At 42.6% G+C, this 229392-nt stretch overlaps 12 protein-coding genes across 23 annotated transcripts; 4 read left to right on the plus strand and 8 right to left on the minus strand.

Moving 5' to 3' along the window:
• Positions 1-2853: 2853 nt before the first annotated feature.
• MFSD2B (major facilitator superfamily domain containing 2B) lies at positions 2854-29123 on the plus strand. Its single transcript, XM_033145367.1, has 14 exons — positions 2854-2907; positions 6581-6733; positions 9607-9731; positions 12741-12864; positions 15520-15598; positions 16384-16544; positions 18416-18509; positions 18852-18973; positions 20686-20769; positions 21317-21397; positions 23713-23822; positions 25285-25428; positions 27375-27551; positions 28616-29123. The coding sequence occupies exons 1-14, from the start codon at positions 2854-2856 to the stop codon at positions 28662-28664; spliced, it is 1557 nt and encodes a 518-aa protein (XP_033001258.1). The 3' UTR covers positions 28665-29123.
• Positions 29124-32568: 3445 nt separating this feature from the next.
• Positions 32569-43139, minus strand: LOC117043372 (WD repeat and coiled-coil-containing protein-like). The gene is made up of 4 exons (XM_033142965.1): positions 43029-43139; positions 37378-39296; positions 36347-36464; positions 32569-33649 (listed from the first exon to the last, which is right to left on the minus strand). Exons 2-4 carry the CDS (start codon positions 39271-39273, stop codon positions 33357-33359), a joined length of 2307 nt encoding a protein of 768 aa, XP_032998856.1. The 5' UTR covers positions 39274-39296; positions 43029-43139; the 3' UTR covers positions 32569-33356.
• A 2594-nt stretch (positions 43140-45733) lies between these two features.
• Positions 45734-91093, plus strand: FKBP1B (FKBP prolyl isomerase 1B). Of its 5 annotated transcripts, none has more exons than XM_033142971.1 (4): positions 45734-45763; positions 77567-77614; positions 88865-88977; positions 90386-91093. In XM_033142971.1, exons 3-4 carry the CDS (start codon positions 88867-88869, stop codon positions 90512-90514), a joined length of 240 nt encoding a protein of 79 aa, XP_032998862.1. In that variant the 5' UTR covers positions 45734-45763; positions 77567-77614; positions 88865-88866; the 3' UTR covers positions 90515-91093. The 5 variants fall into 5 exon arrangements, with proteins under 5 accessions (XP_032998862.1, XP_032998860.1, XP_032998858.1 ...); XM_033142967.1 differs by lacking the exon at positions 45734-45763 and adding an exon at positions 74137-74200; XM_033142968.1 differs by lacking the exon at positions 45734-45763 and adding an exon at positions 74150-74291.
• LOC117043373 (WD repeat and coiled-coil-containing protein-like) lies at positions 48688-67341 on the minus strand. The gene is made up of 3 exons (XM_033142966.1): positions 65281-67341; positions 55449-55569; positions 48688-49101 (listed from the first exon to the last, which is right to left on the minus strand). Exons 1-3 carry the CDS (start codon positions 67189-67191, stop codon positions 48935-48937), a joined length of 2199 nt encoding a protein of 732 aa, XP_032998857.1. The 5' UTR covers positions 67192-67341; the 3' UTR covers positions 48688-48934.
• Positions 91094-94880: 3787 nt separating the features above from the next.
• On the minus strand, positions 94881-98020 carry SF3B6 (splicing factor 3b subunit 6). The gene is made up of 4 exons (XM_033142973.1): positions 97890-98020; positions 97069-97187; positions 96386-96524; positions 94881-95010 (listed from the first exon to the last, which is right to left on the minus strand). Exons 1-4 carry the CDS (start codon positions 97917-97919, stop codon positions 94921-94923), a joined length of 378 nt encoding a protein of 125 aa, XP_032998864.1. The 5' UTR covers positions 97920-98020; the 3' UTR covers positions 94881-94920.
• A 2968-nt stretch (positions 98021-100988) lies between these two features.
• On the plus strand, positions 100989-117386 carry RNASEH2B (ribonuclease H2 subunit B). 3 transcript variants are annotated; one of them, XM_033142974.1, is made up of 11 exons: positions 100989-101086; positions 103527-103598; positions 105102-105209; positions 105983-106059; positions 106702-106819; positions 107358-107422; positions 109329-109434; positions 111519-111600; positions 113008-113050; positions 113913-113993; positions 115457-115866. In XM_033142974.1, exons 1-11 carry the CDS (start codon positions 101005-101007, stop codon positions 115562-115564), a joined length of 942 nt encoding a protein of 313 aa, XP_032998865.1. In that variant the 5' UTR covers positions 100989-101004; the 3' UTR covers positions 115565-115866. The 3 variants fall into 3 exon arrangements, with proteins under 3 accessions (XP_032998865.1, XP_032998866.1, XP_032998867.1); XM_033142975.1 differs by having other exon boundaries at positions 106705-106819; XM_033142976.1 differs by lacking the exons at positions 113913-113993; positions 115457-115866 and adding an exon at positions 117288-117386.
• Positions 117387-120762: 3376 nt separating this feature from the next.
• LOC117043378 (guanylate cyclase soluble subunit beta-2-like) lies at positions 120763-135148 on the minus strand. The gene is given in 20 exon segments (XM_033142977.1): positions 120763-121158; positions 121846-121944; positions 122965-123127; positions 124662-124816; positions 125463-125609; positions 126251-126399; positions 127941-128066; positions 128069-128092; positions 128095-128136; positions 128139-128162; positions 128165-128221; positions 128224-128256; positions 129065-129281; positions 129546-129649; positions 130353-130458; positions 130752-130948; positions 131572-131668; positions 132617-132777; positions 133942-134036; positions 135012-135148. Coding segments are annotated over 18 exon segments (1905 nt in total). The 5' UTR covers positions 134009-134036; positions 135012-135148; the 3' UTR covers positions 120763-121158; positions 121846-121908.
• A 4297-nt stretch (positions 135149-139445) lies between these two features.
• LOC117043380 (glutathione S-transferase-like) lies at positions 139446-165670 on the minus strand. Of its 3 annotated transcripts, none has more exons than XM_033142983.1 (7): positions 165647-165670; positions 142703-142809; positions 142196-142247; positions 141540-141672; positions 140792-140933; positions 140185-140316; positions 139446-139761 (listed from the first exon to the last, which is right to left on the minus strand). In XM_033142983.1, exons 2-7 carry the CDS (start codon positions 142787-142789, stop codon positions 139642-139644), a joined length of 666 nt encoding a protein of 221 aa, XP_032998874.1. In that variant the 5' UTR covers positions 142790-142809; positions 165647-165670; the 3' UTR covers positions 139446-139641. The 3 variants fall into 3 exon arrangements, with proteins under 3 accessions (XP_032998874.1, XP_032998871.1, XP_032998873.1); XM_033142980.1 differs by lacking the exon at positions 165647-165670 and adding an exon at positions 144358-144507; XM_033142982.1 differs by lacking the exon at positions 165647-165670 and adding an exon at positions 144344-144368.
• LOC117043379 (glutathione S-transferase-like) lies at positions 146638-153084 on the minus strand. Of its 2 annotated transcripts, XM_033142978.1 has the most exons (6): positions 152928-153084; positions 151864-151915; positions 150718-150850; positions 149563-149704; positions 148875-149006; positions 146638-147380 (listed from the first exon to the last, which is right to left on the minus strand). In XM_033142978.1, exons 1-6 carry the CDS (start codon positions 153012-153014, stop codon positions 147258-147260), a joined length of 669 nt encoding a protein of 222 aa, XP_032998869.1. In that variant the 5' UTR covers positions 153015-153084; the 3' UTR covers positions 146638-147257. The 2 variants fall into 2 exon arrangements, with proteins under 2 accessions (XP_032998869.1, XP_032998870.1); XM_033142979.1 differs by lacking the exons at positions 150718-150850; positions 151864-151915 and having other exon boundaries at positions 152928-152985.
• Positions 165671-167459: 1789 nt separating the features above from the next.
• Positions 167460-180238, minus strand: LOC117043381 (glutathione S-transferase-like). Of its 2 annotated transcripts, none has more exons than XM_033142985.1 (7): positions 180182-180238; positions 176577-176683; positions 176301-176352; positions 173502-173634; positions 172595-172736; positions 171529-171660; positions 167460-167788 (listed from the first exon to the last, which is right to left on the minus strand). In XM_033142985.1, the coding sequence occupies exons 2-7, from the start codon at positions 176661-176663 to the stop codon at positions 167663-167665; spliced, it is 672 nt and encodes a 223-aa protein (XP_032998876.1). In that variant the 5' UTR covers positions 176664-176683; positions 180182-180238; the 3' UTR covers positions 167460-167662. The 2 variants fall into 2 exon arrangements, with proteins under 2 accessions (XP_032998876.1, XP_032998875.1); XM_033142984.1 differs by lacking the exon at positions 180182-180238 and adding an exon at positions 179721-179919.
• Positions 180239-181483: 1245 nt separating this feature from the next.
• On the plus strand, positions 181484-192267 carry LOC117043382 (glutathione S-transferase-like). Its single transcript, XM_033142986.1, has 7 exons — positions 181484-181572; positions 185440-185603; positions 186963-187014; positions 188318-188450; positions 189082-189223; positions 189738-189869; positions 191268-192267. Exons 2-7 carry the CDS (start codon positions 185517-185519, stop codon positions 191388-191390), a joined length of 669 nt encoding a protein of 222 aa, XP_032998877.1. The 5' UTR covers positions 181484-181572; positions 185440-185516; the 3' UTR covers positions 191391-192267.
• A 3657-nt stretch (positions 192268-195924) lies between these two features.
• TMEM14A (transmembrane protein 14A) lies at positions 195925-204207 on the minus strand. 2 transcript variants are annotated; one of them, XM_033142987.1, is made up of 5 exons: positions 204106-204207; positions 201505-201590; positions 200130-200231; positions 198803-198890; positions 195925-196719 (listed from the first exon to the last, which is right to left on the minus strand). In XM_033142987.1, the coding sequence occupies exons 2-5, from the start codon at positions 201578-201580 to the stop codon at positions 196680-196682; spliced, it is 306 nt and encodes a 101-aa protein (XP_032998878.1). In that variant the 5' UTR covers positions 201581-201590; positions 204106-204207; the 3' UTR covers positions 195925-196679. The 2 variants fall into 2 exon arrangements, with proteins under 2 accessions (XP_032998878.1, XP_032998879.1); XM_033142988.1 differs by lacking the exon at positions 204106-204207 and adding an exon at positions 203377-203397.
• Between the last annotated feature and the right edge of the window lie 25185 nt (positions 204208-229392).

The raw sequence follows: 229392 nt of genomic DNA on the forward strand, positions 1-229392 counted from the left end.
CCAAATTGTTGATGTGAATTAATATACATACCTTTACGTAGCTATGCGTTGAACTGTAGGACACCCAATCCAGTAACGCTCATCAACTTTATATACAGTATGTTGAAAATCACACATACAGTATCTGTTTCATAGTGTTCCAGTGTAATACTTGTTTGAACTTAGTGCCTTAATATCGTAATATGCAGCAAAGTCAAAATCGCCTGGTAATAAGAGATGAGCAGTGTTGTTTAAAGAAGCTGGACATTCAATTTTAGATTATAAAGCAAGTTAATTAGTGCATTTCTTAAAATTGCTGGGAAACGACTTGGCATAGGCATTAACCTTCCTGTTACATTTCTAAAAACGTGGTAGGAGACATAAGGATTGTTTTAACCTGCTGAGCTGAAAACCAGGCAAACACAATCCTGCAGGCATTACTCTCCTACCACCTTTCAATTTTGGAGGCAACTGTGGTTAGCTGTGTCAACCATGGTTAGCCCAAACCCGTTTACAGACCCATTTGCTCAGATCACTATGGAAATAGCAATGTGCAGTGCTCTCTCATACATGTTGTTTCCAAAGTAAGTTCAGTGAGTTCATCGGGACTTGCTTCCAGGTAAGTGTGTAGAGGCTTGCAGCCAGAGAGAACTCTGGCATCCAGAGACTTGAAGACTTGAAAATGGAATTCTACAGACACAGGATTCAGTGCAATCGCTATGCATGCCAGCACCAAAGCAAGCTTCTCAAAAGGAGCTGGTGTGTACTTAGTTCGTAGCTGCAATTTTTGGACTGGGTGCAGTTTAAACGCTTCATTTGTTATTATTTTAAGCACAATACGAAGATTTTACTTTGAAACGTATTTCCAGCACAGTACTGAACTGGAAAGATGAGGCACAATATTAATAGGGGGCTATTTGTAGAAATATTTGTATTTATAAAAGTTGTAGGGTGGGTTTTTTTTTTGAGGGGGTGGTGTAATGAATACTATTAAAAGCACTGTTTCAAGCCTGCCTTGTCTTTGGCTATATTTTGTCCTTGTAATTCACATATGGCTTAAAATTTGATACGACTTTTAAAAAAATAAAAAAATTTCAGACATCTTTATTGAAAGTTTAAAAGTACATAATTATATGTGCACTAAACATGGTGAGATGTAAATAAAAGAGAAAAAGAAAGACAGCCCCTGTGTAGAAGGGAAAGTAAAGGAGGGGGGAACCCTAAACTCTATACTTTACAATTGTTATTGTACTTAACCAGATCTTAACCTATTACAGTATTTGTAAGAATGGATTCCAAATGTCGTTGAATTTGTCCATGGCAAATCTGCATTTATATGCAAGTTGTTCATATGTTGGGAGTTTGTATAAGTCTTCAGTCCAATCGTAGAAGGGAGCCGCATTTTTATTCTTCCACTTCATCAGTATCAGTCTTTTTTTGCCATGGTAAAATCTGATATGTGCTGCTGGGGAGGTTCAGAGGTTTCTGACGGTAACTTAACAGCACAGCGCTATAAATAATAGCCTGAATCTTTTCCAATGGCATCCCTGGTATATAGCGTTTATGAGATTGCTGGAGCGAGACAGCACAGGCCCATGTCCAAAACCCTCCGACCTCAGCCATGAAGCTTATTGGATGATCTGGAGTTCATCCTTTCAGACTAGCCTACTTGGCAGGCTTGTTGTGAGGACAAAACGGGAGAAGAGACGTAATCCTTGAAGATGCCTTGCCGCCCCTTGGAGGATGGGAGGCGTAAATACCCAGTTTAGCCCGGAAAGATTGGCCTCCACGCATCTTTTGCCAGCAGCTCAGGCTCCTTAAGTTTCTGTTGTAAACACAAAGCTTGGGTTTTATACATGACAATATAAATGTGGGCCCTTGCAGTTCAGAATTGTTTGAGAGAGAAAAGGTTTAAAGGAAGCCAACGGATGGAAAGTGAGCGAGGTCCCAACTGAAGAATGGCAATTTAAGTTGACAGAATAGGCACGACTCGCAGACTTAACATAGAATAAGAGAACAAGAAGAAAACGCGTTTAAAGAAGATTGGAAAACGTTTATTGAATATGTGGGAAATAAATGTATTGGCAGCTGAAAACGCTGGCAGCATTAGGATAAATTCAACAGTGTAAACAAGTTTTGATGGATGCAATAATGGCATAGTTTTTGTAAAACAAGCTGGGGGTTATGATACGTAAAATGAACCATGGAAAGAGAAGAAGGGAAGCCATTGAGCTTTTAAGGATGTACAATGAGTATTTTAAATTGTAAAACAGAAAACTTAATAAAATTATATACAAAAAAATAAAGGAAGCCAACGGATGTGGCCTAAGTCCACAACAGAGGAACCGACGCGTGAGCGCGGAGTTGAGGCCGTTCATCCGTGTAGAAAACACGCAGAAGCAGCATTTCGCGGCGTCTAAACTTCATTCAGAGGTTGGGCGCGGAAGCGAGCCCCACAGCATTAAATGGGTTTCATAATTATTTACCGGTATTTATTTGTTGAACTTATATATACCTTCCTATACCCCGGAGGTCTCAGGGCGGTTCACGGGAGCAGGGAGCACTTAGGGGTTGCAGACTGAGTTTCACAGAGGCTTTTTGGAGCACTGGGTGGGCTCTGAGGAACTGGAGGGGGCGAGAAAGGGACGTGCGCCTCACGGCCCTCGGAGAAGCTAACTTGGCCAGGGCCGGCGTCGGTGCTTCTTTTGGGTCGATGCTGAGCGGCGAGGGGGCACCCCGTGGGCCGCTTCTCTCGCTGCCCGCCCGGGCGAAGGGAGGCTAGAGCGCCGGGCGGGCGGCCCCGCCCCTGGGCGAGCAGAGCCAGCGCCCTCGGGGCTCTGCTGTCGAAGGGCTGCCGTTGCCGCCGCCGCCGCGATGGCCGCCGCGAGAAGTAGCGGCACGAGGCTGGAAGGGGTTTCCGACGAACAGGTGAGTCCAGAAAGTTCTCTTCTTCCACGCGGAGCGGCGTCCCGGCTCCCTCGCCTGGCCGGGACGCCCTGAGGGGAGATCTCCGTTTGGCTGCCTGCGCTCGTCCGTCCCTCGGGAAAAAACCACGTCGAGGCAGGGAACACCGCGAAGTATCACCATAAAGTGCTTTTACTTAATTTAACCTGGTGGCAAGACTTGTTTTTGTTTAATCCGTAAGCCGCCTGGAGTTCCATCAGGGAGAAAGGCGAGCCTAATAACAATTCCCCGCATCTCTTTCTTCACAAAAATGTAGCTTCATGTGTCATTCTGAAGATCACGACCTCAAGTTTAAATTAAGCAAGAAGAAGTAATAGACTTTCTTGCTGGGTATTCAAAATGCTCTGAACCGCTCTGACATCTATGGATAAAGGGTAATAACAACAACAACAACAACAACAACAACAACAACAACAACAACAATAATGAAATTTCCCACATCTCTTTCTTCACAAAAATGTAGCTTCACATGTCATTCTGAAGACCACAACTTCAAGTTTAAATTAAGCCAGAAGTAATTGACTTTCTTGCTGGGTATTCAAAATGCTCTGAACCGCTCTGACATCTATGGATAAAGGGTAATAATAATAATATAGTTTTTCTTCTCACTCAAAACGTGTACCATCAATGTGAACCAACTGATTTATGAAGTGGTAGATAACCTATTGTGAAGGCTGCGTAAGGTTTTTCTGAGTATAGAGAGAAGTTTTAAGAATAAGAATGAACAAAACAAAAAGATCACACCGCCTGAAATTTAAATTTAAAATACTGCATTCTGTAAATTAAATTTATTGCAAAATATTACAAATAGGAGCCTGTTTTAAAATTGTAAACCTTTTTTGATTTTTTGGTTTAACGTTGCAATACAAACTATGCATCTAAAGAATTGCCCATTCTGCTGTGATAGACCATCACACACCCATAATCCAAACCCCTGCGAACTTAGAGAAAAATAAAGGTGAAGAAGAAGAAGAAGAATGTAGGGCAAGGAGAGCGAGTAGCTTTTAAATGTCTTGCTTTCATTCAATGAGTAGGTGAAAGAGTGTAAAGAAAAAGTCTTGCAGTACAAAACATGCATTTTGCTTACAGTGCAATCCTGTACATTTTACACAGAATAAGCCACAGTTTATTGGGACAGATAAATGTGCATCAGACTGCAGCCTAAAATATGTCTGGTTACTTCCAAATGAAGCGAATATTGAGCAAACAACTTAATATAAAAAGCATCACTTCTTGCAAAATGTACATTTTTTTCAAAAAGATATTGTATTCAATTGTTTTCTTGCAAAAAAATATTTATTTGTTTATTAACTTTACCTCACCCTTTTGATTCAAAATAATCCTTAAAGCAAATTACAGTTGTACCTTGGTTCTTGAACAGAATGTGTTCTGGGAGTCCATTTGACTTTCGGAACCGTTCGAAAACCAAGGCACAGCTTCCAATTGGCTGCAGAAGCGTTCTACAGCCAATTGGAAGCCACTGAAGCTGTGCCGGACATTCAGCTTCCGAAAAACATTCGAAAACCGGATCACTCACTTCTGGGTTTCAATTGTTCGGGAGCCAATTTGTTCGGGAGCCAAGGCATTTGAGATCCAAGGTATGACTATACAGTAAAACTAACTCAGATACAATTATTTCTCCTCCCCTGACACCATTCCTCTTGGCTAGTATGTTTTCTCCCCACCACCAATGGTCCTTCCCACTGTGTCCTGTTGCCTATTACTCCTTCCTGTTTTCACTGTTCAGAGAAGGAAGGAGCTGGGTGCAGCAGGTTTGCTTCAATATTTATTTAGCAGCACTGAATGCTAGTTATAGTACCTGGAAAAGCGTTCTCCCTGAAATGGTACAATTCCAGGAGTGCTCTGTGACATGCAGTATTTCTGAATGCATCAAGAGCATCGTGTGATACTGAGGACATTCCTAGTTGTTTTCCAATTTATTTTTTATTCTAAAAGGGTGGTCCAGAGAAAAAAGTTTGAGAACCACTTAGTTAATCCATCGATAAGCCAGTTTGTTCCTTAGAACAACGAAATAGATAAATAAAGGCGAGGAAGGAATGGAACACTGGGAATTCTGTGGATTCCAACAAGTACATGCAAAGAGAATGGGAAATGGTTGAATTTTAGAAGGCTGGAAAGCATGAAACCGACTAATGCTCACAAGATAATTTCAAAACAAAATAGAAAATTCTTTCCAGTAGCACCTTAGAGACCAACTGAGTTTGTTCTTGGTATGAGCTTTCGTGTGCATGCACACTTCTTCAGATAATTTCAGTTACAGGTAGGTAGCTGTGTTGGTCTGCCATAGTCAAAACAAAATAAAAAAATAAAAATAAAATAAAAAATCCTGCCAGTAGCACCTTAGAGACCAACTAAGTTTGTTCTTGGTATGAGCTTTCGTGTGAATGCACACTTCTTCAGATAATTTCAGATAGTTTGTCAAAATTGCTAGTGCTTATTTCTCATTGATGAGGCCAGCCTGTAGTTTTATCTCTGAGTCCCATGTTTTGTAGTTCTTTTTCATTCTTTTCAAACTTCTGCTGGTTCAGTCCTGGTCCTTTCTGATAATGAAACAGCAACAACATAGGACTGGGTGGATATTTATTTGACTTGCAGATTTTGAAATCAGTAGCTAAAAATATCCCTGTGTATGTATGGTTCCTTGTTAACATTGTTTCAAAAACACAGAAACTAAATATATACAAAGCAATGACAAACCTAGACGTCTTAAAAAGCAGAGACATCACCTTGCCGACAAAGGACCGTATAGTTAAAGCTATGGTTTTCCCAGTAGTAATGTATGAAAGTGAGAGCTTGACCATAAAGAAGACTGATCGCCGAAGAATTGATGCTTTTGAATTATGGTGCTGGAGGAGACCCTTGAGAGTCCCATGGACTGCAAGAAGATCAAACCTATCCATTCTCAAGGAAATCGGCCCTGAGTGCTCACTAGAAGGACAGATCCTGAAGTTGAGGCTCCAGTACTTTGGCCACCTCATGAGAAGAGAAGACTCCCTGGAAAAGACCCTGATGTTGGGAAAGATGGAGGGCACAAGGAGAAGGGGATGACAGAGGATGAGATGGTTGGACAGTGTTCTCGAAGCTACTAACATGAGTTTGGCCAAACTGTGGGAGGCAGTGAAAGATAGGCGTGCCTGGCGTGCTCTGTCTGGTCCATGGGGTCACGAAGAGTCGGACACGACTGAACGACTGAACAACAACAAAATATATGCATTAGGGTTTGCAATTGCCACTATTATTATTTAAAAACAAAAACAAAAAAACCCTGTTTGAAAACAGTTCTGCTTCTGTTCAGCATGGGGTGGCACGGAAACGGATGTGGCGGGATTAGGGACAGTAGGAGAGTCTGGCCTGGCAAATTTATTTTAAACATTTTCCTTACAAACAAAAAAGGGCAGACAAATTCCTTCTTATGGCTAGGGGCTGCAGTGCACAGTTGATCACCATGGCAACCATATTTGTGGGCTCCTAATTAAAAGTGATTCAGACCTATTGTTTTACTGTCAATTATTTTTTAGGTGAGCAGATGCATTCTGTTAAGAGAAAGAGAGCAAGCAATCGGTTGGAATCTATTCATAACTTTCTGAAATTTGATCACCACTGTTTCTGTACTTGATCTTGGCCTGTCTTTTCACCTTTTCAGCTCAGCAATGAAGACAAGCTCTCGGTGTGCAGCAAATTGTGCTACGGCATTGGAGGTGCTCCAAACCAAGCTGCTAGCAGTGCCACCTCTTTCTTTCTGCAAATCTTTCTCTTAGATATAGCAATGGTAAGTAGTTTTGTAAGCTCCAGGCACAAGTTAGAGAATGTCATCCTTGTCAGTGTCATGTGTGTCGGGTCTGGAGGATGGCAACACAAGAAGAGGCGTTTTCTGCAGTGGCTCCCCATTTGCAGAATGTTCCCCCTAGGGAAGTTAGGCTGGCCTTCATTGTACATTTTTTTGGACCAGGTAGAATTGTTCCTCTTTAACCAGACCTTTGGCTGATTGACATCCGATAGCCTTTTAAAAAGGGGCGTGGATGGCACTGTGGTCTAAACCACGGAGCCTAGGGCTTGCCGATCGGAAGGTCGGCAGTTTGAATCCTCGCGATGGGGTGAGCGCCCGTTGTTTGGTCCCAGTTCCTGCCCACCTAGCAGTTCAAAGGTACGTCAAGTGCAAGTAGATAAATAGGTACTGCTCTGGCGGGAAGGTTAACGGCATTTCCGTGTGCTGCTCTGGTTCGCCAGAAGCCGCTTAGTCATGCTGGCCACATGACCCGGAAGCTGTCTGCGGACAAATGCCGGCTCCCTCGGCCTATAAAGCAAGATGAGTATGCAACCCCAGAGTCATCCGCGACTGGACCTAACGGTCAGGGGTACCTTTACTTTTACCCTTTATAATGTGTTGTGGGGGATTATTGGATTGTTGTTGTGGTGGTTTTAATTTTTATTATGTATTTTGTGTTTTTATATTGTGATTTTATCTTGTGAACCACCCTAAGACCTATGAGTATAGGGTGGTATTAAAAATAAAGCAAAATAAAAATTAATAATATTGAGATAATTGAGCTTATAAACATCTCTCTTTGCTCTTACACATCTCCAGTTAGGAAAATTTGTGGAAGCACTTGCTGAACTCGTTAGGAGTAAAAAGACTTACAGTTGTACCTCGTGTTGCGTTCGCTGTGGGTTGCGAACGACACGGGATACGAATGTGCCAAACCCGGAAGTAATGGAACGGAGTACTTCCAGGTTCGGCGGGTCGCACATACGCAGACACACCGAATTGCAACCTGCGTGTGCGCAGAAGCAGCACTGCGGGTTGCGGACTTCTCAACATACGAACGGGGCTCCGGAACGGATCCTGTTCGTATCTAGAGGTACCACTGTACTAATGAGTGGGAGCCATCAAAGAATTGTTGAATGGGAGGAAAAGAGCGTGAAGGACATTTGCCTCACATCCCACAATAAACTGATGGTTAGAGGGGGAGCCAAATCCCCACTTCTTCCCCCAAAATCATTTAGGTAGCAAAGTGATGGTGAACCAGTCTGTCTCCCTCTCTTCTACCCCCTGAACAGTCCCAGGATGCCATTTCTCATCGGCCCAAACCAAACCTCTGGTAATCTGTTTAGGACTTTGGATTGGTTCAGCATGCTCAGCTGGCATGGGTCCCCCAAGCCACATCTCCTGAGTGCAGTTGCACAAATACGTCTCACAGCTTGTAGATGGAATTGGATAATTCACGTACATGTGCAGTTTTGTGGATTTTTGTTCAACCCTTTCTATGGACCATTACTCACCTAACAGCCACGTAGTGGAGGTTCATTTAAGATGTAAAGTTTAAAATGTAAAGTTCAAATCATTTGAATTGGTGGCTGTCTCCACAGGAGAGTTTGATTCTACCCCCAATGCCAGTTCAGAACTTTGGACAGATTTGTGATTAAATGGTCAAATGAGTGATTGACATTTAAACTGCAGTCTACTCCTGGTTTTTTTTCCAGTTGCGTGAGCCACCTGATTACTGCATATAGATGTAGCCAGAATGCACCCATATAGGAACACCCCTGAATATAACACTGCTCTGAATATGTTTGCATCAGCCCTCAAATGCTGTGTAGTAGTGATTCTTAACAGTGCTATTATAATAGATCAGACTATCCTTTGAAGACTACTGTAACTGCATACATAATGTAGAAAACTTCCTGAAAGTCTTCTGGGTTGTGACACAATTTTTTTGAAGTGAAGCTGTACATTGGGGGTGGAGAAGAACTGTGAGTTGTAACTTCTTGCCTGACAGAATTTCAGTGACAGAACATTCATGTCTCTATCACTGCCCAGTCACTAGCTAGTACAGTGGTACCTCTGGTTAAGAACTTAATTCGTTCCGGAGTTCCGTTCTTAACCTGAAACTGTTCTTAACCTGAGGTACCACTTTAGCTAATGGGGACTTCCAGTGCTGCCGTGTGGCCGCTGCACAATTTCTATTCTTATCCTGAAGCAAAGTTCTTAACCCGAGGTACTATTTCTGGGTTAGTGGAGTCTGTAACCTTCTGTTTCAGTGTATCTGAAGAAGTGTGCATGCACACGAAAGCTCATACCAAGAACAAACTCAGTTGGTCTCTAAGGTGCTACTGGAAAGAATTTTCTATTTTGTTTCTGTAACCTGAAGCATCTGTAACCCGAGGTACCACTGTAATGCTTAGAAGTATTTGTCATTGTTTGCTCTGGAAAGGCCTTAATTTACCTCTTTATTTTGGGTGCCATTTCACAGACCACCTGAAAGCTGTCCATGGAGCACAGCTATTTTGTTCATTATCAACATAGTGCTAGCTTGCTTTTCCTCACTGATGATGGAGAGTCATCTGTTTGATGCCTTCAGTAGCAACCAGCATGTGGTGTTGTGCCCATGTTTATTTAATCTTCTATCTCACTTTTCTTAAAATATAATCAAGCTTCCATACAACTAGAATGATGCCAAAATATACAGTAAAACCAACTAGCAGTACCACAAATGAAACCTCTAGCAACAAAATACAGCAATAGAATTCTTCCTGCATTTTATATAATGCATTGAAATACATTTTTGGAGAGTTACTTTGTGCTCTCTGATTCTTGTAATGGTTATGCCTTTCTTAAGGTAGGTGTCCTTTTTTGTTTTTCAGATTACTCCATTTCATACTTCTTTGGTGCTTTTTATTGGCAAAACATGGGGGGCAGCAGCAGACCCTGTTGCCGGCTATCTTATTAGTAAAAGCAAACGGACCAAAATTGGCCTACTAATGCCTTGGTAAGCAAGCTAGTAGTTTGGTTTATTTTCTTCTTTGCTGATTGCTTATAATAACATATTTTCCTTTGTATTCTACATGCATGCCCGTTCCCTAAGATGGTTGATTTTTATGAACATGTTCGTGTAAAACCTATCCATTTTCCACGTTTGCAAAAGGAAAAGTACACTCCATAGCAGCAATTGGTGGCCAGGTACTTGCCATCCTTGCTGAAGTTTGGCATTCGTCTACCTTTTACGCTGGCTATGCTCATTCTTATGAGCCTCTTGCAGGACAAACTAACTCTTACACATCTCTTTTTGCCCTTGGGGAAATCCTATTAGTTCCAGGTTCTTTTTTTAACAAGCTTGTTCAGATAGGAAGAGGTGCAAGCTTAAAACTATCCAGTTGTGGACAAGGGAGAGGGAAGGGGAAAAAAAACCATTTTCTTTCTAGATTTCAGACTGAGCAGGCGGGGCGGGGGGGCGGTCCGCCCCGGGTACTGCCCTGAGGGGTGACACTCTGGGGGCGGGCCCCGCCCCTGCGATCGGCGCTGGCGGCGCGGAAACTTTTAAAAGGCTGCAACGGGCGAACAGCAGCACAGTGTCTGTGCTGCTGTTTGCCTGCTGCAGCCTTAAAACTCGGTGCGGCGCAGCACTGGTCGGGTGCTGGCCGCTTGCGCCCGCCACCTTGGGTGGACTGCGCATGTTCACACATGCACAGTCCACCCAGGAGGCTACGCACGTGTTGTGACATCAGGGTGCGTGCACTAGGGAACGGCGCCCCGCCCCAGGGGGGTGCCCTCACGTTTGCCGCCCCGGTCGGCAAACCGGCTCCCTACGCCGCTGAGACTGAGAATAAGTTAGAAAATGGACTTGTAGATTAAACTCTGAAACCTCCACATTTGCCTTTCATAGAGCAAAGCATATACTGTATGGGCAGGAGACCTGTTGTGGGTATGGGTGGTGGCTTGCCAAAATAGATGTGTCCAGTTTATCTCTGCTTAGACAAATTCACCAGAGCCGAGAGCATGTTAAATATATGAGGCCCTGACAGGAAACAGATGCTGCAACATTGATAACTCTTCTAGCTTACTCAAGGTTTGGAATGGTTTAAGGGGGAATTTCTTCCTTTCCTGGTAAACTACCTTCACATTTATAGGAAGCTTTTCTAGTGCTGGATAAAATTAAATTGTATTAAATATTACATATGATCATTACAAAGGCACAGCAGCTTCTTAGACATCTGCAAACTTCTACAAATTTTCTTTGTTGCTTTTGAACCACGAAAATTTAGCTGAACTAAACAGAGCCATCATGAAATTTAGCTCTTTGTAGCCTATATTACAGTATGCTTTTGTACAGTGTGTGTGTGTCATTGTATACACCTTTGTGCAATAAAATCATCTGAAAGTGGCAGCTACTATCCATGTTGAGTGTACACAGGTGGGCATGTTTCCAAACTAGTGTATGACAATGGTGTTCTCTATTCCCCTTCCTTAATTATAGTTTCCATAGGCTTTTTTAAAAATATGTGTATTTTTCACAATCTTTTGAAAGACAGAGCCTGGAAACTGGTATGATGATATGCAGAGGATATATATACAGTGCTACCTCTGGTTACAAACTTAATTCGTTCCGGAGGTCTGTCCTTGAGCTGAAACCGTTCTTAACATGAGGCGTGCTCAGTGGCGTAGGAAGGGTGGGGCGTAGGGGGCGAGTCACCCCGGGTTTCAGGGGAGGGGGGTGACACTCCCCAGCCCCTCCCCCGCCATCCGGCACCCTGTCCGTGCTTCTTTAATTTTTTTTTTTACTATTGATGGCTACTTTTGTCATGTTGTAATTACCGGTATGTATTTTTTTCATGATGTAAGCTGCCTTGAGCATGGCTTGAACTGTGGAAAGGTGGCATACAAATTATGTATGTATGTCAAATACATGGCCTTCCCTGTGAATTGCTAGGCTGGCAAATCTAGAATGGGATACAGTAATGCTGTGTTGTCACACTTTGTTGTGGTGGATTAATGATCCACACTGACCTAACCTCAGTGCCCTGCTCCACATCATGGCTGCTTTCCTTGCAGTCCATCATGCCAACCTCTAACAATGCCTTTGTATCCCTTACAGCAGAATGGAAGAGCTATTATACTGAATTAGTGCATTCCACCTCTTTCCTCCCCCTTGCCAATCCCCTGCTGCAAATCATCAGCTGACATACCCAGTCCCATTCATATAATAATGTATAAGAAAATACTGTGCAGATAGCACTGTTCTGAAAGGATTAATCTGTGTTGTCTGTTCGTTTCAGGGTTTTGTTAATAGTGTCCGTGGTCATCTAATTACATTGTGTAGCGGCTGCTTTACAAGTACACTGGAGAATTCTGCTGTAGTTAGAGGTCACGCTCTGCGGAATTAATTGCATCTGCCCATCACTTGCACATAACAAAGCTAGAATATACTAGATTCTGTCTCCCCGCTTTACACAAGCCTTGAATGACATGCAGCTTATCAGCCCTGAGTGTCACTTTACCGGTTGCCTTTAGAACCATGTTTACTACTGAAGGGCTGGTCTGTGTTTCCTCGGAGTCATTGCCATTTAAATAAATGACAGCTGAATCGCTTTCCAGCATTGTAAAACATAGGGATGACTAAAGAGGGACCATATTTAGGTGACAGTGATAGAGAGGCTTTCATCTCTTTCATCTCTTGTACGGCTGTTGGTCTACATTAATAGATAATAGAGCTATAGTGAGCCCTTCCTGCGTCTTAAGCAGAGTGAGGTAGTAGTAGTAAAAATAATCATATTGTTTATTAAGCTACTAAACTTGTTAGATGCTGTATAAAGTATATTTAAAGAAATAATAATAACCATGCCCATAGAGAATATTTTAAAAATTAGACATGTGAGACGGTGCAGACAATACAGTATTCAATTTGAACTGGACAGATGTGATCTCCTTTTTAGTTTTGCTTTTTAACTATCAAAATGGTTCATAGGTATGTTTGGCATTCACCATATTGTTTTTATTCCAGGTTACTGGGTTCTACACCTTTCCTTATTGTGTCCTACTTCTTCCTGTGGTACTGCCCAAGCGCTATAGAAGCAAAAGATGTATGGCATATGGCTTTCTTCTGCCTTTTCCAGGCATTGAGTACAGTAAGTTGATCAATACTGGCACCCTTTCCCTCTGCAATTAGATGCTTCTGGACATCACATCCGTCAGATCACAATTATGTCTAATATAGAACGAGACAACTATTTGGTCATATACGCTAGGAAGTGAGGAACTGCACCTCTCCAGTGTAACTTGATTAATTTAGAAGGTACATAGGGATTTCAACAGGCCAGTTAATGAAAGCTGCTGTACATCATATTTTAATGTAGATCTGCTAGCACATCGCAAAGACTTTTTTGCATATCTTGGAAAGACACAAACAGTACTCTAGATCCTATTGGATCAGTGGGACAACATTCGTGAAATAATTTGTCACAAAGACAAAGAACTATTTGCTGGGAGCCACCAGTAACTGTTTGGCTTTCTTACTTAACATATAAATATATGCCTGAGGTTTCAGCACAGCTGTTAAATTCTATAAAATTCTCATGCCTTTTATGCTGTAACAATGGGCTTTTAGAAGTAAGAGATGAGGTTTTGTTTCTTTATTCATTTGAGATATTTACTCAGTTGCCTTGCTATAAATCTGTTTGGAAATAGGTCAACAAACAACAATGCCCTCCATTAGAGTGACTTTTTGTTATTTTAAGATGAAGGTGCACTCTACCCTCTCGAAATGCTATTCATCGCACAGTACAAATGTGCCTCACAGCTTATTATACTTTCTGTACCCATATTTGTGCTCAGTTCTACTCATTTCCTTAATGCTTCCATAGAACCTATTCAGGCTTTGGAAACGGTTGTACTTTCACAAGGGGATGCCACAGCCTGACTGCTATCTAAGAGGACTCTGGGATATTGCTCTGGGCCTTTTAATCAGTAGTTAACACTTCTGCCAATCCCGAAGCTTCCTTCTTTGGTCCCTTCGTGGGGGGCGGGGGAATCTGCTGGAACAGAAAAGTCATGGGGTAAAATATTCATCTTTACAAAAAAGAATTAAGAAGAAGAAACTTCCTCACACCCTTTTGCAAGACAATGTGTGGGCATTTTCGGATATATACCAACAGCACCCCTGTATTTATCTCATCATTTTTGTGCATGCTTGATCAGGATAGAAAGGGGAAAGCCAATTTTTAATTTGAATGGGTACTTGGTTCTAGCAAGTGCAGGTTTTCTATTAGCATTACAGACATAGGAAATGCAGAACATTCTTCTAGTTCATATTTGAAATTGCCCTTAATTTTTCTGAACTGTAAGGTTTTTTTTTTAAACTATAAAAGCTTGCTTCACATATTAAAGTTTTAAATCAAGGATGAGCAGTGTAGCTTTCCTGGTAGGTTATATCCTGTGTTTAGGAGACCTCTGTCAACACACCTGGGATCTGTGCCTCCTGCAGAGCAGCATTTTAGGAAATTCTAGAGCAGGGGTAGCTAACCCATTTTTGGTCTAAGGGCTGCATTCACCTTTTGCCAAACTCCCCCTTTTTTGCAAGGGGGGGGGTATATGCTTTTGATGAGTGTGGCCAACCCATACTCTGCCACACAACGCCTCAGCTGAGCCATGTCGAACAGCTGGGGGGGTATCATGCTATCCCCACTTACCAAATTATTTCCTTGATGACCTGGGTGGGGGTGATCTACCTCCCCATCAGTGCACTGGACTGCACAGTGCGCTATGTCTGTTTATTTACCTTGCCACTGTTGGCTGGGAAAGGAAAACATACGTATAAAAAGGAGAATTCCTGGAGCCAGGTTTGGGGCAAGTACTCTTTGGTGAGAGAACCCCAGCAGTGATTTAAAATCACAAAACATGCAGCAAGGTAAAGCATGGAAATACAGGCCATTGTACCTTTAACCTATGCCCTTCTCAGTTCCTTCCAAATTTTCCCACTTCCCTTAGAATAGAAAAATACCATGGTTTACTTACAAACTCTTCAAAGGTCAGAATCATGTGCTTTTTCATACAGCATTCAAAAAGCACAGGCAGTAAAGACTTAGGTTAGTTCCAAAGTGGCGTAAGTTCCTAAATAATTTGTATAGATACACAAAGATGGCTTTGTAGGAACCAAGCTCAGACCTCTTTACACACCAGAGTTCACATGGTAGACTGAGGGAACAATAGACTAGACTTTCTTTCTGCCAAAGTAGGGTGTATGTGACCTAGCTATAGGGTGTATGTGACCTAGCTAAGCCTGGTGGGACAGCTTATCCTGGCACTAACCCTTTTGTGCATTAATTAGACTTAAGAATTTTGGTTATATGAGGCTGATTATCCTAAAGCCACAACCGTCAAAACAAGCGAGGTCTTTGGGGACCAGAAAAAAATTGCCGGGGAGTTGAGCAAAGAAACTCCTGCCTCCAAGGATGGCTAAGGCTCTTTTCACTTCCTTTTTGAGCTATTGCACATTTGAGGGTTAGAGGAGAAAGGTACAGCATGCCTCATAAAGAGCACGATTCCTGAGCCTAACTACATAGCAAGCCTTCTGGTTACGATGAAAAGCAGCATGCTAAAGTGATACATTTCCCCAGTGCTTTTTTTCTTAAAAAAATGTTTAGGGGTACTCTTACTTTCCTACTCATATTGAAATATGAAGCCAAACTTAGAGTCACAAAATGTTTAGGGGTATGCGTACCCCTGCTTCCCCGCAGAAAAAGCACTGCATTTCCCTAACTGGTGTGTGTGTACTTTTGTTACAGCTATTCCATGTACCATATACAGCTCTCGTCATGTTTTTGAGCGCAGACCAGAAGGAACGAGATTCAGCAACGGCATACCGTGAGTCTTACTGAGCATGCTGCACGTAGCATGCTGCTCTGGAGACTCCCCTCACCCCAAACATATTGGGGGAGCTGTGGCAAAGGGGTGGGACTAGTACTGAAAAACAGAAAAGCTCAGGGCTGGTTCTCTTGCGTTGCCAAACTATGGGTTGGTGTTTTGTAAGCAAGCCTCAGAATTGCATAATTCCCCATCTCCTTCCTTCCTGTCCTTCCACACCCTGATTCTCTCCCTGCCTAACGTTTCAGGCAAACCACAGTTGCTATTATTATATCCAAATTAGCAAATTTCTTTTACACTTGCCCTCCAAATTAGAACTGGAAGTCACTGTTTGAAGTTGGTTTCAGTTTTGTTTCCCCCTGTTTCAGATGCAGGGGAGGAATTGAAGCATGAAGATGGAGGGAGAGGAGGGATCGTGGCTCCATGTAGCCTCTAGTAACTTGGTTCGAACTATATTGGAAGACAGATGACTCCAGAAAGTCTGTTCTTGTCTATAGGAGCTCATCTTTAAGGGAGGGGTGGGTAGCTTCTCCTTTTTGAGCTAAGGGTCACATTGACACATGGTCAACCCTCCTGGCCCCCAAGTTTAAAAGTGGGTGTGGCCAAGTAAGAATAGCTGGGGGCAGTTTTATTTCGTTATTTAAAAGTCAATATTTGTGGTGGGGGGGGGGTCACAAAAACCTTTTGACATCACAACAGGGGAGTGCTCAGTTATTTCTGCGCCTTGTTGGCAGCTGTTCCACCATTTCAGGTTTAAAAAGAAGTGGGCTTTTTTTCTACTTTAGGAATGGGATTTGAAGGTCTTGGAACATTGCTTGGAGCTACACTCCAGGTCAGTATGGTCTCCGATGCTCACAGCTCTGAACACTGTAACCAGAGTGTGGATGACATGGACTCTCCCACCAATCTGTATGGAAACAGTTCCACTGTTCCAGACATGTCTGAGGCAGTAAGTTGAAAAGCTTTCAAAAGATTGGGGGGGGGGGAATAGTGTATTTCACCACCCTACTGTCTAGATATGTTATCGATTTTCTTAATAGCAATGGCAATAGAATTGAGACAGGAACTTTCCTAAAATTAGGGTTGCCATACGTCCGGAATTCCCCAGACATACCCAGAATACTGTAGTAGGAAGCAATGTCTCGGCAAAAAATGGAAAAATGCCTGGGAAAATCCGGACGTATGGCAACCTATGTTGTTGTTCTTGCCAATTTTCCTTAAGAATAGCTCAAGATCGTCAATTTTACTTTATTTTTTGCAGTTTTGCCAAAAAAGCTCAACCACTTTGGCAAAAAAGAAGTAGCAGCTCAACATCTTTGCCAAAGAAAGTCCAACCACTTTTTGAAATATTGCAACCCTACTCAAATGAACTTTGAGTCTAAACATGATAGTGGGATTCATTACTTCTGAAGGATGTTTAGTATTTCAGTTATTGTCTGCTAATCTTATTTTTTCAATTATCTGTTCAACACCACTGAGAAACTTTGGTTTACACACACACACACACAGAGAGAGAGAGACTGTATGCATGTATATATGTGTGTGTGTGTGCGCACACACACACACACACACACACACATGCATCTTGAATAAATAAAATATGTTTGGCATTTGATGTGTGCTGGGAGTTGTGGTCCCAGTTGCAGTGCCACCCTCCCCTAGGCAGTGACTAAAGTGAGGTGTGATAGAACAAACTGAAACAGACAACAGTCTTGATTTAAAATGGACACAATTTTTATGGATTACTTGTACTGTATAGGTGGAATTTTGGCTCAGTCATTGTAAAGTTGGTGTAAAGTTTTCATCATCATCAAACTTTTTTTTATTGGCATCACTGTAAAGTTTTTTTTTATTTAACTGGAAGATGAAAATTAAACTATAAAATAGAATGAGTAGTTGTACATGAGTTAAAATAATAAAGTCCACGTAAAGACTATCAACTTTATCAGATCAAGTATAATTCCAGATTTGCTAGGCTTGTGACAAGGATTGTATTTAAAATGATGGTTCCGTTGTAATGTATATGTCATAAAGGAATGCCAAATCATATAAAAAGTGTCTTGAGGTTCTAGTCCTTGTCAAAACCTCAGATTCTGCATGATTTTCTCCATTATAACTATATTCCAGAGTGATCAGTACAAAGTGTCTATTGTTAAGATTTGGGGTTGTTTTCCATTGAGTTACAAGTACTATTCATGCTCCCAAGGTGATATATAAGACCAATTCTTTTGACAATATATTTACATTGTTATCATAAAAATACTCAGTAATATTAATTTTGGACAGCAAACAACAATTTCTTTAGTAATGTTTATCATTTCTATCAAATTTATGTTCCAAAAATCTTGCACCAACTGACATCCCCACTATAAATGATAATATGTGCCAAGTTTATTGCAACCTCTCCAATAGTTAAGTGATACAGAAGAAAACATTTTTGACATTTGGAAAGGAGTGTGATGCCATCTGTGTAATAATTTTAAGGTGTTCACCCTGAGAAAACTGGAAACAGATTTTAAGAGCTGTGAATCCCAAATTTTATTCTAATCTTTGGGGGGAAATTATGTGCCGATATCTAGTTCCCATTGTTTTTTAAGAGGTTCCATAGATCCGTAAGTTACATTAAGCAATACAGAGTACAGTTTAGAAACTAATCCTTTCTCCCTTCTACCCAATGTGCTTCATAGATTTTCAAATATATATAAAAAATCATTCATTTTATTTGTATCAAGCATTTTCTCACCTATATAGTCTTATTGAAATCTGATTCCTTTTTTCCACCCCACATCACCACTACCACCTATTTTTATTTTTTAGAACAAACAACTCTACATGATTGCAGGAGGAACAATATCAGCATTATACATCGTTGGCTTTATTGCCCTTTGCGCTGGAGTGAGAGAAAAAGTAGGTGAGTTTATTTAATCGCAACAAACATTCCTAATACATTTATTTCCTACTTTAAAAACAAGGTATCATATGGATTTGATATCCTGCTTTATCACTACCCGAGGGAGTCTCAAAGCGGCTAACATTCTCCTTTCCCTTCCTCCCCCACAACAAACACTCTGTGAGGTGAGTGGGGCTGAGAGACTTCAAAGAAGTGTGACTAGCCCAAGGTCACCCAGCAGCTGCATGTGGAGGAGCGGAGACACGAACCTGGTTCCCCGGATTACAAGTCTACTGCTCTTAACCACTACACCACACTGGCTCATATATGCATTTTTGTATTTATTTATTCCACTCGTTATAGATCCTTACGCCTTAAAATCAGACCAACAAATTCCCTTCCTTAAGGGACACAAACTTGCACTGATGTGTGGACCATATGTGAAACTTGCAGCATCATTTCTCCTGATTTCAACAGCTGTCCAGGTAATTCTAGTTCATAAGAGGATTTGCAGCAGCTTAGATTGTACCTGAACTATGAAAGAACCCACATCAATTGTGAAACAGAAACATGGTCATATATATATATATAGAGAGAGAGAGAGAGAGAGAGTTACAAACCACCGGCATTAAGTTGGAAGCTGTAGTGGATCCCCCCCCCCCTTTCAGGATGGTTGGACCATCTCAAGAGTTCCTTCTACCAAACTCATTCTTTGGATCTCTAACAAATACAAATACCATTTTAAAATATAACAATAATTGAACAATAGCTTATCCAAAAGCAGTCCAATTAGCTCACTCAATGGAGCACCAGTCAGATGGGCGGGGTACAAATATTAAAATAATAAAATGATGATATGCAGACAGTCCAAAGTTCAATACCTGGCATCTCCCTGTGGGACTGGAAATGTCCACTGCCTGAAACCCTTGTTAAGTATAATTGTTCAATTCACACTGAAATGGAGAATGCCGATGTATATTACGCTTTAACTTGGGGATTTTCCATGGGGCTATATTAAGCTCTCTAAGCTCCTAGGTGGGTTGATAATTTACTGTTACTGTTCTCTTGCTAGCTAACACCTGGTGTTTAACCTTAGATCACATGAGAGGTATTGAATTTCAAATCGCCATTTTGAAAGGGAGTGGCCTTTGGTCTTTGTTCCCAGACTCCTTGGGGTAAGGATACGTAAATGAGCTCAACAGCCTTGGGGCTGGAATTACAAGCTAATGGAGTCTTTGAGAGAGAGCTATGTTTGTCAGCTCTGATTATGTTGTTTTATTTATAAGAATCTGAGCCTGTGCTGGCCATTGCACATCACCTTATGGATATTTTGGATGTCTCATTTACTGTGTTTTGTTCTGTTTTGAATAAAGTTCTGCAAGTAAAGCTTTGAATCAAACTTATGGGTCTGGACAATGGCTTATTCCAAAATGAACCAGTTGTTATGCATCCAGTTGCTTCAAGCTGTGCAATCTGCAATAACCCTGGCGAGACACTGCCAGTCATTGTGGACTGCCTTTGAGGGGTCTATCATTCTTTTATAGTGGATCTTGTCCAGTTCGTTGGTGGCACTGGAAACGATCTCCCGCATAAATATGTCCTTGTTGGAGTAAAATATGTTGATTATCAGGGACATAAACTGGGCAGCCTCTGCCTGGAAGACACAGGTCTCCACCTCTTCACCATGCTGTATTTCTTCGGGCATTTTGATGTAAGTTGGGAGATAAGCCAGTGATAACCCTCTGTTTGCTGCACACATGAAGGGTTATTTATCTGAAATTAGTGAACTAATGCACTACCACCTATAGAGGAAACTCCCTATAAGACCATTACGTAGATAGTCTAAAATTACCTAACTGCACCACTGCTAGTTTATGTTAGATGTACCTGTATTGGAACAAATTTTGTTGTTTTTAATATGTTCAAAAAGTGCATGTATATATATTTGCGTTGTTTAAATGGCATGCATAATGAGAGATTTTGATTATGCTCCCCGCTAGTAGCAGCTTTGTCTTGTTGCCAGCCAGCATGTGTTTAATTGTTACAGCAATCAGTTCACATGCGCTCTTGTTCAGCATTTGTAAATGGGAGATCTGGTTTTAAACCATTTAAATGGCCTTGATTAATCAACCCTGCTCCACGTTTGCTTTGTGACTAATTTATCGTTTTGTTCCTCCTCTTGTCTTCAACTCTCCAGGTTGTACAAAACAACTTTGTCCTCTTTTGTTCTGATGCAGCTAATCTTCACAACCACATCGATTATTTAGTGATGATTGTCTTGGTAAGCATGTGGGCAAAGCAGAGCCTCCTTGCAAAGTATGTTGCTCTTACTCTCTTATTTTCATAATATGGTATGCATATCATTATTTGGACCCTGGATCATGCCACACCCAGGGGTTAATTTCATGTCACCAGGCAAGTAAATGATCTGAATTGCAGCTAGGAAGTTGGACGGGGTGTGAAATTCATTGAGTTTGATTTGCGTTTTAAAAACATTATTTGCTAACTCTCTGATCAGCTTTTTGATCCATGTTTATCGAGTTCACATGATAGAGATGGTGCAGTGGGTAGTGTGTCTGGCTTTTAACCAGAAGGTTGGTGGTTTGAGCCCACCCAGGGATGGTTGTGGGCAGGATTCCTGCATCGCAAGGGGGTTGGACTAGATGACAGTTCTATGATTCTATGAGAACTGCTTTGCAGTGAACCCATATGGCCTAGTTTGTGCCCCTCCCTTTTTGTGATGTGTGCAATTATTCATATGGTGCTTCCTTGGTACCCTTGATGTGAAGCATGCTTTCTCCTGTAATGGTTTTTCTCATCATTCATAGATATCTGCATCACTGAGCGTTCCATTCTGGCAATGGTTTCTGAACAGGTTTGGCAAAAAGACTACAGCGAGTGGGATATCAGTAAGTAAGCCACTGAGGCACTAAATGCAAGCTGGCATTTTTGTACTTTAGAAATAGCCTTTTCTGGGATTGCACCAAACATTTTTTAACAATGCTTTTGAAACTTGAGACACCTTCCCCCTTTTGGCCTTTGTGCTTCTTTTCTTAACATGGGTTCCCAATTTCTGGTTATCATTCAGACTTGTCTTCATTTTTCCTGCATTCCCTCCTCCTTTAGATTGGATCATTCTCTCCTTCACACTATTGACTATACTTTGCCTTGACAGGTAGGGTGTAGATTATATAACGAAAGGTTAATTAAAGGCTACTTCTGGTAACATTGCATTCTTTCCTGCAGTCTTCAAGAGACTAGTCAGTGTTTCCCTTTAAGCCATTGTTTAATCCAGTATAAGGGAAATCTTGATTAATTTTAACTGCAGGGAATGTTGACAATGGCAGACTGCTTGATTTTGGCTGGTATAGTATAAAGCACACTTAGAACATTCTTAAATGAGTCAACCTGGTACTTTTATCTTTCTGAAATTTATAACATGAAGTCTTAGAACATTTTATTTTCCTAAGGGCTTATTTTCTCATGCCTTTAATCAAGGTTCTCTGTCACCACTCTAGTTTAGAATATCATATAATTGCTTACCCAAATGAGCTAATTATAAAATCTGTGAATATCAGGAGTTCCTGAACTGTGTCAGGAGGGAAGATACTTTGTAAGTGCCGATTTTCTGTTTCAATTAACGAGAAGGCTAAGACCAAGCACTACCTACAATCATTTGTCTGTAAAGAGCAGAGTTACATCAGCTGTGAATTTATTTCTAGCTTCTCTGCTTATGCTAGCAAAGCTTTTAAGAATATTAGTGTGAGCCTCTGGAATGTTGGGCCATACTCCTTCTATACAAGAAAATCCCATTTTATGGCACTATTGGTTTAAAAATATCTGGGTGCTTTGGCTTCCAAGTGGGTAAACACTGCTGCTGTGCTTAATCTGTGCGCATGGCAATCTTGTATTGTTGGAGTGCTCTCTTGTGGTGAAACATGCTGAGCATTACAGACTAATTCAAGTGTTGCATGTGTTTCTCATTCAGAGTTCTGTTGATTGTTGACTCTTTCATTTTAAACAGAAACACTGATTATTACAGGCAGAGCTGCCTAGCTGAGTGTCTGCTTATGAATAATTAGACAGAGCTTATAAGCAGAGCTTGCTTGGCTATGTACAGTCGTACCTTGGAAGTTAAACAGAATCCGTTCTGGAAGTCCATTCGACTTCCAAAATGTTTGGAAACCAAAGTGCAGCTTCTTATTGGCTGCAGGAAGTTCCTGCAGCTAATCGGATGCCACGCCGGACGTTTGGCTTCCGAAAATCGTTCGGAAACCGGAATATGATCGTTCGGGAGCCGATTTGTTTGGGAGCCAAGGCGTTTGAGAGCCAAGGTACGAATGTATATATTTGATCAGGCTTCCTCAAACTTGGCCCTCCAGATGTTTTTGGCCTACAACTCCCATGATCCCGGGCTAGCAGGACCAGTGGTCAGGGATGATGGGAATTGTAGTCTCAAAACATTTGGAGGGCCGAGTTTGAGGAAGCCTGTATTTGATGCTTGCATAGCATGGGGAGCATGAGCCTAAAATGTCTGGCCTATGCACACCTTCAAGAAATTATAAAATTAGAAAGATATGGTGTCAACATGGATTGACAGATATTTTCCTCAAAGAGCAAACTGGGTGTGTTCTACACTGTGGTGGATACGAGATACACTGTGTGAGGCACAGGCAGGAACTCCATGATTTTCCCTGCAGCAAACACAGCCTGCATCTTTAACCTCTTGAGTGGATGACCACGTTGCATATAGGAAGCACAGGTGTGTCTGTTGTGTGCAGATTTATAGGTTCTTCTGCAGGTGGGGCGGAGGGCCCCAAAATAAATCAGGGCCCACACACACGTAATAAGAGGAGAAGCTCTCCCCGTAATTGTCTTTCCAAATGACAAAAGGCTTAAGCAGTTCAAATTTCTACCTGCATACAGACGCAAAAACCAAGGTCTTCCAATGCCCACCCACCCTGTTCCATGAACTGCAAACCAAATGCATTATTTTCATCAACTGATCTTAGGCTTACAATACTGCATTTGGTGCAAGACTGGGCTTAGTAATTCTGGGTGTTGTTTGCGTGGAAGGTCGTCAGCCTTTCGATTTAGAGTAGCTAACGTCCAGGTGCCCATGCTTGGATAAATTTAAGACTAAATGGTTAAAAAGCAAGCAGTTGTCACGATCCAAGGGACATCCTAACCATATAACTTTTCTCCCAATTTCCGTTTCTTCCAGTTGATGATTCCTGCTTCGACCTTGCTGGTGCTCTTGCCAGAACCGGCTGTTGCCTACTTTTCGGCTAGTGTTTCAGGGATTAGCATTGCAGCCTCTTTGCTGTTGCCATGGTAGGACAGTCTTATAGGTGTGTGTGTGCATATGTGTACCAGGTACAAAATCAACAGTTATCGGCATTTAAAAGGAAATATCTGTTACACAGTAGGATGTGCGGGACATCAGAGACTTTGTAGTATCTGTAAGGTATGCGCTTATGCCCTGCCTGTGCCCTGTATCAGGGTGCACTAAGAAAAAGAGCAGTGTATCATAGCAGACTTTTGACTTGCCCAAACTCACAGGCCAGCTCTTTTTTCACTTGCACGCAGTGAAAGCAGCTTCCTAAGCTAAAGTTAAAAGCCACTTTTCATGCTATTTTTTCCATAGCATAGATAAGAGATTGGGTGTGGAAATATACAAAGGGGGATGTGAGAAGAGTTGCACAAATATCTTGTTTCTCTCTTTAATCCTCACCTTAGGAGAAGCAGCCTCTGCCATGTTAATACTTACTTGAAATGTGAGGCATCACTAGGAAGGACTTAAACTTACATTTATTCATCTCCTATAGAAAGCACAGCCAGGCACCTTAAGATGGCTATTGCATTTGTAAAAAAAGGTTTATGGGAACATAATAATGAACGTATAACATAATTTGTATTGGTTGAGAGCAGATCAAAGAGCTGTTCAAACAGAGGAATGAATTTTCTTCAGAGTCGCACTGGTGTTTTCAGCCAGTATGATACCCGCAGATGCTTTGAAAATCTGCTACCGTGTTTCCCCGAAAATAAGACATACCCATAAAATAAGTCGTAGCAGGATTTCTAAGCATTTGCACAATATGAGCCATACCCCAAAAATAAGACATAGTGATAGGCGTGGAGCGGTTAAGAAGACGGGCAGCAACTGACATAATAAAAATAAGACATCCCGTGGAAATAAGCCATAGTGTGTCTTCTTGAAGAAAAATAAATATAAGACAGTGTCTTATTTTTGGGTAAACACGGTACCTTTTTAGGAGCATAGATATTTGGGAACACACACAACACTCTCTCTCTCTCTCTCTCTCTCTCTCTCTCTCTCTCTCTCTCTCATAATGGCTTGAGAGGTTTTACAAATGTCTCTTACTGTAACTCATTACAAAAGTCCTTCTGGGGAATATGCTACACTCATTTAGTTTTATTCTCTGTTGTTCTAGACATCACTAACCTATCAGCAGAAGTAATTAAATTTGATGTTAATCAAGAGTGCAGTCCCAGCCTCCCTCCCGCATGCTTATTCCAGAATAGCAAACCTCTGCCAGTGTTAAGTCTCTATCCATTAACCTGTGGGATCATTAATTGCTTCAGGATTCCAATCTGACCTGACCTAATTGGTTTGTAAACCCTCCATGTTTTACATAAGTGGTATAATATTTATTGTGCCACAAAAGATGAAAATGTCTTTCTTTTAAAGTACTGTATGCTGCTCATTAAAATGTCACATCATTTTCCAGAAATATCTAATGGATGTGTAATTATTCTCATTGGTTGGTTAAAGGTCCATGTTGCCTGATGTAGTCGACTACTTTCGGGTGCAGAATCCTCATTCGACAGGACATGAAACCATCTTTTATTCTTCATATACCTTTTTTCATAAGATGTCAGCTGGGATTGGACTAGGAATTTCTGCGGCTAGTTTGAAGTGAGTAAAACACACACACACACACACACACACACACACACACACACAGGGTTGCTCCAGACATAGATATAGGACATAATAAATATCCTTGTGTCAGTATCTGGGTTCTTTTAGGTACATAGGAACCCAAGGCATGGTAAACTAATGTGGGGTTTGTTCAGTTAAACTCTCAGTATCACTTACAGTTCAAGGCTCTTATTACCACTAGAACCAGCATCCACACCCAGGAGTATCAGTAAGCAGGAAGTGGTGAATCTCTGAGTATCAAACCTGGTGAGAGCCAATCAAGTGAGGTGGCTAAAGGGTCAAACTTGGTCTGAGGAGCATCCAAGTTAAAATCCTCACCATGAGGTTTGCTGGGCAAAAAGAAAAACAAACAAATACAAAAAAGAGAGGTTCGATAGGTGACCTTAGGCCAGTCTCGATTTCTCAGATTGCAAACCTGCCGTGTTGTAAGAATAGGGCAGCAGGAGACCCTCGAATGGCATTCTGAGCGGAATCTAAATGTGAAAATTAATCTGTGTTTACCTAATACAAAAAGCCATTCTGAAATCCAAAGCCAGCCCTGCTTAGTTTTCAACCTATTTTGGAATATACAAGCTGTGGATTGTGGCTCTTTCCTAATGAGGGTTAAAAACAACAACACTCATTTAACAGCTTGGAAGCAGTGTGTGGAGACAGGTTCCTACATGTCAAATTATATTTATTTATTACATAAAATCTATATACCGCTCGATTATAGAAAACCTCAAAGCAGTTCACATGTACAAATTGTTGTGGGAGGTGCTGTGCGAACCCGCACAGAGATGTACAATTCCACTTTCCATGGCTAGTACTGTATGATGAGTCTCACCTTTCCCTACTGACCTTGAAAGTGGGGAAAGGGGTTGGGTATCATCCCCACAGTTATACTGGGCTTATGAAGCACAAACTACAAGCCTCAGTCCTCTTATCAAATGGATCCACTCCCAAGTGTGTAGGAATCGTTCCAACAGTGATGTTGTGCCCCAGAGCTGGCCAGAGGCCTTCAGATGCTCTGTGTAACTACAAAGTTGATTCCTTATACCTTCCCTATATCCAAGCTTAGATAGGGAGGAAGGAAATAGGACTGTCCTTAATCCTGCACTGTGTTTTTCTGAGATGCAGTTTGAAGTTGGGTAAAGACTCTGCTCCTTTTGGTTGCTACCACAGCCAGCAGACGTTTATGGACCCCTGTGCATTTATATTGCAAATTTCATCAGAGCTCCATTGAATTGCCTGAATGTGCATTTTGATGTGAAATAGGAAGTGCATCAGTTAAAAAGTCACAAAATCCAGCTAGTGTTTGAGTAGCAAAGACTCAACATGCAAGTTTTAGTGCAAGACAATTTAAAATTAAGTCTTGCCTCAATGAAGTGAACATGCTCTACTCCTGCTTTCGTGTCTGCAGACAGGGAACTTATAGTTCACAGAATTTCTAGCAGATAATGAATTCTACTGCATTCTGCTTGCTTTAAAATGCCAGAAAAGTTTCATAGGATACAAAGGTTAATAAATACATGTCCATGTACAGGGTGAAATAAATTAATTCCACAATGTGAAACTGGTTTGCTGAAGATTACGGCTACAGAATGTAGGTAATAATTGGCTCATTGCTTCATTCTTGACCACAGCGAGAGGTAAAAACATGACTGTTTCATCTGTAAGCCCCTACCTTCTTCATTACTCAGATCTGGAATCACAGATAATAACTGGTATATTTTAAGTATTGGCATCAGCAAAAAAAAATCTCCAAGGAATCTGAAATGATATCACGAAGCCAATGAAACCCGGGGGTGGGGGGGATTAGGGGAAAGCTCCACATTGTGGGTGGGAGAGGTTACACACACACACACACACACACACACACAGAGTATGTAAATGGTAGTATGATGATACGACTGTAACAGCTGCATTTTTTTAAATAGTCTTGCAGGCTACAAATCAGGGGTGTGCAAACAGTCTCACAGTGTTGTTATCATGCTGAAAATCTTGGTTGGAGCAGTCCCATCTCTTCTCATACCATTAGGCTTGTTTATACTCATTTTCTATCCAATCAATGAAAAGACTCGACAGGAAACAAAATATGCCCTTGAAAGACGAAGGTAAGTATGTACCTACAACAGATTCTCTTAGTGCTCACTATGGAAGAGACAGGCTATTTCAAAAACAAACACCTTGTATTATGCTGCATACAGAGAATCCCTTTACTGACCTAGAAAACAAAGTCCTTTACTTTGAAAATCATACTGCATTGGCTTGACTACCAGCATTTTCTGGCTTCATTTCAGCAGAGGCTCTATAGGCTTTCTATATGGTATGATGTAATGCCCTGTAATTGCACTTTTGGACTGTTAATAATGTCAGTGCAAAGGGAAGTGATTTTTGTTGGCTGCCCCTTCGCCCTGCAGTTCCCAGGGGCACCTCCCACACTGTTCTGGAGGGTCCATCAACGACTCTAAAGCAGCAGTAGGGGAGAAGCCCCACCAGGCCAAAAGCACTCCCCACCTCTGAGCTACAAGCTGCCACTTCAAATACTACTAAGGGGCAGGACTATGTAACTGCCCTGAAAGTTACAAAAGCATGGGAGAGTGGTTCCCAGGTTCCCAATGCCTCAGGAACAATTTCAGATGATGCATAACTGAAAACAAAACACTTCAGTTATATAGCTTCAAAAAGGCTATATAACCAGGGGATGCTGATGGCGCTGTGGTCTAAACCATTGAGCCTCTTGAATTTGCTATTTGGTAGGTCAGCGATTTGAATCCGCATGACAGTGTGAGCTCCTGTTGCTCTGTCCCAGCTTTTGCCAACCTAGCAGTTTGAAAGCACACCAGTGCAAGTAGGTAAATAGGTACTGCTGTGGTGGGAAGGTAAATGGTGTTTCCACGCGCTCTGGCACTTGTCACAGTGTTCCGTTGTGCCAGAAGTGGTTTAGTCATGCTGGCCACATGACCCGGAAAGCTGTCTGTGGGCAAACGCCAGCTCCCTTAGCTTGAAAAGCGAGATGAGCGTCGCATCCCATAGTCGCCTTTGATTGGACTTGACCGTCCAGGAGTCCTTTACCTTTTACCTTTATTAGATGTCATTGTCTTAGCACCTATGTTACAACGTCAACCACAGAAACCACATTTCTTCATGTGTGGTTCTTTTGCATTTTTTAAAACAGGCATCGTCCAAGCATTCTCTGGGAGAATGAAGAAATCACTTCTCTTTGAAAGCTGGAATAGCTTGTGGTAACGAAAACCTAACCAGGCAGCAGTGCTTTGTGGGATAAAAAGCTGTTCCTTATTCCACCGAAGCTTTATTTCACGGATGATACACACATCTATTTATCACGGCTACATGAATTCAAAACACATTGTAATTTGGAGCATAGTTTGGAGAGGAATGCTTAGAACCTGTATGTATAGAACACTATTATCATACTGTGCAGCTCTGAGGAAATTGCTTGCTGCTCTTTCCACTGATCTACAGCTATACTGAAGATTGGAAAACAAGCTGCCTTCTAAGCATCGTCCAATGGTCTGTCTCCAAGGATGGGTAGTCCTCAAACTTTCAACTAAGAGGTCACGTTATCCATGCCTACGCAGACTCTGTTCGTCAAACAATCCCCTTTCACCATTTGTTATAAATAACCGATTAGAGCAAAAATAAAAATGGGGGATCTTTTCTTCATCAACGCTTCAAAGTTTCGGCATGTTTTCATGATTTTAAAATGTGATGTTTTGCATCTTCTACTTATCTAAAACGACTTTTTTAGACACTTGGTTATGTCCCATTAAAAGTGGCTCTGTGCAAAAACATATTGCCAAATATAAAGGCTTGCTTTTCATGTGCTTTTTAAATTCAAGCCCATATTTAAACTATCAAATTAAGGCTGTGACAAAGCAAGAGCATCTGTAATCCAGTACGATGCTCCAAAAGAAAAAAAGAGAGCGAAACCTTTAAACCTGTCTTTGCTCCTGTAAAATGTTGGAGATTTGCTATTCCAAGTGAACAGCTAGTTCCGTGATTACTTACCTGGAGATAATAATATTGAGTGTGGCTCTTCAAAATCAAGGGTTCAAACAATTGCCACTCTGTTGTATTACTACATTTGGCATTTCTTGGTATGGCAGTGTGTGCAAGAAGGTTGGAGGTAGTTTATTTAAATAATAGCTAATCAGGTGAAAACCATATTTATTCCAGGCACTATATTATTGGGAGAACCCTTTTGATTGCTACATTCTGAAAGTCATAAGACTTTCAGAGGTTATTGCACTAAAACTTTAGGATATTTGACACTCTTCAGGAGTACCACATGGTCCACCACTGATTTTGAAGTCAGATGTTCATGTGGAGGTTTTGTTGTTTGTGTTTTGAACTGGCACCTTCGTATTGGAGTCGCAATTTGGGTAATTTCTGTGGCGCTTTCCTGTGCTACTAGGACTCTAATTTCAGCAGAAGTGCATACAGCCTTCAGATGGAGGCACCAGTTCCTATTAATAGCATCTCCAAATGAATACCACCTGCTCATGAGCTCCACGGCAGATTCCGCAGAAGTTTCCAGAGAATATAAATAATTATCCGTTCAGGTGCCAAATGCTTGGGACAGGAGTGATTAGTCACTGTTGTGTCTGCCTGTGCACACAGAAAATTGGCATTCTCTCTCACAATGTGCTAAGTTATTGTCTCCCAATGTCACTCTGTAACTGCCATCCAGTGCTATTTCACTCATTTCTCCCAGGTCATGTTTTGGTCCTGTATTGAGAGTACAGATTAATGAAACTTTCAACTTGAAGCCAGTTGATACATAGAAAGAGGTACAAAAGCAGAGCACACGGCTACATGTGTTGTCTTCCTCTGCTTGCAAGTAAATTGACTCTCCAGGTAGGTTCTTAGTGAGCTAAAAATATCCAATGCAGCATGTAGCATTGCTAGGAAATCTAAGCAGGGGGCAGATTATATGGTACATGGCAGGCTTTGTGACCAGTGTTGGCTGGATATGATGAATTATAAAACTCCCATTATCACACTTAGCTGTTGGCAGAGAAATTGCACTATTTTTACAGTGAAGAGCAGGTTCTCTAAGTCTGAACTGGTACATGCTGGCTAGAGTGTATAGCTGAATATATTTGGAAATGGAGAATATTTTTGTTAATGAAGTGTAGTGTTGTAAGTTTAAAAGCTTTCACAGGGTTGGGAAAAAATTCTGAACACTTAGAATGGGCGCATTTAAGTTATTTTGGAGCACAACCCATTGGAAGCAGATCATCAGCTGGGCCCAATGAATGAGTAGATTTGAGGATTTAAATGTTAAAAGTACACTATTTGGCATTGCTTGCCGTGATACCTCACAACAAAGCAAAAAAGTTGCTTTGGTATCTAATCCTGAAGCCTAATGTATCTCTGGGAGTTGTCAAGCTATATATGAGCTGAATGAGGTGGTGAAAACTAAACGCTTCTTCCATTACATAGTGGAGATGAAGGTTACAAAATCTGAGACTAGGCCACTGTATTGTTTAAGGGTCTCAAAGATGACACAGTAACCCAAGGAATTTCAATCTTTCTGCTACCAAGAAAGCTTTTCCTCCTTTACGGTCTCTGTGTAGCCACAAGGGATGTCACAGAATTCTGGCAGAAGCTGACGGGGAAACCAACATCATGTTTGCTTATTTGTCCCATGTCCCGAATGGTATGTCACTGTTGATGCTTTTAGTCTTCAATCAATGTGTATTTGATTATATTTCCCCCTGTTTGCATTATGTTTGCTTTGCATTAAAATGAATGGATTGCAATAACAATGACAAAGTAATTTATGCCAGAAATCACATAGGTTCTGTATTTTTGCTGCAGTGGACAGCAAGATGCGTAACGTTTTTGGTGCAAGGCAAGCTGCAGTGGATGCCACAAATACAAGACAGAACAGAAAACGATGCCTTATTACCGTACATCCCTAGCAGCCACACATACCAGTTTTAAACCTCTGAAAACCCTTTTGGAACTGAAAGCACACCCTAGTATGCATTCAACACTCCCCTGTAGGTGAATATTGCAAGGGAAGATAAATGACTACTGAACTGCCTTTCAGGCACTTTTTTTAACCTTTAAAACTTCACATGCCTGCTGTTTCTAGGAGGTCTTCTAATTGTGAAACTTTTGTGGTTGAGCTGATAGTTTTTTTGGACCGTGGGTAAGAACCCAAAGGCTGAAGGGTGTGTCAGAAGGAAAATGAATTGATACTGATTTATATACAGTGGTACCTCGGGTTAAGAACTTAATTCGTTCTTGAGGTCCGTTCTTAACCTGAAACTGTTCTTAACCTGAGGTACCACTGTAGCTAATGGGGCCTCCCACTGCCGCTGCTCCACTGCTGCGAGATTTCTGTTCTCATCTTGAAGTAAAGTTCTTAACCTGAGGTACTATTTCTGGGTTAGCGGAGTCTGTAACCTGAAGCGTCTGTAACTCGAGGTACCACTGTATTCACAACTTTGTATTTATGTAATGTTTTTATATGTAATTGTGTATTTTTGTAATGTTTTAAGTTGTCTGTTGTTGCTTCAGATTTTTGTACACCGCTTAGAGAAAATTCTAATATATGAAATTAAATAATTAATTGAATCATCTCAAACTGCTGATAAACCTGCAAATGCCACAGAGGATAGTTTTGACAATTACTATTATAATAGAACATGCCGTTTTCCAGAAGGAAAACATGCTGTTCAGCTGACTAGCATAGGAGAGATAGCAGCTGCTGCTTTCTGGAGAAGCTGAATCAGTTTATTAAAAAATATTTTGGTATATGTAAGATATTAGCTAGCAGTGCAATGAAAATGTATAATGGCAATATTAGCTGTCAGGTGATTTTAACAGTTTCTCCATTATTTTAACAACTTATTTTACCTAGGATTTTATAAAAATCGATTAGGGTTTTTAATATGTTCTATATGTCCCTTTCCCATTCTTCTTTCTTGAAACATCCACCAACCCACTCACCTGTAAGGTCTAAACAGCATTGCAAGGCAGCGAAACATCATGTTTGAGATCTCCAGTTCCCAAATTTTAACTCTGCCCCTCACCTCCTAGGTTATGTGATATCACTTTAGAATACCCAGCAATCAGTCTTCATAGCTGTTATGCATTAAACAAATCTACTTTTTATTATAGCTTAGAATTGTTTATCTTCGATACATGCATACTCTTAGACATTTTGAAGGAAGACTTCAGTTAAGATACATTAAGGTTAGATGCAGTTACTCTTACCATGATTCTTATAGTTCTGTAAGTGGATTTAAATAATCACTTGTTCCAAGTGCATAGGAATTTCCAGGCACTGGTAAAATACAAATACATTAGTATAACAATACAGAAACTATAGCAGGAGGAGTGTGTTATATGGCACAGCAATAAATATGAGCCAGTTTTGATTTCCGCTTCTAGAATCATAAACACCACCAGTAACATAGTTTTCAGTGTGTTTATGCAACTGAGATGTCTCCTGAGTAAATTCTAATGACAAAACCCCCTGAAGACCTATGCTCTGGATAAAATTTGATTTTGTGTTTAGTAGAGAAGCATAATTGGTGAGGAAATCTGAAAATATAAATTTGTTAATAAATAGGGTTGTTGCTATACACTGCCCTGGCATTTTTTACTTTTTATAAATAAATAAAATAAGAGACTGAATAAACTTGTGGATGTGGTCTACAAAATTATACCAGGATCCATTATTAAAATAACCTGAAGTTTGCAGAGCTGTAAATTATATTTTAAAAAAGACCAACAAGGTAAGATGTACAAAATGGTGAAACACCATAGGATTGTAAAAGCAGGGAACCCTCCCCCCACCCTCATGAAAATGCAACTTTTAATTATGGTCAGTAAAAACTTTCAGTCTTAACTGTCCTGATGGAACGACTTTAATTTGGTTATGAAGCCGTACTGGTTTGGCCTGAAGAATTGCTCTGTACTAGACACTGAGAAGAATGTTCTCCCATTACTTCCATAGAACTGTTATCACAATCCAGACTTTGTGAGGACAGCTTCCGGTATCCACCTATGGAACTGATAGCATTCAGTGTTTTGGAAGAACCAGTGCTGCTATCATTACAGCTGGCAATATCACTAGAGTGGGCATCCCTTATGACTATCTCCTGCAGGGCATCAAATGTTAATGGAATAAAACCTTCGTTGTCTGAAGTGAGCACAATCCAGGACAAACCTGTGGAAGACATGAGATACATACAATTTTTCAAGGGCGTAATAGAAAAACAGTGATCTTTGTTACACTGTTTGTGATATAAAATGACAGTAGCTGGCTGACTGCCTAAATTCAGAATTAAGCTTAACGGTATCAGACCCAACAATTATGCAATACACTTCTAGCCATAGGTGCCAACTCCCCGGGGCCCTGGGTGCCCGAGCACCCACAAAATTCCCCATAAAGGGCACCCACAGCCCCAGGGATCCATGGTCGTGGGACCAAGCTGGAACTCCTGATTCTAGCTAGCAGTGTTAAGATTAATTTTTACGTACACAGAAAGCAGCAAGAAATACATCTTGACAAGACTTCCAAGTCACAGACCACTTTTAAAATGAGATTGTATCAAAATGACACTTAGGCAATTTCTTGGCTGGAAGCATTTAATTCGAACAATTATTGCACTGTGGCTTCTACCTTGTACATTGAGAATGGTGGTATTTCAATAGTCATTATACTCTCTGAATGGCTGGTACAAGCTAGTAAGACATGAACATTCCCAAGGGAAGGAATAGCACTAGCAAACCAAACAGAAATTGGGGGTGAACACTCCACTCTGACAGCCGTCCATGTCTTGGTTCAGCTTGTAGCCCAGTGAGCAGAAAGGCATTCTTCACCTCAGTGCTGGAGAATTAAGCAGCAACAAAGGTTGGATTCTATGCTTTAGCCAGGGTCCCTCCTGTTGTCAAGCAAGGCCACAGACCCCACTGTTTTGTAGCTTGGCTGCCAATGACTTTAGATATTTTTTGCTGAGCAGCAGAAGCAAACTCCCATTTTTTTTTCTTGTAGTCCTGATAGTACTACAATTTCGCTGAGTCTGAAAATGCAATGCTGCAGATGCTCAAGAGTATTTTTCTCTTTAAAAAAAATCAGGATAACCAAACTGCTTTTGGTTTGGATTTTTCCCCCCTTCTTCCAACACAGCAGGAATGTTGGAAGTAAAGAATGAAATGGTGGAGGGTGTGTGTGTGTGAAATGACTGTTAAGCCCAAGGTCTATATCTACCTAGCTGCACTGTTCAGGACCCTCGTCCGTTTCATCTCAGTTTCAGTCCATTGATACAGCAATGTTAGTGAGCTGCCTAAAGATTGGGGTGGGGCGTTCTTCCTGGAATATGCATGGAAACACTGGAGATGATCCTAGCTTTGATAGAACTAAGAGCGTTTGGTCTGCCTCTGCTTTCCTAAAGCAGGTAAAAGCAGCCATTTTCCCCAACGCCATTCCAAAGTATTTATACCCCAGATGGGCAGGGTATAAATAATAATAATATATATAATATATTTATTATTATTATTATTATTATTATTATTATTATTATTATTATTATTATTATGGCATTTGGAGGCTTGCTCTTTTCAGGATGAAAGGTCACAGGCTTAAAAAGCAGGAGGTAAAATAGGGAAGGGGAGTAAAACCAGACAGTACATGCCAGCCTGAGTTGAGGTAGGGCATGGATAGAATAATACCAGCATCAGCAAAGCAGTTCAGGAGAAACAGGGAGGCAAACTCGCAGACATGCAAGGGGGGCATTATTGTAAAAGATGCCAGGAAGGGCAGCAAACAGCTTTCCCAAACCACCACCTCCTGAAAGGACTGCAGCACAATCAGGGCGAAAACTAGCAGGTCCAAATGTCTAGTTCTGCCGGCACCTTGTGAAGCAGCCTTTCCAAAGGAACTTGGCTCCAAACTCGAAACAAAATTTAAAAATTCCTTCCAGTAGCACCTTAAGAGACCAACTAAGTTTGTTATTGGCATGAGCTTTCGTGTGCATGCACACTTCTTGATTACAGGTGTAGTCAGCTTTTAGCAGTCATGCAGTACTTCTCAAATTTTACATCGACAAGACGAGATCATTCACTACCAGTAATTTTAGGAATTGCTGGAAATGCAATTCTTACTGGCAGCTCCATTTGTCGGTTATGTAACACTATGTGGCAACTGACATCATGAGAAGATTGAGGCTTTACAGTCATGTGAACTTTTAATCTTTCTGCTTAATGCTTTATTTGAACTCAACTTAAGGCCAATACCACACAAGACTTTCAAAATATCTCTGCGGGCACAGGTAATCGAGCCAGTATATGTAACACATTGTAGACGTGTTAATAACCCACCCTGAAATTGTGCAAGTAAAATTAAGGCAAGTCGCAATTTATAAGATTTACTTTCATAATTGACTAAGGGGAATCAATCTGAAAATCACTTGATAGCAAGAATGTAACTGCCTATTTGAACGGAACGGTGGCATTTTTCTTAAATTATTCCAAATGCCATTTGGGAGTTCTTGCAGCAGCTTGCAACAAATGAGGCATGCTAAAGCCACTGGGTATGGTGCCGGGTGTTGCTAAATTGGGCACACTCTGTTTTTTTACTGGGCCTTGATAGTGCTGTTAACTTGTATCCCTTCTCTGATTTCCCAAATGGTCTCTGAGTGCCCAAATGTTCTTCTACTAAGCACAAACTCTAGCTCTAGGGTTCTGGCACCCTCACCTCTTATAAACAAAAATGTAAAGCAACTTCCATTTCTGAATTCTAAATTAAACCAAATGTAACACACACAATAAAAGGCACGACGGTTTTCACACTGGCACACTGCCTTCCTTCCAGATCAATTGAATATTTTCACTAAATACCCTATTTCTGACAAACAGAACTTACCATGCTGCATTTCAACAAGACTCAGGTTGAAAATCTGCTGAATTAGACTTAGACGAAGTTTGCCATCGCAGAGGATAATAGCTCGCTTCTCAGGTGTAACAGTTCCGGAACAATCCTTCTGTAAATTAAGAACAAATTACTAGCATGATCAAGACTTATTTCACCCCATTCCCGGGCAACTAGCACCAAGTCTGATCTGCATGCATCTAAATTTACTGAATGTTCCAACTCAGCCTGTGCTGATCACCTGCTTGGCCCAGGAGTGGGGAAACTATATCCAGGCCACCTCTTTGCTGATTTGCCCTTAACAGGTAATTACCACAAGCGCTCAAACTGGACAGCACTTGCCAAAATCAAACAGATGCCCAGAGTCTGGGACTGCATTCAAGGATCTGCAGGCCAGTGCAACAGATAAGCATTGTTTGTACACACAAGAATTCCAAGCAGCTCTCAACCATACTGATGATGAATGCCCAGTGGAGAATTTCCAGAGGTCTCCTTCCCAGCTGTTGCTCTATGGATGTGGCCCTCCAGATCTGTTGCACTCCCAAACCTCATCAGCCCCAGGAAGCATAGCCAATAGAAGAAGGAGAAGAAGAAGAGGAGAAGAGTTTGGATTTGATATCCCGCTTTTCACTACCCGAAGGAGTCTCAAAGCGGCTAACATTCTCCTTTCCCTTCCTCCCCCACAAGAAACACTCTGAGAGATGAGTGGGGCTGAGAGACTTCAAAGAAGTGTGATTAGCCCAAGGTCACCCAGCAGCTGCATGTGGAGGAGCGGAGACACGAACCCGGTTCCCCAGATTACGAGTATACCACTCTTAACCACTACACCAAACTGGCTCTCAGTGTCACACAGCTAGTTTTGGACAGTAAAATAGTTTGCCTCCCTTCAGTGATTTTGTGTTAGCCCATGCTGTTATACAAAAGTTGCTTCTCTCCAGAGAAAGGCAGCAAGATTGTTAGTAGTTTTAAGCATAGCTGGTAACAATAAAGCACATGAATACATATATTTTTTGTTTGAAAGGTACCTGATAAGTGATGTTAACAAAAGAGGGAGAACGTGAAGATGGATACCCCGGCAGAGTTTTTTTCCCCGATTTCAAAAGCTCAGTTAGTTCAAAAAGCTGATGCTGCAATTCTGCAAACCTGCAGCACAGCCTTTCCAGATGCTTAGAGGTGTAAGAGGGTTCTTTATCAATTTGCAGCAAGTTTGTTTTTGAGGAATTTGACATATCAGTAGAACTATGCAGATGCTTGTCTGGTGAAATGGATACGTTTGATAATCCTGAAGAGGTTTCGATTCCTTGAAGAACAAGTGAACGATTTGTTGGTTCAGCATCCAAACTTCCCAGGACTTGAGGGAAGTCCCTGGAAATCTTTCTCTCCTGGAAGTCAACTGCATTGGTCAGCACGCTTTGCTCATTAGCAGGGCTCTTAATTTCTTCTATGAGTTGTCTTCTGTTTCTAGGAGACTGGATTCCTGTGCAACTTGGCAGCAGCAATCCATCACACAGTACATGAGGCTCTGAAGAATGAATTTCTATGCCCTCTTTTTTTACAGGTACATTTGCAAAGCAAACCTGGGTAGTCCCTGAAAGGGCAGAAGTGTCTTCTTTGCACACAATTTCTTTGACCATCAAACGGAGAATGTACTTGTCTGAGCGTGACGATGGAAGAAACGCCGGGTCTGTTAATTTCTGTTTTCCAACCAGTATCAGCAATAGCTTATCTGTCAGGAAACACAATCCCTTTGGCCTTTCACTTTTCTCCAGTTGAATTTGTTGAATGTTAGGCAAGTGAGATGAAGATAAAGAGTAAGCCAAAATTATATTACAAGTGTTGGACGCCACTGCCACAGTCTGAGTTTTTGAATCAAAAGTCATTATGTCTGGGACCAGAATCCCTGAGATGCTGACTTTTTTGGTAGCTGTCACTTTTCTTTCAAAAGTCACCAAGATCAGGTGTGAGGCATCTTGGCCACTTCCTGTTAAGTAATCCTTAGTTCTTAGATGAATGAGAGAATTGTTATCAGATTGCTGCTTGCTCGCAGTGAGATGGGTTAGATCCACCGACGAAGATGTAGACGTTACAATGGACCCAGGTTTTTCTTGGTCTGTTAACTTTTTCCCACTGTCTACAGAGAGCTCTTCTTTGCAGCCCGACGAGGATGTCTGTGAGGGAACGGAGTTTCTGACAGCCTCAGATGGCATTTCAAACGAAATGCCCGCATTTAAGCTACATATCTTATCTAGTGGAAGTTCGGTAGCAACCGCCACTTGAGAACCTACTGTCGCTTCGATTGCACAGATGTAGCCTCCCACGTCAAATACTGGGCAAAAAGAGCATGCATTCAAAGTTTTCTGTTCATCATCCCAAATGTAGGAATGGAGGGCACTTCCTATCCCAACCACCAAGCGGTTGCCTTCCTCAGTCCAGCAAGCACAGTGGATGAGAGCACTGCTTTTAATATCTGCTTTGATTCTGGAGTTGTTGATGCGAACAGAGTGTAGCACAGAGGTGTCCCGTGTAGTAAGCACAGCCAAGATTTCCTTTTTCGGATGCCACACACAGCCCTGAGGAAGTATGGGAAACAGCTCGCCAATTTCGCTGATTTGATAAACCATCAGTTTGTTTCTTTCAGAAACACTGTAACATAGCTGCCACATGGTGATGTGTTTTTTATGTTGGATAGCAAGGAGTGCAGGGAGATCTGGGGCACAAGATGGAGCCCAGTAAAGTCCGTGAACGTGTTCAAACTGGCCAACAACATTCGAGTTGCCAAATTTAGGTTCTCCATTATGCTGATATAACGAAGTCAGGATCACTTGCTTTCCATCAGTCCAAGCAATCCCATGCACAGGATGTATGGCTTGGTATAAGGCATTGAGGCCAGTTCTCAGCAGTTTTCCTTTCCCCAAATCCATTTTTATGTTCTGATGGAATACATCTATAAAGCAAGCAAACAAAAAATATTATTTGAAACATTTTTTTCTGTTGCTAATTTGTCTTTATGCCATATAATGACGCAAATAGAAAAGGTAAATTCCCAGGAACATTTTGGGACTCACTGTTGAAAAGAGCCTGCCATCAAGGCTTCCTGTTTTCTTCTAGCATTCATCTTTTTTTTAAAAAAAAAAACTTTAGTGATTTGAGACAATAAGCAAAAAGGGGAGTAAAGTAAACACAGTATACAACTGAGGTCCATGTATCTTTTTTCCATAAAGTTTTTTAAAATTTCATTTTACAATGTACTGTAAAAGAAAGAACAATGAATAAAAATAAAAAGATGAAAAACAAAACTATAAAATAGGCACATGAAATAAGTATACCCTGTTTCTCCTAAAATAAGACATAGCCATAAAATAAGCCATAGCAGGATTTCTATGCATTTGCGAAATATAAGCCGTTCCCCAAAAATAAGCCATACCCCGAAAATAAGCCATAGTGACATGGTACCTCCCATTAAAACAGCCTGGAGAGGCGTGGCTATGCAGCGTACCGATGCGACACGGTTAAAATAAGACATCCCCTGAAAATAAGCCATACTGTGTTTTGTTGAGCGAAGAAAAATATAAGACGGTGTCTTATTTTAGGAGAAACACGGTAGTTGCACATGGGTCAAAATAACAATGTCCAAGAATAGAGGCCCATGTTTCAGTAGGTATTATTTGCATTTTTTAAAAAGTATTTATATTATTTTGTTACAATAATAGACAACAACAACTTTAACAAATGCTAGAATATTGATGTTCTTCTCACATTACCCATTTTTATCTCTGAGGTTGCATACACGCTATAGCTTTAAAGCCCGTTTGAAACACATTTTCACTCAAAGAATTCTGGGTACTGCAGTTTATCCCTCAGAGGCACAAATCCCAGCAACTCTTGACAAAACTACGGTACCCATAATTCTTTGGGAGGGGGGTGGGATGTGTTTTCTGACATCTACGTACTCTCTCACCACAGAGTCAGGATTGGCAGCAACTCCCTGCCAAGTGTATGCTTGGTGTCAAACCCAAATCTGCCTTGCATAAGGCAAATATAAGAAGCTGAGGAGAGGAGGGGGCACTTTGTACTAAGTTTACCATCAGAGTGAAAAATAATCAGCCCTACTGCTTGGGGTACAGCTGTCTTCCCATTTCTTTTTTTTTTTTAAGTGTTTGTAGTGGCTGGGAGAAGTGTGCAACAGAAAAATATTTGGTAAAAGCTTAAAACCTTGACTATATAATGCAGATTGCGCCTTTCCTGCCATTGGCTTGGATTAGTTTCAATGCTCTGCATGTGTTCTGTATCCCCTGTACTATAGATATTCGCTAAAGGTGAATAAGTGAATACCTACGGTAGAGAATTCAGAACATGTGCAGAGCACTCAAAATGATCCAAGCCAGTGATACGTCCCAAGTCTGCCTTAGTGATCCCATCCCTGACAGGTATGTTTTCTAGTATTTCTTCTAAATGCATGGTTGGCATCCGTCTGTCCTGGGAGACAACTGAGGAATGATTACAGTACTTGATGATACACTCCACATATAACAAAGTCTTGGGGTACCTTATGAAGTAATAAATTGTGGCATAAACTCTTGTGGCCCAGAACCCATTTTGTCAGATATCAGGTGGCAAACTAAACTAGTGCTGCATGTGTAAGACTTGATGTATAGTTCACAGCAGGTATGTCTGCACATCTTGCTTTATGCTTGTGACACAATTCCAGCTTGATTTGATATGTTACCCTGCACTGGCCTTGGTATCATTGTTAAGTCTTTCAAAAACCCAGTCGCTTGGCGGCAGGTAACTTGTAAAGTGCATACAATAGCCAAACAAAACATTTTTTCCAAACAGAGCAAGCAAGGTGTTTTCTGTAGGCTCTGCCAGTCTTCGGGGAGTTCAGAGGCCTACTTCATACAAGCATATATAATTGTGGTGGCATTTGGAACCCGCATGCCTGCTTCTTCACTTCTAGTTCAGGTTACAGGTAGGTAGCCGTGTTGGTCTGCCATAATCAAAACAAAATGATACACTCCACATATAACAAAGTCTTGGGGTACCTTATGAAGTAATAAATTGTGGCATAAACTCTTGTGGCCCAGAACCCATTTTGTCAGATATCAGGTGGCAAACTAAACTAGTGCTGCATGTGTAAGACTTGATGTATAGTTCACAGCAGGTATGTCTGCACATCTTGCTTTATGCTTGTGACACAATTCCAGCTTGATTTGATATGTTACCCTGCACTGGCCTTGGTATCATTGTTAAGTCTTTCAAAAACCCAGTCGCTTGGCGGCAGGTAACTTGTAAAGTGCATACAATAGCCAAACAAAACATTTTTTCCAAACAGAGCAAGCAAGGTGTTTTCTGTAGGCTCTGCCAGTCTTCGGGGAGTTCAGAGGCCTACTTCATACAAGCATATATAATTGTGGTGGCATTTGGAACCCGCATGCCTGCTTCTTCACTTCTAGTTCAGGTTACAGGTAGGTAGCCGTGTTGGTCTGCCATAATCAAAACAAAATGATACACTCCACATATAACAAAGTCTTGGGGTACCTTATGAAGTAATAAATTGTGGCATAAACTCTTGTGGCCCAGAACCCATTTTGTCAGATATCAGGTGGCAAACTAAACAAGCATATATAATTGTGGCGGCATTTGGAACCCGCATGCCTGCTTCTTCACTTCTAGTTCAGGTTACAGGTAGGTAGCCGTGTTGGTCTGCCATAATCAAAACAAAATGATACACTCCACATATAACAAAGTCTTGGGGTACCTTAAAAATAAAAAAATTCCTTCCAGTAGCACCTTAGAGACCAACTAAGTTTGTTCTTGGTATGAGCTTTCATGTGCATCTGAAGAATGGTATCTGAAGAAGTGTGCATGCACACGAAAGCTCATACCAAGAACAAACTTAGTTGGTCTCTAAGGTGCTACTGGAAGGAATTTTTTATTTTGTTTTGACTCCTAGTTCAGTTGGCAGAGCGTGAGACTCTTAAATCTCAGGGTCGCAGGCTCAAGCCCCACACACTGGGCAAAATGTGGACCAGATGACTATCAGGGGTCCCTTCCAATTTGACTCTGTTGCACGAGAGCAGAAATCTCTCTTCCAGCGCAATAGTAGCCTAGTCAGGTAGAGCACGAGACCCTTCATCTCAGGGTTGTGGGTTCGAGCCCTGCGTCGAAAGATTCCTGCATTTAAGGGGGTTGGACTAGATGACCCTCGGGGGTCCCTTCAGACTCCGAAATTCTACAATTCTATACAAACCATATTGTGAAATGCCCCAAAGGCCTAGAATGAGGACTTTTCGCCGGAGTTTTGTGATCCACAGCTCCAGTTGGTTAAGGCTTAAGAGCGTGCTGGCGATAAACCCAAGGTCGCAGGTTCGAGCCCCGTATGGGACCGCTGCCTTATTCCTGCATTGCAGGGGGTTGGACTAGATGATCCTCAGGATACCTTCCGATTCCATGAAAGGAGAACTGTCCGTGTGGGTTTCCTTTTCTTTAAACTTAAGTTCAACGGGACTCATCCCCAAGCAGGTGTACGGGACTGCGGCCTAAATCGTGCTACACACACACACCCACTATAAAACTGCAGCGCCTCGGGTTTTTCCCTTGGGTCGTTGGCCCCGCCCCCTTCTCCATCGCCCCCGCCTACCTGACCGCCCCCGCCCCCGCCGCGGGAGGCTCTTACCTTATTAGGGAACGCGGTTCGGTCGCCAATCGGGATAACGACATCAGCCTCTTCTCGCACCCGCTCGGCGCTCTGTTCATTCCGGTTGGTTCGGGAGCGGAGGAGGAGGAGGAGTTGCTCGGCTCCCGAGCCGCCACAAGGGGCGCTGGTTGGCCTTCAGGAGGCGGGAAAGGGGGCGGGGCCTTAAGCCGGGCGCCTCGCGTCACCTCCCCTTGTCTACGCTCCTCAGTCGACGGCGCTCTACTTACCACCAACGGTCTCTCTATGATCTAACAAACGCCCTCTCGCGACAAGGGAGCTTTTTTTTTTTTTTTTAAGCCTCTCTCACGTGGCTTAAGCTTCTCCTATGGCGGTTGGGTCGCCGGCGGCGCGTGCGGTTCGTGAGGAGAATTTCTGACAGGGAGGCGGGGCCAGGAGATGCGCCGGACCCGCCTCGTCCTCGGGGCTTCAGTTGGCCGTTATGAGGCAACCTTTCCGGGTTTGTTCATTACGAGCTCGTAAGCTTCCACTTTATGCGCCTGACAGTAAAAACAAGTGCTCTGTGTGTATTCACATACATATACATATACTGCGTGTATATGTATGTACCACACACACACAAGCAGCGCTGAAGTGTTAAAATGGTTTCTAAACTAATGGCGACCCCCCACCCCATCCCGCGCACGATCTTGAGGAGGCGTTAAGCCATTTTCCCTCACAGGCGACCACGGGTTGAAAGAGCCTTCCTCAAACTCCATTCGGCCACGAAGCGCGTCAGGCTGAGGTTGTCCACGCACCAAACTCACCACTACCGCCGCCAAGAGTGTCAGAAACTATAGTTCACCCCCTTCCATAGCTACAGTTTCCAACATCTATACTTAACACAGTTCCCACGTTTCTGGGTCGGGGGGCAAGTCCTGGACTTTATATGCACATGGCGCGCAGGCCGCTAGTCTCCGTCTCCGTCATACCGCGTAAGGTTGCTGTGAGTATAACCCAACCTCTTCGTAGAAACAGCAGGTTACATGTGTAGGTAGCTCTGCCTCTGAAACTCTCGTCCTAGTAAAAAGCAACCGCTGAATTTAATAAACAAGTGTATAGCAAATAGGAAGACACATATGTGCAGTCCTTGGGTCTCTGGGAGGTCTTTAAATGGAGGAGCTCTGGGTGTTTTTCCTGTTCGTCTAGGCCCCTGTTTTGGTAAGCCTCTCACCTTTTTGCTGTTATTAAGATCAGGTTCAGATGAATTGACTTTCCCTGTGCGTTTATGAATCCCTGTGGTTTATTGCTGTCTGTGCTTTTTCAGTACTGTACTTCTGAGCTCTTTTCACACATGTAACCTTACCATGTACCTCGCAAGACGAAATTAATTCGTTCCGCGAGTGTTGTTGTATAGTGGAAATTTCGTCTTGCGAAGCATGGTAAGAGGAAGCAGGGCCGTCTCGTCATATGGGCTGGGTGGCGTGGTACACCAGGGCACCAGGCCCCTCAGGGGTGCCCCGCGAGGCCGCCGGCATACCAGGCGCCCCCTCCCCAACCCGCGCCTGCCCCCATGGGCGGGTGGGCGAGCTGCAAGCCGGCTGCCCTCCGGAGCCCCAGCTGGAGCGCTGGGAAGGGCGTGCAAAGCCCCGCGCCGCTCCAGCGCCATGCCCCTCACCCCCTGCTCGCCCACCTCTCTCCCGCGCTGGCCACCCCTCGGGGGATGAGGGGCGTGGCGCTGGAGCGGCGTGGGGCTTTGCGCGCCCTTCCCAGCGCTCCAGCTGGGGCTCCGGAGGGCGGCCGGCTTGCAGCGCCACCCCCCTCATCTCCCGCTCGCCCACCCCCCCTCCCGAGGGGCGGCCAGCGCGGGAGGGAGGTGGGCGGAGAGGCGGCCCACCGGGGGCGGCGAGGGATCGTCGCGCCAGGGCGGCCGATCCCTTCAAGACGGCCCTGAGAGGAAGCGTGGTTTTACGGGGGGGGGGGGGGAACCGCTAAACGTTTTTGTTTTGGGAGTCGCGGCCATAGGAAAATTCGTCTTGCGAGTCACCCTTTCCTTAGCGAATGCGTTTCGTCTAGCGAGTTTTTTGTCTAGCGAGGCATTCGTCTTGCACGGTACCACTGTATGTTGTGTTACCTGTAACAAGGGGACTGAAATATACCCGGAGTCAAGTGTGGATTTCATGCTCTTTATTCAGCTCATTGTAGCGAGGAATGCAGTTTCCCCAAAATGTCTGCTTTATATACACTATTTACACAATGGGCCCCACGTGATTGGTTAATTCCGGGATACTCCTGTATGCCAATCGGGTTGCAGATTCACTACCACCTGGAGCTGGATTGGGTGGCTCCTGCGGACCAATCAGACTGCTGCATTCTGGATCCTTTTGTTCTAGGACCAATCAGACTGTTGCATTCTGAATCCTATTGTTCTAGGACCAATCAGACTGCTGTATTCTGAATCCTATTCACTCAGTACATAACAGGGATAATAATCTGATGGTGAACATTTTATGTCATAAGGTATTTGCTAGTCTTTAAGGGGCTGCAGGACTCTTTCTCTTGTGGCAAGAGACTAAACACATCTCTCCTTGTTTAGAAATTATTAGAAATAATATCAAATAAATGAATGAAACCCCCTGTCATTTTTGCTGTTTTGTGAAAAGGTGCAGCTTTATCCCGAGGACTCTTGGAGGCTTGCGGTGGAGCAAAGAAACGGTAGTTGAAGGAAGAAGGATATTCTGATCAAATATTGAATAAGCCACGATGAGGGAGAAGAGGTACCGTGTTTCTCCTAAAATAAGACACCGTCTTATATTTTTTTTCGCTCAACAAAACACAGTATGGCTTATTTTCAGGGGATGTCTTATTTTAACCGCGTCGCATCGGTACGCTGCATAGCCATGCCTCTCCAGGCTGTTTTAATGGGAGGTACCACGTCACTGTGGCTTATTTTCGGGGTATGGCTTATTTTTGGGGAACGGCTTATATTTCACAAATGCATAGAAATCCTGCTATGGCTTATTTTATGGCTATGTCTTATTTTAGGAGAAACAGGGTAAGACTTAGAATTACAGTTAGATGAGAAAGGGTTAGTTTCTTCCCCTATATGTATCCCAAATTATATGGATGAACAGGTAATATACTGGATCATATTTTTAAAAGCAGCAATCAGCTACGTAAGGAAATGAGTAAGTCCCTCCTTCCCAATAACAAGCATAATAACTCAATGGCATGAATTACCGTAGACACATTTAATAATCTGCATACAGTATTTGTCTGTCAATACATCTCTCATGTTTATAAAAATATATATATTTGCTGGCACAGATGCAGCATAACTTCTTGAAAATTCTGTTTTAACTATGTAAATATAATACAATTAGAATATATATATATATGCTAGCGAATGTCACATTGCACAATACAGTATATGTAAAGTCTCTCATAAATTATGGCAGTTCGTTCATAATCAGGCTGGTAGTGCCACCTTTCAGTAATCGAAAGCAAGCTGCCTTCATATCAAAAGTTCAAAAATAGAAGCTTTGGAAAAAATAATCTAAAGTTACTTCTTTTTAATTTCAAGATCCACAGAATTCTTGCTTTACATTATAATACTACAGGTAGAAAGAAACTGGTTGGTTGCTTTTACATGACCACAGAATTCTGGAAATGTTCTTCCAAGGGTGCAGACATTCTGTGGGAGCCTTCACAACAACACAGAACTACAAATTCTAATGTTCTGGGGAGGGAAGCTATGTCACTGAAACCAATTTAAGCTTGTAATGTAAGCATACCTTTGTGCTGAACTCTGGAGAAATTTTTTTCCCCATCTGTTTTACTTCACTATAGATCATCTTAGACTTTGAGCCACTGTAAACTTAGTGTAGACCAGACATAAGCAAACTCCGGCCCTCCAGAAGTTTGGGACTACAATTCCCATCATCCCTAGCTAACAGAACCAGTGGTCAGGAATGATGGGAATTGTAGTACCAAACATGTGGAGGCTGGAGTTTGCCTATGCCTGGTTTAGACTAAGAGCCAAACTAGATGGAATGTAAGAGAGATGTTAATAGGATATTCCATTTCTTTCTTAATTAAAAGCAGTAAATCCCACCCTCACCCCAGTTTGGACTGCGGACATGGTGCTAGGAGAAGGGTTTTACTTTTTAATCCTTCTCCACACATCATTTTCCTAATTTACCATAAATCACTCAAAGCGTTGATTTGTCTCATGTGGAAAAGCATACAAGTATCAAAGGAGACCTTCCATGTCACATTCAGTTTGGCTCATAGAGTGGAAATATAGGCCAGTTAGTCTTACGTATGGGAGAAACTTGAAATGCTAGAATAACAACCAGAAGGGGATTCTCAGCAACAATTTATATTCTGCCATATGAGTTTCATCGTATGTGTAGACTGTATGAATACAGTTGTCAGGAATAAGGAAAAGGTTTAAAGAAACCATTATGCATTGTGTAAAAAAATCAATTAATTAATTAACACTGTACAGTCTAATAATTGCTTCATAATTCAGTTTCATGTAGGAAAAAGGTAGACCACATACATTTTGTTGTCATGTATAATAAATGCACGTGTCAATCTCACTGCATTTGTGGCAAAATAAACACACGGACAGGATCTAGAGTTGCCTAGAGCAGAACTAACAGGCCAAAGGGGGAGGTGTTTTTTTTTTGCCAGTTATCCTTTTGCTCTGCAGCCCAAATCGCCACCTGTATGTCTGAAGGTCCCACAATTTTTTAATGTTACCATTATATCCCACCTTTCCTCAAAGGTGCTCAGGTTTCTTCTAGGTCAGAAACAGTGAGTGGTTCAAGGGCAACCAGGTAGGGTCATGGCTAAGTGGAGATTTGATCCCTGGTTTTCCTAGGTCCTAGTCCAACACTCTAGCCACTACACCACAGAGGGCACAGGAGCAGGGCCGTCTTAAAGGGATCGGCCCCCGTGGTGCAACGATCCCTCCGCGCCCCCGGCGTGCCGCCTCTCCGCACGCCTCCCTCCCGTGCTGGCTGCGCCTTGGGAGGGGGGGTGGGTGAGCGGGGAATGAGGGGCATGGCACTGGAGCGGCGTGGGGCTTTGCGCGCCCTTCCCAGCGCTCCAGCTGGGGCTTCCCAGCGCTCCAGCTTGCAGCTTGCCCGCCGGCGCGCGAGCGCCCGCCCGCCCGCGGGGGTGGGTTGGGGAGGGGACGCCCAGTATGCCGGCGGGCTCGCGGGGGCACCCCTGGGGGGCCCGGTGCCCTGGCGCGCGGCGCCCCCCAGCATCTATGACGAGACGGCCCTGCACAGGAGGTTGCTGTGGGAAGGGGGAATTGGTGAAATCTGCTTCCATTTCTTTCTGCCAATGGGCATTTCCTGTGAATGAGTTGTACTCACTGGAAGTTAGCAACCACACCATTGTATTTCCCCTCCCCCCTTCACTTTGCTATTTCTTGGTGTTCTTTAGTATAATCTAGGGAGAAGCTTTGCCACATGAAAATTTAAAACAGACCAAACCATTCTGCACCAGCATCTTGGCATTGTGTAGACTCCAAACTAATGCATGTATTTCATACCCCCAGAATCCTTAGGGCAAGTTAATCAGCCTATCAAACTTAGCCTTTCTTTAGCAAACATGAACTTCATTAATGCTAAGTTTTCATGCACAGAATATATACCAAATCTGAATATGGCAATATTTACCTGTTGTCATGACATTACTGTACTTTTAGTTCAGTATTCTCCTTTTCAGTGCCAGGAATCTCAGTCTGTAACCTCAGTGGATACAGACATGACATACTAGATCTGATCCAGCAGATTACTGTGAGGAGGACTAGCTACCATGGAACACAAGCCACATGAGTTATAGTTTAAAATGCAGTCAAAAATCCTGCTGAGCATTTTCTACTCATGCAGTTATTTATGTTGAACAACATCTTTTTTTGGTTTGCCTCATTATGTCACGCTGCTCGGTGGTTGCGAAGAGATGTTTCTTTTGAAGGAGTGACTTCCACAGGCTTCCAAACTATCACACCCCTCCCTTATGATGATCTCTTGCTTTGCCTTAAATGTTAATGGTATAAAACCTTCACCATCTGCAGTAAGAACAATCCAAGAAGAACCTAGAGGAAAAGGAAAGCAAAGCATCAGTGTGTATATATGTATAATCATTATTATGTTGGGAATGCAATTGCCTACGTAAATGATAGAATTCACCATAAATTCATGCTTTGTTCATGTCTTTTTCATAGGTTCTTCTTCCTACAGTGTTGCAAAGCTTAATGGGTTACCATGCTGATGTAGGTTTTGAACCAAGACGGACAAACCATTTATCAGTAATTTTCTTTCTTTTTTGGTATTTTCATTTGGCTCCACAAGCTCTGGCATGGTAATGGGGAAGGGGCAGGGCTGTCTTAAGTAAATCCAGCGCCCTGGCACAAAGATCCCTCCGGCACCCCTCGCACTCCGCCAGGCAGGGCCAGGCGCAGCGGGCAGCCGGAGGGCGCGGCGCAGCATGCGGTGACGCCGAACCCATGCTCCGCCGGGCAGGGCCAGGCGTGGCGGGCAGCCGGAGGGAGCGGAGGGGTGGGTGGGGATGCTGCCAGCTGTGCTCCGCCTCTGCCTGCTCGGCCGAAGCGGCAGTGCAGCACTGCCGTCCAGGGAGCCCTGGCTGCAGTGCCGGCAGAAGGCTCGCCGACGGCCTCCCCGCGTCCACAGCCCGAGAAGAGGTGGGCGAGAGCGGCGCTGCCAGCGGGGCTGGAGGGCACAGGTGCTCTCCTCAGGCTTTGGCACCGTGGCGCCTTGCGCCAGTAGCCTCAATGGCTAAGACCTCCCTGGGAAGGGGGCTGGAGAAGGAACAACTAAATGTCATAATTGAAAAATGTGTACACCAAGGGACCGGGGAAAACTGACAATGAAGCACCAGTTTATTATGTTTTTTGTTTACCATAATTTCAACTCAGATATCAAGACTTTTCTAGGATTAACTAAAGATATTAATATTCAAGGATGATTTCCTAGTAAAAATATTGAACATGTATAGTTTACCCTTTTTGTTGCACTACTTTGCATGGAGAATTTGTGTTTGTGTGCAGGGTAGATAGATTGAACTCATAAGTTTGTTCAAAGGCTCCTTGTACACTTTCTCAAGTTAAACTCTCAGAAACCTTTTTGGCATGTGGAATTTTTTCTCATGCAGGAACATGCAAGGGAAGTCACGTTGTGTTTAAAGAAACTTCTGCATGTGTAATCATAATTATGTACAGGTAATTCAAATCAAATCAAAGTTTATTGCGTTATCCAATTGGCCATAGTACATAGAAAGAATTCAGGCAGAAACCTGCTGCAGTTATACAAGATATGTTAGATACATTTGCTAAACAACAGATATAAAATCATGGTAGATAAAACAAGATATGGTAAAAGCAGTAATAAATCATGTGGCTATGGGTATTTCAGAATATTTACAAAAGTCCAGGGCTTAAAAAAAAAAGTTAACCTATCGAGGTGGCCCTGAGTTTCAGGGCCTGCAAAATATAGATGGCCACACCGCGGGTAACCATGGGGTTGGTGTCCACCAATAAGTATTTCATACAGTCATCTTCTAAGACGATGGATGGGGGAATTAATAGGAAGAGCCTCGGTCTTATTGAATCATATAAAGAGCAGTGAAAGAAAAAGTGAATAAAGTCCTCTATCTTTCCCCTGTTGCACAGACAAAGGCGAAGATCGGGAGGAGTGTTGGAAAATATACCCTGTAGGAATGCTGTAGGAATGGAGTGGAAGCGGGCAAGTGTAAAGGCTCTTCTTTGCATAGGGTTCGTCAGGTCATTCAGATAGTGGGCCAGAGATCTTACTGCCTTCACGCGGGGGAACCACGTAGGTAGGCTAGCCGAGTTAGAGCCAAATCCAACACTTCGTCCAAAAACAAACTTTGGCTGCCACCTGTGGTTTGTTTGGAGATAAACAAACTATTCTTTGCATGTAATGCTAGGGAATTGCTGTTATTTTTGTACTCCTGGCTTTGCAAAGGGAGAACCTGAGTGGGCAAAAATTGAAGTGTTTGCACCAGCACATTGTCACGGTAATAAGGGCTTGTCTACACTTTGCTTGTCCCACCCCTAAAAAGCATGGGCCAGAGAAGTTTTCTGCTTGTCCTGTGCTTTCTGTGCACGGCTTTCCATTTGCCTCACTGCTTTCCTCAGGAAAACCCGCTCTTTACCACTGAATCGGAGCAAATGTCATTCCATGGAAAACCCTATTGACGTTTGCTCTGATTCAGCTGTAGAGAGTGGGTTTCCCAGAGGAAAGTGGCAGGACAAGTAGAAGTGTGGATGAGCTGGGCCCTAAGACATTGTTTGTTTCAGACCATGGCTTACCATAACATGCAAACCAAGCCAATTGATCTGCTGTATTCATTGGTCAAATCTATCCAATTCACAGTTCAAGTTAATTTCTGAATTTAAAACAAAGGAGCTAAGACAGTTGTGTTTTAGAACTGCATTAGCTTTAATTTCTACCAAGAGCAGGTGTGTGTTTTTAATGTGCATGCCTATAATCAGAACAGCTACCTTTTATAGATGATGGTATCTTAAGGTTTGGTGGGAAATAATAAACTGTGTACTCCAGTTGCTTTCTAGAAAATTAAACCAAAACAAATGTGTTGTTTCATTATAATACTATATTTGAAAGTACAGAAAGTTCTTTTTATTAAATCTATTAATTAAACACCTACACATGTTGCTTTGCTGTTTCGTGTTGTCTGTCGCGTCATAAGAAGATTACTGTTACCAAGCATGAACTTTTAATCTTTTGCAGTTAATGCTTTCTTTCTAATTCTGGACAGACTTTTGATTCTATAAACTACCCTGTGCTTGGGTGTGTGTGTGTGTCATGTAAACCTACGCAATTACATTGCTAACCTTATATGTAAAACATGGGTGGGGGGGTACTTCCAAAATAGTTTATTTAACACTCTGCATTGGATACAGATAAATGTTACTATGCCTGCAAAGCAGTCAACTTACTTGAGAGTAAACCGTGTTTTTCTAAACTTACTAGAGAAAAACTAAGTCTGCAATCCTATATACCTTTTCCTGGGAGGAATTCCTATTGCATCTGGCTTCTGAGTAGGCATGTAAATAATTCTTTTAGCAGGGAGAAAGCATTTAACAAATCTAAATTGTAAACTGAAGTATATCTGGACAGACAAGGATATGACTGAAGAATTAAAAAGCTTTAGTAATTTCTAAACATGGTTGGCCTAATAAGAATATAATATCAATAATTAATTTTTATTTCAGAGTAGAACTAAAGAGTTAGATTTATTAGTTGTCCGAGATGGACAACTGTGGCTTTTACCAGTTTTTGCCCAGTTTGGGGCAATTCCGCTCCTCCAGCAACCCTGCCACTCTCATTCCACATTGTTAAGAACAGCCCTTCTCCTTCAGAGAGGCTTGTTGTGGGGTATAGGAGGTAGCATAGAGGAGTATGGAATGGAAAACCTAAAGAAAGTTGAATGAAAGTTAATCTTAATATCTAAGCCATAGTATATGAAAGGATGGGTGATTAAATGCTCACATAATTCTAAAAAGGGGGAAAGAACAGTTTTCCTTAATGAATTAAAATTTTTAGTCAAAAAACTACATTCAAAATGATATGATCAACTTCACATTGTGTTTTGTATGGGACTGGGGCAGTGTTTCTTAAAGATATACATTTTTTCTTAATTAAAGTTGGACTCTGACTTGCATTCAAAAAGCAAGCTTTGAAAATACTCAAAAGTTACCTAATCTTAAAAGAGCCGCCCCTGTGTTTCCCTTCAAGTTATTGTTAAAAAGAAGAAGAAGAAGACCTCTATACTGCCCATTGAGGATCGCAGGGTGGTTTGTGATATAAAAACACAAAAATACATAACATAGTAACAAACAAAACAAAACAAAAACCCCACACAGTTTAAAAGACCACATAGCTTGTATAATTAGCCAAATGCCTGAGAGAATGTTTTTGTCCAATACCTATTGCTATTGTCAGCATGATGCTTCGTGACTTCATTGGAGGTAAGCCAAGAGCAACTACACATTCCAAAACAGAATGGGCAGGCTCCTCTGAGACTGGGTAATTTTACTGTATCTCTTGAGTATACTAAATGAATGAATGAATGAATGATGTGGCAAAAACTAGTGATGTTAACCCCTTCCAAATACCCTACCGTTTAGTTACAATTTCTCCTCTCTTTGTCTATTCTCTCTTGGGGGTTATCCATGGGCATAGCCAAGATTTATTTTAGAGGAGGGGGCAGGGCCAGGTTATCTGCAATGCAGTTAGTCAGTCAAGTATTCTTATTTATTTACTTGAGTGGGGAGCAGCTGCCCCCCAGGCTATGCTCATGGGTTTATCCACACCTCCATCTGCCCCACCTCTTTCCTGATCTTTAGTGCTGATTTGGAACAAACAGCTATCAATTTACCTGTGGATTGCCATTTGTTCCAATTTAACGCTAAATAGTGGGTTTTCTGAGGGAAAGTGGTGGTGGAAAGGCAAAACCGCTTGGACCCATGCTAGAAAGCATAGGGCAAGTAGAAAACTGCTCAGACCCATTCTAGGTATGGAACAAGCAAAAGTGTGGACAATCCCTGTGTCCTCAATGTATTTTGTATATATTTACAGTATATGATAAAGCTACTTGCAGAAAGCGTTATAGGCTGAAAATGGTTGAGCTGCTGCTGAAGTTGTTAAATCATTGAATACATAGAGACATGAACAAAGAAGCTGTGTACAGTATAAAGATTTTTCCTTTCCTGACTTCTCCCTACACAAGTAAATCAAAGGTGGGAGTTTGGAAGATTATGTTGGTGAACTCCTTCTGTTCTCAGTGTAGATTAAACTAATCCAGAGTATAACAATTTGATACACTTGTTTTAAGTATCACTGAGTATATTGTGTCTGTATCTGATAGAGAAAGGCATTAAATTGTCAGCAAACCTGTTAGGAAATCTGTCCTATGAGTTTTGCTTTTCCACTTATTTAATCCAGTAAGCAAAGGCAGCAACCAGGCTGCTTTGGTTGTGGGATTGCTGAGCAATCATTCTAAATATTAAACTTCCCCATTTATGCTACATGACATTAGACCCAGGTGAGCATTAGTAGCTTGATTGGGGTGCTCTGCTGCAAGAAGGGAAGCCTACTAATATGTAGCATATTTCTGGATATAGTCAACTAATATATAACTAAGGACAGACATTGAGACAAAACAAGGAGGTCTCTATCAATGGTAGAAACAACATTCTGCCGAAAAAACATGAGGATTAAACTGACCATCTATTGTAGATATAGGTCATGATACCTGTGAACCAACTGAGTAGGGATTGATCAGTGTCCGGCAAGTGTTGAGATGCACTCAGGAGAATAAGCTTGCCAGGAAAGAGTTCAGGAATAGAACTCAGTTAAACTCCCATCACATTGGAGGATGTACCGTATTTTGCCGTGTACAAGACGAGCTTTTTTGACCCAAAAATGAGGTTCAAAATTTAGCCTTGTCTTATACACGGGTAGTGCTGAGGGGGGACGCACAAATGTTTTTTTGGCGCAAGCCCGAGATTGTAAGCGGCCGCTTGATTGTTGGGAGAGGGGATGCTGAAAGTCACTCACCCGCCAGAATGCAGCACACAAACGCTTGCGTTGCTTACAACTGTCGCTTACAATCTCGGGCTCGCACTTTGTTCCGACAGGTGAGCGATTTCCAGCATCTCCCCCCCCAAACAATCAAGTGGCCAATCGCCACTTAAAAACTCAGGCTCATGCCTCGTTCCGGTGGGTGAGTGATTTTTGGCATTGGCCACTTGATTGTTGCTGCCACAGCAGCAAGCAACAGGGGTAATGGCGGTGATCAGGCACCTGTGACGTGAGCGGTTGTGTGCTGCATTCCGCCGGGTGAGCGATTTTTGGGATCCCCCCCAACAATCAAGCAGCCAATGCTGAAAATCACTCACCCGCCAGAACGAAGTGCGAGCCTGAGTTTTTAAGTTGCGATTGGCTGTTTGATGGGGGGGGGGGGAGATGCCAAAAATTGCTTACCCATCGGAACGGAGTGCGAGGCCGAGATTGTAAGTGGCATTTGTAAGCGACGCAAGTGGTTGTGTGCTGCATTCTGGCGGGTGAGCGATTTTCGGCATTCCCCCCAAATAATCCTCCCCAAAAGCTCAATCCCCCCTATTTTCTAAATTTTGAGGCCCCCAAAATAGGGGGCGTCTTATAGATGGAAAAATATGGTACATGTAAACAATCCCTTAATAGCACAATTTATGTTCCCCCAAAGTACTATAATAAACACTTGCATTTTTTAAAAGAGAGAATGGCTGAGGCAACCCAGCCAGATGGGTGGGATATAAAAATAAAATTATTATTATTGTTATTATTATTATTATTATTATTATTATTATTATTATTATTATTATAATAGAGAACTTACCGTGTTTCATTTCAACAATAGGCAGATCAAAAAGTCGTTGGACTAAATTCAGATGAACCTTGCCATCACACAGGAGAACAGTTCTTGTTTCTTCAGCTATAGCTCCATTTGAAAAATGCTTCTTCAGGCACATAAACATATAGGGATAAACATCTTGTTAGAATACTTGTCACATTTACATTTATTATTGTTAATTAGCCCTATGAATCAGCAATTTTCATGAATTCTGCTTTCCATATTTTCACATGCCCCAAAGTAGGGGGTGGGGACAGCACAAAAACAACTTGTTTATAAAAGACTTTAAAATATATATATATATATGAAAGGTTCAGGATTTCCCAAAGTATGGGGCTACAACCCTGCTAGAATCACTCAAAAGTTGTGAGTCTCTGAATGCTGCTGGCTCAGTAATCTCAGGCTAGAGATGGTGACTTCAAGAGCATGTGTGTAAATGTAGTGATGTTTTGGACCAGTAGTGTGGAAGTGGGCCCGGGATTGTAAAGCAGCATGAAGGTGTAGGAACTGGGCAAATGGAAAAGAATGGTGAGGGCTGAGCAGGCATACCTAGTCCTGCTAAATAGGAGAGTTCAGGTGAACATAGGGGGAAGGCATTATGTTGTGTGGTTTTTTCCCATTCAAAATTTGGATATGTATGCTGAGTTAAATGACAGCAGTGGTCATTATCTCTGCCCTATTGCATGACTTGTGCTCTTGAAAGATAGGAACGTTAGATACACAAATATATTGCTTGAAATCTGCCACTTTTGGTGCTGGAAGCATGCTTTCTACCCACTGTATAGATGCTCTATCAGGCAGAAGAAAAGTAGAATACAGTAGCTCCCAAAGACAGTTAGATAGAACGAACAGTGGTCTTATATAACTAGGCCCTACTTCACACAGAAAAAGCTTTACTCTCATGCAGGGACTGCAGAGAAACTACTTTAACTTATTGCTCACCAGCAGAGGCACTCCTCCAATCTCTGGTCCATGTGATTACAGACTGTATTCTGAAACTGGTAGGCAGAGTGGGCATCAACACACAGCATGGTGGGGAACATGTCCAGTGCCCATCAAAACTGATACCCTTTTAAATGCTTTCTTAATATATCCCTGTTTTGGTGGTGGCACTCAACAGAGCCGAGAAGTGCCTGATCACAGCCACCGCCGCTCTATTTCTCTGGGCCTCAATGTAAAGACCCTAGTTCATTCACAGGTAATAGAGACAGCAACTGCTGCCACCATTTCATTTGCTACCCAAGGTGGGCCACTTTCTTCACATGCAGGGGAAGTCCTTAACTCACCGAGGGTTTGAGACGCATTGGCTACCCTCACCTGGTTTAGCCAGACAAAGTAATTTCTGCGGTGTTGCCACTGTTGCATACTGACAGCTTCTAGGAGCCACAGGTGAGAGCTGAGTGCAGGGTGGATAAACTACTCCAGAAGTAGCATGACCTATTCCCCATCAGAAGTACTTCCCCTTCCCTAACACCCTACACATTCCTGCTTGGAAATAAAGAGAATGGTTATGTTATTAAATCTTCCTCCCCCTTCTTTAATCATTTTGGCTTCAGCATTAAATACACAAGGTAGTCCCCAGTCAACATGCTATGATTCTCAGTAAACATGCCAAGGATCATGCTGTTTGAAGTTCACTCCATTACTTCCTAACCAATCTAGGGCTCATCCTATTCCCTCACCACTAAGTAATTGGTATTTGTTTGCAACACTTCTCAGTTTAGCACCATCCGTAAATCACATCAACAGCCTATTTAGTCCTCCACATATTAAACAAGAAATAAAATGCAGTGTTAAAGGCATTTTAACAGGAAAATAATCAGGACCATCAAAATAATATAGATCTCATTCTGCTGTGGTTCTGCAGTGTTTCCATTCTGATACTGAAAACTTATACCAACATTCTCTTTCAGCAGACTCACAGCTGCATCTTCTGTTTCTGTTTTTAGTAATCTGTTCCTCATCTTAATTAACCTTCAGTACAAATAAATGTCTCCTAATCTTCTTTAGTGCACAGATGCTGGTTTCTACTCAGGTTCACTTGCTCTGTCAGCGTCTTAGATAGTTTTGCTGCATCAATGGGCACCTACGCAGCATGCAAAATCCTATAAGCACCCTCCTCTTAAGTGCATTTTCTTTCAGTTAAGGGCAATTTTTATGTTTGTGTTTTCTGGTATACAGTACAGTATACAGCATCACAGTGGTCTGGTTGTCACAAACAGGAGGAAAATGTGGTAAATCTGTGTCTGGTTTATACTACTTCATAAGCAGGTAGGGTCTTGCATGGTTGAATGCTCCTTTGTTCAGAAAATATTGTGTACATAGAAAAAACAGAGATCAAAAGCCTATCCTTTATTGCATGCTAGTTTTTTATGTGGGAATATGCCATTATGATGTTACCCTTACCAACAGCTTCACAACCTCATCAGAAGCTGGCTTTATGCTTCTACAAACAGAATCCAAATCTTTTCTAGTAGTTCAAACTGAAACCTTAACCACATACTATACATTCTGAATAGAAATATTGCAAAGGAAAGTGGAGGTAGGCACCATGAAGGGTTAAAGATTTTACTTTCTGTGAGAGGATGTGACAGGTAATAACCATTACCTTGGCACAGATTCTCATTTTTTCTTACATGACGGACTGTGCATTTATAGAGGAGGAAAGCTTGGGCTTTCTTAACATGCAAAATGTTGTATAAATTATCAAAAGCAACTGATTAAAAGAGGTTGGTTGTATTTGCAAATGGGGTGTCTGAATTTAGATTTTCCTCTTCTGTCCCCTGTCCCTTTCCCCTAGGGTTGGCATGTTTCAAAAAGTAAAAGCCAGGACACCTTGAAAGTTGTTGAGTGGTTGTTTTTTTTTAGGAAGACCCCAAAATTGTTGAGGGTTTTTTTTTAAGGAAAACCCATGATTTTTCAATTGATTGGCCTAAGATCCAGGACAAAGCTCCGCCTTTCGGAAATCTCCCCTGGACGTTAATGCCGGCTTTGAAATCCCAGTAATGTCTAGGAAAATGCGGACGTATGGCAGCCCTACTTTCCACTTGTGTGTCAGCTTTCCCCCCCTCCCCCAAGCCTGCAGGTATGGACTGTCTTGTTTTTGTTGTATGTAAGCTGCTCTGGGAGACTTTTTGGTCAAAGAGCACAAATGCTCTAAATACATAAATAATGTTTGCTGGTGTAAATGCTGTTGACAGCGGGATCATGTATGACTGCCCCAATAGCATCAGAAGCACAAGCCATCAAGAATGAACAATCAAAGGATGTCTTGATATACCATCAGCACAACCACCCAGAGTCACTGTTAGAGTTCAGTAATAATGTGTTTTCTTACTTATGATAGTACACTTTTTTCTTATTTATTTCATAAAATTTATACACTGCTTGACTGTAAAAAACAACAACCTCAAAGCAGTTTACAAAAAGAATAAAACAAAAATTATCAGTAAACACAGTTAGAAACAACCAATTAAAACATTTAAAGAAATTCAGATCAGCGACAAACTGAAAACGGATAAAAATACAAATCAACATAAACAAAAATGTTCTTAGCAGTGACCAAAAAGAGTACAGTGATGGCATCTCCTGATGTCAACATGGATGGAAATTCCAAAGTGTCAGTGCTGCAACACTAAAAGGTTGATCTTACAAATGTGGAATGGGTATTATGTGTGGCACCTGTAACAGTGCAAGTTCTGGAGGCCATTTGGCCTCAGCTAAATTTCTCCTCCTCCTCACTTCCTTTTTATACCAACATAACCTCTTGAATAACAAGAGTAAAAGTAACCACTTTGGAGTTTACTTGCCAAAAAAGTATTTCATTTCTATCCTAGCCTATGCAATTTTATCATTTTTTTAATTAAAATATTTTCATACCACCTTTCTTTCAAAAGAAAATATCATGGTGGTGTACAATATCAATATTAAGCAATTCAACCAAACCACATTAAACAAAATGCAATGTACGGATACAGTAGACAAGAATATAACTGGTCAGAAAATGCTTGGCAAATTGTAGCATGAGGGGAGGGCAGGCAGCAGGGGTCGTTGGCCCAGGCACACCTGGGCTCCAGAAGTCCTGAAGGCGCCATGAGACTGGGAGGGAGGTGGTTCCCTTTTCTGGTCTGGTAATGCGCAGTGTGTGCAGCATGCACGTCTCCTGGGTGGCTGGATGGGCTGCGCATGGAGAGCAGGCAGCTGGTCAGCCTTCCACTGATGGGGTGGAGCACCCTCTTGCTTCCCGCCCCTTTCAGTGCCTTGGCACGGCTCGACACGTTTCTTGCACCATGACATGTGTGTCAGGTCTCAGCTGCGCTGGGCAGCCCCCTTGGTTCCCTCCTGCCCCTGGTCAAATCTACCCACTGTAACATTCTTTAAAGATCTCTCCTGCTTCTCTCTACTTGTTTAGCTTCAAAGACAAGACTCTCCCTCATTTGCAAAAGTTAGCAAGCTATTAACGCCATACACATAAATCACAGCAATGAGGATCTTTACCAAACAGAACACTATTATCCCCTGAAGAGAGTCTAGTTGAATGATTAATCAGGTTACCAGCTAGAGAGGAAGGAACCTTTATAGAACATCATAGAATTAGTAACCAGGACTTTCATCTAAATAAGAAGTCTGTGCTTCTGATTTCTAAATACACAGTACTGTTTTTCATTCAGAATTTCTACCGGTATTTGTGGGTGCTCAGCCTCATCAGAATGTTATTAGAATGTGCCCTTTCTTCACCCCATCCTCTTGGGCTTTAATGCCTCCAAGCATTAATCCCCTGTTTTGACTACTGCATTTCTACTTCTTAACAGGCTTTTTAAATCTTGCTTTCAAAACTGTCTGACTAGTCTGTCACACTATAAAGCTGAGCCATATTGCCCTCATCTTTCATCAGTTTTTACGACTCCTTTTATGTTTTCAATCTAGTTCAAAATTGCCTTCCCAATTATAAGAATGGTTTGTGGATTTATTAAAGATGACCTCTGTGATGATTCACCTGCTCCTTGGCTCAGTTTATTGACTTCTCCAGTCTCTCCTTCCTTTCTGTCCTCTACCCTCTCACTGTTTATCACAAGTTTGCCTCTTATCTTTCTCAACTTTATTGTGTACATTTAACATGCTTCCCTAAATTTACCTTCCTATTCTGTTTCATTTACTGTTGATGGAAAAAAATATCACTTTGCCAGCAAAAAATGCTGTAATGCTGTACATTAAATGTCTTCAGCTCCTCAGTGTCTCTTAAATAGGACATTGTAATAGCCGTTTATACCAAATATCTTCTTCCTTACCAACTTAGAGATGTGCATTACTACAGTAACTTCCCTCAGTTGCTCATGGCACACACATTTCTTGCCAACTTTGACCAAACCACAACTGTTTTTTCTTCTTCTAAATTAATTCATCACACACACTGATTTTTGTTTATTTCCCTAACAAAAGCCTTGCACTCTACAAGACACAGCAAAGCATGAAATGAGGTTGCATCAGCAAGGGTTGTTAAGCACTGCTCTGCTATAGATCACCCCATCCTGTGGCTGGGTTCATTACAGTGGTGCCTCGCTAGACGAAAATAATTCGTTCTGCGAGTGCTGTCGTATAGCGAATTTTTCGTCTTGCGAAGCACCAACGAGAGAATAGCGGTTTGACGAAAAAAAGAAAAAAAAAATCGGAAATTTTTTCGTCTTGCGAGGCAAGCCCATTGAAAAATTCGTCTTGCGAGACAGCCTTCCGCTGGCGAATGCCTTTCGTCTAGCGAGTTTTTCGTCTAGCGAGGCATTCGTCTAGCGGGGTACCACTGTATAAGGAGGAAGCAGTAATCAGGCTAATGTGTAGTCTGAATTGTGTGCTTGCACTGTTTGCTTGGACTTCTGTGCTTGTTGTGTTTAGCATATGTTGTTTGCACCAGTGCTTCTCAAGCTATTTGATGTTGTGGACTAGCAATTCACCCCACCCCACCCCAATGTACCAGGGATCAGTACCATATATGGTCCCTGCAACATCCAACCAAGGCTGTGGTATATTCACCAGGGACCAGCAGCCAATAGCTTGCGGTCTGGTGCCGATCCATTGACCACTACTTTGAGTAGCACTGGTTTGCACTACATTTGTGTCCTGTTCTGATTCCCCACGTCTTTTGGGAATGGCCACAGCTTAGCAACAGAGCACATGCTTTGCATGCAGAAGGTCTCAGATCCAGTACCGGAGCGGGTTGCTTTGCCTCTGATTCCCTACCCTGGTTCTTTTGTATCATCTTATATTATACATATCTATAATTTACTTATCCTTAAGTAAAGGATTTTATTTGAATTTTCCAAATAGTGCCAAACCACTATGCACCTCTGATGATGCAAGGATCACAGAATAAGCTGTGTATGAACTTCTCATCTTCCATATGCAAAATTTCTTACTTTTATATATTAATATTTCTAGTTGAAAAACACTGAGCTACATAGCCGAATGCTGACTAGGTTGCTTCCTATGTTTCAGGCTTAGATACAAGATGTGGGAGAGGACTATACTTCCATGTTAACTGAACTGCACAATGAGAATAAATATTTATACCTGTATAGTGATTACACACATAGCTTCAATAACCTTTAACATTGCAGGAACAAGGCAGGCCAGCCTATTTATCCTAAGATTGCAGATTGGGGAGGAGGCTGCTAAGGTCTGTAGAGGATAGGAAACAAATTTTCACAAAATAATTAGCTATTTTCATCCAGATGTTTTGGTTAAAAGAATATGTTTGTAGAAATATTTCTTTATTTCTAAAGTAGACTGCAAAATGTTGTGAGTGGGAATTGCCCTCTGAGGGTATACAGGAGAGGAGATCCACCCACCATCACAATTGCCTAGTTTGTTTGCAGTCTCTGTTCTTGTGAGGTGCACAGCTTTCCCTGCAGCCTAGAAGAGCATAAGCTACCTAGATGGCAGCTCTTTTCAGCACTTTTTTCCTGAAAATATCTGTTTGAAAATGAAACTTCAGGGTAGCAGCAGGTCATCTTAGAGGTGAATGTCAAGCAGTGGAAATATGGTGAGGAGTTGTAATGGGGATGGGTACTATTTGGAGGATGGGAGAAACGCTGGATTTGTGAAAAAGTGCTTTTTTCCAGCTTCAGTTGGTATGCCAGATACACATGTTCCTAGACAGGGATAGCTTGGCCACAGTGGTGCAACCATTGGTAACCTTTAGAATACAGTACAGTATAGCAATGCATGCTACGTAGGGCTGCCCTTGAGTATGGTTCAAAAATTGCAGCTAGTACTGAATGACGTGCCCTGGCTTTTGGCCAGTGCAGCTTCGTATCAAGTAGTCTTAGTGGCTAGAAGCACGTTTTATCAGCCGCAGCCATTCCTGGACCAGGATAGCTTGACCACTGTAGACCAGACACTGGTAGCTTCAAGACTGGATTACTGCAATAAAATCTATGTGGGACTTCCCTTGTTGGTCCAGAAACCTGAGTTAATGCAGAATGCTGAAGCACAATTGCTGGTAAGGTCCTGTCCTGCAGGCCAAATGGCATATTTCTCTCTCTCTTTCTTTCTGTATTTTAACTGGGAAAACAGAAAATGTGTTTGTGTGCGCGCCTTAAAGATTCCCAATCTGATTCAGAGGCCCTTGTGACTGCTATTAGAAGATCACAATGACAAATTTCCCATATAATATAAAGGTACACCTTATATACACCTTAAGGGACGCAGGTGGCGCTGTGGGTTAAACCACAGAACCTAGGGCTTGCTGATCAGAAGGTCGGCGGTTCGAATCCCTGCCACGGGGTGAGCTCCTGTTGCTCGGTCCCAGCTCCTGCCCACATAGCAGTTCGAAAGCACGTCAAAGTGCAAGTAGATAAATAGGGACCGCTCCGGTGGGTAGGTAAATGGCATTTCCGTGCGCTGCTCTGGTTTGCCAGAAACGGCTTTGTCATGCTGGCTACATGACCCGGAAGCTGTCTGTGGACAAACGCCGGCTCCTTCAGCCTATAGAGCGAGATGAGCGCCGCAACCCCAAAGTCGGACACGACTGGACCTGATGGTCAGGGGTCCCTTTACCTTTACCTTTTATGTATTCATTTATTTATTTTGAAGTTACTTGAGCCAAAGGACAACCCACAACTCAGTGTGGGGAAAGAACATTATAGATTACTGACATGACAATCTGCATAAAAGAGCCCTGTGTATCTAGGTTCCTACTTATACCTATCCCAGGTGCAAAGCCAGGGGTGCCAACTTAAATAAAATATTTTGGGGGCCCAGGTAAGCCCCACCCTACATAATCACATGATGCAGTGCACGCACAAGCATACCATTTGAATGGGAATGCTCATCAATTTTGTGGGGGTCTGGCCCCCTCAAAAAAAAATTGTGGGGGCCAAAGCCCCCACAGCCCCTAGGAGTTGGCTCCTAGGTGCAAAGCTGAGCCTGGTCACTTGGAAACAGAGGCGTAATGGGGGGGCATGGCCCCAGCTGCATATTTTTGAGGGGGCGCAATAAGCCCCCCCCCCATGACAGGCACAGAGCCCTACTCTTTGAGTAGCTTCTGCTTTAAAAGCAGCTGTGCTTAAAAGCTGGCAAAGTGACTTTATCCAGGCCTGAAAAATGCATCCCTGGAGTGGTTGTGTGGGTGGAGCAGGGTGGAATGGAAGAGGAGGAAGAAGATGGCAACTAGTTGAAAAGTCAGCCATAAGTTGGAAGGATTAATCACAGCGATGGCAGCAGCAGCAGCAGCTCCCAGAACAAATATCTCTTTTACACTCTGGATGGACTGGTTTAGATAAGATTAACTCACAGCAATACAAAAAGTATAAAAGAATTCCACTGCTATACCTCTAATCAAAAAGCAGCCCCAAAATCCTCAGCACACCATAGTTTTCTGCCTGGGTCACCGGAATAAGAGAGTGCAGAGTCAAGCTTCATATCACAGAGATATTTTTTTTAAAAAATGGTATTGCTTCATAATAATAAAATTTGTTAGGAAAAAAAACAATAGCAACTCTAAAGAAGTTTCTTAGAAAAGAGTGGAAGGAGGAAGATAGATATCTGCCTTGCTGACTACATTATATTTTATATATTAATGGAAGTTACTCTGAATTATTCAAGAAATATAAATAATGGTTTTATGCTCCAGCTTGTTTAATGCAGCACATCTAAATTATTGACTAATTTTTGTTGCCATCAGTGTTGTACCACAAAACACTACAACATTGACTAGCAATCAAATTAATAAAATAGTCACAATTATTTCATGAAAAAGCAAGGGAGGAGAAAAGAATTGATGTTGAGGAAAAAGGAACCTTGATCCGTAGATTTTGATTTTCTTAAATTGCTTCATTATGTAATCAAATATTAATATCCCACATTTCCTAAATGCTTTTATGCTGTGAGACCCATGATCCTTTGAAGCTTATGCAGTATATTCTTACCTACAGAAGTTGGTCCGATATCTTCTCTCTCTAAAATGATTCAAAGCATTTTTTTTAATTCAAAGCATTTTAAAAGCCACATATAGAGCTGCCACTTATCTCTTGTAGTAAAATAAAAAGCCCTAAGATTTGGAAAATGATGACTTAAAACAAATGGACATATATAATACATGAATGACAATTAAGATGAACAGTAAAGGAAGCACAGGTCTGGATTTTCCTGTGCAGAATATCAGACATAACCATTGCTCCTAATAACTTATCATTTCACCATTTAAATCAAGCACAGCTTGAAGCTCATGTGAAACTTGCTAATTAAGTTGAAGACTAACAAAAAACCCCTACCTGTAATGAAGTTTCTAAGAACAAACTACTTTGGAGAATGGTATATAAATTACCTGGTAGGTGATGTGAACAAAAGGTGGTTCTTGAGAAGATGGGTAAGCTACAGATAGTCTCTTTCCATTTTTTGTGAAATCTACTAGTTCCAGAAGTCTCAACTGTAAGTCATTGAAGCTGCCACACAATTTTTCCAGATTCCTGGATATTTGACTGGCTCCTTTTTCATTAGCCAGGCTGCTGTTTTTAGGAGAATTCAAAGTTTCTTGCATCACTTTAGAAGAAACTGATCTATTGGAAAACTTGGTAGGCGTTCCAAGACCAAATAGGGCTACTGACCGATTAATTGGTTCCGCATCCAAAGTTTCCAGTGCAATGGATGGGTCACCTAAGACTCTTTTCTCATCAAAATCGCTCACACTAGATGATGAACTTTGCTCATAACTAGGACTCTTCACTTCTTCCAGCATTCGTCTCCTGCCACTAGGTGACTGAATAATCGTGCTGCCTGGGATTAAGAGCTCCCGCCCTACAATGTGATCCTCTGCAGCAAGATTCTCAAAATACTTTCTTTTCCCAGGAATATTCACAGAGGACTCAAAACTGAATGGCAGACTGTGGGCGGTATCAGATTTTGCTGATGGCTCTTCCTCAAATATTAATTCTTTGATCATCAGTCGGATGATATATCTATCAGAATTAGATGATGGGATAAGTGAGGGATCAGTGAACTTCTGCTTCCCTATCAGAACTAGTAAGAGTTTCTCTGTCAAAAAGGACAGACCCTTGGGTCGTTCGCTTTTCTCTAGTTGGATTTGCTGAATGTTGGGCATGCAGGATGAGGTGACTGAGTAAACCAAAACAATGTTACAAGTGTTAGAAGCTACTGCCACAATCTGAGCTCTAAGGTCAAAAGCAATAATATCAGGGACCAAAATTCCTGGAATGCTGACTTTCCTGGTTGTGGTTACCTTTCCTTCAAAAGTCACTAAGATCAAGTGTGACGAATCTTGGCCAGTTCCTGAAGGGTAATCCTTCCTTCTCAAAGGAATGAGAGGACTGGGATCAGATCTCCGGTGATTTGAAAGGATGTGGGTTAAATCAACTGGGCCCGAGGAAGATGAAGCTACCGAATCAACAGCTATTGATTTGTCTGAATCTATAGACTTTCTTCGCAGATCCATAGAGTATTCCTCATCCCCAAGCACCAGTGTAGACTGCGAAGTTAAAGAACCCGTTTCCGTTCCTACAGGCAATTCAAATGTAATGCCTGCATTTAAACCACAAATCTTATCAAGGGGGAGTTCGGTAGCCACAGCAATTTGAAAATCCAAAGTGGCTTCAATAGCACAAATGTAGCTTCCAACATCAAATATTGGACAAAAGGAACAAGCGTTTAATGTTTTCTGGGCATCGTCCCATATATAGGAGTGAAGAGCGCTGCCTATAGCAACGACTAAGCGATGGCCATCCTTAGTCCAGCAAGCACAGTGGATGAGACCACTGCTTTTGATATCTGCTTTAATCCTGGAGTTGTCTGAACGAACGGCATATAAAACAGAAGCATCCCTTTTGGTAAGTACAGACAAAACATCCCTCTTTGGGTGCCACACACATCCCTGAGGAAGCAACTGGAATGGCTCGCCAATTTCACAGGTCTGAGAAACCAGGAGCTTATTCTTTTCCGAGGCAATGTGGCTCAGTTGCCAAACGCTGACATGCTTCTTATGCTGAACAGCTAGCAGAGCTGGTGTGTCAGCCGAGTAACATGGGCTCCAGTAAAGTCCATGGACGTGTTCAAACTGACCAATAACAGTTGAGTCGCCAAACCGCAATTCTTTGTTGTGAAAGTGCAGGGCAGTCAGTGCCACCTGCTTGCCATCTGTCCACGCAATCCCATGTGCAGGGTGTATGGCCTGGTGCAAAGCATTAAGGCCTGTTCTCAGCAACTTCGCTTTCCCCAGTTCCATTATTCAACCCTCCTTGCTAATGTGGTTGGCTCCAAAGTTGATTTTCCACAGGATTCATCAGAACAGCTTGACAAAGCAAATGCTCCTTGACCGAAGACCGATTTCCCTATGGCAATGCCCTTTCTTTCAAGCGTCTTCTACGGTGTAGCTCTGCTGATGTATAGATCTACATCAAAGCTGCTCTAACCATACCCTTTTCTGTGGAGGCGCTCTCTCTGTGTGTGTCTCTCACAGACACATGTGACATCTAATAAGGTTTAGCTAATTACTGTTCTCTGAGATTACATGTTCTTGGAAGCCTATTTTTAACTCTTTAAGGGCTGGGCCTGTGTTTTAAAATAGCAGTTTAATACCTTCAGTGAATAACGGTCTCTTCACTGAATGGAGAAAAGCTCTTACGCACTAGCAAGCAATGCAGCTGCAGCATGAAATAATGACCTGACACTTTTTCTTTCAAAGCCCATAAAGGGAACACTAAGAATATTTAATCACATTCTTGAAGTATAAGGAAAGAAGGGTATTATTCAGTTTTGCCAGTAGTTCCAAACAAGTAATGGGGTGACAGGAAACAAAAGCAAGAGCAGTAGAAACAAGGTGCTGGTTTCTGTGAGTGACAGACCAATTGATTCCAGACTTTTCTTCTTCTGCATTTACCCTTTTCTCACTTTATTCTGTAATCCAAACTGAAGGGTCATAAAAAGAGAAAATCTGGGCCTTAAGCCTGAGTCATACTATCTTGAAGCACTGATGGTAATTGAAGATGCTTATGGGCTACCTGTGACTACTTTCTGGTGAAGGAAATGTGCTCTGCACATTCTCGGAAGCACTGTTATCTTTATTAGTTTTATTTCACACATTTGAGTGCTGAATCCCAGCATTTAGAAGGAGTACGAGAAATAAATGTTCACAATACTGTATGATTAAAAGATGCAAGGCTTTGCAATTAATTTCTTTCTTGCTATGAATAAGATATTGCAGAAGCCAACTCAAAGCAGTGCAGTTCATCTCTTGTCCATGTTTTACTTTACTCCCTTGCCTCAACTGCCTCCCATCTTGCTGACATTATTTAGAATAATACTAGTGGTTTAAACCCGTTAAATTAACGGGCGCTAGAACAGGGCTCTCCCCACCCCGCTCCTCACCCCCATTTTCCCTGCCCTCGAAGCCCCCTCACAGGCCCTCAAGATGGGGAAAGAAAGTGGGCGGGGATCCCTGGAGAGGTGTGGCCTCTCCACGGACACGCCCACCACCACCTCCCTCTCGCTCCAGGCCAGCGGACGACATTACTCCCTCTCGCACGCGGGGGAGGGGCTAAGCATTGCCGTTTTCATCACCAGCAACAGCCGGGCGTCGTGCGGGATCCGTGGGCGGGGGACGCCTCTACTCTGGCGTCTCTCCCCCGGACCGTTTCCTTGGCAACGGGGGATGGAAGCTGCGTCTCCCCCAGGAGCGGGAGAAAGGGCGGCAAGGCGAGAGCCGCCCGCAAGCCCCGGTGCTGCGAGCTCCTCAGTGGCTGCGAGTCCCTGGCAGCGCGATGCCGCAGTGGCTGCTCAGTCTCCTGCTCTCTCCCATGCCCAGCCCCGGTGCAGCCTCCACAGCCGGCATGTCCCGAAGTGTCTCTGCGTTCCAAGTCCCAACGGCTGTCCGTGGGGCACATGCGCAGTAGCGCAAACCCACGGACACAGGGACTGGACGCAGAGACACTTGGACTTTATTATATAGGATATTCATAGAATCAATCAATTAAGTCACGAAATTATAAGACGCCTGCTTCTTGGGAGAAAAGCAATGACAAACCTAGACAGCATCTTACAAAGCAGAGACATCACCTTGCCGACAAAGGTCCGTTTAGTTAAAGCTATGGTTTTCCCATTAGTGATGTATGGAAGTGAGAGCTGGACCATAAAGAAGGCTGATCACTGAAGAATTTATGCTTTTGAATTATGGTGCTGGAGGAGACTCTTGAGAGTCCCATGAACTGCAAGAAGATCAAACCTATCCATTCTTAAGGAAATCAGCCCTGAGTGCTCACTGGAAGGACAGATCCTGAAGTTGAGGCTCCAATACTTTGGCCACCTCATGAGAAGAGAAGACTTCCTGGAAAAGACCCTGATGCTGGGAAAGATTGAGGGCTCAAGGAGAAGGGGATGACAGAGGACGAGATGGTTGGACAGTGTTCTTGAAGCTACCAACATGAGTCTAACCAAACTGCGGGAGGCAGTGGAAGACAGGAGTGTCTGGCATGCTCTGGTCCATGGGGTCACGAAGAGTCGCACACGACTAAACGACTAAACAACAAAGAATCATAGAGCTGAAAGTAACCATCCACTAACTGACACAAAATGCACCCAGTGCAGCAGTTAGGCTGTTCCTTCCCACAACAGAGCAGAAAGAATTACAAATGAAATGCACTTCATCTGAGATCCCATTATGGCTTGTACTGTTCTGTATCTTTGGCTGGAGTAGTAAATCATTTCACAAAAGTAAAAACAGCCACCAGATGGCGCCTCTGACAGTTTCACAAGGCACAATTAAAGCAGTCTTTTAACAGACATGTCTCCAAAAGTTCCCTGTTCACAAAATACTTGAATGGTTTTAGTTATTTGTGGCATACACTGATGACCTGAAAGAGAAAAAAGACCCAGGTTTCCTTCAATTCACAATGGTTCCCCTGGCTAAGCTGGGCTCAGTTCTCATAAACCTTGTTGCAACTTCACATTTAATACTACCAATACATCAGCTGAACACTACCAATATTTCACAGAAATGTAGAGAAGAAGTACTTCAACCCTCTTTCTCCTTTTATCTGAAATCTTTATTTCTTGTTTTTTTAAAATGTATTCACAAAAATATTGGGAACATAATTTCAATTCAAAGATACAGTATCATGTGGGTAAAATCATGCACATGTGAAATATAGCAACAGTGCATCATCATCATAAGCCCAATACACAAAACCTCGACACATTGGGCTTCTTGTCAGTAAATCATGTATCAGACTGCAACCTTGACTTGTAAATTAAACTAGACACTTTCCTTTTTATTAAGGGCTGTTACAATGATTTCTACATCTTGGCCTTGATCTGTTTGTGAAGTTACAAAAAGAACTTGAAAGCAAACACATTTTGTTCAAACCCCCCCCCACTTCCTGCACAATACTCTCTCTCTCTCTCTCTCTCTCTCTCTCTCTCTCTCTCTCTGTGTGTGTGCATTGTGCAGAATGTGGGCTATCAAAACTGTCACACTGTAGAAGGTTACATATTGCAATGCAATACTTGAGAGAGCATTCTCATATCCAAATTCTTTTCTCAGCATTTTTACCCTTGGAGTGTGTGTGTGTGTGTGTGTGTGTGTGTGTCTGTCTGTCTGTCTGTCTGTCTGTCTGTCTGTCTGTCACAGACTGGACATGCTGAAAGAAATCCAAACTAAACTGAGACAAGTACAGTACCACCCTCTTCCTTTGAGAAAGCACAAATGTATGTATGGCAGAAATCAAATGCACCAATAAATGACTCAGTGCTTGTAAGTTGATTCAGATATTAAGGAAGGCAGGTGGTGCTGTAGTCCTCCACATAACTTGTTGACATAGTGCGCCTTGGGGGCGAAGTAAAACTTGAAAGCTTACAGGGCCTTCTGTGCCTGTAGAGACTGATACGGGAGAGACATGTTTTGTTGCAGCTGGGGTGGATGAAGCTCCTCCCAGTGGTCATTCCTCCTCTGATCACTGCTATGGATACATGACCTGATTGTCTCCAGGCATCATGGAGTTGATGTTGCCAGCCTTCATGCCACATTTGCAGACATCTTTGTAACACAGAGTTGGTCTGCCAGTGGGCGTGGTGCCTGAAGCCCTGAAGCCAGTTCCCCATAAAGAACTACATCATCTAAATAAGGGAGAGGGGGGTTGCTTGTCAAAAAGTGGTCCCATGCCAGTTCATTCTGCATGTGTAGAGCCAACAGCTCCTGGAGGAATGGAGGGCTTCCATCCTATCTAATCTCCTTCCTTGTACTGTCTCTTAAAGCAGAGCCAGCCCTACCATTGGGTAGAGTGAAGCATCTGCCTCAAGTGGCAGGTGGTGATGGGCAGGCGGCAACAGTGAGGTGAAGAACATAGCTACCGGTATTTGTGCTACGTGACCTGCTTTTCAGCCCCTAAGCTAGCCTGCTGCCATCATGTAGTGATGGATACTGTCCCATCACCAGGGCTGAAGGAATATTCAAATGCCAGTCTAGCAGGCTTCAGTACATGAAAGGGGAAGGGAGGGAGGTGTCATCTTGTCCTTCACCCCAGGCAGCAAAATGTATTGGGCTGGATCTGTCTTAAAGCTTTCTACCACTTAGAGTGCCAGGGGCAGACCCTGAGAGGACCTCAAAACCTTACAGTACTGAATTACTGAACTGGGGGGGGGGGAATTGGATGGAGGAATGAAAGTATTTGTTTCCAAACCCTTTTTGCAAGTAAACAGTATATATTAAAGTAAATCTTCCTGAACAGTGATTTAAAAGAAATAATAATAAAACAAAGTGATTTTATGGTCTGTTTTTTTTAATTGATTTAGTGAAAATTAAATTAAACTAGCAAGAGAAGGGTTGGAAAAATTTCCAGCATTAATTCTTTGTAAATAGTGAAGGCAGAAATCTCAGTCACTCATTACATATATACTGGTATGTCACTTGCTTTATACAGTTGTCATAGTCCTATTGTGCTTAGGAATTGTATGAAGCCTGATATTGCCATAGGATTCTGTGCATTTTGCTTTTTTATATATATAAGGCAATTCTAACCTTGAAAAACCTTTGGTTAGAGAACATAAGCACATACAAAAAGTCTAGCTGGATCAGACCAAAGATCTGTGTAATTCAGTATCCTGTTTACTTTAATAGCCAGTCAGATGCTCTGTCTAGCTGTTGTCCCCCAGCAAATCGCATCTAGAAGTGCAGTCCCTCTGATCATGGAGGCAGTATATAGCCTTTAGGATTATCAGCCATTGATAGCCTTATCCTCCTCCTTAAAAAAAAAGAAATAATAAATAGTGTGCACCAATATTTCAAACCGTGATTATGAAATGCATCCAAGCCACATCCCTTACCCAAATTCCATGACACTTCTGGTTAGCTGCTGTGGGATGCAAGACTAGATGAACCCTTGATTTGCTCCAGCAGAGCTCCTTTCTCAGTTTCTTAGGAAACTGCTTTACACTTAGGGCTCATCCGCACTTCTGCTTGCCCTGTGCCTAGAAAGCATGGATCTGAGCAGTTTTCCACTTGTCCTGTGCTTTCTAGGTATGGGTCTGAGTTGTTCTGCCTTTCCCCCACTAAACCTGCTCTTTAGCGCTAAATCGGAACAAACAGCAATCTGTTGCCATTTGTTCCAATTTGGCACTATACTGACTGGGAGTTGCTTATGAGGGCTTCAGACAGGAAGTCTCTCCCAGTCCCAGCCCTACCTGGAGATGCCCTTGGAGATTAAACCTGGGACCTTCTGCATGCAAAGCAAATGCTCCACCGCTGAGCTAAGTCACCTGCTCTTTGGGCCTTAGGCTCAAAGAGGATTAGGGGCAGATATAGGGGAATGCAACTGATTCAGTTGCACTGGGCATGAAGCCTTGGGGACTCCACCAGAGACGCAAACTATGCTTTAGAATTGAGTGTGAGGGGGGCGTGCCCAATTTTGGTGTTGCACAGGGCGCTGTTGAAATTTGAGACCCCAAGTTCTGCAACTGGAAGGATCTTTCCCAGGAACCTTCTGCCGTCAAAGCTGCTGCTTTGACTGCTGAGCAATGGTGCCTCCCTATTAAGAAACAACACCCCTGTTTTCTACAGGTTCATTTCTATTCTTGTCCAGTATAGTGATAGGTGCAGGGTCCTTGTTGCTTTATTCCATCCTAACGCTGCAGGCAGGATTGCAGAGAGGGTTTCTCTGGAAACGAGTCTCGCGGTTGCAGCTTTTTCAGTTCTGCTTGGTAGGCCTCGATCCTTACTCTGTGGTATTTTTTTAAAAAAAAATAAATTTGTATAGCGCCCTTCATCCAAAGATCACAGGGCAGTCCACAACATAAAAATACAGAATGGAAACACAAAATACATAATAAAACAAAAACAAACCAAAACAATAACCCCTCCCTCCCCCATTCACACATTTTAAAGCCCACAGAATGTTAATCAGCCAAATGCCTGGTTGAAGAGAAATGTTTTCACCTGGTGCCTAAATATATTTAATGTAGGCGCCAGGTGAGCCTCTTTGGAGAGAGCATTGGGGGGGGGGCACTGCAGAAAATGGCCATTCTTGTTTTACCACTCCAGAACTCTTGTGGAGGAAGCACACAAGGAAGATCGCAGGGTCAGGGTTGGTTGATATGGGGAGATGGGGCCCTTGTATAGGAGCAGCTTGGCATCTTAGCGCTCTGCCTCTGAAATGGGGCTTGATACTCAGCATGGAACGGAGCAAAGTAAAGTTTAAAAAAAAATGCATAAAAGCCCTAGATTGGAATCATAGGATCACAGAGTTGAAAGGGATCCCGAGGATCATCTAGCCCAACCCCCTGCAATGCAAGGACCTCACATGACATATGGCCACCCAACCTCCACTTAAAATGCCGAACCGTTTCCAGGCACGCGTTTGGCAATTCGGGCTCTGCGCTGCCAAAGGAGCAGCGCTTGCTTCCCCCAAGGAAACAGGACTGCATTCATTCCGCAAGCTGCGCAGCCTGCCTGCCTGCCTGTCTTTCTTTTTTGCAGTGCGGTCCCCCTCCCCCTTACTCCGCCGCCGAGCTCCTCCCCACGGGAGGCTGGGGTGCGCTTTTCGCCCTGCCTTCCCCTCCGCCACCTCGCGGGGGGATTGGGCGACGGCGGCGCCTGCAGCCCCCCTCCCCACTTTTCCATTGGCCGGGTGGGCTGATGGGCAGCTCCAGAGGCGCTTGTCCGTCAGCTGCGAAGAGGGGCGGGGAACTATGCGCCGGCTGGAGGGTCTCGCTAAGCCGGGACCGGCCGAGGAGGACGGCGGCGCGTGGTGCGGGGAGCAGGTTGCCAAGCGGGAGCGCGCCGCATCGGGAGCACGACGGCCATGGGGGTGGAAGTGGAGACCATCACGCCGGGAGACGGTGCGGTGCCCCCCTCGCCGCGGGTTCGGGCTGAGGGGCGCAGGGAAGAGAGGGACTGCAGGGCAAAGCAGCTGCAGGAGGAGCTGGGTGCCTATGGGGGAAAGGAGGAGGAGAGGCGGAGATTTGGTTAGGAGAAGGCGATGAATGAACTGGGAGTTTTTTGGCCAGGGAATGGTACCAAGTAGGGGTGCTCCTAGTAACGGTGGAGCAACGTCAGTTCTGGAATTGTCGAAGGGACCCCAACGGTCATCTAGTCCAGCCCCTGCAATGCAGGAATATTTTGCCCACCCTGGGACTCGAACCCACGACTCTGAGATTAAGAGCCTCAGGCTCCACCGACGGAGCTGTTGAGGGCCAGCTCAGTGCGATGCAGTGTGTGTTCAGGGTTTCTGGGTACCTTATTTGCGGTGCAGCGCCTCCTGTTCTCCACACCCTGGTCAGTACCCTGTGGTTCTTTGGCTCTCTCCTGCCTTGGCCATCACTCTTGTCCATCTTGCCAAGCTTGTAAAGTATATTTCAGCCCAACTGTGGCCAACGAAGGGATCCGATTTCCTGTCATTTCAGAGGGATATTTGAGGTCAGAGGGCTGAGTGGGTAGGTGACTGTCTCTTTCTCTGGCTGTCAGGACATTGAATCAGGGAGGATCAGAGAAAGTGGAAGCAATAGGATGTTCAGAACAGGAATTTTAAAATGCAAAATGCATGAAAAAATGCACATATATATATATATATATATATATATATATATATATATATATATATATATGGTGGGGGATGGGAGTGGTGTTTTCCTGCTGTCAGGTGGGGGGAAATTTGAGATTCCCTGGCTTAGAATATGGTAGAGGGTGCCTATCCTGAGCCACATAATGAGGGAAAATGCCCAGAGGGCTCTGTGGATCAGTGGGCTGCAGTCTTCTGCTTCTTTGGCAGCAGTATCGGCAGCCACAAGCGATTAGGGATATTTAAATGGCATTTGCTGACAGCTGCATAAATCCAAGTGCAGTGAAGTAATTTAGTAACAAGAGCAAATTATAGTACGCTGTACTTCCCTGTTTAAAATGTGAGCCTCTCCATTCAGGAGAGAGACAAGGCTTCAGGCTTGCTCCTCTGTGAAAACCTGGAAAAGGCTCTTATTGAAGAGACTGCTGCTGCAACTGCAGAGCTAGCAAAGCAAAGAACTCCTGTTATAATGGCATGGGGGTGATCAGTGAATGGGAATTGGCAGGGTTTTGTGGCTGACAGTAACATGTGGAGATAGCTTTTTGCCATGAAGGAAATCTGTGCCACTTACCGGTAGTCATTAGCCAGACATTGACTTTGAAGACGTCTTCGTGGTTTGAGAATATACAATAGAACAATGGCAATTTAGCCCAGCTCACAGCACAGAGGAAGAATCCTGTAAAACCTCAAATGCTCTGCTCATTTTGAAATGGTTACAGCATGTTCAGCCAGGCATAACTCTTCAGTTTCACCAGATTTACAGCCCCTGACTGGTGAATATAATTATTGTGGACAGTAGTCTACAGATTTTGGCAGGTGAATAAGTGCCCTTTTATCTTGCCTGTGGGCTTCCCTGGGACATCTGATTGGCCAACATGGGAAAAGGATGCTTGACTAGATAGCTCAGTCAGTAGAGCGTGAGACTCTTAATCTCAGGATTGTGGGTTCAAGTAGGGTTGCCATACCACTGGAATTTCCTGGACATAGCTGGAATACTGCATTTGGAAGCAGTGTCTGGGCAGAAATTGCTAAAAATGTCCAGGAAAATCCAGACGCATGGCAAGCCATGTCAGCAGTGTCACTTCTGATGATTTACCTGAAAAAATAGCTCCAATTTATTTAATTTTGCTCAACAACTTTGGACCTTTTGAAATATCTTCCAGTCCTACGTTGGGCAAAATATTCCTACATTGCAGGGGTTTGGACTAGATGACCCTCAGTTCCCCTTTCAACTCTAAAATTCTATTATTCTAGGTCTTTGGTCTGAATGAGCAGGGCTGCTCTTTCGTTCTCAAGGTAGCCGATCAAAACTACCGTATATACTCGAGTATAAGTCGACCCAAATATAAGCCGAGGCACCTAATTTCCCTACAAAAATGTGGGAAAGCTTATTGACTCAAGTATAAGCCGGTTCGCCTTTGCCACTGTGGTAGAGGAGGAACGAGCAGCCCAAAGCAGCCCTCTGGTTGCTCCTTCCTCTTCCGCCTTTGCTGCTGTGGAGCTCACCCCGTCGCAGATCAGCAAGCCCTAGGGCTCTGTGGTTTAACTCGCAGCACAATGTTCCCTTGTGTTATACAGAGAAGGCTGGGATCCTGTCCTGTTTAAGCAGGAGCCAGGGAAAGTGAGCATCTGTGTCGTTTTAATACTTCTTTAACTGATAGGCTTTCTGCCTTCTGGGGTCTAAAGTTTGCATTTATGTGAGCAGTTCAGGAATGGAACAAGCTGCCTGGGGAGAGTAAAGAACCACCGTTCTTGTACACTTCTTAAGGAATGGTTGACTTGAGTATAAGCCGAGGGCAGCTTTTAAAGCACAAAAAGTGTGCTGAAAAACTAGGCTTATACTCAAGTATATACGGTAAGCTGTCTCATTTCCTGCTTACAAAGTGTGTCCCCTGTGGACCAGATGCTCAGCTAAAGGATTTTACAGGGACAAAGTGGAAAGCATCATGATCCCAGCATGAGGCACATTCTACTGCCATTTGCCTCCCTGTGTCATGGATAACTTTGTTGAAAATGGTCCTGTGATGAAGCAAACTAGAAGCTGGCCGAAATCAAGCTTTTGGTCACTGCAATTTGAAATCATATTTGTAGGCCCTCTTTAGGTATGGTTGTCATTTAGTTAAAAAACACACCATTTATTTTAGTTTCTAGGCTCTCCCATGTCTGAGGCTTCATAGGGTCAGTAGTAAAGGAATGATCCCAATTATATTGTTTAAATTGATGGTCACTGAAAATTGAAATCTGTTCCCCCTTCTTTCCAAATGGCACATATAAGCCACTCTGTGGGAGGGTGAGACTAGCAGAAGCTACAGGTATGTGATTACAATGTCATCCACACTGCATGACACCATCTCTGCCTCTGCACCTTTGTTTTCTTACACTGGTTGGGGGTTTTAAGACAGAAAACCCAATTATATTCAATTTCTATTTTATCTTGTATTTAATGTAGGTTTTGATATGAATGAGTTTATTCTGCTTTGACTCTTTTTAAACATCCACTTTTCTAAAAGGATTTTTTCAACAGCATTTTTAACGTATGTGTTTGTTTTTAAACAGGAAGGACATTTCCAAAGAAAGGCCAGACATGTGTGGTCCATTATACAGGTAAGTTCCATTATGAATATACCATTTTGTGTTTTCAGATTGTTATTTTCTGTTTGTAGTCCAACTGCATATTCATTTCTCCATACTGATTCATGATGTCCTACATCTTTGTATAACGGCATTCAGGTTATCCATAATGCTATTGATTTACATGAATTCGGATGATTATTGCTCAGGTTATTATACTAAAAGAAGTACCCTGACCCTTCTAGCTTTTCTCTTCCTCTCCCCACCCATTTCATAAAAAGGACCAGAGGTTGTAGTCTAGCTATTCATGTTGTCATCACTACAGAAAGCAAAGCAGAAGCTTGATTTCTTCAGTACAGCACAAATGACTCCACTCCTGCTTTGCTTATTTTTACCCTTTCCTCTACTGCTCAGTACATACTGAACACTTACGATGTTATTCATGGAGAGCAGCTAGAAAGCCTATCAGTGTTCGGGTGCAGTGGTCTTCAGCTTACTAAGAGCTGGGACTCACCTGTAATCCCAACCTAAAATAATGGGACACTTTCAAATGTCCATAGGCTACAGGGCAGAGCCCAGCATTAAAAAGGGTGGAACTCAAGAATCTGGGGTGTGGTTGAGGCAGTCTGAAGAAGCAGAGTGTTAAAAGAAAATCGGCTTGAAGAAGTGGAGTGTCATGTTAGTGGGTAGGGCAATTTTAATGCGTGTGCCTGGAGGACAGTGTGTGTGCAGGTAGCAGCCCACACAGATTGCAGAGCCACCTTTGTCTGTCCCCACCTCTGTTACTGCTGCTGATAGTGTCGTAGCACTGAGTAAGAGCTGGCTTTTCTGTGAGGAGTGGCCATCATGCACATAAAGCTGTTTGCACGCAGGCTGTGCATGTGTGGTAGTGAACTGTTGGGAGCTGTCATCTGGGGATTTGGAACACAGTGCCACCCGTGTGCTGATGACACACAGCTTTATCTCCATTCCATCGCAATCAGGAGGGACTGTGAAGGTGTTCTACAGGTGTCTGGAAGCAGTGAAGGGCTTGAAGTGTTGGATTTTCTACCGCCAGTGCCAAATGACTTGGCAAGCCTTTGGTGCTGTGCCCCTTGAGCTGGCGGGCGGGGGGCGGGGAGAGAAGTAGCACAAGCCATTACACCCCGGGCAGCAAAATGTCTGGGGCCAGCCCTGCACCAACTGTGTTTGGTTTGATTAACCACATCAGATCCAAGTTCTATTTTAGACCTGGATACTGTGTCAGACATTGTAAGTGCGAAAGACAGTGTTAAGCAATCAGCCCTGATGTTGCTGTAACGTTTGAGATCCCTGGGGGCGGGGCGGGGGTGTAAGCCGTGGATAAGGTTGCTACGTTGTCAGGGTGGCTTGAACAGCAGCATGTGAGGTACAATTCAGTGGCTGCCGATTCCCCTTTCGCTATATCTCCTTGCTGGGTAAAACTGTACCTGCTGGATTTCTGCCTGTCCGTGCAGCTGTTTCAGTGTACAGGAACCCTGCCACAAGACCGATGGCCTCTGTAGCTGTGGAGCTGGCAGCTGTCCCTTATGCTCTTTCCATCGGGGTAGCCTATGTGTGAAAAATATATCACAGTGTGAAATGTATCTATGTGTGATTGGAAATAAGTCACAGAGGTGATAACATGTGAATAATTACTGGTGCGATTAAGTATCTCCTGGTGCATCAATCTGTCTCTCATCCTGAAGAGCTAGTATGGACAGCTGCTAATATGGCACACAGAACTACTGAGTCAGTAGAACAAGGGAAGTTAATACCGGCCAACAGGAATGAGACAGAATCGTTCTGATCCTGCCGTCATTCTCACTTTCTTAGCCGTGTTTGAGGGTGGGGATTTTTTTTTTTTAATGAATGGGACATCTTTTTGTTTCTGAGCATGGACAATCAACATGGCTGATAGTGGAAATTAATTGCCATTCTTTCTGTGAAGTGTAGATTAACCAGTTTCCCAAACATGGGTTTTGAGCTGTTGTTGGACTACAACTCCCATCATCCCTGGCTAGCAGGACCAGTGGTTGGGGATGATGGGAATTGTAGTCCAAAAGCAGCTGGAGACCCAAGTTTGGGAAACCCTGGATTAAACAAACAATAAGAAGGAATGGGCTTTATTATCCTACTGCCCATGGTGTGGTGTAGTGGTTAGAATGATGGATTGTGGGAGCTGGGAGTCCTGGAGTAATCCCCCTCCCCTTCTGATCCACTCAGCTCACTGGATGATCCTGGGCCAGTAACTTTTTTTTTATAAAAAAAAATCCAAATAATTTTTATTGATTTTCATGTAAATACAAGAACAACATATAGCTGCAGTAACTTGTCCAGTGGTACATTCTTATTAAGTTTGATATACAGTACACAGCACACAAGCAATACGTTTATTTATGCATTGTCAATTCAGGTATCCTCTCCAAAGAGATTTTTGTAGTAACTTTCAACCTAACCTACCTGACTGGGTTTTGTTGTCAGGATAAAATGGGTGGGTGGGGATTGTGTTCCTAAATAACCAGTTTTGAAAAGCAATATTGAATTTTTAGTGGGAATCATATTTTGCATGGACCTCTGAGGGGATTTCTTGTATTTGATGCTGTGCTTTGCTGAAGTCAATGTATTACATAATATGTCTTCAGGGGTTTTTGCATTTTTAAAGGTAACTTTTATGGAATTTGTGGTCACCATGCATTTCTCATGGTTCAGTAACTGAGCAAAATTCTATGTCGGCTAAGCTTATCTTGCAATACTTGTATATTAGGAATGTATGTATATATTAGGGTCCTGTGAAACACATATTTATATAATTTGGCTAATTAAAATGATATGTTGCTCCAGAATCACTGGCAGATTTTATAAATCCTTATGGTTCTACTTGCTCTATATTGCTTTTAGCATCATAATAACCAGCATTCTGCATTATTGCGGTATAGTTATCCTTGAGTTGCTTTAATCCAGTGCTTTTTTTCTGGGGGTACGCAAGGGTATGCACTACCCGCACATTTTTTTCTAGAAGAAAAGCACTGCTTCAAGCCTTTTGCAACACACCACCTCTTGTTGAATCTTTAATATTTTGTTTTTACAGCAGCATTACATGACCAACTTGTTAAAAGTGTGATCTTAGCTCCCATCTCCACCAATTTAAACGTGTTGTCGTCATTTAAAACTGGCACCTGCTGACTTGGCAGATTTCTCTGTTTTAAAAGTTGCAGTCCTGATTTTGTGCATGGTTTGTTGTTGTTTTAATAAGTGGCATTTATTGCTGTTTGTACATCGGTTCACTTGCGGGGAAATTTGAGGCAAGAATTTGACAGTGTGGCTTTAACCCTTATAGTAAGCACTGCATAACTCTGGGCATGACCCATTCTCCTCTACATGTAGAAGAGGGGATCTCCGCAATCTTCAGTCTTTCCTCTTCCCTTTTCTCATAGCCCTCATCCAGGTACATTCACGCTGCAGTGCATGGCTGGTATGGCCTTAAAAATATACTGTAGATCCATGTAGCCTGCTCTTTCCCACAGAGGTACAAGAAGGCTACTCTTCAGTGGAGCATGACTAGTCCCTGCACATGTCCTTAGTCATAGAGGAATCTGCTTATGTGAAGCATTGGAAACTGCCATATATAGAGTGACACTGACTGACAATGGTTTTCCAGTTACTAACCCACAAGGTCTACCAGAGATTATTCATACATTGATTTTATGTGTCTGCAGCTTTTCCACCCTCCAAAAAATAAATCACGCTCACAGCAGCTTACAGCGAAGCAAAGAGGAAAATAGTTCAAGCAAGCACTACAAATCAATTTCATAATAATATATGAAATATAGTGCAATATACTGCAATATACTGCAAAACAACACAATAACTACTGTATTTCATAATTATGTAGCAAAACAATTGTTTTGTTGTTGGCATCCATCTGTCTCAAGAGAGAATGGAGTGTGTCTCAGGGTGTAAAGTCAAACTGCTGTGATAGTAGCATCAGAGTGACATCCCCGGGGTGCAAGGCTGGGCAGTGTGCATGGAGGTCCTGGGCTGCTAGATGACAAGACTCCTAGCTCGGCCTTGCTGGTGTGGTCCAAAGGAAAGTGAAGCAATACGTTCAGCACCAGCTTGGCTTGAGGAGTTGCCTGAAGGAGGCATACAGGGCACCATCCAACCAGGGCAGATGGGGCTCTTCAGCCTAGGAAGGTAGCCCATCTAGGACAGGGGTTGGCAATGTTTACCGGCTATGGGCCGGATTACTCCCACAGAGATCGCCCATGGGCCAGACTGGCGCAGCACAACACCGGAAATAGCGTCTGTGCGTGTCTGCGGCACTGGAAATTGCTTCTGCACATGCCCAGACTCTGAAAATTACGCCTGTGCAGAAGTGATTTTCGGTGTCTGGACATGCACAGATACAATTTACAGGTGCAATTTCTGGTGCCGCTTGGCGAGTCCCCACATCGCGTTGCGCCAGTTTAGCGCAGTGCGCAGGGGACTCGCCAAGTGGGCGGCTCAGTTCAGGGGTGGATCGTGGGCCAGTAAAACGGTCTTCATGGGCCACACGTTGCCAATCCCTGATCTAGGAGAAGGAAAACTCTGACCCTAAACCTCTGTTGCCTTGTGGGATATCTTCAGGAGAAGGTAAAAGGTAAAGGTACCCCTGACAGTAAGGTCTTGTCACGGACGAGACTGGGGTTGTGTGCTCATCTCGCTCTATAGGCCGAGGGAGCCAGTATTTGTCCGCAGACAGCTTCCAGGTCATGTGGCCAGCATGACTAAGCCGCTTCTGGTGAAGCAGAGCAGTGCACGGAAATGCTGTTCACCTCCCCCCCGGAGTGGTACCTATTTATCTACTTGCACTTGATGTGCTTTTGAACTGCTAGGTGGGCAGGAGCTGGGACTGAACAACGGAAGCGCACCCTGTCGGGGGGATTCGAACCGCCGACCTTCCAGTCGGCAAGCCCTAGGCTCTGTGGTTTAGACCACTGTGCCACCCGTGTCCCTTTCAGGAGAAGAAAGCCCTACACAAATCTGGAGTGGAATCCCTATAGCAATTATAACACAAAACCCCCACATTTCAATACTATAAATGTAACAAGATTACAACATGCAGCATCCAATAGCAAAAATAACAAGAGCTTCACAGTTTCAACTGGGGACCTTTTACATGCAAGGCATGTGCTCTGTCACTGCATAGGCCTCCCATTGTAGGTATTGACTGGCACATGGTGATACGTGTTTGAACCCAAAAATTCTAAAAATCAACAAAGATTCAGAGAGAATAGCATGCCATATAGACAGGATTCGAAATTAGCAGGGTGCCAGGTGCATTTTGTGCCTAAAGATTCCATTTGCAAGAACCTCAAAAAGTCTGGGTGCCCTTTTTTGTGCCTGGCACAAAATGAGTTTAACAATAATGAGTAGAGTGTTTTGAAAACTAAAGTATGGTACCAATATTTTTATTGTAAACACCAAATTAAACATGTATTAACAATTTCTGCTAAAATGTGATATTAATTTATGTGAATTGGGTATTAGTTCATGCTTATCAAAATAATAAATATTTTTTTTTGCTGACACACACGCTCCAGTGGTGATTAGACATTATGCTTTGGCACCCACAACTCAGGTCCCAGAAGCCATTTGGCCCCTAGCTTTTCTATCCCAGTTTCTAACACCACATACAGACATTTCTAGTATTGCTCGCTGTACAACTACCTGCTGGCCTGCTTGCTCTGAGAGCATAACATTATTGAGCTTTTGGGATTTCCTTTCCATGCAAGACCATCTTTGAGAAAGCACTGGATTTGATTGGGGTGGGGGATTCTAATGGAGGATGTTCATTCCACTTTTAAAAAATTGTTTGCTTTGGTTTTTACAGCTCTGACTTCACCCTTGCTCTGGAAGTGCTTGCGTTCCTACAGTATGTACAGTATGAACATGTTGCTATTAATATATACCTTGTGGCAAGGGATGGCCTGGGCAGAACAGCATGTGTGAAAAGAGATCTTGTGCTAGGAGGTGACATGAATTTTGGATTGAGTCATTCTTCCCCATCTGTCGGGGCTCCCTGTGCAGATGCTCCCCGCGGGTTGAGGTAAGCCAACATGGGTTCACAACTAGGCTCTCTAATGGTGCTCTTGTGTTTATATTGAGCACCAGCATGACTTCCCACCTTCTGGTCTCATCCCACTTTAGTTCTGTAAATATTTTTGCTGCTCATATCTATTGTTGGCACAGAGACACCAGCTGAAAGTTCTCTTAAGCCTTTCATTGCATATATGGCTCTGTGCCAGTGAAAGCTACACCTAAGCATCTTGGCCTCTTTGGCTGCCCGGGGGCAGATTCTCCCCCACCCCAGTAATAACTGATGTCTTTCTTTAAGCTAGGCAGGAATTTCCACAAGATAGGCTTTTGCCACTGCTGTAAACCAGAAGGTACTTTGTTTTTGGCCATTTTAGCACACACCTTCCTGTCTTGCTTGTCAGAGTCCCCCCCCCCCCCCCCCCCCGCTTCAGCATGCCTCTTCAGCTAATCCATTCAGGATGCACATTTCTGTCGTGGTGCTGTTGATTGTCTTCAACAGCCATGCCAAGTTTCCCAGCATGAAGTGGCTGCTGTTAAAATATTTATCTGCCATTTAGTTGGCAGGTGGCATTTCAGAGTTCTGTGGTTACACCCCCCCCTTCCGAATCAAGCAAAGCTTGAAATCATGATTTGCACATGAGCTGAAATTGTGTATAATTTAGATGCACCAGGAAGGTTACTCAATAACAATAACTCATACCTCACATTAATATAGTCCTGAGTTTTCAAAACATTCTCCATATATTATCTCAGTATTTCTTACAACATTTTCAGATAGGATTATATTATCCCCTTCTTGGAGAAGTCAGTAGGGGCTATGGCTTAGATATCATGGTTCACCTGAGACCCCTGGGTGAGTTGATTGTGAGTTAACTCTTTCCCAGATTGTGCTCTTTAGGCAGTTATGTTGCACCATTGCTCAAGGTGGAATAGACTCATAATTTGCTTAACCACCGAACTACCACTCTGTGCTCACGCTGCAATAGAAGGTGTCATTCATTTAACTGGTCTCATCAGCTGTGCACACCACATGTGCATTTTAAAGTGTCCAGTTGCTTGCTCGCTGTGTGCAACAAATCAAGACTGTCAGTCAACAGCTTTTGCTGATACGTTAAATGGAGATCAAACTAGAGGACTATCAGTCCAGCTGATGATTGGTATTGTTTCCTGCATGTGGTCTAGAGAGAATTGGAGATTGTCATAGTCTCAGGGAGACACTTGGATTAGGGAGGATCAATAAAATACTGTTACTATTATTGTGGGTTTGATTGCAGACATGGTACTCAGGTCTGATTTGCCCAGACAAACCTGCTGTAAAGGAGCATCTCAGCTCTGTTGATCAGACTGTAGGCATTATCAGTGCCAAGAGAAAAGATGACAGCTCCCTCCATTGATACCATACTCTCATCCTCTTCCCAGCCCCAACCCAACCCAATGGCCTCACAGATGAGTGAGCAAAGGGCACGTTGGCAGGTGAAATAAATACTTTTTCTTTAAAATCCGGTATTGCCTTTCAACTATCTCAGTTTTCAGCTCATTGCTATGTGGCTTATTCATGGTGCTTGATTCAACATAGTGGTCAAAGGAACTTTACTTCTCTGCCACAACTTGTCATTTCATGGCAGCTATGCATTAACAAAGCAGTGCTACATATAGTTAAATAGGCCTGTCCCTGATTCAGTAGTTGGAGGGGAGTGTGACTGAGTTAAACTCCCCCTGCCCCAACAAGGGATCAGCACCATCACTAAAATTTAAATGGCAGCCGTGTGCAGGATGGGTAGGACTTCCTTGTCCTTGCACGATCAGTTCTGGCCAGGGATGTGGAGGTGTCAACATGACCATCTTTATATAGCAGACAGAGGTTAAAAGAACTTAAAACATTTTAAAACATTTTAACATTTTAAAACATTTTAACATTTTAAAAGAACTTGTGAAAGAAGGGCTCTGGAGCTGTGTGTTAACTTTGCCCATTGTTGATGTGTTCTCTGGCCATGTTCCCCACTAGGCATTCAGTGAGAAGAGACCCAAAGTAAGCAGCTACCAATGTGTGTGCAATGTGTTCTCTTCCATGTGAGAGAATCCAGAATCCCCTTAATCCCCTTACCTTGAGGACTCCATGCATAAATGTAGGCATGTCTATAGGGCTCCTCTGCACCCTAGCTGAATACATATGCAGCAGAGTGGGGGGGGGCATGACTGCAGACTTCTCACATTTGTTGTTGACATGCTAGGGGTTTCTCTGAACTCCTCCTTCTCTATATGATCAGTTTCTGGTTTTACTTGTCTCCAAATTTTTCATAATCCAGCTTGATCCCCCCCCCCCAAAAAATGGGGAAGATAATGTATAAAAACAATTTAAATCAAAGTTTGTGTGATCTGTCAAATGTGTCCTGTTTCTTGGGCTAAATGCAGGAATGTTTCAAAGGAAGCATACCTGAGTCTTCCTGGGATGCTTGGCAAGATGTTGTCATCTGAACGAGACCTGAAACCACTCTCTTATTTCTTCTCCCCCGCCTCACTTATTTGCTTGGGGTAGTGGGATGTTCACAGTTTATATTTACATTTACAGCTTATAATAAATCTTCTTACCAACGATAGTAGCACACAACAATCCATTCTAAGTATGACTATGAATGTGTGACAATGCACACACACATCTTTCTCTTTTGCTATGCTGTTAATTTCTAATATTCTTATATTAACCGGTAAATTGCAATTTGTAATCATATTTGTTTGACTGTAACTTAGTGGCGGATAAGTGATTGTTATAAAGATTGGGTTGGACTGTTTATGCATATGAACACAATATAATCAATTGAGGAGAGTAAAATCTTTTTTCAGCAAATAAAGGGTAGGTGACATCAAATGGACTGGAAATGCAGCAATGTTAAGCATATTTTGACCATCCTGGTGAATTACTTGAAACCCTGTTCTGTAAAGCGTGCTCCGCCACCACCCAATTTCATCATATTCCCCTTTCAGCACCTAAACGTCCCATAGGCCTCTTGTAATGTTAATTACAGACACATTATCCAGTGCTGCAGGATTGCCGGTTGACGTCTCTGAAGCAAAGTTGTCAAAGCAGCCAAAGGCACAGGCTCAATGTAAAGTCCCTACGTGCTACATGGATCAAAAGAGGACATGAGCAGGAGCATTTAACTTGCAAGCCTTGCAAAAACTTGCACTCGGTGACTGTCTGTGCTGGAGATGACAAGCAACTCAGAAGCCGAAGCCATATTGGGTTGTTAAAATGCTGATTGGCTCGCAGCAAGGACTATTAATAGCAAGTGGCAGAATAGTCACTCCCAAAATCACAACTGATAATGTATTCTTACTGCAACTGAGATTTGCAAAAATGAGAATCTTACCTGGAAACACCATGAGTGAATAACTTCCCTATACTGTACCAGGTAAAGCACATATTCATAATAGAAGCAAAAAGGTCTGTGTTCCTACATTCCTTTAGACTGTGGTTCAAAACAGCTGCAGCTATATTTGGATTTTTGGCAGATGTTCATACTGTCTCCTTGCAGATTAATTTTTTTTTCAAGTATCCTTGAGCTTCTGAGTTTCTGGGATGAGTCAGCACATCACCAGTGCAGCTGCATCTGGTACAGTTAAGCATCTCAGCCTTAATTGAGGTGTGACTGCCCTTCAGCCATATTATCAGTAGACAGTATTAGCTAAGGAAGTCATATGCTGAGCAAGATGTGATGGGGGTGGGGCTGCTGTGTTTGATCATAACAGGGGTCCCCAAACTAAGGCCTGGGGGCCGGATGCGGCCCGCTCGCCTTCTAAATCCGGCCCGCGAACGGTACGGGAATCAGCATGTTTTTACATGAGTAGAATGTGTCCTTTTATTTAAAATGCATTTCTGGGTTATTTGTGGGGCCTGCCTGGTGTTTTTACATGAGTAGAATGTGTGCTTTTATTTAAAATGCATCTCTGGATTATTTGCAGGGCATAGGAATTTGTTCATATTTTTTTTTTCAAAATATTGTCCGGCCCCCCACAAGGTCTGAGGGACAGTGGACTGGCTCCCTGCTGAAAAAGTTTATTCTGTCATTATATTTTGTGTGTGTTTGTTATGCTGTGTATATACGTGTGTGCCTTTTTAACTAACATTTTTTCATGTTTCCACTGCTTTCTCTTGCACATTTCTGGTGACATTGTTTCTAGTGATGCTGAGTGTGGTCACTCTGGCCTTTACTAGAAAAAGTGTATATATTACGCAGCTGTCCACTGAAGTTTCTAGGCTTTGTTTCAACCTGCATAATGCAAGGTCAGACTTTACAGAGTGTATTCTGGCTTGCCAATTTCTATTTGTTCTTGATTTCAAGAACATGTGCTATTTGCAAGGGAAACATACCAGTATTCCTATGTAATCAATTTTATTAAAATGTACACACACATTAGTTTAGAACAAAGGCAAGCAAGGGAGGGACATGACAGCAGTCTGTGACATTATTAATCATCATTTTTTCTCTCTCTTGGCTGATGCTACAATTTAAACTCTTTTCACACTAGAAAGTCCATCATGGCTCCCGAGCATTTTGGCATAAATATACAAAATTCATATTCCAGCGTTTTAAAAAAATTAAAGCCTCTGTCGTTTTATTGGTAGTAGTAATATTGAGAACTTCTGTTTTTTTTGTTTACTTATTTGCTTGTGTCATCTTTTCTCTTGAATATATAAAGTGCAGCTTGCTTGTCTGTAACCGGATAGCCTTGTGTCGGCTGCCCAAGTTGCCAATTTGTCTGGATGACTCTGGGGGTCTTCGCAGGCAACAGCATTGCTGGGAGGGTTACGCAGTTGTAAGAAATTGGTCACTCATTCATAGTCTGGAATTTGAAGGATAAATGCAGCCCTGTTATAGTGCAGCTGGAAGTGTCTTGCAACAGACCAGAACCAAGGGAGCAAAATACTGCTTTTTAGTGTCCAGCATTAGGTGACCCAAGGCTTGGTAGTTAACCTCTAGGCCTGAATTACCACCACCCAGATAGCTACAGTAACAAACCACTGTCATGGGGATATTGCAGTTAACTCTTAGAGGCCTCTGTATGTGGGTTTCCTAGCCTAGCCTTTAAAGACCAGCAGAGCATACCTGTTTCGTTCAGACTTAGGCAGCCTTTTTTCAAATGTGCCACCATCTCAGAAACTCAGCAGGCTTGACTGGAATAGGAGCTGTTTTTGTGTTCTGGCAGGAATGCTACAGAATGGAAAGAAGTTTGATTCCTCCCGAGATCGAAACAAGCCTTTCAGGTTCAAGATCGGCAGACAAGAGGTCATTAAAGGGTTTGAGGAAGGCGCTGCACAGGTATGCAGGATTATGCTGAAGCTCTTTTCAGAACTGATAGAACAAGTACAATAATGAGGGGTTAACATCATAGGAAGAGTGGGACGAGTGTCATATTTATAATCTCAGAGCAGGGCATAATGTGCATGGATTTGTATGCCGCTTTGAATATAAACAGCATTCAGCAGGATATGGCTGCAATCCTATGTACACACTTACCTAGTAGGAAGTCCAATTTAACTCAGTGGGATTTGATTCTGAGTAGACATGCCCTGGGGCACTCCTCCATCACTTCCTGCTTCAGCCTGTTGGAGCATCAATTGGCTATGTTCCCGCTCTCACCATGAATTCAGCAGAGATCAACTTTTGCTGCACTTCTGAAAATGCTCCAGTACCTACATTTGCAGCAATTTAAGGAATGACTCAAATAGTGCCTTTTAAAATTAATCAACCGGTGATTTAAGTTCACAGCAGTACATAATAAATTCATTCTAAGCTGACTTTAGTGCATGGTGGCAACTGCCTTCTTGCAGGCTCAATCAGCTGGAAGTCTGTACAGGCCAATGTGAATAGGCCTTAAATATCCTAGGCAAAGTCTGAATTTAGTGCAGTAAATTTGTTCAGGACTGTATGTTCCTGAGGTATATGATCAACTGAGTGCCTCTGCAGCTGCTTCTGCTCTTCCTGGAGCAGAGTTTTCCCTTAAATTCCTGAAGCTGCTATGTTACCAAATACACAACCTCCAGTTGGAGTGTGGCAGAGAAAATTATACAGCGTATGTGAGGAATACCTTACTTTAAGATGGCATTTTTTAACCCTCATGCGTGTTTTACTCAGAGGTTCATTCCATTATGTTCAGTGGTGCTTACACCAATGAAATTGTTTCTAGGAGTTCAGTTTCTGCCATCCTAAGACATCCAACATCTCATTGATATCCTGCAATTAATTGCTTGCCTTGGTCAAGTGTCTGTTGGCTCCACCTAGTGGATTGTTGCATTGGGAATTACTGTGATGTCATTAATATATTATTTCCACCTGTTGGCAGATTGGCCAAAGTACCATTCTGCATAGCACTACTACAAATTCCTGCATTCTTCTGGTGGTGGTTGGTTGCTAGATGGCAAGCATGGGGAACTTTTGACTCTCCAGAGGTTGTTGGGCTCCATATCCTAGCAGCCCAGTAGTCAGGGATGATGGGACTTGTAGTCCAACAGCACCTAGAGAACCACAGGTTAGTCGCCCCTCCTGCATGGTATCCTGACCCCTATCTAAAAGATGGAGATTATGACCCGTGACTTCCTCAGTGGAACCACTCTTTTTTAACATAGAGCACATCTTGAAATGCTTGCGTTGCTGACATGTTCTGATGTTTTCTTTTGCTTCTCGTTTTCTCTCTCCCATTTGCTATCGTTAAAAAAAAAAACGCCAGATGAGCCTAGGACAAAGAGCAAAGTTGACCTGTACACCTGACATGGCGTATGGAGCTACGGGGCACCCCGGAGTCATCCCTTCCAACGCTACTCTGATTTTTGATGTGGAGCTGCTTAGGATAGAGTAAAGAGGGGCAACTGACTGAAAAAAACCTATTGGTAACCACCATTTCCCCCCTTCCTCTGAATGGCAGGCATCTTCACTAGAATTTCCATCATTTTCACTCAAGCTCTCATGCCAACCATGCCTATCCTGAGGGTTGTTTTCCCACTTCTCTCCCCCCCCCTTTTTTACTGTTATTAGTGTTGGAATTTGTCCCTGATTAGATGCTTCTTTGCTGTAGAGACAGAAAAAAAGATGGCTGTTACATCTGAGTTGTACATTTTATTTTAATTTGCATGTGAAGCTCCAAAATTGTGATTGAAACTATATATAAATAATATATACATATATATATACATATAAACCTATAAATATATAGATTACTTACTGAAAAACCACTGCCTTATACACTTAAAGAAAAAAACACACAAGGGTGCTCAGAAATCCAGTGTACATTTCGTACACGATTGGGCATTAGCCAAACCAAGTTACCTGCGCTGCCACTTTTTCCTCAATTTGTATGTTCTGCTTGCTGCTGTTTTAAAGAAAACATCCCACGTGATAACTTTCCAAGAAGAAAAATAAAATCTTGATACTTTATGGATTTTTTTTGGCTTTCTTGTTTTTTTAAGCAGTTAAAAAACCTAAGCGCAAGAATTCTTTCTCACTCCATTGGTAATATTGCTGTAGTTTTTGAATAATCAGATCTAACAACCAAAATCTTACTATAGGTACATAGGCAGCTGCCTTCTACTGATTCAGACCATTGGTCTATCTGAATATTGTCTACACTGACTGGCAGCAGCTTGCTAGGTCCTCAGGCAGGACTCTTTCCTAGCCCTACCTGGGATTGAGGGATTGAATCTGACCTTCTGCATGCATGGCAGGTGTCCTGCCACTGAGCTTCGGCGCTTTAGTTGAAGTCCAGAAACAAGTGCTTTTCATGTATTACAGGCAACGACCGTTTGTCCAATCGCACATGCGCACCCAGTGCCAAACCTGGAAGTGACCCAAAAACGTCACTAATAGGGCAAAACCCTTTACGCGGGCCCTACCAATGTGAGCAAAACAAGGATTGCCTGTATTTGAATAATTAAAACACTACAAAATGTATTTAAGAAAGGATACCGTGTTCTACACTCAAAATATACTCTGTAAATAATGGGCGGTGTCCAGTGTCGTCAGATTTCTTCTTGCACAGTGAGGCTTTATTTTCTCCTAGCTGTGGCCCCTTTTATGTCCCCAGAAGATTTGGGGGAGGTGTGCATGTAGGGCAGTGTTTTTCAACCACTGTTCCGCGGCACACTAGTGTGCCGCGAGATGTTGCCTGGTGTGCCGTGGGAAAAATTGAAAAATTACCGGTACTTTATATATAGTCAATATAGGCACAGAGTTAATTTTTTTAACATTTTCTAATGGTGGTGTGCCTCGTGATTTTTTTCATGAAACAAGTGTGCCTTTGCCCAAAAAAGGTTGAAAAACACTGATGTAGGGGGTACTGAAAGGGAAAGGACAGGATAGCTCAACTTGCCTAGCTCATCATCATCTGTTCTGACAAGCAAGTGTTTTTTTGAGGTTTCAGCCAGTCCTTTCCCATTACTTGCTGTATGGTCCTTTTGATTGATGTGTGTGATTGTAACCTGGGCCGCCTTATACCATTGAGCTACAATTCCTCCCATATGAATTTATATCTCTGCTCTTTTTTGGAACTCATATGCCATACAAGCCCAGCTGGGCAATCTGTAAGTGATGGAACCCATTCAGGCTGACCAAAATGATACCCACTTAGCTTTAACACTTGAGGTTAGTAGAAACACAGAAGCTGGAGTGGAATCAATGTGCAGGATTTGGGGCGGGTTTTTTTGTCTCTTGGAAAATTAAATTACAAGCACCTTAGCAACATGGGTGCAGGGTATCTTAAAAACCACCTGATATTTTATATCCTGGCCTGATCATGATCTTGTGGGGGGAGTCTGAGTTGTTGACCCCCCCCCCTCCGGCTCAGATGAACAGCCCATAACTATTACCTATGCAGTCAGCATAGTGGGGTCAAGGCTGTGAAATGCTCTCCTGAGATGAGACAGGTACCCACCTTGCTAAACTTAAGGTTTTAACAGCATTTTAATGTAAGTGTTGTTTGATCGTATTTGTCCCATTTTCTGTGGATTGCTTTAAATAAAACCCCTGCGTTCAGAAGCCATAAATCACCAAAATGGGTCCGGCAGGCTTCCCAATCACGCAGTTCCAAAATACTTTCACTTTCATAGCAGAGTTTAAATGCACAGCGTTCTTGAAGCGAAAACCCCCTGCAATATCGTCTTTGTTAATCAGCAGTCTTTAACAAACGTACACTGACTCCTCCACTGTCAGCAAAGCAGATTTATTAAAGCGTAGCATAAATCAAATGCCCGGAGATGAGGCGTTCATGGCTCCTCTCCGGTACAAGCAAAAACGAAACCAACCTTCTCACACAGACTTCACACTCGGTCTGAGAATTATAGAAGTCTCATATTCAAAGCATAACATAACGTCAGTTCCTGTGTGACGGCGTAGCTAGATCTGTGTGTAACCCTTTCAGATCCTCACAATGCACACCACTTAGAAATGTGAATAATTAAGAAGTATATAGATGCCTCAAATAAGCAGGAGGCAATAAAATGACAGGAGCCAGGCGTGGAGGAAGAGGCCTTAATACTAGACTTACAAGCTTTGGCTTGCTTTCTCAATACCAATTGGCTTTGTTCAGGACCTTTCTGGTTTGAGCATTCTGCATATATCAGCCACTCCCCTGCAATCAGGAGGGTCAGGAGCCACTATAAGTTCTTGATCTGAGGCTTGCCTAAATGCTAAACTTGGGCAACTAGCAGTTATATCAGTGCACCCCATTCCATGTACTGTCAAAGTTGCAGATATATGTAAGGATTATGATAGTCATCAAGACAACCAAAGCATTCATTTGTGCTCTTTTTCTCTCAGCTTTGTTGTAGAATTACGTCAGTGTAATTTTCAAATAAGGGAATTCTATTTCCTTCCATTATTAACATAAAAGCATTTTAGAAGGATAGGCTACTTTATGGGCATAATTTCTGCTGTAGCTTTAAAAAATTAGCTTAAATTCAACTGCATCAACAAGTGTACAAGGACATTAATACCTTGGCAAGCAACCCTTCCACCATTCCTTTTAAATTGGTCTCATTCCTTGTATTCTGTTGCATCACAAGGAAAATATTGAAGAGATTTCATCCAAATAACCCTCTAGGCACTTGCTTTCCATATCCTTGTGCGGAAAGCACAAACTGTTTACTTTGTGTGCACACAGAAAAACGGGGCACCTAAAACAGGCTCTAGAAGACCAATCTGTGAATCTCCTCTGTTAATGAAACCCCAAAGACATTGCTTTGCTGAGTAATCAGCACTAAGAATAGTTGGTTTTATATGCTCAGAACCAAAGAAACATTAAAATCTGAATGAACACATAGTAACAGAAATTAAAAGGAAAATGGCATACTATTTTTATTTGTCAAATGAACAAAGTTAAAACTTAATTTTAAAGTTATGTCTATCACTTAGAAGACCAAGCAATATTAACAGCAAAACCAAAAGCAGACCAGAAAAACACTGTAAAAAAAATTGATACTGTCTCTGGATGGACACAATAAGGCTAGAACTCCTTTCATCTTTTGAAGAGCTTCACTGCAGAGATGAGTTTGTCCTTTAGTCGTCCATGCAGATGAATTATGGATCCAAAACCCAAGATAGTGGGACAGGAGGCCAGGCAAATGGACCACTGCAGCTAATGCCAAATGAACTCTGCTATTCTCTGTAACAAAACTCTTTAAAATACATCTTGGAGCCAGTTGAGAGTTCACTACCCTAATTGCACCAGACATCATTAAGCTGAATTCTGCCCTAAGGTTAGATGAACACTAGGCATAATTTCTCACTTGCAAACCTCATTCCCTACTTGCAGCTGTTTTCTAAATCTTCATGCCACTGAAAAAGACAAATTGTGGAAATACATTTATTAAACCAAAACAGAAAATAAATAAGTGTACTTTCCTTAACAGATTAAATACAACATTTTATCCGAGAATGTTTTACATGTTCCCACAACTGTAATGAGTTTATTGATTAAAGATTCAAAAGGCCTTGTATAAGCCTCTGAGCTGTGGGAGATTTCTACAAAAGTGTAGCAAATTCCAAGGCTAACCTTAATTTCAAAGGGCCAAGTATCATAACGATAGGGCAGTCACGAGTCTTTCCAAAACTGGGATTATAAAGCTATATTTGCACTAAATCTAACATCCCAAAATGTCCTTGCTCCAAACTAAGCATGCACATTTTGTGGGGCACTTAGTTTAGAAACACCGATAGGATTTTTTAAAAGAAAAAAAGTCCAAAAGAGCCAGTTCCTCATAGAGGTTATAATTTTTATTTTGGTGGGTCTGTATTTATTCCATATTTCTCCTTCAGAAGTTTGAGCTGCTCTTCCTTCTTCTTTGTATCCATCTTTTGGAATGCCTGTAATAAAACAAAAATGTTATTAACAAAAGAACACTCTTTAATCAAAACAGCTTCATGCAATCTATTTATTTTAAAGCAATCTCACTTCTTAATTTAAATGATTATCTTATCAATTTAAATGATAGACAACTTGCCTTGCCACCAAGAAAAGCAGACACTTTATAGTAACTATGTTTCAAAACACATTCATTTATTTAATTCCTCAGGAAAGGTATTTGGGAAAGAACGCTTGACCCTAAATAATACTGTATAAGCAGCCTCATGTTATGCCCATGCTCTTAAGATTTTCAGAAATCAGGAGGTGGAACAGAGGAGAAATTGCTGGGTGTCCCCAGGCACATCTGTTAACGGGCTTTTATAAGGCATCTCCTCCCATCATCTGTGAAAGATTCACTTCCAAGTAACCAAGCAAAGAAGCTTTATGAACTGGATGAAAGAAAGGTGATCCCTTTCTTTGTTAAGACATCAATGTGCTACAAGCAACTAAACTAACCCCCAATCCCCCCCCCTTTTTGCTGGCATTTTAACTTCTGTGGAAAATAACAACCTTTGTCCCATAGACAAGACAGACACAGAGCTTCTAAGAGACATACCAAGATCTGCACAGATTCAGTCAGTCACTCAATCAATCAATCAATCAATGCACAGATTAAAACCCTGACATCTTTGTACCTGTTCTGAATCTCAAGAGAGATCTGAACATAAATGCCAGTTATGTTAGTAGCCAAAGCAGCTCAAAGTAAGATGCTAGACTGAGGAGTCAAACCATTCAAATAATTTGCTCAAGCCAGCTGTTTCCTTTCTGTGGTACACAGAAATCCAGACCTTTCCCACAAGGTTATTTCACAGTCTGCAACAGTGAGTTAAAGCATTAAAACAACAAGCCTCCATCCTGCCTGCTGGTTCCTCGTCCACACAGAGGGCTGGACAAACCTAACACATATGGAAATCCTATGAGATTGTGCTTTTCCCCTATCTGCTCTGAATACTGGGGCTGGGGCATTCAGTCAATACCTTGTTCTGAATATGCAACCTGTATTGAACTGGTTCCGTTTGGAGTTTGATAAACACTTTTAAAGAATGATTCAGGTGTTTTTTTTGGTTTATAAAAAAATACAGATTTACTTCAATTTTCAGCTGAAGAAGTTTAGAGGATATTTGCTTTGGAGAACCTTAAGGGACACACAATTTGATTAGAAATAAACAGGACTGGAAGAGTTAATTCCTTCATACAAGCCCCTGCTATTGAGGGTAAATAAAAAGGAAGCATCCCAATTCACTTATATTGAATTATTCCAGCACTGTTTTCACAATGACCTTATAAAAAGTTAATCTCATGTTCAAATGTTTTAAGAAAAGCTCTTGTACTTGCCCTGTTTGCATTATAGTACAAGACAACAAGGTATCTGTTGCACACGTTGAATCCTGACAGATGGTCACAAGCATTCTTGGCATCAAAGATATCTTCATAGACAACGTAGGCTGTACCTCTAGTCTCAGGAGTATTTCCTCTGTAACAAATAATACTAATCATCATCATCTTAGCAAAAAAAAACATGTTAATATTTACACCTCTTTGTTGTAGTCACTGTTACATTCTGACCCTAGGAAAGGCAGTGACATCAATCTTTTGCTGTCTCACTTGGAGGTAAACCCAATGAAACTGGACATTAGATTATGCTGCGTAAGATATGCCTATAACATTTCTCTCACAACAAATTGCTCCCTTTTGGGTCTATTAATTATCACCCCTGTAAAAAACTACAACCCAAACACACACACAACCAAAACTCTCTGCATAATTCTAATATTTTCACTCTGGACATTTGCCCTGCGGAATATCCCACATATTATATATGTCTATGTGCATTGCCTATATTGGTTTCTTCCCCAGACAGAATTCAAATCAAGTGGGCTTATATATTTAGACCCCCAACTGCTTTATTTTACATTGAAAGCTGCAATAATGACCTGTCAGTCAACTAGAAATCTACTGGACGTATGTAAGAAAATTCTAATTTCTATGCTTAGTTTGGCAATGTACAACAGACTTACACTCTGATTTGTCGAATCGGTCCATATTTTCCAAAAATGTCATACATTTCTTCTGCTGTAATTTTATACGGTAAGTTTCTGATATATAAAATTCGATTCACTTCAGGGGGCAGACGGATCTAGAGTTGGTAAAAATCACAAATTAGCAACAAATTAGCAACATGATTTCTTTGTATGGTATGTATATATGTAATCATATATATATATGAAGGGGGGCGTAGCAAAGGAGCTCTGGGAGGGACCAGCAAGTGGCAGCCCAGGCGGCCAATGAAGGCTCAGGTGGGTTTTTTTTTTTTGTTCTTGTTCTGCTCCCCTTATTTTCAAATCCGAAAGTTGACAGCTATGGTCCGAAGTAGGCTAATAATAATAATAATAATAATAATAATAATAATAATAATACACACCACAACATATAGGGGTGCCCCTGAGCCTGATGGCTAATAATAATAATAGCCCCACAATATATGGGGGTGCCCCCCAAAGCCCGAAAGCTAACTAATAACAACAACAACAACAATGGCAGCCCCACAACATATGGGAGTGCACCACCCCTCGAGCCCGAAGGTGGTTACCCCAGCGGACCCACTTAAAGCCTTTTCTCACGTGACGCGCCCTCCTGAATGTCCCGAAGGTGCATGAGGAAGAGGCGCAGAACCAGACGCGGAAGGCGGCGAGAGAGAGAGAGAAAGAAAGAAAGGAAGGAAGGCAGGCAGGCAGGAAGAGGAGTCGGAAGCAAGGAAAGGGCGGCCGACGTACAAAATGGCCACGCGCCCCCGGCCCCGCCACGCACAGGAGAAAGGGAAGGGGGGGTCCCTGCTTACATTGGCGCGTTTCGCCGCTTGCATCGCCATGACGGCGGCCTTGTGTGGGAAGTTGCTGCCGCTGCTGAGGAAAACGAGAGCGTCGTCGGTGCCGCGACTGACCAAACGAGAGGGTCGCGGAGCCTCAGCACAGCAACAGCCGCGTCCTACGCCTGCGCCGGAAGAAGGCACGCGGGGAACATCCGCTTGGCTTCGCCTCTCTCTCTCTCTCCCGGATATGACGCCTGACTTCCGACGCTCCGCCATAAGAGTGGCTGGCGATGGGGTGGATAAACTGGAGCGGATCCAGTTGCTGCTGCTCCCCCCCTTCTTTTTCTTGCAAAACCTTCTTACGTCCAAAGCTCAGCAGCCAAAGGAGGCAACTTACTGCAGGAGAAAAAAAGTTAACCCACAAAGGGGAGGGAGGAAGTCCATGGGAATTTAAGTAATTCTTGTTTTGTTTTGTTTTTGATGTAAACATTGAGGTTTTGTGGCATAGCTGTCAGGTTTCAGATTTGAAAATATGGGATCACATGGAGTAACACATGGAGTAACACATGACTGGAAACATAGGTGTGCACTGCCTCTAAATAAAAAGAAGTGAACAAAAGAAGGCTCACTAGGGGGGCATTGCTAAAAAAATGTCAACTTTGTAACCAGAGGTTCAACTGAATAGAATCTGAATCACATGCACCACAAGGCCTATATGCAGCCTCCGTTTAAGGTGGCTCCTGGCCTGGCTTTTTACAGGCCCCAGCTGACTGCACAACCTGGCCTTTGGAAAGGCCATATAGACAGATACCTTTCGCTTCTGCACCCCTCCTTTGCACACCTGTCAACACAACCACATAGGCATTTTCCACAACAGCTCCGCAGCACAAATCCCTTCTGCAGGCAGGCACCCGTGCACAAGAAATACGCTGCGCTCCCCACAGCGGACCCATGCTCCCTCGTCCTATCGAATTTCCCCTCTGCAAGCTGCATCCATAGATAGAACATCGTACCTAAATATTTCCATTCTGCACAACGCGCAGCATTTGCACGACCCCCTCCTGACAGCACCACACACGGAGGGATAATTCCCACACACAGCTTGATGGGCGCAACATTCTGGAGGAGAGAATTTGCGGCGTTTGTTCGGGCAGGCCGGGTCGTCCTCTTATATACCTGCTGGGATTGACAAGTCATCTGACCCTCACCTGAATCTCGTCCTCTTATATACCTGCTGGGATTGACAAGTCATCTGACCCTCACCTGAATCTCATAGCTCTCTGGTAGCTGCCTCTGATCAGTTATCATTTAACTCTTGGGGAAAATAATTAGCATCACACATCATGTGCCTGGAAGTTGCCAAACCAATTAACCAACCAGAAGGGCTACTGTTAATAGCACCAGTTTTCCTATAACTTGATATTGCTGGATAGTTTTGATCAACTGCAAAAGCATTTTTAGTTTGCTTTCTGTTGCCACACTGGAACGTTTCTTTATTAGTGCCACTTTGTTTTGTATGATTCTTTGCAAATGAAGGAAAACAACTTTTCTGCTTGTATACGTTGATAATATAATTTTGGTTACTGAGGACAAACAAGATTGGGTGTACAAAAACAAGATTGGGTGCAGGCCATGCTGTAGTGTAGTGCTTATGCAACTGTGAATAAAAGGTGGCTGGGCTCATTGTCTCAGGGTTTGGGGGGAAGAGGTGACAAAACTGATTTCCGTTGTCCATTTGATAATTTCCATACTGCAGGTATATAGTTCAATAAAATATTCTCCGCTGAAAGATTTAACTTTTTCTGCACAGTCATATAGTTACACAGTCCAGCACTTTCTCTCAAAGCTTGTTATGTAAAGAGCACAGTGCAAGCTTGTTTCACAGACATGTTTCAGAAAGCCCGAAATGATATGATTTAGCCACAAGAGGGTAGCCGAAGAGTGTATCGTTGATTAAATGCTTTGGGAGTATTATTCCGCCAGGTGTCGCTGCCCCAAGCCTGCGCGGGAAATTTTGGATTTCTGCCTAAGGTTAGCAGCACAGACTTACAACAGCAATAATAATAATAGACTGATAACTCTGTTGGTTGAAGATGAGATAGCCTGGTTCCTTAGATGCCAGGATCTTAGCTTGCATAGCTCACTCGGTAGAGCATAAGAGATAAGACCCTCAGGTTCGTGGGTTTGAGCCCAACGCCGGATGAAAAGGAAGCTGGACTAGATGACCCTTGTGGTCCCTTCTATGTCTCATACACCCTGACAAAGTTAGCTGCTGCCTGCCCATAGGGAACAATGTGTAAAGTTCCAAATTTTACAAAGTGAAAAAGTATAAAGTTCGCCTGGCGCCTTCATTATACACCTTTAGGCGCCAGGCAAAAACGTTCTTTTTTAACCAGGTCTTGGGTTGATTTGATTGACATTCCATGCCTTTTTAAAACGTGGTTCCTTTTGGGGGGGGGGGTGTTATTGGGTTGCTGTTGTTTTGATTATATATACAGTATAGTGGTTTTATATTTTGATTTTGTTCTGTGAACTGCCCTGAGACCTCCGGGTATAGGGTGGTATACAAATTTAATCAATCAATCAATCAATCCCCAGGCTTGTCACTGAAAGATCTCCAAGTGAATTATAGAAGATCTCCAAGTTCTCTAAGTGACATACAGAATATATAAAAATATACACACTGCTGATGCCACGCTTCTTGCACACACACCCCATGCCAAATGACTTGCTTCAATTATCAAAAAGAAGTGGCTTCAAAAATATTAACATTATTCCAAATATAAAAGTAAAGTATTATCAGAAACTGATAAAATATAACAAAAACCGGTGCTCCCCCCCCCCGGGGGAACTCAACCGGCACCTTTTTTTTCTAGAAGAAAAGCACTGGTTAAAAAAAGCGTAACAACTTCATGGGCGAGTACCAACACCTTTTTTTTCCCCCTAGAAGAAAAAAAGCACCGACCAAAAAACTAATATGTATAAAACTAGTCTTCGCGCGTGGACGCAAAGTGAAGAAGTCTAGCGAGGACATTCCCACGCGACCCTCCAGTTGTCTCGCATGTGCACCTCTTTTAGTTTTTGTATATCTAGCGTTATAGCGAGGGGAGGGGCGGGGGCGGGTCCGCAGCGAGCAGAAGGCAACATGCCGGCTGGGAAGCAGCGGTTCTTTGAAATCTCCGCGGGGAACGGAGGCAGCGGCGGCCAATGGGTGATCGTCGCGCCAGGTAAAGAACTCCTTGTAAAAGAGGCACGGGGAGAGGTCTGCTGCAGCTGTGAAAGGATGGGCTCTTTTTGGGTGGGTGGGTAGGTGGAATCTCTTTTCATTTGAATGGATGGATCTTCCCTCCCTTGTCTTGAAGTTATGTTGCCCTTTTGGGGCAAGGCGTGTGCGCGCGCGCGTATCCCCCTAAAGGCATTTCTGGAGGATTTGATCAGTGCCATAGGAACAGAAAACACCTCGGCGAGAATTCGCAGAAACGAAACTGGAAGTCACTTCCTGCATCACTTGGTGCTTTTTGTAGCGTTATTTTAAAAGAAAGAAAGAAGGAGGGGGGGGGGGAGCCTGCTAGCAAGATACTGAAAATATGATCGTTTTTTAAAATGAGTTGTGGCCGATAAAGGCCTCGATCCAAATTGCTGCTTTGACCAGTTACACATGTGCAAAGGGGGTCTGGGCTTGTTTTCATCAGTTTACCGCTGTGCTACGTTGGGAACAGAGGATGAGATGGTTGGACAGTGTTCTCGAAGCGACTGGCATGAGTTTGGCCAAACTGCGAGAGACAGTGGAGGATAGGGGTGCCTGGCGTGCTCTGGTCCATGGGGTCACGAAGAGTCAGACACGACTGAACGACTGAACAACAACAACAACAACACGTTGGGAAAGCAGAATCCGATATGGCCCCAGAGGATCTGCTGTTCAGAGCTGGTGTTTGTGTTTGTTTGTTTGTGTGTGTGTGTGTGTGTGGAAACAGCATAAATATATATACTAAGGGCATCCGTAAGGTGTTGCTCTAGCATCTCATTGGATCACAGCCATAATCATACCGGTTTGTCTTTCTGTTGCGGTCACAGTCATGAGCAGCAATTCATGGTAAAGCCAGTTCTTTGAATGCAACGGTGGACATCACTATTAAAATGCTGTAGCATTTGAACTGACTTCTGTGACAAGCAGACATTGCAGTTTTTTTAAAAAAGCAGGGGCTTGCCAATATTTGCAATGGGTGGAGAAGATAGGGCAGAGGACCTTCTCACAATTGTGCTCTTCTTTCTGACATGCACATGCATGTGCATGCATGTCAACTTGTGTGTGTGACTGAGTGAGTGAGTGTGTGCGCACACACAACCATCTCTCACAAAGCGTGGGAGGATGAGACAGAGGAAGCAAGGGTTTGCTCTTCCTGTCTTTCCTCTGTCACTCACATCTGTGTGTCCTCCTGATCTTCCTCTTGTTCTGACCTCTTTCTCCTCCATTCCACCTGCCCCCGAGATGGGATTCTGACCCTGGGTGTAGCCAGGATTTATTTTAGGGGGGGGGGGCTTTATGTTGGGGGTCAGAAAAAGTTATCTGCAATGCAATTGGTCAGTTAAGTATTTTTTATTTATTTACTTGATTTGGGGGGGGGGCAGCTGCCCCTCTGCCCTCCTGGCTACGCCCATGAGTCTTTAACATATCAAACTGCAGGAGTGGGCTGCCAGTTAAGATTGTTTTCCCATGTGGCAAAACAAACATTCAGATCCCCACAAGTAAAGATCTAGCACATCAGGGAAAGATGTTGTGGTCCAACCTGTTTCCTATTTCTTTTATGTCGGGTGGCATTCAAGCCCACACAGTATTTTACCACATCACAATTCTTATTGCTATGTTTTGTTGCTATGTTTTTGTAGACTATAGGCCTACAACTGTGAGGAATGAGGGCTGCTTCCCTGTCCTGCTTTTTGCCTCTTCTCTCTTCATCTTGGCTGTTGCTGTGCTTTGCTCTCTCTTTTCTTCTCCTTTCTTCTGCTTTGCCTTCCAGCTTCAGAAAGCATGGAGAGAGCAATGGCTCTGCCTGGCTGTGTTTTCGGGTGATGATGATGGCGGCTTGGTGAATCTGAGTTCACAGCTTCTAGATTGCAGCCCTGTTTAATAGAAGTCTGTGTTCAGAAGATAGGGGCTCACATGATCTCCTGGGGGCAATTCTTACTCCACAGATAACAAGGGAAGTCTCACCCACATTTACAGTAATAGTATTTAAAGGTAAAGGTACCCCCGACCGTTAGGTCCTGTCGCGGACAACTTGGGGGTTGCGGCACTCATCTCACTCTATAGGCCAAGGGAGCCGGCGTTTGTCCTTAGACAGCTTCTGGGTCATGTGGCCAGCATGACTAAGCCGCTTCTGGTGAACCAGAGCAGCGCACGGAAACACCATTTACCTTCCCGCTGGAGTGGTACCTATTCATCTACTTGCACTTTGACGTGCTGTCAAACTGCTAGGTGGGCAGGAGCTGGGACTGAACAATGGGAGCTCACCCATTGTTCGAACCGCCAACCTTCTAATTGGCAAGCCCTAGGCTCAGTGGTTTAGACCACAGTGCCACCCACATCCTGTAATAGTATTAATATGTGATTATTTTAAAAAAATATTATGAAAGGTGTATCTCATGTTGGAATTTAACTTTTTTCAGAATCTGCTACTAATCTGCCGAAGAAGCCGGGCTCTGAGCCTTTATTTACAAAACTGCGTAATCCAAGTACAGGCAAGTCTGAAATTGTAATTCTTCCTTTACCTGCATATTTGAATTACAGTCGTACTTTGGTTCTGAAACGCCTTGTGACTCAAATGTTTTGGCTCCTGAACTCTGCAAACCTGGAAGTGAGTGTTCCGGTTTGTGAATGCTTTTTGGAAGCTGAATGTCCGACGTGTCTTCTGTGGCTTCCATTTGAGTGCAGGAAGCTCCTGCAGCCAATCAGAAGCTGCGCCTTGTTTTTTTAATGTTTCCTGAAGTCGAACGGACTTCCGGAATTGATTCCATCCAAGAACCAAGGTACCACTGTATTTCCTCTGTAGGCTGAAGCTTTAAAATGACGTGTTAAAAAAGAATAGGGCTTTTTGTGTATTCATTAAATGTTCTCTGTAAGATTATGTTTGTATGTTTCTGTATGTTGTGAATTTTGTTTTGCTGTAAAATACACTGGTTTGGGGGGCTGAGTTAAGATGCCAGCTGTTTTTCTGTCCCAGAGCTAATAAAACAATGGCTACATCCAAGGTATATTGTTGTTGACATCCGTCTGTCTTGAGAGACAATGGAGTGTGCCTCTGGGGGTGAATTCAAACCACTGTGTTAGCAGCACCACAAGCCTGGGCAATGTGTATGGAGGTCGTGGGCTGCCGAGATCCATGTCACATTTCTTTGAAATTAATTCCCAAGGGTCAACAGTACTGGGATATTTTAATCTCACCCGATGTCTGTAATAGACTTGGTTCAGACATCATGCCAAACTATAGTTAATAATACTATGGTTTTGTAAATCTATTTCAGGTCATGATTTCCAGTTTTGCTTTGCTGGCTGACTGCAAACCATGGTTTGCCAGTTTATACACGATAGTTACATTCAGATGGAACAGTGGCCATGTTTAGCTTTTGTGTGAGCTGCCTGCTTGTGCACGCACCTTGAGTCTTCCTTCTCTCTCCCTTTCCTGGAGCAGGGAAACAAACCACAGACTTGGCTGGCTTGGCATTCTGTCGAAACCAGTGTTTGTGTTCCAATTCCCCACCCTGAAACAAACCACAATTGGGGAGCCAAAGCTTATATACTTCTCTCTACAGTTAGCATCACATCCAGATGTGATCCCTGCCAAATGACAGTTAAGCTTCCTAAACCATGGGTTGGCACAGGAGTTGTCAACTATTTTGGACCCATGGGCACGTTTGCAAACAAGGGGAAATGGTGGGACCCCCCCCCCCACTTCACCCATGCATTGCACAGTAACCTATTCTGTTAGCTACAATATAATGCTTCTTTGCAGCCTAAGGGGACTCTGCAGGGATCTGGGAAGGTCACTGTGGATGCATGAGTTGGCAATCCCTAGTTTCAGTGTGATGCTTAAACTTTTCTATTTGTCTGAGTTTCTTTTGCACTTAAGGTTTGCATATACTCCGGCATTCTCCTGAGAGTTTGCTTTCTTCTTTTGATTGGGGGTGGCTATTGGCAGCTTCAGAAATCCGAAAACAATATCTGTGTCGTCGTCGTTTTAACAGGACAAGCAGCCCTTTACTTGTTCGGAAGTGATGGCCGTCAGGTGTTTGAAGTGAAAGCTTTTCATGAAGAATACCGGTCGTGGTTTATAGGCGAAGCTGTTCAACATGGTGAGCAGTGTCCTCTTCCTCCATTTGCAACCTGATCTTCAAGCAGCGATTCCTCGTGATTTTAGGCATACACAGATTACTGAGCTGCTACGGCTTAGTTTATCCTCATTTACATGTAACGTTAGAAGCATAGCTGTCAACTCCCCCCCCCCTTTTTAAGGGAAATTCCCTTATTCCGAATAGGATTCCTCGTAAGAAAAGGGAAAAGTTGACAGCTATGGTTAGACGACCTGGGCGAAGCTTTTTGCTTCCATTGCCCTCAGTTCAGATCTGTATACAGTGGAATTCCTGGTTACGCATGCGATCTGTTCCGGGTCGCCATGCGTAACACGGGCGTGCTTAACTCAAACGCACGTAAAAAAAAACCCCTGAAAACCCGGAAGTCGTGCGATTTGAGCGCTTCTGCGCAGAAGCATTCTGCGCATCCGGCAGTCGCGCATGCTCTGAAAACACTTCTGGGGTGCGGGAGTGCGTATCCCGAACGTACGCAACACAGAGCATATGCAACATAAGGTATGATTGTACACAGGAACATAGGAAGCTGTCTTACACCAAGTCAGGCCTCCTAGCTCAAAATTGTCAACATGGATTTGGTCCTGGATAAAGAAATAGGTTTGTGCACCCAATATCAAGTATAGCAATATTTTATTTGGGGTATAGAACCTATTTCTTTATTCAAGTGAAGATTGTCTTTATCAATGGGAATTATTATTATTATTATTATTATTATTATTATTTATCTATTGTCATGATGCTTTTTTATATACTTGTAGATGGACGGCTATTGTTTGCTACACCAGTGGATCCCTTATTTCTTTTGTTGTTTTACCTTACCAAGGCAGAGAAAGAGGTAGGTAACTAGGAATTTTTAAGGATGGCATATTGCTTCTCTCCCCCAAACAACTGTAAATTAATGCTCTAAAGTAGGTGTTCCAAGTGTTGTAGTCAGTAGACTCTACTACATATTATAATGTATTTGGGTACTACCTGGTTAGGTTGGCATGACTGTCACTTGAAATTATTAGATTATGTAGATAACAACTCCTGTTGGGCTTCAAGCCAAACTGGATCATGTATTGTGAGGAGGAAAGATTGGCTGTTCCAGAGTTCTCTGTCTGTAAATCTTACCAGTGAAAGAGAGAGTACAAAATCTTGTTGCCTTTTGGTCTGCTAATTCTGTTGGTGCCTTTTCACTTGCAGAACTTGTATTTATCCTTCACAACAAAGAGTCACTAGGAGTTTAAAATACTGACTTTTTTATTTAAAAAAAGCTTTATTTAAACACCCTTCATTAAAGAATTCTGTTGCCTTTTTCATCCGTCCGAAATAAACGTTAATGCTTCACTGTTCTTTTATTAGCAGCTTTTGGTAGTACCTGTCAGCCATCCATCTCTAGCTGAAATTACCTGGTCATAAAAAAAAAATTTCTGGTAAAATGTTTTTGAATCACTTTGATCCATTCACCATTTTTATTTATATTTCCTTTTAACAGCAGGGAAAGTTTCAGCCTTTGGATCAGTTTCTGGTAGACGAAGAGTTCTCTTCCTGTGCAATGTTGCTAAACTGCAAGAACATTTCGCAATCTGTTCACCACCTAGTAGATGAAAAAGGTACAAGATCTGACAAATAAAATGATACAGGTTTTACAGTCCTTTGTCAGTTCATGCTCTTAGGCCAGTGAAGGTTTGTCACAGTCAGCCTTCCCCGGGCTTCGCAAGCCATACATGCAGAAATAACTCTCAGTGAACCATGTGAAACTATAGAGAGTCTGTATGAGAGAGGCCACTGAACACAGGGTATTCACACATTCACGACAGTTTCTGCAATTGTGGTTGCCATGAATGTAAGTTGAAATTCTGAGTGTGTTCAACATGCCCACGATATAGAGGGAGGGACTGTAGGTTAATTAGTAGTAGAGTAATAATGCTTATAAGGTAGTGTGTGTGTGTGTGTGTGTGTGTGTATGTCTGTGTGTGTATATGTGTATATTTATAAATGTGTTCACTGGTAACCTTATACAGATGCTGAAATAACATTTCATTTGCTGCAATGTCTTATTTCATGTCAGGGCGGTATATAAAATAAAATAAAATAAATAAATGTCATGAAAGTACAAACCTAAATATGGGACAACTCTTTTTGTTTCAGAAATAGGTGGCAGAAAATTTTATAAATACAGTGAGGAGAAAGCACTGAAGTGGCTGAAGAAGAAGGTATCTTTACGTTAAAAGAGATTCTTTTCTATCGTGATGAATTCTGAATATTACATGTTGCCTTGTACAAAAGCAAGGGACTCTAGTTAAAACTGAAAAAGTGTGACAGTGCTATGAGGATGCTGCTGATTTCTAAGGACCTTACTCTTCTTTACCTGCAATATTGGATGCCTTAATTACACCAGACCGGAAGGAACCTTCCCAGTAAGCGTCCCATGTTCCCATCTCCAGGGACGGATTAGATAGCGGTAGTTGTCAGTAATTGCCTGCAGATTATCCCAAACTCCACCTCCACCCGCCTCCACTTTGTGACTGGCTCAACCCTTGTGCAGCCATTTTGTGACTGGTGACCTTCCATAATTTTCAGCCATGGGGAACCAATGGGGGTGCAAACTTTGAGAACTGCCGATTTAGTTAGGTACGGAAGGCACTGAGATTGTCATAAAATACAACAATGAAATACTGCAGTTGCTGCTTTACTGCTGTTTCTGCCTCTGGTGGGTGTGTTTTCCTCCTTCCCTGTGGAACGCCCCCCCCCCCATCAGATGTCCAAGGAATAAACAACTACCTGACATTTAGAAGACGTCTGAAGGCAGCCCTGTTTAATGACTGGTGTTTTAATGTATTTTTAATCTCCTGTTGGAAGCCGCCAGATACTTATACCCAGATGGGCAGGGTATAAGTAATAAATTATTATTATTATTATTATTATTATTATTATTATTATTATTATTATTACTATATATTATATTATATTATATTATATTATATTATATTATATTATATTATATTATATTATATTATATTATATTATATTATATTATATTATATTATATTATATTCCAATTTGTAAAGTATGTACATGTGCTCTCTTGCTGCACTTGATTCAGCACTTAGAAAATATGACGCCCTTGTGACTAAGTTTCACATTTGCTTTGCATACCCTGTTTCTCCTAAAATAAGACATGGCCATAAAATAAGCCATAGCAGGATTTCTATGCATTTGCGAAATATAAGCCGTTCCCCAAAAATAAGCCATACCCCGAAAATAAGCCATAGTGACGTGGTACCTCCCATTAAAACAGCCTGGAGAGGCGTGGCTATGCAGCGTACCGATGCGACACGGTTAAAATAAGACATCCCCTGAAAATAAGCCATACTGTGTTTTGTTGAGCGAAAAAAAATATAAGACGGTGTCTTATTTTAGGAGAAACACGGTAGTTACTTGTCTGAAAATGAAAGGGGGAGCATTCAGATGTAGTGCAGGATTTTCCCTCTCCTCTCCCCTCTCTCTTCACATTTTTTTGTGAGCGGCTTACGCTGCATCCCACTTACTCATAGAATCATAAGAGTTGGAAGGGATCCAAGGGTCATCTAGTCCAACCCCCTGCAATGTAGGAATCTCAGCAAAAGCATCCATGACACACAAGCCATCCAACTTCTGCTTAAAATCCCCACTTTTTCTGCTGTAGTTGTGCTTAGCTTAGTTGTGATCACTCTACAAATGGAATACCTCAATAGCCTTTGCTGGCTGCGGTAGGAAAAAAAGTTCAGTTAGGAAAACTCTTAAAAGTGTATCAATAATTTGCTAAGTTTGTAGCTATTTTAACAATAAATTGCATGCTGTTAAGTGCAGTCCTTTGTGATTTTCCCCTCAGCAGTTACATTTTACACAAACAGGACTGTCTCGGGAATGCCACTTTTTTCTTGCACAGTTCTCATTCATCCCACCAAAAGGGGGCTTATTTGGGCAACCGTAGAAGATTTTGGCCCATGTCAATATGGCAGCAGCTACAAATGTGTGCTAGATTTCAGTTCGTAGGTTCAGGGTTTGGCTTTGGTGGTACATTGCATGTATGCACAACAGCAGCAATGGTAAGCCCTTCTGCTTTGCGGCTTTTCTCAGGTCGACCAGACTGTCAAAGTGTTAAAAGACAATGACATACCTGTGGGTGGAAAGGTGCAGTCTGCTACATTTATCAGCGGCAAACAGAACTTGGATGCCACTGAAGGTAAGTGGATTTAAGTCCCAGCAAATATGCTAAGTTTAAATATGCCAACATTAATTGTATGCTGGTTAGATTTATACAGCCGTCAATTTGTTTGCATACATGATTTTCTCTTGCAATATTTACATTTTCCTTACTGTGACAACTCCCATATGACATCAGCTTGTGCTTTGCACTTTCCCCTCCTTTACTTACCGTATTTTGCCGCTCCATAGGGAGCACCAGACCATAGGGCGCACCTCGTTTTTAGAGGAGGAAACAATAAAAAAAAAATATTTTTCTGGTGTTCCTCCTCTAAAAGCCCTGTTTTTTTGAGGATCAGCTAAAAGTTTTGCAGCTTTTTTTGCAAAGGGAAAAGCCCTGGGTTTTTGAGGATCAACTAAAAGTTTTGCAGCTTTTTTGCAAAGGGAAAAGCCCTGGTTTTTTTTGAGGATCAACTAAAAGTTTTGCAGCTTTTTTGCAAAGGGGAAAGCCCTGGTTTTTTGAGGATCAGCTAAAAGTTTTGCAGCTTTTTTTGCAAAGGTGGAAAAGCAAAGCTCCTTTTGCAAAGGGGGGAAAGCAAAGAGGAAAAGCCCCATTTTTATGGGGTTCAACTCACATTTCTGCAGCTTCTGAAGGAAAGGGAGCCATTTCTACAGTTTCCAGACAGATAATCTAATCAGCCAGTCACATGTCTGGGGAAACAAACCACCTCCCTCTGCAGCACATTCAACAAAGGAGGGCGGGGCTGAAAGGGAGCCAGGACTCTTATCTCTCTCCCAAACTCTTGCTGATCAGCTGCTGAGCGAGGTCCTTTCAACACCCCTTTTTCTCTTTGTAAAATAAAAAGCACTATCTGCTTTTGGCCCCTGGGCAATTCGGCTCCAGGGACCACCATTCGCTCCATAAGATGCACATATATTTCCCTTTAATTTTTTTGGGGGGGGGTGGGGAAGGTGCGTCTTATGGAGCGAAAAATACGGTAGTTGCTTTTCCAGACATTCTTTTCAGTTTCTCCTAACTTTTTGTGTGTGTGTGTGTATGTGGTGCTTTTATAGTCATCAGGCCACTGCTGCTAAACACTATAGCGGTGGCTACAATGCACCAATCTCCGTCCCCAAAACTAGTTGATGTTCCCAGCACTGCTATCATTTTGAGGCAAAACAGATAATAAAGGTAAAGGGACCCCTGACCATTAGGTCCAGTCGCGGACGACTCTGGCATTGCGGTGGTCATCTCGCTTTACTGGCCGAGGGAGTTGGCGTACAGCTTCTGGGTCATGTGCCAGCATGACTAAGCCACTTCTGGCAAACCAGAGCAATGCATGGAAATGCCGTTTACCTTCCCGCCAGAGCGGTACCTATTTATCTACTTGCACTTTGTGCTTTTGAACTGCTAGGCTGGCAGGAGCAGGGACCGAGCAACAGGAGCTCACCCCATTGCGGTGATTCAAACCGCCGACCTTCTGATCGGCAAGCCCTAGGCTCTGTGGTTTAACCCACTGATAATAGTTGCTACCTAACTTTATAGACAGTTTTATGCCTTCAGGAATATTCAATTGGAAAGAGAAGAGAGGGTCAGACAGGGAGAAATAACCCATCCGGTTGCCTAGGCGTATGAAATCAATAGGGAACATTTGCATGGCCATCTGTGTGGTTTTCCATACCTTTCCAATTTTATTTCCCCCCGAGACACAACCAATACGAAGCTGACAACCATTGCTGCATTTTAATTATGAGTGACAGTCGGGACATAAGTACTGCTGACATGCTTAAAGCTGTCTATAGCATTAGGTGTCTGTTCTCTGCAAGTATTGATTCCATTTAGGGCAGGTGTGAGAAGCCTTTGGCCCTCCCAACTGTTACTGGACTGCAACTCCCGTCAGCCCTAACCATTGGACATGCTTGCTGAGGGTCAACGGTTCCCCACATCTGGTTTAGGCCAAAGGGTTTGTGAGATGTTCCAATGGGAACACCACGAAACTAAAGGTGCTGATCACTCATCACAGATAGAAGTGGTAAACTTGGGGCAGTGTTAATTTGGAGACCGAGCATTCTAAAGGAGAGATGTTTTAATAATATATAGCATTTATTTTGGTTTTCTTTCAGAGGACTATATTCGTTACGCTCATGGTTTAATAACTGAATATATTTCTGAAGAGCTGAGTACTGCACTAGCTAAATATTTAAGGTGAGTGTACAATTCTAGGAATTATAGGTGCTGAAATCCCAAGGGAGCAGAAAAGACTATTTATGTATGCGACCATGGCTGCGTGGATGTTACTGGCCCAGAGAAGGAAAGAAGATAAAGTCCCTACAAGAGAAGAATGGCAGATCAAGTTGTTGGGTTATGCAGAAATGGCTAAAATGACCGGAAGAATCAGAAATCAGGAAGACCAAAATTTTAACAAGGAACGGGGGAAATTTGTAACTTATCTTAAAGACCATTGCAAACAGTTAAAATCGTTAGTAGGATTGGAATATCACTTGTAGTTTAATGGTGATACAATGGAGAGATAAAAGATTTGGATTATTATAAAATATGTAGGAGGAAATGATTAACAGTATTACCCACAAAGGGGAGGAGGGAAGTCCAAGAGATTTCTTGGAATCTTGCTTTTATGTTGTATGTTGAATATGTGACTGTAAAATTTTAATCTGAAAAACCCAATAAATAAATAAATTTCTAAGAATAAAATAAGGTGAGTGTACAAGCTTTATGTTGTAAAGCAGAACTTTGCTGACAATGGCTGATTTTTTTCTTCATGTTTTCCCTATTCAGTTCTTTATATATTAGGTGGAAAGGATCCATCTGTTTCAGTATACAGTGTTGGGGTGGCCCAGGGGACAATGTGGCCCTCCACATCTCATCCCAGGCCCTTTCCAGACACCCTCCTTCTCCCCTGGCCACACCACTCACTGGTCCTTCATTACACCCCCACTAGAACATTTTTTTTTGGTGCACATTACGTTTTCTCCTAATTTTTTAGTCTCCCGTCCCTCTGCTGACATGATTTGACTCTCTTGTTGATTATTCTGTTGCATCTTAATTAATATTTGTTTTCCCCTGCTTTGGCATTGTTCTAAAACTGACACACAGGGAATACAACTTCAAAATAAAAGTAGACAGGTTTTTTGAGGTGCAGGATTGTTCTAGCTCAGAAGTTTCATTAAAGTTTTCACAATGCCATAAAATTATATCTAGAAAAAATGAAGTTGAAAGAAAGAAAGAAAGATAGAAAGAAAGAAACAGCAAAAGCAAAGGAAGGAAGGCAAAAGAAGAAAGAAAAGAGAGGAGAAAGACAATAGAAATAATAAAACACCAACCACACACACACACACACACACACATATATCCCTGTATACTAGTTTTACCCTAATCTTCAATCCACATACAAAAAGTGAGTATCCCCAGCTCCCAACTGGAAAGTTTTCTGCTTTCCCCAGGCTCACACCCTGAGAAAAACCCACTCTTGCTTTTCTCCCACACAAATACTTCAAAATAAATAGATGAGGCACTTACTGATAAAATATTCTAGCTTGATAGTTCTAAAGTTTGACTTCCTTAACCTCTTTTCTTTTTGGTTTTGCTTTCCAGACTCCCACAAATTGCAAGTCCTCCAGCGGAGCCAGCATCCAAGGTAAGGAATGTTTAGGTACTACTGGATACGTATCAGTTTCATGCAGTTATGCCCTGCATTCCTTCCATCGTTGAACTCATGGGCAGTTTGCATGGGGTTTCCAGGCAGACCCCTGTTCAGGCATTGGCCAGAAGCAGATCAGCTTATAGCCTCACCAAGGTGGTTGCATCGTGAGCCTTCAGACCATGGTCTCGAACCCTGGAGGTGCTGAAAAATAAATGATGTACCAAAGAAATCCTTAGAGGAGAGGAAATCAACTCTTGAAATACTTATTTTCCCATTGATAACAACCCCCCCCCCATTGATAACATTGATAACTGGGCTTTTTTAAAGCATCGAGCTGAAAGCATGAAACACAGTGTTCGGCAAATTGTAAGAAGAATGTGCAATTATTTTTAATCACAGTCATTTTAACCACCAATCAAATGAGGAAGACCTTTCAAACTGTCTGGTACATAGAGTATATGTTGGCAATGAAGTGCTACAATTATGCCTATGGTTTTCAAAGCAGGACTTATACGGATGCATGCATGATAAGAAAATACACTTGTGTCTTTTGTATTAATGTCCTTGGCCTCTCACTTCCCCAGGTCCATACTACTTCCACTTTTCAGATCTCTACTTCCTCCGCTCATTGTCTTCTTCCTTTCTCCAGCCATTCTCACTCAGCATTTTTCCCACCTCTGCTTGCATGTTCTGCAATCGGCTTTCACACTTAATCTAGAGGACAGGCGATACTGCTTTGGATAACTTTCTCACCCATTGCTCACATTAAGCATGAACGTTTTCTGTTTACGCTGAAGATCAGTGTATGCAATACACTGTGATTTTTATGGAGCAAATCCTCACTCTAACATTGCAGAAAAGGAAATTATCAGATGCGCCCGTGGAAGCAGAAGAAGATTACACCAAGTTTAATACTAGTGATCTGAAAAGCAAAAAGGTGAGTTGTATATTGCTTTTCCGACTAGCTTTTTGACTAGCAGCCTCATTTTCTTGTAGGATGCTACTTTACCCAGGAGAAAGTAGAATACATATTCTAAGCATGTACATTCTATCCAGTGCTATTTTTCCAGGAAAAAAGGGTGCTGGAACTCACCACGAACACCTCCCTCATTCTCTTAGAATGGCAATGGCACCCATCTGAGAGGTGCCGGAATTGAGTTCTGGCTGAAAAAAAAGCCCTGCTTCTATATGTGATGAACAAACCATTAAGTTTTAGAATAGTATAGTATATTCTAACTACTTAAAGAAATGGTGAAAATATTGGTGGCGGGAATTTAAAAGGCTTTCATGGCTATCCAGGACTAAATAACTAGTAAAGCTTTTCATATATCTGCTACAACATTATCCTGGAATGTTGAATCCGTGTCCTGAGTTCCTCCATCCCCAGTGGACCACTTTGAGCAAGGGGTGTGAGAGAGAGTCAATCACGTGACATCACTATGTGTCAATCACGTGACATCACTATGACATCAGGTTGACCCATTTCTCCTTCATAGCACAGCTTGAGGCCAAGCCTTGCTATAAAGGAAAAGCAAAGTCCTGCTTTCAGCAGGGGTCGGTTGCTCTATGGAGTTCCCATTGGGGAAGTCCATAGCAGAGCTGATCCCATTGTTGGTGACAGCAAGCCTCCCTAAGTTAAGGAACAGTTTTCTAACATATTCACCCTGAGCAGTTAGGATGTTTGTGACATCAAGGCTTAGGGCTGGAGCGTAGCTTACAGGTGACACTCTTAGCTTAATAAAAAGGAACTCGAGAATCACACAGGGTACAAATTTTGGAGCAGGCATAGTACAGTATTTAAGATGTGGAAAGAGTTGAGTAGTCTGCATAATTCAGTTCAGTTTACTCATAAAAAGATGTTGGATAACACAGTCTTTCAAGATGAAGAATTTCAAGCAGCTGCAGTAGTTAATTTTACTTCTTCATTTAACTTTTTTTTAAAAAAATATATATACCATCCTTCATCACAAGATCTCAGGGCGGTTCACTGCATGTGTGGATGTGCATTAAAGAAGTGTATATTGATCTTTGTTTTTACTGTAGCATTTCTGGGATAAAAAAACAACATGCATTTAACTTCAACGTATTCCCAGCATGATCAGGATTCTGGTGTCCGGTGTTTTCATAAATGTTTGTGCCGTCTATCTGATGAAACATCCCGCCTATCTAAATGTGAAGAGATGTTGTCCGGATCAGGCCGAATGTCAACTTTTTATATTAGCCAGATCTGCAAACCACGTGATTACATTTATCCAGTTATCCCCAGATAAAACATTCAGGCACATTGTGGGAAGGAATATACAATTGTTAAATGATATGTGTGGTTTCTGCTTGATATACATGTGACATAGCATGGAAACCGTACTTTAGTCTAACTTTTTCCTCTGTTCTTATTTCCAGGCAAACAGTAAGATGTCAGCTGCTCAAAAGGCCCTGGCAAAAGTTGACAAGAGCGGCATGAAAACAATGTCTTCTTTCTTTAGTTCAAAAACTAAAACAACAAAATGAGACTTTTGATACAGTAATTATTTTTGTATAGGCCAGCTTCTTTTTCACTTCTTCTATTCCTCTCCCCCTCACAAGTTTTCAGATATCCCTTTACTTGAAGTTAGGGCTCAAAAGTAGAAACAGTACTGTGAAAGTTAATATTGTGTAAGACAAAGTCAGGATAGCCTATTGTAGTTCCCACTGGGAAAGCTAATTTTGGTAATTTATCATATCAGCAAATATGCTTGCTTATTTAGCACTGTTAAGCTACAAGGTGTACATTGCAATGTAATGAGGTAAAATAAATTCATTTCTGAAACAGATATTTATTGTTTCTTGTCTTTTTAATGGATGGGGATTAGGGGAATGCTAAATGTTTCCTCCTATTAAAAAAACCATGAACTGGTGTGTGTCCCCCCCAAATGTTTTTTTGTTGAATTTCAAAATATTAACAAATACAAAGAGGGGGGAAATAAGTTTCTCGGGCATACAAAAACTAAAGAAAATAAGAGTCATTAGATTATAAGAGCTCATCTTTAAAAATCGCTTTTCAGTTTTAGGAACTAATGATGTATTAATAATAGACAAATTCTAATACACTTTGCTTATTAAATTAGTGAGCTGGATTTTTTTGTTAGCTGTTAAGCTTCAGTGTGTGGTTAATCTCAGTTTCTCAAGAAGAGTGATGTGATACATGATTAAACGTGTTTTCTCTATGTTGTGAGTGATCCTTGCTTCAAGAATATCAGTGATTCTGTGTAATAAGGACAATTTTAAGGGGCATCGTTTTAGAGAGGCTGCTGATGTAAACATAAAAGTTAATTAAAGAGAGTTGGACACTTATTGGAAGAAAGTCTCATATGTACAGTTACACAAACTGAGGTTGGAGATATCTCCTCATTAGCTAGAATGGAAAAGTAGCTCTCAGCAGGACTACAAATTGGCCAAATATTTTTCCATATAGTGACAGTGGATCACATCCAATGTTGCTGTTCTGGTAAAACAGCTTGTGCAACCGAACTGTCCTTTCCCCTGTAGCTCCTCCCTCCATCAGTGCATCTTCAAAATCTTTGCCAGCAGGTTAGAGGACCCTCCAGAGCAGTTCCCCCCCCCCTGCCAATCTAAAATGGCACACATTTTGTGTGGGAGTAAATTTATCAGGAAAGATGGGGGTATAGTGTCAAAATTAGGGGGTGGCTTATACACGAGGGCATCTCCCCCCATTTTCTTAAATCTGAGTCCCCCAAAATAGGGGGTGTCTTATACATGGGGGCATCTTATAGACTGAAAAGTGTGTGTTTGTGTGTGTGTGTTAAAACAGAAGCCAGTAACAATGTTGTTAAACTGACTGTTCATTCAAACAGAGGAACACTGATACAGTCGCCATGACACCATTTTCAGCAGATCCCCTCGTTTACTAAAAGAGGTGTTTTGTTTGTTTGTTTTTTGAGGTTATTTTTAAGAAAATGCGCCAAATGTACCAAAATGCTTATGGGAAAAGAGAGCAGTTTGCTGTTCGAAACTGACTTAGAAATGCAATGTTACAAAAAAATGTAAAATGGTGCCTAAAAGCAATAAAATCCAGTAGCAAGAAAAGAAAATAAACAATAAAACAATAAAAAATAAAAGCAATGTTGTTAAACTGACTGAACAGTCAAAATCGAAGTGTTACAAATACATTCGTTGACAAATCATTTGAGTACGGTAATAATATTATAGATGTGCTTTTTTTTTCTTTCACTAGATGTCTGCTCGTCACCAGAGGAAGAGATGAAGGGAAGGGAAGGAAACGTGGATGCCTTGTTTTAATGTGGGACATTCCTAAAGCCATTTTAAAGAAGCATAAATTGTATTGTTAGACTCTGTTATCCAGGTGAGATTTGCTGGTGGAGCTGGAATTCGATGAGGTCAATTGCCCTTCTGGTATGTGGTTGGGATCTCTCGCTTGAAGTGCTAGATTTTGATCTACACAATTATTCCTTGTCCTTTGAGCAGTTCTGGCTTGGTGCATCTGTCTGCTTACTGCTGTCTGCTTCCAGCAAACGTATCGAGGGGCTTGTCCACATGTGAGCATTATTTAGCTGTTAATGCACTTTCCCCCATTCAGATTAACTTTGAGTATTCCACACTTGTGAATACTTGAATTTGTTTCTGAGGAGAAACCGCCTTCTTTCGCATTCATACTGGTAGGAGTTTCCTTTTGTGTTTGAACCTGTCTTCTCATTTGTTTTTATGCCAATTAAGTAACAACGGGGAAAGCGCACAGATACCTGTACACCTTGGTGGGTTTTTTAAATTTAAAAAATCTGCATATGAAGTGCGCAGTAGGCATAGCAAAGCAATTGTAAATTTGCTTGTGCAGTTTTCTGGTTTCAGCAAACCTGGTGGTTCAGAATTATACACACACAAAGGGGGAGAGGCTAATGCTAGTGCAATTTCCTTGCACAGTTTTCTGGTTTTGTGCAAATCTGAGGGATCAAAAGGAAAAAAATATCCTTCCTTCAGGAGGTGTAACAGAAATAGTTACAAGAAAAGAAATGGGAAAAGACTGAGGAAGCTGTGGGGTGGAAGGGGGTTAGCAGAAAGTGACAATTGATCCACCCACCCCCAAACTACCAAAACAATTATTTGTGACCCTCAGTGGAGCAGTTTGGAGTCCAGCAATTTACCAATCAAGATTGTATTATTTGAGGGGTAGCGTTCTGGTACTACACAAATTACGTGTGAACACAAACCTACAGCAAACTCTGCGTGGGCAAGCTCTAGATAATACTGTCTAATCTTATTAAGGGCTTATATAGGTAATTTATTTTCCTTTCTGAAAAAGCACAACATCTAACCCTGTGCCTATGAGAGGAAAGGTAAACGAAGGACCACTTGCTCCCAAATAAACTTGCCTGTATGTTGCTGCCTTCAAAATGGAGGCAGATGACACAAGAGACCGGGCCTTTTCTGTGGTTGGTCCTTAGTTGGGGAAAACTCAGAGATACTCGGCTTGTGCCTGCTTCACTAACATCCTGAACTTTGAAAGATGATATATTACTACAGTTTCTTGCACTACTTGTACTACTGTTCTGATGGCTGGGTGTGTGCTTTTCTTCTTTATTTTTACCAATTTAATGTTAATAATGTTATTTTTTTACTTTTTATTGGTTTTCTGCCATGGAAACTTCTGTTGAAAGTTGATATGTCAATTTTAAAAGTAGTTTAATGAACCGGGGACTATGTAAAGAACATTTCACCCTGGATTATTCCCTCATAATAAAGATGCACTTTCCCCCCACATGTGATTCCTATCTTCCCTTAAGGCAGGTGTTTTGTGTGGCGATACTGCGCTTTCCCAAAACTCAAATCGCATTATTATTTGTTTGAGGAAAATGGAATTTTTAGCAACTATGTGCTGTTCCTCTACCTGAGCAAACTTCAGTGTACCTTATTTAGAAAAAAGTACAAACCGTAAAACTTCTACTGTCCTTCACCAGATCATCTTGTTTAAATGTGTTATGTGGTTAATTTTTCTTCAGTTTTTTTGGAAGCTATGTCCTGGCTCTGTTTGATAGGACACCTCTATCATCCTAGGCATGTTTATACATAACTAAGTCATGTGTTCAAGAGGATTTACTCCTTAGAATGGATTTCAGGCCTAGTATTCTTGGGATACCAGGCACCAAAAAGTGTCTTCTGCAAATTAAAGTCAAAATGTAAGTGAGATGTGCTTTGACAGACCACGGAGAGGACTGCACAGCACATCTTTCCAGTTACAGAGTGGCGTTTGTGTCGTGCAATTCTACTCAGTATTGATCCAGAGCAGATTCCAATGTACAATTAGCAGAGTAAAAATTTAAACACATTGCAGGATTTCCCCCCAAAATAGACCAGAGACAATTATATTTCATCCAGCGGAGCTTTATGGCTTCTGAAGGCAAGTGAGCATAATGGTCACAAATCCGATACAGGATTGGCACTGCCCATAAGAAATCCAGTTGCAGCAGACTTAACTTAAACTTACAATAACTTATAATGAATCTAAACCTTACCACTAAGCATACTATATACAGAACACCAGAAGGAAAAGAGAGAGAAAGCGAAGGAGTACGGCTCCTCCTGAAATTTACCTCAGGAAAAGGGAAACACCACAGCCTCTTACCAGCTTACCCACATGCTTAACACCCCAGGAACAACTGGCACAGGCATGGCATTAAATAAACAGTGCCAATTACCGACAGTTTGCTCTAACAACTCAATAAGCTATGTGTCTCATTGTTCATTGAGCACCAGCAGAAGTGGTAAATCTTATTTCAGAAAGTGCCAGGAGTTGGTAATTGGGTCCATGCTGATTCTAAACAAGGGCTTTTGGCAAGGGAAGGAAATGTATTTGGGCATACTGAATCACAAGATAGGTGGGAGAGAGATTTTTAGTCTCTAGTGCCACCTGAAAGGTGAGCTAGTGCACTGCCTGTTGCCCCTTTGCTGATTATTAATGGCAGCTTCCCTAAGGAGGCTCTGAGGAGAAAGTTGTCCATGTGGCATTAAGCCCTTTGCGGTCCCCAAATCACTGATCAGGAAAAGACTTGCCAACTGCAATTAACAGGAACTTGCTAATGTTTTGACTCTTGAGATGTATGTTTTTAGGACCTGCCTTATCTTTGTAAAATTGTTTACTCATTTTTAAACTGCTTTAATATTGTATAATATTACGTTTTAATATTAATGATGTTTAAATGCTGTAACCTGCCATAAGACCTTAGCGTGAAGGGCGGATACAAATAATAATTAATAATAATTATAGTCATCATCATCAACAACAACACAACAACAACAACTATGCCATTTAAGGGAAAGACTCAGAGGTTTTGTTGTGAATAAAAAAAGTAGGGGTGTGGGGTTGCTGTTGCTGTTGTTGTTTTGCTTTTTAAATTTAATTCCATTGTGTCAGATGTGATTATTCATATAAAGAAATTTGAGATAATTAATCTTGAGATGTGGGAATGGTGATTAAAGCTAAGCCCTGTTTCTGACTGACAGTTTATTGTCTATTGTTCTTTGTTGGTCACTAGTTACCCAAAGGTCTCCAAGCGGCTTAGAACACCTTTTAAAACAATCATAGATATACCATTAAAGAATATATAAGACCCCTATCATTCATCAATTATGTATTTATGCACATAGAGACAAACAGAGCCCCCCCCAATCACATAGCTTTGCACATAGAAAGGAGAACTGCGCTTCCTGCGGCTTCTCTCATCCCATGCAATGTGGCCAAACATTACAAGAAGGAAAGAAGTTTCAAATGACACGAAGCCTTTCATGCTTGGCCTGTAAGGAGTGCAAACTCTACAAGAGAAGGATGAAGTAGCCCATCTGTTATCAGCAAAACATTGCCTGCTTTTCCTTTGCCGTTTCTTGAATTCATCACACAGGGTTACATTCCAAGCTGTAGTGTAGGTAACATGCAGAAGTTCTCCCCCTCCCCATTGAGTTTTCATTCCTCATATGACCATTTTCCTAAAACAGAACACAAAGTGCTGAGGGAGCCTTACTCTCTGACAGATTAGGAAGTGAGACTTCTTTTTTCTCTTGTGAATCTTCTCCATGGGGAGCATCGCTTTCAGCCCCTAACAGGTAACCAGGGAGAAGGAAACAGAAGGTGTGAGAAAAACAATCAGCAATATTCTAATTTAGAGCCAATTTGTTAGCCATCCTAGAGGTAGCCCCATCTTTGTCTGCTGCCACACGGGAGTGCAGTCATTCACAGGGGTAATTACTCAATATTTTTCAATTCAGTTCAACTCTCGTTTCTGAAAGGGAATGTGGATGTTTCTGTATCTAGGTAAACAAAGTGACAACAGTTCCAAGAGGTAGAGGAAATCAGCAAAAATCCCATTCTCTTCCCTTTTTTAATGTGCATTTTCCACAGGTTTTTTACATTCATCATACATACATTGCCTATTACATATCACTTCCCAGTTCATTTCTCCATGGTATTCTATGCAACCCTTATTCTGCTGCATATCCTATTATACCATCCAATTTTATCTCACGTGTTTCCTTTATTTAATACTGTACTTTATTTTAAAAATCCCATTCTCTTCCATTGAGATTCAAAAGCCCTTGCACTTATAGAATGGCACCAACTGAATCAAGCCCTCTGGATTCACTATAGCAGCAGATTTATTTGAGGCCGCTAGAAGTTTTGAGGGATGGTGAGTTTACTCACTCCCCCCATCCCATTTCCAAAATTGGGAATGGTAACCAATACTAATCCCACATCTTCTGTGCATTGGGTGAACATTGTAACAAACCTGCCGCATCTTCTCTATGCTCTGCGTCCCTGGCTATAAGAGAATCTTCAGCATATTTCATTATTACAACATTCTTGCCATGATGGCTTTCCAAAGTGTCTGCTTCAACAAAAAAGAGAAAAGGGCTAGTATTGTGTAAATTCTATACAAATTAACACACCTCCTCATAATATACACTGTCTGGCATCAGTACAGTGGTACCTTGGTTCTCGAACTTAATTCGTTCCTGGAGTCCTTTCGACTCCCGAAACTGTTTGAAAAACAAGGCGCAGCTTCCGATTGGATGCAGGAGCTTCCTGCACTCAATCGGAAGCTGCATCGGACATTTGGCTTCGTGAAAAACGTTCGCAAACTGAAACAATTATGGAATTCGGGAGCCGATTTGTTCAACAACTAGGCCATTCGGGAACCAAGGTACCACTGTAGTAGTATTTATTAAAAGTCTATCCTGCCTTTCTTCCCAAAGGAGCCCAGGGCAGCAAACAACAAAGCACCAAAACAAACAACTAAAAGTGAAATAAAAACTTAATTAAAGCATTTAAGAACCATCAAAAGTGCATCAGCTTGGAAATTCCAGCACCAACATATTGAGGCAGAATTATTATTACTGCGTTAAAAAAAAATCTGGAATGCCTGTTTCTCTGAAATTTTGTTAGTTTTTACTTGGGTTTATCTGAATTTGAGCTGAGGATTACATTTTTGTATCTCAGCAGCCAAAGCACATGCACAAGATTAATCCCTTATGGAAAAGACAAGTAAGAATCTTGTGCGTTCAAAAGGCTACTTGTAAGGTGATGTGAGCTTTTGACTGGAGTCTTATTTCAAATCCATGGCGGCCTTGAAACTTGGTAGATTCATTTACAAATAGAAGTAGTTTTGCACAGCGAGGCTCAAAAATAAATAAAGTGTAGGAAAAACAATGCTTGATTTCATAAGACCTAGGCCTGGCCATAGAACCTGAATCTAAGAATATAGAGATAAATTCATCAACCTCTTAGTGTAGGTACATCCCACAATGTAGATTTATGGCAGGGTGGTTTCATTTCAGAACCGACACCTTACATGATACTATAAATATTAAACAACAGTAAGAATTTCTCTGTCCCTCAACAGACTCACACCATTGCCATCGCCATTACCAGATGTCTCTTTCAGCCGTCCCATTATTTCATTCTCGGTGGCATGGAGGTTTTTCCTCAGAAAATGCGTTGTCATTTTCCCTTTGCCTTTGACCTCTATTTCTCCCCTTTCCACCATCTCAAACACTTGGTGTGGTAATGCTCTGTTGAGTGCGAGAAGCACAGCAAATGGGCTCACAATTCATCCATTGCCCCAAATCCTCTGTCCCTCACGATACTGCCCGCTACTCCACCCCATTCCATGCCGCCAAATTCTACCTTCTAAGTTTGTGTACACCCTATACCTTTTAAGCACGTTCAGAACGTGTCCCCCCCCCCAAGGAATTCTGGGCCCTGTATTTCACCCTTCGCAGAGCTATAGTTCCCAGCAACTCTGAACAGACTGCAGCGCTCAGAATTCTTCGAGGTATAGTGTGTATACAGCCCTAACAGAAATTACAAGTGGGACTCGCAACAAGTGTTGCCATGAGGAGTCGCTCGGAGGTCTAACCAGCCATGCCCTCTCCCAAATTCCACCATTCTATCTTATCTCACACTTGTCTTCCATTTCCCCCACCCACGTCCCATTCTTTGCCGACCTGAGCATTCTCAGTCTTCGCTGGCTGTTTAAGTGGTGCTTCCCTGCTCCCCACTTTACAGTCCACCCCCCCCCCCAACTATTAGAATCATACAATCATAGAGTTGGAAGAGACCCCAAGGGCCATCCACTCCAACCCCCTGCCAAGCAGGAAACACCATCAAAGCATTCCTGACAGATGGCTGTCAAGCCTCCGCTTAAAGACCTCCAAAGAAGGAGACTCCACCACACTCCTTGGCAGCAAATTCCACTGTCGAACAGCTCTTACTGTCAGGAAGTTCTTTCTAATGTTCAGGTGGAATCTTCTTTCTTGTAGTTTGAATCCATTGCCCCGTGTCCGCTTCTCTGGAGCAGCAGAAAACAACCTTTCACCCTCCTCCATATGACATCCTTTTATATATTTGAACATGGCTATCATATCACCCCTTAACCTTCTCTTCTCCAGGCTAAACATACCCAGCTCCCTAAGCCATTCTTCATAAGGCATCGTTTCCAGGCCTTTGACCATTTTGGTTGCCCTCCTCTGGACACGTTCCAGCTTGTCAGTATCCTTCTTGAACTGTGGTGCCCAGAACTGGACACAGTATTCCAGGTGAGATCTGACCAGAGCGGAATACTGATTGTGCTTCTGCAAACTCTGGCATTCCCCCAAGCCTGCTGATATTTCCCTTTTCTGTGTGGATGGTGCTTTTTTGGCTAGGTAAGGATCCACTGCCAGAAAATGTTGCTATTGATCTTGGGGAACATTTGGCCCTCTAGATGTTGCTGAACTACAACTCCCACCAGCCCCAGCAAGCACGGCCAATGGTGGGAGTTGTAGTTGAGCAACATCTGGAGGGCCAAAGGTTCCCCACGCCTGATATATAGAGTGGACAACTGGAATATGAGCAAGGCAGTAGTACCTATCAGTAGGTCATCAAAAGCCCTCACTGCCTACCCCTGAAGATAATTCGATAATTGATGTGGAGCATGTTAGTGGTTCCTAGAGACTGCACAGATCCCACAAAATGTCTGAGATTTGATAGCCCTGGTACCGCCAATGTAGAAAAGACAGAAGAGTTGAATTTCCCTTGTGTTGCGATTGATTTGCAGGTTCTTACCTGAACGTTGTTGGGCTCAGATGGATTTTGTCTGGAAGTCCATGGCTTTCCATCCTAGAAGCTGTGTTGACTGTATCGCCAAACAAGCAGTACCTGGGCATTTTCTCCCCAACCACTCCGGCCAAAACTGGTCCAGTGTGCACCCCAATTCTAATCTACTGGCACAAACACAACAAAGGAAAATACGTTCTCTGTTACAGCTCTAAAAGAAATAATTGATTGTTCTTCATTCTACCTCCTGGATTTGTTGCAGTATAACATTACATTTACCAAGGCCGTCGTTCAAAAACACTTCCTGCACCACAGCAAACTAGTAGGCTTCTTACTGACCGCAGCATGATGAGCGATAGCTCAGCAATGCAAGAACCAGACTGAAATACCCCGGAACATATGGGAAAATAATATACGGGATTCCTTTTCTTCTTCTTTGGCAATCACTCCTAGCCAAGTAAGATTGTCTTCCATGAACATGGTTTTAACAGTGAGTCCGTAATGGGATACAACAATGTCCGAGTGTCTCACCAGACACAGGAGGGCAATTAAAGGCATAACTAATAGTGACACCTTCCAACAGTGCTATTTTTCTAGAAAAAGAGGTGCCGGAACTCACCATGAACACTTCCCGTGTTCTCTTACAATGACAATGGCAGCCACCTGAGAGGTGCCAGAACTGAGTTCCAGAGTTGGAAGAGATCTGGGAGGTCATCCCATCCAACTGCCTTGCCAACAGGAATTCAGTGGGAATTACGTCTGAGTTAGGCATCCATAGGATCATGCAATTGAAGTCAAGATCAAATGTACCTGTATAGGCTTATCTGTGAGTGGGTTCATCACTTCCCTTGCAGCAATTCTCATGCCCAGGGCAAAATTAGCCACCCTTTCAGCATGACTGCTGACAGGCACTGGGATCCCACCTACAACCATGTAGGCGTCTCCTATTGTTTCTACCTGTAAGGCAATAGAGAGACATACTGTAGGGATGGGAAGACAGAAAACTCCTTGGCCAAGACATGCCATGACTGCTCCCCACTTTTCTGTCCCATGCAGAGAGATGTCCTTCCTATATTTCACTTATAGCTCAGGGGCTGCTCTCATGAGGGTCCACAGCCAGTTTCCCCATTTAGCAAGGCTTATTAATAAGCACACAACATTTCCTCGACTTCAGCTGAGATTTCTGCATTGTAGGGGGTTGAACTAGATGACTCTTGGGGTCTCTTCCAACTCTGTGATTCTATGTGGGCAATGTTGGATGGACACATTAATCTGTCCCGGATAGTTAACATAATACATTATCATCACCACCACAATTAAAGGGTTGCACTAGTGCAGTTTATCCCCTAGGTAGCAGGGGAAATATTTACAGGAATAAAAGGAGGCAAGAATACTGGCATTCTGCAGAGGGAAATGATATGAAGGAAAAGCTGGCCTGGAAAGGCTTGTCAAAAACAAGCTAATAGTCTTCAGTTTTCATTGTCATCCCATCATTCTAAAACAATTTTCCGTAGCAATAGGGCTTAATACAACCAGCTATAGGCATCAAGATGAGCAGGAAAGGCACAATAAGTGATGCAAATCGCAGGAACGCTTACTTTATAAACACCGTGGACACTAGTTAGCCGATCAAACCTTGAGTACATGGAATTAAGCATGTTCACTATCTGAATAGGTTCACAGGCAGAGCAGATGTTTGTGAAGGTCACGACATCACTGAAAAGTATTGTGCAGCAACTAAAATCTCCTGGGGAATAATTAAAAGAAGAATTGCTATTTTGGAAAGTCTGTTTTGTTTATTTTAAGCCACAAAAACAAGACACCATTCTGTTTGTAAGGCCAATGCAGTTGACAGTGACATTTGCTTCGGTCCTTCTGTTAGTAGAGATGAAAAACCAATCCCCACATGCAGGGCCAGCCCAAGATATTTTGCCACTCTAGGCAAAGCAGAAAATGGCGCCCTGCCGCTGCTGCCTCCACTGCCACATGCACACACCACTGCTGCTGCCTGAGGTGACTGGAAACTCCTGTGGCAGGAGAGAGAAAAGTAGAGCAGAAAGGAGCAGGCAGTAGTGGCCCCACTCTTCCCAGGCAGTGGCTGTGGGTGACAAGTTCAGGAGGTAATGAGTAGTGTGCTCCTTAGAGGTCCAGATTGGCTGTTCCTCTTGGCTGTCCCCAGATTACTGCCTGAGGCAACTGTCTCACTGAAGCTATCAGCTGCCTGCATGACATGGGGCTGGCAACCTGGTGCCCATGGTCACCAGGTACCCTTGGCTGGTGCCCCAAACTCTTAAGTGTTCATTATCTTTCAAGGAAGTCTCTAGCCCCCCTAGAAAGGATGTTCAGGGGCAAAACATGCAAACATTTTCTAAGTGAAATGATAGTGGTATGGTCACCCTGAATATTCCCTCTGGTACTGAGGAATATTCCTTCTTATCATTAGACAGCAACACCATTGGTACGTGTGCGATCTTCTTCAATAGGACCAGTAGGACATAGCTGACTTCCCATGGTAAGAATAAGGCAGTCAGGGGTGGTTGTCTTTTTAATTTTGTGTTATGCTACATGCCCAATGGCAGCCATTTTGTGCTTTGCCACGCCCCCTCCACAGCAGCCATTTTGTGACTTGCGTCCCCAGCACCCTCTCAAAATTCAAAATGCTCCTACTATTCCAAACAAGCTTGGTAACCCCAGACCTACTTTCATTTTGTGGAAGGACTTTATGTTTTAAGATGGACTCAAGTGCCTTAGACTAGTGTTACATTTTATTGGACCATTGAGTTTGTCAGTGAAGGCAGCAAACCTGTGCACGTGTTCCCAGATACTTTTAAGCAGGATGCATTCAGACAGAACTTTCCAGTTCTCAAAATCTGCTTTTAATGTGGAAAATATGCTAAGAAGGAGTAACATATCCTCTGAATCCTTTTGCATTGAAGTGAATCTCTTAGATTGCAATACTTCTGACACACTTTAAACGGCAAGCTATAACCCCACATTCCAGCTGAAATTACTCAGGCTCATCATACCACAATATATTTATTTATGAGACATACACCCCACTCTAATTTTGAGTTCCCAGCAGAACTCAGGGAACCAACCAAGGCCAAACCTGCAAAACCAGCAATGTTACAGTAGCAGCTAGTTTTCCCCAGACTATCTACTGAACCCCCTCTGTCTTGCTTTATTAAAATTTCCCAGTTGAAATTGGTTAGTTTCCCAGTCTATCAAAACATTGCAGTGATATCCTCGCTGCCACAAAAGCATGAAAGGACAATAAAAAGCATTTACCTGCTTCCACCTTTTTGCCCTCCTTAAGCTGATTGGCCACATGTTTTGGCAACATAGCATACAGCAGAGCCTCCGATTTCTTCTTTTCTGCTTCCAGGTTTTTGGAGAGAATCCTTAGCTCTTCCTCTTCCTCTCTAGCTGGTTAGATAGCTATCTTCTGCCAGCCGTTGCTGGGTGAAGAGGATGAGGTCCCTTTTGTGTCGGGCTGTGCAATATCAGAGAGTGCATTCGTTGCTCTTCCAATTCCTCCAAACTGCGCAGCTTGGGCGAGCACAAGTAATCAAGCACTGCATGGAATCCATCCAGATCATTTGTCCTTTTTGTTAAAAAATGAAATAAGTTACAGAATGATATTCCGGTGTGTTTAAACCTACGATTTAAGCTGAATCTTACCTGTAACACCACCACAAACCTATTGTACACCTTGAACCCCACCCCCAAATCTTGCAAATGCTTTGTCACCATATCGTAACAGAAGTTTAGAACTTGGGTCCAGAATTTGAATTATTTTGTGAGGCACTGGAAGAGTTGAAGAAGGAGGAATGAGCTCCTAAGTGAGAGGTGGAAACAGGTTTTTTTATTGGCATTTGCCATATATATAAAATAGTAAATGCAATACACAAATTTATAGCAGAGATGTATATTGCACACCCCAAATGTAGATCTGTTTACTTGTTTTATTTTGTCTTGCATACAAGACGTTATGGTGGTATTCCATTGCTAAGGAAATTCTCTGTATGATTTGTAAGTTTCATAGGATCAGGAGACACCAGGCTATATTCTTTTTGCTCCCAAGTATTAAACGCTGGTTTCTTGTGCACTACCACTCAGACTGAATGGGAATTAGATCTAATTGTTCAGATTAACTATGTTTACAGGCCCAAATTGTCTCTCTCTCTATATATATATTTTCTGTGAAATCACTTCAAGACACTTACAGGAAGCAATCCATCAATGTAATCACATAGATAACTAACTTCTAGAAATGTGGGAGTCTTCCAAGCCTTCCAACCATTTTTATATAAAACTGCAGCTGACCATCTCTCAAGTTTCCTTGCCACCACCGTGCTAGAATGAGGGTCCTTAGCATTCAGATGTCTGCAAAAAGCAACTTTGTTTGATACCTCTGAGCTTTAGCATGGGCCGTCTCGTCCACAAGTGAGGCAGCGCATCCCTTCGTATCTTGAGAACAAACTGGCTGTTGATAAACTTCCGTATGCTAAAGATTGTGAATGTAACTTGTGGGTGAACAATAGAGAAATACTCATCTAATCTGGTTCCATGGATCTGCAAGCCTGGTACAAATTTCTGAATGTTCACACCAGCTTGCTTGATCTTCAGCTGAGGAGCAGATAGAAAGGTAGCATAATTTCATGACTAAAAAGGAAAGACTTTTTGAACTCTATTGAAAACCAACAACAACAACAAAAACTTCATGTGATCCTACTTAAATCATTTTTAAAACTTTTTTTTAAAAAAAATCTTTTGTCAACATACATCCGTAATTTTAAAACTTTGCATACACTTCAACCAATGATACTCTGAGACCAACTCAACAAGCATCTCTATTCCAACTACAAGGATTCAGGCCAGTGGCTAACTTACTGTTTCATCGAATACAATGTGGAAAGGAAACGCACAACAGAAAGTTCTCTCCTCAACCCAAAGTCTCTCAGGAAAAAATGGCTCCAAGGTACGAATTAGGTCCCCTATGAAATACAGAGGACAGGAAACACACAGAGTGAACTATACAAAGAAAGAATTCCACATTTCACCTGCATATAGTAATTTGACCATTCTCCATTGATATATCCTTTCCTTTGCTGTGGCCAACACTTGGAAAAAGTCTGTTACACTATTCAGATATCAATTCCTGCCTTAGTTATCCCCCTTAGTAGTGGGATAATGCTTCACCATTTTAGCGGGGTAATGCACGATAGGGCCAGCCCAGCATCTATATTTCTGGTTTGGAAGGCACAAGTAGCTGTTCAGAACCCACAGCCCTCTACCCCTTGGTATTCATTATTCTGGAGGTTGTGAAGCTCTACTTGCTGGATAATAAGAATTTGGTTTGAAACAGTTCCACATAGTTTCTAACATATTTACAATCTGATTTTTATGGGGAGGGGTGGGAGAACATGGCATCAAAATTTGGAGAAGGACACAAGATTTGCTGTGGTAGTCAGAAGGGGTGGCTATCACTGCCTACGAAATAAAATACAGCCTTTCACTAACTGAACTTAAGGGTGGATCAGTGAAATGAGAAGCAGCAAGGCATCACATTCCAATTATATCAATCTATTATAGCCTTCTGTAAGGACACTTACATCCAAGGACAGCCTCTAATTTATGCTGATGTGGCCCATCTTTCATTTCAATAATCATGCTGAAGTTAAAAAGGATCTAATATACCTCTCCTAAATTTCACAATGTGCCTCACAATGTCCCAGTGAGATTTCTTTCCTAGTTGGTGCAACATAGATTCTTCCTTCCCTTCCTGGAAAGCTGCATCCAGCCTCTAAATAGAACATTGGTAGAAAAATGGTACATTGCGGTAATTAAGATTAACCAAATCATGTTCGTAATCCATAGCCATTTACACAGAGCAACCTCATGGTTGCCGTAGTAGATGGTATAAAGCACAATAATTAAATCTGTATACATCAGTTTTGCTGCACACATGGAGAGTCATTCATTTACTACAATATCTTAAGAGACTTGCAAGACTACTCCCCCTCTCTAAACCACGGATGTTTCTGCTAACTCAGAACTAATCCCCCCTCCCACTTCTGACAGAACCAAATTTGTCACCTTTTCATCCTCTCGACAGTCTCCACCTGCAGAGGCTATTTTTTCTTCGACCCCATTCTTTGCTTCTTTCTCATTCTGCGAAAGAAAAAACACCACATGCTCTTTCTTCCCAGTGCGCTCCTCTTCTACATCTCGATGGAGAATTTTCAGCGTCACTTCGCTGTCAAAGAAATCTCTTGACACAGCTTCAAGGATTCCTATGTAAGAAAGAATAATCGTTTGAGTTTCCGGTCACATCACGAGTCAATGGTGGTTGCTCCTTGCTGTCCTCCACAGGCAGTGAAGAGGTTCAGGCAGGGGAAAGCCAGAATTTATGAGGTAAAATTCCTGGCAATGTTCCCCAGTGGGGTCTGGGGAGCTCACTGCATCCCGCTGTGCCATGCAAAGCCCGTGTCTGCCAACTTGAAAGGCAGAGTGAGTGCAACCTGGGAGTGTGTCGCTGCCCCGGACAAGCCTCCATCTCAGGCATGATTTGTGGTTGGCTCCTCCATAATTCGGACAATTGGCATTAATCAAGAGGTGCTCCTGGACCAACATAATGTTCCATACTTCCTTGTTCACACATGCCCAGACTTCCCTCTCCTCTAGCAATTAGGGTTGAAGCATTCTGGCTTTTTAGGTGGAATTTTCTTCATGGAGACTGCAATCAGGGAGGGGGACCCTGTTGAACAATGTGGGATGTGCCATAAGGACTGCTGGGGGAAGGAGGAATTGCCCCAAAATAGGAAATAGGTAGTTCATTAGTGCAAGAATATTTTCTCCCCTCTATGGAAAGGTTTCCAGAGCAAAACGTGACAAGGAACAAGATATTGTAGCATACCTGGGACAATATGATACAGGCCTTTTCTGTCGGAGTAATAGTGGAGCAACAACATCCCATCGGTTTTTTCTACTCGGAATGATGGTGCATTCATTTCCTAAGAAGAAAAACTATTGCTTTATTTTCTTGGGGGGGGGGGAATCCTACACACAATAGTTATGCTCAACATTCTTAAAAGATGCATTCCTAACATCCTTGGGAGAAGCGCTTCTGAGACAATTCGGTTAAAGGTGGGGGCCTTTCTCCAAACAAGGTCCACATTCCCTTTGCAGGCAACCTTTCAGAGTCAAAATGCCCATGGGGAGCTCAGGCGTAATGCTTAACCACAGTTTAATGTTACATCACATACTTCTCCCTTTACTGTACTCTCTTTCTCTTGTGCAGCCAAGAGGAGGAATGAAAAAGGATTTAGTTTTGCTTTTACTACTACTACTTTATTATTTATACCCCACCCATCTGACTGGGCTTCCCCAGCCACTCTGAGCGGCTCCCAACAGAATATGAAAAACACGATAAAACATCAAACATAAAAAAACTTCCCTAAACAGGGCTGCCTTCAGATGTCTTCTAAAAGTCAGTTGTTTATTTCCTTGACATCTGATGGGAGGGCATTCCACAGGTCGGGCACCACTACTGAGAAGGCCCTTTGCCTGGTTCCCGGTAACCTCACTTCTCACAATGAGGGAACCACCAGAAGGCCCTTGGTGCTGGGCCTCAATGTCTGGACTGAACAATTCTTGTATTGTAATTCTTGTATTGTCATTGTAGATTTCACAATAGTAGTACTAAACTGAGAGGGACTTTAAACTTATCAAACTGCCCCAGTGGAGAACAGTGCCGTATCACATCATCCCAGGTAGAATTAACAGCTTAAACCTTTCCTCTCACCTCAGCATTGTGATAGGGAAAAGAAGCCCTCAGTTTTGCCAGGGACTGGCAGGCCAGGTCACAGATTCAACCCCCCACCCCCGGTTTATAAAATTGTTTTTTAAAATTTTCTTTAAAGGGGTGTTTCAGATTTGTGTCTACATTGCAAAGGAGGTACCTGGTAAGACAAGGCAAGATAGCTATGAAGTGCATCAAGGTTCTCGATAAACTCCATCAAATTTCCTCCTAGGGTCCGTAGCATTCTATCGTATCCAGACATCTTACAGAAACTGAAAAAGTATTCCCCGAAAAGTTTGAGCACTGCCTCTTCTGACACCTCTGAGTGGAAATAAATGAGATGAACAAATAATAACAGGGTTGGAATAATCGCTCTTAGGCACGGAGCATGAGCAAAATCCAGCCATTACACCATCTCAAAAGATCACAAGCCTGGCCAACGTCCTAGTCTGAATGCAGAGACCTCTCAACTGCTCAGAAAGATCTCTTCTCCTCTTGCCAGGAAACATATGATTGACCCTAACCTCTCCAATAGCGCTACCCCTTGTTTGGGGATGTGAGGAGAGTGTGTGGCTGGCGTAACACTAATATTGCATTTGGCAGAGGACAGGAAGGAGACACAGCAGAAAGTATACCTTTTCCCATGAAGAGGACTTGCCTGTTCCTCACCCCCAATGCAACACCCTACCATTTGTTAATGTCTCCAGTATCATATGACTTTCTTCACAAAATTTCTCCATTCAGAGAAATGTCTACAGTTCTCATAGGGCAATGGGTTGGACAGCAGAGACGTCAATAGCAAGGCTAGTTCTTGCATTTCAGTAGGAGCTCCATTTAGGTGTAGCGGGACTGCAACTTCAGCCAGCTAGCCCAATGATCAGGGATGAAAGCAACTTCTGGAGGGCCACAGATTCCACACCCCTGAATAGGAAGGATGCCCCATAGCCTTCAGCTGGATTCAAGGCAGAGACACCATGCTCCACTGATGAAGCTGGCAGGCCCACTTTAAATAAGTCCAATGGGACTTACGGTACTTCCAGGACACTCATATACAGGTATATGTGCCCATTTGCCTAGAAACAAGTGCAATTTGCAATTGAATTTAAGTTGTACCCTATACATACTTTCCTAGGACTAAGTCCATTGGAACATAATGCAACTTGCTTCTGAGTAAATATTCCCTGGATTGTGTTGCATGTTTTACTTGTTTATCAGTATTCATTCATTCATTCATTCATTCATTCATTGATGATATTTCTATCCCTCCATTCCTCCCCAAAGAACCCAGGGCAGCAGGAAACACATTCAGAATTGGGGTTGCAGAATTCTTTGTTCCTAAACTAAGCTTATTCCACAAGATAAAAGAATATAAACCAAATAATACAGTTAACATCAAGGTAAATTAAAAGTGAGAAAGAGAATTTTAAAAAGGCAAAATTAAAAGAATGCAAAGTTAACAAATGAAACCAGAACATGATTCAGAACTTAGTGTTTTGCAGGTTTCTTGGACCAGCTTCATTGTGACAGCATCATCATACACTGTGTATGTCATAAAGGTGTCTTCAGTCCCAGTTATTGTCCTGTAAAAGTGTCAAAACCAGCATCAGCATATGAATATAAAACTAAACAGAGGGCATGATTTATCGTGCGATGTGTGTTGTTGTTGTTCAGTCGTTCAGTCGTGTCCGACTCTTCGTGACCCCATGGACCAGAGCACGCCAGGCACGCCTATCCTTCACTGCCTCTCGCAGTTTGGCCAAACTCATGTTAGTAGCTTCGAGAACACTGTCCAACCATCTCATCCTCTGTCGTCCCCACTTAAAAATATATCAATGTAAAACTTTTCAGGAAGACTACAATGTTACTTGTATAATTTTCTATAAACCATTTTAAATGAATTGGAGAGAGATTTTTTGGGGTTTATTTTTAACCCAGTAAAATTGTTCAAGTGCTTACAAACCCACAGTTGGCAGGCACTTCTTAAAAATAGGAATTTCCCCTTCTCTCTCAAACAAGAGAGAATGCCTCTTTTGAGATGGAGCCTACTGTGAAACATGCACGAACATGCACGAATTGTATACAACAAAAATAGGGAGCATGTACCACTGCGGTTGCCAGAGATGTTGTTGAACCCATTCTGAACTGTTTTCTCTCCTTCCCAATTGTTAACTGTGGAACTCTAAATATTTCTTTGACCTAACAAATTCCACACTAGAGCTCGCTTCATGTCAGATGCATCTTTCTGAATGAATCTGATGAAGTAGCTTACACCACAATAAATCTGTTAGTCTTTAAGGTGCAACAAGGATCTTCTGTTTTTGTGTTTCTCTAGTGTATCCATAACTGAAAGAATCATCCCCTGCTTGGCTTTTAAGTCAGGACAAACTATTAAAGAATATGTACCAGGTGGAGAAGAGACTTGAGCAATGTGAAATAAACAGCGGAGAAGAGCACAGATGACAATTTTCAAGAATGGGAGTGCTAACATTTTCACAGTGAAGTGTCCTGGTTTTCAAATCTCACTCGTACAATGTCGGAGAGGTACACATACTCACTTGAGATTTTCCCAGGTTTCTTCACCAAATTTCTCTATTAGAAGAGACTTCAGGCAAGTGTTGATGAATCCGTACTAGAGAGAAAGAGACAGACAGACAAATCATCTGACTTCTGTAGTCATTTACATTGAATGACAGAGTATTTTGTACCCTTATACCCCCTTTTTTTAGCCTGCTAATGATTACATCAGGCATAGGCAAATTCAGCCCTCCAGATGTTTTGAGACTACAGTTCCCATCATCCCTGACCACTGGTCCCGTTAGCTAGGGATGATGGGAGTTGTAGTCCCAAAACATCTGGAGGGCCAAGTTTGCCTTTGCCTGGATTACATCTTCCAAATCCACTGCTACTACACAACATTGCAAAATGAGCCTTGCCAGATAAGATCAAAAGTCCTTTCAGTCTCAGTGTCCTGTTTGCAAAATGGTAACGCCAGATGCCTCTGGGAAGCCCACAATCAGGAGTGCGAAGGCAACAGCCCTCTCCTACCGGTGGCTGGTGTTCAACAACATGCTCCTCTGAATCTAGAGGTTCCCCATACCTGTCATGACTTGCAGCCATTGATAAGACATTCCCCAGTGATTACGTCTCCAAGTCCTATAAACTAGTGGCCATGTCTCCACATCTTGTGGCAGTGAGTTCCATAAATGAGCTGTGCGTTGTCCTGGATCTACCATCAGTCAGTTCCATTGGCTGGGTGTCAGTTCCAGTATTAGGAGAAGGGGACAAAAAAAAAAAAAGCTTCTCTCTGTCCACTTTCTCTACACCATGTATACGTTTTGTACATTTCTGCCATCTGCCTCCCCTCCTTTCATTACCTGCGGTTGTCAAAGCAAGACAATAGGAAAGGATGCTTACCATAGTGTTGGTTGTCTTCAACCAGGCTGGGAAATTGCTCTCTGGAGCTGATGTTATTCTGATCTACACACAGCTTACTTGCACAGCTAACCTTTAAATGCCTAGAGCCCAGCAAGCAGAGACCAGGAAGGTCCAGAGGGGGTGCCACAGGTGTATCCCATGCACTGAATCTCAGCAGAGCAAAGAATCAGAATGCACAGTCTTGGGATAACGGAAATAAACAGCTTCCCTGGAGAATATAGCTATGCTTTAAAGTGAAATCCTCATCTACCGGTATTATAATGGTTCATCAATAGCAGAGGACAAAGTCTCTAGGAAAACAGAGATAATTATATTAAAATAAAATAAAAAATGTGTCAGAGGCCTGAAGCCAAATAGAATGGTTAGTTATTTAAAATTAGTATGTGACTTTCAGCCTCTTTCACCCCTACTAAGCCTAGTTATACTCATGTTGTTCAGATGCCTGATTATCGCCTTCTAAAGCAACTGCTCTATTCCAAACTTAAAAATGGAAAGCGTAATGCTGGTGGTCAACAAAAGAGGTTTAAAGACTCTCTCAAGGCAAATCTTTAAAAAAGTACCGTAGTATAAATACTGACAACTGGGAAACACAGGCCTGTGAGTGCTCCAATTGGAGAACAGTCTTTACCAAAGGTGCCATGGGCTTTGAAGATGCTTGAACTCAGGACGAAAGGGAGAAATGTGCTAAGAGGAAGGCATGTTTGGCAAACCCTCACCTTGATCAACTCCCACCTGGAAACCTATGTCCCAGCTGTGGAAGGATGTGTGGATCAGATCCAGAATTGGCCTCCACAGTCACTTAAGGACTCACTGTTAAAACTTTGTTTATGGAAGACAATCTTATTCGGCTATGAGTGATCCCTAAAGGAGAAGATTAATTTCTCATCTGCTACCCATTCTATTTCCCAGTTTTTCTATCACACTCCTTCTGGTCTTGTTCTTTCTTCAGGGGCATTCATCTTTGATTGGTTTCATTTTGCTCTGACGTCGACCAAGGAAGGCATTTCCTCATTGGCTGAGAAACCTTGGTTGCTATCTTGCACCTGTTGCAGAAGATCCTTCCAGGTAGGGCCCCTGAGACCCTACCTGGTTTGACAATGGCAACATAAAGGAACAAAATAAGGTAGGCAGACTATATGGGGTTCATTCTTTCCGAGCAAATGGGAGCCGACTGTTTCCTTCTATGCTAGATCAGATGCAGATCAGTCCTTTGGGCTCCTCCTCACAGTGCCATGATGGGCGTATAAACCACCCTCATCAAATGAATCCTCTGATGAGCAGGGAGGGGTAAGTTTTCATCACAGAAGACTTCCTAATGAGGTAGCAGCAACTCTGTTCAAAAAACCGCTGGGAAGCTGTCTTCTGCTTAGGTTTCCTGCATCTGTAGATCTTAATTACAACCCAGCCCAAGAAAAGGGAATTAGCAAGAATCAGAGAAGTGCTCAAGGAAAGCAATTTGAGACAACAATGCAACATTACACGCATTTTAAAGCTGATGGAGTTGTTTCATTTCGAATGTAAATGTAATGTCAAATATGAGGTACTTTACAAAATAGTGTGGCAAAAAGCTTGCTCAGGCTGAATAGATATTACTTTCATTCATTCCAAGAGCCTTTGAAGTCAAGCCTTTTTGTTTATTGGAAAAAACCTTTAGATTCTACTGAAGAGCAAAAGGTAAAGGTAAAGGACCCCTGGACGGTTAAGTCCAGTCAAAGGTGGCTATGGGATGTGGCGCTCATCTTGCTTCAGGCCAAGAGAGCTGGCGTTTGTCCAGAGACAGCTTTCCGGGTCATGTGGCCAGCATGACTAAATCACTTCTGGCACAACAGAATACTGTGACGAGTGCAGCCCAGAGCGCATGGAAACGGCGTTTACCTTCCCGTCACAGTTGTACGTATTTATCTACTTGTACTGCTGTGCTTTTGAACTGCTAGGTTGGCAGAAGCTGGGACAGAGCAACGGGAGCTCACCCTGTTGTGCGGATTTGATCCGCGCTGACCTTCCACTCAGCAAGCCCAAGAGGCCTCTCGCTCCGGGGAGGGTGATACTGTCTCTTCTCAGCTTTTCTGCATGTGTCAAAAGAGGAGAGACGGATGTGTGTCCTCTCCCTATGTGCCCTCCCAAATCTGTTATGGGAGGTTCCCCCAGCACCCTGGAGCAGATTTTGAGGGTGCACAGTGGCTGCAGAGGAGAGGAGGAGTTTCTGCTTTGGGAGCGGAATGGCAGGGTTGGATACAATCGATTGGGAGGAGTTCAGTGTTGCACTGTTATGATCATTCTGTCAGCACAAACATTGCTTCTGGCCAGACAGAATGACCTCCCTTCTCTTCCTGCTGTGTGCCGTGCCGTCCTGGTGTTCTCCTGACACACGCCCACAGCTGTTTAGGAAGGCATGGGGGGGGATCCTTGTTGTGCTAGCATGAGTCGTTGTGCTAGCTCCCTTATAGCAACTATTTAGTAGAGTCTGGAAGGAAAGGCCAGTACTTGGCCTGCTGGGAAATATACAGTGTTTTCTTCATGGAAGAAATTCTGCTTTCACCCCCCCCCCCAATTATTTGGTGTGGTCTATGATTACCTTGATCATATTTCATTTTAAATGGACCTTCCTGCTGAGTGTAAAGCATAGACCCTCATTTTAAAAGTGAAAAGGGAGAGAAGGCTTCTCTCAAAAGTGTTAGAATGCCACCAGTATTTTAAGAACAGAACAAAACAAGATGGTGTTATTTTATATGATACAGAATCCTATGTCCAGCTATGTGCACAGCTACACTTGCAAATAACCTTAAGAGGCCTGACATGCAAGTCTCCTCAGGTTTAGATAAACACATCCAGTTATAACATCTGGGAAGGTTGTTTAGTGGGGCAACAATTTTAGATAAAATTATTGCCCCAAATGGGGGATTGTTAGAAGGATTTTAAGGTCTCAATCACAGAATAAATATCCATAAATGCACACATAGCTAAATATATAAACCAATGTTACGTCTTAAACCATCTGATTAAGAAGGATGGTAAAGGGCCTAAGACCTACATACAACCTTTGTAAATCTTACAGCAGCATTTGGTAGGATAAATCATGAAAAGTTGTGGTTAAAACTTTGGAACTAAAACATAGACTGTCATTTATTTACACTTACAGTGGTGCCTCGCAAGACGAAATTAATTCGTTCTGCGAGTGCTGTCGTCTAGCGAAAATTCCGTCTTGCGAAGCACCAACGGGGGAAGCGTGGTTTGACGGGGGGAAAAACGCGAAATTTTTTCATCTTGCGAGTCACGCCCATAGGGAAATTCGTCTTGCAAGTCACCCTTTTGTTAGCGAATGCCTTTCGTCTAGCGAGTTTTCCGTCTAGCGAGGCATTCGTCTTGCGAGGTACCACTGTATTAGGATATTATACTTTGAAATGTGCGTGAGAGTGAGAGTAGGTATAAACTGTCAGTTGTCAGCTCCAATTCCAACAACAACAACAAACAGTATGACAAGGCTGCTTATTAGCTCCCCTGCTGTTCAAGATTAATGTAAATGATGTCATACTGGAACTAAAACAACCAGAATACAAAAGCTGTAAAATGCTTTATTTCATTTTAGTGTAGTGCAGCACAGTATTATCACCACTTCCTTTTGTTCTGTTAGTTATTTTGGTTCCTACTGTAGCTTTGTGGATTTACACTGTGCCAGTGTGGTCCCATTTCAGTTTTAGCCCATTGCCTGTGAATACAATAGTGTATCAATTGTGATCCTCAGCCCATGATTCAGTGGAAAATTTTCATTGCCTTTTCAATAGCCTTTTCATCTGCAGGTGGTTTTCTCTGACTACCAGGCTGCAGAAATTTCTTCACTGTCGGGATGTTGCTTATTCTCTCTTTAAAGGCCTAAGAGAGAGAGAGAGAGAGAGAGAGAGAGCAAAATATTTTAGAAGAGAAAAGGAGAAATGGTGGCACCCCCAAATAATCATTTGCCACTTACGGTTACTATGATTTCATAATCAATAATGAAACTACAAGTGATAAACTTGATATGTACTCAAACTTGATACGTACACTAAACCCAATTATTTCAGGCACGCACCTTTGGAAAAAGAAGTCAACATTCGAGCTCCATTGCAGGTCTTTAATTGTAGGTAGGTTACCCGTATGTGTCTAAATTTAATTCACAAAAGGCTTATCCATGAATGTGGGCCTCCTATGTGATTTAGACTTTGTGCAATAGAAATCCAGAGACAATGGTGTTTTAGATATGCAAAGAATAAAAGCGCCATACTAGAACTTTGCTTATGCTTCAGTAATCGTGCTTACCTTTAAAAGAGGGAATTTGGAGAGAATATCAGCCTTCAGCTCTTCTGCCATTAAAATGGTTTCAAGCAATTGAATATCTGCCCTGCTGAGCTGATTTCCTACCAGGTAATTTTGTCCGTGATCTTTGAGGACCTATAGAGCAGGAAATGTTTGAAGAGTACTTCAGGTACATAACACAAAATGGAGAATATATATCTGAACCACTTTTGAATATCACTCGCCCAGATTATATTGTATCAGGAGATCGAGAGTATTTGTGTCAGTTCTGATTCATGTCTTCTGACAAACCGCTGGCTAAGAAAAAGAAGCTTGATCATTACTTTTCTCTCTTCCCAAACCACTGCTTATCACATGTCAATGGGCAGATGCTGAGATCAGAGTTCACATGGTAAATGAACACTGTGTATGATTCCTGATCTTCTCTCACACAGCTAATTTTTTGTTTTACTTTTTTTACTTTTAGCTCAGAAGCTTGCAAAATACAAGGAATAAGGAGATGATTTCTGATGAGCCAAGCAGTCCTATCCACATTACCAGCGGCCAACTCCAGCTAAGCATAGATGACTCGGTTCTGTTAAAAGGTTTGTAAGTTTCCTTCGCCCCATACCTTTTCAAAGACTGGGAAGTATCTGGTGGTGGCTTTTTCAATAATGTTTGCAAGCTCCTTCTCCTTACTGTCAGCTGGCTTGAAGGGAAGCATCATTATCAATTCATTCAGATCCATAGCACCTTCGCAATACATATCAATCCTATTTGAAAGAGAAAGTGTTTCCTCCTCTCATATTCAGATAAAAACAAGAAAAACAGCAGTGGTAGCAGCAGCAGCAATAGTACTAATTATGATAATGCAGAGCCAAAACCTTGCAGAGGAATTGGGCAGTAGTGTCACAGGCAAAAAATGTGTGATGACCCAGCAGAAAAACAAGTACAATGATCCTGTATGTTGGAGAAAGGGCATTTTCCCTGAAAAGAACCTCTCTCTATGCAACAAAAGCCCCTATAATTTGCTTGCCACCAGCTACACCTTTTTCTAAGGAAAGCCTTATATCAAAAATCAATTTTATACATTCGCAAGAAACCCCCCCCCAAAAAAACCCAAACATTGGGAAGGGACAATGACCTCCCAATCTCCTATTGGGATTACATGAAAATTCATTGATTTCATGAACTTTGCTGGGACTTGGAGGTCAAATTACCTCATACTGGACCCTTTCTTGCCAAATCTGACAGTAGAGATGAAACGTACTGACTCATGTCATCAGTAGATCATATGACAGACCAGAGATGATCTTATATCATGTACAGCAAACCAAAATATGCATTTAGTAACCAAATTTAGAGGAATGTTACAGTACCATGCTCTCTGCTTCACGTCCTTCCCGTAGAGATTGTGTTTGGCTGCAATGTAGTTTAGAATAGCTCGGCTCTGCACCATCTTCATCCCATCAATTTCCACCATGGGCACTTGCTGATAGAGCAGGTCTCCATCTTGTGAAAGGAAGATGAAAAATCAGTCCATCCTCCCAGGTAATTACTATTGAAAGTAAATTTTCAGGAGCATCTCACAAGCCATGCCTTGATTTTACGTCTTTACTTTTACATTGTGCCTTTGCGATAATCATGTTTGCCTCTGCTTCCATCTCAAAACCCTTTTGCAGAACATGTGCTAAAGTAGTGCAGCAATCATACATTGGAAACTAGTTTTGTATGTTATTTAAGCTACATCTGTTCTCTAGCTAAAAAAACAAGCAAACCATTCTGCACGATGCAGAGTTGAGTGGCATGTTTTGTGGGTATGTGGAAAACTCTCTTTTCTTTCAAAGAAGAGAGAAAAAGGCAATACAACCAGATCACAACTGTGTATGCACACACATTCCTGCATGAAATTGTGCACATGATGTAGGGCGCAATGCAGAATTGGAGAAACAAGTCCACTTTGAAAAGCCCTGCTATTAAGACTATAAGGCTGTACTAGAAGATAGTCCCACTGATGTTCAGATAACATACTCACCATGCTTTAATTTTTCTAGATATTCTTTTGTCTCAATTAATTTTTCTTCAAACTAAAAAATAAAAGAGGCAGAATATTTCAAGGGTCTCATGAAATAATTTCAGGCTCCAAAAATGACACATGGCCTTTCAAGTTTTCAAACTACTAGGGAAAATTTGATGAAAATTCCCCTTTCACAGCCAGCCCAATAATTTTCCCTGTCTGGGACAGAACAACAAATGTTTCCCATGCACAAATCAAGTACTACAGGCTAGTCATATCATTTTAGCACTTGAAGCAGTAAATCCCACAATCATGTCTCCCCCTTCTTAGCAGCAAAAGTACAATTATAATGAATGAAAATAGCTCATCAATTAGCTGCCCCTTCCACTCACAAATGATAATGCTGGACCCAAATTTGGAAACTGCCTGAAATATAAGAATGCTGGAAAAACAACAGCTCCCTTGATTCTTTTTTGGGGGTGGGGGAAAGGTGCTTTCTCAGATAAATTCTGAAGACAAACAAACCTCGACTCCTGCTGCAGCCAACAGCCACCTTATGCTTTCCATTCGGCCCCTTCCATTGAAGTAGTAAAGCTTAGGTTTCCCAGCCATGTTTCTAAGTGTTTGCTTTCCTGTTATGATGAAAGACACACACAGAGAGAGAAATTGAGAGGTCATGTCTGATAGGGAAACCATTGCAGATCAGTACAACTCTTTCAAAATGTGCTTTGGTGATTGCTTGCAGCAAGAAAGGATTTCATATTAAAGCCTTCTGGTTCATTTTATTTTTAACAAACTCTTTTTCATAATCATGGAGCACAAGCAGATGTAACATATTATTGCACAGATAAAATAGGAAGCAAGAGTTAAAAAACAACAACAACAATCTATGACTATCACCCCCTATTGGACAGCCACGTTCCCAGAGCCATGTTCTGGGTCCATGTTCTCAGAGCCACAAAATTGTAATTTCCCCATTGTACTCACACCGTTGCCATTGCCACCAACTGCCTCTCATCTCCTCAGGCAAGTTTGGGCACATGGCTTTCCAGCATGGCCAACTGCCAGGGATGATGGGAGTTTGTAATGATGAATCACATCTGAAGCACCACCTCTATCTGAAAACTGTTTCAGATTTCCTTACATGGACGCTCCCTTCTCTCAACCTGTTTCCCCCAATTGCCACTGGTGAGAGACACATCATGCTCCTTCTAGGGTTGTTTGTCTATCTTTGGTCCCCACTCTGCATTCAGCTCTCACCTGTGGCTCCTAGAAGCTGCCAGCATGTGACAGCGGCCACACCCTGGGAAACGGCTTTGACTGGCTGGCTAAACCAAGTAAGGATAGCTGATGGGTCTCAAACCCATGTGAGCTAGGGACTTCCCCTCCATGCAAGGACGGGCTCTGGCAGGTTGAGGGATGAGACCAATGGTGGGTCCAATGGTCAAGAAGGCGGTTTCTGCACATGCTGTAGAGGGAAGTGAGGGGCAGGTGGGACTCATTAACCTGGGAAGGTAGCCCATCTAGGAGGAGGTAGCCTCTGACCCTAAACCTCCATTGCCTTGTGGGATATCCTTGGAAGAAGAAAAGGATAAGGAGTAAACCCTAAGCAAATCCAGAGTGGAGTCCCTAACACAGTTGGATGGCATCTACATCCCCCTCAACCCTGGACAACCACACCCATTTTCTACATTCTTTTCAATAATATATGCATTTATATGCACATTTTACCTCACCATATGTGCTTTTACACACTATTTGGCTGGAGAACTGCAGTGCAAATTTCAAGGGATAGCTATGTTTTTGGAAAATGAAATCTGTTGAGTTACTATTTTAAAAATGAATCTGATTTATCTCCCATTCTTACCCAACATTTCTTTTTCCTCTGAGGTGCAACAAAGACCAACCCCATTTTATTTTTAGAACTCTGCCCACTGCCCAGCTCCTGCCTTTGGTCTGCCCAAAGGGAAATGTTTCTGTTCTGAGGATTACAGGTCTGAGGATTGCAGTATCCCCTCTCCCCAACCCACAAACCTTTAGTACTCTGCTGGTAAGAAGAAGAAAACCTTTGGGCAGAGGAGGTGAGGTCTTTGGAAATTGTCCCTGCACTACTCCTCTGTCCAGGGTGTTGCTCTTGAGCTATGACTCTCCAAATCAGTCGTCTACCTTAGAATACTAACCTGCTACAAGTCCTGAACAAGTGGAAGTTCTTCTCAAGCAGAGCGAGCCCTGGACTTTTGTGGCTCAGGGTTATAAAAGCTCAGAAGCTCCACCTTCCGAGAGGAGAGAACCAGCTTATCTGTAGCAGAAACTCCCTATTGCAAATAGAAAAAAAACACTTACTCTGCCTTTCGTGAGACTTTTCACCTACAACAAATCAGTCACGCAAAGTTAATTCACAATGGGAAAGGTTGTCTCACGCTTGCGTAACACGATGCAACTTGGTTTATTGTAAGTCTGTACAGCTGCACTGAGGGCAAACATTCCTGGTCTTAGTATATTCAACTCAAACCTTTGTATCACTGGGCAGGAGGCCACTGCAGTCTCTGGTTGCAGCTGCTAGCCACAAAATACAGAAAAAGGTCAAATACACAGGACTTCCCTGCTGGTCCCACCCACCTTTTGGCGGGGGTTGGGGCGACTAGATCGCTACAATTAATGGTATGCAAAACAGTGGATTTCTACAGGCAATCTAGAAATTATTCTTGATTTGTTATGTAAGATACCTGATCCGGGTGATCAAGTGAAAATCACATATTTGTTGACTGGCTTTGACAAATTTGTGACAGTTGCAGAATTGATTGGGCATGAAATATAAAAACCTATTTGTATTAGTTGGTATTTATAGATAGATACCGCGTTTAAATGTTGTGTTTTTGTATATATTGTATAGGATGTATATTCTTTTCTCTCCTTTTTGGTGATTGATGTGACTATGATGGTTGAAGCAACAACAATAAACAGAAACAGAGTTCTTATTGCCTGCATAATGTGCTTTAGCTGAGGACAGTGTTGGCAAAAAATTATTTGAGTTGTTCTTGCAGAAACTCTTGCTATAAATGAATCAAAAGGCTTTACTGAGGTTGTGCTCCAAGTAAAAGAACATCATGAAATGAGACAATTCCCATTAAACTATTATTTCATCTGTTAACAGTTTAGGACTCTTTTATAACATAGGACAGCTTGCTGAGGCTAAACAGTGTTAGGCCTAGCCTGTTTCTGGGTGGGAGATTGCTTGGGAACCTATGTGTGCTGCTTTAAGCTTCTTCATTGCATAACAATATAAAAAACAAAACAAAGAGAAGATAGAAAATTGCTGGTCCAGCAGAAATAATTGCATAAGAACATGTGTGTGTTTGTTAAATGTAGTTCTTTGAGTTGGTTTCTTCCCATGAACTTGTGTACGTAGTTTAATATGTAAACTGAAAGCTTCTGTAAGCTGGTGCAAAAATGTGTCAAATTCATATGCTGTCTTGCTATTCATCTGTAAAGAGTTGAAAGAAGTCTCAATGTTCATCTGGTCCAGTTACATGGTGGTGCTAGAAATGCAGGACTGTAGCAAATTTGCTGCTATGGCTGGTCAGTCTAGTAGCTGTAGAAGGCTATGAAAACAGGTTATTTTCTGGCAGGGAGTACGTTAATAGGATATATTGTGTGGTCAGGTGGAGTCCCCCCAAACCCCGGGCAGCCCCTGAGGAAAATAACGACACGGGACTACGTTCTATGGGATTAAAATTGGCCACAACTTTATTAAAATTCAGACGTAGGGAGACCTTGGCACAGGCACTGGGCTTTTTCCTTCCCAGCCCCCAGCCGGGGTTCTGGATAATTTCAGGGTTATCCAGCATGTGTGGGGATTGGGCTAGCTCTGGAGAACATATGTTCAAGCAGATAGCCCGCCCCCCTGTTCACCGCCGCTGGAGGGTGAGGGCAATGACGACCTCTGGGCGTATGGGCCAATGCCTCCCCCTAAGACCCCTTTAACGGGAACCCTGGTATCACTGCCACAATGGGGGTGGGGACCACCGCCCCACGCCCCCCCCCACTTTAGGTAGATGACTAAAGGATTCCGCCCAAGGCCTGCAACCGCCAACAGCCGCTTCCCAGGTATGACTCAACTTCTATTGTGTGCACTGTGTATTCCCTCCTTCTACCTGGCCAATCCCCCAGCAACACCTCCCCAGGCGGGATTGGGCGGCTGCTGGAGTAGATGGAGACCACAGGTATCCAGCCCGGGAACGCGGTTCCCAGACCCAACTGCCAGGAGCTGCCCTGGGAACTCAGGCAGCTACGCGCGACCATGCAAAATGTGCACCCCATTTGATGCGGGAAATGGTCATTTTGCTTGCCTCTGATCCAGCAGCACCACACAGATCCCATCACATCTATGCAACGCACCAACAGGAACTAGTCGTGACAGAACAGACATGTTATTGACTACTCAAGTAAAACATGGCACCACAATTGCTGTAGAATGGTTTATTTCATTTTATTGTACCATCACACAGTATTATCATCATCTCCTTTTGTGGATTTACACAGTGCCGTTATGGTGATCCTCTACTCAGTAGCATTTGAACTCTGGAATGCACCAGAGAGGTGACGGAACTCAGTTCCAGTGAGTTCCGGCAGAAAAATAATCCTTGCACAGTATCAAATGTTTGTTGACTCTGGCAATTTTCTTCTTTGACTGCTGGCCATGCTGGCAGTGGCTGATGGGAGCTGTAGTCCAAAACCCCTGGAAGATATCATACCAGGTTTGGGAAGGTTGCATTAGACTAATATCTAAAGGAGGCCTCAGAATCTTCACAAAAGAGTTCTCATCTACTACATTTTACAAGAGTTTGCAATCAAAAGCTTTTGAGACTATGGAACCAAGAGGAAATACTATTTTATGGATTTAGGCTCCAATCCTATACCTACATTTACCCAGAAGTAAACTACACTGAATTCAAATGGAACTAATGCCGAATAGACATGAATAGGACTACACTCTTAATCCCCCAACTAGTAAGAGAGAAGTCACACAGATCTGTTACAATCGTGCCAGTATTTGTAGTGATCTTCATAGCAGATGTTCTCAGATGTTGAAAATCTTCTTGATCTCTTGCAGAGCCTTGTCATCTAATTCAAATTTCCTCTGGCTGCCTGGCTCCAAGAATTTCTTAATTGTGGGGATGTTGCTTATCCTTGCCTTGAAGTCCTAGATTGAAAAACAAGAAGCACTTCTAAGAAAAAGGTACCATCATAGATGGACTTACACAAAAATGCAGTTTACATATTGGAGAAGAGGACCGGCCTGGCCCCATCCATTGCCTTCAAATGTTTGCTTTCCTCTTCCCTCCCCATTCCTTTTTCCTTTTGTATCATGTGTATCATTGCAAGCTTTTGGGCAACGGCCATTTTTACTTTCAATATGTGTGCAGTGCTTTGAAAATTTTATATTTCTCTAAATGTTTAGTAATAATAATTATTATTATTTCTGGACATGTGTTGAAGATTATGTCATTCCAAGCAATTCTTTTATCATGGGATAAAAGTTTAAAATCACAAAGTTTTTAAATGCTCATTTGATGGAGGAATTTTGAAAAGCAATCTATCTGTTCATTAATAAGCAGTACCTTGTTTTTCAAGCATTCAAAAAACATACAGAAAAAATTAAGCCCATGAGTCTAAATTAATGAAGTAGTACAGTATGTGTTAATAAAAACTTTTAAAAAACAAAACCCATAATTATGGGGGGAGGGAATCTCAATTTGCTCCGTTCTCTATTTATTTCAGATTCATAAAATAAAATTGGGTAAAAGGCTGGTTTGATTGTAAGAGTAATCCCATTCCCACAAACAAATAAAGATTCTGACTGAAATAAAGATTCTGACTGTTCTGACGGACACTGAGATCCAGCGCCGAGGGCCTTCTGGCGGTTCCCTCACTGCGAGAAGCAAAACTACAGGGAACCAGGCAGAGGGCCTTCTCGGTAGTGGCGCCCGCCCTGTGGAACGCCCTCCCGTCAGAAGTCAAGGGAATAAACAACTACCTGACATTCAGAAAACACCTAAAGGCAGCCCTGTTTAGGGAAGTTTTTAATTTGTGACTCTGTATTGTATTTTGATATTTGTTGGAGGCCGCCCAGAGTGGCTGGGGAGACCCGGCCAGATGGGCGGGGTATAAATAATAAATTATTATTATTATTATTATTATTAATGAACATGGTAACAATAATTTCCACATTCAATCACCTATGGGAAGGAGAAGATCTGTGGTCCTATTGTCCCATGGTTTTCAAACCACATGTGAAATCTGAACTTTCTCTATAGTCTTTCTACAAGGCCCCCCTCTAACTCTATGATCTTGTGAGCCTTTTTCTGTCAGGTTGTCTTAGCATCAGAGTCAAACCGAGGCAATTCTAGCCAGGAGATGAAGCACTTTTATCATCAAGCAAAGTAGGTGCAGAAGTCTAGATAGATGCCTGCTCCACAGAAACTTCCAGATGCCTGACATAAGACAAATCCCCCAGATGCCACTTGACTTGCTCTCATATACCACCATAATCACCATCATATAGATTATGACATCCTAAGTGCGGCACACTCCTATGGCTGAAGTTTATCCAATTGCTGTATTTGCACTCTGAATACACACAGTCTTACAGTTTACGTTCTATCTCATTACTCAGAACATGTCATAGTTCACTCACTTGCAGCAGAGGAAACGCAGAAAGAACATCAGGCTTCATCTCTTCAACCATCAGAATAGCTTCAAGCAGATGGACATCTGCCCAGCTGAACTTCCCACCAACAAGGAAATCTTGTCCATGATCTTTTAAAACCTGTGGCATACGAAGAAATTAATGTAATGTAATGTAATGTAATGTAATGTAATGTAATGTAATGTAATGTAATGTAATATAATATAATATAATATAATATAATATAATATAATATAATATAATATAATATAATATAATATATTGTGTTTCATACATATAAGGCTGAGAGGAAGGCAGAGACTGTCCCATGAGAGTAGCCACTTGGCTTTTTCGTTCAAATATACATTTTACACACCTGCATGTATCCCACTGCATAACACCAAAAGGCCCTCATTGCTGTGATCCTCTGCTCAGTAGCATTTGAATTTTACATTGGGGGTGGGAAACCACACATTTGCTGGACTCCAACTCCCATCAGCCCTAGCCAGCATGGCCAATGGTCAGGAATTAGGAGAGTTGTAGTACAAAAAGAAATGTTGGTAGACTTGTAGGTTTACTATTCCACATTTAAGTGCTGCTGCAGAATTTTGCTACTGCTATAGATGGTTCTCCCCGTATACCTTCAGCAGTCAAGATCTAGCTGCACATTCTACGTTGCTACCTGACAATCCCTTACCTTTTCATAAACTGGGAAGTATCTGGTTGTGGCCCTCTCAAAAATTAGGCTGGTCTGCTTTTCTTTGTTCTCCGGGGGCTGGAAAGGGAGCATCATTATCATCCCCATCAGATCAGTTGTTCCTTCCACGTACATGTCAATCCTGAAAGAAGCCATTATCACAGTTACTTTCAGGGTTTGTTTTGTTAGTTCCCTCATTTCTTTTCTTGTTTGCTTTATTATTATTATTACTATTATTTCATTTATTTATTTATATTTTTCCAAAGTTTCAATGTAAAGGGACCCCTGACCATTAGGTCCAGCCGTGGACGACTCTGGGGTTGCGGCTCTCATCTCGCTTTACTGGCCGAGGGAGCCGGCGTAAAGCTTCCAGGTCATGTGGCGAGCATGACTACGCTGCATCTGGTGAACCAGAGCAGCACACACAAACACCGTTTTCCTTCACGCCGGAGCGGTCCCTATTTATGTACTTGCACTTTGACGTGCTTTCGAACTGCTAGGTTGGAAGGAGCTGGGACCAAACAACGGGAGCTCACCCTGTTGCGGGGATTCGAACCGCTGACCTTACGAATGGCAAGCCCTAGGCTCTGTGGTTTAGACCACAGCGCCACATGCATATGCTACATATTTTCTCCATCTATTCCTATTAGACTTCCTACTCCCACCATGGCTTCCTGTTTTTCCATTTTAACGCTGCATATCCTTAGACAAGGAATTACCACCCGATTAATGTCATGAAAGTACAGATCAGTCTAAATATAATTAGAACGTATCATAATTACAACAGAAACAAGAGTACCATTAATATTATAAATAACATATACAGTAAATTTATAACATAAAAAGAAAATGTGAGTTTCTTTCCATTCTCTGATATTCAATCTGGCATCTTCCATACATGGCTGGAAAGTTTATAGTTATGTTAAGCTTGCCATTACCATGTTATGGTACAGTTTTCCTCCCCAAGACGCTTCCTTGTAATAGTCACATTGTGACATAGATAGCTCTAGCTCTAGGAATACAGAGATGCAAAAGCAGGAAGATAGCTGGATGTTTGCAGTTCAGTGCATACATTCCATATTTTCAGCTTCTGTCAAGAGCTGGCTTTCTATTAAAAAAATAAACCTATAGTGAATTCTACGTGTTCATAAGTACAGTGCTCTCTCCTTCAGGTCCTTCCCGTAGAGGTTGTGCTTTGCTGCGATGTAGCTGAGAATAGCTCGCGTCTGCACCATCTTCATCCCATCCATTTCCACCATGGGCACCTGCTGGAACAGGAGCTGTCCATCTTAAAAAAGGGGGGGCGGGGCAGGATAAGTGATTCAGTCCTTATCAACTTAAGTAGCTTAAACCAATACTTCAGATCGATTCAGACTGCCTTCTTTGAAAGTTAAAAATGGTGTATTAAGTCTCCGATACAGATCACGTATTTGCAGAGCAACTTTCTCCAGGAAAACCTGCCTCCCTTTTGGTTTGTACAGCTCAAATAGGAACGTGGAAAGGCATTGTTTTATTTCCACCCTGTTTTTGTTCCATGCGCTATTTCTGTTCTGTTCATCATTGGCGAAATTACGTGACTTACCTAACTCATTGTGTAAATCACATTGTCGTTATCTTATGCCATCTCATTCCTTCTAATGTAAAGGAAACACAACACAAATGTGTGTCTCTGTGTGTATACATCTCATGTGTGTATATGTTGTTTCAAATTGTTTTTAATGTTGTGTTTCAATGTTGTAACCCACCATGGGACCTTATAGTGAAGGGTAGGAAATGAATGAATGAATGAATGAATGAATGAATGGCACAATCATTTATTTATTGTCTGTGGACAGAAAGCAACAACAGTGCATACCAATCATAGAATTGTAGAGTTGGAAGGGAACACTGAGGGTCATCTTGTCCAAAACCCCTGCAATGCAGGAAGATGTAGCTGTCCCACATGGGGAACCTGCAACCTTGGGTTTATCATCACCTTGCTCTAACCAACTAAGCTATCCAGGCTCAATCACATCAACTGGATTGATTTCTCTTCAGGACATGAGACAAAAAGCAAACACTGGCAATGTCCCTTCCCATTTCCCCTTTGCTTGAAATTCTTCAACATCCCTGAATCCAAATTCCCTATTGTTATTCTAGTTCAAGGGAAGACTGAACCAATTTCACCCCTGAAAATAACTATGTGTAGACACTGACATGGACCCCAGGACAATTTGGTTTTTATTTTTAACAGATTCAGTCAATATAGAGTCAGTCTTTAAAGCAGTCGCATGTGGGCAACACTTTCACCTATAGACTTACCATTCCGTAATTTTTCCAAGTCTTCCTTTTTATCTATAAATTCTTCTTCAAACTGAAACAAACCAGCCAAGTAAAAACAAAAATTATCCTAACTTTACAAGTCTTTGCTGACCTTGCAGAGAATAATTGACAGATAATTATATTTTATTTTAGTTTAAGAGCAGCTGATGCTTCTTGGAATTTTTGAAAAACTGCAAGATACAGTACAGCTTTTAAATTTCATTTTTCTCAATCTGTACCCTTCATTTGAATTGATTTCTATTGCAGAAGCAGTGGTTGGGTGAAAAATGGGCTCTTTGTCTTTGCAGAAATCATATGATCAGACTCTACACAATGCAGATTTTCTTTACTATTTTTATTTTCATTGTGCAGATTAGCCACGCTATTCATATAACCACATTCCTAAAAATGGCTTCCAAAGACAAGCCATTCAACCCATTGAAATAAGACCCAGACCGAGGACTATGAACCATTGCCAGACATTCAATTCCCCTTGGCCCTCTCTCTGTAGCTGTGGAATACAGTTGTACCTTGGAAGTCGAACACCTTGCGAGTTGAACATTTTGGCCACTTTGCAAACGTTCTTTGGAACCCAAACATCTGACATGGCTTCCGTGGCTTCCTGCAGCCAATCAGAAGATGTGCCTTGGTTTCCAAATGTTTTGGAAGTCGAACAAACTTCCAGAACTGATTCCGTTCGACTTCTGAGGTACGACTGTATTATGATTCCCCTCTCTTATTGGTGACATTTCTAGTACGTTGGAAATTATAAATTCTAAAATATAGTTACAGGTTCCCTAGCAGATGATTGATGCTGCAATCCTATATCCGCTGAGCGCGACTCACATCTAAGTGAACATGCATTGGCTTCCACTGTATGATTCAACATGAAAAATTGGTCTTTTAATTGGCAACCAAAGTGTTTGCTTCCTGGGGACGGAGTTATGTTGATAAGACACCTGTGGCATCCTCTGCTTCCTGTGCAGAAGAGGTCATTTATTTTGGCCATTATTAGTACATTCACCCAGCATTTCCCCACCTCTTCCTTTCATGGGCACACAAACCTCCACTCCAGCTGCTGCAAGCAGCCAACGGATGGATTCCATCTTCCCTCTCCCTCGAGCGTAGTGCAATTTGGGTTTCCCAGCCATCCTTTGGGTAGTCTTCTACTCTGTCAAGCACAACACAATTGGCTAAGCAGCTTCACAGTCAAACAGTATTGTAGACTGTCCTAAAAATTAAAGCAGGAGAAAGATGCATTAGAATGGGGGGAACCACCAGGAGTCGAACAGGCAGAACATTCAGCGTCGAAAGTGTTGGGATACAACTCAGCTTGTACTAAAGGCCGGTAGGTTTGCACACAATATTGTGGTTAAGATTTGATAGACAGAAGAGAGGGTGCAGCAGAAGGAGAGAAACAACAACTCCATAGAAAAAGACGTGGGAAGCCAACAAAAATATGAAATTGTGTTTTGATTGTATATGTTAAAAATGTTGAAATGTAATAAAATATACCGGTAATCCAAAAAAGGAGGAAAGCTTCAAGCTTCCTAGACTGTTCTTTAACCTGACCTGTCCTCGGGTTCTTGACTGATCCTCTCATGGTTGCTGACCTTATTTTCCTACTTCTTCATCCTAACCTTGGGAAGTGAGACATCTTTATATGTTTCACCTGCTGAGAACAAAGAGAAAAGCGAGGCTCCTTGCAACCTATGTTAGACAGAAGTACGATCTTTCCTTTCAAGCATATATTTCCATTAATCAACTTGGCTTCCTTATTTTCCTAAACTCATCGAGTCTCGGTGCAATTGCATCGAAGGTAAAACATGCTCCCCCAAAACAGAGATTTGTTGCTAAGCTCAACTTCTGCAGTTAAACTCCAACTCCCATGCTTCAGCAGGTAGACTTTCCCCCACTACTTTAGCTTCATGCTGAGGGTGAAATTTATCCATTGGGTTTTTGCCTCTTGTGAAGCTGTTCAATGCACAAAGCACCAGCAGCAACTGCACAAATTGTCTACTTTTCTGGCCTTGGAGGATGAGGGTGCTTGACTAAGCAGAACAGCCTTAAAACTGAGGTGTTGGACAATTGCACACATGTCTGGTTCTCCGCTGTTTTTTTAAAAATTGTTTTTGGATCTTTACACAGAATGAACTATGCCCCCAATCCAACTTTTTGTAGCCTGATGCCACAGATGCTGCTCTCTCCTTGTCCCTCTTCCAGATTTGGATTGGCTGGGGAGAGGGTCAGAAAGAATCTATCTGGGGGCCACCTGTAATTTTAGAGGCTTCCGGCTGAGGATTCCTTCCTTCTGGATTTTAGCACATTGTAGCATGACATTGCAATAAGTTAACCATTTACCAGAAGTATGCATGTTATGAACTGATCCATATCATAGGAATAGCTATTGCAACTAGATTGCCAACTTCTGAACAACTTCTGCCAAGCAAGCACTTTTATTTAGACAACCATGTCACTGACTCCAAGTTTTAAAGAAGATTGTTAACTTTGCAAGTCTGCTATTGTAATCGATCCCGTATGTTTGGCAGTTATAGATATATTCTTTCCAAAGTGTGTAACGAGAATCAGAGGGTCCTCTTAAACAATGTGGACCCTCCACAATGCTCCAGCATGAGAGGCTGGTAAGGGAATGAAGAGGACTAGAAACTTTCCTTCCAATGGATTCTTGTTAGAAGGGAGAGCAGCCAAAGTTATTGAGTTTTCTTTAGGAAATCATGAGTTTAAATACCCCGTAAATAGGACATTGCCGGGGGAGCAGGCTTCTGCTGGAGGGTGGGCGGGCGGAACCTCAGATAACGGAGTCCTTTCAATGCTTTTCAATACTATTTGTGGACCATGGGGGCCAGCTGCCCCCCTGCCTCCCCTTGACTATGCCCATGTTTCCTTCCACCAACTTCCGTAATTTATCCTAGAACTGAAGTCTGATTTTGGCTGATCCTCCCATCCCTTACACCACCTACAAGGGATAGGGAATTTCTCTTGAGTTAACCTGCCTTAGGATCCAAGTCAATATAAACATCAAAGCTCCTCTCTTTTCTTGGCACTGCAAATGCAAGGCAGGCAAAGCATAACCAGCCCTCTTAAAACTGATAATAATTTTCATTCCTAGCCCAGGTGTAAGTGTGTTCACTAAGAAAGTACCACTAGAACTAGCTACTCTCAAGTGTGTGCACAAACTTTCACAGCATTAGAGCACATTATTTTTAAACTTCTTAATCCGCAGAGGTGACTGCTGCCAGCTAGGAGCGTCTATTCTTGGCAGCCAGAGCACCAGAAAACTGACAGCTTTTCTCTCACTCTGCCCCACTGACAAAGCAATGGGCTTTCTTGTTGAATTTCTGGCTGCCGTGCAGTTACAGTACAATAGTCCTTCCAGGGAAATCCCACCCCTGTCTCCTGATATACTATTAATGTAAGCTCGTTCCTGCAATGCTTCATTTTCTGGACTCCTCCTGCTTGTCCCCCAAGACCTCAAAATGGTGGGTGTTGTTCTCTTTATCCAGCCACTTCCTGCTCCTTTTCCCACCTACCATTTTTCACATCTCAGAAGAGCAACCTCTGGTTCTTTCAACTTCTCCGTTTGCAGTTATCCCACAGTATTTCCTTCCCCCTATCCAACTTGCTGACCCAACTAATTTCCCCTGTTGTCTTTCAGGATTCTACTTCTACGTCTCAAACCCCCTTTCCCTGTCGTCTGCGCTGCAAGCTAGCAAAGTGCAGCTGTGGTGGAGGTCGAGTTTGTTTTACACAGCCCATCTACTCAGTGGCGTAGGGAGCCGCTTTGCCGCCCGGAGCAGCAAATGCTGGGGCACCCCCCGGGGGCAGGGCAACACTCCCTAGTGTGCATGCAGGCACTGACGTCACGACGCATGTGCAGCATCCAGGGCATGCAGCTCCACCCCCATCGCCCCCCCCCCTCAGTATGCCACTGCATCTACTTCGCTTCTTTTTCCCCCCTTTCCTTTCCTGCCAAGGAAAATAGCAGCCTTATGATTGCCCAGCTTCTTCTTGCCACCCCCTCAGCTGTTGCTTCAGCTGCCTGCCTTCATTTCCCTTCTGCCCCTTCCTCTCTTTTCAACACCCGACCCTTCTGCTTTCCATAAGCCCCCTGCTTCTCGTCACTCATCTCCACTAAAATCAAAGTGCAACCGAATTGCATTTAAGGTGCGCCAAACTGGATAGAAACGCCAATTTGCCACCTTTGTTCCTCATCCCTGTTTTCAATTATGACTGAGTGTGTAAGTAATCCACCCCCACTCCCCATACTAACCTCCAACCAAACCTGAATCCACTTCCAGGGTCTCTAGGCAAAAGAAACTGACCTCTGTCTTTTCTTTGCTCGTTTCTGTTCCACCTTCTCTGAAAATTTGCATCTATGAGAAGATAAGGCTGCTGCTGCTGCTGCTGAACAAGTCCAAGCAGTTTTGCCTGGAAGAAATATTTGCCCACCCTTTTGCTGAGGGGGAGGAGGAAGTCCCCCCAGGGCCAGTGCTGAGTTACAGCCTTTTCACATTCCTGAAGCGTAGCTATGCTACTCTGTTACACAGCACAGCACAAAAGAGCCTTGTGGTAAGTTTTAAAAATACCAAATATATGTATCCACACAGAGAAACAAATCTATCTATGCTACAGTCAAAGGGACACTGGGGGGGGGGAACCTCTAGTCTATTAGTCGTTAATGCACAAGACACTTCTTGTCCTTTTATTTACTTTATTTATCTGAAAAATTCTGTAAGATTAGCCCGGCTCAAATGGATTATTTTCTGCTCACAGAATCTGACTCCCCATGCATGCAAGGCAACATATGGCATCTGTGGGCTACGATACTGTTATAGAGGCTGTTCGGGAATATTATAATTTAATAAACAGTAGTAATTAGATAATATCAGGGATAGGAAGGGAAAATATAATCTGCAGAAATTGTGCCAGACAAAGAAACACAACCTTGGGTAAATGCCTTCAACACCTGGAATCTCGCACCGCTTGGAGATTGGGTGGCATGTAGTGATATTTGACACTAGAGTCTTGTGATCTCCTGACTTGGATGAAAGTGAGTATAAGACTTTCAGATAAGGCTTACCAGATGCTCAAAATCTGAGTACTTACTGCAAGGGATTTCTGGTTTGTGTCAGCAAGGAATAAACATTTAGAGCTCGAGCTCCAGGAGAGCCACCTGATTTATTGTTTTGCAGCCCATATAACACCGGTCCTGAAAGACCTACCTTGGCTCCCAGTATGTCTCCGAGCACAATTCAAAGTGTTGGTGCTAACCTTTAAAGCTGACCTTTGGTCCAGTATACCTGAAGGAGTGTATCCACCCCCATCGTTCAGCCCAGAATCTGAGGGCCTTCTGGTGGTTCCCTCACTGTGAGAAGTGAGGTTACAGGGAACCAGGCAGAGGGCCTTCTCGGTAGTGGCACCCACCCTGTGGGATGCCCTCCCATCAGATGTCAAGGAAATAAACAACTATCTGACTTTTAGAAGACATCTGAAGGCAACCCTGTTTAGGGAAGTTTTTAATGTTTGATGTTTTATCCTGTTTTTCATATTCTGTTGGGAGCTAACCAGTGTGGCTGGGGAAACCCAGCCAGATGGGCAGTGTATAAATAAATAAATTATTATTATTATTATTATTATTATTATTATTATTATTATTATTATTAACTGATTAGTCTCACCCAGTGCCGTAGCTGGGGGTGGGGTGAGCCAGAGGGGAGCTATCGAGTGTCCCAGCCTTTGTGTGTATGTACGCAGGAGAGATGGGTAAAATGGCATCAAAGCAAACATGCACAGGTATTTATTTATATACTGCTTAATGATGGGGTATTGTTTGGCCTTCTCCTGAGCTTGTAATGAATTGAGGATCTATAAATCTCACATAACATGACAAGCTTGGAAAGAAAATAGGAGCGTGGGTCAAATGCCAATTACCTCAATTTCAGAAATTAAAAGGAAGGGACAACTGGAGAATCTTACACCCAAAGCCTGTGTTGAGGATACAATTGTCTCTCTGCCTTCTTGAAATTCAAGGGAAGAAAATACCCATAACCATAGCAACTTCTGCTAAGTAGTTGCTCAAATAGTTGTTTGAATGAGGATTTTGGCAAAATGAAAATGGAAGGTTCTTTAAGCACCCCCTATTAAAGCTCTGTCAAAAGCAAGTACCACTCCGGAGGGAAGGTAAATGGCATTTCCGTGCGCTGCTCTGGTTCACCAGAAGCGGCTTAGTCATGCTGGCTGCATGACCCGGAAGCTTTACGCCGGCTCCCCATCAAAAGCAGGGATGAAAACTGATGGCTTGATTAAGGAGAGGGTTGGAAAGACTTTTTCTACTGAGCAGGTAATATCGGATTATCGTTATTAATTTTATTATAGGAGAGGCTCTGGACAAACAGTGGGGTAGTGAGGGTGGGGCGTTGGGGGCGGTCTGCCCGGGTTTCAGCCTGGGGAGGGTGACACTCTGCACCTGGACTCCCAAGCCGATGCCCGGCACCCCTTTTCCGTCCCTTGCATGCGGCGGCTGCTCGCGCAGAAGGGCTGCCGGGTGGCAGCTTGGGAGTTGCACTCGCGGGGGTGTGTGTGTGGCTGGGCGGTGGCTTGGGAGTCCGGGCAGACTGCGGACACACGCAGTCCGCCTGGGCTGCGCTCTGTAGCGCATGCATCATGACGTCATGATGCATACACTACAGAGCGAGGCCTCGCCTCCGGGGGGGGTGTGTGTGTGTGCCGCTTGGCTTGCTGTTCCCGGCAGACAAGCGGCTCGGTACGCCTCTGTGGACAAGTAAATGGCACTTATTCTGGAAATTAAAGGACTGGTAGTTGAGATAAAGAAAACGCTTGGTTAAATAGTAGGATTGCTTGGCTGCTGGGCATTTCACCGTTCCAAGGAAGAAAGAGGTCCCCCTGTTTAGGGCTGACAGGGATGATGGATTTGATCCCCCCCCCCCGAGGTTGCTGATAAAATTAAAAATCTTACCTTTGAGGAATTATTGTTGAGCAAGGGTGTGAATTCTTTTGAGCCAGTTGCAGACACAGTCTCAGATGTGGCCTTTGCGGGTGCGCCTGCCGTGCTGCAGACAGTTGACTACAGGTGAACCATGGACTATAAGGTCAGAGTTAAGAATGGGAAAGAGAACCTCCACAATATAGGAAAGAGGGCAGTGCCAGCGAAGAAATCATGGTTAAACGTAACCTCTTCTAAGATAGGTAGTAATAAAGGTGAGGGCAAAGCTCAAAAAGTCTGGCAGGGTCAATTTTAACCCGCTCCCTTAAGATGATTGATTATATGGTTATGGCTAAATGTGATTAAGTGAAACAAGACAAACAGAGGAATGTACTAACCCAAGAGTCCCCTGGGGAGAGCAATAGGTCAGTCAGCAAATTTAAGGTCAATAGCGGTGAAGTGAGAGGACCTATACAAATGAATTCTGTCAAGGAATTAACAGTAAGGGAAATAATTGACTGCGATGTTCAGCAGCCATCAAGAGAACTTCAACTAATGGAGGTTTCAGGCCTGTCATTTTTTAAAAATCAATTTTTATTCATTTTATAAGATAAAAAAAATACAAAACAAATACAAACAAACACAAAACATACATTTCTTATAAATCTTCACATTTTTTCCTATAACATTTTAGGGCGACTTCCCCTGATCTCTCCTTTCTGGGTTTCATTTCCAATATTCTTTAACGGTTTCATAGATTAATCAATTATCTATTATCATATGCAATCACTTATTATTTCATTATTCCATTATAAAACCCTGAATTGTTTAAATCATAAAATCTCATTTTATCAACCAGAAACCTATAGATATTTCCCTAGAATTTCAGAAATTTAAGCATCACACTATTTTTTCAAATAATTTTTAAATCTCTTCCGATCTTCCTGCACCACTTCATCCCTCTGGTCTCGCAGTCTTGCTGTCAGCTCGGCAAGTGCAAGTTCCATAGAGTCTATCATTTTCATTTGCCACTCTTCTACCGTTGGTATCTCATGGTCCTTCCAATTCTTTGCAATTAATATTCTTGCTGCTGTTGTGGCATACAGAAAGAAAATATTGTCCTTTGGGGGGATTTCCTCCCGTTTAATTCCCAAAAGAAAGGCCTCTTGTTTCTTTAAGAATGTGTCTTTTAACAACTTTTTCATTTCATTATAAATCCTTTCCCAGAAGTCCTTTATTTTGTGGCATGTCCACCACATATGGAAAAAGGTTCCTTCCTTCTCTACATTTCCAACACTTATTATCTGATGTGTGATACATTTTAGCAAGTTTTACTGGGGTTAGATACCATCTATACATCATTTTCATCATATTTTCTCTCAGAGCTGTACATGCAGTAAATTTTACACCTTTCTTCCACAACCTTTCTCAGTCTTTGAGTATAATATTATGCCCCAAATCTATAGCCCAATCAATCATAACGTATTTCACTTGTTCATCTTTCGTATGCCACTCCAACAATAAATTATACATTCTGGAAAGAATCTTAGTCTTAGAGTCCAATAATTCCATCTCCAATCTGGATTTTTCTAACTGAAAACCTGTATTCTTACTGTCTAGTTTAAACATTTCAATGATCTGATGGTATTGTAGCCAATCAGTCAATTTATCCTTGAGTTGGTCATATGGTTTTAGCATATATTTATTATCATGTTCCATCAACAAATCACTATATTTCAACCATTTTGATTCCATGTTAAGGTTTCACGTCAGTCAAAGTCTGACTTAAAGCAATCAGAACCCAATTTGAACTGATATCTCAATCAGGGTATATCTGTATGCAGGGCATTCCCCCCCCAGCCAGAACTCAGTTCCAGCACCTCTCAGGTGGGCACCATTGCCATTACAAAAGAACAAAGAAGGCGTTCATGGTGAGCTCTGGCACCTCTTTTTCAAGAAAAATAGCATTGGCGGTACTTATTGATGAAATGGGAGGATGGGGCTGATCTTAATTTGATAGGATGAATCATGAAAAGTTGTGGTTTAAACTTTGGAACTAAAACATAGGCTGTCATTTATTTACACTTATTAGGATATTATACTTTGAAATGTTTGTGAGAGTAGGTGTAATGATTTGCCACTTACAGTTACTATGATTTCATAGTCAATAATGAAACTACAAGTGATAAACTTTATATGTACTCAAACTTGATACGTACACTAAACCCAATTATTTCAGGCATGCACCTTTGGAAAGGGAGGTCAACATTTGAGCTCCATTGCAGGTCTATAATTGTAGGTAGGTTACCCGTATGTGTCTAAATTTAATTCACAAAAAGCTTATCCATGAATGTGGGCCTCTGTGTGATTTAGACTTTTTGCAGTAGAAATCCAGAGACAATGGTGTTTTGGATGAGCAAAGAATAAAAGCGCCATACTAGAACTTTGCTTATGCTTCAGTAAGCATACTGAGTGGCCCACCAAATCCATCTACCGTATTTTTCGCTCCATAGGACGCTTCGGACCATAGGGCGCACCTCGTTTTTAGAGGAGGAAACAAGGGAAAAAATATTTTTCTGGTTTTCCTCCTCTAAAACCCATGGTTTTTTTTTTTGAGAATCAGCTCAAAGTTTTACAGCTTTTTTTTGCAAAGGATCAGTTCAGATTTGTGCAGCTTTTGCAAAGGGGGAAAAGCATTGCTTACAAAACAGTAAGCACCAGTACAGACCAGTAAGCACCAGTAGAAGCCAGTACGCACCAGCAAGTAATAGGAAGCAAGAGGAAAGCAAACCAGTACAAACCAGTAAGCACCAGTACAAACCAGTACAGACCAGTAAGCACCAGTACAAACCAGTACGCACCAGCAAGCAATAGGAAGCAAGAGGAACACAAACCAGTACAAACCAGTAAGCACCAGTACAAACCAGTACAGACCAGTAAGCACCAGTACAAACCAGTACGCACCAGCAAGCAATAGGAAGCAAGAGGAACACAAACCAGTATAAACCAGTAAGCACCAGTACAAACCAGTACAGACCAGTAAGCACCAGTACAAACCAGTACGCACCAGCAAGCAATAGGAAGCAAGAGGAACACAAACCAGTACAAACCAGTAAGCACCAGTACAAACCAGTAAGCACCAGTACAAACCAGTACGCACCAGCAAGCAATAGGAAGCAAGAGGAAAGCGAACCAGTACAAACCAGTAAGCACCAGTACAAACCAGTAAGCACCAGTACAAACCAGTACAGACCAGTAAGCACCAGTAGAAACCAGTACAGACCAGTAAGCACCAGCAAGCAATAGGAAGCAAGAGGAAAGTAAACCAGTACAAACCAATAAGCACCAGTACAAACCAGTACAGACCAGTAAGCACCAGCAAGTAATACAAAGCAAGAGGAAAGCAAACCAGTACAAACCAGTAAGCACCAGTAGGTAATAGGAAGCAAGAAGAAAGCAAACCAGTAAGCATCAGCAAGTAATAGAAAGCAAGAGGAAAAGTAACAGCCCCAAATGGCTGAAAAACTCAATTTCCCAGGATCCTCAATTTCCCAGGATCCTACTCTGCAAGGGGCCTGGGCGGGGCAGGAAGGGAGCTAGCTCCCTTATCTCCCTCCCCGATCTCCTGCAATCAGCTGTTGAGCGGGTTCCTCTCAACACTCTCTTTCTCTCTTGTTAGCCTTTAGCTCTTTCTAAAACAGAAAAAGCAGGATCTGCCTTTCCTCCCTGGGCAATTTGGCTCCAGGGACCATGCATTCGCTCCATAAGACGCACAGACATTTCCCCTTGCTTTTTAGGAGGAAAAAAGTGCGTCTTATGGAGCAAAAAATACGGTAATTGGAGGCTGAAGATATCAACAAAGGGATGCAAGTATAGTTCTTGGCTGAATAAATGGTACAACAGGGATGTGCTCCAGAACATCTCTACCTATAAAACAACCAAGTCCAGGTTTGGGAGAAGTGCCTGTTGCCAAGCGGAATAATGTCTCAAGACAATGTGCTATGGGATTAAAATTGGCCACAACTTTATTAAGTTTCAGGTGTAGGGAGACCTTGGTTCAGGCATTGGGCGCTTATCCTTCCCAGTCCCCAGCTGGAAATCTGGGAGACATCAGGGTTATCCAGCATGTGCAGGGATTGGGCTGGCTCTGGAGAACATATGTTCAAGCAGAGAGCCCGCCCTCTGTTTCGCCGCCGTCAGAGGGGAAATCAATGACAACTTTTTGGCGTATGGCCAATGCCTCCCCTCATGACCTCCAGGTATCTAGCCTTGGGAGGGTGAAGCCAGCCTGTACTACCGGGAACCGTACTGGGATCCGGGGGGCTGTGCGCGACCGCACAAAATGCGGTCTCTCGTACTCGCACCATTGCCATTGCCTTCAACTGCCATTCACCTCCTCCCCCCCCTTTAAAAAATATATGTACTAAACATGGTGAGATGTAAATAAAAGAGAGAAAAAGAAAAAGAGAAACAGCACCCGTGTAGAAGGGAAAGTAAAGGGGGGGAGGGGAAGAAAACCCAAAACTGTATACTTTGTTGTTGTACTTCACCAGATCTTAACCTATTACAGTATTTGTAAGAATGGATTCCAAATATTGTTGAATTTGTCCATGAGAAGTCTGCGTTTATATGCAAGTTGTTTATATGTTGCAAGTTTGTATAAGTCTTCAATTCAATCGTAAAAGGGAGCCGCGTTTTTATTTTTCCAATTCATCCGTATCGGTCTTTTTGCCATGGTAATGGCACAGAGAGTCATCTCATATTGTCAGAAAATGTGCTAGGTATATAACTCAAAAGGATATTTTGCTCTGTAAAGTTGTTCCATACAGTTCTGTTGATAGCTTCAGTTACCTTCTGCCAAAAATATTTCAATATAGGAAAATGGAAAAACATATGTTTTAGAGAAGCATTATTCCTATTGCATCTCCAGCAGTTAGATACCTCAGATAGCCATTTTTAAAACAAACATAATAGGGTCCAGTGTATTCTAAATATTTTTTCCCATGAACCTCAATTTAAGGTCCAGAGATGCCCTTGTTATAGCACTTAAAACAGTTTCCCACTGTGTGGTCAAAACTGAGATCTCTAATTCTTTATTCCATTCCTCCCCCAATACCTGTATATCAAATTGGTTTGCTAGTAACAAAGATTTATATATGTTGATGGATGGCTTTTTTGTTGCATAAGAATTAATCAGCTGCTTCAATATCTCTGGGGTCTCTGAGGTTGCAAAAGCTGCTGGTCCATAGTGGTTAGCAGGTGTTTTATCTGGAGGTAATGCCACTGAGCCTTTGTAGGTAATCTGTATTTGTCTCTTAAGACGGAATGTGTATAAAATTCATCCTCTTTGTTTATCAGCTGGTCTGACATTAATATACCCAAATTCATCCACCATTTCTTTCCCAATTTTTTTTCTTTCTTTACCCCCCCCCCTAGTTCATTCTTTTCTGATTTTTAAAGACCGGTTTTTGCCACAAAGTCATTTTGTTGTGGGAGAAAAGGTCAAATTTATATTTTTTTGGACATGTGGTACCATATCATTTGAACTGATATTGTTTCAATAGCATCTTGAGTATTAATGTATTTAGATGCAAGTGCTGCCCAACTTTCTTCCTTTTCTTTTTTGAATAGATAATACAAAATAATACACAAAAAGAAAAAGATAACACAGATAAATTTGTATTCAAGTGAGTTATGAATTACACCAAAAATTTCCTTATGCTGTCTAGTTGTACACGCCAGGGGTTCCTAACAGATATTAAAAAGCAAGGGCAAAAGTGGGTAGCCTTGCCTAGGACCTCTGGATAATACAAAAGGTGCAGACATAACATCATTTGTCTTAACTCTAGAGGTAGGGGAGCAATACAATATGTTTATCCATTTTAGAAAGTCTAATGGAAAGCCAAATTTATGTAGTACCTTTTCCATATATTGATTGTGGACCTTATCAAAAACTTTTTTTCCACATCTAGAGATAGTATAGCTAAATCTTCACTGTTCCTGTTTAAATTTATCAAATCCACTACCAGCCTGATGTTATCTGCAGCTTGTCTCATCTTTATAAACCTTGTTTGGTCATTTTTAATAATAGTTGGTGTTAGTCTTTGCACTCCATTTGCCAACATCGCTGTTAAGCCAATATAGATCTCCACTTTTGGGAGCTGGGTTCAAAGGATAGTGATACAGGGACCCTGCTCTCTCTCTCTCTCTCTCTCTCTCTCTCTCTCTCTCTCTCTCTCTCTCTCTCTCTCTCTCTCTCTCTCTCAAAAAGGGATCTACAACCCTTTTGACCCTGGATAACTACACCCTCTTTGTATGTTCTTTTCTATAATATGTGTATTCCAATAAGTGTAAATTTCAAGGGAGAGGTTTGTTTGGGGATGCAGATTTGGCAAGTTTGCCTTTCAAATGCAAAATTTTATGCTGTGAAATACTCTGAGATCTATGCACGAAGGGGGGTATACAAATTTAATAAGTAATAAATAATAATAAAGGGAAAAGAACAAAAAATTCTGTCCTGCACCTACCCAAAACTCCTTTTTCCTCTGAAGTGCGACCAAGACTATCCTCCTATTTAAGAACTCTGCCTGCTGCCCAGCTTCTGCCTTTGGCCTATCCAAAGGGAAAGGCTTCTGTTCTGAGGATTACAGTACTCCTCGCCCCTGCAAACCTTTAGTACTCTGCTGGTAAGAAGAAGAAAACCTTTGGGCAGAGGTGAGGTCTCTGGGGACTGTCCTTTCACTACTCCTCTGTCCAGGGTGCTGCTCTTGAGCTACCGGTATGACTCTCCAAAGGAATGGTCTACCTTAGAAGACTAACCTGCTGGAAGTCCTGCTGGACATGTGAAAGTTCTTCTGAAGCAGAGCGAGGCCTGAACTTGTGTGGCTCAAGGTTATAAAAGCTCAAAAGCACCACCTTCTGCCTAACTGTAGCAGAAACTCCCTATTTTAAATAGAAAAAAAGCACTTACTTTGCCTTTCGTAACAGTTTTCACCTACAATCAATCAGTCAGTCAGTTAATTAAAATGGGATTAGTTCTCTCATGCTTGTATTATGTAATATGACGCAACTCAGTTTTGGGTAAAGCTATGCAGGTGCACTGAAGACAAACATTTGTGCTCTTGGTATATTCAACCCAAATCCTTGTATCATTGAGCATGAGGTCACTGCAGCTGCTAGCTAGAAAATACAGGGAAAGGTCAAATACCCGGTACACAGGACTTCCCTGCTGATGACAGACCCTCCAAGTGTCCCTGTTTTCCAGGGACAGTCCCAGGTTTATTTCGGCTGGGGCAAACCAGTCAGATGGGTCAAGTGTAAGTAATTAAATTGTTGTTGTTGAATAGAACTTCCCTATTTTCATCAGAGAAATATTGGAGGATATGTGATCAGTCTGGAGGCCTGTGTCAGCTGCTTTTCTGAAGAGCAGATGAGGAAAAAAGGGAGGACCAGCTCCAGATTAAGGGAGTTTTGGGCCAAAGTGCTCTTTGCTTGGCCCCTTTGACAAAGGGCTGAGACCTGCGGGAATAGGGCAGTATATAAATTTGAATAATAATAATAATAATAATAATAATAATAATAATAATAATAATAATAATAATAATATAATAGCTCAGTTACAGAGCATCTGCTTTGGATACAGAAGTTCCCACTTTCAGTCCTCAGCATCTCCTGGGCATTGGGAGACAAAGTCATTCAGTGTTTACTCAGAGGACTGGGCTGAGGAAATAACGAGGGGATCCCTGGCTAGGAATCAGCTGTGGACCCTGCTATGGAGTTGGGGCCCTGGCAGCTTCCTAATGGAGGATGCCTGGTCCTCGCATGCAACAGCTCCTAATGTCTTGCTTCCATTGCTGCAAAAGCAGCTTAGATCACAAACTGTAACAGCTCAAAATATGCTGGAAAGTGGTTTCCATGGTTGTTGTTTTAAAAGGATAAGCTGATACATCTTATAGCAAATCACGTTAACTCCCTCGATAAAACAGCTGCACTGGCTTCTGGCTCCTTTCCAGGCACAATTCAAAATGCTGGTTAGGACCTTGATGTGCTAAACGACTCATGACTAGAAGGACCAGTTGCTCCCATCTGAGTCTGCTTCATAGTTCAGAACTTAAGGGCCCTGCGTGGGTCACACTCAAAGGCCTTTTTTGGCCCGGCATCCTGTCCCAGTGGCCAACCAAAGGCCAATGGGAAACCTGAAAGCAGGGCATGGAGACAACTGCCATCTCCCCAAATTGGAGAGACAACTGGCCGGGCCAAAAGAAAGGGCTTTCTGGGTGGCTGCATCCAAATTTTGGAACACATGAGGTTCCTTTCACATTCTCCCTTGCCGCTTTCCATTGGTTGCTGAATACATTCCTGTTCTCACTCCTACTGTGCTGGAAAAATGAAGTTTTCTATGGCAAACCCTGTTTAGAGTCCTATTTTAGTATGTTGATGTTGTTCTTATGGCTGTTGAAATATATAGTTGTTTTATCGTGGATGTCAAGGTGTTTTTTTTAAAAATTAAAAAAATACTATTGTGAGCCATTCTGAGTAAAAGGAATGCATTAGATGGGAGGCTATGAATGTTTGCATGAATAAATAGATAAATAAATAGCCTTGTCATTTTGCAGTACAAAAGAAAACACACTCTTGTTGAATATTTTAATGCAAGCACTTTATATACTTTAAATCAATTTACACCCATGCACACAAACAACATCTGCTCAACATTCCGTATCATCACTTTTTGCTTTTTCATGAGAGGTAACAATCATTTCATTTATAGGCCCGCTGGTTTTCAGCAGTCATAGTGACTCTGGCAAGTAGCCTTAAAACCTGATGCAATGCTTCTTAGTCACTCAAGAAAACTTCATGCACAGTTGCGACATACGCATCGTCAGGGGGCGGTTTCCTTTGGCTCCCAGGCTGCAGGAATTTCTTTATAGCGGGAAGATTGCTTGCCCTTGCTTTGAAAGCCTAGAGCAAAAGATGAACAAATAAAACAAAGAAGTCCCCCCCCCAAGCAACAGAATAGCTTCTTGAGTATAAACCAACATCCTTTTAAAATGATTTTTGAAAATGCAACCTGAAGAGTTGTTTAGAAAGCAATTATGCCAATATAAAGCAACCATCAGAAAGAGAGACATGCCCTGCACATAAAAAAGCTAATTCCACATGGTCTGGTGGCTGCTCCCCCCTGAATGGATCCCACTCTGTGGTGCCAACAGCTAAATCTGGCAAAAAGGTCCACTTCTTTGATAGGGAAACCAGATGCTGCAATCAGCTGCATAAGTGGAAGCCTCTGGGCATATTGCTGGAGCTATGTGGGAACTTCCCTAGGGTGCATCTTCCTGAGTACATGTTCTTGCCACCACAACACCCCCACCATAAAAACTCCACTTCTTCCCATTTGTCCTAAGGATAGTGGAGAAATTTGCATTTTAAGCATAAATAGCATAATTCATGTTCCATGAAACAAGAAACTATCCTTCAGCATTTGCACTTCTTTGCATTTTGCTATGCACTTCTCCAAATGAACTTTTCCCCTCCACAAAAATGGAATTTTTTAGGGGAAAGTGCACAAAAATTGCACTCAGCAGTGGCCAGAGGATTGGAGAAGATCAGTTTACATCCCAATCCCAAAGAAGGGCAGTGCCAAAGAATGCTCTAACTACCGCACAATTGCACTCATTTCACACGCTAGCAAGGTTATGCTTAAAATTCTACAAGGCAGGCTTAAGCAGTACGTGGACCGAGAACTCCCAGAAGTGCAAGCTGGATTTCGAAGGGGCAGAGGAACCAGAGACCAAATTGCAAACATGCGCTGGATTATGGAGAAAGCTAGAGAGTTCCAGAAAAACATCTACTTCTGCTTCATTGACTACGCAAAAGCATTTGACTGTGTCGACCACAGCAAACTATGGCAAGTTCTTAAAGAAATGGGAGTGCCGGATCACCTCATTTGTCTCCTGAGAAATCTGTATGTGGGACAAGAAGCTACAGTTAGAACTGGATATGGAATAACTGATTGGTTCAAAATTGGGAAAGGAGTACGACAAGGCTGTATATTGTCTCCCTGCTTATTTAACTTATATGCAGAATTCATCATGCGAAAGGCTGGGCTGGATGAATCCAAAACCGGAATTAAGATTGCCGGAAAAAATATCAACAACCTCAGATATGCTGATGATACAACCTTGATGGCAGAAAGTGAGGAGGAATTGAAGAACCTTTTAATGAGGGTGAAAGAGGAAAGCGCAAAATATGGTCTGAAGCTCAACATCAAAAAAACTAAGATCATGGCCACTGGTCCCATCACCTCCTGGCAAATAGAAGGGGAAGAAATGGAGGCAGTGAGAGATTTCACTTTCTTGGGTTCCATGATCACTGCAGATGGTGACAGCAGTCACGAAATTAGAAGACGCCTGCTTCTTGGGAGAAAAGCAATGACAAACCTAGACAGCATCTTAAAAAGCAAAGACATCACCTTGCCAACAAAGGTCCGTATAGTTAAAGCTATGGTTTTCCCAGTAGTAATGTACGGAAGTGAGCTGGACCATCAAGAAGGCAGATCGCCGAAGAATTGATGCTTTTGAATTATGGTGCTGGAGGAGACTCTTGAGAGTCCCATGGACTGCAAGAAGATCAAACCTATCCATTCTCAAGGAAATCGGCCCTGAGTGCTCACTAGAAGGACAGATCCTGAAGTTGAGGCTCCAGTACTTTGGCCACCTCATGAGAAGAGAAGACTCCCTGGAAAAGACCCTGATGTTGGGAAAGATGGAGGGCACAAGGAGAAGGGGACGACAAAGGATGAGATGGTTGGACAGTATTCTTGAAGCTACTGGCATGAGTTTGGCCAGACTGCGGGAGGCAGTGGAGGATAGGCGTGCCTGGCGTGCTCTGGTCCATGGGGTCACGAAGAGTCGGACACGACTGAACGACTGAACAACAACAACAAGTGAAGGTGAGTTCCCCAAACAAGTTCTATTAGGGGAAATTACTTGCAAAAGTGGATGTATTAGGCTAATATACTGAATACAATAGTCTCCGTGTTAAGAAATACGCGCACTAGGAAAAAAAACAACACCTGGTGAAAAAAACCTGGAAAGGTGGCACTTGAGATTGGAAAACAGACAACTTGAATCTGACAGATTCATCTATCCCTACTCCAATCACAGCGTTTCTAAACTGTTCAACTAATGAAGATAATCTGGTTCAATTCATGTACAAACCAGCATGAAACCCTTTAAGGCAAAAGGTTTGAAATAATTCAAATGACTCCGTAACTTGGATTCAGAGCAGACAGCAGCTTGCCAGCATCGTGAATTCTGAACCAGAAACACACTCTCTCACCCTGCTGCCTTCTTGATCTCTGACGCCACCAACTTGGTGTTCTCTGCTGCCTTGCCAGCTGGCATTGATCCTTTTACCATGACCTCTTTCAACCCCTGCATCCCCTTTGCCAGGACTTGTATTCACAAGCAGAAAAAGTAAACATAATAGTACCAGATGGGGATGTTGGCAAACGCTCTTGGGGAGACGGTGAACCCCCAGGACCTCTGAGCATCTCCCAGTAGGCACATCTCTGGAATGGCATGTCCCTTCACTCCAGAGTGCCTCTCTGCGACACTTCTCTTATGAAAAGTGCACACAAGTCTTCTGGCATCACACAGCAAGAAGAAGGAAAAATCCGTAGATCTAAACTACGTTTTATTTACATTCTATACAGACAATCCATAATCACGTCTGTGTTCTCCAAGCTCCGGCAGAACAACTGTCACATACTGCAAAAGTGAAATTACAGTACAATAACATGCTCAGACGGAAGAGATAAGACAGTCATCCGTTCCCACACTCTTCTCAGACATCTCATGTGATTTATACTAATCATATCAGCAGCATTGGCTACATAAAATCCCAACAACCTCTCCCATTGTAGGTAACCGATGCTGCATAAGTAAGGGCAGCATTAAGTGACATAAACAAACAGTTGGCATACACATAGTATACTTCTGTTGTACCTGTTCCATTTTTGGAACTCTGTGTAACTGGATTGACCAGTTCATACCTCTGGTTACCTTTCTTCTATGGGATTAGAGCTCTAGAGCTACCTTGGTCTGAGGAAACAGTGTTGACTCTTGCAACCTTCGGGTGTGGTTTCTTGTCCTTTGAGGACAAACCCTGGACCTTATTCAATGCCTCAGGTTCTGAAACCTGGTTTGAGATGCAAGCCATAGCTATATTTGCAACATGTTAGCAAACTCCTGAGCATACCTGTTGGGTGGTTTACCCTTCGTAGCTCTCTCAGATCTGCATATCAGGCGCAGGTCTTTCTTACTGACCATCTCCTCTTTGGGAGAATAGCGACCTACAGTGAATAGTGGCTCCTCCAATTCCAGTTCATACTCCAGTGATGGTCTGGACATTGTTTGTGCACTCCTTGCAATAACTGTGTCACCTGTATCAGAACTCTCAGTGGTGCTTCCATTAGTGTTTCCACTGTCACTTTCAGTGTCAACATCTACATCTGAGGTGGCATTAATGGGATGGCTGTGGAGAATATCTTTCTCCTGTCTATCATTATAGTCCCTTGTGTAAGGGTCAAGCTTAGCCTTAGCTGAATTCTACACACGTCAATCCAGAGGTCAGAACCAACACATTCTGAGACACGACAAGAGCAGAATTCTGCACGACGCGCTCAACCAACAGTTTACCTGCAGCTGAGGGAAGGGTGCAAGAACATCAGATTTTAGCTCCTCTACCATTAAGATTGCTTCAAGCAGCTGTACGTCTGCCCAGCTGAGGCGATTGCCAACGAGAAACTCTTGTCCAGGCTGTTTCAGGGCCTAGAAAACAACAATAAAGAATGTATTTTAAACATTGCTGTGGAATTTTGGGGTAGTGTGGCCGACTTCTATTCAAACGTCATATATGCTACACAGAACTTGATAGCTCCCTCCCCACCCCTCTATCTTACAGGTGTATTTGGACCAGGTGAGACAGGCTCAAATAAGAGATAATGCAGGTGAAACCGCCCCCCCCCCGCCCAGCTGTGATGGAATCACCAGAATTTGCAGGGTAGAAGATTCTAGCTACCTATTCTCATTTTCAGCTCCCCCCCCCAAAAAAACCCAGTCACTCAGCACACCATACTTTGCCCCTTCTGGGTGTTTCAGGGTTGTTGTTTTTTAAAAAACTGCTTAGTGCCCCCCCCCCACCTAAAGAGCTTTTGTTTTTGTGGAAACCTCAGGGGTTCCCCAAAGCATGCTGATACCTCCCTCATATGTCTGCGTGATGCCATTTTGGCTGCACAAAAACCAGCACTCAAAGAATTGAGATCACTATTAGTTTACAGAGAGACTTACTAGACAGAAGTGATGCCTGGTGGTCACTTGGCAGCCAAGGCTGAGAAGACCTGCCTGCTGGGACTTGAATGCTTGGAGGGAGAAATCTAGCCCTCTCCCTGTGATCTATATTCCCAGCTATGCAAATCTTTATCAAGTGATGATGTTGAAAACAGAAAAGGGACAACCCCAGGCATTGATTTAGTCCAACCATTGATTTGGTAACAAAGTTGGACAAGGCACTGCAAATAAATTCTTGCGGACCCGGAAGGAGAGGGTAAGGACTGGTCCTTGAAATACCCTGCCAGTTGGGAATTGTTGTCCAAAAGATCTACAAGGCACCAGGTTGGCACAGGCTAGTCCTGGGTAATGTGTAAGTCCATTTTGGGTTCCCCATCCCTGATGTAGATACGAATGGGAATCGTTGTTGTCATACCTTTTCGTAGACTGGGAAGTACCTGGTAGTGGCCTTCTCAAGAACAGAAGCAAGCTGCTTCTCCTTTTGCTCGGGGGGAGAGAAAGAATACGCCAGAATCATGCCCATCAGGTCCATGGTTCCTTCCACATACATGTCAATGCTGTGAGGACAAGGCAGGCATGGGTAAGGAAAATTAATCTGCTAGGTTGAACTTCTTGGGGAAATAGGAACATAAAAATGGGAGGTGGGTCTAGCTTACGTGGCCTGTTGACTTATCCTCATGCATTATTTCAATGCTTAGGGGTTATCTGAACCACCTTAGAGAGAACTGGAAGTTTCTAAGTGGAATTAGCTGAACCTTGGAGCTACTTTAAGGGAGCTGCAGAAATAGCTGCCTAGGGAGCTGCTACTGGCTAGTGGGAAGGCTGTTTGCTTCCAGGGTTTCCCATCCCTGGATATGTAAATAATGCCATTATTTACAAAGGTACCATAAGCCTCCAGGGTTCCCTCTCCATCATCCAAAAGGAAGCTGAACCTGTAAATACTGCTCCTTGACACTCTAAAGTGAGAGCACATAACAGTAGGATGTTAGGGTAAAAGCCAAGTTTAGTCATACATAGAACAAGGAGACCATTGAAATCAGTGGCCTTTTGCTCGTGGATTTCAGTGGGTCTATTGTGAGTGTGATCAACATTGGACATCACCCATAAAATGTAACACACAGGATGAACACACATACGGGGCGGGTGTTAGACACCAAACCAGAAGCCAAAATCTTCCAGAGTATCTTTTCCTTGGCCTCTCACAGCTTTTCCCCCTCTTTCCTAGGCAATGCAAAATTGTGAGCATGTGCAAATACTGTTAATGCCACTGGAGTCTTTGGGCGCAGCTATCAAGTACAGTATGGTGAACCATGATACAGTACTGTGCTCTTTCTTTCAGGTTCTTCCCATGGAGGTTATATTTCCCCGCGATGTAGTTGAGGATGGCCTTGGTCTGGACCAGCTTCAGCCCATCCATCTCGACCAAAGGGACTTGATCAAACAACAAGCATCCATCTTTAGGAAAGCAAAGGGGAAAAAAGCAAAAGCAAAGTCATTCGTCTTTCCAAAACGGTTATTCTGTGAGATTAAGGAAATGTGGCAAGATTCCTCCACAGTGAAGCACTTTCAAAGCTAGCATGTGGCCTCACTTTTTGCCAGAAGGCAAACAGCCAAGAGAAATTTCTATCTACTATCATTTAGCAACATATCTCATGCCTGGAATGTGTGTGCAACCTTCCAAACAGACTGGAGGCGTCGGAGAAGAAAAGCTCACTTCTCCCTGCTATTGTGACTAATGAGTCCAACATTCGACTCACTGAATAAGCTCTCCTACCTTTCCCAGATGCCACCTGTGTGAGTATCTAACACAAGATTGCATCAAGCTCACAACCTGAGACAGAAAAAAACAACAACCAATACTTTACACAGTTTGCAAGGTTGGGGGAAATCAGCTCAGCATAGCACAAAGTGCTTTGCTAGGGCTCCTACGTTAGTTCTGCAGAGAGACCAGCCCCTTTGGGCTTTCTTTCCCCGAAGTGTTTCCACCTCAGCTAGCTTTTTAGAAGAAACTGGTAACACTAAGAACTGATATTTGCTTTTTGCTTATTTTCCTCTTCTCTGCCCAACACCTTTTTCCCTTTTGTGTCACATCTTTCAGACTGCTAGCCTGAGAGCAGGAACTGTCTTGTTTATTTTCGAGATCTGTAAGCCACTCTGGGAACCTTTTTGCCTAAACAATGCTTAAAATAATTAAAAGGCTTCAAAAACAGTAAATTAAGTTTAGTTTAACAGTAAACTAAGCAGTAAATTTTCTATCACAGCCCTTGTTTTACATATGATTCAAACTTCCAGCCTCCCATGGGTTCTGCAGCATTCCAAGAATCAACCACACCTTTAAATCTGGACAGATTTCTACATGCTCAGGCCATTTGAATGACAGATCCTGGGGCCATTTTATAATCTACCACCCCCAAAGAATACACCAAGCAAAATAAAGGGAAATAAGCTAATTGTTCCAAGGAGGCATGTTACAATATTCTATCCCACAACCCAGGTACTCAAGCCCATTTAAAACTGCCTTCAAGGAAGAGCTTGTGGATTGCAGCCTAGATTATGTAACATGCAATAAAATTAAAAAGATCTTTTGCACTGAGGAATATTACACATTTTGGGGAGAATATTAATTATGTTTTTCCCCTCCAGGTCTCCAATAATTAATATTGTATTTGCCATCCACATCACACACTCATGACACACATTTGGACATCTTTTGCTTTGTTGTGTGGGGCAGCAAGGCAGGATAGAAATATTATAAAATATATTCCTACCAATATAGATTTTACATTTTATATTTTATATGTGGGACATTCAGAAGCAGGAGCAGAAGAGGCAACAGCATGACTTGTGCTTAATGTGTGAAAACACCCTTGGCTGGAAAGAAGAAGAAGAAGAAGAAGAAGAAGAGGAGGAGGAGTTTGGATTTGATATCCTGCTTTATCACTACCCAAAGGAATCTCAAAGCAGCTAACATTCTCCTTTTCCTTTCTTCCCCCACAACAAACACTCTGTGAGGTGAGTGGGGCTGAGAGACTTCAAAGAAGTGTGAATAGCCCAAGGTCACCCAGCAGCTGCATGTGGAGGAGCGGAGACGCGAACCCGGTTCACCAGATTACGAGTCTACCGCTCTTAACCACTAACACCACACTGGCTCCACAGAAAGAGGTTCTGCTTCATTTGCTGCTTCTTGTATGCGGGTGTTTCAGAAAACATGCAAAACCTGTTTGACCAGAGGTAACAATAGTGGGACAAAAGAAATGCGTGTGTACACCCATGGATCCTGAGGTCTCTCTCAAACTACCTTCAGCTCTCAGAAAAACTCAACAACTGTCTAGCTAGCCCAAGAGTTCAGCCACATGCCTACTTCTAGCTGAAATAAAAATAGTGACTTAAGAGTCAAACACTTGTGAGAAACGGCAGCAATCTCTGTGCATTCCTCACTGCATGCTATCTATAGATGCATGGTCTCATGAAACATTGCCTGCACCTACAGCACCAACATTCAATATAAAAACTCAGATGCACACATGAGTTGCCTACAGTAAGGAAAATAAGCAACGCCAGGTGCGAGGAAACAACCATCCATGGTAGCTTTTGCTGATCCTGTACCCTTTGTCAATATGTCATCTGGAAAGTCTGTTGAACTCCATTAATCTCTCCAAGGACAATCTTGTAGACAGTTTGCCCGTCTAGCTAAATCTGACCAAACAATTCACTTAACAACCTAGATTTAAGCCATTTATAACCTGGAAGGTTTAAGCCTATTCTTAGTGGTTTAACTGATCATATGCTGATAAAGACTTAGCATTTATAGTGCAGTTATAATCAGTTTAACCCCCTTGTCAACAGCCTTAAATGCAGGTTATAAGTAAAGCTTCAGGCATTTGCTCAGATTTAGTTAGACGTGCAAACCACCTGCAAGGTTATCCATAAACAAATGAATGGAGTCTGACTGCCATTTCAGATAACATATTTATCAAACATGTCAAATGGTATTTTCAGATTTTGGAGAAAAGGATACATGGGTAGCAAAAAGCTGTTCACTTATCTGGGCTTAAGCCCCACTGAATTTAGTGGGGTTCCCCTCTGAATAGGCATATATAGGTTTGCACCGTCAGTTTTACCTTTGATTAACTTCAAATACTGTTCTCTTGTTTTCAAAAACTCTTCTTCAAACTGGAAAAAGACAGAAAAACAGATCAAGTTATTTTCATTCCTATGTCATACCAGTTCTTTTTATTGCTTAAAGGTACTGCATTGGCCCTTCTGTAGATACAGTAATAGCTAAGAGCATGAGCTGTGAATTGTGAAATCTCCCGTTCAAAGCTCAGAGCACACAATAGTGCAAATTTCACAAGCAATCTGGTGCAAGGGGAATCTTCCAAACATAAGTAACCAACCTCCACTCCAGCTGCTGCTAATAGCCATCTGATGGACTCCATTCTTCCTCTGCCTTCAAAGTACGTCAGTTTTGGTTTCCCAGGCATACTTCCAAACTTCTGGTTTCCTGATGAGTGCCATTTAATGGGGAGGAGAAAAAGTTTAATTAAATAAATTGTGTACACAACCATGCAGGTACGATTTTGCTGAAAAGTTTGATTAGGTGGAGCAAAATGAAGAGAATACGTATTATGCACAGATGGAAAGGCTGAGTATTCTTGTGGTTACAACAGGAAAAGGACTTGGAAGGATTGTCTGATTTCCAAAGACTATGGTCCCAAGCACATTTAAGGGGAGAACACTGCGTGTCTCCCATTATTCCCACCCAACCTTCCCCCTCCACTCAGTCAAGGTACATGAGGTTTTTTTTTAGCAGGTTGGAGGGGGTTATTCCATTTTCCCCAAGCTGTGGCATACTGAGTGTATAGCTACACAAAGGAGAGGAAAGCAAGGTTCGGTTACTTGATGAAACCTGAATGCAAAATTCAGATGCCTAAAATTAGCGCCTCTGAATGGTGTGTGTTTCAAGTTACCATTTCCTTGGGAGAAAAAAATACAGTGGTACCTCGGGTTACAAACACCTCAGGTTACAAACACTTTGGGTTACAGACTCCGCTAACCCGGAAGTAGTACCTCGGGTTAAGAACTCTACCTCAGGATGAGAACAGAAATCGTGTGGCGGCGGCATGGCAACAGCTGGAGGCCCCATTAGCTAAAGTGGTACCTCAGGTTAAGAGCAATTTCAGGTTAAGAACGAACCTCTGGAACGAATTAAGTTCGTAACCAGAGGTACCACTGTACATAGATACAAAGCCCAGTCTTTTCCCTATCCCTGCACCTTTGTGTTCTGCTGAGAAAAGCAGTGAATTAAATGTTATTATTTTTATCTCTATTTATTGAATTTGTATACCGTAGATCTCAGGGCGGTTCACAAATGTGTAGATAACATTCACAAATGCAGTCTGAGACATGTGCACATCGTAGCCTTTAGCTCGCATGATGGTATCGTAATCGAAAAGCGAGTTGCACGACACAACAGGTAAATGCAGTATAAATGGAACCTTAGAATTTGGGAGAGCAGCGCTAGCCTTATAATCAGGGGAAAAAATGCAGCAACCCCCACATCTGACTGCACCCTCGGATAAGTCTCCATCCCCCTAAACCAAGTTCAAACAACAAAGAAACAACAAACCATTGTTTACTGGCTAGAGAATGAGCAGTGTGCATGTGCAATGTGCATCCCTTCCTCTCTTCACATGTTTGCCTTCAATGCTTATATATTGACTGGTTAAACAACGTTTCCCATGGTGTCTGAGCTGGGAAACTGCTTTAAACGCTGCTTGCAAACACAACATGACTAGGGTGGTTTCTCAGCTCAATATCGTTATGTCTCAGCCACGTCATCTTGCTTTTCGTACCTGACACAAAGGAGAACCCTGGAGGGAGAAAAGAACAGCGGCTTGGGAGTTACTATGAAGCAAGTCAACCGAGGCTGAGTCACAGGTATTAATGCTCAAAGGCTGATGAAAACTTAATCTATAAAGCAAATACCCAGATTTCCATTGCCCTCAAAAAATGGATGAACGAGATCACTGTTCTGCAAACATGTCACAGTTCAAGAGCTCTTTACCAGCTCTACGTGCCCAGACTGGAATGAAATCCACAGCACAACAGAAAGGTTAAATGTAATTGTAAGAGAAAAAGCAATGCAAACAGTTCCCCTGCAGACAGCTTAGGACTTGTTAAGGTCCAAGTCCAGCGTGGCAGCTGCAAAATTGTGAGCCTTGCCATTCTTTTACATGTAAAGTTTGTTTCATTGAGGTCATCTAGTTATTTCTAGCTGTTTTCACATGCTGATGCTTTCATGGCAGATCATGAGATTCAGAGGTTTGCAGCTGGACCCAGATGGGTGGTTGGACGGACAATGAAAGTCTGCAGCTGGGGCCAACTGAAAGGAGTGAAGGGTATTGCCTTGAGGTGCAAGCCATGTTTTGTCGGGGGGATCATTAGGTGTTTTGGCTTGCATTAAAAATTCCAAAACTGCACATGTTCCATTCTTGTATTATCTGCATTTAATAGTATGCAGAAAATCAACATATTCATATTTATTTGTTGTTGTTGTTTTTGCAAGCTGTACAGACATCAAATCAACAGGTTTTGTTGTATGCAGAAACCAATCCTAAATTTAAGGACATTTTGCAATTGATTTAAAATAATGGTGCATAATAATATTAAAATGGTGACATGGAAACTCAACTCCCTCCCCCCCTTTACAACACAATCCTATGCATGTTTGCCTGGAAGCAAGTCCCATGAAACTCAGTTGCACTCACTTCCAGGAAAGTGTGCTTAGGGATTCCCGCCTTAAGCAGCCAAGTCCTACACAGAAACAAGTGGCACAGAATTCAATGGTGCTTATTCCCAGAAAAAGTATGTTGTGGGATTTTTACAACCTTTGTTTCGCCCCCATAAAATGATGGTAGTCTGTTCCCAATTGGCTTTTTTCAGCAATGTGTTTCTTCTATAAGAGCTCCAACAATGTTTCTGCTCCCTCCAGCAACAGAAAACCATATGAAATCCTCCTTCTCACAACAAGAGGGAACATTCCTCTATGACCTGTGGCTTTGCTTCAAAGCAAAACATGCCATTCTGAACCACATTTCCCCCCCCAAACACATAGCAAAGCCCCTTCTCTTTGCTTTCATCCAGCTGAATTTCAGCCGCTCTTTATCTTCCCTTCCTCTCCCTTATCCTGCACTTTCACTCTTTGCCCTGGCTAATCCGCCCCATGCTTTATTTCCACTTGTGGTGCTTTCATAGATTAAAATGCAATTATTTCTCCCTTCTTTCCTTGTGTCAAAGCTCTGCAAACACACTGCGAAGTCAGCAAAATGTTACAAAAAATAAATTGCATTGCTCCAAGTAGTTAATATTTAACCCATTTCCCACACAGCAGATAATTTAAAGTCTCTTAAACTGCAATCCTATATCCACACTGAGTTCCATTGGCTGCAATGGAGCTTACGGTACTTTGAGGTAGACCTGTATAGAATTGCACATGCTAAGGCTGAAAAAGTCACTTATTTCAAACATCCAGTACTAACCTTTTGCAAAGACTTGCTTTATCCGATCTCTTTCTCTGCACAGAAAAGAAATTGTGCCTTTAAAAGTTCTACAGCCCGGGAAATTCCACCTACTCTAGTGAAGTCTCTTTCCACTGTCTTACCATTCAGTTTTAAAAAGCCAAAGCTACACCTTCTATATTGATATCAGACTGACAGGACCTGTGGCTTCCTGCCAGGTGTAAATATTGTGCCAGACGCTTCCTGCTCCATCATGCGTGAAACACCCTTCATTTTCCCTTCGCACAAATCCCTGATGACAGGCATGGGTTGTTGTTTTTTTAAAAAATAATGATGCTCAGATCATTTATTTTCACATGAAAAGCACATGAGCTGTTCCATTGCTGCACTGACCACAATATTTTATCACAGGATTACGCCCTGTTACTATTTTCGTATGGGGTAGAAAACTACACCAATGAAATTATGGGAAAAGTACTTACATTGACATCTGAAAATACCCACTTAGGAATGGCAAAAAGAGGTAGGCCTAGGAACAGCTGTTGTTCAGTGGTGGTAGTGCATGTGCATTATCTGGTCCACATGCAATTGCTCATTGCCCCAGGCAAATGGGAAATCAGATCCCACCATCCAAAAGCAATCCCCTTCAACCCAACAATTCCCTCGCTTTAACCTGGCTCAGAAGTCTGTCATCAGGCCAGCTACAGCAAATCAGCAGTGTGTGGATCCAGGGTCCTTCATGGATGCTCCAACATCTCTCCTCTCCCTTCAGAAGGGAGCAAAGCAGAGAAATGGCGGCAAAATATTTACCTGCTTTACAGTTGTCCCGGCTTCTGCTCCTCTCTTCCTGCTGGTGGGATCAATACTGTCTGTTTTAAGTGAGGAATGAAAGGAGTCTTTAAAAAAAAAAACAAGATTGCTTTACTGGATTCAGTGGGGCTATACGTAGTAGGATCGTAGTATCATAACCTTTTGGTTGAAAAAGAAAGAAAGAGAGGTGTCAGTACTCGTATATTGACAAAAGTGCCGTGGGTGCCAGCACAAAATGGCTGCCACGGGCAGCAAAAGATGGCCACTGCTCCATACCAGTAAGCATCTTCAAAACAAAAAGGCTTGAATATAAGTATAAGGTATTTCTTCTCCCCTTCCCTTCTTCTCTGGGCAATATTTTTATTTTCCAATCCAATCAAATGACTACCTTGCAAAACAAGTCTTGTCAGCCAGGTTTTCTCACCCACTAAACCATTTATTACAAATTCAATAGGAATATGGGAATGGGTGCTGGAAGAGGGGAGCGGTGAGGCATTTTACAACTTATCAGCATATGAACAGGGCTTTTGTCCACAGCCAGAACTTGCTAGAACTCTCTCAGGTAGGTGCCACTGTCCTTCTAAGAGAACATGAGGGGAAGTTTATGGTGAGCTCTGGCACCTGTTTTTCTACAAAAATAGCACCGGGTATGAGCATTTCAATTTTCCATTTTTATCTTTTTTACACACACACACACTAACACACACGAGGATAAACATAGAATGTGTCTGATGAAGTGAGCTCTGTCCACAATAAAGTAGTGTCCAGAATATTCTCTGTCCAGAGCGGAGCCACGCTTCAGGAATTTTATAGGACTACTGTACAGCTGAGTCCTGACGCTGCAGAGATTTCCTCCTCCCCCTCTGCAAGGGTGGGTGAGAGAGACACAAGTGTCAGAAAGTTGTAGGCAACTCCGGCAAAGCTGATTCGATCTGTGCAGCAGCAGTTGTGACTTTTCACAGGAGAAGGTGGAACAAAACCAAAACCAAACAAAAAAAGGGGGAAAAGCCTTTTGAAGCTCTGTTTCTTTGCCTAGACCCTGGAAGCGGGTTCAGGTTTGGAGGTTAGTACTGGAAAATGTGAAGTGCTTTGCTTTCTGCACTCAGCTATGTGGAAGCAATTTAAATCAGGGAGAAGTGCAGCAAAGGTGACAGATTTGCATTTTTTTTAAAAAATCCACTTTAGCAGATATTAGCTGCAGTAGAGATGAGCAAAGGAGAACAAAGGCTCCCCCCCCTTCTTTTTCTTTTAGAAAGCAGGACGGTGTGGAGGGAAAGGAAAGGAAAGCAGAATGCAGGAACTACAGTCGAGTGGGTGGAACTGGGAAGTCAAAACAAGAAGCTTGGAAGTAACAGTTCAGCATCAGACGCTGCTTTCCTACCATATAAACGAGGGCTGGAGGGGAGGGGAAACGGGGCCAGTAGTTCAGCTGTTTTTAAAATAAACTTGACATCTGCCAAAGTTTGCATGTTGCTTGCTTGCTGTGCTGGGGAAGGAGAAGGGGAAGCGGGATTTTAGAGAGTCGAGAAGTAGAATCTAAAATGGTGAAAGCAAATGTGAGCAGAATTAAAACTAGCTGAGTAAGCAAATTGGATAGGCAGCTTTGATAGCAGATATATCGTGGCTGGGAAATAACTGCAAACTTAGACGTTGGATCACCAGTTTCTTTTCCCGAGCTGTAAAGGGTGTCGGGAGGAGCAGAGAGGGGGGAAAGAGGAGCGGGGGATCGTAAAGTAAACAAGGTCCACTATTCTGGGGTTTTGTGATATGAAAGAGGGAAGAAAGTGAGGCGGGCTTCGCAGAGAATTCATTGGAACAATTTACCAACTGCTACGGTACAAGAACAAGCTGACAATAGTAATATGCCAAGAGAGAGGGGAAGCGGTTAGGGATGTCTTTTTACTGGAAGCCTTTTGGGGAGTCTCAGATGGCTGCTATGAGGAGGAAGGGAAACTTTCCTTCCATGACCCTTAAGGAAACCAATTGTTTCAGAAGTTCTATTTGCTGTTTAAAATTCTTATTTCTTCTCAAATTAGGACGAGCACAGTTTTCAATTAACACATACTGTATATATTACCAAACGGATAGTTCTGTCCAAACTACAAATCTGTGGGGAAAGAATGTGTTCCCTCCCTTTTTTTTATTTTTTTAAATCCTCTCTTACAAACACCTTTCAGTGTGGTGTAGCGATTGAAGTGTTGGACTAGGACCTGGGAGACAAGAGCCTCCTCCAGACTGGTGGTGGCTTTTTGTGGCTGTATTCTGCAGCATGTTCTGACACAATAATAGTGCATTCATGTTGGGTTTATTCAGCTTGAGTTTGTTCTGCAAGGTTTCCCCAGTGCTACCACATTATTGCTGTCCAGAGGGGCTGTTGGGACCACAAAAGTGGGGCAACTGCCCCCCCACCGGCTAGCTGTAAAAAAACTGAGGTGTCTAGATCGCTTCCAACAAGAATGGCAAGTGGTCCTTTGAACCCAAAGCAGAAAACACGAAGGACCAAACACACTGAACACATTCAGCCAGCAGGTTACAGGGAAACGAAAGGGGAATGTATGAAGACAGTGTTCTGCATATTCACATTGTAACCCATGCAGTATATATACACATCTGATATGAGTCAGAGAAGTCAGGTTGCAGAACCCAGCTGATTTTGTAAGTGGACACCTCCTTGTTACATAAGTTGGCTCAAACATTTCTAAATGGATTACAAGCCCTGCTGCACAGCAAACTGCAAGAACAACAAAATGCTGAAACTGCCGTGAACCGGGAGGGGTTCAAGATTGAATGAAAGCTGAAGGAACAGGCACACTATATCAAATGACAATCCCTAGTTTGTAGGGCCTTGGGCCCATTTTGCTCCATCTTCCATGTGGCAGCCCTTCAGATATTTGAAGGGATCCCAGTCTTCTCTTTTCCAGGCTAAACATACCCAGCTCTCTCAACTGTTCCTCATAAGCAGGCATAGGCAAACTCGGCCCTCCAGATGTTTTGGGACTACAACTCCCATCATCCCTGACCACTGGTCCTGTTAGCTAGGGGTGATGGGAGTTGTAGTCCCAAAACATCTGGAGGGCCGAGTTTGCCTATGCCTGCTCATAAGGCTTCCTTTCTAGATCCTGTATCAACTTGCCCACCCTCCTCTGCACACGTTGCAGCTTGTCAATAACCTTCTTAAACTGTGGTGTCCATAACTGGACACAGGACTCCAGGATACAGAACTGACCAAGGCAGAGGAGAGTAGTACTATTGTAGGATATCACATGACCATTAAAGGCACAGCTACAGGAGCAAATGGATGTGTATATAAAATTATGCACGGTGTAGAGAAAGTGGATAGAGGAGAGTCACACACACACACACACCCTCATAATGCTAGAACTTGAGGACATTCAATGAAGCTGAAGATTGGGAGAGTTCCAGGCAAGGTCTCCCAGCTGGAAAGGGTCCATAATAAGGCCACAAATCAGTCCAGGTACTGGACACCCAGATAGTAATTCAGGCAAGGTCAAGGTCAAGAGACACTCCAAGGTCAGGCCACACAGAGGCAATAGTTCAATACCTCCACTGTCATAGGCAGCCAGTTTCTGAATACCAGTTACTGGAAACAATACGATGGGAGAGTACTGGTTTTTTCAGTTGCAAGCTTCTCATAGACATCTGGCTAGCCACTGTAGAACAAGATGCTGGCCATTGGCCAGATCCAGCAGAACTCTTTTTGTGTTCAGTTCAAAAGTCGGCAGCTCTGGTTGCAACAGCTATTACCATCAAATGGTTCAGGGTGCATAAACCCATACTTAGGGTAAATGGTTAACTTAATTGCAAGGTCATGTTGCAACATAGTAAAATCCAGATTGTATTTAACAGATCATCATCATCATCATCACCATCATTATTTCTTTATTGCATTTATTTACCGCCCTATACCCGGAGGTCTCAGGGCGGTTCATCATCAACTGAAAGCCTCTGAGATCAATTCTGCCCCACTCCCTAGCCAATCCAAAGCTGGAAGAGGGACAGAGAGGGAGCAGCTACAAGAACTTGGGTTGGTGGCATAGTTCACTCTGTGTTTCTGATCTGAGAGAAAGATCCAAAATCAACAAAGAAACTGCAGAGAAGCAGACAGGGTCTGGGATAGCTCAGTCGGTAGAGCATGAGGCTCTTAATCTCAGGATTGTGGGTTTGAGACCCATGTTGGGCAAAAGATTCCTGCATTTCAAGGGGTTGGACTAGATGGTCCTAGTGGTCCCTTCCAATTCTAAGATTCTATGATTCTATGTGTGGTTGTTCAGCAGCTCAGTTTTAAGCTGCTCAGATCTTCTTAGTCATACATCCCCATTCTATTTCCAAGGCATGAAAGGCAGATAACTGTATGCTTTGTGCCTTTAACAACTATGAGAGGTGGAAATTCAATGGATAAAACTGTCACCCAGCACAAAGTCAGAGCAGTCTACCTGCTGAATGATGGGAAATGGAGTTTAAGTGCATCATCATTAAAAGCTGAGTAGCATGCCTTAGCCTTGATGCAAGCACATGGAGGCTCTGAGTTTAGGAAAGGCAAGTCTATTAAGGGAAATACATGCTTGATAGAAAAGATCCTAGTTCTAGCTAACTAAAGGGGAGAGAGGGAAAGAGTGCCATGCCTGCTCTTTGTTCTCAGCAAGAGAAACATAACAATGTCTCCTCTCTCAAAATAAGAGTGAAGAGGAAGCCGTAGGAAATGAGGTCAGCAAGAGTGAGTGCATCAGTCTAGCGCCTGAGGAAAGGTCATCACATGTTAAAGGACAATCTAGGAAGCCTCAAGGTTTCCTCTCTATCTTCTTTCTCTCTGTGCAGACCCACCAGTCTCCAATACAAGCGGAGTTGTATCCCAACACTTCCAATGTTCTGTCTGTTTCTGATCCCCAGTTTTCTGTATCCTCCATTTTAGGACAGTCCTCAACATTGTTCTGCTGCGAAGCCGTTTACCCAGTTGTGCAGTACTTGACAAAGTAGAAGGCTGAAAAGATGGCTGGGAAACCCAAGTTGCACTACGTTCGAGGGAGAGGGAAGATGGAATCTATACGCTGGCTCCTTGCGGCAGCTGGAGTGGAGGTTTGTGTGACCATAAAAATAAAAGGGGGGAGGCAACGCTGGATGAATGAACTAGCAGTAGTTAAGATGAATGGCCTCTTTTGCGCACACAGCTGAATATATGTGCAGTATGTTGTGCTAGGAACACAATTCTCTCTGTACATTTGTCTGTCTGCATACACATACACAAATACATACACTCCTGCTGCAACTCAGGAGAATGTTTTAAGCATCTGGTGAAGTGGACTGTAGTCCATGAAAAATTATGCCATACTAAAATTATTATTATTATTATTATTATTATTATTATTAGTTGTAGTAGTAGTAGTTGTTGTTGTTTATATGCCGCTCATCTGACTGGGTTTCCCCAGCCGCTCTGGGCAGCTTTAAGATGCCACAAGACTGATGTTAATCTAGGGTTGCCATATCTTGAAGAGCAAAAAGAGGACAGCTCGAGCCACTGCCAGCCAGAGCCGGGGCTGCCTCCATACCCATGCGCCTCTTTCCCCAGCTCAGGCTGGCAGTGCCCACAGCATGCAGAGAACAAAACTTGGACATTTCCTGTAAAATGTAAAAATCTGCCTGGATGGGCATGTCGGCCCGCTGAAAGAGGACATGTCCAGGTTTCCCCAGCCGTATGGCAACCCTAGCTGCATAGGAAAATCTCTACCCCAAGTAATAAAACTATCTGACTGCCAATTCAAGGGACAGTTGTTTGTTTTCAATCATACAGCACAATCCTATACATGTTGACTTAGATGGGAATCCCACTGGGTTTGGTGGGCTGTACTCCCTGTCAAGTGAATATAGGTCATCTAATCAGCCATATAATTCAGAGAAATGCATGCAAAGCAGAGAGCCTGTGGGTGTGTTTTAGAATATATATAAATTTACTTTTGACATCATAGAAAATGCTATATATAAGAGAGGGGGGATCACACTCCCCAGCTACAGAGGGAAGGCCAAGACAAATGTGTCTCTGGGAATGCTTCAGAAACTTCAACACGATCTCATTTCAGTGGGTTGGACGGTTTGTCTTTTGAAGTCATTTCAAGGAATAGAATCGTATGAATGGTGCGGCACTCTGAAAACAAACATAGCAAAGAAACTCTGTATTATGTACAGACCAAGCAGATGATTTCTACCAAGACAAAGGCGCCCTTTTCATCCCAGCCATCCTTTTTGTAATATGAATCAATACGAGGGTACAGCATGGGGGGGGGGGAATTTAAAGGCTGTATTGCATTTTGCAGGTTTTCAAAACAGTCCCCCAAACTCCAGGTGCTTTTAAAGTCAAGGAAAATAACAAGCATCTATTTCTCTCAAGATAATTACGACATGAAAAACAAACATGATTCTGTTTGTTCTATTCTGTTTCAGTTTGAAGAACAATTTATCGAAACAAATGAAGACTTGGAAAAATTACGGAAGAGTAAGTCTATGGGTGAAGGTATTCTCTACATGGGACTGATATATTTAAAGAATCAATGGGGAGCCCCCATTGATTCTTTAAATGAAAACCTAAGAAGCCACTTTATGTTGGGGTCCACATCAGAGTCTCCAAATACTGTTGTATTCATGGGTAAAAAAAGATTTCGTGTTTGGTTTTCGCTTGCACAGGAAAAACACAAAGGAATTTGGATTTGGGGATGTCATAGAATTTCAACAGAAATGGAAGTGGGAGCAGAAATTGCCAGCTTGGTGTATTTGCCCATGTCCAGAATGGAAATCAATCCATTTAATATGACTGTTGCTTCTTTCTGTTTGCAAACGATACATAATTTATTGTTTATTTCTTTCCTGCCTATTGGTCCTTGTGAGTTGTGTTATCTTATTTGCAGCTTGTACGGTGCCGTTGTTTTATTTGATTCTTGTTTGTTTGTTCTGTTTTGTATTGTATGATGGGCGCAAATGCCGAACATCCATCTATCTATCTATCTATCTATCTATCTATCTATCTATCTATCTATCATCTATCTATCTTTCCTGCCTGTTCTTCACCCTAAGGCCCCAAAGAGGGGGTTGCAGTATTAAAACACAACATTGAAAACAGTTTGAAGGTACTTACAAACAACCCATTTGTGTTGAGTTTACGTTGCACCGAAATGGATGGGATGGTGTAACCGTTAACATAACACCAATGTAAGCTATGTAACGAATTCTGTAAGTTACATAATTTTATCACAGTGGGAAAGCAATGGATTGCTGATGAATGATCCTGTGTGAGAGGCAGGGAAAGGAGGCTCTCCCAGGTGAGAGCTTGGAGGGTCCACCCACTTTTGTGTGAGATTGTATTTTTTCTCTTTCTTTCTTTCTTTCTTTCTTTCTTTCTTTCTTTCTTTCTTTCTTTCTTTCTTTCCTCTTTCTGTGTTTGTTTTCCTTTTGCTTCCTCTTTCATTATAAGTTTGTTTTCTATTGTATTGTATCTTGAAAAGTTTTGATTTAAAAAAATCATTACAATGGACAGAGCGATGAATGATGAATAGAAACAGTGCATGGACTGAATACAGGCTGGAATGGAGAATGACGTCTTTTCACATCTCTGTTTGAATCATGCAAACCAATGGGGAGCCACATTTTCCTTTTTAAAAGCTGCTCTACTGAGATGTGATCCTTATTAGAGACCGCAATACTTCAGTTTTAACTTTCAAAGAAGGCAGGCTGAAGCAGTAGTTTAAACTATTTAAGTTTGTGAGAACTGAATCATTCATCCCCATTTTTTTCCTCCTTTACAGATGGACAGCTCCTGTTCCAGCAGGTGCCCATGGTGGAAATGGATGGGATGAAGATGGTGCAGACGCGAGCTATTCTCAACTACATCGCAGCAAAGCACAACCTCTACGGGAAGGACCTGAAAGAGAGAGCACTGTACTTATGAACACATCACAGAATTCACTATAGGTTTATTTTTTGAATAGAAAGCCAGCTCTTGCCAGAAGCTGAAAATATGGAATGTATGCACTGAACTGCAAACATCCAGCTATCTTCCTGCTTTTGCATCTCTGTATTCCTAGAGCTAGAGCTATCTATGTCACAATGTGACTCTTACAAGGAAATTTAGGCTATAGCTACTTGGGGAGGAAAACTGTCCAATAACATGATAATGCCAAACACATCATGCCTGCTAACCTTCCATACATGTGTGGAAGACCCCATCATGCATGCTGGCTTGCAATTGACTGGTTGCACAAATAAATGTCCTTCCATATGGCTGCTGAAATGTATTAGAGCTGGTCATGATTTTTCACCTGCATATCCTTTTAGGAATGGTGAAAGTCACTTAAGTAATTATATATATTTTTCTGTTTGGATAAACAGCATTGTTGAATCTGTTTCTATTTTTTTACTGTATACGTTATATCGTTAATGTATTTCTAATTTTTGGTATGTATAATATGCTGTAATTATATTTTGATTTTCTTGTACTTTGATTGATAGCAACAACAAGAAGAAATAAAACAAAAAAAATGAAAGTAACTGTGCTAATGGCTTCTTTCAGGATTGACATGTACGTGGAAGGAACAACTGATCTGATGGGGATGATAATGACACTCCCTTTCCAGCCCCCTGAGAACAAAGAAAAGCAGATCAGCCTAATGTTTGAGAGGGCCACAACCAGATACTTCCCAGTTTATGAAAAGGTAAGGGATTGTCAGGTAGCAACATAGAATGTGCAGCTAGATCTTGACTGCTGAAGGTAATATGGGGAGAACCATCCATAGCAGTAGCAAAATTCTGCAGCAGCACTTAAATGTGGAATAGTAAACCTACAAGTCTACCAACATTTCTTTTTGTACTACAACTCTCCTAATTCCTGACCATTGGCCATGCTGGCTAGGGCTGATGGGAGTTGGAGTCCAGCAAATATGTGGTTTCCCACCCCCGATCTCAAGTTCCAATGCTACTGAGCAGAGGATCACAGGAATGAGGGCCTTTCGGTGTTATGCAGTGGGATACATGCAGGTGTGTAAAATGTATATTTGAACGAAAAAGCCAAGTGGCTACTCTCATGGGACAGTCTCTGCCTGCCTCTCAGCCTTACATGTCTGAAACACAGAAGAAGCAGGAATAATCCACAACGAGCCTCTGTAGCCTAGTACGAGCCAGGGGTCTACATACCCTCAACACTGACTTATATTTCTTCGTACGCCACAGGTTTTAAAAGATCACGGACAAGATTTCCTTGTTGGTGGGAAGTTCAGCTGGGCAGATGTCCATCTGCTTGAAGCTATTCTGATGGTCGAAGAGATGAAGCCTGATGTTCTTTCTGCATTTCCTCTGCTGCAAGTGAGTGAACTAGGACATGTTCTGAGAAATGAGATGGAACGTAAACTGTAAGACTGTGTGTATTCAGAGTGCAAATACAGCAATTGGAAATACTTCAGCCATAGGACTGTGCCACACCTAGCATGTCATAATCTATATGATGGTGATTATGGTGGTATATGAGAGCAAGTCCAAGTGGCATCTGGGGAATATGTCTTATGCATAGCTGTCAACTTTTCCCTTTTTTTAAGGGAAATTCCCTTATTCCGAATAGGATTCCTTGCAAGAAAAAGGAAAAGTTGACAGCTATGGTCTTATGCCAGGCATCTGGAAGTTCTGTGGAGCAGGCATCTCCACAGATTTCACATGTGGATTGAACACCATGGGACCACAGATCTTTTTCCATAGACGCACTATTCCACTGATTTAGACTCATGTGTATAATTATCTCTGAATACTTTTACCATACAAGGGACACGGGTGGTGCTGTGCATTAAACCACTGAGCCTAGGGCTTGCCGATCAGAAGGTCGGTGGTTCGAATGCCTGTGACGGGGTGAACTCCCATTGCTCGGTCCCTTCCGCTGCCAACCTAGCAGTTCAAAAGCGCATCAAAGTGCAAGTTGATAAATAGGTACTGCTCCGGCAGGAAGGTAAACGCCGTTTCCGTGCGCTGCTCTGGTTTGCCAGAAGTGGCTTAGTCATGCTGGCCAGTGTGGTGTAGTGGTTAAGAGCGGTAGACTCGTAATCTGGGGAACCGGGTTCGATTCCCTGCTCCTCCACATGCAGCTGCTGGGTGACCTTGGGCTAGTCACACTTCTCTGAAGTCTCTCAGCCTCACTCATCTCACAGAGTGTTTGTTGTGGGGGAGGAAGGGAAAGGAGAATGTTAGCCGCTTTGAGACTCCTTCGGGTAGTGAAAAGCAGGATATCAAATCCAAACTCTTCTTCTGGCCACATGACTCGGAAGTTGTACGCCGGCTCCCTCGGCCAGTAAAGCGAGATGAGCACCATAACCCCAGAGTCATCCGCGACTGGACATAATGATCAGGGGTCCCTTTACCTTTACCTTTACAATGCTTGTAAAAATATGCCCCTGCTTATTATTAAGCAGATTGGTTGCTTTTCAAAATTCCCATGTCATAATAGCACTTAAAACTTTATTTCAGCCACTCAGAATTTGACAATCAATCCATTTCAGAAAAAACAATAATCATGCATGTGAAAACATTTAACATTTTCAAAACCCCTGCCCAAAGTTCACAATGATTCAAAAGGAAAATGGAATGGGGAGGGAAGAGGAAAGCAAACATTTGAAGCTGATGGATGGTGTTGGACTAGACTTTTTCTCAAATGTAAGCCCATCTATGTTGGGAAGTTTTCCCTTATTCTTAGAGGAGATTCTTGTTTTTTTCATCTAGGCCTTCAAGACAAGAGTAAGCAACATCCCCACAATTAAGAAATTCTTGCAGCCTGGCAGCCAGAGGAAGCCCCCATTTAATGAAAAGTATGCTGCACAGATCAGGAAGATTTTCAACTTCTGAGCACTTCAATCACTGCAAACAGTGGCCTTATTTTTCTTGATTTATACTGCTTCTCCACATATACCTTCGCTAACTTTTTGTCAACCACCTTGAGATTTTATTACAAATTCTGTGAAAAGTTACTCCCACATCTTACTCAACTTTTAAATCCATTCTGGTCAGGGGGCATGCTTTCAGAAACATGGCATAATCATAGGTAATAATAATGCCCAAACCAGTTTGGGATGAGTAAATGATGTGGTTATATAGACCCTCCATGCTGCTCAATCCAGACTAAAAGTATGTTCTTTCAGTATTAGCTCAGAGATGGAACTTGCTGGTGGCAAAGGTAGTTCATTTACATTAATTGGGATTTGTGCTAAACGTGGGGAATCTATGATTTTGATGCTTGAGAACCCAGATAGATCCAAACAAGGCCTTAAAATTGAATCGCAACATTTTGCATGAACCTGAGGGCTATGTGCTAATTTTGAGAAATCAGTTGTGGTGTTCTAAAATATCAACCGCAAGATCCAGTTAGATTTATGCAAATTACTCAGAGGCCTTTCAATTTTTATGCATTCATATACCAAAGAAACTGGATAAAATGTTTAAATTAAAATTTTGTCCATTGTTGGAAAACACTGCCAGGGTCAACAAACAATTGGTTATGTGCCACTTAGAATGTCTTCAGATGAGCAGCAGCAGGAGAAATGTAGGAATCATGTCCAAGGCAGTCATATGCACTGTTAGTGATTATTACTATGTTACTAAATTATCCTTTGACTTCCTTGACCTGCGACACAAATATATTCAGGCACTGAATTTGTTACTATGTAGTAACTCAATCATTACCAAGGATAATTGCCTTAACAATTAAAATGCATTTCTTTCTTTTTCTGTTGAGCTGCATTTATTACTACTGTTTGCTAGCATGTACCTCTCTGTGAAACATGGATTTTAGGAGGAAATCCTACTCATCTCACGTAAGCATGCTTAGATCCCAACCCAAATGGTTTTCCTCCCTACTTTTCATGATCTTACATGCTTCGGTATGTGCTGATCACAGATTTTGGTTCAGACTCCAATTTGGCATTTTAGAAAACGGCCTATCTCAAGTGCAAAGTGCTTTGGAAGCTGCCCAGTTCAGCTGAGGAGTCAAAGTCCACACTGGAATAGAAAAGCTGTGTTCCTCTCCCTTCCACCCACAGTTCAAAGGGAACCTGCAAGTCACGGCCAGCAGAGTCAATTTGGCCACTGGTCAGAAATGATGAGAATACAGAGCTCTGCAGGGGAGTCTGGTGCTTGCAGGGGAGTTGAGCTCAGTATAAGAAGGGGCAGCTGCCAAATGAGAAACATTGCCCATGTGCTAGCTTCTGACGGGCATCTCCAAGATCCCTGCTCTCCTTTCTTAAGGTTCTTTATATTTGAAGGGCTTGAACTGGTCAGTCCCTTGAATACAACAGGGATGGAGCTCTTGTGGCCCTCTGGATGTTGTTGAGTTGTAACTCCCATCACACCTAGCCCACATGGCTGATGGTCAGAGATGTTGGGAGCTGATGTACAGAGAGCCACAGGTTCTCCACCCCCAAAACAGAGGACCATTCTCAGCAATGAGTACATGACCACCACTCACCTCTTTGCAAAAAGGGCCTGAGGACGAGTGTTGCACTTGTGATGCAAAAGTTTCACGTCTCCCACGCCTTTAAAAGTTTTAATCTGTAGATTTGCCTTCGAAGTAGAATATTGTAAAGGGTTGTGTTTTCTTTTTGTCCCACATTTATTTGTTTTCCAAAGTTGCCATGGGCACTTAACAAGGAACCAATCTGTTTAAAACAACAGTATTATACCAGGGTAAGCAGTCACTGAGCCACTCCTTGGGTTTGTTTTTTCATCCTCCAGCCAAATAGATGATACAGTATGAGAACTGGAATATTCACAAAGCAAATTATTACTGCTCTGATCATTTCAGAGAAGTACTATATTAATCCCTGTAATGGAACATACTTGCTTTAGACTACTAGAGAATCCCACTTCTCAGTCTTCTTAATTTGTCATCCTTGTGTCATCACACAGGACTGGGCTTGCATTTAACCTGTGTTTATCCTTTCCCCAACTTACCCAGAGCATTAGGAGGTTCCAATTTATGCTGCTTCTTTAACTTGGTAGCTCCCCAGGTTTTACTGTTTAAAGGGGTGAAAGAATTCTGTGAATTCTAACCAGCATTTAGATGGGTAATGAAAACACGCTGAAATTCAATCTCAGTTTGAAAACTCTATCCTGGAATTACCTCAGTCAGAGTTGGCAACTTTACACATGGCCTACAATAATACTGTCGGCTTGGAATGTTTGAGTAGGTTGCACACTTTATAAATACAAGAAATAAAAGTATTGGTGTGTGATTTCTGTGCCAATGGCCCTCCAGAAGTTGTCAGATTCCAACGCCCCTCATCTCTGTTCATTGGCTAAGCTGGATGGGGGTTGATAGTATTTGGAGTCTGCCATGTGGAAGGCCACAGGCTCTCCACCCGATTTAGAGCCATACATCTTCCTAATGGAAGTTTGGCACATGGCTTAATAGGACCACGTGAGCAGCACTGACATGTTCCGTGGGCATGCTCCCCGCCTTGTGTGCATTCAGTATGCATGGAATACGCCTGCTTACGTTTATAAATGTGTGGCCTTCAACAGCTGCAAAACTCAGCAGATGAAGCTTCCCCTCGCTATGAAGCTAATGGAAAACTGTAGCTGCTGAAGTTCTGTCTGTTATGCAAAGTGAAAAAAAGTGCTGGGTGCTCTGCCAGACTTTAGTGGCTGACCCTATCCAGTTAGTTCGTTGTCTTTTTAAAAAAAAAAATGTTACAAAACTCACTGCATGAATTAATTATCAACTTTTCTGGCCTTGGAGATACAATGAGTACAACTCAGCAGTTTAGTAGCTGGTTTAAAATTAAGCTGTTGAACAAATGCAGAAAGGACTGTCTTACTGCTGTTTATTGATTCTGGAGTTTAATCTGAGGGCACTTACACACACACACACACACACGGGGGGGGGGGAGACCTACAGACAGAAACAGGCAATGCTCATGTCTGGTGACCACTATAAATACCTCTGTGTATCATTGTGCCACTGTAAATTGTCACGCCGACATACTGAATATGAGGGGTAAATAGCATTTCCATGACAGGGCCTCCTCAGGCAGCCTTCCTATACTTATCAGGAGCAAGTCCCATTGAACACAATGGGCTTCTGACCAAGTAGAGTGAAGAAATTAATGTGCACCGCCATTTTGTGTTTGGATGCTACAAAATGGTTGCATTTGGTTTCAGAGGCCTGCTCTGGCAGTCTGGGCAAAGGTTCACAGGAATGTTAAAGGGACACTGGGGGACATTTTGCAGGGGAGCACCAAATGATCAGCCTAGCAACCTGGCACTTATGTAACCAAGTGTCTGACTGGGTGAAAGGTTGGAATGGTGTGGTGGGGAGAGAATGAAAATAGTACAATTCCTTTCAGGTTATGGAGCATAGCTCTTTGGAGTACAGAATTAAGTTTCACCCTGAAGCAGAAGTTTAGCTGCAACACTGGACAGTGTTGGAAAGAATCATATGTCTCCCTTTTGCTCCGAGGTCAGCAGTTGCAGCAGAGCAATGCTGTGTGCTCATGACACACAGGGAGAAGGAAGTTAAGGCTTCATCCCATGCTGAACAAAGATGCCCCCCCCACATGCCGTTCATGCAGGAAGCATCTTTTGGGAGGCAGCAGTGGGTTTTCATCAGGACTCAGCAGAGGGAATGGGTTAACTTTCGCTTCCAGTGTGCCATGGACCTGGTACTAATTTTTTTAAAAATTAAATGAAATATGTGAAATGTATACATGGTACTTAGGGCAAACTGTATGCCAGACCTGGGAATCGCAAGTAAGTGGAGTGCTTGCACTCAGTTCCTGTTTGTGGGGTTCGAATAGGCATCTGGCTGATCGCTGTGATAACAGGATGATGAACTTGTTAGGACTTTGGCCTGATTCTGAACTCTTCCAAAGTTCACCTTAAAACTCCCGAGTGGTGACAATACAACATTTGAAGGACACATAACATAAGGCACGCCAAGCCTAGTAGTAACGCGGGTGGTGCTGTGGTCTAAACCACTGAGCCTCTTGGGCTTGCTGATCAGAAGGTCAGCGGTTCGAATCCGCGCAATGGGGTGAACTCCAGTTGCTCTGTCCCAGCTCCTGCCAACCTAGCAGTTCGAAAGCACACCAGTGCGAGTAGATAAATAGGTATCGCTGTGCGTTCTGGTTTCCGTCAGTATCCCATTGCGCCAGAAGTGGTTTAGTCATGGTGGCCACGTGACCCGGAAAGCTGTCTGTGGACAAACGCCGGCTCCCTCGTCCTGAGAGCGAGATGAGCGTCGCAACACCATAGTCGCCTTTGACTGGACTTAACCTTTTTTACCTTTAACTAGTAGTAACATCACAAAAGCTCTCTTCTGATGAGGTCATCATCCTAAGAATTCAAGAAGTTTTTCAAGGTCAGCAGTAACACAAGAGAACATGCCTTCAATATATTAAACTTCTTTATTTCAGTTTTGGCAGTTTCCATCTTCTGGATTTCTGGACGGAAACAAAGCTTTCCTGTGTTTCGGCAATAAAAAATGTTTTTAGTTCTATATGCATCAGATATGTCTATTAATCAGGAGCTTCAGAACAACATAGTAAGATCCGTATGATGAAAATTGTTATGTATGCATGTTTGCAATGCTCTGTATCGTGTTTTGTAAATATCCCATGCCTGCAAAATTGTCATTCAGGGCTGCAGCTGAATTTCAAAGCATATGCCACAGAGCAGGAGTCTGAGTTTCAATGGTCTTGCGGTTCCCATTATTTCTGATGGTGTACTTCTTACTGTTAAAGAGTAAGGCATCAATGAAACCTCATTGCTCCACAAAAAATAATAGTAACTAGGATCGTCATTAAAGGACAAGTCAATCACTTGTCTAAACAAGAACATAGATGTCAACAAAAATTACAAACAATCGCATACATTTCTAATCAGAAATAAATGCCATTGAGGTCAATAGCTCCCAGGGGTGTAGGACCACAGCCTAAGAAAATGCTACTTAGAGAAAACACGAATGCAACTTAAAGAATGTAGCCCCAAATCCACAAAAAAGTAACACTGCCTTTTGCGCAATAGTCATTAACCCCCCCCCCAAAGTGCTTTATCTTCCTACATATACATTGAAAAATTCAAAGGAATTGTTGCTTGTTCATGTAAAATTATACAAATGCTGTTTCTTGCTGCTTTGGTCTCTCATACCAGGTGAAGAACAAGCTTCAAGATCATCAGAAGGCTATGTTTAAAAGACAGAGAGAGTGAAATTAGAAAGCATGCTGCCAGTTGAGACATGAAAGATACATTTCCATATCTAGGACTATGTGTACTCTAATCTTTTTTTTAAAAAACAAAACCCTACAACAAGGTAACCCAAAGTCCCTGCTCAGAAAAGTTGAATTCTGGGACCTGCACAAACTATGCAAATGTGTGCATTTAGTTATTCTTCAAATCATAGAGAGAAGCAAAGAGAGGCTGGCCAAAACTACCCTCTACCCCTCTCCCCAGTTTTACCAGGCACTGATGATGTATTCTCTTTTATATATATATAGTTTTCTGTTTTACAATTTAGAATACAGTCATGCCTCGGGTTACGTACTTTTCGGGTTATGAACTCCGGTAACCCGGAAGCGCAACCCGGAGTGCGCGCAGTGTGCAGATGCGCAGAAGCATTCTGCACAGTTCGCGCATGCACAATGTGTTTGCACGGCGCAAACCACTACTTCTGGGTTTTTCGCGCGCTTGTTCGGGTTGCGTACTTTTCGGGTCACGAACTGTAACCCGGAACCAATTACATATGCAACCCGGGGTACCACTGTACTCATTTAAACAACCTTAAAAGATCAAAGACTTCTGTTCTTCTTTTTCCATGGTTCATTTTGCATATCCTAAATCCCTGCATATTTTACATAAACTAAAAAATTCATTATTCCGTTATTGCATCCATCAAAACTTATTTGCACTGTTGAATTTATCTTAATGCTGCCAGCGTTTTTGAATGCACACAATTTCCCTCCAAATATTCAATAAACATTTTCCAATCTTCTTGAAACATATGTTCTTCTTGTTCTCTTATTCTATGTGTTAGGTCCGCAAGCTGCGCACATTCCACCAGTTTAAGTTGCCATTCTTCTTTAGTTGAGACCTCGTTCGTTTTCCATTTTGGGGCTAACAAAACATGGGCCGCAGTAGTGGCCTGCATAAATAATCTTTTTTGACACCTGGGAATTTCCATCTGTATTATCCCCAACAAAAAGGATTATGGTGTCTTTTTTTGGAAAAGGTCTTTTAACCTTTTCCCCCAATTCATTATGGATTATTTCCCAATACTCTTTGACCACATATGAAAGAGCACTCCCTCAACCTACTGTTGATGTACTCTCAATCCTAGCTTCCTACTCTTAAAACACAAGAAACTTGTTTGTTTATAAAATCATGTACCTCAGTGTAGCTGCAAAATCACGGAACACACAGAATTTGGTCTCAGAAAACTATGAAATGCTGTGGTTTGCAACCAGCATCCTTTCCACTGCTCCTGCTGCAGCAACAGGCAAACTTTCCCCAATATCCTGCTGCTCCCTGAAGCCAGCTCTGAAGGGAACAGTGTGGAAGGAAAAGTGCTTGGGGAGGAAAAGTTGGGAACAACCCAAATTGCCTCCTGTTCTTCCTTCCGGCAAGAGTTTCTGCCAAGACCTCACAGATGGACCCTTTCTGCTTGTGCAAAGGACAGTCTGGATGCAACCGCCACGACTTTGTCACCTAAAAACTAGTTCTATAATGAAGAGACAGATTCGCAACCAGCAGCTCTCCAACCATAGTTTAAACTTGTGTGCAGGACCAGTGCTAGGGCTTCTTGGGCCCTAGGCGAACCACCTTCTGGCGTCCCCCGCCCCCCGCCAAAGCCTGCTTTAGCGGGAGGTGGGGGTGGAGGCAAGCAGAAGTTTCTCCGCTGTAGCGGAGAGCTGCTGCTCGCCCGTCCCGCCACCCGCCCGCCCCCGCCAAAGCCTGCTTTAGCGGGAGCCGGGGGGGGTGGGTGGGTGGTGGAGAGGCAAGCAGCAGTTTCTCCACTGTAGCGGAGAGCTGTTGCTCTCCCACCCCGCCCAAGCCTGGCCAGCGCCCCCTCCATTTTGGCGCCCTAGGCAATTGCCTAGTTCGCTTAAATGGACACGCTGGCCCTGGTTGTATGCAATACAATCCTATGCTTACTTACTCTGGAGTAAGTCCCCCAGTGTTCAAGGATGCTTACTCTCTCAGGTAAGTGCTGACTGGGCTGCAGCTGAGTAAAGAAGGGGGACTCTCTCTCTCTATATATATATATTTACCTTAGGCCTGCTATGATTCCAGCTGGCATTAGCTTCTTGGTCCTCTTAAACCTCACTCCCATTACAACGGTCAGGAGGAAAGCTGTGACTGTAAACATATATACAAGCATTAGTTTATTATTAATCCTATGGGTTTTTAAATGCTGCCTTTCAACCATGCTTCCAGGGTGGTTTTCAACAACAAGATGTAACAACAACAGAGCGTGCTCAGTGGCCAAGGATGATGGGAATTGTGGTCCCAAAGACCTTGAGGGTTCCAGACTGGTGAAGGCTGCTCTGTTCTCACGATGCACAGCTCTGCATGGCTCAGATGAGTGCTATGCAGGGTGGATAAAAGTCAATGTTTTTTTAAAAAATAATAATCAGATTTTTTAATATAAATTAGATTTTTTAAATTTAAATTGGATTTTTAAAATAAAATGCTTTTGGAGGGAAAAAATGTTTCTAAAGATAGTTGTCTATTTCAGTTACATTATAGTCCAAAGGCTATCCATCAGGAAATAAGGATTTGTTTTAAGTTTTCCATGTGTGCTAAAACTCAGTCTAAGGTGTTTTTTTTTAATTGTTTAACCACATCAGTTAACAAACATGGATACATATGCTGTAATGTTATTGTTTTAGTTAAATAGATTGTTTAAATTGTTGTTAAGGAAATGATTGTTTTTCTCCTTCCAACAAAGTACAGCAGAAAAGTTGTAATATAAATATAAACAGTTAACTTATCAAACCTCACAATCATTTCATAATTATCTGTCTATGTATAACCAAATCAGTAATTTTTGATATGACTGTAAAAACTACTCTAAAAATTAATTATTCCGAAAATGAAATCTTCATCTGGTTGTAAATATTAAGATTATACCAGCAAGAACGAGCCTTTCTGTAAAAAAAATGATTTAAATCAAGTCTTACTGACTAGTGATTTAAATCGTGATTTAAATTGATTTGATTTAAATCAAATCCACCCTGGTGCTATGTAAATAGATTATAGCTCTGCACATGGAAGAGCTGCTCCATCGATCAGTGCTGCCAAATGTGAAACATTTCCTAACATTAAAGAGAACAGGGGAGCTGCTTTCACCTCAGCCTGTTGCATTTCCTCACTGGAAGTCCAAATGCCCCCTGGAGCCAAATGAAGCAGTTAAAACTGGAGTTGACTGCCTGTTTTGAGTCAATACCTGCAGCTGTTGCGAAGGCACTTCCCGTTTTATAGCTATCTGTGTTCAGTTTATGATCATTTGCTTTAGGATGATTACATTCAAAGCAATAATTCGATTTCCTGTTAAACTTGCCGTGCACTTCCTTTTCCAGAAAGGGGGATACTTACACAACGATATCTTTATATCTCTGGGGTCGTGAGTGACCCAATATGCTCCATAAGCAGCCATCAAGCCGAAGAACAGGCCAGCCACCAAGGAGATTTTACTGCCTGTAACAATGGTATCACAATAGATCAAGTTTAGAGGGGGGGGGAAGGAAATATGCAGAAAACTGAAAAAGAAAAAGAAATGGTTCTACAATGCCTTTTTAAAATAAAAAATAAAAAAATTCCTTCCAGTAGCACCTTAGAGAGCAACTAAGTTTGTTCTTGGTATGAACTTTCGTGTACATGCACACTTCTTCAGACTTCTTCATGCACACGAAAGCTCATACCAAGAACAAACTTAGTTGGTCTCTAAGGTGCTACTGGAAATATTTTTTTTATTTTTTATTTTGTTTAGACTATGGCAGACCCAACACGGCTACCTACCTGTAACTGTTTTTAAAATATGATGGTCAATTTCTGGTAAACTTAAAATACATTTATTTAAAAATGTATACTGCGTTTTAAGATTCCCTCTACTCCTTTCTACAACTGTTCCAAGATTTAAGATCAACCAACCAATCAAATAATCTGACCAGACCAGATGTAAGATTTTAATCTGATCTAGTTGAAATCTGACAGGCTTTATGGATTTCAGTCTTGAAACCAGTTTTCTGCAAAAGTGCTATGTATGTATGTATGTATGTGAGAGAGAAAATAAATATACAAAATAAATTCAAACACATGCCATTTCCACTTAAAAAAAAATTCTTTAAAAGAAGGAGCACTTTTGGTAGGAGAGAACGCTCACGTATTAATTCAGTCTCTTTTTATAGTAATGTGAAAAGCAAGCATTCTGGCTTATAAAATTCCAGAAACTTACCTCTTAAATTACAACATATTAAATACATTTTGAGTTCTGCTCCCTTAAACATATCTGGTTCAGCAGAACCTGAAAATCTGGTGGGGTGCCCGCCAAAGTTGAATTCTGTCAGTATCTTAATTAACTAGATTTTTGGCCTTACCTGAAGACTAAATCAGGATTATTAAATGGCTAGGCTCGTCTCAAATCAATCACTCTGGTAAAGTATAGACAGATGAATGAACAAAAGTATAGACAAATGAACTTTTGTATCATGATGGTATTGAGTGGGGTAACCCCCTCTCCTCCAGCCCTAAATACTTAGTAAATAATAATAATAATTTTTATACCCCGCCCATCTGGGCAGCTCCCAACAGAATATTAAAACATGATAAAACATCAAACATTAAAAACTTCCCTAAACGGGAAACTGAAGTGTTTCACACGATTCTTACTACACCACAGGAACGTGATCCAAGTAGGAGTGGGAAAAGCCTCCATTTTTGTGTGTATGTATTCTACAATTCCAATTCTTACCTTTGCGAATATATCCTACAGCACCTCCGAGAGCCACAACCGCAGCATAACCAAAGCCAATCCAGTCCACACTCATGATGAAAAATCTATAGGGCAGGAAACCAAGTTACCAGTGAGAATACAGAAAAACTCAGGGAAAGAGGGGAAAGAGGGAGAAAGAGAGTTATGTTGCAATGTTCTTGTGAACACTAAACAATTAAAGGAAAACACATTCCTGGACATGGCGGTCGACTCTGTGACTTAGGTAAGCACCCCAGCAAACCAACACGCACCCATGGTCAGTTCTGAAAGCTGGAGGATTAGAAGAAATCTCCTGTCTCTCATTCATGCTGTCTTAAGAAACCAGTCTCCATATTAGGAATACCAGAGACAAAATGAGTTTTTGAGCTCTACAGCTAGACTGGTGACTGGGAGTGGCCGACGAGACCATATAACAATGGTCCTGAAAGACCTACATTGGCTCCCAATATATTTCTGAGCACAATTCAAGGTGTTGGTGCTGACCTTTAAAGCCCTAAATGGTCTCGGCCCAGTCTCCACCCCCATCATTCAGCTGAGGTCCAGCTCCGAGGGCCTTCTGGCGGTTTCCTCCTTGCGAAAAGTGAGGGAACCAGGCAGAGGGCCTTCTCAGTAGTGGCACCTGCCCTGTGGAACGCCCTCCCATCAGATGTCAAGGAAATAAACAACTATCTGACTTTTAGAAGACATCTGAAGGCAGCCCTGTTTAGGGAAGTTTTTAATGTCTGATGTTTTATTGTGTTTTTAATATTCTGTTGAGAGCTTCCCAGAGTAGCAGGGGAAACCCAGCCAGATGGGCGGGGTATAAATAAATTACAACAACAACAACAACAACAACAACAACAGTATGGTGCAACAACAACAACAGTATGGTGCAGTCTGCCCTGTCCTGCCACTGTACTCAAAACTGCTCACCACATGGTAACAGCAGCCTCCGTGTGGCAGGTGTTAAGGGGCAAACTAGCTCTTAGTGGACATGGATTTGGGGGGGGGCAGGACTGGTTTGCTTGCACTGGGGGGCGCTGAGCTGAGAGGGTGCCGCTGGGGACACTGCAACAATGGCAAACAAAGGAAGGCGGGGGCCGGGATTGGGCACCAAATTTTGGCAAAGCACAGGGCGCCAGAGCACAATAAACCTAAACCGCTTGCCCTACAAATCATGGATAATTTGCAGTTTTTCCAGACTGTGCATCAGACATCCAACATTCTTCAAAAGTCTAATCTGGAGGTCCTGGAGATCAACCTCCTACGTAGCAGTTTAACTTCTGAAACTTTTTTACTCTGCTTCCCAGGGCCACATTGTTTCTGTTACAGTATTTACTTTTTCAGTTTGCCCTGGGATACAAGAATCCGATTTCTTCTGTTTCAGTGTATCTGAAGAAGTGTGCATGCACACGAAAGCTCACACCAAGAACAAACTTAGTTGCTCTCTAAGGTGCTACTGGAAAGAATTTTTTATTTTGTTTTAAGAATCCGATTGTAAGACTACAACTCCCATCAGCCCTAGAGCTAACAGGACCAGTGGCGACGAGAGTTGTAGTCCTAGAATCATGGAATTGTAGAGCTGGAGGGGACCCGAGAGTCATCTCATCCAACCCTCTGCGGTGAAGTAACCTCAACTAAAGCTTCCATGACTGATGGCCATCCAGCATGGGCGTAGCCAGGATTTACAGGTATAACGTTGGGGGTGTGTGTGTGGCAGAACCGAGCTATCTGCGATGCGATTTGTCAGTTAGTTAAGATTTTTTATTTATTTAGGGAGCGGGGCGGTTTCCCTCCCTGCCCCTACCGCCCGCTACACCCATGCCGTCCAACCTCTGCTTAAAAACCCTCCTTTTTGGATGGAGAACCCACCACGTTTCAAGGCAGTCTGTTCCATCTGCGGACCCAAGGCTGAGAAAGGCTGCTCTGGACTCAGGATGGTTTTGCGCAGCAGCAGCAGCAGGAAGATAGCTGCCCAAACATGTTGTGACACCTCTTGCAAAACGCGACCTCCGCCGATCTTCTGAGCGCGTGCAAAAGTTTAACTTTCGACACGGCTTGGAAAACACGGGCGGCGCGCCTGCCATGTTTTACCACCAGCTCAGAGCACCGGGCCTCCTCTCTCTCTCTCTCTCTCTCCCCCCCCCCCCCCGAGGTTTTCACCCACAAATCCTGCAAATTTCCATTTGCTCTTTTTGCATATCCCCGGTGGCGGAGGCAATGCATCTCCCTTTTGCGCTGCAAGAGTTCACGCGCAAACGACACCCGGAGCAGCAACAGGGAGTGGGAGGCACCCGAGGAGCCCTTGCCTGAGCAGGAAGTGACGGCTTCTGCAAGGCCCTCGGCCTCGGCCGGGCTTGTCAATCGCGGCCCGGCGGGCTGCCATAGGCCAGGCGAGGTTATTGCACCGGAGAAGGGGAAGGAAGCCCTGGCTAACGCGCCCTCCTGTCAGTCCGGTGCACGGTGCGGGGCATGCAAAGGCTGCTGCTGCTGCTTCTGTTGCTGCCACCTGGCCCTCTCCCTCCCAGGCCCCCATCTTCCTGGGGGGCGCCTAGCAAGCCTCTGCCCCGCGCGGCCTCCTTTCTCCCGCTGCCCACCTACCTGGCTTCGCAGTGCGCGTTCGGGATCCGCCTCCGTCTCCACCCGCATCTTTGCGCTCTCTTGCGCGCCTCCTACAGGCCCGCCCAGAGTGAGAGGAAGGCTTTGTGGGTGGGTGTGCCTTCGCGGGCCTGTTTGCAAGGCAGTGACGGCCCTCGGAGTTGCGGATTTGCGATGGGGTGTGGGGTAGGGTGGGCGTATTTCCGACGACCTTTCTAGTACTCCCTTTTTTGTTTTCTTGCCTGGTTGTTTTTTTTTTGTTTTGTTTTGTTTTTGCTCCTTTTACTGAGGCCCGAGCGTTTCAAGACAAGGCAACAGTGCCACCGCGTGGGTGAAAATAGGAAGCGAAAGTGCTAAGTCTAAAAAGAGGTGGTTGTTCTAAAGAAATCAATGGAAAGGCAGAATATCTGGAAACAGTGTGCTGACTATTAATGCATATCCACCAACATTTCTCCGATGAAAATAGGGACGGCCTAAGGAAAAATGAGAGATTCTGGGATCAAATCAGAAACCGGGATGGTCCTTGGAAAATAGGGACATTTGGAGGGTCTGTTAATGTCACAGTGGGGCTGCCCGCCTGCTCCTCTCTTGGGCCTGGCACACCCATGAGGCAAGGTGAGGCGACCAGCTCAGGTGGCAGGAGAGCCCGATGTAGATCTTTCTCCCTCCCCCCCCCCTTGTTTTCGGTCACAGAATTGTAGAGTTGGAAGGGACCACAAGGATCATCTAGTCCAAGCCTCCAAGCAATGCAATAATCTCTTTCCCAACATGGGGCTCGAACCCACAACCCTGAGATTAAGAGCCTCCTGCTCTACTGACTGAGCTATCACAGACCAAGTGAAGATCTCTGCTCATCCCTGGTGGGGACGGGGTACGTGTGTGCCATTTTGTGGCTTGCTTCAGGTGCCAAAATGTCTGTGGGAACAGAACAGTCGAGATGATGAAGAATTGGGATCTGCATTAGGAGGCTTCCTGTGAATGGCCTCACGAGAGGGGAGTGGGTTTGTGCCTGTGCTGTGTCTGACGTTGCTGATGCGTCTCCTGGTGGCTCTGCATGGGAAAGGAGGGCAGCAATATCTCTTCCATGCTTATGGCAAGCACTTGACCAGCAGGGGGCCACAGCTGATGGGTGCATTAACGTCAGCGGAGCATGTATTGCAGGAATGACCCCCCCCCCAATACCACCTGTGCCTTGCTGAACAAGTTCAGTATATCAATCCCACGGCACATCTCCATATCTGGTCAGTGGCAAGGACACACTCTCTCTCTCTCTCTCTCAGTTATGGAAATGCTCATGAAACGGGCAAAATAGATTCCCAAAGATAAGCAAGTTTTCCCTTCCATCACAGCCTTGCTGATTCATGTTTGCCTTCTCTGATGAATCAGCTGATTAATGCTGATGAATAAACACATGCAGCGTCAAGCTGCATACCAATTAAAGCTAGCACCCCTATAATAATTATTATCCCCTGGAGTCTGGACCATAAAGCATATGGTATATTTGCAGGCCTTGGATGCAAGTGCTTTAAAATAACTAGGACACTCAATCTTTCTTCCAAAGAAAAACATTGTTCTTTTTCTTCTCTTCTCTTTGTTTCTGCTTGGCAGTCCATTTTTAAATTATATTCCCCATTTCTTTGTATTGCCCCCACCACCAATAACTCTAAAGGGATTAGAGAATAATTGTATAATAAAATTATACAAGTTGGTGGAGGGAGAAAGTGGATGCAGATAAGTTTTCCTCCCTCTCTCACAATAACAGAAGCTGGTATCATCAAATAAAGCTGACTGGTGGGATATTCAGGACTGGCGAAAGGAAATGATTCTTCACACAATACAGTGGTACCTCAGGTTACAAACGCTTTGGGTTACAAACGCTTCAGGTTACAGACTCCGCTAACCCAGAAGTAGTACCTCGGGTTAAGAACTTTACTTCAGGACGAGAACAGAAATCACGCGTCAGTGGGAGGCCCCATTAGCTAAAGTGGTACCTCAGGTTAAAAACAGTTTCAGGTTAAGAATGGACCTCCGGAACGAATTAAGTTCTTAACCAGAGGTACCACTGTATATCATTAAGCCAAGGAATACACTGTCACAATGGCCCCAAGCTTAAATGTGGCTAGACACATTCATGGAGGCTACTAGTTATGAGGGCTATATGCTGCTTCTTGGCCATCTTCTTTGGCGATCACCCGTAGCCGAGTAAGATTGGCTTCCATGGATATGTGTCCGCAAGTGACCGTGGAAGCCAGTTCCTGATCCGCACATCCTTCCACAGTGGGGATATCCAGGACAGCTGCGTATGTGGCAAGGGGGTGGGAGGTTCAATGAGGAAAATAAGGTTTTGAGAACATTCAGGCTGTTCTGTAACCACAAGGATATTTCTTATGTTGAAAACACATTGTACTATTAGATAAGGAAGTGTGTTCCTTCTGTTATATATTGAGTGGTCATATTGTAATATATTTATTCATGGCAGCAAGCAAGTAAAAGACACACACAAACCCCAGCCCTGCTGCTATATATAGGCACTTGGGCTAGCCTAGCCAACCCAGGTGAAACTAATTAAAAGCAATCACTATTCCCTTAACTATTTCCTGGCTGCTCTGTTACTGTGCTGTGCCTGCAATCCAATACACAACACTTTCTTTCCATATAAGCCTTTGCTTTTGCTTGTTTGAGAGACCAATAAGGTAAAGGTAAAGGACCCCTGGACAGTTAAGTCTAGTCAAAGTCCAGGCTGAGGGAGTCGGCGTTTGTCCACAGACAGCTTGAGGGAAGCCACAGTGCACAGAAACGCTGTTTACCTTCCCGCCACAGCCATACCTATTTACCTACTTGCACTGGCATGCTTTCAAACTGCTAGGGTGGCAGGAGCTGGGATAGACCAACGGGAAGCTCACTCCGTTGTGGGGATTCGAGCCACCCACCTTCCGACCGGCAAGCCCAAGAGGCTCAGTGGTTTAGTCCACAGCACTATCCGCATCCCTTTTTAGAACAGTAGTTTCTCCCTGTATGCCTGTAATAAAGGAGTGGTTATAAGCTTTCCTAGTCACAGAGAAAGCTTAGGCCTCCAGGGACAGCAAGGCCTTTGACAAGGTGCCCCAAGTTATTCTTGTAAAGAAGCTGGTAAAATGCGGGCTAGACAATGCTACCATTCAGTGGATTTGTAACTGGCTGACTGACCGAACCCAAAGGGTACTCATTAACGGCTCCTCTTCATCCTGGAGAGAAGTGACTAGTGGGGTGCCACAGGGTTCTGTCTTGGGCCCAGTCTTATTCAACATCTTTATTAATGACTTGGATGATGGGCTTGAGGGCATCCTGATCAAGTCTGCAGATGACACCAAATTGGGAGGGGTGGCTAATACCCCAGAGGACAGGATCACACTTCAAAATGACCTTAACAGATTGGAGAACTGGGCCAAAGCAAACAAGATGAATTTCAACAGGGAGAAATGTAAAGTACTACACTTGGGCAAAAAAATGAAATGCACAAATACAGGATGGGTGACATCTGGCTTGAGAGCAGTACATGGGAAAAGGATCTAGGAGTCTTGGTAGACCATAAACTTAACATGAGTCAACAGTGTGATGCAGCAGCTAAAAAAGCCAATGCAATTCTGGGCTGCATCAATAGGAGTATAGCATCTAGATCAAGGGAAGTAATAGTACCACTGTATTCCGCTCTGGTCAGACCTCACCTGGAATACTGTGTCCAGTTCTGGGCACCACAGTTCAAGAAGGATACTGACAAGCTGGAACGTGTCCAGAAGAGGGCAACCAAAATGGTCAAAGGCCTGGAAACGATGCCTTATGAGGAACGGCTTAGGGAGCTGGGTATGTTTAGCCTGGAGAAGAGAAGGTTAAGGGGTGATATGATAACCATGTTCAAATATATAAAAGGATGTCATATAGAGGAGGGAGAAGGGTTGTTTTCTGCTGCTCCAGAGAAGTGGACATGGGGCAATGGATTCAAACTACAGGAAAGAAGATTCCACCTAAACATTAGGAAGAACTTCCTGACAGTAAGAGCTGTTCGACAGTGGAATTTGCTGCCAAGGAGTGTGGTGGAGTCTCCTTCTTTGGAGGTCTTTAAGCGGAGGCTTGACAGCCATCTGTCAGGAATGCTTTGATGGTGTTTCCTGCTTGGCAGGGGGTTGGACTGGATGGCCCTTGTGGTCTCTTCCAACTCTATGATTCTATGAGTCTCAGGTAGTTCTGAGGCAAACACAATGCTATGGGCTATTTGCCCACAACAATCCACAACTATTGCTCATGTATTGCTACCCATTTTGGTGGCATGCAAGAGCATTCAAACTGTGTTGTCGGAGCAAACCAGAGGTTCCTCTTGTCCTGTATCCTGAATTCAGTGGTTAGCCAGAAGCCCCTAAGAAAAAACAGAACTCCTGTTGGGTGGGCCAAGCATCACACCAGTTATTAGGAGCTATCTTGCCAACAACAGTAATCCTGGTAGCAAATGTTGACATAGTGGTAAATATTTCACTAGTGAACCTCCTGCAATTTGGGAACCAGAAGCAGAAGCCAGGCAAAAGTACAAAGAGTAGAGCCAACCCTTAAAAACCTCTTATTTATTTTTTTAATGAGCCATCTGAAGCCATTTGTACTCAGCTGAGAAAATATTTGTCAAGATCGGTCCCTGTTATTTGTTTTGTGTGCGTATGACAATTCCTTTGTTCTGAAATGTTTCAGCCAGGGCTGAGAATTTTAAGCATTATTTAAATTCTACCTGGTATTTTTATGTAATTATGCCTGAAAGTATTTTTTTTTTTTACTGATTGAACAAAGTTGTAATATCTTCTAAAAGTGTGTGCAAATACAACGTACTCCTAAAATACCCCCCCCCCCGCCAACCAGTCTTGGGGATCAATTTCTAAAAGTATTCAAATTGGTTGTTTTTAACAAACAAACAAACAAAGGAAGGAAGGAAAAAGTACACAGATGTGTTTTATTTATAAACACTGCAAAAATATATAGAGTTGCATACAGTGTTTGCCATACTCAGAGCAGAATTATTCAAATTAAAGGACATGACTAACTTAGGTCCATTATTTTAATGTCCTATTATGAGTTGAAATTAGTTGGGCACAATTCATAAGATACCCAAACAGCTCATAGTTTATTGTTACAGTGAAATGCAAAATTAGATTCGGAAAAGAGAACAAACCAGGCACAACCAAATGAGCCAACACAGTAATATAACAGTGATCATGAAAATATTGATAGTAATTTAAAGAATAAGAAATAAGGAAATGATTAACTCACTCATCCATTCATTGTACCTTCTAGGTCAATACTGTAGAATGCTCCTCTTGTCTGGTTGAATATTTTCTTGTTTACCGGTAAATGTCTTACTGAACCCATTTCGCCTTAGCTAGTATTAGAAGAACTGATTATGGATGAATTCAGACTCCTTATTTCAAGATTTAAAAAAGTGTGTGTGTGTAGATGCATTCAGCAAAGTCTACAATTGGCAGTAAACCCAACTGGGGCCGGTATAAAATCAGTGCATGGAAGTATTGCCTGGGAAAGAAAGCAAAACATTGCTAAGCAAAGGAACGATCTTTATCTGGGAGCTACATGTGTATGCTAAGGACAGAACTATCCCATGATGAAACATAATATGTTCTAGCCATAATTTCAGCCACAAAAGTTATAGTTAAGAATAGAGGTATAATTAGCAAGTTGTGTTTGCAATGCCAAAGTTAATACTTTGTCAGTGTTTCCATTATAAGCACTAATTTGAGGCTCTGCAGATTTCTAACTTTGGTCCCTTAATTTCAGTGAGTCTACTCTGAGTATAACATAGATGGAAATCCTCTTTCTCGTAATGTGGATCCGTTGTTTTAGGTCTCACCCTCTGGAGAAGCAGCAAATTAATTTGGTCACTATTGTTGTTGTTGTTGTTGTTGTTGTTGTTGTTGTTGTTATTATTATTATTATTATTATTATTATTATTATTATTATTATTATTATTATTATTATTTCTGTACTGCCCTATACCCGCAGGTCTCAGGGCGGTCCACAGAAAAAAAATCAGAATATAAAACCACAGAATACACAGTCAAAATAAAAACAACGCAATAACCCCCCACAACACATTTTAAAAGGGCATTACCTATATGACTGTCCTTTATAAATAATAAAACTATTATTATTATTAAAGTGAACATCATATTTGCCTCCTGTATTTCTGTGAGTTTCCAGTGCAGCACAATATGGCTTACTAATAAAATACCTTGCATCTCCCTCTCTCCCCCACCCCCTGAAAAAGATTGCTTGAATATTTCTGAATTATCCTTGTAATCCAGGTCTTAGACTTTAGTTAAATGTTCTGGGCTAAGATCAGAAGATCAGAAAGAGACAAAGAATTTTTTAATAATAAGATAAAGGTAAATCTTTTTAATAATCAGATTTGTATTTAGGAGCGGCTTTTTGAAATATGATGCCAGTCTTTTTATCCACGAGACTAAACAAATCTTATTAACAGGGACACGAGAATGTGAAGGTGTTACTTTGGTCAAAGAAAGGAGGCTCTGTTATTCCTTGGATTAAATAAGACTAAACTTTAAGCAGGAAAATAATAATTTTACATCCCAGTGTTGTTGCAAACATCCTTTCAGGACAAAGAGGTGCAGTCCAACCCACACATCAAACTTAGTGCGTCACCCATGCATGAAGTCATGTGCACAACACGCAATGCAGGTCCAGTGGCCGACTCCTCCAGAGCCCTCAGCCTCTTCTGTCACACATGCATCGTCACACGTGTGTGTGACGTGTGAGAGGTTACAAACACGCAAAATGTGCACCCGACACACACACATTCTCAGGGGGGGGGGCAACCCAGCACCTCCTTGCCTACAACAGTGCTAGTCAGGTGTTTGTGTGGGAATGTTGAGGATAGTAGGAGAGGATATATTAAATATTATCCTTCCTCACTCACGTTGTGAGCTAGTAGCAAAGCATATTCCCAGAAGCAAGTTGATGGATTCATTGGAATCATATAAATTGGGCAATCCAGTCTGGCTTGTCCAGATTGGATTGTTCCTGGTAAATTTCCCCTTTAGTTACCTCTTAAAAACAATAATGACCCCACAGTCTTCTTTTAGAAAGTAATGATAAGGTTTACTTACATTCAGTTCACAGTGTGATCCTGAAGGTAGGCTTTAGATTTTAGTTACAGTTACAGAGAATGGTGTGAGTTCATCCTCTTGTGAGGGATGAGCCCATGTGCTGCTGGCTGAGAGCCAGCACACAGCAAAAGGCATCAAGAAAGTGAAGAGGAAGAGGAAGATGGCTGCGTGACTAGCCCCTTTATAGGGTCTGCCAGGGACATGCCCATCTACCTGGTCACATGCAGGGGGAGGATGCTCCAGACCAGGTGTGACAGGAAGTCCTCCCGACTGGAGCAACATTCCCCTGCGTGTCCACTCTGGGCAAACAGGAAATGTTGTATTTGACTGCTTATGTGACGTCACATCCCACAGTTTAAGAGTAGCAAATGGCATTAGTCCCTGGCTAAGGGTGGCCCCCCCTTCATGGATCACTGCCTTGTCAGGGCGAAGGGGCTTGAATAACTCCAAGAAGCTATGAGCTATGCCGTGCAGGGCTACCCAAGACGGACAGGTCATAGCCGAGAGTTTAGACTAAGTGTGATCCACCTGGAGAAGGAACTGGCAAACCAGTATTTTGCCAAGAAAACTCCATGGCCATAAAAAAGGAGAAGCTTTGAGAAGAAAGTGAGAGTTTCCAAGGCATGCTCTGGTTCATGGGGTCACGGAGAGTCAAACTATGGTGACGAAACAACAAAAACAAAGGGTGGCCGCCTGTTAGGGATGCTGTCGTTTCATCCTGCATCGAAATCCTGAACTGAGCACAGGGTTTCATAGAATCATAAGAGTTGGAAGGGACCACGGGGTCATCTAGTCCAACCCCCTGCAATGCAGCAATCATGGGGCTCAAACCCATGACCCTGATATCAAGAGTTTCACGCTCTACCAACTGTTGAACTAGACGGTCTCCAATGTCCCTTCCAAGGCTTGTGAACCCGTGATTGTGCTTGCCATGGTGGCACCCTAGGGCTTCACCAATAGAACTCATCATAATGATTCCTAGGACATCTTACAGAATCCAGTTGATGTGCTCCATGCATTGTTAGGATCGGTTGTGCATTTTGTGGCAGAAAGAGAGTCACCGCAGGATGGCTGGTGGAAGCGTTGTCCTTCCGAAACAACTATAAGCGCTGCTGACGGAATTGCTTTAAGTCATGTCTTAGCCAAACAAATCTGGTTGACAAATCTGTTCTCATAATCTGGTTTATCGCAGAGTGAAATTAGGCTCTCTTGTAAAAGGAAGCAAATCCCTGGCCAATAATTTGAGCATCTCCTACTGAAAGGATATGCTTTCATTTAATCCAGTTGCTCGAGGTTTGTTTTTCAGTTGGAAGGCTCAAAAGTTCATGCATTATAAAAAAAAAAAGGATGGACATTCCTCGCGCGGAGTGCAGTGGTTGTTATCCTGTGTTGCCATGATGTATTTACTGAGAAAATCTTTGCAAATAAGCCACAGCCCTCAACCCCTGAACCCTTTCTAAACCAGCCAATTCCCATGGGGAGTTCAGGAGTTTTTATAGATAGATACTGTTTTCTCATGAGAATTTTGCCGGAGTTCATAGACTCAGAATTGAAACCAGAGGAGATTTATGAGGTTGTACTGCAACTATCATGTCTTTCTTCCCAATACGTGAAGAATGCATAGAATGAAGCATGTCTCAGCTGTGGAAAAATCGAGATGGAAAACAATAAGAGCTTGATTCGCAGAGGCCTCAAACACACTTCCTAGGAGGAGGTAAGTTCCAGTGTGGCCAGTTTTTGCGCAAACAGATACTTTCCCCTCATTAGTCTGCAGAGAGACCCGGAAAAGAAAACAAATGCTAAGCAGGTAAGAAAAGCTGTTTAATGCATCAAATCTTCCCTTGGTTTTCAGCAGCAGGAGGGGTGTGTGGGAGGGATGTAGTTTCCCTATCCCAACTACTGTTAATTCCCTTGGCTGTTTCTCCGACATTCCCGTTTTACAGTTCAAGTTTAAATCTGGAACAGTGTTTGCTTTTTGAGAGACAGTTGGTGTTTTTCATGTCATGTATTTCAGCTGGAATTCCGCCCAAGCCAAATATCACGGCCCGAGCGAATGAGCGGCAACGGAAGCGGTCTAAAGAAGGAAGGTCTCCTTCTGGAGACGTTCCAGCTTTCCAGTACTAGTTATACACTTAAGATTAGGGCAACGGTCTAAACAAAAGAGAAAGGAAAAGAGTTCTCATCATCCGCTGACCTGATTTATTAATATAATCCTTGGCACAAAAATCGGAACTTGAAAAATAATCCCTCTTAACATTCTAAAACCAAATCCTAAAGCTTTTAACTGTCCTAAAATGGATGCCCCTTCAAAATAGTTTTTTTTGGGGGGGGGATCTATTGGAAACATGCATTCAATTATTAGCTTTTTTCAGCTTCTTGCCTGAACACAGTGACATTTAGAGTGGCTCCCTATCTTCTCCAGGACTTCAGAACAGACTATATTTCTAGTATTACACTGTAGAGCAGGTGTAGTTAAGCCTCAGACTGGGGGTTCAAACTGTACATGAAAACCATTTTTTCCTGCCCCCACCTCAGATTTTGGTGTCATTGGCATTCTATCTCTATCTATCTATCTATCTATCTATCTATCTATCTATCTATCTATCTCAACCGTGCTGAGTCAGGAGAAGCCCAGCACTCTGATGGGGGTGCAAACCATTCTCTTCCCAGTAAAGAGATTATTTATTTGATGAGTGGTGAGGAGGGCAATAAGTATTAGAGTTACTAATATTGCACATTTGCACCCTGGGTTTGGGTCATCCACTACAGGCACCCCAGGGAGCAGTTTCCCCATCATAATAGATTTTTATTTTTTTTAAAATGCAGTGGTGGCATCAGAACAGGACTTTAGGACAGAACTCAGCAGAATGAACAGGAAGCACACATCCCCTGCCTTCAAGTCAGCAGACCCACATCAGTTGGCCATCTTCAAGTGAAAGAATCTCTGTGTGTGGGAGAGAATGAAACTGGCAACAAATTCTTACAGGCCACCCCAGTATCTGCAGAGTGGTGCGAGATTCCAGAGGTCTTGGCAGTTAACCAGGCCTTGTGTTTCCTTTGGGGGGGGGGAATAAGCACAGAGGAGACTGCAGTGTCTTTAAGATTTATGGCTCTATTTACACATATGTACACCTTGATGGAGGGAGTGCAGAACTATACCCCATGAGTGTCTCTTGTTGCTTCTCCCATAGCTTCAGTCCAGAGCAGAAGCCAGCCATGCTCCCCGGTCTCTGTGTTTAGTCTCTTCCAGCCAGATGGACTTCTGCCCACTCGGTCCTTCTTGCTCCTTCCAAAAACCTCCTGAAAAAGGACACTATTTTCCTGTGGTGACATCATGCCCCATGCAACCCCAGCAACTCACGGCTGGGGGGTGGGGGGTGGGAAGGACAATATTTGCATTGTCAATCTCTCTCAATGACCTGCTCTCTTCGTTTCTTAATGGCACCTCTATCAGCCAGTCCCCTGAACAGGAAAACTGGTATTTTTACACTGCTAATTTCAATGTCAGTTAGCTCACCTTAATTGTCTAAACACTGATTAAACCTCAACACCCAGGAATCTTGGGGGGGGCAGGGCACCCAGAAACCCAGAGGAGTCAGGGCACCCACAAATCTGTAACAATACTATGCAGGGGCGGGACAGATCCTGATATACCAAGAGCTTCATGGCACCTTAAAGACTAATGCATTTAAGTATTATAAGGTTTAGAAATGCATTTAAATTTATTCCTTTAACAACTTTAAATAAATGTTTCTTAATGGAATTTAAAACATTAATCTAACATTTAAAAATCTTCAAGCAGTATACGTACAACAAATAAAAAAAAGTTACCAAGGAAGTGTCAATAGATGCTGTGAATCATGCAGATGGAATTTGTAACCAATTTGAGTTCATGACAGAGGCAATATATGTATGTCTCTGTATTGTCTAGTCTAAATCCCCTATGGGATGAATTTCCAAAGAAATTACTAAACCCTTTTCAGGACATTGTTGAGAGATTTGCCCGCTAACGGTCTTCGCAGAAACTAAAGCAGGCTTGAGTGAGATGAGATTATAATTCAAGATTTCCATATCCCCACCACTGAGAGACATTCATAAAACAAGATCTCTGCCTCAGTGCAACAGGGTATCTGTAAAATATACTGTATTTAAAAATAAACAACTAGCTCCTGCTGACAGTTTGATGGTTTAAAAAAAAAACCACCCACAGCCCTTTGCTTTATTTACAGAGATATATTCCACAGCAGGCTGTCTGGGAACTTTTGTCTCCATTCTGAGCCTTGTGTCCATATTTGATACGTGTGAGTGAGATTTGGTTTTGAAGATCTCATTAGTAAATGGTACCTGAGGGAGGAATTTGCATAGGTCTTGGGGAAACAGTTCCACTGGTGCTAATGACTATGTAGAGGTCAGTTTGGTGTCTGTGGCATCAGTTCCCTATCTACTGTTACTGACCTTCTCAACTTTCCCGCTACAGTACAGATCTTGCAGATCTGGGCTGGAACGTGGGGGGAGGGGGATGACGACACATCAGCATATACCTCTCTGCTCTCAAACATTTTGTTAATTAAATCCGTCTGTTTCAAAATGTATTCTTTAACCTCCACCTTGTCCTAAAGTTTGGCTCAAACTTTCTTCTTCCTGAATTGCCATGGAGTTACCTCTGGGTATGGATTAATAACAGGATTAAAACAACAACAACAACACCATTGTTTATTTGCATAGCTCTGCAAATACACTCTGGCAGAGCTTTCCAAACTTCTCAAGTTGGTGGCACACTTTTTGGGCATGCATCATTTCGCATCACAGTAATTCAGTTTTGCATCATTTTGCATCACAGTAATTCAGTTTTGCATCATTTCGCGACACAGTAATTCAGTTTTGCATCATTTTGCATCACAGTAATTCAGTTTTGCATCATTTCGCGACACAGTAATTCACTTTTACTAGCAAGCCAGAGGTTAAACTAACCCCTCTCCAGCCTCCCTGGAAGAGGGCAGGGAGCGTTCGTGCAACACACCTACACACTGCTGCTGACACACTAACGTGTTGTGATGCACAGTTTGGAAAGATCTGTACTATGGTAACATTTGCATCAGGGTTCATCTGATCAGGAAGCCAAAACATCAGTTGAATCAGGTGCAAGGTCTCTAGTGGCACATCATGAGTATCATGACTCTCACAGTAATACAGAGGTGGAACCAGACCTCTGTCATTCCAGTGCAACTCCTGACAGCTTATGTGCAGCAGTTTCACTTCCCAATAAAAGGTCTTTCATTTGGTGGTACAGTCTAAAGGACCGGACTTTAGAGCAGAAATCCAGGGCCCCAATCAGCAGAAAGTTCCCCCAAATGCACCATGCTGATTTACATTTTTTTAAAAATATATTTTTTATTAAAGATTTGCTTAGGTTACAAAAGTATGTGCATTATCTCTTTTTTTTTCAGGCCGTAGAGGCTTTTCTACCTCTATCACAAAAACTACAGCTGCTGAATTGCTGCCTGCCACCCAGACTTTAAGACCTACAGCCTTAGTTCTGAGGGTGTAAAAATTCCTAGTCCTTGTTTGCACAAAACCCTGCGATTAGGCTGGACTAATGGACTCTTCTTCAAGCAAAAGTGTTTACGCTCCAAATTGACTTTTAACAAAGGGAAATTAATCCCATGTGTGCATGTTTGAGCGAGCTCTGAAATCTGCAGCAGTTCCTCATCTGCATTATGCAGAGAGAGAGTAACAGCTCTCCGGCTGTTCACAGCACAAACAAGTTGGTGTAGCCAGCTGTGCCTAATTACGCTGCTAATTGTGGTCACATAATGCATAAATGAGGGACATGGGTGGCGCTGTGGTCTAAACCACAGAGCCTAGGGCTTGCCGTTCGAATCCCCGTGATGGGGTGAGCTCCTGTTGCTTGGTCCCAGCTCCTGCCAACCTAGCAGTTCAAAAGCACGTCAAAGTGCAAGTAGATAAATAGGTACTGCTCTGGCAGGAAGGTAAATGGCATTTCTGTGCGCTGCTCTGGTTCGCCAGAAGCAGCTTAGTCATGCTGGCCACATGACCCAGAAGCTGTATGCTGGCTCCCTCGGCCAATAAAGCAGGATGAGCGCCGCAACCCCAGAGTCATCTGCAACTGAACCTAACGGTCAGGGTTCCCTTTACCTTAATGCATAAATACTTCCTGGATCTTCTGTGTGGCAGTCTACCGGGATAGAACTGTATTGATTTTCCTTGTGCTGGCTCCTCCGTTTCCCACAACACATGTCTTGTATAGTTTTCTGGTGCTTTGGATGCCGCAGGTGCGATATTCTTCACCATTGTTTGTGTGCCATGCCAGGGTCAAAGTTTATGTTATTTTCAACAACACAGTGTTTGATCAGCTGTCTGGGCTGGAGGGAATTTGAATAGCTTCTCTGCTGTACCAAAGAGGTAGAACAAGCATAACACTGCTCATATTTTCCTTCCTAAGTAGATCGAGTGCACATTGATGCACATTGAAATCTGGGCCATCTCTTACCTGAGCAATGCATCTGAACACCAGTTGCTTGAAACGGCAGGATAAGTATTTTGTGCTCAGGTTCTGCTTGTGTACATCCCATGGGCCTTTGATTGGCTGCTGTGAGAATAGGAGGCTGGATAGCCTTTTTCAAGCAGAAAAAAAACACTGGCAACTCTAATCGGAATTCTGCAGCTATAGAAACATTTGACCATTTCCCTCACAAAAAAACTTGAGATTAGACAGCTCTGGACATACGGCCCCCTGATCTAAGCAGCAGAGTAAGTGATGATGTGAATGCTGAATGTTTATAGTGAAACGAGTAACACCCAAAGCAGCAACTTGGCATTTTAATCTTATTTATTTATTTCATAAAGTTTCTATACTACTGCTTGATTGTATTAAAAACAAACAAACTCAAAATGGGTTTACAAATCTGCAAACGAAGAGAGAACTTCAATCTTCATTTTAGTTCAGTCAATTTCTGCATCAGTTTGTGGGTCTTTTTTTAAAAAAAAAACTACACAGAAATGTGTATGAAGTTTTGTGAACATTTCTCATAATGCACACCTAATATAGATTTTTGCAATCCACTTCCTGAAATATACATTACTTCACATTCCTTTCACCAATAAGCACCCTCAGGTATGCCGCTGTCCCAAGTCTTGCCTCAGAAGAACACATTTTGAAGTCCCTGAATCCATACAGGAAAAAGAAGGAGTCCAGCAAAACTAGGCTGGTACCCGTCTAAAATAATTGCCGTGCTTGTTTTTTTTACTTCTTTTCTTTTTTTCAAAAACAGAAACCCACCCCCACCCCCTGCTCTCCTAAACGGAAAGACCCTTCCCTCAAGCTGCGAACAGCAACAGCGTCAGTACTGAACTGTCAGGAGGTGGATTGTGGAGCCAAATGAATAAATATGTAAGCAAATGAGGTGTCAAACAGACAAGATAAGGAAATGAAGATAAGCAGTGTTTGTGAATGTCAGAGGGCACAGTGAGTGCACTTAATTCTTCGGCAAGCCATCTATTTTTAGGGATCTCGTGTTACTTGAGCTCTTCTTTTCCAGCATAGTCCAACATTGAACCTAATACAGGCCGAAAGCCTTTCCATAAACAAACTATCCTAGATTTATCATCCAGGGACAATCTTCGAAGAATGGTTCCCGCTTTTCATACGCTTCCTGCTTTTGACCACAGTTCGCCCTGTTCCAAATATGCTCTTAGCTGCTGGATGTGTCAGCAGCCTTTGCCCTCCAGATGTTTTTGGCCTACAGCATCCTACCAGCCCAGCTGATAGTTGAAGCCCAAAAGTTCTGGAGGGCACCAGGTTGGCAAAGGCTGCTTTGTGTGGAGAGTGAAACGTCCACTATCAACATCAGAGGCAACTGTGTCCTGCTGAACATAAACTTTGTGCAGAAACTGCAATTTGCTTGAGCAGCTTTAAACAAAGGACACTATCCAGCCCTGTTGACCACTTAATATCCCATTGGGTATGTCTGTCTCCGCCTCTTTAACAACGAGGGACCTAAACGTGGCTAATATTGGCTGGAACCTAACCCAAATGTCCCCAAAGGCAAGCAAGAATTAAATTAAGAATGGTACAGTTTCTCTCTACAGAATGCACGATAACTGGCTATCTATAATTTGAGATCTGGAGGGTGCCCCAAAATATATGTATGAGTGGGCACTAGCAGGAAAACACCAGCTTTTTCTGTCAGCTCAGATATCTTCACATTCACCATGTGTGCACAGTAACTTAAGGTTAGTCAGCTCACCTTATCATCTGCAGAGATCAGCCAAGTGGCTAACTCTTACTGCAAAATCCAGTTTTTGGACCACTGAAAATGACCCCTTAGTCAAACTACTCTTGTTCTGTCGTATAAATCTATTCTTTGTTTGCCATTTCAGTTTCATATTGAGGCATCATTCTGCATAGGCAAGATCACAAATCATTGTATTTTAATAATTTTATCCATATCTTGATTGTATGCTTGCACTTTTTGTGGGATTCAAGCTATATTTTATTCCTGAACCCTTATGCACTTTGTGAAAGCAAGCAATTCATCAGGGGGGGGGGGAAGTATATGGGGAAAATGGGGAGGGATGGCTACATGATATGAGAGAGCATGCAGGTAGTGTTAGTCCTTTTTCTCAAAGAGATTAAGCACAGCAGCTTTTTTAAAAGGCAGTGGGAAATAGAACTCTTAAGTACTGATGCCTGGCCCACGACATTTGGCTGCCTGAGGTGAATGGCAATCCCATGTACAGATACATCAACATAGGCCATGGGATTGCAGCCCCTAACACAGCTGAGGGAGGCAGACTAGCTGAGGAAGAAGAAGGCAGGGCACATGGCACACAGCCCTGACCATCACCACCACACTCTACCCAATGGTAGGGCCAGCCCTGCGGGGAACATTCAGTGGAATTCCCTAGTTCAAGGTGTACAGTATCCATACATCTATGGCCGTAAATAAAATTCTATTCTATTCTATTCTACATCTATGTGATCCAGGGTGACTGCATGCATTTCCTTCTCATTCTGATAAGCTGGTGATTTTTCGTTTGTTAAAACCCTATCTACCAGAAGTAAATGTAATGTGTGTCAAGGCTTTGGATGAGCTGCTTTTCAATGGCAACACTTATTCACCCTAATTTAATTTGTGGCATCATCTTCCTATGAGCTAAGTACTGAACCCTTCCATATTCAAAGGTGGCTTTCCTCTTCCCAGCTTCTACCAGCATTTCTGGGCACCACCATCTCCCAACGTTGGACCAATTCAATATGTGTTCCCAATGTCATAATTTCCTACTACTTACTCATGCAAAAAGAAAAAGAAAAGGAGGAGGAAGAGGAGGAGGAGGCATAGCTGTCAAGTTTCGGATTTGAAAATAAGGGATCAGCAGTCTCACCTATCCTGGGGACAGTCACATGTCAGTGGTGGGTGGAGCCAGAAGCAAAAACGGGCGGAGCAGCAATGTAAACTCCAAGCGGGCTTGGGCTCGGAGCGGAGCAAAGAGGAGGGCAGCCATGTGCTCCGCGCGATGGAGCCCCATCGCCTTCTTGTCTGATCCCATCAAAACAGGACAGGAAGCAGCAGCTGCTCAAAGGCAGCCAGGCTCCGCTCGCCATCTAACCCTATTGGCCGGCTGAGGGGCTCGGCGGCAACGGACAGGGGCTGATGCAGGGGGAGGAATACACCCCCCCGTAAGCACAGGAAATGGCTCCCTGCTTTGAGAGCTGAGGCTTTTCTCTCCAAGTAGGCAAGGTCTTCCCACCCAGTCCCTGGCCAGCAGGGGAGGAGCTGCTTCCATTAAAAACGGGAAATTTAAGGGAAATAAAAAATAAGGGAGAGCAGTGGGAAACTGCTTAAAATAAGGGAGAATCCCAGGGAAAACGGGATACTTGACAGCACTGGGAGGAGGAGGAGGAAACCATACTTTATAGTTATATTTCTGCTGTGTTGGCTGTGGAATTCAGCAGAATTATTTTTTCCATGTGTAGCTTACCACCAGATGGTGCTAAGGACAAGAGCTCTGTGATTTCTACACCTGAGGTCTCTTTTTCACTCCCACTCCGTTAAAATGCTTTAAAAAAATACTTTCAAACCTAGACTTCCTGAAACATTATCATGCTAGTTTATTTCTCACCTCCTGCATCTATTTCTTTCTTCAAAGAGTACTCTCCTTAGGAGTTGTTACCCGAGAAGTGTTTTTAATCGGCACAAATCTTCGTAGCTGTTTCTTCCACTGCTGCAGCACTCCCAACAAAAATGCAGCACTTGCCCAAATACTTATTTTTTAGCAGCTGTTTGGCACACCAGGTGTCTGTTCCGACAGAGAATCTGGAAAAAAAGTTTTCCATGTCTGCATGAAATGGGGGCCGTCACCGATTCTCCATGGGACTAGGTTTCCAATTGATTCAATCCCTAAATAGATAAGAGCGTTTTGAAGTACACCGTGCCACTTCTCCAGGACAAGGTAGCTTCAACTGTTTGCTCCTAGCAAGGTAGTTTTGCCTTAAATATGCAACTGTTGAGGATTTCATAAACCTACAACTTATCACTCTGAATTAACAGATATTCCATTTTACAGTTTTACACTATTCAGGGGGAAATCACCATCAGGGGGATAGTCAGACTGCACAGCATTAGCATCATAGAATTGTAGAGTTGGAAGGGGCCAAACCCCTGCAATGCAATGGTGAGGCTCCACTCACATACTGGAACGATTCACGAGTAGGACCTCTGAAAGGCAGACGGTTGGGGGATGCTGCTTTGAGCTCTTTTCCGATGTTGCTGGTCTACACTCTCCTCATCTCTCACCATTAACAGTGCCAGATTTACGTATAAGCTAAACAAGCTATAGCTTAGGGCCCCACTCTCTTGCCCCCCCCAAAATATGAGTCTTTAGAAATTGTGTTTCTAAAGGAACTTTTGTTATTGCCAAATGCCAATGTGTTTGCATTATTAAGTTTGTTATAAATAAAAAATCATTTTAAGTTAGAGCTTAATAACTATTTCACTATTAATATACTTCTTAATTGTATTTCAGTTCAACAATTACTTTGATAAAATACAATATTTTGTTATGTGCAAATGGTCCATTAGGTCCATAAATTACCATATAGCATATATTCAACATAAAAAACAGCGACAATTTGTTGTTGACAAAGGACAGCTGGACATATAAAGGGCCCCATTACCTTCAGTAGCTTAGGGCCTCATCAAACCTAAATCCGACCCTGACCATTGGCCATGTCTGCTGCAGCTGATGGGAGAGTGGGGGAAGCTGGGTTAAAGTATGAACAGCAAATAGGAAGAAAACCCTGAAGAGAATTCTGGGAACGCCCTTAGGAAGCATTAAAGCTCTTCCAACATTGAAAATGCAGTTTTGGATAGCTGATGTTTATGAGATTTTTTTCAGTTTGGTTTCAGCAAACGTTTTTGAATCCACAGTGAAGGATGTGCATTTTGCCAGTTAAACCAGTGCTTCCCACATTACATCTGCTTGTATGGAGCAGCTCCAAAAGAAGTGGAGTGTGACAACCGAGAGAGAAGAGAAACTGGAGGATGATCTCTCTTTCCAGCAGCAATCCCTGATGGATTGCCAGCTGAGACATCAGGTTACTCTCTGACATTAAAAACAGCTCAATTGATCTCCCTAGTTGAGCAGTGTTAAGAGCCAGGGTTTAAACATAACTTCTTGGCATGCCTTCTCTGAAGGGCAAAAAGGCACCGAGGGGAATAAGGTTTTCATTCAGTCAAGTTTTCTTGGTCATATAATGCACCAAAGAGCTCAACTTTCCCCTTTAGGCTTTGCATTTTGTAAAACAGGTGTGAGCAACTCCCCCATCGTGCCCCATCAAGGGCTGCATTTACTTTGGGGTTATCTGCAACAAGTCACATTTTGGCAGTAGGTAACCAGATCTGATGATGGGAACAAAAGTAGCATGGATTAATTCAGAATAAATAATGCCCTGCTTCAGTTTTTGTCATGGCTATCTTGGATTAGATTTCCTATTATGTCTATTAAGAAGTAAAGAAGTAAACCCCATTGGGTTACATGGGGTTACTGTCAAAATTTTACACACACACACACACACACACACGGACAGTGGTACCTCGGGTTAAGAACTTAGTTCGTTCTGGAGGACCGTTCTTAACCTGAAACTGTTCTTAACCTGAAGCACCGCCAGAGCACAATTTCTGTTCTTAACCTGAAGCGTTATTTCTGGGTTAGCGGAGTATGTAACCTGAAGCGTATGTAACCTGAGGTACCACTATATATATATATATATGTGTGTGTGTGTGTGTGTGTGTGTGTGTGTGTGTGTGTGTGTCACACACACACACACACACACACACACGACAAATACATCTACCGTTTGGGAAGGGAAAGGAATTCCTTTCCAGTTTTAATGTGCCACACAGGCATATGAAAGAAGCCTGCCAGCTTGTTCTCAGACTGCAGGGGCGATGGACATCTTTCCCCCAAGTCACACAGCTGAGAAAAAGCAATTTATCATAAAAAACAATGCTGCCCCTTCCAATTATTCTGATACTACATAGAACAAGGAAAATAAGGACATTAGAAAGCCAAGAAAACTTAGGAAACAAGGAGGAAAGAAATCTGATGAGATGTACCAGTGGGCAGATTAAATAAGTATTGGAGGATGCATAAAATGAGACCACCTGTTACCCACCTAAACTCTAAAACAAAGACTCCCAAACGACACACCAAATGTTCTAGGAGACACTGAAGTTTTTTTTTAACAGTGCAACTTTTATGCTGCATAGACAGTAAGCTCAGTTACAATTTTTTTTTGGAAGACATGCTGAAAAATTAAAGGTAAAGGGACCCCTGACTGTTAGGTCCAGCCGTGGATGACTCTGGGGTTGCGGCGCTCATCTCGCTTTACCCAGTGTACAGCTTCCGGGTCATGTGGCCAGCATGACTAAGCAGTTTACCTTCCTGCCGTAGCGGTAGCTATTTATCTACTTGCACTTTGACGTGCTTACAAACTGCTAGGTTGACAGGAGCAGGGACTGAGCAATGGGAGCTCACCCCATTGCGGGGATTCGAACCACCGACCTTCTGATTGGCAAGCCCTAGGCTCTGTGATTTAGACCACAGCGCCACCCGCATCCCTCATGCCTACACAGCAGTAAACCCCACAGAGCTAAATGGGGCTTACTCCCAGGCTTTCTGCTTTAAGTCTTACTGTAGCCAAAATAAATTTGCTTCAGAACACGTAATAAAGTTGCAAGATCTGCCACAATCCTAACATGGGGCTGTTTTTAGATGTGACAATGAAAAGGGAAGAAAAAAAAAGTAATAAGCTGCCATTAAGTAACATTTGAGATGCAATGGAAGCGAACTACAATAGATTAAATGTACCAGTGAGAGATTTCACTTTCTTGGGTTCCATGATCACTGCAGATGGTGACAGCAGTCACGAAATTAGAAGACGCCTGCTTCTTGGGAGAAAAGCAATGACAAACCTAGACAGCATCTTAAAAAGCCAAGACATCACCTTGCCGACAAAGGTCCGTATAGTTAAAGCTATGGTTTTCCCAGTAGTAATGTACGGAAGTGAGAGCTGGACCATCAAGAAGGCAGATCGCCGAAGAATTGATGCTTTTGAATTATGGTGCTGGAGGAGACTCTTGAGAGTCCCATGGACTGCAAGAAGATCAAACCTATCCATTCTCAAAGAAATCAGCCCTGAGTGCTCACTAGAAGGACAGATCCTGAAGTTGAGGCTCCAGTACTTTGGCCACCTCATGAGAAGAGAAGACTCCCTGGGAAAGACCCTGATGTTGGGAAAGATGGAGGGCACAAGGAGAAGGGGACGACAGAGGATGAGATGGTTGGACAGTGTTCTTGAAGCTACTAACATGAGTTTGGCCAAACTGCGGGAGGCAGTGAAGGATAGGCGTGCCTGGCGTGCTCTGGTCCATGGGGTCACGAAGAGTCGGACACGACTGAACGACTGAACAACAACCATTTGTTCACATCACTGCTTTTAAGATTTAGGATTCGCAAGGGAAGATGTATTGGGAATTAACAAAAACCGTGCTGATGGAAGCTTAATTTACATCTGTAGAACAGGGATTTTCTAGTCTTCCCTGATAAGTTATGTCCATTTGCAAGCCATAAAAATGGTGCCAGATCTGTCCAACAAAGTTGCTCCCAGAGCTGATTTAACGATGTGTGCACACATGGGAGTGGGAGATAACCAACATCTTTTCTGGATTTATTTAATGCTGCACTAAACAAGCCTGAATTCTCATGCATTTGTGTACTAAAGTACAAAAGGTCTTGTACTCACACGGAGCCCGCCATCCACACCCCCAGTTCGCATATATGTCTGGAGGAAAGAGAGCTAGGGCAGTCTGTGAGGCAGAAGACAATCCAGGGAGACTTGTCCCTGTAACCAAAAATTAAAGGAAAAAAGTACTCTCCTGCAGATGTGTGCCAAGTATGAAATAGATTTAAAATGACTGAAGAAGAGCAGTATACTAATATGACTCTCTTCCTATAGGATCCTCCCCACCCATTATACAGGTGAAACTCGAAAAATTAGAATATCGTGGAAAAGTCCATTTATGTAAGCAATTGTTTTCATTAGCTACTGGAGTTTAATATATGAGTTAGACTCATGACATGCAAAGCGAGATATGTCAAGCCTTTATTTGTTATGATTGTGATGATTATGGTGTACAGCTGATGAAAACCCCAAAGTTGAAAGTGTTTATTTGGGGTTCTCATCAGCTGTATGCCATAATCATCACAATTATAACAAATAAACCCTTGGCATATCTCGCTTTGCATGTCATGAGTCTATCTCATATATTAGTTTCACCTTTTAAGTTGAATTACTGATAGAAATGAACCTCTCCACGATATTCTAATTTTTCGAGTTTCACCTTATGTAGGAAATATTAAGAGCATGGGTAGGCAAACTAAGCCCTGGAGGCCGGATCCGACCCAATCGCCTTTTAAATCTGGCCCACGGATGGTCAGTGTGTTTTTACATGAGTAGAATGTGTCCTTTTATTTAAAATGCATCTCTGGGTTATTTGTGGGATATAGGAATTCGTTCTCTCCCCCCCCAAAGTATAGTCCGGCCCCCACAAGGTCTGAGGGACAGTAGACCGGCCCCCTGCTGAAAAAGTTTGCTGACCCAATTAAGACCAACCAAGGCTGTGGTTGTAAGAAATCGGTAGACCACTGTAGACTTAAGACATTGATGTTCTGCTGCACTGGGCACAAAAAAGACTAGGAAACAGATTGGACTCACTATATTCGTTTTACTGGATACGTAAGCCAAGGTGGGTGAGGGAGAGCCTATCAATATTTTTCAATCAACTAATCTAATTTTTAGGAAAAACTTATATAAATAGGTGACGAAAATCTAGTGCTCACCGAGGAGGTGGTGGGAAGGAACAGTGTGAAATAACTTCCATGGATTTGGAATTTAAGAATGAATGCCAGCATCTCCTTTCTGAAAGAATTTGCTATTCTGAAATGTTACTGAATGTTTGTACGAATGGTATCTGGTGAACTATAACATATTTTATGGTAAGTGCCTTGTGATATGTGCAAGTCAACTCGCATCCAGTTTGTAAAGTATTTGAAGCGTATATTGTTTTATCCAGGTTTCCTGTTCTTTTTAGAAGAAAAAACAACAACCATCTTGCCAAAACTTAAGCCTTAGCAATCCAATGTCCTCTTAATAGGTTCTAATTAAATGGCAGCCCAGTGTCAAACTGGGTCAACATCCAAAGACAAGGCTTGCTCTCCAATAACATTTCCCCACATTTGCAGTTAAAGGAGCTTAATTTCAGAATGCTGACATAACTGCAAGATTTTTTTTGCAGGTGCTGCCACAATGCAAAGGAGCAGCACTCCAATGGTGTGGGTGCATTGTGAAGGAATTGGGAGCTCTTAAATAATAAAAATACAAATGTGTGTTTCTTATTATGTGAGGTGCATTAAAGCAAAGTGCCAAGTTCAGACTGCTGCTTTGGAGAGCTTCGAATCTCTTTGTAGTTGAATAGCACAGTACTTTCCCCTTCTTCTTTTTTCGTAAAAGCCAACAATACAAAGCAGTGTTCTGGCGAAGTACTCTTCTAGAAATTTAATCCTGCCTTGCTTAATTTCCCCTGCAGTTTCACTTGGCTGTGTTGGCGGATATTGCTGTGTGTGGTTGACTTTTTGTACAAATAGCTTTCAAAGCTACTTAGGGGCTCTCTACAAAATGTTTCATATGCACTGGGGAGACAGGAATGCTATGTCCATTTCTGATGGAAATAACTGTTTGAAGGGTGATGCTGTAGAAATGAAGAGGGTTGCCCAAAACAGTTTTTTTAAAGACTTACTTTGAAGATGGGAAACACTTGCCCCAGAATATTGATGATTTTTATATAATGAAATTTCCGCAGCATTTGATTCGCTCTCTCCCCGCTGCCCCAGGAACACTACATTGATGTATTCAAAGGAGCTTTCCATTCTGAACACAAAACCTTTCTGGGAGATTCATCTTTCTTACTTTGGTTCCTACTCTAATAAGCAATGTTTCCTTTGCCAGTCAATTCATGCCTCTAGAACAGTGGTTCCCAATCAGCTAATTACTGAGGACCCCTTATTTTTCCAAAAACCGAGCCGCCACCCCCCACTTTTGAAAATTTTGATAACTCTATGGTAGCTACCTGTGCAAAGCAGTTTTTTTGAAGAAAATGTGGGGTGGTCCCTAAAAAGCAATGGATTTTGGGTGTACTAAAAAACAAACCATGAAGCTTGTGATATTACCACAAATTGCCTATCCTTAGACAGTAGGAAAAACTTGTCTCCATTGCTTCACTACAACTGAATAATAAAAAAGCAATTGTGTCCCTAACTTGTAAGTGTTATACTGTATATGTAGAAGGCTTTTTATATGAGAGTATTCAAACACGGTATTCCTTACTTGTAATCTGAAATGGTACACCCTAGGAAAACTTTGCAGCATATGGTTCTGCTAACTGAGGGATCCTGCACCTTCAAGACTTCTGTTTCAGTGTATCTGAAGAAGTGTGCATGCACACGAAAGCTCACACCAAGAACAAACTTAGTTGGTCTCTAAGGTGCTACTGGAAGGGATTTTTTTATTTTTTATTTTGTTTTGACTTCAAGACATAGGTGAAGGCATGGTCAGGGCTTGATAAAGTATTCGTGAAAACGGAGTGGAAAACAGCTGAAATTGTGTAATGTTGGTAATAGTAGTAGTAGTAATTTGTTATTATTAATTAGTCCTCCTGTGCCCAAGTTTCGTCCTAGGCTTAAAGAGATTAATTAGTTAAAAACAATACTTAATTTGGATTGAGGTTGTGGCTTTCACTGTGCACCTAACAAGATTAAGCGAGTCCCTGGCAGGGGATGGTGCCGCGGACCCCCTGGGTGTGTTCTGCAGATCCTCAGGGGTCCCCGGACCCCTAAATTGGAACCACTTCTCTAGAGCACCCAAACTCTGTTAAAGCCCTACTTTCTGAACCAGAATAAAACAATGTACCGTATATACTCGAGTATAAGTCGACCCAAATATAAGCCGAGGCACCTAATTTCCCTACAAAAATGTGGGAAAGCTTATTGACTCAAGTATAAGCCGGTTCACCTTTGCCACTGTGGTAGAGGAGGAACGAGCAGCCCTTTGGGCTGCTCCTTCCTCTTCCTCCTTTGCTGCTGTGGAGTTCACCCCGTCGCAGGGTTTCGAACCGCCATTCTTCTGATCAGCAAGCCCTAGGGCTCTGTGGTTTAACTCACAGCGCAATGTTCCCTTGTGTTATACAGAGAAGGCTGGGATCCTGTCCTGTTTAAGCAGGAGCCAGGGAAAGTGAGCACCTGTGGGGTTTTAATACTTCCTTAACTGATAGGCTTTCTGCCTTCTGGGGTCTAAAGTTTGCATTTATGTGAGCAGTTCAGGAATGGAACAAGCTGCCTGGGGAGAGTAAAGAACCGCCGTTCTTGTACTCTTCGTAAGGAATAGTTGACTTGAGTATAAGCCGAGGGCAGCTTTTAAAGCACAAAAAGTGTGCTGAAAAACTAGGCTTATACTCAAGTATATAGGTAAATCTTCACATTTTAATTGTGGAATGTGTGC

This window comes from Lacerta agilis, chromosome 3 (assembly GCF_009819535.1).
Source record: "Lacerta agilis isolate rLacAgi1 chromosome 3, rLacAgi1.pri, whole genome shotgun sequence".
Lineage (NCBI taxonomy): Eukaryota > Metazoa > Chordata > Lepidosauria > Squamata > Lacertidae > Lacerta > Lacerta agilis.

Bases quoted from the DNA above. Each gene is read 5' to 3' on its own strand.
- TMEM14A (XM_033142987.1), bottom strand. From the start codon at position 201,580: ATGAGTGTGGACTGGATTGGCTTTGGTTATGCTGCGGTTGTGGCTCTC. The intron at 200,232-201,504 runs GTAAGAATTGGA...CCATTGTTACAG, and splicing joins TGTAGGATATATTCGCAAAG to GCAGTAAAATCTCCTTGGTG. The intron at 198,891-200,129 runs GTAAGTATCCCC...ATATGTTTACAG, and splicing joins AGATATAAAGATATCGTTGT to TCACAGCTTTCCTCCTGACC.
- LOC117043382 (XM_033142986.1), top strand. From the start codon at position 185,517: ATGGCTGGGAAACCCAAGTTGCACTACGTTCGAGGGAGAGGGAAGATG. The intron at 188,451-189,081 runs GTACTTATGAAC...GGCTTCTTTCAG, and splicing joins GACCTGAAAGAGAGAGCACT to GATTGACATGTACGTGGAAG. The intron at 189,224-189,737 runs GTAAGGGATTGT...CGTACGCCACAG, and splicing joins ACTTCCCAGTTTATGAAAAG to GTTTTAAAAGATCACGGACA.
- LOC117043381 (XM_033142985.1), bottom strand. From the start codon at position 176,663: ATGCCTGGGAAACCAAAACTGACGTACTTTGAAGGCAGAGGAAGAATG. The intron at 171,661-172,594 runs GTATGACAACAA...GTTGTTTTCTAG, and splicing joins ACTTCCCAGTCTACGAAAAG to GCCCTGAAACAGCCTGGACA. The intron at 167,789-171,528 runs GTAAACTGTTGG...CTTTTGCTCTAG, and splicing joins CACCCTTCCCTCAGCTGCAG to GCTTTCAAAGCAAGGGCAAG.
- SF3B6 (XM_033142973.1), bottom strand. From the start codon at position 97,919: ATGGCGATGCAAGCGGCGAAACGCGCCAAT. The intron at 97,188-97,889 runs GTAAGCAGGGAC...TACCAACTCTAG, and splicing joins AAGCGGCGAAACGCGCCAAT to ATCCGTCTGCCCCCTGAAGT. The intron at 96,525-97,068 runs GTAAGTCTGTTG...TATTTGTTACAG, and splicing joins CCGATTCGACAAATCAGAGT to AGGAAATACTCCTGAGACTA.
- LOC117043372 (XM_033142965.1), bottom strand. From the start codon at position 39,273: ATGGATTTGGGGAAAGGAAAACTGCTGAGAACTGGCCTCAATGCCTTA. The intron at 36,465-37,377 runs GTACCTTTCAAA...CTTAATTTACAG, and splicing joins TTGTTAACATCACTTATCAG to AAGGATTGTTCCGGAACTGT. The intron at 33,650-36,346 runs GTAAGTTCTGTT...TGTCTTCCACAG, and splicing joins TCTTGTTGAAATGCAGCATG to GTTTGTCCTGGATTGTGCTC.
- RNASEH2B (XM_033142974.1), top strand. From the start codon at position 101,005: ATGCCGGCTGGGAAGCAGCGGTTCTTTGAAATCTCCGCGGGGAACGGA. The intron at 106,060-106,701 runs GTAGGTAACTAG...TCCTTTTAACAG, and splicing joins TTACCAAGGCAGAGAAAGAG to CAGGGAAAGTTTCAGCCTTT. The intron at 109,435-111,518 runs GTAAGTGGATTT...GTTTTCTTTCAG, and splicing joins GAACTTGGATGCCACTGAAG to AGGACTATATTCGTTACGCT.
- LOC117043379 (XM_033142978.1), bottom strand. From the start codon at position 153,014: ATGGCTGGGAAACCCAAATTGCACTACGCTCGAGGGAGAGGGAAGATG. The intron at 151,916-152,927 runs GTTTGTGTGCCC...GGTTTGTTTCAG, and splicing joins TTGCAGCAGCTGGAGTGGAG to TTTGAAGAAGAATTTATAGA. The intron at 147,381-148,874 runs GTGAGTGAACTA...TTTTCAATCTAG, and splicing joins CTGCGTTTCCTCTGCTGCAA to GACTTCAAGGCAAGGATAAG.
- FKBP1B (XM_033142969.1), top strand. From the start codon at position 74,142: ATGCGCCGGCTGGAGGGTCTCGCTAAGCCGGGACCGGCCGAGGAGGAC. The intron at 74,292-77,566 runs GTGCGGTGCCCC...GTTTTTAAACAG, and splicing joins GACCATCACGCCGGGAGACG to GAAGGACATTTCCAAAGAAA. The intron at 77,615-90,385 runs GTAAGTTCCATT...AAAAAACGCCAG, and splicing joins ATGTGTGGTCCATTATACAG to ATGAGCCTAGGACAAAGAGC.
- LOC117043373 (XM_033142966.1), bottom strand. From the start codon at position 67,191: ATGGAACTGGGGAAAGCGAAGTTGCTGAGAACAGGCCTTAATGCTTTG. The intron at 55,570-65,280 runs GTAATTTATATA...ATGTGCCTGAAG, and splicing joins TTGTTCACATCACCTACCAG to AAGCATTTTTCAAATGGAGC. The intron at 49,102-55,448 runs GTAAGTTCTCTA...CTTTTCCTCTAG, and splicing joins TATTGTTGAAATGAAACACG to GTTCTTCTTGGATTGTTCTT.
- MFSD2B (XM_033145367.1), top strand. From the start codon at position 2,854: ATGGCCGCCGCGAGAAGTAGCGGCACGAGGCTGGAAGGGGTTTCCGAC. The intron at 23,823-25,284 runs GTAGGACAGTCT...GGTTGGTTAAAG, and splicing joins GCCTCTTTGCTGTTGCCATG to GTCCATGTTGCCTGATGTAG. The intron at 27,552-28,615 runs GTAAGTATGTAC...TTTTTAAAACAG, and splicing joins TATGCCCTTGAAAGACGAAG to GCATCGTCCAAGCATTCTCT.
- LOC117043380 (XM_033142983.1), bottom strand. From the start codon at position 142,789: ATGGCTGGGAAACCTAAGCTTTACTACTTCAATGGAAGGGGCCGAATG. The intron at 142,248-142,702 runs GTTTGTTTGTCT...TTTATTTTTTAG, and splicing joins TGGCTGCAGCAGGAGTCGAG to TTTGAAGAAAAATTAATTGA. The intron at 140,317-140,791 runs GTATGGGGCGAA...CCTGCTCTATAG, and splicing joins ACTTCCCAGTCTTTGAAAAG to GTCCTCAAAGATCACGGACA.